At 40.8% G+C, this 288,358-nt stretch overlaps 2 protein-coding genes and 2 long non-coding RNA genes across 14 annotated transcripts in view; 1 reads left to right on the top strand and 3 right to left on the bottom strand.

Annotated features, from left to right (window-relative positions):
- Positions 1–31,700, bottom strand: part of PAWR (pro-apoptotic WT1 regulator) — a 104,096-nt gene extending 72,396 nt beyond the window's left edge. For both annotated transcript variants that reach the window (XM_021092812.2, XM_084957788.1), the window contains exon 1: positions 30,826–31,700. In XM_021092812.2, coding sequence (XP_020948471.2) covers positions 30,826–31,350 — 525 coding nt within the window. In that variant the 5' untranslated portion in view covers positions 31,351–31,700. The remainder of the gene's footprint in view (positions 1–30,825) is intronic.
- A 56,311-nt stretch (positions 31,701–88,011) lies between these two features.
- Positions 88,012–239,844, bottom strand: PPP1R12A (protein phosphatase 1 regulatory subunit 12A). Of its 10 annotated transcripts, XM_084957781.1 has the most exons (27): positions 239,340–239,844; positions 186,056–186,186; positions 166,364–166,482; positions 159,369–159,528; positions 155,190–155,334; positions 147,940–148,014; positions 146,927–147,015; positions 146,605–146,762; positions 139,907–140,031; positions 132,443–132,559; positions 131,843–132,058; positions 129,933–130,027; positions 128,952–129,056; positions 127,872–128,039; positions 127,310–127,486; positions 119,278–119,368; positions 117,628–117,828; positions 117,216–117,384; positions 114,266–114,387; positions 106,539–106,604; positions 105,196–105,212; positions 103,553–103,688; positions 100,871–100,975; positions 98,608–98,655; positions 93,773–93,823; positions 92,230–92,399; positions 88,269–90,471 (listed from the first exon to the last, which is right to left on the bottom strand). In XM_084957781.1, the coding sequence occupies exons 1-26, from the start codon at positions 239,574–239,576 to the stop codon at positions 92,265–92,267; spliced, it is 3,258 nt and encodes a 1,085-aa protein (XP_084813907.1). In that variant the 5' UTR covers positions 239,577–239,844; the 3' UTR covers positions 88,269–90,471; positions 92,230–92,264. The 10 variants fall into 10 exon arrangements, with proteins under 10 accessions (XP_084813900.1, XP_084813897.1, XP_084813898.1 ...); XM_084957774.1 differs by lacking the exons at positions 92,230–92,399; positions 132,443–132,559 and adding an exon at positions 94,553–94,583 and having other exon boundaries at positions 88,012–90,471; XM_084957771.1 differs by lacking the exon at positions 132,443–132,559 and having other exon boundaries at positions 88,012–90,471.
- On the bottom strand, positions 204,206–210,019 carry LOC146403613 (uncharacterized). The gene is made up of 2 exons (XR_014804609.1): positions 207,242–210,019; positions 204,206–206,279 (listed from the first exon to the last, which is right to left on the bottom strand). It is a non-coding gene; the product is annotated as an uncharacterized LOC146403613 (long non-coding RNA).
- LOC146403612 (uncharacterized) lies at positions 226,194–229,865 on the top strand. Its single transcript, XR_014804611.1, has 2 exons — positions 226,194–226,304; positions 226,446–229,865. It is a non-coding gene; the product is annotated as an uncharacterized LOC146403612 (long non-coding RNA).
- Positions 239,845–288,358: the final 48,514 nt, after the last annotated feature.

Here is a 288,358-nt window from a genome sequence, read left to right as displayed (position 1 = left end):
TCACTCAATCTCCCTTAGTGATTCTTTGGCAACAAAAGTTTTATAAATTCGTTTCAAATAGGCCAGTGTGAACTTCTGACATAGCAATTTATAAATAAAATAAATCTGAACTTACACTATATGTAGCAATTAACTAGGCTATGTGTTTATACTGTAGTAAGGTGACAAATATAAATCCAAATATGAAGCACATGCAAAATACACAGTCCTGGAAAAGCACTGTCTTGGAAAATGTGAAATTACCAAAGAGAGTCATAGCTCATGGCTTGGTCCCTTTGGGCTGCTGTAAAAAAAACACGATAGACTAGGTGGCTAATAAACAACAAAATTTATTTCTCACAGTTCAGAGGCTAGGAAGTCCAAGAGGAAGGCACTGGCAGGCGGGGTATTCTGGTGAGTGTCTGCTACCTGGTCCACAGGCGGAGGCCGCTGCTCGCCCTTCCTTGTGAAAGGGGCAAGGGAACTCACTCACTGGAACCTCCTTTGAGGGGACACTAAGCTCGTTCGTGACCTAACCACCTCTGCAAACCAGCACTCTGGGGACTGGGTTTCAGCATGAAAGTGGGGTGGGTGGGGGAGATAAGTCAATGGCAGCTTATGATAAAGTAGTTTATTCTACATTCTAAACAAAAAAATGGCTATTAAAAATATCTAGATCTAGTGAGAATTTTATTAGGCCTCTTTACTTATTTTTCATAAATGATTATTTTCATAAAAGCTGTACAAAGCAAAAAGTAGTTTTTAAAACAGTCTTTTTTTTTTTTTTTTTGGTCTTTTTGCTATTTCTTGGGCCGCTCCCGTGGCATATGGAGTTTCCCAGGCGAGGGGTCTAATCGGAGCTGCAGCCGCCAGCCTACGCCAGAGCCACAGCAACGCAGGATCCGAGCCGCATCTGCAACCCACACCACAGCTCACGGCAACGCCGGATCCTTCACCCACTGAGCGAGGCCAGGGACCGAACCTGCATCCTCATGGATCCTAGTCGGATTCATTAACCACTGCGCCACGACGGGAACTCCTGAAACAGTCTTTAAAATAGCCCACTTCAAGGGTTGGGGCCACAACTAGTTCCCAATTTTTTTTCTGAAGTGAGTTTTCACTGCTCAAAAGGATTTAGAGATTTTAAAACAGCAAGACCAGATGATCCTCTTCTTTCGCTAAAACCCTCCCTCAGTTACAAAAAATTATATAATACTCATGTTATACAGTAATTTAAAAACTCAAAAAGGTTTTTTTTACTGGCTTAGAATCTTCTCTAAACGTTGGCCCTTTAAGGTCTTGTTGTGCTTTTAAATCTTTATTACCATAAACTACAGTTTCGAAGATTTTACACTAAATCTGTATTTACCAGAACATGCCCTCAAAGTATGTTTTTGTTTATGTTTTTAAAACCATGGCATTAGCTTCTTTTGGGTCATATACTCTTTTTCCGCAAGTCGATGCTTTTAAATGCAACATAAAAAAGAAAGTCCTCAGAGTTTCCGTGGTGGCTCAGAATACAAACCCAGCCAGCATCCAGGAGGATACAGGTTCAATGCCTAGCCCCTCAGTGGGTTGAGGCTATGGCTTTGCCGCGCTGTGGGGGAGGTCGCAGAGGCAGCGGGATGTGGCACTGCGGCAGCCGTGGCGGAGGCTGGCAGCTGCAGCTGCAATTGGACCCCTAGCGTGGCAACTTCCATGTGCTGAGGCGAGGCTCTGAAAAGCATAAAAAAAGGAAGTCCTAAATGTGATACCAAATTACTGCAAGGCCAAAGTAAAGCATAGTTTTGGTAAAACCTCCAAGTTTAATCTTTAAAAAAAAAAAAGAATGAGAATAAAACACATACTGATAATTGCATAAAAACAGTAAATACGTATCTGTTACTACCGTAAGTAAAGCAAATTTTTCTAACTTTGCAGTGAATATTCAGACATCGCTTTCATCATTAACAACTAGAAAACTTTGATTTCCAGGAAGGAGGGATAGTTCACCAAGTATTTTTCTAAAAAAAATCAATAACACTTATACGTTAGGGTTCAACCGTGAAAAGATTTGATATATTACCCCCAAAACTATGGAAAAAACAGATTAAAACAATAAAAAAAGGATTTATTTTCCAAACAGATATTTTTCCATGGAATGATGGTGGTTACTCATAAGATTGCCCCAAAAATGGAGTTTTTTCAAAGACATTTTATAAACGCAAAAAATTATTCAAATCAAAAAAATTTTGGAATTCCCATCATGGTGCAGTGGTTAACGAATCCGACTAGGAACCATGAGGTTGCGGGTTTGGTCCCTGGCCTTGCTCAGTGGGTTAACGATCCGGCATTGCCGTGAGCTGTGGTGTAGGTTGCAGACGTGGCTCGGATCCCGAGTTGCTGTGGCTCTGGTGTAGGCTGGCAGCTACAGCTCCAATTGGATACCTAGCCTGGGAACCTCCAAATGCCACAGGCGCGGCCCTAGAAAAGGCAAAAAGACAAAAAAAAAAAAAAAATTTATAGTCTACAAATAAAACTCAAACAGATACCTTCAAACCATAACCATGCTATTAAATTCTAATCTTTAAAATAATTTTCAACAGGTCCAAAAACCAGAGATTAAGTCTAACTGGAAAAGATTTATTTTGCCAACAGGTAATTCTATTTGGTTCAGCTTCTTTCCATTCTTCAACTCATCCTTCTCACTCCCAACCCACAATAAATAAATAACTACGTAAACTCCAAACAGTTTAAGATCTATAGATGGTTGGCTCAATAAACTCGCCTCAACGTATTGCTCCTGTACTGTAAAAATTTCAAGTCAACTAAAATAAAAATAGTTAAGTGTAGAAAAACTGATTTTCTATTTCATCTCAAGTGCTCCCAAGTTAGGAACTAAGATGACCTCCCCCTTTCACCTGTGTTTAAGAATAAGAAATTAACTTTTACTAGGCCTGATTAATCTACTGCTTATGCTAGTCTGACACACACCTCCTCTTTCCTGACTTCATTCCATTCCAGGTTTTAGTCTCTGGACTTTATTGCGTAAGGTAGCTTACAACTCCCAGTCTTGCTTCAAGAGTGCTCAAATTTTTCAAACAAACAAACAAAAAACAGAAACAGATCATGGCCAAGAAGCGCAGACTTGGAGTGGGGTGGGGAGGAGGTGGGATGGATGGGCATTTGGGGGGGCTGGGGATGCAAACCGCTGCATCTGGAACAGATGAGCGATGCACAGCTCGGGGAAATGTGTGTGACGGGGTCACTGTGTGGTACAACAGACCCTGACGAAACATGTAAATCAACTCCACTTCAATAATAATAATTTTAAAAAAAGAGTGTTCGAATTGTGGAAGCGACTCTAGAAGGAGCCTAGAAAGCTCAGTTTTCTAAAATCAAACTGTAGCAAAACCTAACACCCAGTAACAGAGCCTGTATACTTCCTCCCACGGAGTCAACAGTAACACCGTCCACAATACGCAAGAGCTGTGACCTATTCCCAGACATTACCTAGGTAATCTTCAAAATTTCTGTAAGGAAGCACATAGGCAAAAACATCACACACACCAGCTTCCAGCCCTAATCTCAGACTCCTCAAGCAAATTCTTCAAGAGATTATAATGTTATTTGATATACTACTACAATAAGCAACCTCTAAGACACCAACTGCGCCTTAATAATTTAAGAAGGCAACTCAGATGTGTCAGCAGAAGACTTCCTGAAGAAATGGTTTCAGTGAGTGCAAAAGGGACTTCAAGGTCCTTCTTCTCATTACGCTAAAACAAATCCAGTAAAGTTCCTAGCTTGCTAACAAGAACGAACCAAGCATTCAGTCCACCTTGTTTCTACAAACCATATCTCAAGGTAACTAGGCAGGTGATTTAAAAAAAAAAAAAAAAAAAAAAGTCCTCTTTATAAAATATTCCAGGTAACAAATGACAAGGGAATGACACAGTAGCACCGTTTCACAATCCCCACTAAAAGGGAGCTAGACCGGCAGACCCCCGAAGCACGATCTGGGACTCCCAGCGAGTCCCCCAAACCCCTTCAGAAAATCTAGAGTCAAAAATATCCTACAACAACACTGAGGTGTCACTGGCTTTCTCCTCCCTCCTGGTCTCATGCATGTACATGAAGTTTCCAGAGGCTACATGATACGTGATACAACAAGCTAAACAAAAAAGCAGATATGAGAATCCAGCTGTCTTCTCTTAAGCCAGACAATAAAGAGATTTACAAAAACAAAAAACACCACCACTCTTCTAAGTTTTTGTTTTAGAAAATAATTTTCACAAAAACGTTATTTATTTAAACACAGAGTGAGTTTATTACCATCGTTTTAAAATAAATAACAGATATTTCCAAAAAATTTTAGTTTTCATTTCTAGTAAGGTAAACACCAAGAGAAGTAATAATATTTACACATAAGCAAAATTCTTTAGGGTCTTCAATAATTCTTAAGAACATAAAGGGGTCCTGAAACTAAGAAGTTTAGGGACGGCTGATGTAGGCAATTCATCAGCACCTGCTAACTTCACAGAAAAAGAGTGGACCAGAGTTTTAATCCTTCTGATGGAGAGAGAAAATACCACCTGTGCCGTATTAAGAAAATAAAACTGAACATGAATCTGATCAAACATCTAGTCTAAACCAAAATATACCTTTCCGTAGGAAATACAGCATTCAGAGGATGACATTAAATGCCACCATGGGGATGCAATCACAAGATCCAGGCCGTTAAGAAACACCAGAGGACAAGAGTTCCCATCGTGGTACAGCAGGAAACGAATCCCACCGGGAACCATGAGGTTTCGGGTTCGATCCTTGGCCTCACTCAGTGGGTTAAGGAGCAGGCACTGCCATGAGCTGTGGTGTCATTCGCAGACACAGCTGCGATCTGGAGTTGCTGTGGCTCTGAAGTAGGCCAGCAGCTACAGCTCCGATGAGACCCCTAGCCTGAGAACTTCCATATGCCGTGGAAGTTCCTAAAAGTTCCGGCCCTAAAAGACAAAAAAAAAAAAAAAAAAGAAAGAAAGAAAGAAAGAAAGAGAAAAAAAGAAACACTACAGGTCAAATAATCAGATTAAAAAAACAAAAAAAAATCAAAAAAAAATAAAAGAGGGACAAGGTAAAGCTTAAACTTAAGAGAAACAGCAACCAAATGGAGTCTGCAGCCCTTATTCGGGCAGAATGTTCTTTAAAAGGCATGAAACAATAAGAAATCTGAACACTGGATATTTGATATTAAGGAATTATTATTTACATGTGATGGCGGCATTGTAGTTATCATTAACGAGTCCTTATCTTTATACATTTATACAATTCTCACTGAAATGCCATGACTCTAGAACTGCCTCAAAAAGCTGGGGACCGGGGGAAACAGATGAAACGAGATGCCCAAAGTCGGTAGTGACCGAACCTGAGTAACACACTTATGTCTAGGGTCTAAATTACACTACTTTCCTCACCTCTGTTCTTTCATTTTTCGTTTTTCAATCATTCAAGTTGGGGAAAAATGTCCTTCCGCAAGGAAGCGGAACCACGTGCTCTTAGGCGGCAGGGTCTTCCGCCCGTCGAGCTGCCTGCTGACGCGCTGCTCCTGCTCCAAAGGCAGCCCTGAGCGTTAGGCCTTGGTGATGTCAGCATCTTACTTCGGAACCCTCACCCCCAGGAATATTAAAATAAAACAAAAACCAAGTGGTGAGGAAGGAAGGTTACCAAGAGGACAAACGCAAAGAGGGGGTCAGGACAGCAACTTGGGGACCTCACACCAGAACACCGCAGTCACATTTCAGCAGAACAAAGACCCGCTTGCTTACACACGTGCATTTCTGACTGTGTGCCCAGATGCTGAAATGGAAGAGAACGGTCCAAACAGAGCCATGGGAAAGCAGGAACGAGTGGATGTTGAAACACTCCCACCCCTATTCTCTTCTGTTCCAGATACAGACCTTGACCCGTCTGCGCAGTGCTGCTTGAACGTCTTCAGTCCTGGAGATGTTAACAGACGGGCCCCAGAAGTTACTGCCTTGAACCACCTGAGATGCCCCATCCCACGGAGGCTGCGTGCAGGTCAAGGCTGTAAAACCAACACTCTTACACGGAGGGGCTCTTGAACCATGACCTTAATAGAATGTTTAAGTAATCTGCATGATAGATGCATGAATCATACAGACCTGAAAAACTTTCCCCTCATGACAACAAAGGGTAAGCCAGGAGCTCAGCGGTAACGCTGCCAACTGGTATTCATGAGAACATGGGTTCGATACCTGGCCCTGCTCAGTGCGTTAAGGATCGCGCACTGCCATGAGCTGTGGTGCAGTCTGCAGATGAGCTCAGATCCCTTGTTGCTGCGGCTGTGGCGTAGGCCCACAGCCCCAATTTGACCCCTAGTCTGGGATCTTCCCTAGGCCTCGGGTGCAGTCCTAAAAAGAGAAAGAGAGGAAGGAAGGAAGGGAAGAAGGGAGGGAGGGAAGGAGGAGGGAGGGAGGAGGGAGGGAGGAGGCAGGGAGGGAGGGAGGGGGGAGGGGGGAGGGAGGAGGGAGGGAGGGAGGGGGGAGGGAAGGAGGGAGGAGGGAGGAGGGAGGGAGGAGGGAGGGAGGGAGGGAGGGAAGCCAGAGCACAGAACAGGGCCATGTCCATCCGCCAGGATCACCCACATTTCACGTATCTTATCTTGTCATCAGGTCTTACGTCCTGATTATTGGTTTGGGAAACAGAGTCCTCACATCCATAGAACTCACGTAACTAAGAAGCATATTTAAATTACACCTCCCCATCATCTTAATTCATGCTTCATTTTCAAGCCCTCCAAAAGAAGCAACTCTGACAAACTCTTGATAATCTATGCTTAGCTGAGTAATTCAAGTGTTCTTTTAAAAAATACATCAGACGATAAACAGAAAAGTACACTGAAACTGTTAAAGAAGCTATTCTCTGGTATCAGGTATTCTGTTTTTTTGGTTTTTTGGCCGCAGCATGCAGCAGCTTGATGTGGGATCTCAGCTCCCAGACCAGGGATTGAACCTGGGCCACAGTGATAAAACAATGAATCCTAACCACCAGACTACCAGGGAACTCCCAGTTATTCTTCGCTTTCCCAGGCCAGGGATCAAACCCGACCCACAGCTGCGACCCAAGCCACTGACGTGATGACGCTGGATCGTTAACGCAGTGCCCACAAGGAAACTCCGGTTTTTAATGAGTTACTCTTCTAAGAAAAAAATACCACTATTTTTAACCTATGGATGCTCAAAAAGCTAAAGAGGGGTGTTTTAAATAAGAAGGAGATAAAAGTTGTTCCTCACACCGTTTCACTCCTTGCACCAGCGCGAACTTTTACTACTTCCCATTTTAACAATGCAGACAGTTTTAACAACAACAACAAATTATAAAGAACTAACTGACAGTATGTAAGCAAGCTCTAAAAGACAAATGCAGGGAAATTACCAAAATTACAAGAGTTTTTTCTGTTTATTTTAAAAACGATTCTCAAAGATTACCATGGAACCAGGTAATTTACGTTTAAACAATGAAATTATCATCCCAGTTAACACACTAAGAAAAGGAATTAAATGACATAAACTGGGGAGGAAGGAAGAAAACTGCTCACAGATGACATGATTTACAGAAAACCCACAACAACCAGCCGAAAAGCTCCAGAATTGATCAGCAACTATATATGTATATACATATGTACCGAGGTTGTAGATACGAGATGAGTACTTCCAAAGTTTTCCCACATACCAGCAACGAACACGTGGAATGTGAAATCTAAAACATAGTATGTTTATATTAGCTCCCCACAAAGTGAAATAGTCAGATATCTAACAAAATACATACAACATCTATATGAAGAAAACGACAAAACGCTGATGAAAAATATCAGAAGAACTAAATGGAGGACTACTCTTGTGTTCATGGTTAGAAAGATTCAACACGGGAGTTCCCGTCGTGGCGCAGTGGTTAACGAATCCGACTAGGAACCATGAGGTTGCGGGTTCGGTCCCTGGCCTTGCTCAGTGGGTTAAGGATCCGGCGTTGCCGTGAGCTGTGGTGTAGGTTGCAGACGCAGCTCGGATCCTGCGTTGCTGTGGCTCTGGCGTAGGCCGGTGGCTACAGCTCCAATTGGACCCCTAGCCTGGGAACCTCCATATGCCGCGGGAGCGGCCCAATAAATAGCCAAAAAAAAAAAAAAAAAATTTCTGGAGTTCCCGTCATGGCCCAGTGGTAAAGAACCTGACTAGTATCCATGAGGACGTGGGTTTGATCCCTGGCCTGGATGAGTGGGTTGGGGATCCAGCATTGCCATGAGTTGTGGTAGAGGTTGTAGATGCAGCTCGGATCCTGTGTTGTGGCTGTGGCATAAGCCGGGCACCTGAAGCTCCAATTTGACGCCCAGCCTGGGAACTTCCATAGGCCGAAAGCGCAGCCCTGAAAAGCTAAAAAATAAATTAATTAAATAAAAAATTTCTGTTCTGCAAAAGACACTGTTAAGAGAATAAAAAGACAAACCACCGTCTGGGAGAAAATATCTACTAAAGACACTTTTGAAAAAGGACCATTATCCAAAGTATACAAAGAACTATTAAAACCCCCAAAAAGATGGAGTTCCTGTTGTGGTTCAGCCATAACCTACCCAACGAGTTTCCACGAGGTGCAGGTTCCATCCCTGGCCCCGCTCAGTGGGGAAAGGATCTGGCACTGCCATGAGCTACCGCGCAGGTGGCAGATGCAGCTTGGTTGGATCTGGCATTGCTGTGGCTGAGGCAAATGCCAGAAGCTGCAGCTCTGATTCGATCCATAGCCTGGTAACTTTCATATGCTGGGGATGCATTCCCCCCAAAAAAGAAAAAGAAAACAAATAATCCAATTTAAAAATGGGCCAAAGACCTGTTAACAGACACTTCGTCAAAGAAGATACACGGATGACAAGTAATTATATAAAAAGATGCTCCATATTATTTGCAATCAGGGACATGCAAATTAAACAAGGTACCACTTATTAATCAGAATGGCCAAAATTAGGAACAATAACAACCCTAAATGCTGTCAAAGATGTGCAGCAATAGAAATTTTTATTCATTGCTGGTGGGAATTAATCCAGCCATTTGGAAAGACAGTTTCACAGTTTCTCATTTTCACCATATCATCGATCATGTTCCTTTGGGTATTTACACAAAGGAGCTGAAAACCATGTCCAAACAAAAATCTGCAAATAGGCTGTTTAAAGCAGCTTTATTCATAACTGCCAAAAAGTGGAAGCAAGCAAGATGTCCTTTACTAGATGAACGGAGAAATAAATTGGGATACATCCAAACAATGGAATATTAGTCAATGTTAAAAAGATATGAGCTATCAAGCTCTAAAAAGATGTGAAGAAACGTAAATGCATATAACTAAGAGAAAAAGGTCAATACAAAAAGACTGCCTGTTGTGTAACAGCTACTATACGATGTTCTGGAAAAGGCAAAACTATGGAGATAGTGAAAAGATCAGCGGTTGCCAGGGGTCAGGAGGACGTCTGCTCAGGTGCAGCACAGAGTTTAGGGCAGTGACACGACTCCGTACAGAACTATAATGACGGATACGTGTCCTTACACATTTCTCCAAACCCACAGAACAGATAACACTAAGCATGAACCATATGGGAAATCGCTACAACTTGCCCTCAGTTTTGTTGTGATCCTAAAACTGCTCTTAAAAATAAAGTCTGTAAAAAAAAAAAGAAGAATTATTCCTGCTGTGGTGCAGTGGGTTAAGAATCTGACTGCAGCGGTTCTTCAGGTCACCGCAGAGGTGCAGGTTCAATTCCTGGCCTGGTGCAGAGGGTTGAAGGATCCGGCATAGCCAGAGCTGCAGCAAAGGTTGCAGCTGCAGCTCAAATTCAATCCCTGGCCTGAGAACTTCCATTTGCCGCACATGTAGCCATTAAAAAAAGGACGAGAAAAAACCCACAAAATTATCAAATCTGATCCTAGAGCCCAAACAAAATTAAGTGGGCAAAACGTTTTACCATTATCACGCCCGTTTTATGTGTTACCATTATCATTTTTTTTGAATAAAAATTACAATCAATAACTGAAAATTCTCCATAGAAAAATCAGTGTACTTCAAAATGCTAAAAATATCTCTTACATAGTTTCCTTCCAAAAAATTCCATTTGACATTTAAAAAAAGAGCGATTTCCTGAGACATAAATGTTGCAAAGGGAGTATAATTTACAAAATATGACAGACTCTTTCTTATGCCCACACAAATTTTGTGGCAGATGTATTTTCTAGCATTTGTTATCCTCAACTGTTCCCTGGAATAAATAACATTATCCACTGCCGTTCACAGTAGAAAGGGGCTATCATAAATTAAACTCCAGGGAGTTCCCAGATGGCCTACCGGGCTAAAGATCCAGCACTGCCACTGCTGTGGTGCGAGTCTGATCCCTGGCCCAGGGGCTTTCACATGTCTCAGGCACAGCCATAAAATAAAGTAAAATAAACGCCAAATTTTAAGTCAACCTCAAGATTCTGTGATTTCGGAGCAGTCATCTAGGAGAAAACAGAAGCTATAAACAAAATTGTTCATTCAAGACACATCTACCGCAGTCTTATCACAGTCTCAATTCTGCAGAGCAAGCAATGAGCTACGTGGTGAGAATACTAAGTAGGAAGGCTAAACTTCAAAAAGGGAAAAATTACGTTCGAATAACTTTCAGAGCCAGCTATAGCCTAAAGTTATTTTCTTTCTTGGCCTTTCTTTTAAACCTGAATTCAACAACACGACAAGTGTTGAGGAATATAGCTGAAGTCCCCTTTCTCTAATCAATCTACCATCTAAAATATTCCACCAATCCTAAGACAACTCCTTTCTCTGGGAGAAGCGTGTGTGAACACTTGTCAGGGACTCAGGAAAGGTTTCATCAACAGGCTCGAAACGCAGGCCCTAAGTGTGACCCACCGAAGGAGAGGGAGTAACTTCTCTGAATTCGAATACACTGCCATCTAGAAATGAAGCCAGGCAGAAAGAAAACACCAAAGCTCTACATGTTTTACCCTCTGACAAGTCACTGAATCAGTAAAAAATGAATATCCCTTCCTAAGGAACTTTTAGAAAGTCAAAGGTAGATTTTGACCTGTTTCTTTAGGAAAACACAGGATGAGATTATTCAGTGGAAAACCACATAAAAAACTGCAAATATGGACCAGAAAGTCATGTGATTAATATGTGAACATAAACATATTCCAACGTGATAAACTAAACCTTTATATGCACCGTATGAAGTAGAACACATTTTAGGAAAATATCATCATTAACCAAAGTATTTCCCAGTGCTCCTCCTTTGGAATTTCCACCAGAGCTGGCATCCGCTTCCAAACAACTGCTCATCTGATAAACACTGCTTCCTCACCTTGTCTGTGCTTTTTGTCTTTTTTCTTTCTTTTAGGACCACACCCAAGGCATGTGGAAGTTCCCAGGCTAAAGAGGGTCAAATCAGAGCCGCAGCTGCCAGCCTACACCACGGCCACGGCAACGCAGGATCCGAGCCGAGTCCTCAACCTACACCACAGCTCAGAGCGGTGCCGGATCCCTGACCCACCCACAAAGTAAGGCCAGGGATAGAACCCGCATCCTCAGGGACACGAGTCGGGTTCGTTTCCGCGGCAACACAACAGGCACTCCCTGCTGTGATTCCTTAATGGGAACAAATATTAGCCATCTGAGGAGAGATAATGGCTTTTTGAAAAAATTATCCCAGGTCGTCAAGGGGTAACTTAGATAATGAGGTTAATTTTTTTTCTTTTTACATAATGATTTTATTTCTTCCCATTACAGCTGGTTTACAGTGTTCTGTCAATTTTCCACCGTACAGCAGGGTGACCAGTTACACATACACACACCCATTCTTTTTTCTCCCATCATCAGGCTCCATCACAAGTGACCAGACATAGCTCCCAGCGCCACGCGGCAGGATCTCATTGCTGGTCCGTTCCAAGGGCAACAGTCTGCATCTATCAAGCCCAAGCTCCCCATCCTTCCCACCCCCTCCCTTACCCCCTTGGCAACCACCGTCTAGGGCCACACCACCCTGAATGCACCTGGAAGCTAAGCAGGGTCGGGCCTGGTTAGTACCTGGAAGGTAATGAGGTTAATTCAATTATTATGTGATTTTTAAAAACGAAACATTAGAACCTCACACACATGCTGCTAAAATCAAAGAAGCAACATAGTAGGAGTTGCTTAAAGGCTGCATAGTAGGAGCCCAACTATACGATATTGGGGAAAAGCAAAATTACAGAGACCGTGTAACAATCGGTGGCTGCCGGGGAAGGGGAAGAAGCGTGACTAGAGGAAGACGGGGACTGTGCAGGACAGTGAAACCAGCCCCTACGATACGGTAACAGCAGATGTGTGACATGCACAGGATTTGTTCTGACTGTACAATGCAAAGAATATAACCTACGGACGGTTTAATATGGTCCATCGATGGTAACGAATATACCACAGCAATGCAAGACATCACTAACGGGGGGAGTGGGGAGCGGGGGACTACAGGAGAACCCTCCATTCGGTTTCGCTATAAACTAAAACCGCCCTAGGAAAGTCTGTTACAGGCATACATCGTCTTACTGCGTTCTGCTCTACTGCACGTTGCAGATATTGCATTTTTTACAACCCTGCATCAAGCAAGTCTTTCAGAACCGTTTTTTTCCTGATAGCATTTGCTCACTTCCTGTCTGAGTCATATTTCGGTAATTCTCACAGTATTGGAAACTTTTCCACTCTTTTACTTGTTATGGTCATCTGTGATCGATGGTCTTTGATGTCATTACCGTAATTGCTCTGGGGTAACATAAACTGCACCCACACAAGACTGCCGACGTCACGTTATCAATGTTACAGCGTTCTGACTGCTCCACGGCCTGGCTGCTTCCTCATCTCTCTCCCTCTCCTCAGGCTCCTCTATTCCCCGAGAAACAACAACATTAAAAGTGGGCCAATTAATAACCACAGAAGGGCTACCGTATGTTTAAGGAAGAGTCCCAAGTCTCTCACTTTAAATCGAAAGCAAGAGAGGATTAAGCTTTGTGGGGAAGGCCTGTTGAAAGCCAAGAGAGGCCAAACGCTAGGCCTCTTGCACCGAAGAGTTACCCAAGGTGTGGATGCAAAGGAAAAGTTCCTGAAGAAAATCAAAGATGCTGCTCCCCTGAGCTGAATGATAAGAAAGTGAAACAGCCCTACTGCTAACAGGGAGAATGTTCTAGTGGTCTGGAGAGAAGAGCAAACCAGGCCACAAGACTCCCTTCATCCAGAGCAAGGTCCTACCTCTCTTCAATTTTATGAAGGCTGAGAGAGAGACGCACGCTGCAGCAGAAAAGGCGAAAGCTGGCAGGGGTTAATGGAAGAAGCCATCTCCGCAACACGGAAGTACAGGGTGAAGCATCAAGCGCTGATGCAGAGGCCGCAGGAAGTCATCGGAAGATCTAGCCACGATCGCTCAGGAAGGTGGCTGCACTGAACAGAGTTTCCAACGTGGAAAAAGGCAGCCTTACCATCAGGGACTTTCACAACCAGAAAGCAGAGGTCAACGCCTGGCTTCAGAGCTTCGAAGGACAGTTCAACTCTCTTGTTAGTTAGGAGCTAATGCAGGTGGTGATTTGAGGTGGAAAGCAACGCTCACTTACCATTCTGAAAATGCCAGGGTCCTTACACTCTATAAAAGGAACAACAAGGCCTGGATGAGAGCACGTCTGCCTACCTCGTGGTTTCCCGAATACTTTAAGGCCACTGTTGAGACCTAAGGAAGATTCCTTTCAAACTACTACTGCTGCCTGACAAGACGCCCGGCCACCTAAGAGCTGTGATGGAGATACATACGTTCTCGTGCCTGCCAACACAACATCCATCCTGCAATCTATGAATCAAGGAGTAAGTCCAACTTTCAAGTTTTGCTGTTTAGGAAGCACACTGTGTGAGGCTACAGCTGCTATAGAGAGTGGTTCTTCTGACAGCCTGTGGAAAGGAGTCATCACTCTAAAAAACATTCCTGATTCGTGGGAAGAGGTCAAAGAATCGACATTAACAGGAGTTTGGAAGAAGCTGACCCAGCCCTCATGCATGGCTCTGAGGGTTCATGTCTTCAGTGGAGGAAGGAACTGCCGATGTGGCAGAAACAGCAAAGGAATCAGAATTAGAAGTGAAATCTGAAGAATGCCTCAACTGCTGCAACTTCATGATACAACTTGAATGAATGAGGTTTCCTTTTTTCAAATGAGGAGAAAATGGCTTATTGAGAAGGCATCTCCTGACAAAAATGCTGTGAAGACTGTTGAAAGGACCACAAAAGATCTAGGATACTATACAAACTGAGCTGATACAGGAAAGACAGAGTTTGAGTGTACTGATTCTAGTCTGGAAAGAAGTCCTAGGAGTCCCCATTGTGGCTCAGCCGAAACAAACCCAAGAAGCATCCCTGAGGAGGAGGGTCTGATCCCTGGCCTCGCTCAGTGGGTCAAGGATGCGGCAGTGACGAGAGCTGTGGTGTGGGTCACAGACGTGGCGTGGATCCCTCGTTGCTGTGGCTGTGCCCGTCAGCTGCAGCTCCGATTCAGCCCCTAGCCTGGGAACTTCCATACGCTGCACGTCCGTAAAAGGAGGAAGGAAGGAAGGAAGGGATCTACGGTGAGTAGAAGGCCATCAAAGAGTATTTCATGCTACAGAGAAATAACGGGTGAAATGAAGAGTCAGTCAATGTGGCAGATGTCACTGTCGTCTTATTTTAAGAAGTTGCCACAGTCCCTCCAGCCTTCGGCAACCACCAGCCCCCTCACTCAGCAGGCATCATCACTGAGGCAAAACCCTCCACCAACAAAAAAAAAATCATGACTTGCTGGAGACTCAGATGGTTAGCACTTTTTTTAACAATTAAGTTTGTCTCTCTCTCTCTCTCTCTCTCTTTAGGGCCACACCCACAGCATATGGAAGTTCCCAGGCCAGGTGTCAAATGAGAGCTGCAGCTGCCGGCCTACACCCCAGTCCCAGCAACTCCACACCCGAGCCAGTCTGCGACCTACACACTACAGCTCACAGCAATGCCAGATACTTAACCCATGGAGCGAGGCCAGGGATTTCGAACTCACGTCCTCATGAATACTAGTCAGGTTCTTTACCACTGAGCCACAAAAGGAACTTCAGCGATTAAGTGTTTTTTAATTAAGATACGCATATTGCTTTTTCAGATACAATGCTACTGCGCACCTAACAGATTACAGTACAGTGTACACCTCACTATGATACACATGGAAACCAAAGAGTTCACGGGACTCGCGTCTCTGCAGTGCTCCCTTTATTATGGTGATCTAGAACAGAAGCCACACTACCTCTGAGCTTTATCTGTCACTTCTAAAGAAATGCTATTACAGGAGTTCCCATCGTGGCGCAGTGGTTAACGAATCCGACTAGGAACCATGAGGTTGCGGGTTCGGTCCCTGCCCTTGCTCAGTGGGTTAACGATCCAGCGTTGCCATGAGCTGTGGTGTAGGTTGCAGACGCGGCTCGGATCCCGCGTTGCTGTGGCTCTGGCATAGGCTGGCAGCTACAGCTCCGATTGGACCCTTAGCCTGGGAACCTCCATATGCCGCGGGAGCGGCCCAAGAAATAGCAAAAAGACAAAAAAATAAAAATAAAATAAAATAAAATAAAATAAAGAAATGCTATTACAAACGAATTTGAGGGCGTCACACGGTCTACAGAGTAGAACTTTGGAGGCTGACGTCAAACCAAACCACCACCAAATACTTGTGTCCCTCTTCCGTGTGTATGAAAGTTGAAACATCATATATTTCCTACAATAAACCCTCTACCCCAATCCGGCTGCTAACTCCCACCTTGTTCCACGGCCCACTCTGCTCTCTCGGCCTGAAACATGCTCTCCTCTTCATCCGCCATCTCTGACAATCCTTCACCATCAGCCCAAAGCCCACGCTCCCTCCATGAAACTTCCTAGACCCATTCCTATCCCATTCTCTGGCATAATATTTAACACTTTATGGGAGCTCCTGTGTGGCACAGCGAGTTAAGGATCTGGCATTGTCACTACAGTGGCGTGGGTTGCTGTTGTGGCACAGGTTTGGTCCCTGGTCCAGGAGCTTGCACATGCCATGGGCATGGCCAAAGAAAATTTAACCATTATATACATTTAATGCGTTAAAGTTATCTTACATAATTTTATTTCTCCAAATTATGTAAATTGTTCGAGATAAAAAACATGAATTAGAATTTGTCCAAATCCTGACAGTGCTAACTAATAAGTGAACGGATATGGCAACTCAAACACCTGAAAGGCCTAGCTCAGTGTTTAATACACAATATATACTAAGAAGGCAATAAAATCTGTTGTAGCTTTATTGGAACATCCAGATTGTGGAATATTCTGTAGTCAACAAAAATAACAACACAGCTGTACAGTAATCACTGACATATATACAAACGTAAAGATTTTCATGAGATACTGCTAACAAAAGGTTGTAATATTTGTAGAATGATTATATTTAGGAACATATATCCTTATCTTAGGTGTATGCACAAAAATATCCTCAAGAATTGTATACCAAAATTATAAAGTAATAGGAGTTCCCACCGTGGCGTAGTGGAAATGAATCTGACTAGGAACCATGAGGTTGCAGGTTTGACCCCTGGTCTTGCTCAGTGGGTTAAGGATCTGGCGTTGACATGAGCTGTGGTGTACGTTGCAGACACAGCTCGGATCCTGCATTGCTGTAGCTGTGGTGCAGGCTGGCAGCTGTAGCTCTGATTCGACCCCTAGCCTGGGAACCTCCACGTGCCGCGGGTGTACTCTAAAACGCAAAAAAAAAACCTACAAAGCAATAGTTATTGGATTGTGGGAATTACATTTATGAAAGCAAAAAAATATGCAGCAATTAACAGCTCTGCTTCCAAAAAAGTTTCATAGGAAATAATAATATTAATGATATAAGGTCAAGTTTAAAGGTAGATTATAAAAATGTACCTAGAACATAACCCCAATGCATGGAAATAAAAATGGAAGTGTACATCAAACTGACAACAGTAATCTACAGCTACTGTTTGTACAATCCTGTTTTTGCTGTTTAATTTCAGATTCTCTACAGTAAGAAGGCATCACTTTTGCATCATCAAAAATAAACACCAAACCTAAAATATGGTTTGCAGAAGCACCTCACTTTCTCTAAGAGAGGACAGAAGGGAGAGAGGAAGGGAGGACGGGAAGCCGAATGCAGACGTCAGATGAGCAATTGCAGGAAGAGATTCAAAGGCGATGCGCTTCCTTTAGCACCTGGGTTGCAAGCATTTGTATTCCGAGATGAATTAGAAGAATCTGGGAATAGAATTAACACCTACTTTTACATCAAGTACGGGGAAAAGTCCAAACCCAGGGACAATACTAGGCTATAACTTCGCCATGATTACATTCAGAACAGAAACTGCCAGTGTAATGCCACCAGAGAGCCCCCTCTGTCTCCTCTCCATCCTGCTCCCCCAAAAAGTTATCCCCAAATCTGTTTTCACTACAGAACTATTTCTGTAATAAAAAGAGTCACTTGGTACAACTTTGCTTTGAGCCCATCATCTTGTTCCTTTTTAACCCATTTGTAAATCTGGATTTATTTATTCTACTATATGCGTATTATTTAACAGGCTTTTGTATTGTTTAGTATTCTTGAAGAGATACCCATCTGTCAACATAAAAAACCCCTTTAATGACTTCAAATCAGGCGGATGAAACTTCTTCCATGTTAGGAGCGGTCAGAGTTATTACATAAATAGGTATACGGACAAAGGAAGGAAGTGCCCGGCCAACAACACTAACAAAGCACAGCAGACTCAAGTCTGAACTCCCTGGCATGACATTCGGAGCCACCACAATTGGTTCCTATCATTCCTACTTAGCTGTTCTCCATTCACTCCTGACCGTGCATTCTCTGCACATCAAAGTCTCCTCTGTTGGAGTTCCCGTCGTGGCGCAGTGGTTAACGAATCCGATTAGGAACCATGAGGTTGCGGGTTCGATCCCTGGCCTCGCTCAGTGGGTGAAGGATCTGGCGTTGCCGTGAGCTGTGGTGTAGGTCGCAGACACGGCTCGGATCCCGCGTTGCTATGGCTCTGGCGTAGGCCGGTGGCTACAGCTCCGATTCGACCCCTAGCCTGGGAACCTCCATATGCTGCGGGAGCGGCCCAAGAAATGGCAAAAAAGACAAAAAAAAAAAAAGTCTCCTCTGTTAGAACACATCCCTTCCTTTCTCCAACAGTGATCACCAAGCTGTGGGCACTGGCACCTGGACAAGTGCGGAGTCCAAGCCGAGGTTACCAGCCTGGTCTTCAGGCAAGTCACAACTTCTCGGAGGCTCAACCTCCTCATCTTGTAAAATGAGAAATTCAAAAAAAATCTACCTGTGAGTTAATGGAAAGATGAAAAATAACGTACAGAAAGCCCCCAGCAGTGTTGGGCACACGGTAGGCATGCGATATAATGCTATTACCTCCTGGTTTTGTGCCTTCCCCTTACCCAGAATGTGACTGTCCCCCTGTGCACTTGGGAAGTCCTCCTCAGTCACATCTCAGGGTTTAAAACCACTTCGTCTCATGAAAAGCCCTCCTGGACTACCTCATGTAACTGGTGGTTTCCTTTTCTGAGCTACTTCCATATATTGTCCTTCTCTCCACTGCAGTGTTTTGTTTTGTTTTGTTTGTTTGTCTTTTGTCTTTTTAGGACCACACTCACGGCATATGGAGGTTTCCAGGCTAGGGGTCCAATCAGAGCTGTAGCCACTGGCCTACACCACAGCCACAGCGACACCAGATCCAAGTCGCATCTGCAAACTACACCACAGCTCATGGCAACACCAGATCCTTAACCCACTGAGCGAGGCCAGGGATTGAACCTGCATCCTCACAGATACTAGTCAGATTGAACCTGCATCCTCACAGATACTAGTCAGATTCGTTTCTGATAAGCCATGGACAGCAACTCCCCTCCATTGTAGGTTTTTTTGTTTGTTTGTTGTTGTTGTTGTTGTTGTTTTTACTGTTATTTCCCCAATACAATTTTTTTTCTAATGTACAGCATGGGGACCCAGTTACACATACATGTATACATTCTTTTTTCTCACATTCTCATGCTCCATCATAAGTGACTAGACATAGTTCTTAGTGCTACACGCAGGATCTCATTGCTAATCCATTCCAAAGGCGACAGTTTGCATCTGTTAACCCCAAGCTCACAATCCACCCCACTCTCTCCCCCTCAGCAACCACAAGTCTATTCTCCAAGTCCATAATTTTCTTTTCTATGGAAAGGTTCATTTGTGCCATATATTAGATTCCATATATAAGAGATATCATATGGTAGTTGTCTGTCTCTTTCTGACTGACCTCACTCAGGATGCGAGTCTCTAGTTCCATCGTGTTGCTGCAAATGGCATTATGTCATTCTTTTTCATGGCTGAGTAGTATTCCATTATGTATACGTACTGCATTTTCCTAATCCATTCATCTGTCGATGGACATTTGGGTTGTTTCCATGTCTTGGCTATTGTGAATAGAGCTGCAATGAACATGCGGGTGTGTGTGTCTTTTTTAAGGAAAGTTCTGTCCAGATATATGCAGAAGAGTGGGGTTGCTGGGTCATTGGGTAGTTCTATGTATAGATTTCTAAGGTAGCTCCATGCTGTTTTCCATAGTGGTTGTACCAGCTCACACTCCCACCAGCAGTGCAGGAGGGATCCCTTTTCTATTACAACAGATTCTATTTGTTATCTGTTATGGACTGAATATTTCTATCTCCCCAAAATTCTTATGTTGAGATGATAAGCCTCAGTGTGACAGTACTAGAAGATGGAGCCCTCGGTAGAAGATTAGGTCACAAGGGTGAAGTGCTCATGAATGGGATCAGAGCTCTGATAAAAAAAGACCCCGAGGTCTCTTTCACCCCCTTGCATCCCGTGAGGACAGAGTGAACCAGGAAGCAGGCTCTCACCAAACACGACTCTGCAGCTGCCTAGATCTCGAACTTAGCAGTCTCCAGAACTGTGAGAAATACATTTCTGTTGTTTATGAACCACCCACTCTCTGTTATAGCTGCCTCAACTTACACACACATTATCTTTTTCCCTGGGAGCAGACTGGAAGTTCCTTAAAGACGGGTGATATATAACGCACTGTATCACCAAGCACTGAGCCTGGGGCACAGAGAAGGCACTCAAAAGTTTCTGAGTAAACCAACTAAAAAAGAATCTACCAAAAATGCTGTAGGATCCAAGGAAGAGGAATGACAAGGGCAAATGCTAAAGAGAAGGCAGGCAAGATGAAAACAGAAAAGAAGTTGTCACATTTGGCAATTATGAGGTCATAAGCGACCTTGCAAAGGTCAATTTTAACAAAGGAGTGAGAATGAACAGTGAAATGGGAGTCAGCAAGCGAATTCAAAGCCTTTAAGCTGGGCCATTAAGAAAAGAAAAATAAGATGAAGATGAAGCAGAATTAAGGGAATATTCCTTCATGGCAAGATGAACCAAGAGAGCAAGGCTGAGTATTTAGGAAAGAAGGGATGAAATAAGCAAGATTCTGCATAGAAATCACCATAGTTACCCAGACCGGGGGCGGGGGGGGGGGGGGGGGGTGTCGGGGTGGGGTCAGGGGGAGGGTGTTACACTCAGCTACAGGGAAAAAGGTGGAGGCTGAAATACAAGTTAAGTTTTGAGATAAAAGTAGTCTGGGAAAACCAAGTTAATATTTTTCTTATAATGGATTTTTTTTTTTTTTTTTTTTTTTTTTTGTCTTTTTGCTATTTCTTGGGCCGCTTCCGCAGCCTATGGAGATTCTCAGGCTAGGGGTCAAATCGGAGCTGTAGACACCGGCCTACGCCAGAGCCACAGCAACTCGGGATCAGAGCCACGTCTGCGACCTACACCACAGCTCATGGCAACGCCAGATCCTTAACCCACTGAGCAAGGCTAGGGATCAAACCTGCAACCTCATGGTTCCTAGTCGGATTGGTTAACCACTGCGCCACGACGGGAACTCCTCTTATAATGGATTTATAAAGACTATCCAGCTCAAAACATCCAGGTATGTAACTTTCTAATATGAATGAAAACACCTCTCAAACTATTCAATGCCTTCCTTTCCAACACCCCCCTCCTAGCGTCAGTATCAGAACACTCGAGGCGTGCTCTCAGCTCCAGTCACTGATCTTTCTACACCTCATCACTTGGAATGATCTCCCCATGCCACTGTTTTATATATTTTGGATCTATGGATATGTAGATAGATGGACAAATAGATAGAAAGATGTATATGATGGGTATATTCATACACACTATAACTTCTGCTTAGAAAAGTGGGTTTGTTCCAAAGCAACTAATGTTAGGGAACAAGTTGAGTATAATATAAATTTCACACCTGCTGCTGCGTTACTGCAAGAAACACTGAGTAAAGAAGATGCAACCTGGCCGCATAGAAATACACAAAACGCACATGCCACAAACATCTGCCGGGGAGCTCAGTCCCCTGCATGCGGGATGAGCCACACCCATTCCTGTCTGGTGTTTCAATTTTAGTCCAATTTCAGAGAACCCTTCCTCCACCACTTCACAAGTTACAATCCTTTTGACACCCACTTCTATAAGCAAACTTCAGGTCTTTTATAAGGTGAAGTGTCATATTTGTTGCAGTACTTCTATATTTCTTAACCATTTAACATGTATAAAATTGTGCTAGTCTTCCTTAGGTTTCTATCTTTTTACATGTCACTGAGAAGGTTTTTGACTGTTACGACCCTAAACTTCACTTTTCCATATGCCCTGTGGTTTTTAATCATGTGATTTTTACCTATGTTGAGTTTTATACCTCCGCTGGTTTCTGAACTTGTATGCTGGGTTACAGCCTACACACACTTATTACCTACTGCAGCTCTGATCACCAGTTTCCCATCGAAACCAGAGGCAATAGAGGAAATGAGGAAATGCAAAAAAAAAAAAAAAAAAAAAAAAGCTCTGGCATCCTGTACAATTATCTGAAGGTCCTAGTACCTATGGGAATGACCCAAACACTTCTCCTGATCAATGTTTCAGGAAACACAATATAGGAAAAGAAATAAATAGCCATTTAGCAGTAGGGTCCTTTTCCAATGAAACAATGTTTAAAAATATTAATATCAAATAACACAAACACATCCATCCTTAAAGAAAGAAAGTGTAACAGGGGTTGTCAGGGGCTAGAAGGAGAGGAGCATAGCGAGCTATGGTTCAATGGGTACATAGTTTCAGCTTTACAAGATGAAAAGTGTTAGGGGCTGGACAGTGTGACGGCTGCACAGCAAGGAGAATGTATTGAACACCGCTGAACGCACACTTTAAAATGGTTAAGATCTTACTATGGGTATTTTACCACAATAAAAAACACATCCCTAAAAAATAATAATAATAAATAAAATAAAAAATTCACCCCTATTTTTTGAAGAATAACTCTATAAAAAACTCACAATGGATGACTAAATACATACACAGACCTGTATAGCATTGTTCCATTTTCTACGTAGACAGAAAAAGGATTAGAAACAATAATTACTATGATTAAGACAAGTGAAAGTTTCTCTACAGTTTCTTGTGTTTCCAAAAGGGAACTACCGTGAACACACTACTTTTTTTTTACTACATTACTGTCACTGGCAGAAAAAAATTATTTAAAATTATATAAATTTGGATCAACTTTTGCTTGCCTCACAGAATATCAAGTATATTCAAATGTCAAGAATTTGAAACCTAGACTTTTTTGACTATTTCAGCTGAAACACTTTTTATTCGTATTCCTCAAGTAACATTTCTGAATGTTTGTTTTGTTCTTCATAACTCAGATTTCCATTCTTTTTAAATATACTGCAAGGATTTCCAAAAGTAACAGAAAATCATCTCATACTTTAGATAACCTGAAAACTTCTCAAAGAAACATTAAGTAGTTCTCTTATATGCCCATAGATAGTCTGAATATTAAAAGGTATCTTTTAAAGCTAATTTTATTACAAAACATGTTTTCATCTGTATTTTAAGCTGTATTTGATTATTATTACTTGCCTTATTCAGTTAGTCTGCAAATTTTTAGCTGTCACAGAACTGTAATCTACAACATAAATTCTCTCCCATCTGTTCATTTCTGCAAAACCCTAATAAAATACTCACTTTCAGAATACAACATCCTTTTTATTTTTTTTCTTTTTCTTTAAATTCACCTTATAAAGCAAATGAAACTATTACTGAGAATGACAGTGTAATTCATAAAAATTTGGTGAAGGAAATTTCTAAGGACTATCACAGGATAAATATTTACTGAGTTTTGAACCACTGGAGCTGTCTTTACCTTTTAAGTATATAACTTCGCTGCTTTTAGAAATGATATATTCTTAAATTTTCATTCAGATAGACGCCTGGTAATTTTTTTTCTTTGTTTTTTTTAAATGATTTTTATTTTTTCCCAGTATAGCTGGTTTACAGTGTTTTGTCAATTTTCTACTATACAACAAGGTGACCCAGTCACACATACACAAATGCATTCTTTTTTCTCACATTCTCATGCTCCATCATAAGTGACTGGACATAGTTCCCAGTGCTACACAGCAGGATCTCACTGCTCATCCATTGCAAAGGCAACAGTTTGCATCTGTTAACCCCAAATTCCCGGTCCATCCTGATGCCCGGTACTTTTTAAGTAATCTAAGGAGAATGTAATAAACGGCTGAGGCTCAGCTCTGACACCAGGATGTATGTGGTTAAAAACAAAAATGGGGGAGTTCCCGTCGTGGCGCAGTGGTTAACGAATCCGATTAGGAACCATGAGGTTGCGGGTTCGGTCCCTGCCCTTGCTCACTGGATTAATGATCCGGCGCTGCCGTGAGCTGTGGTGTAGGTTGCAGACGCAGCTCGGATCCCGCGATGCTGTGGCTCTGGCGTAGGCCACTGGCTACAGCTCCGATTGACCCCTAGCCTGGGAACCTCCATATGCCGCGGGAGCGGCCCAAAGAAATAGCGAAAAAAAAAAAAAAATGTCTGGGAAATAACTATTAAAAAATAATAACAAAAAAAAAATGCCTAAGACTTAAACTAATGAAGTGACCTCAGCAATAATCAAATAAATTAAGAATCAATTAACTACCTAAGGACACTGACAGGTCTAATATGTGACAGCAGCAAACAAGAAAAAACTCTTAAGAATATTTTGATAAGATAGACAAAACCTGTTTTAAGTGTTTGACTAGTTACTGAATACATTTACAAACATAATTATACACTTTCCCTTAAAGAATATAAAAGAGAAAAATAAGCAAAAGGTTCAAATGACACCTTGTGTTAGAGATGTTTCTGCAGTCTAGGCTTCTACAAGAAGCAAGGCCGACATTACATTCTGCACTAAATATATGACATTACAGAAATGTTTAAGGTGCTTTGGATCTCAAGTTGTCTCTACTAAACTATCGATAAAGCTCTTAATTTTAAAGATGAGAATGTTGAACATCCCAGTGAGACATTTCAGTTGGACAACAACCACCTGTATCTATCAATGTAACCTACACAATAGTGACTGGTCATTCTTTGAACATTTTCACAAACATCATTTAGCAGGATTATTATACGAATTAAACAAAACACTCAGTATCAATTTCACTTCACGGATCAGTAAACCAGTTCAGGCCATTTAAGCCAGCTCTCCTCAAGCTTTAGTGTGTACAAAGGATCAGTGGAGAACAGGTAAGCCCTAGCCCCACCCCTAGACTAAAGCGAATCCCAAAAATCTGCATTTCTAAATAAACAACAAAGGTGATACTGGTCCGTGCAGCTCCCCCCCGCCCAGGGCCCTGATTTAAGTGACATGTGACTAAAGCCATTAATGGTCTAAAGTTCCATTTTTATTCTGAATCGAAGTTCCCAAGGTTTAGATTGCAGAGCTTTGAAGATCTCCGTGAAAAATATGTAAAATTTTTAAATGAATAAGTAGAAAATATTCAGTTAAAATACTTCTTATCCTAAACTCCGGTAAAAACAAGTGGTAGCAGACATTTAAGTTTTAAGAAACTTAAGACTGAGGCGATTCTACCATTTCATTTTCTCCGTGAAAAGAAAAGCTGCCATTAAATTCTATTACTTTAATAGCTTCTCACGGTTTCAACACGGCTGCAGTTCACTGGGGAGGGCGCTGAAACTCAGGTACCACCCGTTCCAGGAACAATAAAAAATTAAGATGAAAATGTAAAGGAGTTAGAGCACATTGCTGTTAAAACCCTAAAACCACTGAACTATACACTAGAAAAGGGTGACTTTTACGGTGCCTCGCTTTTTTAAAAGAAAAAAAAAAACACTTAGAAAATTTAAAACTCTAATATTTTCCAGTGATTTTTAACTTCTCAGAGAATATACCAGCATTAAACAGCATAATTATTTTCTGGCCTAGAGCACAGGTGTAAAAACCAGTGGAGAAACAATACGGGGCATAAACAAGGCCACCAGCATGATTTGACATGAGAATTTTATTGCCACTGTTTATATATGTATTTCTTTCAAATTTTTTTCAATAAAGTCCCACTTCATCTGCCTTTTATGGCAGTGCTATTTTCAAATTCTATAGTAACATTAGCATCTTATAAACGAATCATTTTACTTTTTAAACTAGATACATGTGCATAATAGACTAAAATATAGTCAGATGGTCCTCGAGCGCCAGCTTTGAGGACAGACTAGCTCTGCTTTCCACCACACGGAGGAGCCCAGGCAAGTATCTTACCCTTTCTGCCGATTTTCCCGTTGGGCTACAGGGAAAATTAAACGCCCCAGACATGCAAAGGGCTTAAAACAGTGCCTGGCACTTAGGAGACACATCGAAAATGTCATTTACTTTAATTACCTAATTATTTTTATGGAAAAAGGCATCTTATCTTAGAGAACGCATTACGAATCCGGGTAATATTAAAATTTCAATTTACTTTACTGATGAGCTCAAATACGCAGGAAGGCCTGGCTCTCTATCTTATTCAGGAGCCTTGGTATTTCGGTTGCTATTTACCCGATTCACACATCCGATTTTCTCCAACTCTGAGTCACTATTAGTTCTTCTCCTGACTCATCGCATAGAAAGGTAGACAGTCTGGAATCTAATGGGCACCAAAAGGCATTTCTTAATCTACCTGGATTTAAAAGATTGACTAAGTGCAACCTGTCCTATACAATGGTCAGTAAATATTCTGAATAATTGTAACTTAAATTGTGTTCACTTAAAAGTGTTTCTATATATCAAACAAATGTTCCTTCAAACTGTGGAGCAGGTGTTCTGACTCCATCTTGGCAGAAAAACAACATGTCATTTGCGTAAAATCAAAGATCCACATTTTCTGTCTGCTAGCCAAAAGCAGATTCCTATCTTGCTGAGGACCTGCTGCTCAAAATTTTGCAAGCAAACTACAGGGGAGAGGGTCAGAAGCCATCTCTGAGCCTACAAGCGTAACTTTAAAACTACTCAATTCCAAACGTCCAGTGTTTTCGCCAGATATTTAAATTATTTAAGATAACCTCTAATAAAAAGTTATTTTAGAAATATAAGGAAAATGGCCAAATAATTCAAGACGGATAATTCTTAAAAGCTCCCCTTCCCCTAGATGCACAGGAAAGCCACTTACTCGCTCTCTTTCCGTGTCATCCGAGTCACTGCAACACTAAGCCTCCCTCTTCGCCTCCGGAAAATGGGGATAAAACCGCACCTGCAACCGCCCCGCGGGAGCTGCGGGGAGCATCCGGACGGCACAGAGAACACCTGGGGCAACCTCTACGAAAAGTGAGGTTTCCATACACGTTAACTTTTCTATCCAAACCCCACTTTTAGGGTCCCTTGACCCCTGCTGAAGGACGGTACTTTCCAGGAAAACCACCCTGGGAACCTGCTCATGACACGCCCTCCTCGCGGCACCGGCGTCACAGGCGCCCTCACAACGGGGCTCTCAGCGTCCGGGGAGACGTCCCCAAGGAACCCCAAGGAACCCCCGCTTCGCGAGTCGGGCAGCCCGCTCGGGAAAGAGCCTGTACTCAACAGCCCACTACCTCGCGGCTCCTCTCCCCGGACCCGAGAGCCCCTCGGGCGCGGGGCCTGCGTCCTCCTCCCGCCTCCACCTGCAGACTGGACCCAACTACTCCTGAGCCGTCCAACCGCTGAGTGACCTGGGGGGATGATCACATCATCACCGCCTGGGGTCCGTCCCAGACCATTAGACGGAAGGGGGTCCGGAGGGAGAGAACAAGAAGCCAGCATGCGCCAGTATTTTCTCCAATCTCCTCAAACGATGCTAATGTGCCGTCACGGTCAAGAACCACTGCACCAGGATACACAGCAGTACGTACACGTGTGTGTATGTGAGCATATGAATATATACAAAAATACAGGGGAAAAGAAAGGGACGTCTCAGCTCAAGACCCTCAACCTCAGCTGCTTCTCTGAGCCTCTACCTCTTTCCTTTAAACACTCAACACTTTTAATAAACAATTAGTTACATGCTGTGTAAAGACGCTTTTAAACTGTTAACTCAGTACAGTACTTAGCTTTCTTCATGCAATTATGCCTTAGCCTTCCTCCTAGATTACAGTCTTGCTCCTTGAAAATATACACGGCCTTCTTCTTCTTGTTTTCTCCACGGTGCCCGGGATAGTGCCTTCAACACAGACACATAATAAACATTTAGCTGATCCAATAAGTGTACACGAAAATTATCCTCAGGCAGCATAACTCATCCAAATTATTCAATTCGGGCTATTCGTCAAAAAGAAAAGAAAAAGTAAAAACTTAGAAAAAAGTTTTTTCAGAAAATGCTTGTAAACAAGAAGACAACTAAGGTTCATCTCATTAATGAAAATCTGTGTATTTGCATTTAGTCCAGCCATCACATGCAGCACCTCACCACATCTGCCACTTCAAGTTTTTTAACCACTTCTTTACGAAAACTGTCTTCTCGTTGCTGACGGTATCTTTTGCTGTCAGGTTCCTTTGTAACAGTTTTATAATATTCCATAATTAGTAAAACAAGTTAATGAACGCTGCAATGAAGGTGACACACAGATGCTTAATATACACTTCTTGAAGAAACTTGAAGTTTATCAACCAGGAAAATAAACTCTTTGCATACAAGTTACATGCTAGTCTACTTATATAAACTTGGTTGGGAAAAATGTTAGAAAATAAGAGCGTCTCCTTCAACATTATATATAATACAAGTCACTTTTGAATACTGACAGATTGATTTCAGCTTTTATAATACTTTCATGCCTGAAAATTCTGTAAAATATTATATGACTCTTTAAAAATAGGAGTGCTAAGCTGTATTACACAAGAAACTCCACAGCAACTCGCATTCGCAAGGTTGAAACTAGTAAGGGAAATCCATGGCACACAATCCTAAAAAAAAGCAACAACCTAAAGATGTGAAAATGATTCACCTTTACAGTTTTGTGTCACATGGTACCGCTATTAACATAATCTGAAAGACTTAAGTTGCTTTTTTTTTTTTTTTTTTTTTGTCGTTTGCCTTTTGTTGTTGTTGTTGCTGTTATTGCTATTTCTTGGGCGGCCCCCGCGGCATATGGAGGTTCCCAGGCTAGGGGTCCAATCGGAGCTGTAGCCACCGGCCTACGCCAGAGCCACAGCAACGCGGGATCCGAGCCGCGTCTGCAACCTACACCACAGCTCACGGCAACGCCGGATCCTTAACCCACTGAGCAAGGGCAGGGACCGAACCAGCAACCTCATGGTTCCTAGTCGGATTCGTTAACCACTGCGCCACGACAGGAACTCCCCTTAAGTTGCTTTTTAAACACTGAAAACATGGGGAGGAGGCATTCCAGAAATACGCCTGCTAATTAGATACTGCGGTCAAACAGTCCCAGGTTTTGTTGGGTCCTACAGCATGAAACAGATAGAGCCATAGTTACCACAGAGAGAAAGCAGTACTCAATTCCCTATTCAATAAAAAAGATTCAAATTCCACAGGGAAAAAAAAAAATGGAACCCTGGGTTGTTTGTTTTTAAGGAAGATTAAATTTAGGAGTTGCCAACACCCAAACGAAAAACATTCCAGAGTATTAGACTCAATTGTAGCGGGGCGTCATCTACATTCTCAGCACCACATTCCCTCAGCCAAAGCAGGAGTATCAACAAAGGATGTTTCTTAGGATCTCACAAGACACACCATACTTATTTCCCCCAGAAAACAATACCCTTATTAAGAAACAAAAACCAAAAAAGGATACCTGAGAAATAACAATTTTAGCACAAGCAGCCAGAGAGAGAAAAATGAAGTTTAACATCTGCCAAGAAACGTCCCAAAATAAGACCCCTGTCAAATGAACAATGAAGAAAAGATTGGAAATGACAAATTCTTCTATTTGGACCTTCAGCTACTTTAAAAATAAAGCTGAGGAATGCAGCTTTTCCAAAGCCTTGTCTTCAGTTTCCCCTTAATCTTCATATTTTTAACTTAAAAAAAAAGAAACAACCTAGAAATATGATTACCACTCTTATGAATTCCTTTTAAAGCAACTTAATGAATAACAGATCTTTTGTGCAAGTAGCAAACCACAGAGGACAGTTTTGCTGGCTGATAAAAATCTCTCTTAAACTCATAAAAACATACCCTTCAAAGACAAACACTGATTTTCCAGGTATGGAAATCATATTAAGACTTAAAATGGTGGGCACGTTTGATATATGCACTAACTTATTGCAAATGCTCTTACTTGAACAACAAAGTTAGTAAATTCTTATTTACTGTGTGTCAAAGTCGAAAAAATTAGAAGTCCAGGAGGAAAAAGAAAAAAACAAAAAACAAAGGTAAACCCTAGAGCCAATGAGAAAAAACATGCAACTACTTAGGGTCAAACAAGATTATGGAATCACTTCCAAAGCCTGGGAGTTACTATCAAAGAAACCAAAACTTGTTTAGGATTGTTTGTTGAGGACAGAGGTGTGGTTATATCCTAAGTAAAAAAAGTTTCAGGAGGCCTTCCAATGGGAAGATGCTGCTGCATGAAGAAGTGTTTTTGAGACTGTGCAAAAATACAAAACAAAAAAAAAAAAATCCCCAACCCTACCACAAATGTTTTCCAGAATACACAGCCAAATACTTAAATACGAGGAGAGATCATCTTAGCAAAAAAAATAGTGGGTTGCTACAGCGTTCCTATTGTCCAGACCAGCAGTCAGAAGAAATGAGTGTGCGCGCGCGCGCGTGCGCTGGGAAGCACTATTTCCACAAGCTGGTTTATACAGGAAAGAGTGCCCATGCTCCCTTGGATACACTTATCTCGGGTTCACTGAAAGATAAAGCTGACTTGGGTAATGCGAAGGCCACCTTGTCTCTGCAGGTGCTATTAAACATCGTGAAGGGAGAAGGAGAGAGAAACTATCTGATCCTTGAGACCGACACGTGGGAAAGTAAATAAGAGCAGGCTGTCATCGCCATTAATCAATTTCTCGAACTGATCAAGCATCAACAAACACGTCTAGGTGGGCAAGGTCGGGAGCGCCAAGTTATCTTTCCGCCCCTGAAATGAAGGCTCCTGAGGCTGCGATTTTAGCCAGGACGCCTGAAAAGCACGTGTCCTCCCCTTTGGGTCTGGGGACCGTCCCGGGAAACAGTGGTTCAGAGTGAAAGTCCAGCACCCTCTGGCTGGCTCAGGCAGGCAAGCCTAACAGGGATGCGCTCTGATGGGAAAGCTCCGGGCCCCGGAGAGGAGACACCAAGAGGCGGCGGCGCTCCAGGGTTCCACCGTGTCCCCCAGCCCGACTCACCTCTGCGGCGGGGATGTTGACCACGCCGGTGGAGCGCCGCTTCTCCCGCAGCTTCCTCTTCTCGATCTGCCCCTTGCCTTTCCTGGCACTGGGGCCCGAGCTCTTGCCCTTCTCCGGGGCGCCGTCCCGTTCCTCCTCTGCGCCCCGGGAGGGAGCAGCGCCCGAAGCGGCGGCGGCGGCGCCCCCGGCGGCGGCGGGAGCCTCATCCTCAGGCCGCCGCGGGCCGGGGGCGGCGCGGGCCAGCGGCGCCGGCCCCCCCGCGCAGTTCACGCCCCCGGGGGCGGCAGGTGCTGCGGCGCCGCCCGGGAGGTTGTTGTTGAGCTCGTTGGCCGCCGCGGCGGCCGAGGTGCTGCCCAGGGCGCCCGGGGGGAGCTTCCCGGCCGCGTCGCCGGTGCCCCCGCCGGGGGCGGCCGGGCCCGGGGGGTTCTGCTTGGCGCGCATCTTCTCGCGCTTCGCCTTCCACTCCTCCAGGAAGTCGGTGGTGCTGCCGCCGCCGCCGCCGGCCCGGTAGCCGCCGGTCGCCATGTTCCCCGCGGGCCGGCCGGGCTCGCACCTCCGGCCGCCCGCCCCGGCTCTGGCTGCCGCCGCCGCTTCCTTCCCGCCACCCGGAGGAGGCGAGGGGACGACCCGCGGCGCGGGGCCCGGCCGCGGCGCCCCCGGACACCGGCTGCTCTGCGGGGAGACACAAAAGGGGGCGGGGGAAGCGCCGCGTCAGGTCCGCGCCCGGCCCGAGGGTCTGTCCCGCGGCCGCGCCCCCTGCGCCGCCCCCCCCGAGAGCGCGCCCGCTCCGCGCCGCCGGCGAGGAGCCGCCGAGTCCCCACCCTGCCAAGTTTCTCCAACGCACCTACACGGCGGGCCGGGACGGTCGCCGCCCCTCGAGGGGAGGAGAGAGGCACTGTCCCCACCCCCGGCTCGCCCGCCCCTCCGCGCCGGGGTCGGCGCCCGCGGCGATCGGGGGACCCGGGCCGCGGCGCACCACCTGTCGGCCCGTCGCATCTCCTGCCCCCCGCCCCGGCCCGGAGTCCCCGCCGCCCGCACCCTCACGCCCGCGGCGAGGCGCGGAGCCCGCTCGCCGGCTCCCGGAGGAGGCGGGACGCGTCCGGGCCCCGCTGTCCAGCCGAGTCCGAGAGAAGCCAGGGCGCGTGCGGAGGGCGGACGGCCCGGGAGGCCGCTTACCTGGGAGGAGTTGGGGGGCCGCCGCGCGGGGACAGGAGCGGGCGCCCAGGTGAGCCGCGGCGCTCGCGCGGAAGGAGCCGCCGCGTCCAACTCGCCGCCCGGAGCCCGCGGCTCTCCCGGCCTGGGAGGCGGGAGGGAGGGGGGAGGAGGGAGGGGGAGCCGAGCGGCGCCGAAGGGCGAGCGGAAAGGACCGAGGCGGCGCGCGAGGGGCGCGGCGCGCGGCGGGGGGCGGGGGGGGCTGCGCCCCCGAAGCCCCGCCCCCGGCGCTCAGGTGCGCGGCGCCGCGTCCCGCCCGCGGAGCGCAGCGCACATTCCTGGGCTCGCAGCCTCCCGGCGTCCGGCCTCCCGGCGCCTCCGACTCTGGGGCGGAACCCGGCCTCCACGCCCTTGTCCCCGCTGCTCGCCTCCGCCTCTCCCGTCTCCCACCACTCTTCCTTTTAAGTACAAGACACATTCTTCCCGGGAAACTCTCGAACACTGCTGCAATCAACTGGTGATGATTCAGGGCCTGACTAGCCAGGAGGGGAAAACACTCGCGCGTCACTTGGCCCCGTCGCTGCCCCCTTTTCAGAGGTGCCGGGACGGCAGGCAGGAGAGTACAGAGCTGAAACCCAAGACCCCCTTGTGTCTGTGGCCTCGGGTGAAAGTGCTGGTGGAAAGGAGGGGCTTCCACTGCCGGGGTGTTGCCAAGGTTTGACTATTCGTTCCCCTAGGCTTGCAGGAAGAAAACTAAAAACTCGTTTAACAATGTATTGGCGATCCCGTTTCTGCTTGGGGTTGCCTCTTAACCTTGTCTCACCACCGCCTCTTTACCGGTAGTGAATTTAAGAGCAAAGCTCCCCGCCAACGTCCTCGAGCTGCACTGACGTTGATCGGCTAAGAGCTGAGGCGGTGATTGTCTGTTTTCCTCCCTCTAACGTGCCATAGGCTAAATCTTATCCTCAGAGGCAAGTCATCTCAGATTCTGGCTCAGGACTGGGTAGCCTGCCCTCTCAACACCCGAGACCGACTTCACGGTACCCAGGTAATGCCAGGCATACACTATCACAGGCGACCCATGCCTGGTCACCATTTTGTGCAAGGTAGGCGAGCCCTGAGTCACATTCTTACTTAACAGAGGTCTTTCTTCCTCCTCCTACCTGTTTTGCCCAGGTGGCACATGGTGGGTGAGCAGTCGGCGTTGCCCGCCCAGGAGTGAGAACTGGAGAAAGTGATTCACAAGTTATTTATTTTTCAGAGGGAAAGTCACACCGTTCTGGTCTTTAGTCTAGCTGCTGGGTGCACATGTGGGTCCTCCCAAGAGCACTCTGGAGAAATCCTAAGAAAATGAAAGGGCTTCCTTGGGAATCGCTTTAAAAGGCTGAGTCTAGCTGGTACCAACCTGGGTGTGCCACCTGAAACTCCTCAATTAATAATTCATTATTTCTATTCTGAGTTTGGAGGGGGGAGAGGGAGAGTTGGACATGAAGCAGATTCCCATTCATATGCGTTGTAACTTACCAGGGGAGTCTCTTTTTTTTTTTTTTTTTGTCTTTTTGTCTTTTTGCCATTTCTTGGGCCGCTCCCGCGGCATTTGGAGGTTCCCAGGCGAGGGGTCGAATCAGAGCCGTACCCACCGGCCTACGCCAGAGCCACAGCAACGCTGGATCCGAGCCGCGTCTGCAACCTACACCACAGCTCACGGCAACGCCGGATCCTTAACCCACCGAGCAAGGGCAAGGATTGAACCCGCAACCTCGTGGTTCCTAGTCGGATTCATTAACCACTGCATCACGACGGGAACTCCCGGGAGTCTCTCTTGAAGGGATGCAGGATACAGTGGAAAGAGGATACAACATGCCTGACTGCAGTCGCATGAAAAGCTGAGAGACCTCGGGCGTGGTGTCTACCTTCTCTAAAACTCAGTTTTCTTTACTAAAAACCAGGAATAGCAGCCTAAGTTTTACATTATTGTAAGTCTTGACAGGCGTTCCCATGGTGGCTCAGTGGAAAGGAAGCCGAGTAGTATCTATGAGGATGAGGGTTCCATCCCTGGCCTCAGTGGGTTAAGCGGCTGCCGTTTCCATGCGCTGTGGGGTAGGCAGGTCACAGACACGGCTCAGACGTGGCGTGGCTGTGGCTGTGGCAAAGGCCAGCAGCTGTAGCTCTGAGGATGCTACCTGTAACCTGGGAATGTCCATCTGCCGCAGGTGCGGCCCCGAAAAAAAAAGCGTTGACACATGTGCTTAGTTCAAAGAAAGCACTCAATTAATATAGTCTCGTTTATTAATAGGATAGTGAACAGGGTCCTGGGTCTCTAAGAAGGGGGAGGGGCAGCCCCCCAAAAGATAAGATGCTAAATACCCAATATTAACTTGAAAACACCGAACTTTGAATGAACTAGGAGAACACTTATGCCACATAATCTGTCATTACATCTCTTACATCAGTTTTCTCACCATTAACAAGCGCTGAGTCAGGGATGCTGGCTGCTATTGACTTGTGTGACTTTGGACAAGTTGCTTAACTTTTGTGCCCCTGTTTACTTACATATAAAATGGGGATAATGATACTTCCTACATTGTGAGAGTGTTGTGAAAGTGCCTGAGATCCTTAGATAAAAGGTAGTATGTGAGTACCGGAGTGGTTATTATTAGTCTATAAAGTGCCCTAGGAACCATGGATGAAAGAGATTATTGAGGTACAAAGCACACTCTGTGTTATTATTGTTTTCATTTATTACACCTTTTGTCTTGACATCACCATTCTCAATATTCCCAAAGACAGATTTCACAGCCAGACTGCTTCCAACATTGCATCAAGATATTTAGCTGAGTCAGTCCTAAATTGCCCTGTTTGCATGTCATCGATCTTGATGTGCAGCATTCTGATGAAATAATCCTCAAAGGCTCCAAGCTTGGTTTCTCAACTGCTGTACTATCAACATTTCGGACTGGATAATCCTTGAGGGGTGTGTCTTCCTTTTTTTTTTCTTTTGTCTTTTTGCCATTTCTTGGGCCGCTCCCATGGCATATGGAGGTTCCTAGGCTAGGGGTCTAATCAGAGCTGTAGCCGTTGGCCTACACCACAGCCACAACAATGTGGGATCCAAGCTGCATCTGTGACCTACACCACAGCTCACGGCAATGCCAGATCCTTCACCCACTGAGCAAGGCCAGGGATCGAACCCGCATCCTCATGGTTCCTAGTCGGATTCATTAACCACTGCGCCACGACGGGAACTCCAGAGGGGTGTTGCCTTATCCACTGCAGGATGTTAAGCAGCAGCCTTGGCTTCCACCTGCTAGATACCTACCTACCAGTAGCTGCCCTCCCCCCAAATGTGACTTTGCTGAGTTCACTGGAGGGCAAAGTGATCCCCAGCTGAGAACTTCTGAGCAAGCCTAAAATACCTCATTTTGGTGATACACTTGCCCTTTGATAATAAAGGGAAATATGCTAACAGACTTATTTTAATATGTCAGAATGAAATTTATTCTAAATTTTGACTTACTTAATGTTTTCCAGGGAGTGGATTAGCTGTGATGTGAAATAGCTTATTTGTATGTGTTGAAATAAGTAAAAGGATATTGAGAAAGAGCCGATCTGTCTTCAATGCAAATATTTCTAGAACATATGCAACTCACTTGCCAAAATCATGACACACATACAGAGTCTTAGTGGTTAAATACTTCAGCTCGATAAGGTTACAAGACAGCAATTGCCTACCTGAAACCCTACCCAGGACTCCTAAGTGTTTCTGCCAGTATACATCTTCCTATTTATTTTTCATCCCTCCACCTGCTATTCTATCTTTTAGTTTCTCCATATTTCAGACACCCTTTACTGATTTCCGGATACAGAAGAAGAAATTTGAGTCCCTTACTCTTAAACTATACATACGCCTTTTTTTACTCTTAAACTCCTACTATTCTTACATCGCAATTGCTATTGAATAGTCATTTAATGTTTATAGCATTAACAGTATATCGCAAGTACTGTTCATAACTGAGCCACACAGTCTACTATGATTGCTTTCCCTTTTTTTCAACTTTTTTCCAGCTATTGCACAGCCTTTTTTCCTGTGTTTAATGTTTGCCATTTTTTCAATCATTGGCTTATTTGTATATATAAATATATCAGTCACAAATTTACACCCAGACTTTCCCCCTCTAAATGCAGTTACTCATTTCAGGTGATCTATCAATTCTATTTCTCTTTTTCTTGGAGATACCTCTCCTGCAGCCCTCCATCCCCTACTCTAGTCTGGATTGATTTTAAGGCTCATTGTTCTGTGGTCATCCTGGGATCACACTGTCCCAACATCATGGAAAGCATTTCCTATACAGGCTCTTTTTTTCTTTTCTTTTCTTTTTTTTTCCCCCGTGGCATATGGAGGTTCCCAAGCTAGAGGTCTAATTGGAGCTGTAGCTGTCTGCCTATACCACAGCCACAGCAATGTGGGATCCAAGCCACGTCTGTGACCTACACCACAGCTCAGGGCAATGCCAGATCCTTCACCCACTGAGCAAGGCCAGGGATCGAACCCGCATCCTCATGGTTCCTAGTCGGATTCGTTAACCAGTGAACCATGACGGGAACTCCAAAGGCTCCTTTTTTCTTGAATCCCATGATTCCTTTCTCTTCCCCTGGTTTTGGTGGGAGATAGGATTGTGCATTCTCGGAGACCTTATGTGTTGGAAATGTTTTTTTGGGGCGGAGGTTGGTTTTTGTTTGTTTGTTTTGCTTTTTTAGGGCCACAGGTAGGGCACATGGAAATTCCTAGGCTAGGAGTCAAATCAGAGCTGCAGCTGCCCACCTAAGCCACAGCCACAGCAACTCAGGATCTGAGGCAGGTCTGCGGCCTGCACCCCAGCTCAGGGCAATATCAGATCCTTAACCCACTGAGCAAGGCAATGGATCGAACCCATGTCCTCATGGATATTAGTTGGGTTCATTACTACTGAGCCATGACGGGAACGCCTGGAAATGCTTCAATTTATCTTCATGCTTGGTTAATAGTTTGGTAGGGCATAGAACTTCTAGGTTGGAAATGATATTTTCCTTGATAATTTTGAAGGCCTCACTATCTTGTCTTCTGGTTTCTGGAGTTGCAGTTGAGAAAACCAGTGTATCTTCTCTCTGGACGTTTTTGGAGCCTCTTGCCCAGATCTGGTGAAATGTGTCAAGATTTGCCCTGATTTGTCTTCTTACGTTAGGCACTCGGTGGGGCCGTTACACCTGGCATTTGCCCTTCGGTCGGGAAATTTCCTTATCCTAAATTTTTGGTAATTCTCCCCTTCCGTTTTCTCTAGTCTCTCTTTCTGGAACCCCTGTTAAATAGATGTCGAGCTTCAAAGTGTTTTCTAGTAAATATTTATCCTTTCTCTTCTAGTTGCCAACTCTTTGGCCTGTTATTCGCCTTTCAGTGAAATTTCCTTTACCTTATCTGCCAACCTTTCTATTGGATTTTCTGTTTCTGCCGCCATTTTTTCCTACGACCCATTTCTTATTCTCCTAATGTTCTTCTTCCACGTTATCCTGTCCGTGTGTCCAGGAAGCTCAGGAAATTTCTTTAACTTCTATTCTGCTGGTCCGACCCTGTGTCTCTTTTCCATGTACCCTTTCTTTTCCATTGTTGGAGACTTCAGTCTTCATCTTTCATGTTGGAGGATTTCCTCATCCGTCTGCTGCTCGGAGTTTGGACTGCAGCATTGAAAAGCTGATTGGACACTCTTCTCTCAAAAGGCAGAGCTTGTTGACTGATGCTCCCTGCTAAGGACACTGGTGTTTGCACCCAGGCCCTTTGTGGAGGTATGTGTCAAATGCCAGCATCCTTGGGGCTTTTCTCTTGGCCAAATCGGTTTCCCTGCAAGAAACCATGGTTCTGCCTGTATTGCCCATTGGCACCTGTTTCAGGTGTCAAGTGGAGAAAAGGGACTGGGGGAGTCTCTTACTCAGTAGGCACGTTCAGCTCAGTCACTGTGCTCTCATGGCTGGTGTGTGCTCAAGTTCAGTCCATGTGTAATTTGACAATTCCCAGTCCTCTGCCAGATAAGGAGAGACAGCCTCCTTACTACTGAGCCTTAGAGCAGGGACTTGAGAATCTACCTGTCCCTCACGTAGCTTTTCAAACTAATCTTTCTGTTTTCACCCCCCGGTCTTTCCTCTCTTTCAGAGGTATGTGCTGTTGCCTCCAATTTCCAAGTTTCAGGACAAAAAGGACTCCTTCATGCGGACGCTCTCTTGCAGATGGGATGACTGGAATTCACCTTTCTCTTACCTGCCACCGTCTATCTGTTTTTCATCTTCCATCCCCCACAATTTTGCTCTCATTTCCCATTCTTTTTGTTGTGATTGGTTTATTACTTTACTTTTGTTTTAGTGAAGTTACTTGAGGAAGTAGGGATAAACATTGATGTTCAATCTATTGTGTTGAACAGGAGGTCTCATCTGCATTTTGCAGATTTCTAGATACTTTGAAATCTCATCTGTGATGAGGCTAAGTAAGTAGAGACCTCTACCTCTCTTGCCCCCTCACTGGCTCACATCATAAGCCCCTACTGACCGATGCTGTTAGGAAGAGCCTTTGAAATGGGCAGTGTTGTCTAGAAGCTGTTTATGAAGATGTGGGCCGTTATGTCACATCATGTTCCCAGGGGCAAGCGTCTGACGTTGACATTAAGAATACTTATATTTCCCTTTTGTTACGTTTTTTAAACCAGAGAAAAACATGTGTTTTATAGCTAGTAAGCTTTCTCTTTTGCAGTCAAAATCTTGGGCCAGATATGTGGCCTATCTGGGAAAGATCTAGGTTCTGTGGTACCTGAAGCTTATAAAACTTAAGGGACCTTCTTTAAGAAAAAGAGTAGGTTAAGAAATAAATACTTCCAGAATTTCTGTAGTGGCACAGCAGAAACAATCTGACTAGTATCCACAAGGATACAGGTTTAATCCCTGGCCTCACTCAGTGGGGTTAAGGATCCGGTGTTGCTGTGGCTGCGGTGTAGGCCCACAGCTGTAGCTCCTATTCGACCTCTAGCCTGGGAACTTCCATATGCCGTATGCAGCCCTAAAAAGCAAAATAAATTAATAAATAAATATTTTGGCTATTGTGGTATATATACACAATGGAATACTACTCAGCCATAAAAAAGAACGGCATAATGCCATTTACAGCAACATGGATAGAACTAGAGATTCTCGTACTGAGTTAAATAAGTCAGAAAGACAAAGACAAATACCATATGATATCACTTATAACTGGAATCTAATATACAGCACAAATGAACCATTCCATAGAAAGAAAATCATGGACTTGGAGAATAGCCTCGTGACCACCCGTGGGGCGAGAGGGAGGGAGTGAGAGGGATTGGGAGCTTGGGGTTATCAGATACAACTTGGAATGGATTAACAATGAGATCCTGCTGAGTAGCATTGAGAACTATGTCTAGATACTTATATCACAACAGAACAAAGGGTGGAAAAAAAAAGTATACATGTAAGTGTAACTTGGCCCCCATGCTGTACATTGGAAAAAATAAAAATAAAATAAATAAATAAAAATTTTTAATTAAAAAAAATAAATATTTTGAATGAGCAACTTTAATTTTTTTTTTTTTTTTTTTTTTTTTTTTTGCTTTTTAGGGCCACACCCTCAGCATATGGAGGCTCCCAGGCTGGGGGTTTAATTGTAGCTACAACTGCCTCCCTATACCATAGCCACAGCAACTTGGGATCTGAGCTGCATCTGTGGCCTACACCACGGCTCACAGCAACCTCAGATCCTTAACCCACTGAGTAAGGCCAGGGATCAAACCCGCATCCTCATGGATCCTAGTTGGGTTCATTAACCACTGAGCCATGACAGGAACTCCTGATTTTATTATTAACTGATGCAAAGAATATCTGACATCATGCACTGACACATCCTCTATTTCAAGTACATGAATATAGAGATTTGTGTACCATAAACACAGGAACTCTGATAAGTTCCATTTATATTATTTCCATAAAAAAATAATGTACCGGGCATTTATAATTTTATACTTTGAATTATGGAATAAATTCCTGATAGGAAAGAATTTTTGTTTTGCCTAGATGTCAGTGAAAACAGAATCCTCTGCTAATTTTACACATCTGATGATCAGGCGAATTTCTCACTGATGGCATTTAATGCCATCAGACTCGCCACCTCCTACAAGGAGCCACGTCCTTGTTGCTGTCATCAGCCAACTTCCCAGTCAGCCTGCCTTCATGTGGGCCTCAGGTCCTAGCTGACTTCTCCTATTTATGTCAGCTCTTAGTGACAACATATACAAGATACCCCATCCAATCTCCTGGCATCTCGTATACTTGAGATCCTTGCTTCCAATAACCATTTCCTCTTCACCCTGCTTCTGTCAGGCTTTCCCACAGTTGGTCTCTTGACTTTGTCATCACCAGTCAATGCACCTTCAAATTTTCAGTCTAAATGGCCCATTTCCCATGTGGTCAACTGACATCCCCAGTGATCCATCATGTTACCTCAGATGTGATGCTTTGGGAAAGACACATCACCTTCCCACGCTTCTTCTCCTGAGACAGGACCCCAAACAAATTGTGAGACTTTATCAGACAAACCCAACTTGAGGGACATTCTGCAAAGCACTCAGCCAGTGTTCCTCAAAACTTGCAAGATCATGAAAATTGAGGAAAGGCAGAGAAACTATCCCCACTGAAAGAGGCTAAGGCGTCAGGATAACTAAATGCAACTCGGTCTCACCGATGGGACTTCAATCAAAAAGATCCAGATGAAGACTTTGTTCTAAGAGCGTCACAACACTGCTCACCTTAGCCTGGATCACTGTGCTGTGGGTATGTACGTTGCTAACACTGGGGGACGCCGCAGGAAGGGGACGCGGGAAATCTACCATCTGAACAACTCCTCCGTAAATCTAACATTAGTTCAAAATAAAAATTTTAATGGGAAAAAATAAACATCCTGTTCTCCAAACACTAATGCCTACCCCTTTAGTACACTTATTCTCGTACCTCTGCTCCAACAGTTTTTTTTAATTTATTGATCCCACTAGTTTTTCATTATTACTCCTTTTCATGTCCTAAGTTGCTCACTCAGCTTAGGTTTTAAAGCTTATCGTCATTAGCCTCCTCTGTGTCTACACCTGCTGAGCTAAAATAAGGTGCGTGACAAACAGTGCGCCATCCATCCTAATCCTCCTTCAAAGGCACGACCATAGTCTCACCTGGGCGGTACCTGACCGCCTGGCAATCCTGCAGTGTTAGCAATCCCGCTCTACCGCCTTCAAAAGGACGAGTGCGCCTCGGCCCCTTAAACCGCCACCACTTCCTTAACCACCTCTCCCTTCTGGTGCACGAACTTGCCTCCGTACTTCATTGACCGAAGTGGGATCTCTCTGAGTGGGACTCCTCATCTTGCAAAGACAGCTCGGTCCACTTTCCTCCATCTGGACCTACCCCCTGCCTTGCTACATTTAGATGAAGGTCTCAACTCCTTTTGAAGGCGGTCCTACCATCTATACCGTCACCCTTACAAGGGCTTTGCTTCTAAAATTGTACTCTTTTCTCTGCATAATGAGTATCTTCTCTATTCATTAATTCCCTTCAACATACAAATGAACTCTAGTAATCTCCTCTGTATTCGTTTTCTTTCTTTTTTTTCCCTTTTTAGGGCCACAGCTGCAGCATGTGGAGGTTCCCCAGGGTTGAATGGGCAGCTACTGGCCCAGCCACAGCCATAGCGACACCAGATCCTTAACCCATTGAGCAACTCCAGGATCAAACCTGCACCCTCATGGACACTATACGGGGATCTTAACCCACTGAGCCGCAACAGGAACTCCTGTAGTAGTTTTCTTACAGTAGTAATAAGTTTCCACAGACTTAGCATCTTAAGCAACACAACTTTATCATCTTACCGTTCTGTAGATAGATGTCCCACACCGATGGGTCTTGGACGATGAAGGAACTGGCAGGGCCGCATTCCTTTCCGGAGGCTCTCTGGAAGAATCCATTTCCTTTCTAGCCTCTAGAGGCCACCCACATTCCTTGCTTCTCGGTCCTGTTCCCCTATCTTCAAAGCCAGCAACGTCACATGTCTCTGTGCCTTTCTTCTACAGTTATATCTCCCTACCATTCTCTCTTCTGCCTCCCTTTTCCACTTTTAAGGATCTTTCTGATTAAACTGCGACCACCTGGATAAGCCAGGATCATCTATTTTAGCTGATTAGCAATAGAAATTCCATTTTCAACATTCCATTTTGCCATGTAATTTATATTCTCAGGTTCCAGGGATTAGGGCCTGGAACCTGGGAATAGAAATCCATTGTTCTGACCACCACACCCTCTTCAAGAAAAAAATTTCGGGAGTTCCCACTGTAGCGCAACAGGATTGGCGGCAGCTCAGGAGCACCAGGACCCGGGTTTGATCCCCAGCTGGGCAGAGTAAGTTAAAGGATTCAGTGTTGCGGCAACTGCAGTGTAGCCTGCAGCTGTGGCTTGGATCTGATTGGATCTGATCCCTGGCCTGGGAACTCCATTAGCCATGGGTGGTCCAAAAGAAAAAAAAAAAAATCCTTTACTGTAGAATCGAATCTGGTCCATGTCCTGTTTCTGCGTGCAAGTTTGCAGTCAAAAGTCTTGGAAGAATTATCTTTATTCACTGCTACCATCTTACGGGACTGAGCCATTAACCTGTGGGGTCTGTGCTGCCTCTGGCTAGTTCGTGTGATAACTGAATTATAGGAATCAGTTGCTGTCCCCCTACACATTCAAGTGTCAGACACGTGGAGAGAAAGAACCGCAGTGTTTGCCCTTTCGCCTGGCGGAGATGAAGATGAGATTTCCTGGCAGCGCAGCGACTGCACCGCGGTAGCCACCTAGAGAAGCTCTAACATGCGCCCAGGAACCCGTGAACAGCAATGGTCCCTGCAGCACTCGTTACAAGAGTGGAAAAACTGCTCGTAGTTGGCAGGAGAGTGGATATAAATCATAGTTTATTAATATAATGGAACATTGATATAATCTCAGAAACATCATTTCAAACCAGTCTCAAATGGATATTTAAAGTCCGATATTATTGACAGAAATGTCCAAAAGGTCCAATAATATATTTTTTGACAGATACGTATTTTTGTAATATAAATGCAAACATGCCAAATTCAGCTTATTAGTTATTCTTGAAGATATATGCAGGGAAAAGATATAGGAGCTGTAATGTTGTTGTTATTTATGTTTTATTTCTTCAAAAAGAAAAGAGATGGAAGATAAATGTCACAAGACATTAGCATTTGTTAAACTGCAGCGTAGGGGTGCCTAGATTATGTGTCATATGATTTTCTGTACTGTCGTATATTAGAATTTACTAGAAATATGCTAGAGTTTAAAGTAATTTTATTTATTTATTTATTTATTTTTGCCTTGTTTTTTTGCTATTTCTTGGGCCGCTCCCGCGGCATATGGAGGTTCCCAGGCTAGGGGTCGAATCAGAGCTGTAGCCACCGGTCTACACCAGAGCCACAGCCACGTGGGATCCAAGCCACATCTGCAACCTACACCACAGCTCACGGCAACACCGGATCCTTAACCCACTGAGCAGGGGCAGGGACCGAACCCGCAACCTCATGGTTCCTAGTCAGATTCGTTAACCACTGCGCCACGATGGGAACTCTTTTTTTTTTTTTTTTTTTTTTTTTTTTGGTCTTTTTTTTGCTTGTTTGAAGTAATTTTTAAAGGAAAGGTGCTTGGACCTGTATAAATACTTTTATAAGAACAGGTTTGATTTTAAAAGTCTGAAACATTAACAGAATGGACTTGCTCAGCATGTCTTGGGGTAACCTTAAAATGCCCCCATTCTTCTGCCAAGCGAAAAAAGATACACACTTGTAAACAAGTTAGGAAGCTGTGTACCCTGGAAGTATTTGAAATGGTGTATGGCTTGGAGCAAAAGGAGAAAACTGAAGCCAGGCCAATTTCAAAAGGCATATGATTCCCTTGAGAATCACTGATCTTTCTTCTAATATCTGGAAACAGATCCTTAAACTGGCTCCTGACTCACTTTCCTTCAACAGGCAAACAACTGGATGAAACTGCCGATGCCACTTATTTTAACCAACTCTTTTTCTGCACACTGGTGAAACTATAGAAGTATTCCAAGGTCTCTGACCCCTTCTGGAAACTTGACAAGCTTTGTCATTTTCCAAACGGCGAAAAAAATGTCTTTCTCCGAGAAATTTTGTGTGGCTGGAATGCTTTGGTTCTCTGGGTGCAGATGGAGCACCTGAGCTCAGTGACACGCCTGGTGGGGCTGCTTTGCTGAAGACGCTGCACTCATTGCTCTCAGCATCGACAGAGGCTGTGCCTCAGTTCTGAAAAGAGTCTTGTCTAATGTTGTGAGGCTTGGTGCCTTTCTCAGAGCGTGGTTCTATTCTCAGCCTTTTCAAGACATTTCGACGAGAAAAGAGATCAGACTGGGAAGCTCTTTATTACACTAAGTCCACTGACTTTCCAAAGAGCAGATCTTAAAATATATAATGCCTAAGTTCTGTGTTTGCGCAATAGAGAGAGAGACAGAGAGGGACAGAGAGCCAGAGACACAGAGAGAGAGTTGAAAGCCTTCTTGACAATTTACCCGGAAGGTCTTCATTCCTGGTTTTGTTATGTCAAAGGTGTTTTTGACCATGAGACTAAGATAAACCTTTTGATCCAAGGTTCTGCAGACAGCATTGTAGATGCTGCTGAAAGAAACCCCACCAGCTCTTGTAGCCCAGCGGCCACGTCAGGTAATGAAGACAGAATGAAAACAACCATGTCACCTTCCCAACGAGAGGGAACAACTTGCTGAGGTCTGAAGCTCATTGAGAGAGTCTTGTTAGTTTCTCTTCAAGTAAAAATCTTCAATACCCCAAACACCGTAAAATTTGTTCAAATATTACTTCTGTTTAAATGACTTTAAAATTAAAAATTGGAGTTCCCGTCGTGGCGCAGCGGAAATGAATCCGACTAGGAACCATGAGGTTGCGGGTTCGATCCCTGGCCTCGCTCAGCGGGTTAAGGATCCGGTGTTGCTGAGAGCTGTGGTGTGGGTCACAGACACGGATCGGATCTGGTGTTGCTGTGGCTGGGGTGTGGGCCGGCGGCTATAGTTCCAATTAGACCCCTAGCCTGGGAACCTCCACAGACCGTGGGTGCAGCCCTCAAAAGACAGAAAAAAATAAATTAACGAATTAATTAAAACACGAATTCACCATCCTTTTCAGCCCGCAGAAAGCTTCGGTGATACGTATCTCACACAAGATGTTTCCACTGATTTACAGCGGTGATAATGAGGAATGCATTCAACTCAGTCTTAGAGTATGTGCTTTGATCTATATTAAGCCACTATTTTAAGAGGTTTCTTTACCATTAAAACGAGCACCAGAAATTAAATGAATGACATGGATGCCATAACCCAACTTCTTTCTTTCGTTCTTTCTTTCTTCCCTTCTTTCTTTCTTTCTTTCTTTCCTTCTTTTTTTAGTGGCCACACCCTTGGCACATGGAAGTTCCTGGGCCAGGGATGGAATCCAAGCCACAGCTGTGACCTACACCACAGTTACAGCAATTCCATATCCTTTCCTTTAACCCACTGGGCCAGGCCTGGGAGTGAAACCACACCTCCACAGTGACCCAAGCCACTGCAGTCAGCTCCTTAACCCTCTGTGCCACAGTGGGAACTCCGAAGCCCCTTTATTCAAATCAAAAGCAGCCTGTCCCTGGAATTCGCTATTGAGTAAAGTTAAGATTACGTTTTATTTTGTAGACACTTGGATTTAATTAAATGAAGATAACATCTTGCTTAATAACCTTACAGCAGTTATTTATGGCTTACTGCATGCCGCGTATCATGCCATTCCTTCACATGCGATGTCTAGCAATCCTTTAATTAGTTCTGTGAGTGGAACATCAATATGATATCTTTTTCACGAATCGGAGAATGGAGATGTAGAGATTAACTTGTCCAGTGTCACACAGCTAGTACATGATAAAGCCAGCTATTTCAACACATATCTAATTCCAGAGCTTATTGTCAAAGGCATTCATTTTCAACGTGATAATCTAAAATTCAAACAGCTCAGTTTCTGCGCATTTTTCTGTGAAAGATTGCTTTTAATTTTATCAAAACGTTAGGGCTTCCTAATCAGGGATTCTTCAGGCTAAGGACAACTGGACCAGACAAAGCGCGTCCCATGGGCTCTCCGAGGAGCTCCTCCCCTCTGTCTTTGTAGCCTTGGGTCTGGCACAGAGCAGATGCTCTGCGTACAAATATTTGTCAAATGGCACACAGTCAGGATGGCTGTCCCAAGGTTGCCCTGGAAGTAAGCCGTCTCCCCGGGGCTTTACAGGGAGGCGGGGAGGGCCTGGGCTGGGCAAGGGTGCGCTGGTCCTTGTACCACAGCCAGGCTTCCATCCTCAGCTTTGCAGATTCACAGCTCCTGACTTTGTCAGCATTTAGAGAGCGTATGCATGTCTCAAGGACACCGTCACAGGAGTGTAACCCACTTGCCTGGGCTCTATTTGTCTAAGAGCTAAATAACTCGATTTATAATGAAAAAATAAAGGTCAGAAACACAGGAATGATAAGGTCATCGTGAACAGTGTGTATTCGCCAAGAAGGCAGACCTACATGGGCGTGAAAAGCAAAACGGGAAGCTTCCTTGGTCAATATGGAAAAGGAACAGGAGGGGTTAATGAGAGGAATCCAGTGTTTACCGGCCTCTGCTAAGAGCGCCTGAGACATTTATCTCCGCAAATAAGCAGAGTCCTGCCAAACTGCACAGAACAGAATGGCTCTCCCCAGGGCCTTTGCGACCGGCCCTTGTTTGCTAAGGGGGCGGCTGACTCTGCTACCGACGGACACATTCTTCCTTTGCATATGCTAATGTTTCTAATCTGGTGACCGTCCTTTTTTATGGGTCAGACCTCTTTCAGGTGAATTTGCATATCACTGCAAAAACCATTTATTGAATTTTTTACAAGTTTTTACAAGTTTAATTCCCCCAAGGCAATGTTATGGGTGGGCCTTCTACGAGAACCTCCGTGTACGGAGGACTAGCATTTTCCAAGGCCGCTTAATACAGGTGCAATCCCTTGATCTCCCACTAGACCTCGAGTCTTCTTTTTTTTTTTTTTTTTTTTTTTTTTTTGTCTTTTTGCTGTATCTTGGGCCGCTCCCGCGGCATATGGAGGTTCCCAGGCTAGGGGTCCAATTGGAGCTGTAGCCACCGGCCTACGCCAGAGCCACAGCAACGCGGGATCCGAGCCACGTCTGCAACCTACACCACAGCTCACGGCAACGCTGGATCGTTAACCCACTGAGCAAGGGCAGGGATCGAACCCGCAACCTCATGGTTCCTAGTCGGATTCGTTAACCACTGCGCCACCACGGGAACTCCTCGTCTTCTAATTTTAACGTCAGCATATAAGCTACAGAAGGAAATGGATCACAGTCCTCTCTCTTCAGTGAACATTTTAGGGCTACACCTACCGTGCGTCAGGCTTGTCGCCTGCAGGTTACTGTGTAAGCGACAGAGTGCAAGGCAAACAACACCTCCCGCCTTCGAAGAGCCTGCAGGTGTATAAACACATAAGTACACACAACAGAGAGCATACAAGTCTATCTGCATAAAAAGACCTGTCAACAAAAGAATGGTGTTTAGTTCTAAATAGAAGTGACAAGCAGTTGTGCAAGCACAGACGGGGGAGAGACGGCTTCACCAAGACTGAACAGGAGACTTTTAAAAGTAGACCAGAGAGAAAAGGGCATTCCAGCAGATGGAACCACTTAGGCAAAGTGCCTCAAAGGAAGGGGGAAGAGGGTGCCCCTGAAAGGCTAGCACGGGAGACAAAGGTGGGCTGGAAGGGACACAGACACCTGGAAGAGGCTCCTTGCGTCCTCAGGACCCAAGGCGCCGACAACCTCTCCCACTGCCCTCTTCCCCTGGGCACTCACCTCTCTGTGTTTGCCTCTTGTGCCTCTGGCTATTAATTCTCTGCCCCTTTCAGAAGCTTCTGCTTTCCTTCAGGCAATTCTTTAAAATCAGAGATTTTTCAACATTAGGTTTTTTTTTTTTTTAATTATAGAATACCTGTAGGGGGTACAATATTCAAAAGCTATAAGGCCAAAGCGTGAAAAATCAGGTTTCCCTTGGACTTACGATGGCCAGCCACACAGGTCTGCTGTTCTGCTCCCAGGGACACCTCTGGGACCAGCTCCCTGCAGCTTCTTCCAGAACATCTCTGCACGGACACACAAATGCATGTCTACATGTGATGTTCTACACAGAGTAGACTACTGCCGCATCTTGCTTTCTCTGCTTTCAAATAGATTCCAGAGAGCTTTTCTTTTTATCTATTCTTTTATTCATTCATGTATTTATGGACTGCATACATACGCCAGGCATACTTAGACGGTGAGGATATAGCAGTGGATGAAATAGGTAAAGTCTCTGTCTTCACAGGACTTACAGTCCAGGAGAAGGGGTATAGGAAATGCACAAAAACCAAATAAGCAATGACACATACACAGTGGGCCAGATGGTGAGAAGCAGTATGGCGAAAACGAACGCAGAGTCCTAAGAGGGTGGTTGGAAAGTGGCTGCAGGGCTGCAGGAGAGACAGAGACTTTGTTCCTGGCTGACCCAGTGGCTCCCCGTCAGATGAGTATGGCAATTGGTGAGTCAATCCCCTGATAGCCCGGCAGGCACTTGCATTGCTCCTGATATTTTGCTGTTACAGTGATTCAGTTCTTAAACTTAGGGTATTTGACGCATCAGAGAGTACACTGGTCGCTTAAATCCTAGATGCGGCGTTGCCATTTCCAAGGACTGTGCAGTTTTAATTTTAAGAGATGCTGCCAAATTACTCTCTGGAAAGTACCAATTCACGGCCCCTTCAGCAGTGAATGAGCGGACCGCAGCGTGTTGTCAAGATGTGTGATGTTTTGCCTTTTCTGATGAGGAAACCATGGAACTGTCTAAGTCTACTTTGCATTCATTTTCTTATTGAAGGTGCACACATTCTGATGTATTTAAAGGCCATTTATATATCTTGTAGACTATCTCTTCATTTGCCAAAATTTCTACTATGCATATATGGAGAGTGGGGTGGGGTCGGTTGTTTTGTTTCCTTTCTGACTTGTAGAAACTCTTTTCAGTAGCGAATTTACTTTGGGGGGCTGTGAGTAGCAAATCCTCTGCCAGTTTGTTCTCTTTTTACTGTGTTTATACTACATGGCTTTAGTGATACAGAACATTTTTATCATTATGTAGTATATTAAACCACCTTTTTAACGGCCTCAGAAATTATTCTTCTGTTTAACTTCCTGTGTTTTCTTCTAATACTTTTACATTTTCAACGTTTACATATTTGGACTTCATCTGTATAAAGTGTGAGGCATGGATCCAATTTTTTTTTCTGATTGATTACCAATTGTCCCAACACTGTTTATAAAATAATTCCTCTTTTCTCCATGATTTTAAAAAATCTCACTTTTTTACATCCCAAATTCCAATAACCATTTGGGTCCAATTTGGATTTTTGTCACCTCCATAAATTTATCTGCTCATTTAGTCAACAAATGTATATTATATGAAGCAGGCACTATTGTATACATGCATCAGTACCATATTTTAAGTGTTTTACCTTATAAAACATGTCCTACCATCTGATGGAAAAATGCGTCTCATTTTTCTATTTTTTTAGAATTTTCCTGTCTCTTTATTTGCTTATTTTTCATCTGAACTTTAGAATTGGTTTTCCAGTTCCAAAATAAATCAGCTTAGTGTTTTTATTGGAATTACCCAAATTTTTATAGGTTAATTTAGGGAAAACGGACATCTTTGTCATGCTGGACTTTCCAGACAAGAGCAGGGGTTGTCATTGGACATGTCTTTGTGTGTGTGTGTCCCTCACTAGTTTGCATTTTCTTCATATAAGTCTTTCACATGTTCTATACATTTTATCTTTTCATTCGTTTTTTGGCTTCGAACTGGTTATATAAAAGTCTTTAGTTTCCTGTACTAATTTTGAATTTTCTCACTCTTCCTAACAGTGTTTCATTTGATTCCCTTGAGTTTTCTGGGTAAACAATCATACCATCAGCAAATAATAATGATTTTTTTTCCAATTTTAAATCTTACTCCGTTACCGAATTACATTGGCTAAATACCAATGGTGACCAAGAAGGCCCTGGCCTTTTTCCCGGTGTGGATGCTCTTTGCCGGAGCCAGAAGCAGGGCTGTCCATTCAGCAGTTTTTAATCATAAAAATCTGGGGTGCGTACCGGAAATCAGACGTTTCGGAAGAGAAGCGTCCATGCAAGGTTCTCTCCAGTGATGGGGACTTAGCGTGGGGCCCTTTAGACGAACGTGGAAGGTAAGAAACGATGATGTGGTCGGTCGTTAATCCCTCTTGGTTCTGATCTTGTTGTCGCTGTTATTCCAACACTATACTGACAATTTCGTACAAATGAGACTGTCTGCAGTTCATCTCCTCGAGGATTACAGGTTTAGGACAGAGACAGAACGCCCCCAAAGGAAACAATTACTAGAAGTTTCCGTGTCTTCCTCGGACACTGCTCATTCTTTAACGGATGTGCCTGAGAAGAATTAAATTGCCAAACCAAAGACTAGAAAGGGAGGGTGACATCCAAAGAGTGTGCTGGTGCAATAACCCATCAGCCTCCATGTGGCCACAACTTGGCCTTAGCTTGGAGGCTATTTCTTTTTTTTCTCAAAAATACAGAAATTTGGCCCCTATTTGTCTAACTTATCAATGTTCAACTTTTCCTGTCTACAAAAATTGCTTTGGGGTTGTGCAAAGGCTTTTAGCTTTATTTTCCATGATGCCTCAACTATAACAGATGTTTAAAAAGATCTGTTGGGAGTTCCCGTTGCGGCTCAGTGGTGACAAACCCTGACTAGGATCCATGAGGATGCGGGTTCAATCCCTGGCCTTACTCAGTGGGTGAAGGATCGTGTTGCCTGAGCTGTGGTGTAGGTTGCAGACACGGCCTGGATCCCACATTGTTGTGGCTGTGGTGTAGGCAGGTGGCTACCCCTCAGATTTGAGCCCCCAGACTGGGAATTTCCATATGCTGCGGGTGTGGCCCTAAAAAGACATAAAATAAAATAAAATAAAATAAAATAAAATAAAATAAAATAAAATAAAATAAAATAAAATAAAGTAAAATAAAATAAAAATAATAAAAAGATCTGTTGAATGTGTGAGCGTTAGGTAATTAGAGCGCCCTGTGTGGTTTTATATTAGCGATACGTTGCAGTGTCTGTTGAGAAAAGGAAAGACTAGTTAGTCTGAATATGCACCAGCTTTTACAGAGATGATGAATGTATGTAGACAGTTGCAAAATGTCCCATTTCTAGAAAACTGTGAGTACTAACAATTGGATTTGTACTCTCTTTATCAATCATTATGGTTACAATTTAGTCTATCTTCTGCTATTTTATTTTTCATGTCCCTTTTAAAATGCCCCAAATGCACTGTAACCCTCTAAATCTGTTATTCATTAACAGCACACGTTGAGGTAAGGACACTGCTAAGACCTCCAGTTGCTGACCTGAAAAGGTTTTGTTTCTGACTTTTTTTTTCAGACCTGCAGGGGGTGGAGTAAAGAGATGAATAGCTGAAGCACTCCTCTACATGTGATAGGACAAAACTAGAACAATTTTAATAACCTGAAAAAGGTTTGTCAGAACGACCACTTGGGGAGTTCCTGTCGTGGCGCAGGGGAAACAAATCCAACTAGGAGCCGTGAGGTTGCGGGTTCAATCCCTGGCCTTGCTCAGTGGGTTAAGGATCTGGTGTTGCCGGGAGCTGTGGTGTAGGTCACACACACGGCTCGTATCTGGTGTTGCTGTGGCTCTGGTGAGGCCAGGAGCTGCAGCTCTGATTCAACCCCTAGCCTGGGAACCTCCATATGTCTTGGGTGAGGCCCTAAAAAGATAAAAGACACACACACAAAAAAGCAACTTGGGTTTCATTCTCTAAACTCGATTCAGAAGATCTGATTGATTCAGCATCACAATATAGTATCACTTTCCTGCATGGATTCCCACCTCAGGCTCCTGGCTCATCTGTGGATCGGCAGCTTCCAAGCATTTTTTTTTTACCGCAATCCAAAGTAGTAAATATATTTCACACTGTGAACTGATGCACGCACGTATACAGTTTCATAACATAATACTCAAGCTGTCGACGACGTGTCTTACACTCTCATTTATTCTGTTCTTAATCTAGCCTATTCCATTCTGCTGCATTCATTTAAAAAATTGCTGGACGTAACTGGTAACTCTGCAGTTTGAAAAACAAGGCTGCAGGGTAGTGCTTCTGAGATTTTTAATACTTATACAAACCACGAAGGGATCTTGTTAAAAGTGCAGCTTCTAATTGGGTAGGTCTGAGATCGTGCAGATTTTTTTTTCTTTTTGGCCATGCCCCCAGCCTGTGGAAGTTCCTGGGCCAAGGATCGAACCTGTGCCACAGCAGTGACCCCAGCCACAGCAGTGACAATGCCAGTTCCCTGAGCCACCAGGGATCTCCAAGAGAGTCTACGTTTCAACAAACTCACGGGTGACGCTGACGCTGCTGGTTTGTGGAGCACACTTTGGAAAGGTAAGTCTAAAAATATTTATCTTTGGCTCTTGTGGCCCAGTCTCTGGATTATTCTGCTGAGGCAAGGGTCTTAAAATCTTAGTGTAGGAGTTCCCATTGTGGCTCAGTGGGTTAAGAACCAACTCTGTAGCTCAGATTGGACGCCTCGCCTGTTTTTTTTTAAGGGCCGCATTCGCTGCATGTAAAAGTTCCCAGGCTACGGCTGCCAGCCTATACCACAGCCACACCAGCGTGGGATCCCCGCCTTGTTTGTGACCTACACCACAGTTCAGGGCAATGCCAGATCCTTAACCCACTGAGCGAGGCCAGGGATCCAACCTGCACCCTCATGAATCCTGGTTGCGTTCGTTATGGCTGAACCATGACAGGTACTCCCTTGACTTCTTTTCCATGGTAGATTGTGCACATCTGTTTTTTAGAACAGAGGATAAATTATTTGACACTGCTGAAGTGCTACACAATTGAAAATACGAAGACATTCATTTATGTGATGAGCTTTTGCTGGCCATTGATAGCCAACAAGCCAAGATGGCAAACTCAACAAAAGATAAGCCCGTGAAAAAATATAATTGATTCCCCATTCTTCGACAAACCTAGCTTTCCAGGCCTGCTCCCAACCTGCACCACGTCACCTGAGCTCCGCTGACATCAGAGCTGAGTGGTTCATCTGCCCACGACAATGAAGCCTTCCCCGGGCCGCGGAACAGCAGTCTTGGCTGTAAAAGCAAATCATGTACAATGGTTAAAACCACCATCGCCCTGGTCCTCAGCTGGGAGAACCCTCTCCTTAGCTCTTCTGCCCAAATCCGACCTTCCTCCTGTATTCCGGATTTTATGTCCCACGTTCTGTTAAACGAAGATGTCGTCATAGGGCCAATACATCATTATTTATTGTATCACGAAGAAAGAAAAATAAAACCACTTAAAAAATTTAAGGAGACACACCATCAGATATACGGTGGCTCTTGACTGCAGAAATGTTTAAATGTGAAAAAAGCCTGTGCTTTTTAGAAAGAAGGAAACGTGTATTGTTATTCTAATCCATCCAAGCAGAGACCTGGCTGCAGCTGTGGGCCACCCTCTCTCAACCCCACATTCCATCCGCAACCCGCCCCTGGAGCTTCTGTGTCCCACATCTCCTCACTTCCTGCCCCGTTTCCCATTTGGGAAACTTTTCATCTGTTCTGGCCTGGATGACTTCCTTAACCATTAAATCATTCTCCAAAATGAAATATTCTAAATATTCCAGAATATAAATACGATCGTTATATTATTAGATTAAAATCCTTCATTTTTCTCTAGTTTGCTTCGGGATAAAGTTCAACCTCAGCATGACCTAAACATTCTTTGGACTCTTGGCTGAGTCCTTCTCAAGTAGGTTTAGGTTCATACAAACAAACCAGCATCTCAACCTTCTACTCTCTCCTCCTGTCCTAGCTTCCTCTGCTCCCTTTCCTGCCTTGAAAACACCCGCTGATTCTTCATAAATCCGCTCCGATGGCACCTGCTCACACGTGGATGCTCTCTGTGCCTGCTCTCAGAGGAGCCAAGCACTCCTTCCTCTGTAACAGTCGACTCAGACCCCTGCTCCAGCCTTCGTCATATTTTGTAATTCTTTGTATTTCTGGATTGTGAGTCCTTCCAGAGCCACAACCACAGTCTATCCATTTTCGTGACCTCAACACATAGCTTTGGTCCTGGAACACAAGCAGGCCCTCAGCAAATGTTTGCCAAATGAATAAGTAAATGATGAGGAAATGAAAAAGAGCCACCCTTAATAAATAATATGCTTTGCAAAAGTTATGAAATAGCCATCACTCTACCTCTGAAGAGGACGTCAGGCCAAAGGGAAGGCTTGGTCCCTCTTGCCCTCCTCGGCCCCCCAGTGCAAAGTCTCCTGGTGCTGCGTGGAGCCCCGAATCCTGTGGAATTCTGACCTTGGCTCCCTTTGCGCCTACACTGTTCCCTGAACCCATGTTTGCAAGCCCAAGCCATCTGAGGGACAACAGCTTTCGAAGTGCTTTTTTTTTTTTTTTTTTAATTTTATGGTCACGCCTGCAGCACATGGAAGTTCCCATGCAGCTTCAACTGCAGCTAATGCTGGATCCTTTAACCCACTGCACCAGGCTGGGGATTGAACCCACACCTCTCCGGGACAAGCCGTATCATTTACCCACTGCACCACGGTGGGAATGGCTAGGGTGTCTTTTTGACAGGCCCCACTGTATTCAAGAAAAAGAATGTAGATTTATAATCAGTTGATTCACATGGTTTGTCATTAGAAATTACTTTAATAATCAATCACCCTTTCAAAAAAATCATTACTGGTAATTTCCAAGGTTAGCCAACAACAAGGGAATAGAGCAGTAGCCCCGGGCAGATTTTTCTGTATACATAGCTTTCCCCTAAGGACAGACATCAGAAACCAGAAAATTCCAAAGAAAGCTCGATAGTTAAATATATAAGCCATCCTTTAAATTCTTCGAGAGCCAGGATGATGGTTTTTTTTTCCCCTATTTTTGTCTTTCTACACCCCAGTGCTTCATAGAGTGCCGGCACCTCGTGGGTCCTTAATGTATGTTGATTGTTGACTGAAAAATGTTGAGAGGATACTCGAACTTTGAAAATTTTTTCCAACCTTATTTTTGCCTTGGGTTTGATTCTTTCAAACCTGGATAAATAAGAGGAGAAAACACATGTAAATTTCTAAACCACTAAAATCATGACTGGTATTTCTGTTGCCGCATGTTATTATGATATAAATATCGCAATATATGTACAAAGCAGTGCTCCAAAGGATATAGGCCTGTATCACAGGGACGTTAAGCCCAAATATGGTTTTATCCTAGTTGCAGGGTCTACAGGGTCATGAAAAGTTTGACCAATAAGACAGAACACAGGCTATTCAAGCAGTCAAGGGAGGGGAAAGAAGAGAGTTATATGAGAAAGACAGGGCTTTCAAGCTGTTTTATAAATAGTTAAATATCACCAATTTCAAATGGTTCAGCCTGATGGCAAAAAGGAGGGGAAAATTGAGGGCAAGCGTTTCCAAAATAAAAGATACGTTCATGCCATGTTAATGCTTTGAAGGGCTCAACAAAAATGCAGACGGCCTTTCAGCAGCACAATCAGCCAGAGGCGATGTAGCATGTTGGTTACGATATGAATTTCAAAGTCAGCCTCTGTTTCATGGAATCCTACCTGCTTACACCACTTACTATGTGGTCTTGGTCTTCCGCCCCAGTTTCTTCACCTGCAGAAGGGAAAATAGTCACTCTTATTAACCTCTTGAATAGATTAACTGGAATAGGACTGTAACAGCTTAGACACCAAGTTTCTCCTGGATGAGTTACGTCATTTCTCTCGGTCGTCGTCAATCAGAACGGAAACCATGACGTTAGCAGTCACTTACGTGCAGGCAAACAAGAATTTGGAATTCCTGAATAGTTTTGTGTATTTAGAGCATATCAGCTTTGTCTTTGGGGGAATTTATTTACCTTTTCTAAGCATTTTGTTTCTCATCTGAAAATAAGCAAAGATATTCCTAATTCATATGGTTGTACTGCAAAGCAAATGAAATTTTTAGGTGAGATCTCAACAGAGAAGTCACGAAGTACTTAATAAGTCATAGCTATTACTATTAATCATAATTCATTTCCATTTGCCTGAATGTGGCATATATCTTCTTATGACTTCCTAAAATTAACTAATTTTAAAAAGAGGTTAAAGTGTCGCTTATTATACATATTTATCCTTACATATTCTGTAATAGTCATTGCCTAGTTAATTTTTTTAAAACTGAATTGGAATTTTAAAAAATGTAAATAAAATAAATTTCACATAACTCATATGTATAAACGGCATTGCAATTTCAGAATGAGTAACTTGGAAACCTTAAAAATATCATTTAATGTATCTTAAAAATTACCATTTATAAGTGTAAAGTTCTGGGTAACAATGTAAAATAAAGAAGAGAATGAAAAAGTTTCTATTTTGTCTCTTGGTCAACGAAAGCATATTTTGGCATTTATCGCAATGAAGAGGAGGCAGCAAAAGGACGGACAGAGCCTGTCAAGGATGCCACCCACCGGAAGGGACAGCTCATGCGCCATCGCCCTTCTTAAATCTCCGTGTGGCTCTGACACCCTGGTGCTGCCACTCAGAGTCTTCAACGCTAAGGACAGTCTTCCAAACAGAGCTTTCTTAAAAGGGACGCGATTTAAAAGGTGGGGAAGAAAGAGCAAACGTATTTGCTAAAATCAACTCAGAAAACTGGGAGAGGAGTAGAATACGAACAAGAAAAGATCAGCTCCGACTGAGTCTTCAAATTATTGTGAGAAGTATTTGTTTAGAAAGATACGCCCAGGGAACCATGCGTTCAAAGAGAAAAGGAATGAATTCAAAGATGTTATCACTGAGATGTACGTGATTCATATAAAGGACACCACTAATGGTCACAGAAAAAAGTGCTTTAACACAACTTGAAAAGGTAGAACTGATACACAACTTTATAGAATTTCAATGCATTTTCCCTTGAGGCTCAACAGCTTTAAAGCCACATAAAATATTTCCTTGTTGTATGATTCATGAAGCTGGTACATCTTACATCACATTCAATTAAAGAACAGTGCCTGTCTCACCACGTCATCTTCCCACAGAGAAAAAGAGGCACACAACAGCAAGGGACAATGACAGAGTCAAATCTTCACTTCTGTATGAAATAGTTTTGTTCGCTTCTTGTTTGGAATCTCCATACTGCACTTTGAAGTTGTTTCCAATATGCTTAGCTACACGTATATTTTTCAATACCTGTTAATCTGCAACAGTTCAGTGTGGGTGTAAACTAGGGAGATGGTGCCTGAAGGTCCTTTCTACATGCACTTGTTGATTGACTTTGAAAGCAACGAGTCAAGGTGGCAGAGTTTGTAGTTCAGTCTTTGGTTTCAGACAGGCCCAGTGCAAATGCAAGACCTGGCTTATTTACGGCAAGTCTTAAAGTCTCACTTTCCTTAACTGTAAAACAGCTGCAATAATGCTTACTGCACTTGGTTACTGAGAGCATTAATTGCATATAAGACAACCAACATAGTGCCTAGCACATGGTAAAAACGAAAGGCACAACAGTTATTTTTGAGCTCTTTATTAGATTATGTTTAGAAAATTATGGGACTGGCATTTACTCATTAGGATGGGGACTCAAGTCCTTCTTGATTCATGCAGTGTCCTTAAGCTGTAACAGTTTCTTCTGCATTCAACACGAATTGCACACTTCAAGATACATTTGTTATTATTTTCCACAGCAGGGTAGTGATTATTGCCTCAAAGCATGAAATAAAGAGGAACAGAAATTAGACTTCTACTTCGGGAAAGATGGAGGAGGTTTATGCTTTTCCTTAGTTCTACCATTAATATAACAAACACGCTACACATTCTCTGTAAAACGAACATAAATAGACTGAAAGGTAGAGATAGAAGGTAGATTAACTAGGGACATGGGGACACAAAGAATGACACAGTGGGAAATTCTCCGGGTTTTCTTTTTGCCTCATCTATTTTGCTGGAGAAGCTCACAGAAATAAGAAATGCCAATAGTTACAGACAGGAAAAAAAAAAAAAAAAAAAAAAAGCCTGCTTTCTAACCAAAGACCAGAGGACCAGGAATGGGGCAGCCTAGCAAGACAGAAAACCCCGAGACGACGTGCACTCTATTCCAGCCAATCGCCACAGGCGAAACTGGCCCACCCTTACCCATGCCAGGAAAGGAGAAATTGAGAGTCTAGACTTCCATCCTCTCCGGGCTGAAATGAAGCACCCAACTGTCCCAGTGGTGTGGTGTCAGAGGAGGCTAACCAGAAGGCTGCAACCCTTACCCCCATTAGGCGGTGATGAGCTCTCGACCCCTGTACTCCACTATGATGGTATAAACCATGGGGGGAGCCTGGCAGTAAGGAGGTGCTTCTCTTACTCCCCACTGTGGGGGTTTCAGAGGAGACCTCGCGTGGAGAGACAGGACTTTCACCACTGCTCAGTGATAAAATGACAAGGCCACTCTCACCACCCCACCTGTGCGTCAAAGGAAGTCACACTGAGAGCAATAATGAGGCCCTGCTACCTGTCTTAACCAAGGAGACATCAGCGGAGGTCTAGCAGGAAACTAGAACTCACACAGCCACCCAGCAGTAACAAGGAGTTTCCCCTAGCGCTGTCAATAGAGGCTGAGTTCTGGACTCCACACTTCTTAGAAGTAATTAGGCAGCATTCTCACCACTGTATCTTCCCCTGTTAGAATGAGTCAGGAAAACCAGCTAAAACAGAGGATATAAATAAGATTTAGACTCTTATAACATAATACCTAAAATGTCCCCATTTTAACTGAAATTCATTTGCTATACCAAGGACCAGGAATATCTCAAATTTGATGAAAAAAAAAAGAAAAGATACTAACTCCTGGATGACAAAAAGTTTAAAATTATCTAGCAAAGATTTTAAAGCAGTCACTATAAAAATGCTTCCATGAGCTATTATAAATGTGCTTCAAACAAGTGAAAAAAATGGAAAGTCTTAGCAAAGAAACAATATATGAAGAAGAATCAAATGGGGATTTTAGAACTGAAAAAGTATAATATCTGAAAATAAACTCAATAAATGGGCCCAATGGCAGAATGAAGAAGACAGAAGAAGTGAATTAGAAGATTGAACGGTAGAAATTACCCAATCTGAACATGTTAAAAACAGACTTAAAAAAGAATGGATAGAAACTCAGGAAATCAAGGGACTCTAACAAAACATGTAACATTTGAGTCATCAGCATCGTGGAAGGAGAAGACAGAGAGTACTCAAAGAAATAATGACTGAAAACTTTCCAAATTTGACAAAAGATATAAACCTACAGATTCAAGAAGCTGAGCAAATTCCAAAAAGGATAAGCTCAAAGAAACCTACAACAAGACATCATAGTCACACTTGTTAAAATGCAATCTTGAAAACAGTGAGAGAGAATGATACACTGCCTTATCTCTAGGGATAAACAATTCATAGAACAATGATTTCTTGTCAGACATCATGGGAAGCAGAAGGAATGGCATGATAATCTTCAAATGATGAAAGGAAAGAACTGTCAACTCAGAATCCAGCAAAATTATAACTCAGGAATGAAGGACCGATAAAGAAAATGAAGGAAAACTAAAAGAATGGCTAAAAGGAAGTTCTCTAAACAAAAAGATAACAATAAAAGAAGGAATCTTGGACCATCAGGAAGGAAAAAATGACAATAACAGGGAGGATAAACAAAAATGTGGGAAAGATAAAATAGATTTTTTTCTTTTGAGTCTTCTAAATTATATGATGTGGTTTAAACATACATAGAGGGAGTAATTTATGTCACCCACTTATAATTTATTGTCTTAAAAGGATATAAAGGCAGATAAATTTCTACATGTCACTCAAACTAGTAGAATGTTGATGCCAACTGACTGGAGTAAGTTATATATATATACAACTTAACAAGAACACCAAGAACAACCACTAAAAAACTATATAAAGAGTTACACTCAAAAATGCTATAGAGGACTATTACTCAGCCATAAAAAAGAATGAAACAATGCCATTTGCAGCAACATGACTGGACCTAGAGATAAGTGAACTATCAGAGAAAAACAAATATCATGTGATATCACTTACATGTAGAATCTAAAAAAAAGACAAAAATGAACTTATTTACAGAACAGAAATAGACTCAAAGACATAGAAAACAAACTTATGGTTTCCAAAGGGCAAAGCGGGGATGGGGGGCAGTGAGAAGAGATAAAACAGGAGTTTGGGATTAACATATACACATTACTATATATAAAAGAGGTAAACAACAAGTCCTACTGTATAGCACAGGGACCTGTACTCAGTATTTTGCAACAACCTATAATGGAAAAGAATCTGTTTATACACATACATACATATGTGTGTGTATATATATATGCATACATATGTGTGTGTATATATGTGTATTATATATAGATGTATATTTTGTATATGTAAACTGAATCTCCTTGCTGTACACTTGAAACTAATACAACATTGTAAATTAACTACACTTCAATTAAAAAAACCTATAGATAAATAAAGGTGGAATCCTACAAAAAGTTTAAGTAATCTATAGGGAGACAGAAAAGAAAAAAAACAGAACTAAAAAATAGAATAAACAGGAGTTCCCGTCGTGGCGCAGTGGTTAACAAATCCGACTAGGAACCATGAGGTTGAGGGTTCGGTCCCTGCCCTTGCTCAGTGGGTTAACGATCCGGCGTTGCCGTGAGCTGTGGTGTAGGTTGCAGACGCGGCTCGGATCCCACATTGCTGTGGCTCTGGCGTAGGCCAGTGGCTCCAGCTCCGATTCGACCCCTAGCCTGGGAACCTCCATATGCTGCGGAGTGGCCCAAGAAATAGCAAAAAGACCAAAAAAAAAAAAAAAAAAAAATAGAATAAACAGAAAAAAATACAAAAGGTTCATATTTAAGCCTTAAAATGACAATAATTAAATTAAATGTAAATGGTGTAAACATATCAACTAAAAGACAAAGACTGGCAGAGTGGGTTAAAAAACATGACCTAAATATACGTTGTCTATAAGAAATTCACTTCAAATGTAATGCTATAAGCAGACAAAGTAAAAAAGTGTAAAAAGATATTTAAATATTAAGGAAAAGACAGTTTTGGTAGCTATATTAATATTAGATAAAGTAAATTTCAGAGCAAAGAATATTGCCAGGGGACACAGAGGAATATTATAACTGAAAAGAAATCAGTTCACTAAGAACACTGAGCAATCCTAGATGTTTATGCACCAAACAACGGAGCTGCAAAATATGTGAATGAAAACCTGATAGAACTGAAAGAAGATACAGGCAAATCCATAGTTGTAGATGTCAGTAAATCGACACCCTCCTTTCAACAGTGGATAGAACAACTAAACAGAAAATCAGCAAAAATACAGCACTGAAAAAACACCTTCAACCAGTAGGATCTAACCACAATTCATAGAACACTCTACATGACAATAAAAAACCCACATTCGGAGTTCCCACTGTGGTTCAATGGTTACAAACCTGACTAGGGTCCATGAGGATGTGAGTTCAATCCCTGGCCTTGCTCAGTGGCTTAAGGATCTGGTGAGGCCCCGAGCTGTGGTGTAGGTTGCAGATACAGAGCCTGGATCTGGCATTGCTGTGGCTGTGGCCAGCAGCTGTAGCTCCTGTTTAACCCCAATCCTGGGAACTTCCATATGCCGAGATATGGCCCTAAAAAAAAAAAAGAAAGAAAAAGAAAAAAAAACACTTTTTTTTTAAGTGCCCATGGAACATATACCAAGATAGAGGATATCCTGGGCCAGAAAGCAAACATCTATAAATATGAAAGAATTGAAATCATAGGGAGTATGTTCTCTGAACATAATGGAATCAAACTAAAACTTAAAAATGGAAAAGCAACAGGAAAAATCTCAAACATACAGAAACTAAATAACACACTTCTAAATAATCCATAGCTCAATGAAGAGGTCCTAAGGGAATTAAAGGATACATTGAACTGAATGCAAAAAACAATATAACATCAAAATTGTAGGACAGAATTAAAGCAGCGCTGAGAGGCATTTTAAGCACTAAATTCATACGTTATGAAAAAGAAAATCTAAAATCAATGATCTAGTCTCTTACTAAGAACTTAGAAAAGACAAGCAAAATAAAGTCAAAGCAGAAATTAGGAAGGAAATGATAAGGACAAAAGTGAAAATCAATGAACTTGAAAACAGAAAAACAACACGGAAATTAATTAAACAAAGAAACGGTTCTTTTAAAAAGTCAATCAAATACCTAGCTAGACTGAAAAAGAAAAAAAAGAGAAGACACAGATGATCAAATTCATGAAGAATGGAGTTCCCTTGCGACTCAGGGTAATGAACCCAACGAGTAACCATGAGGATGTGGGTTCAATCCTTGGTCTCCTGCATTGGGTTTAGGATCCTGCATTGCTGTGAGCTGCAGTGTAGGTCGCAGGTGCAGCTCAGAGCCTGAGTTGCTGTGGTTGTGGTAGCAGCTAATGGCTACAGCTCCAACTCGATCCCTAAACTTGGAAGTTTCGTATGCAGCTGGTGCAGCCCCTGCCCACCCCCAAATCATGAATGAAACAGGGTTATCACTATATGCCTTGTTGACATGAAAAAGGTAAGAGAATAATAATAACTCTACACACATAAATCTGACAGTTTAGACAAAGCGGAAGAATTCCTTGAGAAACACAAAATTACTACAACTCACTCAATATGAAAGAGATAATTTGAATAGTTTTATAAGTGTCGAAGAAATCCAATTTGTAATTTAAAACTCCCCAAAATAAATATCCAGGCCTAGACAGTTAGTTTCACCAGAGATTTCTACCTAATATTTAAAGAAAAAAAAAAAAACCACCAATTACATATAAATTCTTGTCTCTTCCAGAAAATAGAAAGAAAACTTCCTAATTCATTTTATGAAACTACTACTACCCTGATGCCAAAACCAAAGACAGCGCAAAAGAAGAAAACTACACACCAATATCCCTCATGAATATAGATGCAGAGATACTTAACAAAATGTTAGCAAATAAAATTCAGACAACCCCTCTCCCAAGGCAGCAGAAATAAACACAAAAATAAACCACTGGGACCTAATCAAATTGACAGACTTTTGCACAGCAAAGGAATCAATTAAAAAAAACAAAAAGACAACTTAACAGAATGGGAGAAAATAGTTTCAAATGATGCAACTGACAAAGGTTTAACCTCTAAAATGTACAGACAACTTATACAACTCAACAGCAAAAAAGCCAACAACCCAATTGAAAAATGGGCAAAAGACCTGAATAGACGTTTCTCCAAAGAAGATATACAGATGGCCAACAAACACATGAAAAAATGCTCAACACCTCTGATTATTAGAAATATGCAAACTAAAACTACTATGAGGTACCACCTCACACCTGTCAGAATGGCCATCATTCATAAGTCCACAACTAACAAATGCTAGAGGGGGTGTGGAGAAAAGGGAACCCTCCAGCAATGCTGGTGGGAATGGAAGCTGGTACAGCCACTATGGAGAACAGTATGGAGGTACCTTAGAAATCTATACACAGAACTGCCATATGACCCAGCAATCCCACTCCTGGGCATATAACTGGACAAAACTTTCCTTAAAAAAGACACATGCACCCACCTGTTCATTGCAGCTCTATTCACAATAGCCAAGACATGGAAACAACCCAAATGTCCATCAACAGATGAATGGATTAAGAAGATGTGGTATATATACATAATGGAATACCACTCAGTCACAAAAAAAGAACAAAATAATGCCATTTGCAGCAACACGGATGGTACTAGAGACCCTCACACTGAGTGAAGTAGGTCAGAAAGAGAAAGGCAAATACCATATGATAACACTTATAACTGGCTAATATACAGCACAAATGAACCATTCCATAGAAAAGAAAATCATGGACTTGGAGAACAGACTTGTGGGGGCCAAGGGGAAGGGGGAGGGAGTGGGATGGACTGGGAGTCTGGGGTTCATAGATGCAAGCTATTGCCTTTGCAATGGATAAGCAATGAGATCCTGCTGTGTAGCAATGGGAACTACGTCTAGTCACTTACAATAGAGCATGATAATGTGAGAAAAAATAATGTGTGTATGTATGTGTGACTGGGTCACCTTGCTGTATAGTAGAAAATTGACAGAACACTGTAAACCAGCTATAACGGGGAAAAAAAAATCATTAAAATAAAAAAATTCAGACATCCCTATATACATTTACATATATCTACACACATGTATACATAAAGAATTATAGGGAGTTCCCGTCGTGGAGCAGTGGTTAACGAATCCGACTAGGAACCATGAGGTTGCGGGTTGGGTCCCTGCCCTTGCTCAGCGGGTCAACGATCCGGCGTTGCCGTGAGCTGTGGTGTAGGTTGCAGATGCGGCTCGGATCCTGCGTTGCTGTGGCTCTGGCATAGGCCAGTGGCTACAGCTCCGATTAGACCCCTAGCCTGGGAACCTCCATATGCCGCGGAAGCGGCCCAAAGAAATAGCAAAAAGACAGAAAAAAAAAAAAAAGAATTATATACTATACCAAGTGGGGTTTATTCCAGGAAAGCATGATTTGTTTAATATTTAAAAATCAATTTTTTACATATTTGGCCATATTAACAGGCCAAAATTAAAATTTATTTAGGTTTATTTGCCCTATTACTGGACTGAAAACTTAAAAAATTACCTGATCATAGCAACTGGTGCAGAAAAAGCCAGTGGTGACAAAATTCACCACTAGTTTATGATAAAAATGCTCAGGAAAGAGGAAGAGAGAGGAACTTCCTCAGCTTGACAGCATCAGCAGAACTCCCGGAGATGGCATTGCAATTGATGTGAATGATAATGCCCTCCTCCTAAGATCTGGAACAAGGAAAGGATGTCTGCTCCCACCACGCGACATAGTCACAGAAGTTCTAACCAGGGCAATAACGGGGGAAAAGGCAATAAAAGGCATATCTATCAAAATGAAGACATAAAACAGTCTTTATTTGCAAATGACAGTGTCTACGCAGAAAAATCCCAAGGAATCTACCAAAAAAAATTTACAAACAATAACTGAGCTAATCAAGATCACAGGATAAAAGTAAGTATATTAAAATCAATTTTATTTCTATATACTAGCAATTAACATGTGGATACAAGCAGTAAAATATAATATCACTTACAAAAATTAAATACTTAAGTGTAAATTATAAAACATGTTTAGGCCTTCTGTGATGAAAACTACCACTGGTAAATAAAAATGAAAAAAGGTCTAAATAAATGGAGAGGCATACTGTTTTTGTGGATTGGAAGAATCAGCATAGCAAAGATGAAAGTTTCCCCTGATTTAAAGTTAATGCAATTGCTACCCAAATTTGATTAAGATTTTTATAGATAAAAACAAGATTATTCCAAAATTTATTTAGAAGGACAAAGGACGTAAAATAGTTAAGACAATTCTGAAAGAGAAGAATGAAGTGGGATGAATCAGTCTTCGAGTTCAAAATTTATTAACATGGTTTCTTAAATCAACACAGTGTAGTACTTGTGGGGGAGACATATAGAGCAATGGGCTAGATTAGGGAGAACAGAAAAAGACCAACCTCAAGATGCACAACTGATTTTTTTTTTTTTTTTTTTTTTTTTGCTCCCCTGGGGCATATGGAGTTCCCTGGCCAGGAATAAGATTCAAGTCACAGTTACACATTACACCACAACTCTGGATCCTTTAACCCTCTGTGCTGGGCTGGGGACTGAACCTGCATCCTAGCACTCCAGAGACACCACCAGTCCTGTTGCACCACAGCAGGGCCTCCCGCAAAACTGCTTTTTGTCAAAGGTACAAGTATAATTCAGTGGAAGAAGAGTAGCCTTTTAAAAAATGGTGCTGGAGCAATTGGATATTTATATTTTTAAAAAAGAATCTCCATTTGTATATTCTTGCCTCTTTTGTCATAGATTAGTTGACTGTAGGTACGTGGGTTTAATTCTGGGCTTTCTATCCTGTTCCACTGGTCTATATTTCTGTCTTTGTGCCAGTACCATACACTTTTGATGCCTGTAGCTTTGTAGTATAGTCTGAAGTCAGGGAGCCTGATTCCTCTAGCTCCATTTTTCTTTCTCAGGACGGCTTTGGTGGAGAAAAAACAGCCCCTTCAATAAGTGATGCTGGGAAAACTGGACAGCCACATGTAAAAGAATGAAATCAGAACACTCCCTAACACCATACACAAAAATAAACTCAAAATGGGTTAAAGACCTAGATATAAGACTAGACACTATAAAACTCTTAGAGGAAAACAGGCCAAACGCTCTCTGACATAAACGACAGCAATATCTTCTCAGATCCACCTCCTAGAGTAATGACGATAAAAACAAAAATAAACAAATGGGACTTAATTAAACTTAAAAGTTTCTGCACAGCAAAGGAAACCCTAAACAACACAAAAAGACAACCCACAGAATGGGAGAAAATATTTGCAAATGAAGCAAATAACAAGGGATGAATCTCCAAAATTTATAAACACCATCAATACCAAAAAATCAAATCAAATGCACATCAATACCAAAAAAAAACCTAACAACCCCATCAAAAAATGGGCAGAAGATATAAACAGGTAATTCTCCAAAGAAGACATTCAGAAGACATTCAGATGGCCAAAAAAAACCAAGATGTTCAACATCACTCATTATTAGAGAAATGCAAATGAAAACTACTATGGTGATTCCTCAGAAAACTAAACATAGAACTCCCATTTGATCCAGCAATCCCACTCCTGGGCATCTATCCAGAGAAAACCAGGACTCGCAAAGACACACATACTCCGATGCTCATTGCAGCACTCTTTGCAATAGCCAAGACATGGAAACAACCTAAATGTCCATCGACAGAGGCGTGGATGAAGAAGGTGTGGTACATACACACAGTGGAGTATTACTCAGCCATCAAAAGGAAAGAAATAACGGCATTTGCAGCAACATGGATGGACCTAGAAATGATCATGCCAAGTGAAGCTAGTCAGACAGGGAGACACCAACATCAGATGCTCTCACTGACATGTGGAACCTGAAGAAAGGACACGATGCACTTCTTCGCAGAACAGACGCCGACTCACAGACTGAAAAACGTATGGTTTCCAAAGGAGACAGGTTGGGGTGGGGGGGATGTGCTGAAGGTTTAGGATGGAAACGCTATATAATTGGGTTGTGATGATCATTGTACAACTATAAATGTAATAAAATTCATTGAGCACTTTAAAAAAATAAATTAAAAAAAAGAATCTCAAACTAAACTTAAGGTCTTATCTAAAAAGTTAATTCATCATGGACTTAAATGTGAAAAATGAAACTATAAAACTTTTAATTTTTTTTTTTTTTTGCCTTTTTAGGGCTGCATATGGAGGTTCCTAGGCTAGGGGTCTCATTGGAACTGTAGCCCCTGGCCTAGGCCACAGCAACGCCAGATCCAAGCCGCTCCTGTGACCTATACCACAGCTCACAGCAATGCTGAATCTTTAACCCAGAGTGAGCTCAGGGATCACACCTGCGTCCACATGGATGCTCCGAGATTCTTTTCCACTGAGTCACGATGGGAACTCTGAAACTATAAAACTTTTAGACAAAAACATAAGAGAAGGCCTTTGAGATCTAGAAAAAGATAAAGCATTATTTAGACTTGATGCCAAAACCATGACGAATGAATGGAAAACTTGATAAATTTTTTCATCAAAAACTTAAAATCTCCGGTGCAAAAAATCCTGTTAAGAGGATGAAAAGACAAAGACTACTGTTTAGAACACATAAAGAACTCTAAAAACTTAACAGTAGTTAAAAAAGAAATTCAGTTAGAAAATCATCAAAGCACAAAGAGACGTTTCACGGAACAGAACATACAGATAGCAAATATACACGTGAAAAAATCTTTAGCAACACTAGCCCATACGGAAATGAAAATTAAGAACACAATGATACATCCCTACACACCGATCAGAATGGCTAAAACAAAAAGAAGCAGTGACTTCTGGTGTGGACGGGGAGGCGGGGAACCGGGTCATTCCTACACTGCTGGTAGGAATGTAAAATGACACACACCCTGGGAAAGAGTTTAGCAGTTTCTTTAAAAAATAATCATGCAGCTACATAATGACTCAGTAATTGTGCTCCTGGGCATTTATCCCAGAGAAATAAAAAGTTATGTTCACACAAATAGCTGCACACAAATGCTTATGGCAGTTTTATCCAAAAGAGCCCCCAACTGAAAACATCCCAGCTCTCCTTCAGTGGGTAAATGGCTAAATCTAAGGTATATCCATATCATGAAATGCCCTTCAGCAGTAAAAAGGAATGAACTCTTTTTGTTTTTTGGCCACATCCATGACATATGGAAGTTCTTGGGCCAGGGACCCAATCTAAGCCGTAGCTGTGACCTATGCCACAAATGTGGCAGCACCAGATCCTTAACCCACTGCGCCACAGCGGGGACTCCAAAAAAAGAAAGAACTCTTGGAATATGACCTATCTGGATAAATCTCCAGAGGAGCATAGTGAGAGGAAACATAAATCATAAAAGGTTATATACTATTGCATGCCATTTATGTATCATTTTTAAAATGACAAAATTCGAACAAATTTGTAGTTTCGAGGGGCTGAGAAAGGGGTAGGGGTAGGAGGGAAGTGTATGCAGCTATAAAATCACAACGTAGGGGCTCCTGTGATGTTGTCATCGTTCTCTGCATCCTGACTGTGCTGAGATCCTGATACTGGCTGTGAAATGATGCTGTAATTTTCCAAAACATTACCGTTGAGGGAAACGGGGTAAACGGTGCACAGGGTTCCTACGTTTGTTTGTTTGTTTGTTTTACTACTCCATGTGAAACTGTAATTTTCTACAAGAAAAAGTTTATTTGAAAAAAGAAGACCAGAGGTCCTGGTTTCTGGTCCTCTGTCTAGGTGATTTTTTTTAAAGACATTAAATGGTTCAGCTTCAGATTACTCATCTGCAAAATGGAGGAAGTGATACCAGCACCATATCCTGGAAGCGGGCAGATAAAGAGAAAAAATGTTTAGGAATTTGCACATAGCTACATACTTGGAATCAGACTTCTGGAACAGAAAGGACCTTAGTAATTTCCTCTTTCAAAGTCTCCAAATGATTTTTTTGGACTGTAGGGACCGCAGGTTGGACACGGTGGACAGTAATGGGAAGCAAAGCAGAAAGTGCTTCCCGTACAGCCTTTAAAACTTTCTAACATCCCCCGCCCCACTGAGCCGTGCTTTCATTTGTTTTCCATAGTAGAATTCTGAGGCATTTGTAGGAGAAAAGTCTTTCTTACTTAAGGCATTTTGGAACCGTTCTACTAGTCCCAAACTGTCACTTTCCTGACCAGGAGACTGGTAACCAGAGAGGTTTAGTTACTTGCTTAGATAGTTGGGGGTGGAGCTGAGAACAAAACTAGGGCTATTTAACCCTCAATCCAGTTTTGTTTTGTTTTTTTCCCACCAATCATAGTATAAATAACTTAAGTATGTAGTCAATTTGCTAAGGCAAGAACACTTATTGTTGTCTCGAGCCATGACTTTATCCAGTTGTCCTTAAACAGATGGGATGAATTTGTAGACATGCTGGGAAGGGCAGAACTGGGTATTGTTCACAGGTGGGTGGGACAGAAGGGGTGACTGAAAACAGACGGCGGGTCGTGTACATATTTGGAAAAAGCTTGTTGGCGCCACCTAGTGGTTCAAGTGATGGATGTCAACAGTAGATTTCAGATCCTCACTTTGGTCAATGCTGTTTCCATTAATATATTGAAAGTCGTTGCCGACGACCTCGGTTACTTTAAATCTCTGATGTTTTAGATGAAAACGCTTTTATAAATACAAAAAGAAGAGGCTCATTTTTGGTTTAGCTATGAAGTTTACCTCTGCTAATAATAAACTTTCTTTTTGATAGAGCAAATTCCTTAGAGGATTTACGTTCAAGCCCAGATTACCTGTTAATTGCAATTAATCAGAACGGCGAATCCGTGCTTAGTACAGATCCTTGGAGTCCTGTAAAACTATCAGGTTACAGGAGGGGCTTAAAAGTACTAACATATTCTTTTTTTTTTAAATAGTATCCGCAGTTCATACCTTTTACTAAATCAAGTATTACTCTGTGTAAAAAAAGTCTTGTGACCACGTATGTTAACAGCGAATGTCATAGGAGCTGCGGTTAGAATGAAGGGCACAGTGTAACCATGAGAAGGGTTTTTACCTCTTTGACGTTTTCTAATGATCACACATTTCTCTCCATGAAAACTTACACTCTAACAGGTATGATCCTTTTTCTTTTTTTCTTTTTTTTTTTTTTTTTTTTTTTTGTCTTTTTGCTATTTCCTGGGCCGCTCCCGCGGCATATGGAGGTTCCCAGACTAGGGGTCGAATCGGAGCTGTAGCCACCAGCCTACGCCAGAGCCACAGCAAGGCGGGATCCGAGCCGCGTCTGCAACCTACACCACAGCTCACGGCAACGCCGGATTCTCAACCCACTAAGCAAGGCCAGGGACTGAAGCCACAACCCCATGGTTCCTAGTTGGATTCGTTAACCACTGTGCCACGACGGGAACTCCTGATCCTTTTTCTAACATCAAAGCAATTATCTGCGCAGACCAAACCCATCTCAACAACTAGTGAACACTTAAAACGCTTAATTACGTCCATATTCTCACCACATAACGATTGTCTTTCTTTTATGAGGGGTCATGAGAGGAGTGAATCATAAAATAATCTGCTTGCTAAAGGTGTTGTTAGCTTTAGAAATTGCTGGTCTTCTGGGCTGGCCCAATTACCGAAGCTATTTTTGGACCAGTTATGACAATGATGATTAAATGCTCACGTAGGCAAATGATGTTTGGGAGACCAGGATAAGGGAAGTTGTTAACAAGCCCTTGAGAGGAACCCGAGTAACTCCAAGGAGCGCAGAGCCTGCGAGAGCAGAGAGAGAGGGACCCGGGGACGGGGAAGGGAGAAAGCTTTAGAAACAGAGGTCAGGTACCGCCAGGCAAAAGCACAACAGGGCTGAAACCGGTTCACAGGAGGCATTTTGAAAGCAAGTGTTTTAAGGGCTCACTTAAAAATTTCAACCCGTGCAAAACGATGCCTTGTTCCAAATTTATCTGAATAATTGAATATTTTAAAAGTCCTGAGTAGAGGTCCGTTTCCACAACGCCCATTCAGAAAAGATTTAAGAAAGCTAGGAAATGTCGCTCGGGACCAGGGGCTTGGACCGGAGCCGAAGTTTATGGGGACTCGTGGCTCATGTCAGGCCGCTTTAAGCTGTTCACGCACGTTCCCCATTGACTAACTGAAGCCATTTCCTCCTTAAAAAAAAAAAAAAAAAAAAATCTGAACTCTACTGGAATACGCTCAGATTTTTCCAGTTAAAACCGCTGAGACTGAATGTTGAAGACAGGTGGGAACAAAAGAGGTTTTGAGGGGAAAGGACACGCAGCCTTCCGGGCTGACTTCCGAACGTCGTGAGAAACGGGCCGGACAGCGAGCCAGGTATTGCTCAGCTTCTGGGGCTTCGCTGCTTATGCCCGGAGCCCGTGACTTCAGTGTCTTCCTCTGTAAAGTGGGATCATGCGGCCTCTCGGGGTTGTCCAGAGAAGGAAGCCAAACGTACAGATGCGTGCGTCACACATCTGTATGTTGGTGATGTGGTGTTACACAGATGCGCAAAGTGCTTATCAACGCTCGGCACACAGTGGGCCATCAAGAAATGTTCATTTCTTTTTTCCTTGCGACTAAATGTACCAGACGATGTTGAGTAAGGCCATTGGGAGCGTCCTCAGAGGTTCTTCCCATGGCCTTTGTCTCACGGGCAGCACAGAAGGGCACTGGCAAAGACGTCGCAGGCTGTTTTGAGTAAGTCCCACATAAAATTCCTAATGCCTTAAGAATCTGTGATTACACATAATTACAACAAGTAAATCCTGTGCCTAGGGATACATATTTTTAACTCTTCTAATAACAAGATAGTGAAACCTACTTGTTCCATTTTAACTTGAGGTCACACATTTTTTACTTTAGAGCCAGCATGGAACGTTTTAAAGAATAAGGGACTAATAAGTATGTAGGCTACAGAAAGAGCACGTCTATTTTTAGGGTCAGTAGCAACCACATAGAAAAGGCTGGTGGCGTTTAAAGAGATTTTTGTAGAAAGATTTGAGAAAATACTCTTGCTCCCAGTAACATTAGCGAAGATTTGTATAAATGAACACGGACTAAAACTTTCCAGAACTCTATTCAGGACTCACTACCGCTTCCGATGTTATTGCTGTCCAGAATCTAGACCATAAACCTGCCGTAACTAGCGAAATATCGCTATTGAGATGTCAGTTCTAGATGAAGGATCCTCGAAGGCAGCTTAAAACCCACGCACTCTCGCATTAATGAGCTGTGCCTATAGGCATCCATTCTTAACTTATTGGTTGACTGATGAACTTCAGCAAAGTAAGAAAAAAAAAGGCTGGCATATTGGTAAAGGGCAGGCTCAGCCCTTTTAAAAAAATCTGGCAATATTTAAAGTGAAATTATAATGGACATTTTAAATAAACTTGTAAAACTTTGAGTATTAACTCTGTGTAAGAAATGGTACCCAAGTATGCCTATTTAGGTAGCTTTGCCATTTAAAATCTTGGTTTAATATTTTTCTTTTCAGCCACTAAATGTATTATTTCGTCTCTTTATTGCTGCCAACTGGATTATTTTTAGAATTAAAGCCCCTCAGTATTCTTCTTTGCTTTTTCTACTGCATATGAGGACTGCCTCTTCATTTGCGTCTAATATCGTTATGTGCAGTGGGTTATCCAATCATCTATTTATTCCCTGGGTTTGGGGTTTGTCTGACAACACAGGGAGGTTGGGCTTTTCCTGCGTTCCTTATTTACATATGCTAGCCAGGGCTACAGGAGAAACACTTGGACATGCATTTCTTCAATCTGAGTAGTTATTAAACTTGCTTTGAGTTCCCTGGTGGCTCAGCCCATGAAGGATCCAGTGTTGTCACTGCTGTGGTTCTGGGCACTGTGGTGGCGCAGGTTTGATCCCTGGCCCAGGAACTTCCCTGTGTTACGGGAACTTCCAAAAATTTTTTTTTAAAAATGCATAAGATAAATAAATAAAAAGCTGGCCTTTAGTGGAGTTACAGTCCACCTCTTAGCCTCCTCTCTCTCTTCCCATCTCTGGGGAAGGTAGGCATCCAGGTGAGCAGAGGGGCTTCCTCCAGTCCTTGGGTCCAGATGAAAGGAAAGATGGGGGAACTGCACAGCGACAAGCACTGCATGTCTGATGGAGTCTTTCCCGCCTGCGGTGCAAGTTTCCGGCACCCACCCCTCTCTGCCCTTGCTCTTGCTTCTGTCTCAAGCCTCTGCGACATCCCAGCCTACGGGCCCAAGGATTCTCCGGCCTGGTAAGGAGCAGCGGACTAAAAGTCTGTAAAGACCAAGCCCAACTCTGCAGTTCTACGGTGTTCACTAAGTATTTGCTTTAATTAAATTTCATCCGTGACAAAATACTCCGTTAACCATGGGTCTCATTATAATATTGTTGTTAGATTCAATACATTTTTTCCCGATGTTACTTTTAGCATATCATACACATTATTGTTCTTTCGTGCTTAAAATAACCTCAAAACTGGATTCAATTTGTACACGTATAAAGGGAAGAAATGACTCACTTCAGGGCCCTAGACAAAAATAAGACACGCTGCTGACTTATGGTCTGGTGGGAGGAGGCGAGGTCCTTGTGGCCAACTCTCTGGCAGCAGCGGAAGCAGGCTGTGCGGTGAGGATCCAAGGAAAACCAGGCTTCTTGAGAAGGGTGCGACTTTAGCTGAGTCTTGACAGCTGCCTGGGAAACAAGGCACAAGGTGGGCAAAGGCCCAGGAAGTCTGAGGCCTGTGCTGTGTGGCTGGAGCATTAGGGGGGAATCAAAGCGGGATTGAACAAGGAGGCCTGCCACAGTGCCTGGCATACAGTAGGTGCTCAGCTAACGCTGAAAGAAGAGAAGATGCATATGCGTATCACTCCTGTGCTTGACGTCTTCCCAGCATCCTCAGAATAAGATCCCGAGCCTTACTCGGGTTCAAGGCGTCCTGCGTTTCCCGCCCCCGGAGCACTTTGACCTTGTTTCTTACCGTTTCTCACACCGGCTCCTTCTGCTCGCTGGCTCCTTCTTGGTCCTCTGGCGGGCTCCATCGGCTTCAGGACGGCGGCTCCCCCATGAACCCCGCTGTCCTGTCCGATAGGCACACAGCTCCCCCTGCACGTCCTTCAGGCCTCTGATCGACGTCTCCTCTGCAGAGATGCTTCCTTGTCCACCTCTTCCAGAAGAGACACCCCGTGCCCAGTTACTCTCCACTGCCTCTATCTGGATGTTTTGGTATAACACATATTGATGCTTGATGTTACACCTTTGTGGGGTTTTGTGTGTGTGTGTGTCTTTTTAGGGCTGCACCTGTGGCATGTGGAGGTTCCCAGGCTAGGGGTCCAATCGGAACTGTAGCCACCGGCCTACGCCACAGCCACAGCAACTCTAGATCCAAGTGGCATCTGCAACCTACACCACAGCTCACGGCAACGCCAGATCCTTAACCCACTGAGGGAGGCCAGGGATCCAACCCACAACCTCACGGTTCCTAGTCGGATTCATTTCCACTGTGCCACGACGGGAACTCCTACACCTTTGCTTATTAATATTCTATCTCCCCCACTAAGCTGTACATTAATTCACTGAGGATAAGGGCTTCTTTTTGTCTCCCTCTGCATATCCTGTGCTTCGTACATTGTAGGTTTTAATAAGTTAAGTTATTGAATTCTGCTTTACCTCCCTGATTCCTAGTTTGTTTATCCTCACTGTTGAGAAGTTAGTCTGAAGTTAAGACTTTTACGGAATTGAGTATTGACTGAAGCCTGCTGTAGTCTAGATTATTAAAATTTTACACACAACTTTATTTAAAACAAGGATTCTCTTAATCTTTCTGTTGACTTTACGTGGGTGCCTTACCTATCCAGTCATAAATTGTGTAATCAATAATTCTTTTTTAATAATGATTTTTATCTTTTTCCATTATAGCTGCTTTGCAGTGTTCCGTCAATTTTCTGCTATACAGCCAGGTGACCCAGTCACACGTACACATTCAGTAATTCCTAAAAATAGTTGAATTGGAACAGGTACATTATACATGGTAGGCATTCAGTAAATATCAAATGAAGGAATGTTTTCTAATTAGCTAACAAGTTAGGGCAGCATCAGGGTTTTTCTGATAATAAAGTTCTCACTTACTTGAATTCTGATATACTATCCTGAGAGAGAAAAAGAAGAGGAAATAGCTCACGGTAGATTGAAAGGAAACTGCCCATAATCACCAGTGTGTCTTATCTATGCCAGAAGCCTCCACCTAGGAATTCCCTGTGCAAGTCGCCCATTAAGTGTATTCCAGGGGGGAAAACTGAGATCCACTCCTTGAAAACCATCCTCAAATTTTATCCCTCTCCAAATTACTAGTTTTCCTTTTTCCATATTCCTTGCTGATTTGCATCCAAATACATACATATTAGTTGTAGATGTATACTTTATTCATTATTTTAAGTAATATTAAGTTGGACATTTTCAACAAAATATTCAGGGTTCTTCATGGCCAATTCAGTTCAGTTATTCTACTGCATAAAGTAACCCAACAGGTTGATAACCCAGGGACTTAACAATGAGTTTGCCTTTGAACATGATCGTTTCCTTGTTTCGTTAAGCTTCTCCAACACTTCTCCACCCTTGCAAAACCAAAGTGCCCCCACCCAACAGTTGACCCAAGAATGACTCATGCTCTTCACATAAACACACCTTTTACTTTATGCACTTGCTACTTCTGGGATGTTTCTCACTCCATGAAATTATATTTTTAAAAAGTTTAATATAAAAATATCATATAATAGAAAATTTGGAAAATGCAGGAAAAACGTTACTCATAAAGCTACTCCCTAGTATAAAATACTATTTTTTTTTCTTTTTAAGGCTGCACCCTTGGCATATGGAAGTTCCCAGGCTAGGGGTTGAACTGGAGACACACACAGCTGCTGTTCTAGGCCTCAGCCACAGCAATGCCAGATGCGAGCCACGTCTGCAACCTACACCACAGCTCACGGCAACCCCAGATCTTCTGACCTAACGAGTGAGGCCAGGGATGGAACCCATATCCTCATGGATACTAGTCGGGTCCGTTTCCACTGAGTCACAATGGGAACTCCTAAAATACTGTATTTTGGTCTCCTTGTTCAAGCCTTTCTTAGAGCTAGTTTTTAAATTACAAAAGAGGAGTTTCTGCTGTGGCACAATGGGATCGGGGCATCTCTACAGGGCCAGGATGCAGGTTTGATCCTGGCCCAGCACGATGGGTTAAAGGATCCGGCATAGGCCTCGACGGTGGCTCAAATCAGATTCCTGGCCTGGAACAGCCAAAGAAGAAAATAAATAAATAAACAAAAGTAATATAAAGGTTGCAGTTTCTTGTAAAGGCAGAATATCTTATACTGAACTAAGCTTTCCTAGAGAGAACAATTACAGACTTCAGAAAAAAATATAAAATAGCATAAGGGACTGAAAGCAGGCACAAACTAGACAAGAGTCAACCTTGGAGGAAAGGGAAACATTCTCCTTTTCTTTCTTTTTTTTGCAGCTGTACCTGCAGCATATGGAAGTTCCCTGGCCAGGGGTTGAATTGGAACTGCAACTACAGGCCTACGCCACAGCCACAAGGCCATAGCTGAACTGTATTTGTGACCTAGGCCACACCAGATCTTTAACCCACTGAGCGAGGTCAGGGATCCAACCCGCATCCTCACAGAGACTATGTTGGGTTCTCAACCATCTGAGCCACAGTGGGAACTCCCAAGGGAAACATTCTTGGTGAGATCCATGTGTAAACAGAATTATCCCCAAGGGTATTCCCCAGGGAGGAGAGTAGAAGGTAACTATCAATTAAGCTGAAGTCGTATTGGTTTGAGGTATGAGAGAACAAAATTTGGGGCTGCAAGAACAGCTGGAAATTGAGTGGGGTAATTTTGGAAATGAGAGCCATGGAGATGGGAGGTCCAAAATTCTGTGCAGAAACTTCTTTCTTCTTGGATGACCTCTGATTTGCACATACTTGGTCTCAAAAAAGCTCAGGAAAACAACAGCTAGAAAATACTGAATAGAGATTTCAGCTATTGTTCACAGAAAAGACAGAGTTTGGAGTTTGATTCCTGCGCTCTTAGTCCACTTGGGCTACCAAGTGGGGTGGCTTATAAACAATAGAAATTTATTTCTCACAGTTTTGGAGACTGGTAGTCCAAGATCAGGGTGCCAGCAGGGTTGAAGGAGGGCCCTCTTCCAGGTCATAGTCTTCTCATGATCTCACATAGCAGCAGGGGCTAGGGAGATTGGTGGTATCTCTTTTGTAAGCTCCTAATACCATTCATGAGAGCTCTGCCCTCATGACCTAATCCCCTTCTAAAGGCCACACGTCCTAAAACCATAAAAATAGGTGTTAGGATTTCAACATGTGCATTTCAGGGGGATACAAACATTCAGTCCCTACACCTACCAAGTCCAAGGGGCTTGGTAAACATGTCAGGTTTTTAATACACACTCGAGAGGGACCACTTCTTTGAGGTAAAGATTATTTCTTAGAATTAAATATCTGCTTTAGACTAAGAGTAAAATTGAAATAGATCGATTATAAAAATACAAAAAGTAAGCTTACACAAGCTCAAAGTCATCAGGCAATAACTCTACCTATCTGCTAGAATGGGAGTCAGAACTCTACAGGGGAAGATAATTATAAATTAAGTACAATGTCTAGAATAAAAAATATTAAACATGTAAAGACAAAGGAAAATGTGACCCAAGATCAAGAGAAAAATTGTCAATAGAAACAGACCCTAGGATGACCCTTATGTTAGAATTAGCAGCAAGGACGTGCATTATTATAAATATTTTCAAAGACTTACCAGAAAAAGATAGTCATAGTGAGTGAATATATAGGGAAATTTCAGGAGAAAAAAATAAAAGCTGTTTTTAAAGAACTAAATAAAATTCTAGAACTGAAAAGTACAATATCTAAAATGAAAAATTCTCTGGGTGGGCCTAACATGAGATTGGAGATGGCAAAAGGGTCAGTGAACTGGAAGAAAGATCAATAGAAAACATCCAATCTGAAGACCAAAGGGAAAGGATGAATAGAAACGAACCAAGTCTTAGTAAGTTGTTGGACAATATCAAGCAGCTTAACATGCATGCAACTGGAATCCAAAAAGAGAAGAGAAATATAAATATAATCATGAAGAAAAAATGTTTGAAAATAATAGGTGAAAATTTCCCAAATTTAATGAAAATATAAATTTACAGTTCCAAAATTACAGTGAATTCCTTGTAGCAAAGGTACAAAGGAAATCACATTTGTGCCCTGCTAAACTTCCCAAAACCCAAAATAAAGAGAAAGTCTTAAAACAACCAAAGGAAAAAAATATATTACAGATAGGGAGGAAACTAAACAAATTACAACTGTATTCTCATCAGAAACAATGGAGGCAAGAAGACAACTGGGTGACAACTTTAAAGAGCTGAAAGAAAGAAAAAAAAAAGTCGACTAAGAATTCTATAACCAGAGAAAAATACTTCCAAAAAATAAAGGTAAATAAAAATATAATGATAAAGAAAGTTGAGAGAATTTATCACCAGCAGGGCTTTACCACAAGGAATAAAAATGTTACTGAAGTTGAAAGTAAGTTACTTGCTATAACATGTCTAGAGTTTGTAGAGTGCTTTGAAATGAAGAAGTATTGCAGAAATGGGCCTACTGAGCAGACATTTTTAACAAATCATATGAACTAGTTGAACAAATTTGTCAGACCCTGTAGATAAAGTTTTGATTTGAAGTGACAAGACTCTGGACCTTAAAGTAAATTGAATCTTTGGAAAAATCATGTTGCAAAAGGACATTGTGAACTCTTTCCACTGCTGCTTGGGCTTGAGAGCTAGGAGAGGTATTGCCAAGTGTCCAGCTTTATTGAAACCACATGGAAGAACTGTAGAACAAAACTGAAGGGTTTTTCCTCTCCTTTCCAACACAAGTGCGATTCAAGGGAGGCCCCTTTCACTGAACTTTTGGCTTAGCCTGAGTATTTGTGAATTCTGCAGTCATACTGTACACTGAAGATAAGATTTACTGATCTGCCCCTAGATAAATTCTGGATTTCTTTAAAAAAAAAAAAAAAAAGAATATCCTGTCACTCAAAGGAAAATAATGGATATCATAATGCAGTTTTCAACTCCTTACATATGTGAACAGATGAAAATGAAATATGTGCTTGTCCTAAATTTAACCCAGAATTGAGAGCATAGTCAAGCACATTGTAAGCAACACATGCAAGGCTAAGAATCTTAAGATATGGCCGTAACTCTTTTCTTCCGTCTTTTTTTTATTGTCATATGTTTTACAGCATTGATATATTGTTTTTATTTTTGACTTGGTCAATTATTTTAAGGGCTATTAAGTTTAAGAAAATGTCCTTTATATTTACTTATATAAGTAAATTTTAAGCATTTCCTCAAATATTCATTTCTTTGTGGAGATTCAAATTACTGATATCTTATTCTTTCTGCCTCAGAAACTTCCTTTAACAGTTTTTGTAGCATAGATCTGCTATTGAATTTTCCCAGTTTTTGGCTGAAAAAAGCATTTTTTCCCTTCATTTTAAAAAGACAGTTTTGCTGGGTATAGAAATCGGAGCCATTGGCTTCTTATTGTTGTGTTGTTTTGTTTTTTAGCACTTTAAAGACATCACTCCATTGTCTTTTGGTTTGCACAGGTTCTGAGGAGCAGTCTAGCCTGTTTGATCTCATGCAATGTTTTTCCCCCCCTTTGTTTACAATATTTTCTCTGTAAATTTGTCTTTTCAGCAGTTTGAATATAATGTATCTAGTTTTAATTTTTTTGTTGTTTTTTAAGTCCTTCTTGGCATTCTCTGAGTTTCCTGCAACTGTACTTTGGTGTGTTTCATCATTTTTGGAAAATTCTCAACCACTATATCTTCAAACACTTCTTCTGTCTCATCTCTCTTCTTCTGGGATTCAAATTACACACGTATGAGGCCACATGATTTTGTGTCACATCTCTTGTGCACTGTGTTGTTGCTGGGTCCCCCTTCCCCTTTTTTTAACCTTTTGAGCTTCAATGTGTATAATTTGTATTTATCTGTCATCATCTTCATTCTTTTTTTCCTTGGCTTGTGTCACATCTGATGCATCTGTAGACATTCTTGTATTTTGTTATCATGTTTTTTTATTCTACAATTTCCACTTGACTCTTTCTTACAGCTTCTGTATCTGCTGACTTTCCTTGTTTGTTCATTCATGTTCCTCGTCTTTTCCACTGTAGGTTATTATTAATCATGATTTTATTTATTTTTAATTTTTATTTTATTTTTTTCTCCTAATGATTTTAGATTTCTTATTAGACACAATATTCATGCAACCTCTATGATTCCTCTAATGGACTGGAGCTTCACATGTACTTGATAAGCACTGAATAATAATCTCATTTTAGAGTATAACCTGACTTCCCTCACGTAGAAACCTGTTGGATTCCCTTTGTAAGAATCCATTGAAGGTGATGCTGTCTTTCTTTGAGGTGAAATCTGCTCCATTTTAGATTAATTCATCAGATCATAAGTCTCTTCATTCCAATTTCAAGAGTTAAAGTAAGATAAATTTTCCTTAGTATTTTTCTGGTTGAGTGGAACCAGCATTATGCTCCCAACAGAGCTAGAGATTTCTTACTCCTCATTGACAATTCTTTTTTTTTTTTTGCCTTTTTGCCATTTCCTGGGCCACTCCCGCGGCATATGGAGGTTCCCAGGCTAGGGGTCCAATCGGAGCTGTAGCCGCCAATCTACGCCAGAGGCACAGCAACGCAGGATCCGAGCCGCGTCTGCGACCTACACCACAGCTCATGGCAACGCCGGATCCTTAACCCACTGAGCGAGGGCCGGGTCTCGAACCCACAACCTCATGGTTCCTAGTCGGATTCGTTAACCACTGCGCCATGACGGGAACTCCTGACAATTCTTTTCATTCTTCACTAATAGAGTCTTCGGGAAATTTTTTTTTTTTTTTTTAACGTTAAGTTACTTCTCAGTCCAGGTAATCTAGATTTGAAACCTATAGCCCTTTGGGCTAGTAGTTCTCAAATTTTATCTTGCATCATAATCCCCTGGAAGTCTTGTTGAAAAAGACTGCTGGGCCCCATCTTCAGTTTCTGATTCAGTAGGTCTGGTGTAGGGCCCAAGAATTTGCATTTCCAACAAATTCCCAGGTGATACTGATGCTGGATCTCATGATGGTCTATTTATATAGACAATATCATATCATATATAAAATTATATATGCATACACATATATGTATAACCTATTTGTTTATATATATTACATATAAACATTGGTTAAATCCATCTTCCCTAATCCAAAGGAGTTTAGCTATAGCAAGTAGCAGCCTGGTATATCTAGGCACTTAAGACATGCAGCAAAGATTTATGCATATTCTAGATGTAGTTGAGTCCCTACAGCATGCCATGCAGCATTTACGATGCACTATATGGAATGCAGGCACTTTGCGCTTCAAAGATAAGCAGACAGTTGTGTTGCCTTTCCTAACTTAATTTAAGCTTGCACGAGACCTAGATTTTCGTTAGCTCCCCACACCTGGTGTTTTAGTCTTTTTAACTGTCTAGCAAGAAGAGAAAAAACAAAGTAACGGCATTGGCTACTCTTTTTCTGATGGAATGTATCAAACGTATGGGCCTGTTATCATTGCGCTTGTCTCTTCAAAAAAAAAAAAAATCCTTCTCTTTGGATATTTGATTACCTGGTAAACTGGATTTGATTTGTCTGTAAGTGTCCTTTTCCCCAGACAGGTATATGTGGCTTTTAAACTATCACAGGTGTTACTCAAGGTTTGGTTTATATGATCTTCTTTTAACTATTAATATAGGATATGAACATTTTAGGGTCTCACAAGGGATTTTACTTTTGAATTTTTCATTTCCACTTAGAAGATATTATAATGCAATAGGTCTCAAAATATGGTCCTCGGATGGGCAGTATAAGCACCATCTGCATATTAGATATAAATGCAAATTCACTGGCCCCATCCCGGATCCTAAATATTACATTAGAAATAGATGTGGCACCCAAACTATCCAGGTGATTCAAGTCTGAGAACCCCTGTTTAGGGGAAGAATTAAGCTCATCAGCTCGGGGACATTCATAGGACAAGAGAGTGCATACTACACGCTTGGATTAGAGCACTTTGATCTCTCTTGCAACTATGGCATAACGTTTGTGGAGGCACATCTTACATTCTAGATTTTGCTTTTGAGAGCAGAAAAAAAGAGGACCCGCCCCCCCCCCCCGCCCATGAGAACAATGTACATTAGGTATATGGACAAACTGCAAAACCAATGAGAAAAAATTCCTTTCTGGGAACTGATACAAAATGTGTAGTTTGCCCAATGAACTGATGTTTGTACGAATCCATTTTTCCATTTCTAACTTGGTTGTCAAGGAGTTTAGGTAAAAGTTTTATGTTCAGTTGAATAAGCTCCCCCTTAGGAACGAGGCTTCTACTATAATTATTCTCCTCCACGCATCATCTAATTCTTTTGCAAGAAATAATTTTACAGCTCGAGCGTGTGTGGCTGTGGTTATAAGGAGCTACAGACTATCCTTGCGCAGGGAGTAGAGACCACGACAGTAACGCTTCTTAGGACGTCTAAGGCATTGCATGAGTCGGCGCACGTCCAGACACGTCCCTAAACGTGGCTCTCACTGCCTCTTGGACGCTCTCTGCTCTGCTCCACTCGTGCTCTCTTGGCTGGAAGCACAGCGGCCTCCTGCCTGTCAAAACCCTGCACACATCTGCACTCCAGGCCGTACCTGCGTGGCTCCCTTTGCCCGGATACGCGCTTCTCCCAAGCACTTGTGCGGTTTCCGCCCTCTCCTCACTCCAGTTTTGGTTCCAAGGTTACCTTCTCCGTGGGGCCTTCTCTGACGAGCTCTCCCTCATCCCCGAAATCTCTTATCTGGCTCTACGTTTTCCGCAGTATCTGTTATCTTCTCCAACAGTGCAAGTGCTTCTTGTCAATCTTCGCACTCACAGAATGTGACCTTCCCAAGGCAGAGACTGTGTTTTGGCCTGTTTCTGGGGGTACCCCACCGCACAGGGGCAGTCTGGCGTGGACGCCCTAAGAACCTGTTGACAAAGCCTGCGGGAATCAGAATGCCTTTTTCTTTTTCTTTCTTTAGGGCCACACATGGACGTTCCCAGTCTGGGGGTTGAATCAGAGCTGCAGCTAATCGCCTATGTCACAGCCAGATCTACACCCCAACACCAGGTCTGAACCTCGTCTTTGACCTACACCACAGCTCACAGCCTGGAGCCTTCACCCACTGAGCAAGGCCAGGGACCAAACCTATCCTCATGGATACTGGTTGGGTTCCTTACTGCTGAGCCACAACGGGAACTCCCACAATGCTTATATTTAATATCTTCAAAAGCTTTCTTAAAAATCTAGATGCCAGTCAAGATTTTTTTCCTCCACAAAACTCATATATCACAAGTATCAGATTCACTCTTTCCTTTTAAAAACATCAAGTAAACACCCACTATGTGCTAGGCACCATGCGAACTGTTGAGAACAAAGATGAAAAAGATCTTGTCCTTTCAAGGAGCTCATAAGACTGTAAAATAAAAACAGATTAAAAAAGAACTTCAGGGAGGTCCCCGAATCCGACTAGGAACCCTGAGGTTGTGGGTTCGATCCCTGGCCTTGCTCAGTGGGTTAAGGATCCGGTGTTGCCGTGAGCAGCGGGGTGGGTCGCAGATGCGGCTCGGATCTGGCGTGGCTGTGGCTGTGGTGTAGGCTGGCAGCAACAGCTCCGATTGGACCCCTAGCCTGGGAACCTCCATATGCCTCGACTGTGGCCCTAAAAAGAGACAAAAAAAAAAAGAATTTCAAAACCAGAAAACCAAGATATGTATCGAGTCTGGAACACAGAATACACTAAAATTTAGTTCCCTTCCTGATTTTTATACAAGTCACAGAGGTGCAGCCTAGATGCGGAGGACTATAAATTGCAGACAAAAAGAACAGACGAGATTATACAACTTTTATAGAGATCATGACGTACAAAGGTGAGTTTGCTCTGAAGGCTGACAAATGACCCAGGTGACCTCAGCATCTTTTACAAGAGGCATCGTGTCAACTTTAAAAGCGCTCGGAAGGAGGGACCATCCTGACCATCTGACAACTATGAATTTAAACGAAAATAAGAAATATGCAGTAGCAATTAATAGTACGTATTAACTGAAACACCTACTGGGCCATACTCACCGCCCACTCCTAGGGCAAATGCATATTGTATGTCACGTCTACAAACGCCTTCGCGCTCTCCGACCTTCCTCTTTGTGGTAACAGGTCCACAGACGGATTCGATCCATGCGCGCAGAGGCCGTGTTCCTAGAAGCTGTGAGTGAAGGTCTTCTGAAATCCGCCTCTTATTTCTTCCTCCCTCACTGATCCAAGTTAAAAAAAATGTTTATGGTAACTAGTAAATTATTCCAGAATTTTGCTCTAATAAATTTGAAAAACATTCCTATTAAATTTTTTTTAATACTGAAGATTCTTTGGAAACACTAGTGATCATTTATCAAATGATCCTAGCAAAAATAAATCACACTCCCAAGGTCAATTAGTACTTTAAAATGTCACAAATTACTCATTTCCTCAAAATCATAATATACTACATGCATTTCTTGGGCATCTATCCACCAAGCTCAAAGAATTGTTCAAGGCACTTTACACAGATATGCGCTTTACTTGAAAGGGTTGAGCCTGAACGGTTAAATCATTGGACCAGTGTCACACCATTGTAAAGCGGTGCAGCTGAGATTTACATCTAGATCTGACTAAATCCAAAGCTCCTTCCACTCTGTCAACTATTTAAAATCAGTACCCCTTACGTTTTGCAAAGCTACTCTTGGGTAAAAAAGTTACTCTTGGATAAAGTTACTCTTGGGTACTCCTGGTTGGCTATGGGTCCCACAAAATTTTCAAATTCTTTGTTATAATGCTTCCTTCATTTTTATAGAAACAATACACTTCAGCCACGTCATACTGTAAAGCATTGGTGAGCACTAAGGCACTGGCTCATGCCGTCAAGTTACCTCATTCTTGTGTGGCGGTTCTCCTGCGCTGCTCTTGACGCTCTTTAGCCACTCAGGTGCACTAGTTCACTGCTAGAGCACGTTTACTACAAAGCGAGTGCAGGTGAGCTGCATCTGCTTAGTAGTGCTCTGGCCCTAAGAATTATACGGTAACAGGTGAGAGTCAGGCGTGTCTTACGGAGACCTCTTTTAAGTTTCAGGTACAGGCATCTTTCTGTATCTGCGGGGGACTGGTTCCAGGACCACCAGCAAACTCTGTGGCGACTCAAGTTCCCTAAATAAACTGGCACGGTATAGTTGGCCCTCTGTGTTTGCAGACACAGGGGCCAACCACGCTTTCTCTTGGGATGGGGTCGTATCTTCGAGGTCATGTAAATACGAGTTTTACCTGTTTTCGATATTTGTATTGTACATGTTTTCATGGGGGAGGGGTGGAATGTGCTGCTAAGACCACAGCACTATCAATGCTGCCTTACCTGGGAATAAGATTCTTGGCAATCTGATCACCAATTTTAAAAAATCTATTTTCGAAGGCTGAGTTCTCTTGCATATAGGTATGTGAAAATCTCATACAAACGTATGATGGTTTACTGGGCATAGGTAGAATTTGCACCAGGGAATCAACTAGCAGCTGGAGCATTAAAAGCATTAACCTTAAAAACAAACAAAAACCATCGTAGGATAAGGTGGTTTAGTAATAAGTCCTAAGAAGCGAAAAATTTAGTGGGTGTGGGGAGGAGAACGTGGGTTTGGAGAACTAATGAAGAAGAAAAAAAAGTTTCAGAAACACCATCCTCAACGTGCAAAACCATCAAAGTAAGTGAGAGAGGGGAAAAGCCCTGGGTCAGCATTTGGGAAACAACGAAAACCACCGAGTTGTGGTAAGACGTCTCCTCCGTACCAGGCTTGCGGAAGGTCGCCCCCTGGAGAAGCTGTACACCTCGGCTTTCTCCCCTTTGCCTCCCCGGCCCCGTCAGGAGCCCATGAGATCTCCCAGGGCAAGAGGCTGCCGTCAGAACCACCCAGCGTGCGGGGGCCAGAGTGCAAACCCCTCCTTCCTCGGCCGAAGCGCAGGTGCCCCGGCTGCCCGTTACCCGGGACAAAATCTGCTAACGTGGCTCACGCCTCACACATTTCCTCCTTGTCTTTCCTCGGTCTTTTACGATGACAATCTAGTTAATTTGGGGGACCTATTATAGGTTTATTGGGGTGTAAGCAGTGACAAGCTGGGACGGGCCTGGCTCCAAAAGAAGTTATTATTTCTAATAAACTTTAGAAAACCTGTAATAAAATTTCAAGCCGCAAAGAGAATTATTTGTAACCCTGTTAGAGAATTTCGAACTTCTGACCCCTCCGCTTGAACGTTTCTCCCTCTTCACCTCGAGGGCGTGGCACGGCTGCGGGACACCCCGTCGCGGAGCTGAGCCGGCACCTGAGCCCAGAAAGCCCTGCCCAGGCGCAGGCCCAGGAGGGCATTCGGCGACTTGGAGGCCCACGGCGCGGGAGCAGCTCCGCACCCGCGGCCCCGGCCTCTTGGCACGACAGCCCCGCTACCGCGGCTGAGCGCGGACGGCGCTCGCCGGGCACCAGGGCGCAGGGCCGCTGGCGGGCCAGCTGCATCCTCGCCAAGAAGGCTTCTGCTCCAGCGAGACGGGGCTCGTGGAGAGCTGGCAGCTGTTTAAAGAGGCTGCTCTGTGCTCGGCTTCCCAGCACCAAGCGAAGGGCAGCGATAAGGCTGCGAGTGCCTGCGGGAAACACACGGTCCTGGCTGGCAGCGAGAGGGGCCTCTGCGTATTTTCTGCTCAGGACACGCAGTGACTGCGGACACTGGGGGAGTCGGGATTGTTTCAGACGCCCCAGGAAAGAGAAGCGGTAGGACGCTTCGAGGCAAACCAACGAAGGAGCCTAATGGCTTAGCCAAAGTCGACTTGACTTCTGACAAGCAGACTCGCCTCGATAATTCTACAGCTGCCTTGCCCTTGGTTTGAAGTATCTGCCTGTGAAACTCTTTTTTGTATGGAGGACAAACAAGGTGTCCGCTGTCACTCTGTGGGCATGCCCAGGAAAGCACTGGAAGCAGAAACAAGAGACTTCCATTCCTGTTGTGTTCACTTAGCTAAACACAGGCTGCCTACAAGTCGGCTATCAACGTTTCCAAACGAAAAGTGTCCCTTACCTAGTTACAGATGTGTAGTAGATGGAGGTTGAACCTTGTGTGAATCTTGGGTAGATCTATGTTGGAGAATGATCTAATATTTCATATTTCAATGGAATATTATCTTTATGTGTATTCCCAAAGCAATGTCGGCAACTAAGAAAAAGCATAGGTTTAATTTAAAAACAAAAAAAATTTAGTTAAATAAAATCTTTTGCTATAAAGCTACCACCTTGAAACTCACTTTTATCCTTATTTTTTACCCAGTTATTATTACAAAAAAACTAGCTCTCGGATTCTCCATACAGACAGCTTTATGTAAAATATATAAACATTTGTCCAAATTGATACAGACTGCATAAATACAGCAATGAAGACTGCATTTACAGATGTGCATGTACAACGTTGTGCAAATTATCACAATATTACAATTTCGAAAATTATTCCAACTGGAATCCAAGGAAAGCAATTAGTGAAAAAAATACCCATGCACAATTTAAATATCTCAGAACAAAATGTTGAATGTCTTCAGTAAAAGTTCACACATTTAAAATAGTTTTATTCTTTTTATTTGTATATGTCAAAATACATTTTTCTTTCCAAAATAGTGGGTTTTGCAACTAGTTTCATGCAGAAACAAGGTCTGCTCAATACTACCAATAATATAGCACAGTAGCTGTTCAGTTTTAGATACAAAGAATAAATAACCTAAATACAAAACACTACAATATTAGAAACATGTATTTAATCATTCTTCACAGGCATCCGAACGTCACAAATATAAGCCTGAGCATGCCTAACTGCTGTGCAACCAGAGCATGTTGCAGTCACTCAAACTGGTCAATTATCTTCTCATTTTACGTCCACATAAGACCATGGAAATTCTCTATATTCAGACCCACCATTCATACAGTTCAAATATAACCAAAAAATAAAAATCCCACAACTATCCTTGTACCTTTAAAAATCAAGAATCCTGAGCTTGGTAGTAAGAGCATAACCTTATATCTTCATAAAACCAATCAAGAAAGGACTTAAAATCCTGCTTACCAAAACACCCTTTCCCAACCCAAAAGTAATCTAAAATAGGCAGTAGAACACAATGACCTTTTAAAATGAAGGGGTACAAATTCACATTTAATATAGTATACAATACAATCAATAATACAATTAGCTACTATAAGCTTTACAATGTACAATTTATTCAAACGGCTGAACTGTTCAGTGGTTAAGGAGACAGTTATGTGCCAGAAAGATATAGTATTTTTTGCATGGTTTAATGAAAATATAAAAGCTATTTGTCCAAATAAAAGCCATCTTCACTATGTACTTGGTTTTGCTTTTTTTTTTTTTTATTTAAAAAAAAGGCCACTGAAATGTATAAAATGGTCTGAACACGATGGTGGCATCAAAGTCAACGCCTCTTCACATGGCGATAACAGTGCATTTAACATTAACTCTTGGGTTAAGTCTGCAAATGATTTCATAGCATTACTTTGGCTAGCACAACAGTATTTTAGACAGCACTCAGATAAATACAGGTATGTGAAATGTGAAGCAGTTATCTTATGCAACTTTAATTATGGTTGGATAATATCAAACGAAAACTGCGAATAAACGTAAAAGCATTTTACAGTAGAAAACTTTTGTAAAGATAGGGCTCCACATAATGTGTTACTTTAAAAGTCTTTATATCACATTGTTAGCAAACTTTGTCTTTTAACACTATCATGGAGTAACCTATTTTGCATTAACAGACATTCGAAATAAGAAAAGAGTCAAGCATGCCATGTGGTGGTCTAAAAATCAAAACGATACACTTAATTATATATACAGCATCACTCAGTACCTGCTAAAATGGACGTGAAGATTATAGAACCTACATCTTATGCTACAGTAATAAAAAACAAACAAAAACAAAAAAGTGACCAATGAAGGCAGAAAATAGGACTTAAAGGAATCTAATCTCAACTGACTTTAAAGCATTCATATAAGGGATAAATGCATATTGCACAAACAGTGAAAGCAAATGTTCCACCAAGCAACTCAGTTCCAGGTGGGGGGAAACACAGCATGAGCCTAACACACGACAACGATCTCGGAAGAGCAGGAGTCTTCCCGTAAGTAAGGAAACTGTGAGAACACAGAGGAGTCGGCCACATGAAGAGTTAGAAGGAAAAAATACAAACCCAAACTTAGATGTAAAGCAAAAAAAATTAAATATGGAAAAACTGGAAACTGTGGCACATCAAAAAATGCTGAATAACTGTCTTCTGTGAGAGCTGAAAGTTTCTGTTGACACAAAAGTATTTATGTACAACTAAGGCTTACTGGTTAAATATCTGAGGCATATCTGGCCTTGAACACTTTCCTTATATGCTGGAGCTGTAAACAAGTTTTCTCAGTCATAAAAAAAAAAAATCTTCTCAGCAGCTGCATTAACATGAAACAATGGTCTTGATACAAGGAAGAAAAAAAAAAAAAAAAAAAAAAAAAAAAAAAAAAAAAAAAAAAACCCAGAAAATTAAACAAAACTCCTAGATAAGAGGGCATTTGGCAGGATATCCGAAAATGACAGTCTCCAAGGATTCTTCCCAGGCTTCCAGTGACTGTCAATTATGGTCCATTGGGGAATAATATGTGCAATTCCATCATTCGCTGCTTTTTTTTTATTTGGAAAGTTTGCTTATAACTCTGATCAAGGCCCCATTTTCATCCTTTAGCCTCTGGTTGTCTGCTTTTAGGTCTGGTAACATCTATGAGTGAAAAAACATAAGAGAAAGTTTTAATTCAATAAAAAGACAAAAATTTAACTCTTGATAAATGTTATATTTTTACCACAAGACACATGAACAAGCTTTGTCAGTTATATATATTTCTAGTGACCAAAACATGTATCAGGAAGAAAGGCACCCCCTCCCCCAATCTATGAGGCTAATTAGTTTAATAAATGATGAAATGAAAGGTTTATTCTCCTCAAGTTATCAACTGAAATGAACCAGACCACTTGACATTAAGACTCACAGGCATATGAGCATATTAGAGCAGCCAAGAAAAGAAAGCTTGTTTTTGTTAGGACAGGCTCATAAAGGGAGTTCCTTTGAGGGTTCCTGTCAGCACGTAAACCCAAGTCTTTTGCTTTATTTATGTCAGACCTTAAACTATAGAAAACCAGCCTATTTAAGGACGTTTTGAAGGAGTTAAGACTTGTTCTAAATTACTGAAATCCCTTAAAGGGTTTACCTTGTACTAAGCTGAAGTGTCTAGTACAATGTCTGATCCAAGACAGGTGCTCAATTAAACGGTAACAAAGCAATTATTACTATCATTAGAATAGTATATAATTTATAAGCCAAAGTTAAGTCTGAATCTATGAAAATATTCAAGCATAGGAAAAAATCCCCTACTATCTGGAGCAAACAGAAAAAACACGCCCTCACATCCTCGAAACAAATCAATTTTCTGTTTTACAGACAAGAGGAAGGAGGGGTGGGAAGGGGTGGAAATATTTCACGTTAACTGGATATTCTCCTAAGTGATTTAAATTACGTGTGCTCTGCCACATTTGCCAGTAAGTGGAATAGGTTATGTTTTAGAAGTAAAACACACTTTCCAAGATACTTGTTCTCCTTTCCTTAGCTTTCTATATGTACCACAGTATCAAAATTAGGTAAAAGCAGAACTACTTCAAAAGCTACCTTAAGCAAAATCTTTATGAAGAATTTAATTTTATGCAGAACCAATCACTTCTGTGCTTAGAATGTATGGATATAAAACACAGTGATCTCACAGAGTTCCCATCGTGGCTGAGCAAAATGAATCCGACTAGGAACCATGAAGTTGAGGTTCCATCCCTGGCCTCGCTCAGTGGGTCAAGGATCTAGCATTGCCGTGAGCTGTGGTGAAGGTCACAGATTCCGCTCGGATCTGGCATTGCTGTGGCTGTGGTGTAGACTGGCAGCTATGGCTCCGATTAGACCCCTAGCCTGGGAACCTCCATATGTTAGGGTGCGGCCCTAAAAAGCAAACAAACAAACCAAAAACCAAAACAGTGATCTCAAGTTTATGTATTAGGATACCTCTGTTATAACAGAGAACTAAATAAAGATAAGCTAATTGGTTTTGACTAAAAATGACATTCTTTTGCAAAACAGATAGGTCATGGTTTTTAATTTTCAGCTTCAACCTATAAAATACAGGCTAACTCTTTTGAACTTTTTCCATTTTATTTCTAGTAAAGCATTTTAAATAACAATTATATTTTCAAGTGTGAAAGTATCTGTAGAGCTAAAAATGTGCAGAAGCTCTGCAAAAGTGCCAAATCTTTTATTTAAATGCCTAAATCATTCCCTCAGTTTACTGCAGTTTATCAGTCGCAATGTACAATTAGTGACACTTTCTAACAGTCTGAGAAGCCATGCATAAGTAAACAGTTATATGATAAACTCCAGACACAATGGCATTAATTTGCAAAAGTGAGCTCAAGACACGCTTACTAATACAAAAACACCTGCCTGGCTCTACCAAGAAGAAATGATGAAACTATAAATTAAAGATTCACAGACTGCAGTTGCCTACAGAACCCTGAGCGCTTGGCTACCACTCTTGTCAAGGCCCTATTCTCAGTCAGCAGTCGCTCATTTAACTCTCTCAGAGTTTGAATTTGCTTTATTTGGTGCAGATTCTGCAGGAATCAGAACATAAAGAAATAGAAAATAAAAACATAAGAAAGTGGAAAGAGTATAATAAAAATATAAAGAATCACAGACAAGAAAAAATTAAATCTAAAAAATTCCATGAAATCCACAAAAGTAAACAGTGTGGTTCTAAAATTCTTTATCAAACAAAATACACAAACAAATAAAATCTAAAAAATTTCCCCCAAAGCCATTCAATAATAATGGTCAAATAGGAAACCAAAAAAATCAATAGTAAAAGACTTAAATCTTAAAATTCTACATCTGTGGGCCTAATTTCCTATGCATTCATTCATTCACAATGTGATAGACATTTTATATAAGACAATAAGAAGTAATCAATTAACTATGTTATTCTTTATTTTTTCTTGCAAAGAATGTTCCTTCCAATATTCAAAACAAACATTTTCACAGGTGAGGCACAGTTTGATATATTTCTGACTGTCAATTACTAATGTCCTTCATTTTCTTTCTTTCTTTTTTTAAATGTCCTTTATTTTAAAAGGAAAACATTTTCTTTCTTTCGTTTTAGGGCCGCACCGGAGGCATATGGAAGTTCCCAGGCTAGGAACTACAGCTGCCAGCCGACACCAAGGTCACAGCAACGAGGGATCCGAGCGGCATCTGTGACTTACACTGCAGCGCATGGCAATGCCAGAGCCCCGAACCACTGATCGAGGCCAGGAATCGAACCCGAATCCTCATGGATACTGGTCGGATTCATTCCCACTGTGTCACAAAGGGAACTCTGCGAAGGAGAACATTTTTATCATGACCTTCCCTTCACCATTTATTCTCCAAGAGACAGAATATTCAAAATGTAAAGAATAAATGATGAATCCCAAAATCTTGAGGTGTTTTTCTATACCTGAACATTAAAAGCGCCATAAAAATGAATTAACAAGGAGTTCTCATTGTGGCTCAGTGGAAACGAATCTGACTAATATCCATGAGGATGCGGGTTCCATCCCTGGCTTCACTCAGTGGGTTAAGGATCCGGCTTTGCCATGAGCTGTAGTGTACGTAGCAGGTGCGGCTCGGATCCGTGTTGCTGTGGCTGTGGCATAGCTGGCAGCTACAGCTGCAATTCAACCCATAGCCTGCAAACCTCCATGTGCCGGTGCGTGTGGCCCTAAAAAGACAAAAACAAAACAAAACAAGCAAACAAACAAACAAAAGAAAAAGATTTGAGTTTTAAACACCCTTCTAGCTTACCTAAAACCTGGACTTAAAGAAAATGAAGCACAGCATCTAGATAATTCACAAACTGCATATTACAGCTTTAAGAACAATTAATGTACACACGGTATCTATAAAAGCACAGTAAAACCTGAGTTCATACGGAGCACGGTTTGCTTACTTTGAGCTCTTCTTCCATTTCAGATATTCTTCTTTCTAGAGCTCTTCGTTCCTAGACGGATTTAAGGTATGAGCATTAGTGATGTACTTATTATATCATCAGAATTCCTTCTACATTGTGAAATAGTGACACTTTAGAATAACCAAAATCAAATCAGGAGCAGTGTAGAAAAAGACGTGATGCCGTGATGGGTAAAGAGCTTTCCAAAATTTAAAAGAAATAAATATGAAGATTATTATTTTATTACTTCCTCTAAGCTCTTTCTTTAAAGCTCTGACTTTCTGGTAAGATGCTACATAACATGTTCAAACTGTTTTTAGTTCAAAACTTAGGGATAGAGTAAACCAATACTCAAGACTGTATAGAATAAAGAAAACAAAAAACAAAAAACTCACACAAAGATGCAATTATTCTACAGTGATAAGTAGCAAAAAGCAAGAAGCGAACGTGCCTAAAATACATGTACTTTAAAATTTCAAACAGATCTAAGAGATACTCATCTCTTTCACCCACAATGTTTACTAGCTATTATCTACCAAGTGACTTTAGAGCTTTGTATTTAGTTTGATACTCTGTGCAGCATTAATGCCGTGAATCTAAGGAAGAAGCAACTGCAGCATTTATTTTAAACTACCTTGATTCAAAGAGTGACAGGCAAAGGCAACATACATTATTGCGGCGTTTGGTTTTATTCTCCCTTAAGCAATAAGCATTCTAGGGTGTTATGCAAAAAGCAAGCAGCAATAATTAACGTGCTGTAAAACTTTGGTTAGGTCATACCGCCCAGAAGATACTGACTCTTGCCGGTCACCTTTCAGATACAAACCATTTAAATTTAGTTTAATCACACTGAAACTATTTCCAAGACATTCTTTCCCAGATTAATATTAATGTTGATATTTAGTAAAGTAGTACATTTACTGTAATGTTAACATTTTTAGAGTATGTAATTTTAAAAAAAAGATGGAATCCTACTGATAGCCTCATAAGTACCATGATACTCTATTATTAGCATGTTTAAATATTATAGAGATAAAAATGTTATTTTTGATAAACAGACCTCTCCTTGTTAACAATACAGCCACGACAATTCATAAAAATCATTGCATTTCTTATTTATTTATTTTTTAAGTCTTTTCAGGGCCACACTGGCAGCATATGGAGGTTCCCAGGCTAGGGGTCTAATCAGAGCTGTAGCTGCTGGCCTACACCACAGTCACAGCAATGCCGGATCCTTAACCCAATGAGTGAGGCCAGGGATTGAACCCCAGTCCTCATGGATGCTAGTTGGGCTTGTTAACCACTGAGCTATCATGGGAAGGAACTCCGCATCTCTTATTTTTGATAAACAGACCTCTCCTCGTAACACAATACAGCCACAACGAATTCATAAAAACCACTGCACTTCTCAAAATACTAGGACATATAACATCATATTTGATCCTAACTTTCTGAAATATCAGCAATAGCGTATTTCCTTTAAATGACAGGTAACATCCCCACCATCCTTAGTTTTACTAAATGCCGTCAAGATTTTAACTCCTTAGTGGTAAAGCAAGACAAAAATACTATAGCAAATTGCTTTCTTGCCAAGATGACAGCTGTAAAGTTTCAGGCAATTTCTTTTCTTTTTTTTTTTTTTTTTGTCTTTTTGCCTTTTCTAGCGCCACTTCCCGTGGCATATGGAGGTTCCCAGGCTAGGGGTTGAATCGGAGCTGTAGCCACCGGCCTACGCCAGAGCCACAGCAACTCGGGATCTGAGCCGTGTCTGCCAGCTACACCACAGCTCACGACAACACCAGATCGTTAACCCACTGAGCAAGGCCAGGGATTGAACCTGCAACCTCACGGTTCCTAGTCAGATTCATTAACCACTGCGCCACGACAGGAACTCCTTGGGAAATTTCTTATATTTGATAAATAACCTTATTCACATTTAAAAACATGGTTAAGAGAACAAAATGCACACAAAGTGCTTCGCTCCGTGCCTGTCTGGTATGTGGAGAGTGCTGACTCGGAGTTAGCAGTTGTTATTAAACTATGATCCTCCATGGCCGGCAAACGGAGAGCCGACGAGCTACTTTGTACTTTATCTGCACTTCACAGGCGGAAGAAAGGGTCAGGTGAGAATGTCAGAATATGAACCTGTGTATTGGGTGCGCATAAGCATAGATTTAAAAAAAGGAAAGACATAAAAATATTACTGATTTCTGCATGACAGGATTAAGGAGATTTTATTTTCATCTTTCGCTAAAATTTTTGTAGTAAGTGTATTACCTCCACAAGAAAAATGCTCTTAAAAATGGGACTGTCTCAAAAACAAATCATATTTTGATTACCTGTATGACTATCTATGTCTTTCACCTCGACTATCAGGACAAATAACAGAGAACTAAAACATTTCTTTTTTCTCTTTTAAGGGCCGCACCTGCGGCACTGGCATATGGAAGTTCCCAGGATCGGGGCTGCATCAGAGCTGCAGCTGCTGGACTACACCACAGCCAGAGCAATGCCAGATCTGAGCCGCATCTGTGACCTATGCCACAGCTTGTGGCAATACTGAATTCTTAGCCCACTGAGCCACAATGGAAACTCCCTGAAAACATTTCTTTAAAAACATTTCTTTACTATTTCTGCATATCGTGGATATAAAATTCAGTAAGTTATACTGTAATATAATAATCAACATTAAATTTAATAAAATAAATGATTCTAAGTTTTTAGCAATGACAAGACAAATCAATAGTATCTTAAATGGCCAAGGACAACGACTTTTAAAATCTGATGAAATCATGTAAAACTAGCAGTTATTACAATTTAGTAAATGATATAGACATTAACTGTATTTCTTTATATATTCTGTATTTTTATCACTTCATGGGTTTTTTTTTTTTGGTCAAAAAGGTAAACTGGTTATTTTTAAAGTGGAATGGAAGAAAATATTCTTATACCAGCTGCTCTTGACTTACTTTTTGATCTAGAGATCATAGCTCCCCAGTATGTAATTTCTTTTCTTGCTGAAACCTTGCAAATCTAGCCACTGCTCACTTTTACTACAGATACCTTAAGCATTTTCCCTTTAACTCCTGGGCCAGGGATCAAACTTGTGCCACAGCAATAACCAGAGTCACAGCAGTGGCAACAATGGATTCTTAACCTACTGAGCCACCAGGGAACTCCTAACTTTTGATCATTCATACATCTTCAACTGCTCAGACTAAACTTGCAGAGTTATGCCTATGCCCATTGCTAGATTCCTGAGCAATAATAAGTGGAGAGAAATACAGTGAATATATAATAGTCAGGTAAAAAACTGTAGAAAGACATAAAAAATAAAGGATTTTCTTTCTTTCTTTCTTTTTTGGCCATGTTCTCTCATGGCATATGAAAGTTTCCAGGCCAGGGACTGAACCCACACAATGGCAGTAACCCAAGCCACTGCAGTGACAACACCAGATATTTAACCTGACAAGAGAACCCCTTAAAAGATTTTCTTGTAATCAATTTTTTTTTTTTGGTTTAAAAGAACCTACTTAAGTTAAATATTTAAATTCAAAATTAAATATTGTTAAGTCCACTTTAGAAATAACTCCAGGAGCTCCTGTTGTGGAAGAGTGAGTTAAAAATCTGACTGCAGCAGCTCAGGTGGCTGTGGAGTCAAGGGTTGGATCCTTAGCCAGGCACCATGGCTTACAAGCTCCGGTGTTGCTACAGTGGTGGTGTAGACTGAAGCTGTGGCTTGGATTCAATCCCTAACCCCTAGCCTAGGAACTTCCATATGCTGTGGGTGTGACCACAAAAAAAAAGAAAAAAGGATTTCAAAATTTGGTACCCAGACCTTTAAAAACTTTCAATAATTCAAGTATTTTAATTTTATAAAGAATTAAACTAAATGTGTGTATGATTAAAATATTTTAAGCATACCACCAGAGAAAATCAAAGAGAGGAGTTTCTGTCGTGGCTCAGTGCTAATGAACCCAACTAGTAACTGTGAGGATGCTGGTGAGGTCCCTGGCCTTGCTCAGTGGGTTAAGGATCTGGTGTTGCTGTGAGCTGTGGTGTAGGTTGCAGGCTCAGCATGGGGTTGGCATTGCCTGGCTATGGCGTAAGCCGGCAGCTATAGCTCTGATTTGACCTCTGGCCTGGGAACTTTCCTATGCTGCAAGTGTGGACCTAAAAAGACCACCAAAAAAAAAAAAAAAAGAAAAAAAGAGAGAGAGAGAGAGAGAGAGAGAGAGAGAGATCGCATTTCAAAAATATCAGATTCACTATTACAATGTATGCATTTCAGGATCAAGGCAAGATATATACATTTTTTTAATCCATTAAAAGAATAACATGGTAAATTAAATTATTTAACCAGGAGTTCCCGTCGTGGCGCAGTGGTTAACGAATCCGACTAGGAACCATGAGGTTGCGGGTTCGGTCCCTGCCCTTGCTCAGTGGGTTAACGATCTGGCGCTGCCGGGAGCTGTGGTGTAGGTTGCAGACGCGGCTCGGATCCCGTGTTGCTGTGGCCCTGGTGTAGGCCAGCGGCTTCAGCTCCGATTCGACTAGGGGTCGAATCCCTAGCCTGGGAACCTCCATGTGCCGCGGGAACGGCCCAAGAAATAGCAAAAAAAAAAAAAAAAAAAAAAAAAAAAAATTTATTTAACCAGGTTTTTTTTACCCCATAGAACTCGATAAGGAAGATAAACTTAGAAAATATGCATAACCAGATCAATGAATATTAATGAAAACTACCATCCATAAAGAAACAGAAGAAAACCTACCACTGCTTACACAAAACAAGAACGGAAGGAAATGATTACCTATTCAATAAGATGAACACTCACCCTTTTTTCCATTTCCAATAGCGACCTATCAGCAAATCTTTCCTGTCTCTGCAAGGAAGTGGGAAATATAAAAAAGACGTCAGTGCAATGAGGCTGGGGCAGAGCGGAGGCCGCAGTGAGTCTCCTCTTAGCATTCAGACACTCTCGCTTCAGGTGGAGTGAGACACAGGCGCGAGTAAAGACGCAGAGATAATACAGAGTTGGAGGAATGCTTAGAAACAGAAAGGGCTCCACAGCTCTCACAGTCTAAATTTCTGCAATGACATTTACAGTTTCCAATGAAGATATTAACCTTGAATACTTACTCACTATCTCACACTCTGAATTACCGTTCCCGTTATTAATTCAGTATACTCGGCATGATTCTTAGAATGCCTGCCAAGGCAGAAGCTGTCATACTCTTTAAAACAGTGACTTATCTCTCTGGCCACAGCTGATGGGATCAGAAATTGGTACCTGGCCCAAAGGCAGCCTGCTAGTTGTCCAATGTCCTATGAAACTAATAGGGCCAAAGGCTCTAACAGGACTGTTTTGCACTGATGATAACTGGCTAATTCTATCAGTCCTCCTCTCTAGCAGAGTTTGGATAAGAAACACATACGAAGAACAGGACGACAACAAGGTAGGCAGAAGAGCAGAGAAACAGGAGAATGCAATACATAGTATAAACAGATTGGCTGAATTACCAAACTGACAGAATACTACAGTAGGGAGCAGTGGTCATTTTTATTTAAAAAACATTATGACCAAATCTCTAGGGCTGAAACTATTTCCAGAGAACTACGTCTGATACTGTCATGCGGGGAGGCGGCTCACTAAGCTACTAGTGCAACCTGAAGAATGATGACACCCCAGTTGCCACGAAGCCTAAGTGTAAGCCTGCAAGTTTAGACGTGTGTGACATTCCAACTTTCCATGAACACCGCACTGTGGAAGCGTGTTCTTGTTATGCAGGACTTCTCTGTCTGTCTTTATAGTAAACCCCATCAATTGATGGGATGTGAAGTCTTCACAACTACATCAGGTTAGCTTGACAGCTGGAATTTTGACAAAGCCTCCACTGTGCACAGATAATTGCTTCACAGTTTAATGGTGGCTAACAACAACAACAACAAAAAGGGACCCGGTAACAAGGGTAAGTTCAACACAGAGCATTTTAAAAAAAGCTACGAAAAAGATGTGTAAAAGAATGGTCAAAGAAAGTATGCAGTCCCATTTATAGAACTGGAGATGCCACTACAGATCAGTGCTTTCAAACTGGATTCTAAAAGTTTACTGTGAAATGTAGTTATACAGGAAAGTCTTATGATAAAATAAGTTTGTTTCCTTAAAACTTTCAGGACTCGTTAGAGTATTTAACATATACATAAAACCCCAAATCTCCAAGATATGGAATACATAGTATTTCCCAAGTGTCTTGTTATCACAAAGCTCTTCTCTTTTTTGTTTTGAAGGGGAGCAGGAGGAAAAGGAGGAAGGAATCAGAAAAGCACTGGGAGAACTGGTGCTTTTATGAAAAAAGAACTTGGGAAACAATTCTCAAATCACACACATCCCAAGGCTGTGAGTTTCGCTTGGCTATCCCAATTTTATCTCTGCCAAGCTGTTGCACAGAAGGAAGGTGAAAGGAGTTATGACTGAAACGATCTTTTTCCAGCATTACTGGTGCAAACTCCAGTCGGTTTTTTTTTTTTTTTTTTTAGCAAACAGGAAACATTCAGAATTAATAAACACTACTGTAAAGAAATTTTATGGCTTTAAGAAGATTCTGTAAAGATGCTTGTATTGGTATACTTGGTATACTGGAAATAAGCATCTAAAATCCTTAATGGACCAAAACATAGGTATTAAAAGGCTTAAAAATACTTCGACTTTCCACCATAAGGCTATACTTCTATATTGTTAATTTACTTTAGAAAAGTAAATTAAATTATCAGTAAATTGTTCTATCTCGATTCCTTCTCTCTCTCTTTTTTTTTTTTGGCCATTCCTGAGGCACGAGGAATTTCTTGGGCCAGGAAATGAACCCACGCCACAAGAGCAACCCAAGCCCCTGCAGTGACAATACTGGATCCTTAATCTGCTGAGCCACCAGGAAACTCCTTGCTTCTTTCTTATTAAAAAATAAGCTATTATTCTTTCTTATTAACAAATAAGCTAATAAGCACACTTACGTCTAGAACACTAGAGAACCTTTCAGTGCAATTTTTAGCTAGAGTAAATCATAACCATCACTTTCAGAGTAACAGAAAAAGGTACAAACCTGGGTGGCCTTCTCCAACTGTAGTTTAAGATCTGTCAGTTCCATATTCGTATCATGGAGCTGGGCTTTCAGCTTTTCATTTTCGGCTAGAATTTGTTCATAAAGCTATACAAATTAGGGGAAAAGAAAGTTACTTTTCTGCCTTTTTTTGGTAAACAATTGTAAGATTTCTCAATGATTAGCTTGCAATATTAAAACAGAAAGATTAATTTAACGTATGAATTATTAAAGACTACTAAAATGTTTCAATGCTTTGGGGTTTCAAGGCAGCCATTTTTGGTTATGCAGTTTTTGTCCCACACAAACTTTAAAAACTAGTTTCAATATGTAAAATGTATGACTTCACTGAAACTCCTGACTTTTCAATTGCCATTAGGAAAAATTCAGGAGTTCCCACTGTGGAGCAATGGGGTTGATGGTGCCTTGGGAGCACCGGGATGCAGGTTCAATCCTCTACCCAGCACAGTGGGTTAAGGATCTGGCAGTGCCACAGCTGTGGCTTAGGTCACAATGACAGCTCGGATCTGATCCCTGTTCCGGGAACTCCATATGGCTCAAGGGAAATCAAAAAAGGAAAAAAAGAGAAATTCAGTTCTGGTAAAGAGAGACTACCTATCTGTACAGTGACGAGAGCTGGAGTAATGGAGACATCTTGCTCTTTATTTGGGGTCTGTGAGCTTTTCTGCCTATCGTTCCCTCTTTAATTTCCTACACTGAGAATGGAGTACCAGTTGCATTTATCATTATATTTATATCTCTTGAACATTTTCCTAACACTTGAAACTACTTCGTGGAGTTCCCACGATGGCGCAGCAGAAACGAATCAGACTAGGAACCATGAGGTTGCGGGCTCGATCCCTGGCCTCGCTCAGTGGGTTAAGGATCTGGCGGTGCCGTGAGCTGCGGTGTAGGTCAAAAACACCGCTCGGAGGTGGCATTGTTGTGGCTGGTGTAGGCCGGCAGCCATAGCTCTGATTCAACCCCTAGCCTGGGACCCTCCATATGTGGCCTGAAAAGCAAAGGAAAGAAAACTACTTCTTTTCCCCTTGTCTCTACGCCCACAGCCACAGATGGCTATGATCACCTCCCACTGAGACATTTCTACTATTAGAATTGTTCTCCTGACCTCCTGCTAATCTGTACTCTACATAACAGCAAGAGCTAAACTTTTCCAAAAAGACAATCTCTGAATTGTCATATGCCAACCCTTCCATTAACTCCCATACATTAAAAACCACTGCATGGCTTCCCGCTGTTCTCAGTTGAAGGATACCCTTCGAACAGCCTGGAAGGCACATCTGTCGGCTGCAACGTGACACCCACCACCCACTGCCTCCACTCTATCAGCCACACCGAAAACTTAATTATTTCAATGCATCATGCAGCCTTCCACCACCAGCCTGGTCTGTGTGCTCGCAGTTCCCGCCAACGGGAACGCTGTTTCTCCCAGTTTTGCTCTTTATCTGCCCATCATCTTTCTGTCCTTGACTGAAGCTTTACCTCCTGAGGAAATCTATCTTCAGGCCTTGGTACTTTCTTCTCTTACAAACCTGTCTCTTTGCTTCAGGGTAATGGTTTCAATTTTAAAATTACACACTGATTAGTGAGTATGATGGCGTGACAACGTCAGTCTGTCTGCTCCTGGGAAGAGGCCCAAAGGAGCTGGGTTGCTCTCTACATCTGCACTGCCCTCGCGCAGACGTCGCTACTAAGCACAGTGCAGGCTTCCGGTTTTTACTCAACAGAGACGGAACCTTATTTCTAACAAAGTGACCTGCTACCTTCCTTCTCTTGCTGATGTGGGCTGCAAGAAAGTGGCTAATTCATGGAGTTCCCGTCGTGGCGCAGTGGTTCACGAATCCGACTAGGAACCATGAGGTTGCGGGTTCGATCCCTGGCCTTGCTCAGTGGGTTAAGGATCTGGTGTTGCTGTGAGCTGTGGTGTAGGTCGCAGATGCGGCTCGGATTCCGCATTTCTGTGGCTGTGGTGTAGGCTGGCGGCTACAGCTCCGATTCGACCCCCAGCCTGGGAACCTCCATATGCTGTGGGAGTGGCCCAAGAAAAGGCAAAAAGACAAAAACAAAAACAACAACAGAAACTGGCTAATTCAAATGGCTGCCAAATACATGGGGACATGTACAAACACCACAAGCCTTTTTTCTCCAACTAACTTCATTAGGTTTATTCAAAGCTTATAATACAAAGAATCATGATTGTCAGAATTCTAGACTGTTAAGCTTCCAGGACTTATTTTTAAATTTTTTAATTAGTTCCATCTTTAATCTTTAACAGCCTTTGAACTATCCTAAGTTTCAGTTACTTGGGAAAAACTACATTCTCCTAGGAAAGGCCATATTCTTGGTCTGGCTGCTTCCTATTAACAAATAAAGAAAAGATCATGCACCCCCCGCCCCCGCCCCAATCTACTCAACGTTTCCCTTCTGCTCCATCACAGCACCGGCCTGAGACGCTTCCAGGTGCACAAAGTCCTAGTATTTCCCCCTTTCCTAAAACAAGCAAACTGCTACTGATGATCCACTTAGCATTAATTGCCCCAAACTGAAAACGGAAATAAGTTATCTCAAGAAACTAATTTAATTACGAGTTTCCAGGAATAATATCCAACGTAAATATCTCCACGAAAAGATTATTTTTAATTAAATATAACTTAACCCAAGTACCTTTTTAAAGTCGGTTGAATCATCCTTTTCTAGCCTGCTACTGTAAGGTTTTCTTTCTTCTAAGTAACTGTATGATCCAGAGCGACCCAGCAAGGAATCATACCGATCACTAGCTGACGTAGAACTGGTCTCGTATCTTCAAGAGATGAGCTTGAGTCAAAATCTTTATTATGAGCTTTCACAACTCACATTAACATGCATCTTAGTATATATTAATTTGACATTTCAAAACAGTAGGTAATATTCTCCCTCATCTGTTATCTAATCAACTTTCAGGATCTATAATAAGTAAATGGGAAGTTATTTTTAATACTACTTTTCATTATTGGAGAGAAGGATTCAAAATCTCCTTATTTGGAGTTCCCGTCGTGGCGCAGTGGTTAACGAATCCGACTAGGAACCATGAGGTTGCAGGTTTGGTCCCTGCCCTTGCTCAGTGGGTTAACGATCTGGCGTTGCCGTGAGCTGTGGTGTAGGTTGCAGACGCGGCTTGGATCCCGCATTGCTGTGGCTCTGGCATAGGCCGGTGGCTACAGCTCCGATTCAACCCCTAGCCTGGGAACCTCCATATGCCGCGGGAGCGACCCAAGAAATAGCTAAAAAGACAAAAAAACAAACAAACAAAAAAAAAACAAAAAACTCCTTATCTGAAAGTCAAAACTGGTTTCATATCATGAGAAATTATTTCAACAATTTTGAACCGTGCATTTTTGTCACATTTTAACATCTCTGAAATCAGAACAAGGCTTACTATGGCATCTCAGAGTTTAAGTGGCAGTGCTTTTCCTTTTTTGTAAAGTCGCATATAATTATATTTTAAAATTAGGAACATTAGATAATACAAAGTGATCAGTACTATGCCATTTTATACAAGCAACTGGAGCGCCTGTGGATTTGGGTACTGGAGGGGCGGAGGGGCGGAGGAGGGAGGGAGGCTGCAGTGTCCCAGAACCAATCCCTGGGGGATGCTGAGCGACAAGAGGAACAGCTCTGTCCGAAAGCACAAGAACGTATCTAAGGATGAGCTCCTCTTGTCTGACTCTGAATTTGGGTAACCTCTACGATAAACGCTATTGCTCTACATTTCAATTCAACAGAGACATTGGCATATTCAAATTTGTTCTTGGTCGTACAGCTTTGGTTAATAATTACGGTCAAGAGAAGCAGAATGAAAACTGTATTCAAAGATACTGCGGAAGTTCTCTGAAAAGATGAACAATTTGAGACACTGAGAAGATGACACTTTTAGAAGTGTCTTCACTGGTTTTCTTTATCTAGAGCAGGCGTAAGAGAGAAAATACTGAACACCTAATGGAATACACTTATGATGGGTTTCATCACACGCTGATGTGAATAAGGGGATGGTTAACGCTGAAGTAACTTAAGCAGCTTAGGGAAACTCAAGGAAAAGTTATCACTGTGGCAAAGATTTGAGGAAAACCTTCTTTCTTAGCGACTTACTGTTACTACTGAACTAGAAGTACAGCCACTGACAAAGAAAGCTATTACCATTTATTAGGTCATCTAAATATAGATTTGATTACTAAAGTAACTCAATCAACTTAGAAATTCATACATATTTAGCAACATACTTCCAGAGAGAAGGAAAATGAGAAACAGATCAGTAAAAAAGTAAAACATACCTGGAAATGGAATCTGTCTATAAGAGAGAACATAGGCGTCACTAAATTTCTATGCTTCAGTAAAGCAACTCTTTGATTAATCAAGTAAAATATAACATCAATACGATTTTCACACCAACCCCTGTTTATTATACACACTTTAACTTCAATGTGGTTGTTCTTTGAAAGAAATTCTAGAACAGTCTTTGTGTATTTCTACATGTTCAATACTATGTAATTACATTTGGCAATATAGTCATATTCTGTGAATTCCTACAAATGTCATCATATATAGTTTGTTTCATGAGAAGGAAAAAAAGGGGCTAAGACACATATCCATTACTTATACCCACTTAACAGGAGAAAGTAACGACATATTTACATTAAGAAATAAATGCAAATTTATCATATGACATCTCAAAGCAGCTATTTTTCCAATTTTTTTTTTGAGGCAATAACATAAGAGAAAAACAAATGAACATCGAAAGTATTTTACTGCAACAGTATATATATCTATTGTTTAAAATTTACTTTCTGGAAATCCAGAAAGTACATTTCTTTCAAGTTTAGCAATAAGGGGATAGGAAATGATGACTAATTTTCTCAAGCAAGTGGTATGCCATGGTTAAGTTCCATCAACTCTTCTTATCTAATGGTAAAATAATCAACAGGATAAAACAGTCTTACTGGAGTCAAAGAACTTTTTTTTTTGGTGGTCATCTCTGGCTCTTTTTCCTTCTACTGAAACAGTCATTGGAATCTGTAATCTTCTATAAAGTCACTATTCAGAATTTAGATATTTTATCTTCCCATTATATTTATCTTTAAATGCACTCTGAAATCATTGGGTTCCTTTGGGACTGTTTGACTAAAACTGTCCTACTAAAGTCTATTTAAATTTCCTGTGCAAGACCAATTTTGTACTTGCTTCCTTTTATTTTATTTTTTTTGATGTAATGCTTTATTATTTTTTAGTTTTATAATAATTAACAATTTTGGAGTTAAATTTCAGTTTTCAATATGTCATTCCAATGTATAAACTGCTAAGGTTAGATTCTGAAAGTTCTTCTCACAATAAAAAAAATTTGTACTTCTGTGTGGTGACAACTGTTAACTAGACTCTTTACACTGATCATTACACTAGATACTAGATACGAATATGGAATAACAACTTCCTACACATGAAACTAATGTAACACTGTGTGTCTTTAAAATACTCTTTGTGCCCCTTTCCAGTGCCTCCAACCCCGACCCCAGAAAACCAATGGTCATCTATCCCCAGCTTGCACAAGCGTGTGCAGTAACTGTCTCGCATGAATAAACATAAATACAAGTAAAAAGCACCCCTTAAAAACGGTATTTACCTGCGTTTCCTTCTTACTGGACCCCTCCTCCGTATCTGATTGTTGTTCTTGTTCATTTTCATCGCTCTAAAACAGATTGCCAATTTGTTTGAGAAAAGTAAAAATAAACTTCAGTTAATATTAAATTAGGGCTTTTCTATTTTAAAATGATCCTTGAGAAAACTCTAACAGGAAATGGAAAAAGGAAAACTGTTTTTTAAGTGGGAATTTTTCTACCCTATTTAGAGGAAGCCAGTTTTGTCTACATGGTACAATTTCCGTAGGTTAGCACACACGGTCAAGAAAGACCACCTACCTAACATCCTTTTTTAAATTTTTTCTATTTTTGGGGCCACACTATGGAGGTTCCCAGGCTAGGAGGCCAGGGAAGGTTCCCAGGCATATGGAGGTTCCCAGGCCAGGGCTCCAATCAGAGCTATACCTGCCAGTGTACGCCAGCGCCACGCAAGCTAGATCCCAGCCGCGTCTGCGACCTACATCACAGCTCAGGGCAACGCCGGATCCTTAACCACTGAGCGAGGCCAGGGACCAAACCAGCAACCTCATGGTTCCTAGTCCGATGCGTTTCCACTGCACCGTTAAAGGAACTCCCTACCTAACATTCTGATTTAGGAAGCACATACTGGGGATGAGGAAGCTGGAGGCTTAGTATAAAAAAGAAGACACTTAATTTTATATTGCAATGATACCGAATGTACTTCACAGCTTTATTCTATAAATGTGGCGAGATTATGCAACAGTTCTATTATGTTTAGGTAGTTCACCATCTAGAAATTTCTTGGGAGTTTACAGCACACGAAATAGAAAACTCAGGTCTTAGCAGGCTAAAAGCCTAGACTCCAGGCAACGAGAATATTCTACTTGAACATCTCAACAAACCTTAAAGAATTGAAAGAAAAAAAAAAAGAAGTTGCATTTAAACATAACTGGTTCAGGCTCACTATAAAAAAGCCACAGGCTTTAAGACTAATCCATCCCAGGGGGAGGAAGTGGGATGGACTGGGAATTTGGGGTGAGTAGATGCAAACTATTGCATTTGCAGTGGATAAGCAATAGATCCTGCTGTACAGAACAGGGAACCACATCTAGTCACTTGGGATGGAACAGGATGGAGGATAACGTGAAAAAAGGATGTGTGTGTGTGTGTATATGTATATGTATATATATATGTATAGCTGGGTCACTCCGCTGTACAGCATAAATTGACAGAACACTGTAAATCAAATATAATAATAATAAAAAAATCCAACTAAACCATCCTATTTCATACTGGTATAGCTATTTTCAGCTATGTGACCTGGAGTAAATTTATTAAGAAAATTTTTAAGCTGTAGTTACCTCATTCAAAAACTGGGGATAAAAATGTTACAGAACTGTCCTAAGGAATGAGAGAGAATCTTTGCACAATCTATCATGTGGTACCTAGCAAAAATGATATGTGAAGTTACTAAGTGAACAGGAGAAATCAATGCTGTTATCACTTAGTATTACTTATTAATAAAAGTGGATGAATTCCACAACATGAACTGATTGTGTATATATACTATTTCATGGGAGAACAGTGGAATGGAGAACACGAGAGGCAGCTGAAAGGGAAGGAAGTGCTGACAAGAGCTGTAATCTTTGCCAAGGGCAGATGGAGGAATAAATATCCTGACTCCTTGCTCTTCCCAACCTCCAACAGGAAGACTGGCCAGGGAATCTGTTGATACAAATACAAGTTCTGAAATTGAAGCTGTGATTAAAAAATGTCCAACAAACAAAAGTCTAGGACCAGATGGCTTCACAGGTGAAGTCTATCAAACATTCAGAGAAGAGTTAACACTTGTAATTCTGAAACTATTCCAAAAATTTGCAGAGGAAAGAGTATTTCCAAAGTCACTCTATGAAGCCACTATCACCCAAATACACAAAACCAAAAAAAAAAAAAAATGTCGCAATAAAAGAAAATCACAGGCCAATATCACCAATGAACATAGATACAAAAACCTTCAACAAAATATCAGCAAACTGAATTGAACAATACATTAAAAGGATCACACACCATGATCAAGTGGGATTTTTCCTAGGGATGCAAGGACTTCTAAATATCACAAATCAATCCGAATGATACACTACATAAACAAACTGAAAAATAAAAGCCATATGACCATCTAATTAACACCTGATTAAAAAACCCTCCAAAAAGTGGGCATAGATGTTACCTATCTAAACATGATAAAGGCCATAGATGACAAACCACAGCGAACATCATTCTCAATGGTGAAAAGCTGAAAGAATTACTGCTAAGATCACGAATAAGACAAGGATATCTGCTCTCACCACTACTATTCAATACAGTTTTCGAAGTCTTGGAAAATCAGAGAAGCAAAAGAAATAAAAGGAATCCAAATTGGAAAGGAAGAAGTAAAACTATCACTGCTTGCAGATACAGTGATCTGATATGATATGATACCTAGAAAATCCTAAAGATGCTACCAGAAAACTGCTAGAGCTCATCAATGAATTTTGTAAAGTTGCAGGACACAGAATTAATACACAGAAGTCAATTGCATTTCTATATACTAACAATGAAAGATCAGAAAGAGAAATCAGGGAAACAATCCCTTATACCACTGCATCAAAAAGAAGAAAATACCTAGGAATAAACCTAAAAAGACAAAAGACGTGTACAATGAAACCTGTAAGATGCTGATCAAAGAAATCAAAGAAGACACAGAGATGGAATGATACACCATGGAAGAGTCAATATTTTCAAAATTACTATAATACTCAAGGCAATCTACTGATTCAATGCAATTCCTATCAAATTACCAGGGATGTTTTTCACAGAACTAGAATAAAATATTTTAAAGTTTGTTTGGAAGCATAAAAGTCCCAGAGTAGCCAAAGCCATCCTGAGAAAGAAAAACTGAGCTGGAGGAATCAGGCTTCCTGACTTAAAGCTCAGAATTAAACCCACACACCTACGGTGAAATAGTCTATGACAAAGGAGGCAAGAATATACAACGGAGAGACGGCAGTCCCTTCAATAAGTGATGCTGGGAAAACTGGACAGCAACATGTGAAAGAATGACATTAGAACATTCTCTCACATCACACACAAAAATATAAACTCAAAGTGGATTAAAGACCTAAATATAAAGACTGGATACCATAACACTCTTAGAAAAACACAGGCCGAACACTCTGACAAAAACCACAGCAGTATCTTCTCAGAGCCACCTCTTAGAGTAATGACAATAAAAACAAAAATAAACAAATGGGATCTAATTAAACTTAAAAGTTGCTGCACAGCAAAGGAAACCCTATACAAAATGAAAAGACAGCGTACAGAAGGGGAGAAAATATTGGCAAATGAAGCAATTGACAAATCTTCAAAATATACAAAATATATATATATATTTTTATATATATATATTTAATCTTCAAAATATACAAAATATATACACCCCTCCTGCAGCTCAATACCAAAAGACAAACAACCCCATCAAAAAATGGGCAGAAGATCTCAACAGACAATTCTCCAAAGAAGACAGAGAGATGGCCAAAAAACACATGAAACCATGTTCACCATCACTCATTATTAGAGAAACGCAAATGAAAACTACTAGGAGGTACCACTTTACACCCGCCAGAATGGCCACCATCCAAAAGTTTGTAAACTAACAAACAAACAATAAATGCTGGAGAGGGTGTGGAGAAAAAGGAACCCTCTTACACTGTTGGTGGGAATGTAAACTGGTGCAGCCACTGTGGAAAACACTACGGAGATTTCTCAAAAAACTAAAAATGGAATTACCATTTGATCAAGCCATCCTACTCCTGGGCATCTATCCAGAGAAAACCATGACTCGAAAGGATACAGATAACCCCAGTGTTCACTGCAGAGCTATTTGCAACAGCCAAGACATGGAAACAACCTAAATGTCCATTGACAGAGCAGTGGATCAAGAAGAACCGGTACATATACACAGTGGAATATTACTCAGCCATTAAAAGGAACGAAATAACGGCATTTGCAGCAACATGGATGGACCTAGAAATTATCGTGCTAAATGAAGTTGGACAGTGAAACACAAACATCATATGCTATCACTTATATGTAGAATCTAACAAAAGGATACAATGAACCTTTTGGAGAACAAAAACTGACTCACAGACTTTGAAAAACTTAACAGTTATCAAAGGAGACAGGTTGGTGGGGAGGGATGGGCTGGGGATTTGGGGTGGAAATGTTGTAAAATTGGGTTGGGATGATGGTGGTACAACTATAAATATAATAAAATTCACTGCATTAAAAAAAAAGTGGGGAGGCTCAGAGGTCCTGCAAAGTAGTAACTGGAAAAAAAAAAAAAAAAAAAAAAGAAAAAAAGAGAAAATCTAATAATAGAGCAAAAACTTGCCTAACTACACACCACCCTTTCTTTGACAGAGCCCTTGCCTCTTTCAGTGCATAGTCTGGCAGAGGTTCGGTCATGTGGCTGTGAAGGGAAAAGGAGCCCTGTGCTGATGACTGATTAGAACACAGTTCAGCGCAAGCTCAACCTCAAAAGACGAGTATTGCCAATGTGGATCTCAGGAAGAGTTCTTATAATGCTGGTAAGCGCATGACTCCAGAAGGGGAAAAATAATACTTAATAAATATAACTTTTCCTATTAAACTCCTAGTACAGATAAGTTATTAAAAGATAAGAATTTTTGAGTAGTAAGTTTTACTATGTTAAGGTGCTAAGACCGTGAGGTTTGATTTTTCTATTATTAAAATGCTACTGGGCAATCAATTAAAGTCGACCAGATCTCAGGTACTTCCTGACAGAGGGCAAAACATCTTGACAAGAGGACAGTGAACCAGAATCTGATCATTCTTCTACTTGAAACTACCGATTTATAGGAAATATAAAAAAACACACGAGGGAGCGGAGGGAGTTCAGGTCGTGGCTCAGGGGTTAACGAACCCAACCAGGAACCGGGAGGATGGGGGTTCCATCCCTGGCCTTGCCCAGCGACTTGAGTATCCGCCACTGCTGTGAGCTGTGCTGTGGGTGCAGATGTGGCTCCGACCCTGTGTTGCTGTGGGTGTGGCTGTGGCATAGGCCAGCAGCTGTAGCTCCAATTCGATCCCTCACCTGGGAACTCCCATATGTGCCATGGGTGTGGCCCTAAAAAGCAAAACACACAAACAACAGAAAACTCCACATGAATATGTTAAACTATACTTCAGGAAAATGATTACCAAGTCCATTAAAAAAATAACTGTAAGAAAAAACGAGATGGAGGGAGTAATTAAAAGAGACCTGGGGAGTTCCCGTCGTGGTGCAGTGGTTAACGAATCCGACTAGGAACCATGAGGTTGTGGGTTCGATCCCTGGCCTTGCTCAGTGGGTTATGGATCTGACATAGCTGTGGGCTGTGGTGTAGGCTGCAGACGTGGCTTGGATCTGGAGTTGCTGTGGCTCTGGCGTAGGCCACCTGCTATACTCCGATTCGACCCCTAGCCTGGGAACCTCCATATGCCACAGGTGAGGCCCTAGAAAAGACAAAAAAAACAGAAAGACACACACACACACACACACACACTAAAAGAGATCTTGAAGAAATAACTAATCATAATGTATTGTCCTTATCTGGATCCTAATCAAATCAGCAAAGTAAAAAATTACAACAACCATTTGTGGCAATATGACCCAAAAGGACATTAAAACTGAATGGATATTCATATGCTATCACTGACATGTGGAATTTAAAAAAAGAACACAATGAACTTCTCTGCAGAACAGACACTGACTCACAGACTTTGAAAAATGTATGGTTTCCAAATGAGACAGGTTCGGGGGGTGGGAGCATGCGCTGGGGGTTTGGGATGGAAATGCTATAAAATTGGGTTGTGATGATCGTTGTACAAGTATAAATGTAATAAAATACATTGAGTAATAAGAAAAACCTGACTGGATATACAATTTTTATTGTCTATTCAAAAAGAAACATGATCATGATACTGTGATTATTTACTATGTGATAAAGAATTGTGGTTTCTTTTGTTATTTTTTATTTTATTTTACTAATTTATCTTTTTTGTGGGGGGTGGGGAGCCCTGCACTGGCAGCATATGGAAGTTCCCAGACTAGGGGCTGAACTGGAGCTACAGCTGCCAGCCTACACCACAGCCAGATCCTTAACCCACTGAGAAAGGCCAGGGATCGAATCTGCATCTTCATGGATACTAGTCAAGTTTGCTACCCCTGAATTACAATAGGAACTTGTTCATTATTTTTTAAAAATAAAATTTTAGGGAGTTCCCGTCGTGGCGCAGTGGTTAACGAATCCGACTAGGAACCATGAGGTTGCGGGTTCGGTCCCTGCCCTTGCTCAGTGGGTTAACGATCCGGCGTTGCCGTGAGCTGTGGTGTAGGTTGCAGACGCGGCTCGGATCCCGCGTTGCTGTGGCTCTGGCGTAGGCCGGTGGCTACAGCTCCGATTCAACCCCTAGCCTGGGAACCTCCATATGCCGCGGGAGCGGCCCAAGAACCAAGAGATAGCAACAATAACAACAACAAAAAGACAAAAAAATAAAAATAAATAAATAAATAAAATTAAAAAAAAAAAATAAAATTTTAATTATTTCAAAAAAGGAGTCCTTCCTCTTAAAAATACATACCAAAAGTTTTATAGATGAAATGATATAACTAAGATTTTCTTTAAAATAATGAGTTGGGAAAGTGGTAGGGATTTAGCTTAAACAATGAATACCTGGGATGGGGGTCATACACTTTTTTTTTTAACGCTTGAATTTTTCTTTCCTTTCCTTTTTTTTTTTTTTTTTTTTGTCTTTTTGCCATTTCTTGGGCCGCTCCCACGGCATATGGAGGTTCCCAGGCTAGGGGTCCAATCGGAGCTGTAGCCGCTGGCCTACGCCAGAGCAACACCAGCCCCAAGCCACCTCTGCGACCTACACTACAGCTCATGGCAACACCGGATCCTTAACCCTCTGGGCAAGGCCGGGGATCGAACCCGCAACCTCACGGTTCCTAGTCGGATTCGCTAACCACTGAGCCACGACGGGAACTCCTTGAATTTTCCTATATTAAAACTTTTTTAAAAGAAAAAATAATTCAGACAAAAAAAAAAAAAAAAAAAATCCCCCCCAGACCAAATTATTTACGCCCTTCTCTAGATGAATGTTGTACTGACAGTATAAATTTCACATTAACTGTGTTTCCCTATAGTTCGTTCTCCTGCAGGTGAACAGCGATGTCAGGCATACAATCACCAACCAAGGGAAAAAAAAGTCACATTTTATAGGATTGCTATAATTTACAAATAAGTAAAGCACTACTTCTTTCCAGTATCACAATGAAATGGAAATAACTGTTATGTCTATAATTGTATTCATGAAAACGGGATTAAACGTAAAACATCTTTCTTTCAAGAACCACTAAGACAAATGGGCAGTTTAGCCATTATACAATAATCAGCATCTGTACGCTCAGCGGTAGCCATTATTACTTTTACTCCAAAATTGGGACGGTACTCTCGCTTTTAAGTAGTATCAGAAGTTTAAGTAGTTATTTACCTTTATAAAGAACTCTTCTGATTTAAATAAGTCCGCTAAAACCACAATGATGATCTCCAGAATGTACAAACTGAGGCATTTAAGAAATCACTAGTGTATACTCTTGGGACGATTAAGCACACTACCAAGTAGTTATATTTTAAGAGGTTCTCACATCTTGTGTCCAAAATGAAACGCCTGTAGATCTTCTCTTTTCTCGTGGTCGCCGTCGCTCTCTGATAGATTTAGGTTGTGATTTATCTTCTCCCTCTTTCTCCTCTTCTCTCTTTTCTCCTTCTGTTAAGGATTAAAAAGAATCACATGGCAGCAATGCATCTTGACAATATTTGGCAAAGTAAATGCAAAAAAGTTCTAAGGCAATCTCCTTTGTGAAGCCTTCTAAAATTCTCTAAATAGCAATAATTTTTGCTCCTCTCAACGCTCCTGTAACACTTGGTTTAAATATCAATCTTTATCTCCCACTAGATACATATATATCCTTGAGGATCAAGATGAGAGCACATTTTAACAACTTCATTTTTCCAGTGCCTAAAACACAAATCTTGCTTAAAAGATACACTTAATAACGTGTGATGAACAGAAAACACCTGAACTGTACAAAGAGAAGGGGCCCCAGTTATTAATGCCTGACAAGAAGATAGTTATTACACCCCAAATTAACAATTCAAGAAGAAAAAACCAAACAGCTTGTAATGATGGAACTGCGATTAGGCATCATAAAAATTTATCCGTTTCTGCGTCTACCATTCCCGGTCCTCACTGAGTAGTAGAATGAATACAAAATTCATTTCATTTCTATCTGTATCTAAGAGCAAACCTTTTTTTTCCCCTCTAGAAAAAAAATTATCTTTTATTAAAAAAAACCCAACATAAACAAATGTTAGTCTTCAAATTTATTCCCTCCCTGGGACAGTTAAAGAGCTTCAGACGTATGAGAAGAGTTATTAGGGCCTCTGAATATGCTTTAAAATAAGTAGACATATATGAAACAAAGTAATGCTAAAAATGAAAAGACTCCTTATGTTATTAGCAGAGTTAAAAGTAAAAGAAAGCCCCAAATTGTAGTATTAATAGGGGTTTTAAATGTGTTTTTAGATATACTTTAGAGCAAAAGTCTCAAACACCAATATCTACAGCGGCCATGGAGGTTACATGAAGGGTAAAATGGCCAGGGGGGGGGCGCTCTCCCAAGGGGGTGGGAGTGGGGCTGCTACTACTTCGCTTTAGTCAATTGCTGACATGGGAGAATTCAGATGCAGTGTCGCCAAAACTTCCAACTTTTCAAGAGAGGAACTTGTATGCAAATACCTTAATTTTAAATGTTGGTTCAAAGTTTCTACAAACATTATGTGGGCCTCACAATTAATGGTTTAAAGAACTGAAATATCTCAACAACCAACACAAGAAAAGCAAGCTGAAAATTGAAAAAAACTTACTTTTGTGAAGTTTAGTCCCATACAATTACTGATATTCTCACGACTAATACTATGTTATGCTTTTAAAATATGAGATGCCTAAAATTAGGATTAACTTTATTTAGTACTCATCTCTTATCTAAGAGATAACTAGTGTTTATTTTTATGTATTTATTTATTTTTAATTTTTTAATCTTCCCACTGTACAGCAAGGGGATCAGGTTATCCTTACATGTATACATTACAATTACAATTTTTCCCCCACCCTTTGTTCTGTTGCAACATGAGTATCTAGACAAAGTTCTCAAGGCTACTCAGCAGGATCTCCTTGCATAAGAGATAACTAGTGTTTAAATAGGAAGTTGATACAAAATAATGGGAAATGTTATAGTTAGCATCAGTACACCAATAGATAGCTGAGAAAGAGATCTACTTCTCAAGAAATAAGCATAACAACACTTCTGTTCTGGCAAAGACATTACACGATCTACATAACAGGCTAAAAATGTCCTGAAACGTAATTTTTAGAGAAATGCAAATTAAAGCTACAATGAAGTACCACCTTACCCTGGTCAGAATGGCCATCATTTAAAGAAATCTACAAATAAGAAACAACGGAAAGAGTGTGGAGAAAAGGAAATCCCCTCTACTGCTGGAAGGAGCATAAACTGGTGCAGCAACTCTGGAAAACAGTTTGGAGGTTTCTCAGAAAACTAAAAATATAGCTGTCATATGATACAGCAATCCTACTGCTGGGCATATTATCTAGACAAAATTATAATGAAAAAAGAGACACACACCCCTATGTTCATAGCAGAACTATTCACAATAGCCAAGACATGGGAGCAACTTCAATGCCCACTGACAGATGAATGAATACATGGTGCATGTATACAATGCAATACTACTCAGCCATAAGCAACAACAATGAAATAATTCCATCTGCGGCAACATGGACAGACCTAGAGATTATCATGCTAAGCGAAGTAAGTCAGACAGAGAAAGACAAATATCATTTATCACTTATATGTGGAATCTAATAAAAACGATACAAAAGAATTTATTTATAAAAGAGAAACAGACTTAGAGACACAGAGAACTTGCAGTTGCCAAGGGGAGGGGGGTGGGAGAAGGATGGATTGGGAGTTTGGGATTAGCAGATGCAAACCATTATACATAAAATGGATAAACAACGAAGTCCTACTGTATAGCGAAGGGAACCATACTCAGTATCCTGCGACAAACCATAACGGAAAAGAGTGTGAAAAAGAGTATGTGTGTGTGGTTTGTGTGTCTATAACTGAACCACACTGCTGTAGGGCAGAAGTTATCACACTGTAAATCAACTACACCTCAATAAGAGAAATAAAAGAAGAAGTTACTTAAGATTAATAACCTGCTTCTAGAAATAGTCTCGCGTACCAGTTTTTCTACACTGACTTTTATATGCAGATGGACATAAAGACTTTCATGAACTCTTAGGCTGTAAAGACAGAGAATTCAATGCCAGACCATATAATTTTCTATTTTTATTTTCTACTTTTCTCATTCTCAATCGTCATGTTCTGTTTAGGTAGAATAAGCCCCAGTTTGAGATTATATTTCTTCCGTTAAAACTATTAATTAGGAAAAACGAACTCAAAGAATTATCTGAAGGAAAACAGTGTTTTCGAAATTTGGTCTTCTTACCTCTTTCATTTTCTTTTGTTGATCCTCTGGAGTAAGCAGAAGTTATACCTACAAGACTGTTCGGCCGGTTGAGTTGACTTGAAGCATAGAGTGAGCTGCTCATGGTGGACAGCGAAGAGGATGGAGTGGCTGAACCGGAAGTGGAGGCTGGTCTGTAGCGCTGGTAAGTCTGTGAAACATTAAAATCAACCCCCTTTTGAAATATTAAACACAGGTAAAAACATATACAACACTTAGATTCATTTCAAAGGAAAAGCAATGTTCCAAAAATGCCAAAGTACTTCCGACTTCCAGTTAAAATCCTTCTGAGTTTTTTGCATACGGCTTGTTAGTACACTCATCTCTTGCATGCTGGGACTCATATAAACTATCCACACCACTTGACCCAGCTGTGTTGCTGGGATTCTATTACCTCATCGAATGTTCTGGAGTACTTCTGCTTATATTCATCTTCTCTAGATGTTTCTGATTCTTTCTTTTCTTCTTGCTTCTCCTTATCCTGCTTTTCTTTTTCTTCTTTTTCTTTTTCTTCATTTTCTTGTTCTCTGGTTCGGGTAGAACGACTTCTTCCTATTGTTTTTTCGGCTTCCTGAAGATCAGTCAATGTCACCCCCTGAACACAAAAAAGATAAATTTAATTATGAGAGATATTACAGTTTATTTCAAAGGGATACTTTATAAGCAGATAAATTACATACGAATGCATTAAAAGTCAAATATGCATGTTTGAATTGGTTTCTAAGAAGAATCATTACAAGCAAGCACAATAATAGGTACTGGGGGGACTTCTCTGTGGCTCAGTAGTAACAAACGTGACTAGCATGCATGACGACATGGGTTTGATCTCTGGCCTCGCTTAGTGGGTTGAGGAGCTGTCATTGCAGTGAGCTGTGGTGTAAGTCGCAGATGAGGCTTGGATCTGGCATTGCTGTGGCAGTGGTATAGGCTGGCGGCTGTGGCTCCAATTCAGCTTCTAGCTTGGGAACTTCCATATGCTGTAGGAGTTGCCCTAAAAAAAGACAAGAAAAAAAAAAAAAAAAAAGGTACTGAGAAAGAAAGAAAATATGTGTAAGAAATTGTCTCTACATTCAAGAAATTAACAAAATAACACAGGAACTGACATCAATACCATATGAATATATGAATTTACATGAATATATGGTATTTATATGAATATTCTCAACAAGTTTAGAGAAAGAAGGAAAAGCCAATGTACGTATTATTGTAAAAAATAATTTTTGAAGGTCAGGTCTTGAAAAGAATAGGATGGATTTCAAGAAGTGAAAGTACAAAGACAAAAAAATATGTTAAGATTATAGCAAGCATAGTTTAGCTGAAATATAAGTAATGGTAAGGATTAAACAGCTGAGCCTGGACGTTGGAGCTCCTCAAATACACCAAAGAGAAGGCACAAAGGGATGGAGGAGATTTAATCTGAATGGCAGGGAAGAGGTGAGAAGACGATAACCAGCTGCAGTGGTATTTTTCTCACACTTGAGCATCAGCCTCTTGATACACACAGTATAACAGACCTATTTCCCACCCATTCCAAATACTCATAGAATTATTATTTTTTTTTAGTGCTGCACCTGCAGCATATGGAAGTTCTCGGGCTAGGGGTTGAACTGGAGCTACAGCTGCTGGCCACAGCCACAGCCACAGCAGCACCAGGTTCCGGCCGCACCTGTGACCTACACCACAGCTCATGGCAATGCGGGATCTTTAATCCACTGAGTGAGGCCAAGGATCTAACCTGAATCCTCATTGGGAATTCACGGATTTCTCAGACATCATGTGTGATTCATCTATGATTAACACTTATCAAATATTCTGAGCCAGATGCTGTATTAGGAGTAGAAAAATAAATACTCAGAGAACTCCAACAGCATACGCTAATCAACAGCACAGTTATATACAAAAGGCTTCAGCAGGATTACTAAAGCAGCTGCTATCTTTTAATATCTACTCATATCATACACTGACTTCAGTATCTTCACACAACAGTGAAAAAGGGAAGTGTAATTTATGTTGAACTTTCATGTATTACGTATATCAAATATACCTGTGTGGATCTTCTAGACTGTCTTGCTTGTCTAGATCTTGCTTTTCTTTGGGATTCAGATTCTTCATCTCTAACAGGAGTGAGGTATGATCTACAGTAACAAATAAAAGCTGTTAGTTGCAGATTCAGTACCTGTGAAAGCAATCACAGACAAGTGGGCACAAACGAAACAGCTACGTCTTTTAATGGATTTTAAGGAAGAGTCTTCCGAAAACGGTCAGTCCCATCCGAAATTCAACAATGACGTCCTAAGAGTTTTTTAGATTGGAACTACTCATATTAACATACATTTTTTACAGTTCTTCCTAGCCACAGGGTAGGTTTTTGTTTGTTTGTTTGTTTTGTTTCTTAAACACTAAGTAACTTCATTCCTCCTGGCTACTTCCTTGATTCCCTGCAACCCACCCTAGATGACATGCGATGTGATGTGGTAAACTCGTCTTAGATCTCAATGTCTTTTTATGATAAAATGGTTAGGCCTGAATGCGCCATTTAGGATACAGAATGATGCTGAGCAAGCAGCACTCCCTGTATTCTCATCACCATGCATTTATTAACATTGGCAGACATCATACTCTTCTTCATACTTTAAGTTTTCTAAAAATTTAGGTGGTTTTATACATGAACTACCTTAAAATCAGCATCTTACTCTTGGATCTTAGATTTTCTGATACAGAGAAGAGAATGTGGCATTTATCTTCACTAAATTTGATCTTATAAATCCAAGCCCATGTTCATGTTCCATCCTGTCATAGGTACGTGATTTCAAAAACAAACAATCTATGTCAAGAGGTAAATAATGAATTAAAGGGTCACACAAGCAAAGACAAGACAGAGAGCCCTGCAACGTAAGAAAACCTCCCTCTAATGATCAGTATTTGGGAAGTAGAATTGTTAACACTATCTAGTTATATTACTATCTAGCTCCCATCTCTCAGAGAACATTCTGAAGTTGAGTATTTCTATTTTCTGTTGTTTAATTAAGTGTATCAAATTTTGGAGTTCCCGTCGTGGCTCAGTGGTTAACGATCCGACTAGGAACCATGAGGTTGCGGGTTCGATCCCTGGCCTTGCTCAGTGGGTTAAGGATCTGGTGTTGCCGTGAACTGTGGTGTAGGTTGCAGACGCGGCTTGGATCCAGTGTTGCTGTGGCTCTGGTGTAGACTGGCAGCTGCAGCTCCGATTAGGCTCCTAGCCTGGGAACCTCCATTTGCCACAGAAGCGGCCCTAGAAATGGCAAAAAGCCAAAAAAACCCACAAAAACCAAAACAGTGTATCAAGTTTATACCACCTGTCCCTATTTCCAAACGCTACTTCTTTAAATGCTCTTTTGCTAACTTTAGTGTTCCTCTCAATTTTGTAATGCACTCTGCTCTTTAACCTCCCTGATGTTATTCACATGTTTATAACAAACTTCGGAATTTCTTGGTTTCATGCCTTCCTTATCTTCTATTTTTCTGTGTCCTTTAAAACTCTAAGTTCAGAGAGTACAACACATCTTCAAACTCAGAGTTATTTTCGTTTCTTCAGAATTATTTTTATTTATTTTTTGTCTTTTTGCCTTTTCTAGAAGGGCTGCTTCTGCAGCACATGGAGGTTCCCAGGTTAGGGGTTGAATCAGAGCTGTAGCCACTGGCCTACACCAGAGCCACAGCAAAGCACGATCCGGGCCGCGTCTGCGACCTGCCCCACAGCTCACGGCAACACCGTGCACTGAGCAAGGCCAGGGATCAAACTCGCAACCTCGTGGTTCCTAGTTGGATTCGTTAACCACTGAGCCACGACGGGACCTCCCCAGAACTCTTTTTAAAGAACCCTCATTCTTTCTGATACATAAGAATGCATTTTCTTGCTCTCTGGAGTCATGACTTTCTAAAACTAGAATGCATGATTCATTATTCCGAGGATTCGCCTCCCTGGATAACTAATCCTAAAACGACGAAGCCATTTCTCACCCAGGATCCTAGTTGCCTCAATTTCATCAATTAAGTCTGACTTATTGTTATAGTTAGTTCTAAAGACTGGTTCTCCTTGATTCCACTTTCATTACACATAAACTGTAAGCAAGGTAAGTCAAGAAATTCTCAAAGGGGTGTTTCTAGTTGAATGAGATTTCCAGCAAACTTAGAGAAAGATGAAAATCCCATCACTTTCTATATTTTGACTTTGGTTGTTTTTATCATTTGAGAAAATATCACCTTTCTCTATTTGGTTGAAGAATTTACGGCACTCTATCATAATGATACAACTTTTTTTCCTCTTTTTTCTTTGGTTTTCTATCATTTTTTACTTCTAGGTTTTTAGAATATCTTGAATGATTGTCTTTTTTCTATCATAGTAGCACTATATTCATCTCATCAATACGGCACAGCTCATCAAATCGAAGCATTTCACTGAAGAGCTCTATCTTACCAAATTTGGTGTCTATTAAAATATTAGTACTGATTTAAGTTCATAAAATTTAATTTTTAAAATTAAAATTTTAATAGTTTGTTACTTGGAAAATGGAAGGCAAGGGAAAATTCACTAAATAAAACATTTATTACCATTTCCTTAGTCTGACTTTCTTTTAGTTGAAATTCTGCTACATGTGGCTTCACCTGTACCAATGTGCAGATCCAAAGAGATGAATACAACTGGTGGGAGACCTGCCCTCTCTCCCTTTTATGATGCTCAAAAGCTGGATGCTTCTTTCCCCCATTGTTTTATTATTTCCATTCTGTCTATAAATCGATTTTCTTGAGTTTTGAGGTTTTTATTTAGCTGTAATAGACACGTCCTCATTTTTATAACAACTCCAGTGATTTTCTGGGACAAGAAAGAGGATAACTGATAAAATTTAAATCATAGTTTGAGAAACATTAGTTCAGGAATACAATTTTTGTATTGGTTGTTGTAGAAGTTGGTTATATAAATGCGGAGAAGGCTGTACCTTCCCACCTTCTCCAAGGAAATAATATATTAACTAAAGGGTCTGAAAAGGGCTGAGGGAAGAAAGCTGTTTTAACTGTGCTTAACTCAGCATTTTCCCAGATCCTTTAAGTACGTCTGTTAAGTGTGGAAAAGTGCTCTGGAAATAACAGCTTGTAAAATATGGTCCAATGGCAACTTTTTTATCCATTCGTTTACCATTTACTTATATACCTGCTGGCCTATGCAAGCGATTGCCCTTTGGACTTTTACCAGACGAGGAGAAAAAAGCAATAGAGAGGAAACCTACATGTGATGGCGAATCTGGTTAAATTCAAGTTTACGGCAGCCCAGACGGCTGCGTGCATCACTCTGGCATTTCATGAGCTGCTCCAAAGATATGAATGAACATGAACTGTGAATTCTGATTCCCATTATGTATGATCAGAGTTTTCAGATTTAGTTTAAAACAGGGAAATTTTCATTGCCATTACGGCTGTTTACCCTCACGGCAAATAGCACTATCAACCATCACTTTCTCCTCCAAAGAGCCTTGACTCCGTCTCAACAGTTTGAGGCTGCCACAAACACTAACAGAGCTACGTATCACATCTGGCTTAACATATGCTGGTTAGGGGAATAAAAATTACCAGTGGAAAGATTGCAAAATCTCTTCACTGAAAATTTTCATACAAGTGTGTGCTCCATATTAGCATAAAAAACCAGTCTATCAATTTGCATGCACGATATGTTTTCTGTGTTTGACAGCCCATCTGATATTCAGTTCCTTTCTCCTCCCTTGGTTGTCTAGACAGAGCAGACCTCTAGGAAGAGAAGATAGATAACTCACATTTTTTATGTTTTTAATTCCAAAGAGCTGATCATCAAAAATATGGCAGAATATACCAAATTCTGCTGCTGCTTCAATCACTTTATGTTACACTGTCCTACTGGATCTCTTTCTTACAACTACGTACGATATATAATTTTGCTTGCTAGTCTTAGACTGCTCAGTATTTTCTGAACTCAAATGTTATGCTTTTTTTTTTTTTGTCTTTTTTTTTTGCTATTTCTTGGGCCGCTCCCATGGCATATGGAGGTTCCCAGGCTAGGGGTCCAATCGGAGCCACAGCCACCGGCCTACACCGGAGCCACAGCAACGTGGGATCCGAGCCGCGTCTGCAACCTACACCACAGCTCACGGCAACGCCAGATCGTTAACCCACTGAGCAAGGGCAGGGACCGAACCTGCAACCTCATGGTTCCTAGTCGGATTCGTTAACCACTGCGCCACGACGGGAACTCCGTTATGCTTTTTTAAAATTAACTTTTTTCCCCCAGTAAAAGCAATTATTTTATGTATTATTTATTTCACCAACATTTATTGGCTGAAATATTTATATTTATTTATAATATTTATGCTTTGGTTAGTTAACCAAACTACACCTCTAAAAAACTGAATACCAACCCTTGTTTCTCATTCAGCATTTTTCCTTCCACAGGGAAGAAAAGTGGGCAAATAGGAGCTGGCTGAGCCAAGGGAAATGACAGAAAAAACAGCTATACCAAACCAACATTTCCATGTGAATTCATACCATAAATATGAAGTTATTAGAAAGGAACTGTTTTAGAGTTTGAAAAGACTGTGGAGGATTAGAAAAACTTAAACAACACAAGAATTTGCTATTATGCACCATCTACTTAAAGCTGGCTTCTCCTCTCTACTCCCCAATGCCTGCTTCCCCTAATTTATCAATTAGAAATTTTAATAAAAACAGAAAAATTCAAGAATACCGTGGAATTTAACAGAGTCCACGGTAAACTACATAATTCCTAAAAGTGCATATGTAAGAGTACCTAAAAATGGCATAAATGTATCAATGTCTTTCAGTCACAATATATTCTTAAATCATCATATATACATTTCGGGGGCAAATTTTCAACCACGTACATTTCGAAACCATTAGTGAAATTTAATTAAAAGACAAGAAGAGGCCAAAACCGCAAACAATTATCTGATGTGAAACAAAACACAAACATTAATATTGAACATCACTGAAACAAGTAAGACAAATTTCTGTAGTGGAGATGGGGAAAAATATCAATAGATACATATTTATTTCTCGTGTTATTAGTATCTGTCTGTCCTGATAATACTGCCAAGTATTCAGTTCTCAGTATTTAATGTCTTCTAAGATTAATTCTAAAAAGTTGAAACAACTTTCTGCAACAACATAAAAAACAAAGAAATCTGAGATTAAGAATCATACTTTGCCTGTTCTGAAATAACTGATGATTCTGGGGAGACATTCATTAAGCTTTAACTGTCATTGGAAAAAAAATTTAAAGTATAGAATGCTAGAGATAGAAAGGATTCTAGAAGTTAAAAACTATATAAATCAAACACTTCAGGAGTTCCCGTCGTGGCACAGAGGAAACAAATCTGACCAGGAACCATGAGGTTGTGGGTTCGATCCCTGGTCTCACCCAGTGGGTTAAGGATCCGGTGTTGCCGTGAGCTGTGGTGTAGGTCGCAGATTCCACTCGGACCTGGCATTGCAGTGGCTCTGGCGTAGGCCGGCGGCTACAGCTCTGATTTGACCCCTAGCCTGGGAACCTCCATATGCTGTGGGTGCGGCCCTAAAAGGTCAGAAAAGACAAAAAACAAAAAAAGAAAAACAAACCCCCCCCCCACTTCAATGTACAGAAGAAGACAGGCAAAGAATGCGAGCCTTAGGATTAAGGCAGAGTAAGGAGTAAAAAACTCCTAACCCTTTCCCCCTTTGACTTCCCACCTTCCAAAAAAGCAAAGCCCTCAAATTCATTTTTTTTTAAAAAAGAGAATGATGAATGTCTATGTTCCTCTAACTTTTTTGGCCCTATGATCTCAATGAAAACACCTCAAGAACCTAAAACTGACTAAATTTAAGAGAACGACAAAGCAAGAATAATTAAAATATGATGCGGCCTGTACTGGTTTTCAAATAAAAAAATGCTAACTTTATAGTGGTGTCATAGGAGTATCATTAAATTCACCCTAAAAATAGAAATGAATCATAAATCTATAGATAGAAACTAAAGATGCAATGATGAGAAAACATTTTTTAAATTAATCTTTTTTCAAAATACTTAATGTTTTGATACCTTTCATCTATTCGCCACAAATACTACTGCACGAATGCTACGCCTCACAACAGACCATGCACTTTGCTCGGCCCCAGAGACAGACTGTCTGTATATGAACACTATGTGCCAGAAATAAAACCAAATTCATCTGGTCGGTATTTTAGTTAGGGAAAATATCAGGTACGTAGCTCATTTTGCAAGACTAAAATATCTTAAAGGGTTACATGTAGTTTCCCAAGATGCTCTTTCTCAAGAGGGAAAAGCAAATTCAGAGCTGGGGTTCTGCGTCAGCTGCAGACAGAACTCTGCACTGATGATCCAGTAGTCTTGGGCCCAGCTTTAGCTCTCACCCTTACTACAGTGTAAAGGGGGAAAGCCACCGATACTCTGAGCCTCAGTTTCCTTCTGTGAAGGACATCACAGAAGACCCTAAATTCCTTTCCACATCTATGACTCTACACCAGTTGGCTGCAATAGCAAGAAGTGAGCAATTATTGTGAATATGTTTAAGCACAGAAATACATCCACAGACCTTTTAAAAAGTTTAATTAACGAGTGCCTTCTTGGTACCAGAATTAAAACTAAGTAAATGTGGAGTTCCCGTCGTGGCGCAGTAGTTAACGAATCCGACTAGGAACCATGAGGTTGCAGGTTCGGTCCCTGGCCTTGCTCAGTGGGTTAAGGATCCGGCATTGCCGTGAGCTGTGGTGTAGGTTGCAGACGTGGCTCGGATCCCGTGTTGCTGTGGCTCTGGCGTAGGCCGGTGGCTGTGGCTCCGATTGGACCCCTAGCCTGGGAACCTCCATATGCTGCGGGAGCGGCCCAAGAAACGGCAAAAAGACAAAAAAAAAAAAAAAAAAAACAAACAAACAAACAAAACACTAAGTAAATGTTTTAAACATAATTATTTGGCTCACATACACACATAAGAAACCATTCTTCACCAAGAGAATTTTTATTTTTTATTATTTTTTTTTTTTTTTGTCTTTTTGTCTTTTTTGTTGTTGTTGTTGTTGTTTCTTGGGCCGCTCCCGCGGCATATGGAGGTTCCCAGGCTAGGGGTTGAATCGGAGCTGTAGCCACCGGCCTACGCCAGAGCCACAGCAACGCGGGATCCGAGCCGCGTCTGCAACCTACACCACAGCTCACGGCAACGCCGGATCCTTAACCCACTGAGCAAGGGCAGGGACCGAACCCGCAACCTCATGGTTCCTAGTCGGATTCGTTAACCACTGCGCCACGACGGGAACTCCACCAAGAGAATTTTTAAATGAAATTCTCAAAAATAACAACAACGAAAACAGTTAAGCATTCATCAAATTTCTTAATAATGGGGCTTGTGTGGAGGAACAATAAGAACAATAAAAAGACCTGTTTTTATGATGTTACATCTCGTTTTCCATGAGTATGATTGTACGTGTTTAGATTTTCATCACAAAAATGTTCTGAATCATAACAACCATCAAAAAACCTAGGATAACAGTTCCCATGGTGGCTTCGTGGGTTAAGAACCTGACGTAGTGTCCCTGACGACGTGGGCTCGAGCCCTGGCCCCACGCAGTGGATCAAGGATCGTCCACAGCTGCAAGCTGTGGCCCAGGCTGTCGACGTGGCGCCAACCCGGCGTTGCAGTGGCCGGGGTGCAGGCCAGCCGCTACAGCGCCGATTCCATCCCTAGCCCTGGAACGCCCACAGGCCACGGGTGCAGCGGTAAAAAGAAAACAAAGCCACCTTGGACAGCTAGGTACGGGGCCGACTGTCTAGCTCACTGCTTTTGAGTGAGAACATCCCTTCTGTCAGAGGTGGGTCACCACGCTCAAAGGCTCGTAACTGCTACTGTATCACTTTCCACAGTTCTGAGCCACTGCAGCTTATCTCACGTATTAACCAACGGAAGAGATGATCGCCCACTTACAAAGATTAAAAACAAAAGCAAACGGACAACTCCGATCACGAGGCAAGACGTAAGAGCGGTCCTGTTAGAACCTTTACACACCTGCGTCTCTCCCTGACCTCCGAGGTGGAGGAGACAGTGCCAGAAGTAGTGGTGGTCAGGGTTGTGGTAGCGGCTGCAGCATTGACAACAGCTGGAGCGACAGGGACGGTCAAGGCGGTGGGAACACTGTCCTTGTCTTTCTCAGTACTATCCTCAGCCCATACACGATTTGAGGTACTACGACATCAAAAGCAGCAGCACAAAAAGAGAAAAGGAAAACAGCTAAACAATGAAAGCACTTTCAAGCAGCTGAAAACATGAAAACCACAGGGATGGATTTTTTTTAAAACACAAAGGGAGGCATCGTTCAACAAAGAACCAAACGAGCTGTCAAAGAGAAACGTCCATTTCCAGCACCTAATTCAGGGAAGTGTGTTAAGTCAGGAACGTAATTCCCTCCAGATCATGCACGATCACCTCTTTTCAGGACCAATTTTTGTTTATCAATAATTGAAACGAGGTCAGCGAAAAAAATCCAGAGCCCCACAATCTTCTAAACAAGAACGCATGCACAAACGTAAGCACACAGTAGGTCTGAACACAAAATGGATCTGTGACTCACCTGCTTTGTGTGCCTGCTGAGGAAGAACCCGTTGTAATCTTTGTAGTAGTGCTTGTGCTGGAAAGCAGGCCCTTCTGAAGCCCAGCTGCAGAGGTAACTGTTGGTGTTGATGTGGTGCTTGGAACACTAGAACTAATCAAATCGTCTTGTCTTCTACCAAAGGAGCAACTAAAGGAAAGAGTCATATCTATATAGAATGTGTTGGTATGTGTATTCTACAGCTAATGCCTATGCACTACACAGATTCGCACGGCCAGGGAAAATCTAAAAAATTGTGTTCCTGAATATAACACCGGCTCCAGCACCAAGAGCTGCGTCTACAACTTGCCAGAGTCCATATGATTTCACTAACTTGGCAGTGTATCATTTTGAGGCATCCCTCCACCCGCCAGCAAGATTCAGAGATGCTCTGATAGTGTACATTTCTGGAACTGTTGCAGACCATAGGGTCATGCTAGGTTGGGTCTGAGAAAAACATTTTGGTTTGGGTTTACTCAGGGAAAGTCAAGACTTTTCACATTTTTAAAGAAAATTGTTTTAGCAACAGGTCATATCTGTATGAGCGACCCATGCCTATATTACACTTGTTGATCTTTTATGCTTCTTTTCGGTTGCTTTTAGCAGAGAAAATAATGCATAGGTTTTCCACTCCCTCTCCAATATGCTATTACCAACATTCCAATTCAAGGTATCTCCACTGCTCTGAGTTCTAAGACAAGCAGAAACTCTCCAGGTCACCAAGTGAGATCAATTAAATCACTTATCTATTTCAGCTGCTTTAATCAATTACATAATCGGCTTCAATATGATTATATAACAAGCTCCTTTCTAATATGCCACAATCTAAAAGATATTTCACAGTATATCAAATTTAATTAAAAAACAAATAGGAAGGTGTAAGGTGGAGCATATTTTCACCCATCTTTAAATATATATTCTGTCTTTAAATTGAAGTGTTACTTAAACAAATGCATATTTAATAAAAGTACATTTTTAATATTGTGTTAAACTAAGGGCTCCAAACTGCTCCATATTTTAGTAAAAGAATACACAGAAGTTACTGAAGAATTATGTTATTACCTTTTTTGATAAGTTGATCCTTCATTAATTGAGCTATTCTTTTTGAGATCATCTTCCCACTTTCTTCTTGTATAAGAACTACTTGTTCGCAAACCTAAAGAATCTCTGTGAAAAGAGTATCTTTCAGATGCTGGTAGGTAATTTCAAAATAGGGTTACAAGAGCTGTACATTAACTAACGTTAGCAAAAGTATCAACTAGCAAAATTCCTTGGAAAAACACTTTGGAACAGTTATTAACAGGGGAAACCGATTCTAGCTCTAGGCTTCTATCCCTCAGATATAATCCTAACTGCAAGGGGGATATTAAGATGTTCATAAAAGTTTTATTTATGATCACAAAATACCACACAATTTATTTTTTAATGATTACTTTTTCCATTATAGTTGGTGTTAGACAATTTAAATGTCCACAGATGGGCGAGTGGAAATGGTTACTTGAACCTCAGCAGATCTACTCTATGGAACACTATGTACTGATGAAAAAAAAAAGGTTATTGAAAATATATACTAATATATGTACTGCTTATGAGAGCTCAGGTGAAGGAAAAAGTCGAGACACAAGAATGGATATTATAACGTGATTATAATTATGTTAAAAAAGTTCTCATCCTCTACGTGCTGAGAAGTAGGAAGAAACAACCTACAGTGCTGAGAGTGATTAAGGGCTTTCCTGTGCTCCTTCTCCTTTTCTATCATGTCCTAAACACTTGGACGGCACATACGAGCCTGTGACCTGGAGGGCCGCCACTGTCCCTCACTTTGTTCCACCCACCATGTCTTTTCGCTGGCTCTTTCAGCAGTAGGCCGTGCCTGCCCCTTGTCTCAGTGCCATGTTCTTGGTGTTTCTCCTACTAGGACACCCTCTGGCTCTTCCTGAAACCCACATCCCACAGAATTCCAACAACGCTCACATTTTAACTCTCAGGCCAGACGGTACAGATTTTAGAGTAAACACATGAAGCAAATCACAATGAACCCACCTGTTTTCCTTCTCCTCCATGTCAGATGTACTGGCGAGTCGTCTTGGGATTGTAGGTGCAACGTATGCAAGCCTTGTTCCTTTATTGTCTTTCTCCTACACAACAGGGAGAAAAAAAGTGAGAATAAATCTGTATGATGATCATAGGCGCTGGGACAAGTATTAAGGAAAGAGGATCCAACAATATATAATTATATAGCCATCACAGTGTATTTTATAATATTTCCATAATTCCTAGCTAAACTCGGAAACTGCTGTCTACCAATATTTAAGTACTACAAGCACTGACAGCCTGTTCGAATTAATTTTCTTTTCTTTCCCTTTCTAATCTAGAGTTAGGTCATTATAAGAAAGAAAAATTTCTCCATACTTTAAGGACTTTTTCTAAAATTTCTGTAACATTATTTACAGCAATATAGTATTATAAAACAAAATATCCTTACTTCTTTCAGAGAAATAAGGTCTCCAATAGGTTCACTGGTGAGTCCTAAATATTTATGTTATACAAACTATTTACTATCTTGATATTCTATGTTTTAAAAATATAACGTTAAAATATGCAAAACAAAAAATTACTTCTATTTATCTAAATCTGGATGAGAGTGCAGCAACAATGGTAACTGAGTATTCTCATTACACTGGCATCAAGACCTTGGAAAATAACCGGGCGACAATTTCATACAAAATAAAAATATTAATATTATTTAATGAGAAATTCCACTTCTGAATTTGTCTTTTTTTTAGGGCCACACCTGCGGCATATGGAGGTTCCCAGGCTAGGGGTCCAATAAGAGCTGTTGCTGCCGGCCTACACCGCAGCCACAACCACAGCCACAGCAACACCAGATCTGAGCCATGTCTGCAACCTATACCACAGCTCACGGAACGGCAACACCGGATCCCTGACCCACTGAGCGAGGCCTGGAATACGAACCCACAACCTCATGGTTCCTAGTCAGATTCATTTCTGCTGCGCCACGACAGGAACTCCCACTTCGGAATTTCTTACCCATGTAAACTCGACTACATATAAAGTAAGAACACTATAGGGAAAAAAAATATCCAAGCATTAAAACTGCAAGAGAAAATAATCCATATACGTAAAATAACACTGAATGAACTGTGGTACATTCTATTTAATGCAGGTTAATTCTACTTTTCAAAAAAGTTATTAATTGCTCACTAAGACAAAGCTGTGATGTATCAGATGAAAAAGCTGGGAGTTCCCGCCGTGGCACAGTGGTTAACGAATCCAACTAGGAACCATGAGGTTGCGGGTTCGGTCCCTGGCCTTGCTCAGTGGGTTAAGGATCCAGCGTTGCCGTGAGCTATGGTGTAGGTTGCAGACGCGGCTCGGATCCCGCGTTGCTGTGGCTCTGGCGTAGGCCGGTGGCTGTGGCTCCGATTCGACCCCCAGCCTGGGAACCTCCATATGCTGCGGGAGCGGCCCAAGAAATAGCAAAAAAAGACAAAAAAAAAAAAAAAAAAAAAAAAAGAAAAAGAAAAAGAAAAAGCTGGTAAAGAAATTGCAGTTACTAGGTAAATGCACCCTGTGAGTATAATCACATTCCAGAATAAATGTGCTCATACACTTTGAAAACCTTCCTTAATAAATAATCTTGCTCCTTGATACGCTTTATTATAAATTAGCAACAGAATAAAGGATTCCTTTAATTGAGTATAGTCTCATAATTTATGTTTTAGGCAAATACATCTGATCTTCCCAATTACTACAATTCCACACAGGCATGTGTTTAAGGGAGGTACACTTGTATTATCATATAATTCATGAAGTCAGGTGAATTAAGTTGACACAAAAATCCAATGATACATAGTTGAAAACGCAATAGATTTGATTTTCCTGGAAAACAAATTATAGTTTTTATAGAAATCAAATTGTGAAATAATTACCTTTTCTTTATTATCCAAAGAGGAGGAAAGTCTAGGACTTGAAGCTGAACGTATAACACCTGCAGTGTCTTTTTCTTTCTGTGCCTCTTTAGATGCGGTTATCTCCGCAAGGGCGCCGTAACTGCCAGTCTTTCTAAGTCCTAACCTCCAGGATGCAGGAGACTCATCTTTCCTCTCTTCTTCTTTGGGAGAAATTTTTGTAGCTGGAGTTGGAAACTGTTTTTTATTTTTAAAGAAAAGGAAAAAAATTATTAGGCCTGGTCAGTCCTTAAGCTGGAAATGGCAAGCTTAGAGATAGGATGTTTAAAATTACAGTTAATAGTTTCAGGAGAAACACTTACTACCAAGTAGGTTAATGTCTTAGTCAAAAATGTAAAGATCTAAAACTGAAAAAGGAAATATGACCTTTCCAGATGTTAGATTTAAGAAAACACACTCCACACTTTGTATCACACAGAAAAATTATGATGCAAATCCAGAGAACAGAAATGAGCACAGCATAAGGACTTAAAACCATGCATCTTTGGAACCAATCAATATTCACATTAAACTTGTTATGCTGTAACCTAATATAAATCCTTGCACATAGAAATGCCTCACCATAGACTTTTCACCCTTACTGGGCACAAGAACAATGCCAGTCTTGCGCAAGCCCTGCCTCCATGATGCAGGATCTACTGATTCCACCACAGGCATGATGGGAGCAATGAAATCATACTAAAGCCAATTAAAATAAGACAGGTAAAGAAATGAAGATTGAAAGTATGAAAACAGAAACCAACATTATGTGCAAAGCATACTTTTTTCTTTATAAAAGAATTTTCTAGTAAATTAAAACCAAATAACTGGGTAATGATCCAATCTTTAAAAGTCACTGGGAACAAGTTCTAGTTATGGCATGAGAGAACCTGAAAGAATCTAACAGAGAAACTGCCAAGGCAGTTAAAGGCACAGAGAACAGATACTACTACTGTATGGTGTGAATAAACTATTGCACTTGAATTTTGTTTTTATTCTTTATATACTTGGGTTAAAAAAATTTTAATCCGGCATCATCAAGAAAGTAATCATTAATGCATTCCCAATTATAACAGTCAATTCAACAGTAGTTTAAATATCATAGCCTTACATTTACTGCTTGCTTTTCCCACCAAACACTAAACATTTCAACTAAAAACTATTTTTTGTACAAATTTTTCTTTCATTTTCAGGGCTTTCCAACAGCCCTAAAAATGAAACATCTGTGATCCTTAACTAGTTCACTTTATCAACTTCATTTACTGAGTTTAAATATTCAACCACAGTTAAATAAAGACGGTTAATATATCAACTAACTACTACAAGCATAGGACACGGATAATTAAAAACCCCAAAAAACTTTCTTTCATACTTACTGCCAAGGTTTGTCATGTTAGCAGTGTAACAGAGCCTGTTAGAGCATCCATGAAGTGGGGGGCAACTTCCCAGACAAAACTTACAAGACAAGTACTTCCTATCAATGGGGCTGAAACTAGACTCAAGACAGAAAGCATTTCCCAGGTTCCAAAGTGGGCACTGAGGCATTTTCGGGTGCAGGAACAAAATCACGGTGCTGTGGGAGATTTTTAAAGTTGTGAGAAAAGTACAGTGACGTCTGTTGGACACTGTACAGACGCCATTACGAACTTATTTGTACCTATTTCTTAATAAATGTAACAAAGAGATGTTTCTTTTGGCCAAATGGCACTGTGAAAAAAATCAGGAAAATACACCTAGGGGCTCCACTGACTGAGAAAGCCCAAGAAGTTTCTGTAATATTTTACGCAATATGATAGGCACTGAGATAACTGGTTGTTGATTTCAGAGTCAAGGTACTTGAGAACAGAGGCTGGCAATCCTTTCTCTGTAAAGGGCCAGATTGTAAACTTTAGGCTTTGTTGACCACAGTCTCTATTTTGAACTACTCATCTAGGTTATTTTAACACAAAACCAGCCATAGGTAATATATAAGCGAATGAATGTGGCTCTGCTACAATAAAACTTTACTTAGGGACAATGAAATTTGAATTTGTGTCACAAAGTATTCTTTTGATCCCCCCCACCCCCGATCCCTCCAACCATTTAAAAATACTAAAACCTATACATATATACATATGTATGACTGGGTCACTTTGCTGTACAGCAGAAATTGACAGAACATCGTAAATCAACTATAACAGGAAAAATAAAAATCTTATAACAAAAAAATATTAAAACAATTCTAACTTTCAGGCTGTACAAAAAACAGGTAGTGGGCGAGCTCTGGCTGGTACGCCGTGGTTTGCCAATCCCTCCCTGCCTCAGAACCTTCCAACCTGGAAACAAATTTATTCTTCTATGATAAAACAGGAAATGCTATTTGCTGTGCATTGCAACAGAAGCTAACATGTAACAAACGTCAGGCCCCAAACGAAGAGTTTTCCCATGGGTTAACTCATTTAATCTCACACCCACCCAATGAAATGAAAGTATTATTATTATTATTACTGTTATTGGCTGTGCTCCCGGCACATGGAAGTTCCCGGGCCAGGAAGCAAACTCAGCCACAGCAGTGACAATGCTGAATCCTTAACTGCTAGGCAACCAGGGAACTCCACTCCTGTTTTAGAGTTGAGAAAAATGAGGCAGTATTACCAATTTTGAAACAGATATTTGTTGTACTGTTGATAATACCTCCTTTCCAACTACGATGAATTTGGATTTAACTACTGGTTTATACACTTAAAAGCAGCTTTCAATGTGGGGTGTATAAAAGAACCTCTCTAAAAAGCTCACGTATACCTATTCCCTGAAACTCTTGGTTTTTGTAAACAGGACACTATCTGGACTTTCCTGCGGTTCCTACCCTCTTTCCTGGTCTTTTTGTTGCTGCTGGTAGCAGCTTCCCTCGTCAGAGTCTTGCAACGTCAGTCCTCCAAGGGTTTGTGTTCAGCTCCTCGCTTCTCTCCCTTTCTTCTCCTCAATCTAGGAGCAGGGTCTTCTTTACACCCTCAGGCTAAACAGGACTTGTCCACAATTTATTCTCAAATCTGCTTTTCTCTAGCTCAGTCTGACTCCTCAATTCCCAGTCCTGAACTTCTACTTACCTGTAGAATGCACTGTCTAGAAATACAAGTGGAACCTGAAACACAACATGTTTGAAGCCACCTTTCTTTCCAAACCAATTCTTTCTCAGTTCTCAAATATTTCTGCTACTGGCACCAATAATCCCTTTAAGCCCCTAAATTTGAAACTTCATAGTCATGTCTCTGTCCTCTTCTTCCATCTATAAATTAAGTGCCAAGTCTCTAAATCTCCTGCTCGCCTTTATAAGAGCACTGCCACTTCTCTGGATTACATCATTAAAAAAAAAAAAAAAAAATTTTTTTTTTTTTGGTCTTTTTAGGCCATACCCACGGCATATGGAAGTTCCCAGGCTAGGGGTCCAATCGGAGCTGTAGCCACCGGCCTATGCCAGAGCCTCAACAACGTGTGATCCAAGCCACATCTTCGGAATGTTACAACAGAAGCTAACATTCAACAAATGTTAAGCCCCAAGCTGAGACCTACACCACAGCCCACAGCAACGCTGGATCCTTAACTCGCTGAGCGAGGCCAGGGATTGAACCTGCTTCCTCATGGATACTAGTCAGGTTCATTAAGTGCTGAGCCATGAAGGGAACTCCGGATTATATTCTTACCATTGGGCAACTTCAATGATTTTCTAGTAAGCTTCCTCTCAATCACCCTCTCACTTTCAAATATACTTGTACACTGCTGCTAAGTAACATGCTATAAAGAATGAATCTCTCATGGCCTTGTTCAAACATCTGTGATTCTCTACTATCTGTGAAATAACAAAAATGGTACCACAGAAATGAAAACATCCCCTATTTTACTTTGTAGACATATCCTATAAATCAATCTAGATAACTCAGTTTTCCTGCAAAATATTCCACATTATCTGTACTTTAATTACAGTTTCTCTTCTCTCTCTTCCAACAAACGGTACAAACTCTCCTTTTAGACAAACCACTTCCTACTCACGCCTCAAGATTTATCTCAAATGGGGCGTTCCCGCAGTGGCTCAGCAGAAACGAATCTGACTAGTATCCAGGAGGACGCCGGCTGGATCCGTGGCCTCGCTCAGTGGGTTATGAATCCAGTGTTGCCGTGAGCTGTGGTGTAGGTTGCAGATGCGGCTCAGATCCGGCGCTGCTGTGGCTGTGGCGTAGGCCAGCAGCTACAGCTCCAATTCGACCCATAGCCTGGGAATCTCCAATGCGAGTGAGGCCCCCCAAAGACAAAAACAAACAAACAAAAAACCCTCGAATGTTCTAATTCCACTACTTCAAATCAGTTATTTCCATTTTAAACCCATCATTTACAGCGCCCACTCTTTGACAGCTCAGCTAGTAGAGCTAAGGACCGTGGTGGTGATAAAACCATAATTAGCATGATGATAAAACCATCATTTACAACTATACACTTTTACTGGCATACTTCACATACCCGAGCACAGAGCAGTCTTTTATCAAATTTTACTATGCTTAATAATTAGATTCAAATGAGCCAGAACATTTAATTCCAAGGAAATTCTGAATTTTTACCAACTAGGAAAGAAAATATAGTTTACACTTACTGGAATTAATGTGTATAAAGAAAATATAGTTTATACTTATTGGAATTTATGTGTATACAGGACAGCAGGTAATCTTTTTTAGAGATAATATTTATTTTAACTAGAGAGTTATATATAAACACTGTTAAACTTGTTGGTTAGAACTTTAACAATAAACTTGTTAGTTAAAATTTTAATATAAAATGTATATTATTTAACTTACTGTAAGTTAAATAATGTTATAAACTTATTATTTAGTTAAAATAAATCATAAGATCAAACTAACAGTCTTAGAGATTAACATATCCACAAATCCCAGGCCTGATCTCACTGCTCCAGAAACAGTTCTTTAATTTTAGCTGAAGAGTTAAGGACTTAACGATCATTTAAAGTGAATAATACATTCGTTTCTCTGTAATTATCATGAGCTTTAATAGAATACAGTGATATTTAACACTGTTTTAGAACTTCCAGTTTTGTGGTCTATTCCTTGCCATGAATGTATGTGTTTGTGTTTTATATATAGTTTATGTTTTGGTGGAAAAAGCTTGAGAACTTAAGAAAACTCTGTCTAAATATTAGAAGCAGACTAGTGAGTGGCAACCTAAAAATAGATTATACTTTTAATCAAAAAACCTCTTAGAACAAATTTACAAATTAACAATTCATCTAAGGAATTTTCTGTTAGGTCTCTAGGTTACAGGAAAAATCTTGAAACAAACTTAAAAAAAAACCCCACTAAAATGATAAATTAAATACAGTGTCACTGAACATGATAACAGGCTTTAAAAGTCATATAATACTTGACGGAGGATAAATGAAAAAATGAATGTATATATATGTATGACTGGGCCACTCTGCTGTACAGAAGAAATTGTCAGAACAATGTAAATCAACTATAATAGAAAAAATTAAAACCTAAAAAAGAGTCATATAATACTAATAAAATTGCTCTTTCCATTAAAAAAAATACTTCAGTGTTTTTGTACACCATGACTTTACTGCTTTGAATAAAACTGGCTACAAAACGTTAAGAACAAACACTGAAACAACACAATCTTTAAGTTATGATGTGTGAGAATAAAACAGAGTTTCTAAATATGAAAATCAGAGGAGCAGATAATTGTCATTAGATCAATTTATAGAATCAGAAGTAATTCAGAATAAGAATTTTTATAGCAAAGAAATGATGGACCCACTAATCTAAAAGCGTTATTAAGTATCTGCTTTCAGTCAAGGCAGTTGGCATAAACTGAGAAGCAAACTGCCATAAATCTAGGATTATGCTTGAGAAAAATATAATTGCTCAGAAGAACCCTATCGTAATTATTTGACTGTAGCAGTAAAGAGACTGCTTAGCTAAATACTCAAAAGAAGGACAGCCAGTTTCTTGGCCAGATATTCCAGGGGGAATGAGCTTTTGGGAACTTGTGATAATACTATAGTTTTAACAGGTATAACTCAAAAGAGCTAAAATTTAATATTTACTGAAGAAGTCAAAAGGTGTTCTAGGATTAAATAAAGCTTTAGTTAAAGCAGCTCATGGTGACACCAGTTACGGTATGGTAACTATTTTGAAATTCTGCAGACTGATTGTAGAGAATTTCATTTTAAAGAAAATAAAATTATGACCATTTGAACATGGGTTCTAACTGAATTCAAGAAGCCCTTAGTTCTAGAATATAGGAAGTAATAAGATAATTCAGTCAGAGTCTCCTGATATTCAAACCGTACCAGCAAAATCCATATATTTCTGCTACTAAGAATCACACTATTACTTTTCTTTGGAAGAGTTTTAGAGAAACATTATTATTAACACCATGGATTTTTAAAGAATTTTCTAGTTTGTGACTTTAAAAGATTCAAATTTTGACCACCTGAAGCCAATCCAAAGATTAGCCAAACTGACAATAAGACAGAAACACTCCTGGGGTTTAAAATCCCTGTGGGGATTTAAAATCAGTCCTGGGTTAAGGATCCGGCGTTGCCATGAGCTGTGGTGTAGGTCACAGACGCGGCTCGGATCCCGCGTTGCTGTGGCTCTGGCGTAGGCCGGTGGCTACAGCTCCGATTCGACCCCTAGCCTGGGATCCTCCATATGCCACGGGAGCGGCCCAAAGAAATAGCAAAAAGACAAAAAAATAAAAAATAAAATCAGTCCTTAAGCCCCTACAAACCAAATAATGTCAGACAAGCAGCAGCAACAACAACAAAACAAAAATAAGTTCAAAGGCACAGACATGACGACTAAAGACAACGTGCAATCCCGGAGTGAACCCTTAATTTGAAAAATGAAATGGCTAGAAAGCTAACTGTGAAAAATCCGAGTAGGGCTTGTCTGTCAGTGAACATAAATAACGGTAGCACATTAAGGGTACATTTTCTAAGTATGATGACTTCAGTGTAGGAATGAAGGATAATGCTTTTGTACTTAAGAGGCAACATACTCAAGTACCTAGGAATAAAGTGTTACAGTGAGAGCAGTCAATTCTTAAATGGTTCTGTAAAAAAAAAAAAAAAGCGTGTGTGCATGCGTGCATGTGCATGTATGTATGTGTGACACACAGAGAGGGAAAAGAATCTGCTCGTGACTGGTGGGGAGGAGCCTTTAAAAAGAGATCAGCAGGAATCAAACCAAAAGCAAACCCTTAATCTTTACTTTGCCTTAAAAGAAGGGTAAGTTCTGAAACAGGAGAGAAAAGGAAAGTCTTTAAAAGTATCAACACACTAGCTGGAAAGCACTGTCTGGAAAAGAAAAGGCAACAGGAAGGACGAAGAATGAACAGAGAACAGAGTAAGGGGGAAGGAAGAGGAGGAAAGGAAACTAACACTCCGGCAGCACTGAGCCCCTGGCCAGGTTCCTTCAAGGACCACTGACAGCAATAACTCATTTTCTCGCTCTGTCATTGCTCTCGCTTTGGACCTTTTTCCGGGGAAATGGATAAGGAAGATGCTAACTCACTCAAGGTCACAAAAACTAACCAGATGGGGTCAGGAGCTGATGTCTGGTTTGTTCTGATACACCTGCTGCTTTGTAAATGAATGAGAAAATCTAGATTCCAGTTCTCTCTTGCAGCACATTTCATGCTTACCTCACCCACATGTGAAATCATCAAAACGTACCTTTACTCAACAGAAATAAAGGATATAAACCTGTCTGTCAAAAGTTCAATGGAAATATAAAACTATTATAATAATTAGTTTTCACATGAAAAATCCCATCTTTCTACTATCTATTTTTGCTAATGATCAACTTTAAAATCAATTGCAAAAAGTATTTTTAAAAAAGAATGTAATAGATTCAGAGGAAATTCAGTAAAATAAAAGCAAGAAAAATATACTCTTATCGTAGAAGCTTAAACAAATGTAGAACTATCTTAATGCTTTCACCCAAATGGTACTTACACAGCATATGTTGATTTTTAGCAAACATAATTCTGGCTTACCTTTTTAATAGGTGATGTAGGTGTTGCCTGACCAGACGACAGAGTAGGTGTTGTAACAGCTACAGGAGCTGCTTGTGTACTAGAAGTATTGGCATTAGTTACAGGAGCCATGGGTTTTGTCTTATCTTTAAAAAAAAGAAAAAGGAAAAAAAAAAAAAAAAAGAAATGAAGTCATAATTTTGTATGAAGTCAGTTTCAAAGGTATTGAAAATAGTATTTTATATTGTATTTTTATTTAAGGTTTTGTTACTTTAGTCTTTTCCCATCATTATACCTTTTAACAAGAGAAGTGAATTTTTCAAGGACTTTCTAAGAAATGCCTCAGTATTTATGATATAAATAAGAGTATGACGCACAATGAAGCTTTCAAGAATAAAAAGCACAAGCAAACTGTTGCTTGTGTATTTTTAGAACTACGGATATTAAAAACATGGAAATTAATATTTAAAACTTGAATACAATGTGACAAAAAATGCAAGAGCTAGTATAGTAAATAAACAACTTACACTGCTTACTTAAACCTTACAGATCCCCTTTATTCTAGGAAATCTAAAAGTGCTTTTTTTTGGTCAATAATCTCTTATATTCCTATCAAACAGTATGCTTAAATGTCACAAAGAGATTCTGTCCCAGCTGTAAAAAGTCTAAAGTTAAATGAGCATAATATCAACTGAATTAGGTTAAACCTCTTTTCACAATGTACCAAGACAACTTCCAGCTAGTAATTACTCACTTAGAAAAGATTTTTGGAATATTAGAAAAATAAGTATGATGATAAAAAATTCAAAGACTGTATTTGAACATGTAAATCAAACCGGCTTTTAGTAAAGCAGTCATATATAAATTTAAATCTTTAACTTATAAATGGGCTTGAAAAGTTCACCACTTTTTAAATGGTCAAATGCCATTTTTATCTAGTGTTAATACTTTCCTTTGGTTTCAAAAATGGGAAAGGAAAATGGGAAAGGACAGGTGTCTTTCTATACTTTCAGGAGGAAGCATACTGCTTTTAAAGCCCTATGAGATACCCATTTTCATTATACTACCCTTCTCCCTTCTTCTTTTTGTTTTTGCTTTTTTTGGGGAAGATTACTACTGATTTTTATTTTTTCCATTATAGCTATTTTACAGTGTGCTGTCAATTTTCTACTGTACAGCAAGGTGACTCAGTTACACATACATGTATGCGTTCTTTTTTCTCACATTATCATGCTCCTTGGAAAACAGACTTGTCATTGCCAAAGGGAGGGGGAGGGAGTGGGATGGACTGGGAATCTGGAGTTCATAGATGCAAACTACTGCCTTTGGAATGGATAAGCAATGAGATCCTGCTGTACAGCACTGGGAACTATGTCTAGTCCCCTCTTCCTTCTTTAGGTCAGTTTTCCAAAGCAATCTTTCTCTTTAAGTTATCATTACTGTATGCTGTTATACTTGATAAGTAGACAACATTAACATATTCTTTTTTTTTTTTTTTTGCCTTTTTTAGGGCCACACCCTGGGCACATGGTGGTTCCCAGGCTCGGGCTGAATTGGAGCTGTAGCTGCTGCACCTGTGCCATAGCCATGGCAACACGGGATCCGAGCTGCAAGGCAATGCTGGATCTTTAACCCACAAAGCAAGGCCAGGGATCGAACCTGCGTCCTCATGGATGCTAGTCAGATTCATTCCCGCTGAGCCTCGACGGGAACTCCATTAACACAGTCTTATCTCTAGGGCAAGGACAAACTTCCAACCAACAGTTCTGAATTTGTAATGATTCATTCAGTTCTATTTGTGACTAAGAAAATATTCTTAAGATGTTAACAGGATGGAAACATATAATTTCAAACTATACCAAAGGAAAGGCCAAACTGGCACATTTAAAAATCACTATAATCATAGCTTTTCTTTCTTTCTTTTTGGCTGTGCCCATAGCATGAGAAGTTCCAGAGCCAGGGACTGAACCTGTGCCACAGCAGTGACAATGCCAAATCCTTAACCCACAGAGTCACCAGGAAACTCCAACCATAGCTTTTCAAACAAACTGAATGAGCAAAACTCAGTCTAATAAACTTTATTCTCATTGCTAAATCCTTCTCTTCATTCAAGAGAAGCCAAGCCTATTCAACACAGTTAAGCAGAAATCATGTACGCTCTAATCAAACGGCCCTCCTGGAAAACAATCATCTAACTGGGAAGAGTGATTTAAGGAATATTTATTAAGCGTCCGATACCTGAGGTACTGTCCTAAGCACTGGCGTTTATCAGTCAATAGAAAGAGCAAAGTACTGAATAAAGCCTACAGTCTGGTGGGAGAAACAAACAATAAACTAAAGTTCAACATGTCTTTTCATTTTATTTTCTCCATGTTCAAAAATTTGTTTTATATTAGTGAAATCTATACATGAAGAATGTATATGCACCTATGCAAACATTTATGCTTGATTTAAGAATAATAATAAAACAAACCCCAGGTGTCCACCATTAAACTTAAGTAAACATTATCAATATTACCAAAGTCCTTTTTATTCATTTGATTTCAATGAAGAACGAAAACTTGGAGTCCAAAAGGGAAAAAAAAAAGAACAAAACTCTTTCCCTTAGAGTTCCTGTTGTGGCACAGCGGAAACAAATCTGACTAGGAACCATGAGGTTTCGGGTTCGATCCCTGGCCTCGCTCAGTGGGTTAAGGATCCAGCGTTGCCGTGAGCTGTAGCATAGCTGTACAGAAGGTTGCAGATGTGGCTTGGATCTGGCGTTGCTGTGGCTGTGGCTGTGGCTGAGGCCAGAAGCTGTAGCTTTGGTTGGACCCCTAGCCTGGGAATCTCCATATGCGACAGCTGTGGCCCTAAAAAGCAAAAACAAACAAACGAACAAACAAAAAAACCCACTCTGCTTCCCTTTTCTCACTACCTCCAAAGTTTATCGCTGTCCCACGGCATATGGAGTTCCCAGGCCACAGCTACGCCAGGCCAGGGACTGAATGTGCATTCCTGCCACTGCAGAGGCACTGACGATCCCACTGAGCCACAGTGGGAACGCTGGAAATTAAACTTCCAGTTGAGTTCCTATTTCCACCCGATTTATAAGAAGGAACACTGATAAAAAATGGTTTGGTAAGTAATTTATGAAACTAAATTTTATATTAGTTACTTAACATAAAATAGTTTCCCAAAGAAATACCCTTACAAAAAAATGTAAAGTGTAGAAATTGTCCAATCAAGTGGTAGCTCGAGGGAAACGGCTGCTTTCTCAAGTTTTTGCCAAATAATGTATGTAAAGCCTTGCTGATTTTAAGAGTGAGAGAGAAAGACCCACACAGAATAAAGTGTGATAAAGCCTTGCTGATTTTAAGAGTGAGAGAGAAGGACCCACACAGCACTGACATGGATTCATTCTTGACAAACAGTCAAATTTTCCTGGCACAAGTGGCTACTAGCAACAGGAAGAACAAAATTACCAAGTACAATGGTTCCGAGGAACACTGAAAGTTAGCTCACTGAGACAGGGAGCAGAGTGCTTTCTACACTTGGAACTCCAAACTGGGAATTAATACAATACAACTGGATGGTAATTAGTTCTTTTCATATTTATCATACTGAATAGAAGAGATGAAAGAACTATTCACTTCACCTGGTCCAGTTCTTCTCATTCTGCAAGTGAGGAAGTTCCAACCAAAGAGTCAGGCGACTTGCTAGTTAGCTGCAAGACCGGCCTAAATCTGAAGTCTTTTTTGTGGTTAATAGCTCCCTAGTGCCAAATGCTGAACAGTGATTTGTACAGAGAGGACCAATTAAGAAAAAAATCAGCAAACGAAACCTCAGAAGTCTCTGTGAGGTAGCTAAACCTCTAGACAGGAGTTGGAAGTTCTGGGTGCTAATCCTGGCTCTCAGGTGCACACCTGCACAGAGTCTGATTTGTAATGACATTTTACTATGGAATGGGGGCTGAGGCATGTCTCAGAGAGGAGATTAAGTACCTAAAATTAACTCTAAATACCTGCAAAACCATCCGGGTCAACTTCAATTTCAATGATACCATTTCATTTTTCAAATGAATTTAAATTTAACTGAAGTGCTATTAGGTAAGCATGTACATTCACTGCATTTAAACTTTATTTTTATACAATTACTATATGAAAGTTAACATTTAAACGTGGTATCCATGTAAAGCAAGTATTATAATCCTGATTTTATAGAGAAATCTGAGATTAACTCATCTACATCTACAATTACATGCATGAGTCAATCAGTCCATGTTCTTTTTTTTTTTTTTTTTTTTTTTCTTTTTAGGGCTGCACCTGTGGCATATGGAAGTTCCCAGCCTAGGGGGTGAGTCAAGGCCGCAGCTGAGGCTTGTGCTACAGCCACGGGAGCACGGATCCAAGCCACATCTGTGACCTATGCTGCAGCTTACAGCAACACTGGGTCCTTAACCCACGTGAGGCCAGGGATTGAACCAGAAACCTCAGAGAGACAATGTCAGGTCCTTAACTTGCTGAGCCACAAGGGGAAAGCCAATCAGCCCATGTTCTTAAATACTAAATGTGCTAATTCTCATATAATTCACTTTTATAATTAGAATATTTCAATTAGCATGTTACACAAATGAATTACAATATTCCAGACTACTCGCTGCTCTAGCTTCCGATTTAACTCATATTACTGTCTCATTGAGGCAAAAGATATGTGGCTTACCTGACCAGCAATGTGACAGCAATAAATAAAGAACTGATTCCTGAAGGGACTGGAACCTAGCCGTTTACATACTGCAAAAACGCTTGTGTGTTACCCAAAGTGCTCTGCCTGGAGGATTAGTGCGCTTCAAGAAATCCACTAACATCAGCCGACAGTAAAGCGAGCTGCATGTGCTTAGTAATATCCTATTTTTAATAGGAAACAGAATTACGTACATCCCCTGACATGCTTATGTAGTGAACTTTAGCTTCTCACATTTTCTAAGAGAAACCATCTTGCTGAGTGAGTAAAAATAAACGGATGCACAACTGCCGTTGATGAGTCTGGGGGAGATACAGGGACCCCGAGTAACTCCAGGGCTCCAGGGTGCTTACCAAGGACCTCCAGATGGATGGTGGTAATGACGACAGTTTCTCACTGATAAAACTCTCCGTGGAAAAGAAATACTTTTCCAATAAATTTATATTAAAATGCCAGGCTACACAACTCAAGAACGGCAATACTGGAATCTCACATTCTTTGGAAGTTTTGAGTGATTAATTGGTACAGAATAAAAGCAATTCGGTAAACAAAATCTATAAAAACATATAAGCCAGAGGGGGAAAAAATGCAGAAACCATATATTTGATAATAAAAAGGAAAATAAAATATATAGTTACAACAACTGTGTAAAGCAACTGGGCATCATCTTTGAAAACTGAAAATGCAATTCAAAAATCCAATTTTTAAGTTAAATGCTAGAGAATCTCTTGCACATATACCCATGGAGGCAATTATAAAATGACTGTTGCAGCATTATTTTCAACAACCAAACATTGAGAATGAGGTAAATTTTTATCCAAAGGAACATCAATGTATTTAATGAACACTATACAGCAACTAAAGGGATAAGTTACATATATAACGATATAGATATGAACAAACCTTAACTTTCAAGTAAAAAAAAAGTTGCACAACTCCTAGAGTATAAAATAAAAACACAAACCTTACAATTAATATACATTACTATATTACTTTTTTTTTTTTTTTTAATGGACAGACTTGCAGCATGTTGAAGTTCCTGGGCCAGGGACTGAACCGGAACCACTGCTGTGAAGTATGATGCACCTGTGGCAACATGCGATCCTTTAACCCACTGCACTGGGCCAGGGATTGAACCCACACCTCCACAGTGACATGAGCTGCTGCAGTCAGATTCTGAACTCATTGAGCCACAGTGGGGACTCCTACCATACATTACTTCTGAAAGTAAGGTAAGAATATAAAAATGGACAAAAAGGAGTTCCCTTGTGGTGCAGCAGGTTAAGGATCCAGTTCTGTCACTGCAGTGGCCTGCGTTGCTGTGCTGGAGTGACGTGAGTTTGATCCCAGGCCTGGGAACGTCCACTTGCTGCAGGTGCAGCCAAAAAAAAAAAAAAAAAAAAAAAAGAAGACGAAGAGAGACACTGGACTAGAAGATTAAGAAAAAACTCATGACAGTGATTTGGGAAAGAAAGGACAGAGAAACAGACTAGGGCAAATGGTTAAAGAAGACAACTGTAATGTTTTAATTTTATCGAAAGAAAAATTTCAATTTCCTCACACCTCTACAGGAAAACTCCTGACTCAGCCCAACTTTCTAAAACTTTTGTATTACTTAGGAAATATCTGAAATGCTATGGAGTCAGTTTCCTGTACTTTCAGGTCTCAGAAAGCAGAAAGAGCATTCCTCAATTGCTCGGAACCCACTTACACCCTATCTGCACCAGCCTAAGGCCTCACTGAGTCCTCTTCACCTTCCTTCAACCTAAACATACAGGTCAGGAAAATGCAGTGGTGATCAGGAGCCTCCAGGTAATTAGAGAACAATGAAATGACAACTACACTTAGAGCTAACACCTCCCAAAGGACACCTTACGGCTCGGCAGCTATTAGCAGCAACGGATCAGTCCAAAAAGTTTCAAAATTAAAGCGTGACCTCACCTTACTTTACATTTAATCAAAGTTCTCTGAAAATCCCTCTATCCTTCAAAATTTACCTGTTTCAGCTTCTGATTCTGAATCATCTTCCTCATCTTCTTCACTAGAGCAACTAGATTCATCTTTCTTTCCTTCTTCTTCATCATCAACTTTTTCTTGTTCCAGAGATTCAATACGGGATGCATTTTTCTCAGGTTCAATAATCAATGTCTCTTTGCTGTGAAGGGAAAAAAGCCCTCAAATGACTATAAACACAAAAAGTCAAAATACACTTTAAACACATTAATTTTTCCAGATCTGCAAAATCTAATAATCCCATCTGTGGTTATCAGGCTAACTCATTTATAACAATAACAAAACCTGCTTTATTATTTTACTTACTTTTTAAAGGTTTTCTGTGACTGATTATTGTCCATATTGGCTGTTGATTCAATTAGTGGAGATTTCTTCTCCCGTTTCTCACTATGGAGCTTCATAAAAGTTACGCAAAGAAAAATAAGAATATTATTAAAATAATACTAATGAGGAAAATACAGAATTCAAAGTAACAGCAAAGTCACTCTGCAAACACCAAATGAAAATGAAAACAAAACAAAACAAACAAAAAAACCCTACTAAATTAACTTACAAACTAAATTTCACCTAAAAAGAAAAGGGCTTGGATAAAGAATAAAAAGAACCAGTCAGTTAAAAGATCCACAAAGGACTAAGCTGGGAGGGGTTTTTAGATTCCTTCAACTTTAGATTATTGGAAAAATCCTAAAGTCCATTGACCAATTAGGATGTCAGATAATATTTTACCTAAAAATCTGTTTCTTGGAGTTCCCGCTATGGCACAGTGGGTTACGAATCCAACTGCAGCATCTGGGGTAGCTGCAGAGGTGAGGGTTCAATCCCTGGCCCAGCACAGTAGGTTAAAACTGCAGCCTACGTCACAGTTATGGCTCTGATGTGATCCCTGGCAAGGGAACTTCCATATCCTGCAGGTGCGGCCATAAAATTAATAAGAAAAAAAAAAAAAATCTGTCTCCTAGCTGTGCAACTCCCTGCTTATCGAGGGTCTGCTATTCTGGAAATCCGAGATTTCAGAGTCTCTCTCCACTTTCTAAGCAAACTTTCTCGTGAAACTGTAACATTTTATTACTGAGAACATATACATTATAGAAATATTCATCTTGGGAAGGCGAGGCTGGAGAAACGGGGATAAGCAACACAAAAGGCTAAAATAAACACCCTCACTACCTCTTTATTTCCTTTCACTGTCAGTGGGTTTGACTGCTAGGAATAACTTAAACAGTACAGAACATCGCAAGAATACTTTTTTGACAGTCTGAAATTCAAAGCTTTGAGAGATTCGCTAATACAGACAATTTTTAGACAGTTATCAAACATACCAGATTTTGCTTCTTTTGCAACTCTTCCAAATATCCTAAAATGTCTTCATCTGCGACATCAAAGGCTGTCTGGCCCTACGCAGGAAATAGGAGGGTTGGTAATGATTTAAAAAAAAATCAAATTACACCAATTATAAAATGCCTTTGATAATTCTGTATGAGTATAAATAAGTCTGATAACACCGTTTGACTACAGGTATGAAACATGATGCCCATGACCTAAAGATGTATGAGAAATCCGTGGGAGAGCAGCAGCAGCTGACAAATCTCCCTTTATGTTTCAGCTTAGCTTGACTGAGCTGTAATGCAAGTCACCATTTCAAGTACACGATTCACTGGTTTTTAGTATATTCAGCTTTATAACCACCACGATCCTTTTTACAACTTTTCATCATCCCCCCAAAAAGGACACACCCATTAGCAACCCCTCCGCAGCTTCCCCATTCTCCCCTCCCTGAGTCTGCGGCAACCACTGATCTACTCTGACTACAGACTGGGCTATTCTAGACACTTCACATACATGGAACCAGACAATATACAGACCTACAATATATAGGCTTCTTTCACTCTGCACATTGTTTTCAGGGTTCTTCCATGTTCAGCATGTGTCACTACTTCATATTTTTTTTATTGCTGAATAACATTCAATTTCATGCTGCACCACATTTTGCTAATCTATTCATCAGCTGATGGACATTTGCTTTTGCTTTCTGCTTTTTGGTAAATAATGAATAATACTGCTATGAACATTTGTGTACCCGTTTTTGTGTGGACATCTCTTAATTTTCTTGGGTATATAGCTATGAGTGGAATTACTGGGTCATGTGCTAATTCCAAGTTTAACCTTGAGGCCTTCTTTCTTTTTTACCTCCAGAAAAATTAAATTCTTAGTAGGGTAATAAAATAAACATATTTCTAAACTGCTTAAAAGTTCAGCCAGCCACAGATATGACTTAGTTTCAAAAAATTAGTCCAGATGAACTGTCAGTTTGTTTTCATTTATTTATTTTTCATTTTAGGGCTGCGCCTGCACCACAGGAGCTTTCCAGGCTGGGGGTCCAGTCAGAGCTGTAGCTGCCAGGCTACACCACAACCAGAGCAATGCGGGATCAAGCTGCACCTGTGATCTACACCACAGCTCACAGCAACACCGGATGCTTTAACCCACTGAATAAAGGCTGAGTTCAAACCTGCATCCTCATGGTTACGAGCCAGGTTCATTACCACTGAGCTACAGTGGGGATTCCAACTCATTTTTATTCATAGCGGAAAAGAAAATTTCAAAGAGCTGTTGACCAAACATAGTAAGGATTTTTCCTGCGGCCAGCTTAGTCCTTATAATAACCCCACTGGGTACAAGTTTCCAGAATGTCAAAAAGCTTTTTATTTAGAATACACTCTACCTTAGTGTATGTCTGTCAGTGTATGATTCTTCTTCAGAAAAAACAAAAAACAAAAAAACCCTCAACTTCTTTCAACTAGAAAAACATACCATTCTGAACGGAAATTCAAATTTTCTTCACAACAGAGTTCCACATCCACAAAAAGTCAGATAGGTGGATATCAATGCCTTCTGAAAGCACGCAAATTCTTTCTTGAAAAACACACAAAACTACAACCCTCAATTTATACCAACACTAGGATGGTGGCATCTACTTGAAAGGAGTTAAAATTCTCAACACTAAAAAAATAACTATAAGCTACCCAATATGTGAGCCAATTTTTCCACTTTCCGTTTATAAAGTCAAGTCTATGGAACATATCTCAAAACTACATAAAATATCACTTTTTATCAAGATAGGGAAATGTGTGTATTTAAAATTTACAAGATCCAAAACCACTTGTACACCTGCCTTTTCTTGTTACAAAGTCTTCCCAGTAGAAAGCCTTCCCTACTCAGTCCGAAAAAAAAAGTTTTAGCTCTTTTCCCCCAATTGAGCAGTACATGTTAAGAACTAAATTCCTGGGCATTCCCGGCGTGGCTCGTGGTTCGGCAGTGATAAACCCGACTGGTAGCCGTGCGGAGGCAGGTTGGATCCCTGGCCTCGTTCAGTGGGTTGAGGATCCGGCATTGCTGTGAGCTGTGGTACAGGCTGCAGATGAGGCTCGGATCTGGCATTGATGCGGCTGTGGCTCAGGCCAGCAGTTGCAGCTCCGATTTGACCCCTACCCTGGGAACGTCCATGTGCCGCAGGTGCAGCCCAAAAAAGACAAAAAAACAAAAACCAAAACCCAAAAAAGTAAATTTAGGAGCCATTTACTCCTAAATTTCCTGAGGAGTAAATGGCTCTAAAACAAAACAACTGGCTCAAAACTCAAAGGTGCCCTTTGGATCAGTAACACTTGCTAACCCCTGTTACGCTCTATTATACTCTCTTTGACAATTAGTTCTGCAATGTTACCCAGGCTACACACTCTAAGCAAATTGTGTTCCAGAACATGTGCAAGTAACCCACTGACTTCTTTTTAAATATTAAAGTATTAACTATTCTCATAAATGAAATATCATACTTTGAAACATTTGTTGAATTATAATGAAGAATTTAGCAGCAGGTAAACACAATAGGATTATTTTCGGTAATCAAGAAAACTTCCTCTCTAAGAATAGGAAATTGGATGACCTTGCTAACCTTTCTTTTCACTTTTTTCCCTTGATAAATGAATCTATTTTGCAAACAGCAGCTGCTAGAGAATAAAAACTGGAGTAAAATGTAGGCTACATACAGAGAAAGTTTCTAATTTCAAAAAAGCACACCCATCAACTTAACTCAGTGACTTACCCATGTTCTTTAAACATCTATAGGATAGTTATGAAGCTAAGCACTGTCTAACTCTTTACGACAAGGCAACTACGCTTCACTAAATGGGGTACAAACACAGTAGGGCATATAATCAGAGTCACTCAAAGCAGTCAAGAAACAACGGAGGACACAATGCTAAATATAAGCAAATAAGAACTCATATTGACAAGAAAACTATCTTCAGAAAATACTGCCAGAGCCACCCTAGAGCCACTGTTCACACCTAACTTCATAGCCTCCTCCTTCCTCCCTTATTCTAACCGAACCGCTTCTGCAGGTACAATCTCGCTTCATCTTCAGGACAACCAGTCAAGGAATCAGGATAAACACCAGTATTATGTTTATACCGTACAGATGAGGAAACCCAGGCTCTGAGTATCATGGTCTCTGCCCAGCTCCTGCAGGTAATGAACGAAAAGTGGGAAGAGGATCCAGGTCCTGACTGTCTACATATAAAATAAGAATAACCTCAGACAGAATCAGGAGAAAAACAACAACAACAAAAACCCCAAAGCTTGTGCCCATGAACAGCAGAAGCAGTTTTGCTATTCATTTAAATCTTTATTATGACAACTATCCAGCTAAAAAGTGGTCTATTAATCATTGCAGTCCTGCCTTAAGAGAAAATTCCAAATAGAAAAATACCTTAATATTTTTAAAGGGACAATATTTGGGTATACTCTGGTAAAACAATACTTTGATAAATTAGAGAAGTAAAATAAAAAGCCTCAAATATAAAATCTGAATCACATAATTTATAATAATGAATTAAAATTACAGCAAATGTTTTAGTTTGAAAATAAGTTAAAGAAATAAGATAAAAATCACTAAATGTTTATTTTTAGAACATTTTCTCCACTCATGAAGAAAGACTGTCAAGGTTTTTATATGACTTGTTGTATTTTCTATCACACATTTCTATTCATCTAAACTATCTGAAAGTGCCTTAAATGTATTTCTTTGATATTTTAAAAAGAAATTTAGTAAAAATATTTAATCTCTAAGTAACTGGAGAAAGTATCAAATGACAAGATAAATTCATATAGGCAGGCTTAAAAAGTAAAACTAATTTGTCTAAATTGAACATGAAGCAGGACATATTATTTTAAAATGTAGCCAATGACAACTGAGACAGTCTTAACTCAGAGATGGTCTAACTCACATAAGCAAATTATGAAATTAAAAGTTTTATAAAAATATCTTCCATTACCATAGAATATAGTTCTCAAACCCCAGTCCCCTCAAACACCTCTCCTCCCAAACAAACCAACAAACAAAAAACCCCTTGTATTTGTGTTTATCTATGGCACAAGAGCCTTTTAAAATGCTATAGGAGTTCCTGTCATGGTTTGGCAGAAAACACATCTGACTTGCATCAATGAGGACATAGGTTCGATCCCTGGCCTCACTCAGTGGGTTAAGGATCCAGTGTTGCCATAAGCTTGGCTTAGACCTGGCGTTGCTGTGGTGTAGGCCAGCAGCTTCAGCTCTGATTCTAGGCCTAGCCTGGGAACCTCCAAATGCCACAGGTGCTCTCCTAAAAAGACAAAAGACAAAATAAAATAAAATGCTATACACATTACACAACTTCTCACTATTAAAAGATGTCTTTAAAATCATGACTTCCAAGGCCAGGGACTGAACCCACATCACAGCAGCAGTACCCAGAGCCATAAGGCAACTTCAAGAAAAACAATATTCTGATAAAAATTTTAAAATCATATCTTTACAAACTTCTGAGTTAATATCTAGGGAAAAACAAAAAAGAAATAAAAAACTAAAAAACTTTTTCAGTGGATCTTAGCTGATTAAAAAGAAACATTTATTAGGGCTTAATGAGAATCACCTGACTTCTCTGATCATATTCCTGAACCTGCAAAACTCAGATAACTTCATATATGAGACTGCTAAAAAGAAAACAGTAGATACTATATGCGAAAACAAGTACAAAACGATAAGGTAAGGCACAAATCTTTTAAGACGATATAAACATGCAGTGAAATAACAAAATGAGGGGATAACATTAAAATTTAGGGCAATACAGGGAATTGCTACTATAGTAATATAGAAACAAAAGGAGAGCAAAATAATTTTATATGTAGTCTTTCTATTAAAGCACAATTATGATAAATGGCATAGGAATCGGATAATTAGAGCAGATGAAAGATTAACTTTTTCTCATTCATACTATGTATTCTGTATATTCCATTAGCATAACGTAACATATTTAATCTAGGAAGTGATATAAATGTGTGGGAAACCACTCCAATTAACAAGCTTCTCTCAGAGTTCCCAGTTCCCATCGTGGCACAGCAGAAACAAATGTGACCAGGAACCATGGGGCTGCAAGTTCGATCCCTGGCCTCGCTCAGTGGGTTAAGGATCTGGCATTGCTGTGAGCTGTGGTGTAGATTGCAGACTTGGCTCAGATCCTATGTTGCTGTGGCTGTGGTGTATGCCACTGCCCCTAGCCTGGGAACCTCCATATGCTGCAAGAGTGGCCCTAAAAAGACCAAAAAAAAAAAAAAAAAAAAAAAAAAAAAAAAAAAAAAAAAAGCTCTCTTCTGGTCCTTTTTTGGAAGCCACTAACACTGAATAAACTAATCAACACTGCCCAGCCCTTGTCAGCAGACAAGCAGTCTTTAGGGGGCAATTTGAGAAGAGAGGAATGCAGAACAAAGATCAGAAGTTAACAAGCATGCACTAATTTCTTCAGAAAAATTCTAACTTCTGGGAGCGTTTCTACATGTAAGGAGAGGAATGATGAATTAAGCTAAAAGTAGCTAGACTTTTACATAAAATTAAACAGTTATCAACATGTATCTTCTAATGATGATTACAAATAGAATAGTGTCCTAATAAAAAAACTGACAGGAGTTCCCGTGGTGGCGCAGTGGTTAACAATCCGACTAGGAACCACGAGGTCGCGGGTTCGGTCCCTGCCCTTGCTCAGTGGGTTAACGATCCGGCGTTGCCGTGAGCTGTGGTGTAGGTTGCAGACGCGGCTCGGATCCCGCGTTGCTGTGGCTCTGGCGTAGGCCGGTGGCTACAGCTCCGATTCGACCCCTAGCCTGGGAACCTCCATATGCCGCGGGAGCGGCCCAAGAGATAGCAACAACAACAAAAAAGACAAAAAGACAAAAAAAAAAAAAAAAAAAACACTGACAGAAAACAAATTATCAAAAGCTTTGATTAAAAATTTAGATCGAAGACTTTTGTACTTACATATAAGAGCAAACCTATACTTACAAATGGATCATTCGCAAACATTTTTTATCTTGACTTTCTGAGTATTTTCACAACTTCCTATGATTTTCTTGCCTGTGTATTTCTTACATAAAATAGATTTGTAAATACATACATTAAATACTCCAGAAAGAGCCAAGGAATTGAGAGAGCTTCTTTATCTTTTTATGCCAGCAACTAGGACATGAATCTACACTGCCACCCTCAAACTCCAACCACATCCTGATGGGCAAATCTCAAGTATGTATCACATCTGCTCTCCTTTTCCAGATTCCCTTCTCCAGAGAACCAGCAGCAATATCCACAGTAATCAGATGGCCTCATTTCAATAAAGATGAGATCATTTCAGGAACCCCTGCTAAGTAATCTCTACTATCGTAAGAAATGCAACACGTAAGGTATATCTATGGACTTTAAAAGTACTTAAGCTCACTAGAGGAGACATGCCTTGAGCTCTGCAACTTTTGGTAGACAGCTCTCTCATCTACCAACATGGAGCGGGAGGGATCTAGGGAATACTGGTGATACTAGCACCCGAGCGATGGTAGTGCAAACAGAGAAGAAACACCTAATCTAACAAGGAATTTGACAACCTGAATCTAGTCACGATTTTGTGAAAACCACTTTTACGACATTCACTCGCTGCTTCCCTCGACCTAACTGGGCGATATTAGTAAGTAATTTACCTCTCTAAACAGTTTTCCCATCTCCAAAATGAGGAGACTAAGCTCTGCATCTCGGGGACCTTACTTGGCATAAAACTTGATGGTTTTTACTATTCTCACATGCTCCAAGACTGCACTATCCATGGTGCCTAAAAAACCACTATAAGCAAGCAAACAAGACTATCAGCTAAAAGGAAACACTTGCACATGGGTTTCAACTCAATAAATAGGAGGGAGAAAACATTCGCACCAACACAACATTTTCTCAATGCATGAATTTCCAAGACTCAACAGAAGCACCCAAATCACTACACAAGGTCATACAAGTTTTCCTACTCAAAGAAGAAAACTTTTTTTCTCTGCCAAACAAGGACAAACCACCTCAGAAGTAGATGAAAAGACCTAAAATGAATGACACAGTGTTGTTTTGTAGTTAATAAAACTTAATACAATTATATAATTTATATTCTCATAACATCTTTAGACTAAAACTTTGTTTCTAAAAGTTAAAATGTTTAAATACACTTAAAAGGCCTACCACTTTGTTGACCATCTCCATGTCACACAGATTGTCCACTAAAATTCGACAGGCTTCTTCTTTACCCCAGTGAGCTGCAGCATGAAGAGGTGTCCAGCCATCATAATCTTTAATATTAACATCATAGCCTGCCTGTATTAAAAGTCTAAAGAAATTATAGTGAATTAGATAATCATTAAAATCTAGGAATAAGTCATCATCATCAAAAGCTTTATCCCATGCAAGTTAAGAAAAATCTGCAATGTATTTCTTTTCGTAGTTCAAAAATCCATCCTCCCCTCAAGGAATTAACTTAGGCAAAAGAAAATAATTCTCAGAAAACAATGACATAGAGGATCTTGAGTTACTGCCTTAATAATGCATTCAGTTAATTGATTCCTAATAATATGAGTCTTATGGTTTGGTATGATACTAATTAACGCTTGTTAATATGTCTCCATTGAAACTTTCATAGCCAAGGTCACAATTTTTTAAAACAACTGGATCAATCTGTATGTTAAAGTGATTTCTTGTAGCGAATGTCTTCAGGTGTTGGTATGATATATTATCTCAGGCTGATTGTATTCTAAAAATATACCATAGGTCAAACAAACTTATTCATACTGTCTTTGCTTCTTTGCAGTTAAGGAACTGGTCTGTGAAAGCCTTCGTGAACCTTCATGAGCTACCACTGGAAATTTTCACAGGGAAATGATAATCTGACTGTTAGGAACAAAGCAACGCAAAATAAATATTCCAAGGGGTGGAATCTACTTTTCTGCAGCAGTAGAAAGCAGATACTCTCATCACAAAGCTAGAAAACAGGAATACATTTGAATACAATGCAAAGAGCTACAGAAACGTTAGTATGCGCTTCTAGTTTTACACGGCCATCGATCTTTATTGTGTTTAGAAATGAAGCTGACAGAGTAAAGAATGGTCTACAAGTGGCACACAGCACAGCCCCACACACAAAGGAGAACACTGAGTACTTTACAACTCAAGTCTGGTTAACCTTTACCTTACTTTCCAAGATGCTGACCTTGAGAAGGGGCTTCTTTTACCTACAGGAGGTGGTAGTGATAGCTAATACTTAACCATTTACTTATGTTTCAAGAACTGATCCCTCGCTTCCTAACAATGCCTAAAGCAAATGTTCGAATTCTGGCTCCATGGCTCCATCTGAAGAACTTGTTTAAAAAAAAAAAGATTCCCCAGTGCCACCCGAGTCTCACTAAATTAAACAGTATTGGGAGACGGTTCCCATCAATCAGCATTTCAGGAAGTTCTTCATATGATCTCATTTCACAGCTTGTCACCTGCTTGCAGACCTATATTTAAGAGCCACTGATCTGAAAAACAAGCTAACAGATATAATTCCAGAGATTTCAGCTAAAAAAAAATAAATAAGGTTGGGAGTTTCCGTTATGGCTCAGCAGTAAGGAACCCAACTTGAGGAGGCAGGTTTGATCCCCAATCTGGCATTGACATGAGGTGAGGTATGAGTCGCAGATGCAACTCGGATCCTGCTTTGCTGTGGCTGCAATGTATGCTGGCAGCTGTAGCTCCAATTCAACTCCTAGCCTGAGAACTTCCATATGCTGCAGGTGCCGCCCTAAAAAAAAAAAAAAAAAAAAAGGGGGGGGTCATTAAAGTTTACATAATCAAATACTTTATTAACTGAAGAGAATACTGGAATATAAGTTAATAAAATATACCATTAGGAAATATGAACCATGATAATGTTAAAATCCCAAGTGATATAAAAGTATAAGTACTTGGGAATCTGTGTGAAGAGAAAGGTAGACACATTTCCCCCCCACAAACATAAGGCTCTCCTATGCAAGGATACTAAAAAAAACAAGACAGTATTTATTGTACTCAAGGAACTTCTAATGGAAGAAAAAAGTCAAGTAAAACAACAATCAATCCTCAAGATAGGTTTTATGATGAAGCTATAATAGGAGTACAGAGCTGAAAAGCATAAAAATCAACTGCAAGGGGCTGTGTGTGTTTAGTGGGGAGAGGCTAAGTGGGGAGAATGCTACATTAGAAATCAGTCTCTTCCATTTATTTCTGATTTAATATCTTCTTTCCTAAGTAATACCTTCAACAGTTTCAAAAATAAAAAAGAGGAGTTCTCGTTGTGGTGCAGTGGAAACGAAACTGACTAGTATCCATGAGGATGAGAGTTCAATCCCTGACCTCACCCAGTGGGTCAGGGATCCAGTGTTGCTGTGAACTGCGGTGTAGGTTGCAGATGTGGTTCGGATCCTGCGTGGCTGTGGCATAGGGTGGCAGCTATAGCTCCGACTTGACCCCTAGCCTGGGAACCTCCATATGTGACCAAAAAAAAAAAAAAAAAAAAAAGAATTAAGTGACTGATCAGTTACAGAATAACGGCTGATCATTAGCCAGTTTCCCCTCCTGACAGATAACCATACTACTGCTTTAGATCAGATCCTTATAAAGATGTCTTTACGCAGAGATAAGCAAACACAATTTAAATTTTTGAAAGATAAACATTAATGAGGCACACTTAATAACCCATCCTAGTCCTTTTCCCCTATCTATATGTAGTGTTTTAATCACTACAGAATATTCCAATGAAAGGATGTATTATAATTTATTCAACCATTCTCCTACTATAGACAAAACTGCTTCTCAGCACATTACTTATTTCCTGTGTGAGGGAGAATATCTGAAAAAAAAAAAAAAAATTCCTAGAGGTTGTGCTGCTAAGCCAAAGAATAACTGTTAATTTTGATAAAATTTGCTGGATAGTCATTTGTACTTCCACCAACTGGTAAGAGTGCCTTTCCTCAACCGTGCCAACCATATGCCGAACATTTTGATCTTTGCCAATATGATAAATGGAAAATTGTAATTCATTGTAGCTTTATCTGCAATAGTTATGAATGAGGCTGAGGTTATTCCCCCCCCATAGGTTTAATTTAAGAGCCTTGAACAGAGTTAAAGGATCAGAAGGAATTTGCCAAGCTGAAGAGACAGTGAATGAAGACATCTAGACAGAAATAAGAATAGGCATCAAAGAGTTCCCGTGGTGGCTCAGTGGTTAACAAACCCAACTAGGAAAAATGAGGTTGCAGGTTCGATCCCTGGCCTCGCTCAGTGGGTTAAGGATCCAGTGCTGCTGTGAGCTGTGGTGTAGGTCACAGACGCTGCTTGGATCTCGCATTGCTGTGGCTCTGGTGAAGGCTGGCAGCTACAGCTCTCATTAGACCCCTAGCCTGGGAACCTCCATATGCCGCAGGAGCAACCCTAGAATATACCAAAAAAAAAAAAAAAAAAAAAAAAAGAATAGGCATTAAGACATCAAGCCAAAACTTCAAGCTAATATATAGAGCTGGAATAATGCATGCCTGAGGAGCAATGGTAGCAGCTTAGGTTGAGAGGAACCAATGAATGGCCAGATGACTAATGGTCTTAGGTGCTAAGCTGAGGAGTTTAAACTTCATTCTAATCCCTGCTGAGAATTTTAACAAAGGATTTTACGCGTCTGGAACTGAACTACAAAACTGCTTGAAAGCAGTTTAGAAATCTATTTTATAGTGCAATCTAGTACTCATATATACATTTACAGAAATAAGAATTTTAAGAAACAATGTTTACCTTTACCATATGCAAAACTCTGATATTTTTAATTTTTTTTTTTTAAAAAAAATGCTATTGGCAACTAAGTTCATTTCATAACCCACTTAATGGTATACAAGGAAACTAATTAAAAGTTAACTATGCTATTCTAGAAGCAGGCTTAAGTTATTGAAGTGATAGGGATTGAAATAGGAGGAGACTTGGAATAACTGACCCACTTACAACTTCTTCACTGTTTTTACTGAGGAGAGGGAATAAGGAGAACAGATTGATGTTAGAAGCTCAAATGGAACAAAAGCAACATAAGGGTGCTATAGATTCTGCTGAGAGTCAGTCAGTCTTGTTTTCACATACATATAAAAAAAGTTATGAACTGAATTATTTTTTCCCTGTAATTGTCAACACTTTTGCATTGTATAAATAAAAACCAAAACACAAATTTATTGTGACATAAAGGAGCTTTGTTCCAAGGACATTTACTTTCATAAGCTGTTTCAAAATGTTTGCAGGTATCTTAAGAAAAGGAAAAACGACATAAGGAAAACAAACCAGAGCAAAAAAACAACTGTGAGAAGCAACACTTACTTTAAAACCTCAGTATAGCCTTTAGCAGCTGCGACGTGAAGTGCTGTGCCTCCAGATTTCGCGTGCCGGACGTCGTTTATGTGGCCGCTATTCAGCCACTGTCTTGCGTCTCTAAGCATTATTCGCTCTTCTTCCTTTCGAGCTGCTTCTATATCAACCCCTGATAAAATTAAAATAATTATTTTTTTCTTTATAGAAAATGTTTTTCTTCAGAAATATTTCAAGTTTAAATGGAAATAAAAGTGAAATTATATATATACATTTTTTTTTTGGTCTTTTTGCTATTTCTTGGGCCGCTCCCACGGCATATGGAGGTTCCCAGGCTAGGGGTCGAATCGGAGCTGTAGCCACCGGCCTACGCCAGAGCCACAGCAACGCGGGATCCGAGCCGCGTCTGCAACCTACACCACAGCTCACAGCAACGCCGGATCATCAACCCACTGAGCAAGGGCAGGGACCGAACCCACCACCTCATGGTTCCTAGTCAGGTTCGTTAACCACTGCGCCACGACGGGAACTCCCAGAAATTATATTTTTGAAAAATGGGCTGCTTGGAACAAACTGTTATATAAAGAAACCTGGGAATACTGTAGATATTTTATTAGCATTCTCTACTAACTACTAAATTTCTACCCTACAATATTACTTTGGTTTTCTTTCATCTTTTCATTCCTTTGGTTTTTAAAAATTTGAATATCCCCCAAAGTATAATCATGCTTTGGTCTTAAACAAAGTTTTTCTTTTTTTTTAAAACAATCATGTAGATGTAACTAAGTCTCAAATGTCTATGCATTGCTGATTAGTTCTATGAACTCTAGCCTAGTAGATACAAATGTTCACTGAATACCTCAACCTGGAGATACTGTCTTCACCCCAAATTTAAAAGACCTTAAAACGGATATTTTTCTACCAAACCTTCCTTCCTTTTTCAATACAGCACATTACTGACATCATTAGTATCAATTTGATAATTTCAATTTTTTTTTTTTTTTTTTTTTTTTTGGTCTTTTTAGGGCCACGTCCACGGCATCTGGAGGTTCCAGGCTAGGGGTTGAATGAGAGCTGTAGCCACTGGCCTAAACCACAGCCACAGCAACGTCAGATCCAAGCAGTGTCTACAGCCTACACCACAGCTCATGGCAACACTGGATCCTTAACCCACTGAATGAGGCCACGGACTGAACCTGCGTCCTCATGGATGCTAGTCAGATTCATTTCTGCTAAGCCTTGACGGGAACTCCAATTTCAATAAGTTATACAGCTGTTTATTCATTTAAAACCATTAAGGATGGTGCTAGGTTGAGGTGTTAAGAGTCAGAATCCAAAAAAGAACAGGACCTCCAAAGAACTCAATCTCCTAGGAAAAAAAATTAAAATAGAAAAGATAATCCCGAAATTCCTGAGTGATCTCATGTTATCTTATGGCTTCAAATGCTCGCTAATTACTAAATAGCACATACAACATGTATTTATACTCCAGAAGAAAACGAGTTTACTAAAAAGCTGAAGATACTGCTTTTTCACCCAGAGGTCCCACTGTCTGGATGGGTACCTGATCCAGAGTAGAAGGGATCAGAAAATGTTTACATGAATGATGAACGCATAAATAAATGAATAAAAAATAATTACAGAGGCACAATTCCTCGCTGAGAGCTCCCCTATAATTCATATCCATGTATTCAACTGTTCAGGGTTTTTTTTGGTTGCTGTTTTTTGCTTTTTCGGGCCACACCTGTGGCATACAGAAGTTCCCAGACTAGGGATCAAATTGGAGCTGTAGCCACGGCCACGCCTGATCCTTAATCCACCTATAACTGTAAAGTTTCTAAACAATGAAAATAACAGATACTAAAACTAAATTGGGTGGGAAGTAATTAGGTGATTAGATTATTTAACCTGTGTCACTACTTGAAAATTAGTGTTAGCTTGAAATGTAGCCAATTTTCTTAGGCAGGAAAAAAAAATATTCTCTTAAGAATAAAAATTTGGTTAACTAAGAGATGCAAACTTTGCTAAATAAAGAAAAGTGCATTAAAACATAAATCAGAAATACTTACATCTCCTAGTCAATCATTACTACTTCTGAAGGCAATTTACTTAAGCATGGCTAGTTGTTAATCAAATATCTTAGAATAAGAAATAAGAGCTGAAAGAATGATTAAAGTATTTAAAAATATTAAGTAACAACTTTCACACCAGGACAAATAATTTGAGAAATTTTATCATTACTAGTGATATATTCAGGCTACTCTTTTTTTTTTTTTTTTTGCTTTTTAGGGCTGCGCCCTCAGCCTATGGAGGTTCCCAGGATAGGGGATGAATTGGAGCTGCAGCTGCAGGCCTACACCAGCAAAGCCACAGCAACGCGGGAACTGAGCGGAGTCCCCAACCCATACCACAGTTCACAGCAACGCTGGATCCCCAGCCCACCGAGCAAGGCCAGGGATCGAACTCGCACCCCCATGGTTCCTGGTCAGATTTGCCTCCACTGCATCACGACGAGAACTCCTAGGCTACTCTTTATAATTATTAAAATCTATTCAAGATGCCCCTATCTTTTGTTTCTTTGGAATACAGTTATATAAGCTCATGTATTCACATCATATGAATAAAATGAACTCATGAAACATTTCCTAAGAGACATTCCTAATAAAATGCAGTATGGTATAGTAATGAAGAGTGTGGGCTCAAGGTACACAGTTTGGAACTCAGACTACTGCACCACCTCCTACCTGTAAGACCTTGGGCAAATCACTGAGCCTTGATTTCTCATCTGTAAAATGAGATAACAGGTAGTATTAACCTCTCAGAATTGCTGTGAGGATGAAATGAGACAATCCATGCAAAGCTCTGTGCTCAACACCTGGTATATAACCAGCACTGAATAAGGGTTAGCTGTTATTTTTAACATCAGCTCTTCACTCTTCGTTTTCAGGGCCACCTTATACACTATTTTCCGGAAAATTCTGCCTCATCTATTATTCTTCCAAATTTACATTTTCCATCCTGAAATCGCCTACGTTCCAACAGTGCACCCAACACCGTTATCTAGATGTGCTTCTGCCACAACAAACTTCAATACATCCGCAAACAAACTCACGCTCTTCCTACATTTGTTCTTGCGCTGTCCCCACATCATCGTCCGTGAGCTCATCGGAGCATCGTCTCTTAAGGTGAAAAACGCCAGGAGGCAAACGAGCGGGCTTCAACTCTTTCTTCATCTTCACCTCCACAGCCACGTCTTCACCAAGCCGCTTCAGTTTTACCTTCAGGTTTTCTTAACACAGCCCTGGCTCTTTGCTCTTTTCCATCTTAAATGTCCCTCTCATCTTTCGCCTGGATTAACTGAGCCTTCTTCAAAGGAAAGCGGGCCACCGTGGGCCCGCATCCGAATTCATCCTCTAGACGGCCGTCGTCAGCTGCATCACACAAACCACCTCCGATCGGTGTCTCCTGACTGGGACTCTCTGCCTCATCGGCTACTGCTTACGACGCAGATGTCCATGTCCACCATCTGGCTCCAGCCTCACCTCTTCAGGCCTCAACCTTGTATTAAGTGCATCTTGACTTTCTTAGTCCATTCCGGTTCTAGTGAGTTCTCCACGTTAGCTACATCTCCACTCCCCTTCTTTGCCCAGGTTCATCCTCCTGTCCCACCTGCCTTCTCCGTCCACCACCTCCCTTCTCTGTTCAGCAAAGTCCCACTCAAATGTCACCACTCTCGAGCCCTTCCTGACAACTGCAGGTAGTCACAGTGTTTTCGGTTCTCCCCCGTCACTCTGTTCCTGTCTGTATTTCAGTACACAGCACACTGCATTCTGAAGTTCTACCTACAATAGCTGTCATTTCTACTACACTGTGAAATCCTTAAGAACAAAGATTGGCTCCTTTTTTTCTTTTTTAAATACCCAGGACTCAGAACACATGCTGACACACTAATCAATATTCAATGAATCATTACAACTAAAATCAGCATTATTAACAGTTCCCTTATAAACAAGGAAACCAAACCCAGCAAGTTTTCAGTACATCTTCAGGCCTTTTCCATAACTGGCGTTCATAATAACTGCTAATATTAAACAGTACTGTTGCTGTCTATCTGGGTGCTCATCAGGGCACGGTGGGCAGCTGAGGCAGTCTTTCCAGGTTGTGATGCTTTATATCCAATCTTCCAGTTTCCTCAAGGCCTGAAGATCCCATTACCCCCAAATTGCCTGCCTAGAACATAGCTGTTAAAAGCTCTTCTGTGTATTTATTCAAGCTCCAGTTTATGACTACTTTTCTCATGTGCGTTTTCCTAATCCCAAGGTATAAAAATGTCTTTTCAAGGGACTGACTCAGCTTCTATTTCTTTGCTTTTATTTCCAGATGAACCACACTTGGGCAGGAACCAACCCATTAACAATATCCTAAACCTTTCCTTTATTTTTTAGCCTTAGTAAAACACATTTCTCTTCTAATAATACTCATTCAATTGCTACCTAGACATAACTTAATACAGTGAAAAATCACACAAAAATTTATTTATATATAGATTTTTTAAACTGTAGTAAAATACATATAACATAAAAGTTACCACCTTATTAATCTTTTTTTTTTTTTGGCTGCCCTGCAAAACATGGAGCTCCTGGGCCAGGGATCAGATCAGATCCCAGTCACAGCTGTGAACCAAGCCACAGCTGCAGCAATGCCAGATCCTTAACCCACTGTGCAGGGCCGGGGATCGAACCCGCGTCCCAGTGCCCCCTAGAAGCTGTCCATCCTGGTGCAACACAGCAAGAGCTCCCTTAATGATTATTTTTGAATGTACGATTCAGAAGTGGTAGGTACATTTACACTGCTGTACAATCAATCTCTAGAACTCTTTCATCTTGCAAAAATGAAATGCTATACTAATTAAACAAACCCCTGTTCTCATCTCCTCCCAGCTCCTGACAACCACTGTTAGGCTTTATGATTTTAAATATTTGAGGTACCTATGTAAGTGGGATCATACAGTATTTGTCTTTTTGTGAGTGGCTTATTCCTCACAGCATCAGGTCCTCAAGGTTCATACACGCTGTGGCCAATGTCAGAATCTCCTTCTTAATGCTGAATAATATTCCATTTCAAGCACATGCTACATTTTGTTTAGTCATTTATCCACTGATGGACACTTGGTGTCTCCCATCTTTTCGTTATTGTAAATAATGCTGTTACAAACACGGGTGTACAGAAGACTCTTTGAAACCTTTTAGTTCTTGGGGATTACGCCCAGAAGAGGAACTGCTGGATTATACAGATACACTCACACATACACACAGACATCTTTATCGAGATGTATTTCACACATTATTTAAAGCAAAGGAGTGCCTGCTGTGGCTCAGGGGGTTACGAATCTGACTGCAGTGGCTTGGGTTGCTGGTAGGTACGGGTCTGATCCCCAGCTTAGTGCAATGGATTAAAGGATCCAGTGTTGGGAGTTCCTGTCGTGGCTCAGCAGAAATGAATCTGACTAGCATCCATGAGGAGGCAGGTTTGATCACTGGCCTTGCTCAGTGGGTTAAGGATCCAGCATTGCCGTGAGCTGTGGTGTAGGTTGCAGATGAGGCTTGGACCATGCGTTGCTGTGGCTGTGGTGTAGGCCGGTAACTACAGCTCTGATTTGCCTCTTAGCCTGGGAACTTCCATATTCTATGGGTGCGGCCCTAAAAAGACAAAAAAGACGAAAAAGAAAAAAGAAAAAAAAAAGATCTAGTGTTGCATAGGTGTTCTCAGCTGCGGATTCAGTCCCTGGTCTGGGAACTTCCAGATCCTATAGCTCAGGTCATAAAAAAAGTAAAGTACACATTTCAGTGGTTTTTAGTAAATTTGCAGAGTTGTGCAAGGATTACAATTAGTATTAGAACACTAATAAAAGAAATTCCATCCATAATCACTCTTCATTTATAAACTGACGTCTCTCACACTTTCATCTCCAGCTTGCACCTTTCACTACTAACACATTCAACTGCTTGGACAGCTAACCAGCAAAACAAACTTAGCATGTCTGAAAAATGAACCTCTGAACTCTCCCTACAAAACTTACCTCTTCCTACAATATTCACATCTCTCATAAAAACTTCACCCATCTAGTTACTCAAATCAAAAATCTTAGAATCTTCTCTTTTTTCTTACACACTCTACACTGAATCACCCACCCAATAATCTTTCCGGCCAAATCTTGAAAATTTTATCTAAAATCCAACCTTTTCTCATCATTTTGTCAACTACCACCCTACTTCTGCCTTTATCTTCCTACAGTGTATTCTCAACACAACAGCCCCAGAGATCCTGACTAAAGGAAGTCAAATCATGCCCCCCCCATCTCGATCCATGCAGACGCCCTACTGCGATCGGAGGAAAAGCTAAAAGCCTTTCACAGAGCCTCACGTGGCAGGGTTCACTGCTGCATCTGTGACGTCATCTCCTTCCAAGCCCCTTCCCTGTTCTGCTCCAGGCACATCCGTCACCCTCAAAGCTGCTCCTCTGAATACACCAAGCACTCTCCCATCCTTGAGTTCGCTGCTCTCTCTGTGCACGAGTCCTCTCCCCAGATCTACAAGACTGATTCCATCGCCACGTTCTGATCGTAACACCACCTTATCAGTGAGGGCTTCTGAGCGGCTCTATTTAAATCTGCAATGTGTTTCATTCCCCGTGTACACTTCTTACCCCTTTTGCCTGTTTTCTTTCTTTCCAAAGCTTTTATTACCAAATAGTTTCATGCTTTGATCTTACCACTTATGATACTTCTTTCAACTTTAAAAATACTGACCAGATAACAGAGTTATGAATCACATATTTTTCCAAGTAGAAAGAATCGTACTGCACATAGTGTTAGGTAAGCCGATTTTTTTCCCATTCAAATTATGACTGTCTTTTAATATCAGCAATTATTTACTGAAGAAGTCAAGTGTCTTATTCTTTACAAAATAGTCTTACACATGTTTTCCATTTGGATTGGTTTTCGTTACCTTGCCGATTGACTTCATTCTGAAGCAGCTCCTCCATGGCCTCCTCCTCAGCAATGTCTAAAGGTGTATCTCCTTCACTGTTCACAGCTCCCACATGTGCTCCCTGACCAATCAAAAACCTGTACCATCAAAAGGAAGAGAGTCAGGCAGTGACGCTATCAGCGAAACCAGACTAGATGCATAGCAACGTGGAAAGCAAGAGGAGGGCAGTAAAACCAAGACGAGAACACGTGTGATGTGATTTAAGCTGTAAGAAACTACCATAAAGCCTGTTTTCTTGTCTTTAAAATTCTATATTTTCTAATTTTTCGACAATGCACACATTAACTAAAACAAAAATGTTATTTTTAATACTTTAAGTCTTCTATAGGGTCATTTCACACTGTCCCCATTAAGATTTTCCACTTTCTCCATACCGACTGGTTTCCTAGCTTATCTCCCTGCTCCTAGTCTCATGCCAAGAGCAATAGCTCTTTTTCCTTCTGATGGCTGTAACTGTGGCATACGGAAGCTCCCATGTGAGGGGCTGAATCAGAGCAGCAGCTGTGCCAGCCTACATCACAGCCAAAGCAATGCCAGATCCTTGACCCCCCAGGAGAGGCCAGGGATTGAAGCCACATCCACAGAGAGACAACATCAGGTTCTTAATCTGCTGAGCCACAAAAGGAACTCCCAGCAACAGTTAACCTGGGTCTATGGATGTAATTCAGGAAGTTATTCAGTTGATGCAAATATCTTAAAATACTGTTTCTGCTCATCACTGTTTTAAAATGAATCTGACCAACTACTTGGTCTTTTTATTTACTATGTTACTAAAGAAGCACATAGATACTTTGTACTCAGTACTTCATTTTATGCATCCGAAACACAATACTAAGAACTTTTCATAGGTTTTGGTCAAACCTGCCAAGGGGATCCAGATACAAAGTGGTTATGAATCTCTTCCTCTGTGGCAACTAAACATCTCCCAGACTCATCTGTTTAACATGACACGAGTCAATTCCCAGCTTAAAATTTTGTGAATAATTGCACCACGCTAGGAGAAAACATACATGGCCATTATGGATCTGATTCTGGCTTTTTCATCCTCATTCCTCTTCCCTGTGTCACACTTTAGGCTCCAACAGCATGGAACTGTCCATAGTTCTTCTGGAATCCCTGCTTTTATTTTTCTATATGCAGAGACTGGCTTCTTTTTTTCTGTCCCTAATCAATCTATTTTAAGGTCTTTTGAAAAAAATTAAAGTATGGTTGATTTGCAATGTTGTAAATTTCTACGCACAGCAAAGTGACTCCGTCGTACATACACACACACACACATTTGTTTTTACATTATTTTCCATCACGGTCTACTATTATTTGTAATTGTTTTACAAGCTACATGAAAATATTCCTATTATAAAAATGGTGGAGGGGGAAAAAGGAAGAAAAAAGGAAAAAAATTTGTTACACTTCTTCTATTATTAAGTTCCTCCCCTAGAGAGATACACTGTTAACAGCATGGTAAATATAGTTCAGGTACCTTTGCTATGTAAACAAATATACTCAGTCACTTCTGAGGTTCTTTTGGTAAAACAAAAATTAATGACATCAATTTATTATTTATTAATGACATTAATTTAAATAAATGCAACATTTCCCTCTACAGTTGAAAAATATTCCACAATATAGCTGGATCACACTTTACCAATCTTTAAAACTGTTTTCAACATCATGGGACTAAAACATCTTATCATTGTTTTAATTTGTTATTTCCTGATTATAAATGAGGTGGAAAATATCTAGATATGCTTACCAGCAATTGTATTTTCTCTTTTTGTCAACTTCTATTTACGTCTTTTGCTTTTATTTCTAACGTGTTCATTAACTCAATGTATACTTACGGGGTGTTGCTATAGATTGAATGATTTTGTGTTCCTCCAAAATTCATGCTGAAACCCCACCCACCAATATGAAGGTATCAGAATGTAGGCCTTTGATGGGGGGGTGATTAGGTTTAGATGAAGTTAAACCTAATCTAAACCTACGACAGGATCAATGTTTTTAAAGAGGAAGAGACCAGCGCTCACTGTCTTTCTGCGCAGAGGACACAGCAAGACGGCAGCCACCCGCAAGCCAGGACAAGGGCCCTCAGCAGACACAGAACTGGCCGGCACCTTGATTTTGGACCCTCGATCTCTAGAACTGCGAAAAACAAACGCCTGTTGTTTAAGCTTTCTTGTTTACGGCATTTTCGTATAGCAGCCAAAACTGACTAAGACAGGTGCTACTACGCATCTAGCACCATGTCATGGGCCAGGAACACAACGATAAGCAAAGCCTAATGTAGATCTTCCTCTCAAAGACCTCACAGTCCAGAAAGTGAGCTGGATCCATTACCAAAATACACTTAAACTCTGATGCCTCGTGATAGACTTGTCTATCAGTGGATGACAGGACAAGCGGATTAGTAACCGGGGGTGGGGATGGTACCGTGAGACAGTGGAAGGAAAGTACACTCCGGAAGAGAGCACGCAAGGCACCAAGCCCCGTTACAGGAAGGTGTATGGCCAGACGGGGGCCTGGTTGATTTTCCTGAGTACAACTCAAGGACGGAGCACTCTCTGTAATTTCTGTCACCCTCCCCCACCCCCGCCAAGGTCAGTGAGTGCTGATTGAGTAAGATCCTTAAATGATCAGGTATGTGTTTAAAAAAGATCTCTTTGTACAGTGTGGGGAAAAAATAGAATGGATAAAAAATGAAAGTAGGCAGACCAGCGCGGGAACTCCCGCAGCAGTAGAAAAGCATTACGTTGGAAGCCTGAATCTGATGGAGGAAACGAATGCCCTTCGGAGACATCTATGAGGTACTAGAGGTCAGTGGGATAAGAGAAGCAGTGGCAAGGACGGCGTCGACAACAGACTGCAGTTCTTAACGTGTGTGATGTGATGATGGCGGTGGATTTTACTGATACACAACAGCCAAGTTATTCCCTACGCCTGACTCTAGATGTGCCACCAATATTCTTCCATATTGTCACCACATTAAAACAAACAAACCAACCTTCTTTTTACAGTGTTTTGTACTTGACTGAAGTTTAAATGTTCTATCAAGTCGTATCCGTCACCTTTTGCTTTAAGGACTTTACCAACCAGTTGTCTGCACCGATGCAGAGCTGTAACTTTTACAAGCCATACACACAGAGGAGGAGGAAGAGAGGAAGCAAAGAACACTAACTGGCGTCAGTGGCGACTACCTGCAGGGGTGGCCTTAGAGGAATTCGTATTAGTTAGGTTTTCTGGGGGGAGATTTTTTGTTATCCCAGTTTTCTGCAGCAAATTTGTGTGTGTGTGTGTGTGTGTGTGTGTGTATTTATATGTCAGAGCATAGAAATGGTGACCAGGACATTGTGAACCTTGGTCATTTTACACTTTTAGTAAAAGCTGTAAACATCTCTCCGTGTGTACAAAGTAATATTTCATTTTTGTGATCTACAAACAAGTCAAACTTGAAGTGAAACCACCTTTTCTGTTTCACAGCTGTAAAAAATGTAACATAAAACTTATGAGGAACATCTGTATACCAAAATAAATGAAAGAATCTGGAGCAAAAAAAAAATGAGAAGAATGGAGCAGAATCTGCACTGTGCTCCAGGGGAACACTTTGCTAGGAAAAATCTCAATCGAACAATCAGAAATATTAACATAAAACCATTTATATTTTGCTTAGGTATTAGAAATTACTCAAAGGATATAAAGACAGAATAAAAAGACCCCAGAGTGGCTTCAGTGCTTGTAGCAGAGGGAAGCAAAGTCTCAAGGAAATACCAGGTCAAATCCAAACACAGACAATCCAAAATCATATAAACAGGACGGATGTCAAAAGAAACTAACAAGAGTAAAGTTCCGAAAACTGCTGGCAGGAAGTAGGCCCTGGAGCAAGCCCTGAGCCAAAGGTTTAGGTATCTACATGTATGCACACAATTCAAATCTCTCCCGCACTCCAGAACTACATTTCAAGTGCAAATTAAAAAAAAAAAAAAGACAAATAAATAGAACCCCAGGGCATTAATTCTCATTTGCCATCAATAATCTCAAAAGGGCATTCAAAGAACATTTAAGTTCTGCAGACTTTCTGAGTTTGGTTCCCATCTCTGTCTCTTGACAGCTGTTTGATACTCGTTAACGCAAAACATCTGAAAACTAGTTTAGAGATGACTTGCAGGGTTGTGCGAAGTTTGAATAAGTTAATGTCTAAAAATAAAATCTGCTACTACATGAAGCAAAATCATCACATTTAGAAAGCAATGTTAAAGACGATATGAAACAAAACACAGGCTATCCGGAACACCAGAAATTCACTTTGTGGAACCCTTGGAGATACTGAAAACAGACAGCTAGACATCTTTCAGAACAAAAAAAAAGCTGAGGTATTATAAGCACCTTTGGGGACCGCTGATTAGGAAAAAATACACCGTATTTATTTAAAGATTTTTCGGGGGAAAAAAAACCCACAAAGATCTCACACAGAAGTCCCAAACTGAAAGTCAGAATATCAGGCTGTTTCTCAGATAAGCAATTTTTTTGAATGCTTCAGGGTAAAAAAACAAACAAACAAAAAAACCAAAAACAGAAACAGGCTTTTATTTACTCAAACAATAGTTAATGATTTCCTCAAGCAATACAAAGGAGGCTAACATAAGAGATGCCACCAAGTGAATGATAAAAATCATAAATTATTGAAGTGAAAAACGATAAACTGCCAGGTTTACTGAGTTTTATAATAATCTAGAAGCTTAAGTCAATAAGTAATTGGACAACAAACCTCAAAATCAAGACATAATCCAAAAGGATTTTTACAAAATTATTTGCAAAATTATTTGCAAGGTTTTAATTTAAAAATCTAAGAAAAAGTGTGAGGTTGTCAACCAAGTTACTGGTTGCAACTTGGATGTGGTTTATTAGATGAGTGGGTAGGACTCTATCTAGGGTAGATTGATTCAGTGTTAACTGAGTTTGTAAGACAAATTTTGACAGTCTATTAATTATCTTGGATTTTGAGTTTTATTTAAAAACAAACTGTAGAGAGATTGAGAAGTGGCTCATTTTAAAAAGCTGATCTTTTAAATAAAACTTTATCTTTAACTTACAAGCTAATGAGGAGTTTCCACTGCAGCTCAATAGGTTAAGAACTGACATAGTCTCCCTGAAGATGGGGGTTTGATCCCTGGCCTTGCTCAGTGGCGCAGGTCTCACACATGCAGCTTGGACCTGGTGGTGGTGTGGCTGTGGCGTATGTAGGCTGGCAGCTGCAGCTCTGATTCAGCCCCTAGCCTGGGAACTCCCATATGTCACAAATGCAGCCCTAAAATGAAAAAGAAAAAAGAAAAAGACAAGAAAGCTAATGAGAAAATAGTGATCGAAGAGAAATTTCATCAGCAAGAGCTGAATATATTCAATGTCCACATTTACACATTTAATGTACACGGTTTTCTTTTTTTTAAATGATTTTTCCCCACTGTAGTTGGTTTAGTGTTCTGTCAATTTTCTACCAAGTCACACATACATACATACATGCTTTTTTCTCACATCATCACGCTCCATCGTAAGCGACTAGATACATATTGTTTTCTTTTTACCGAAGGAAAACTAGTATCAAGAAGTTGTTTTAAGTTCCCTTCGTGGCTCAGCAGTTAACCAACCCAACTAGGATCTGTGAGGATGCGGGTTTGACCCCTGGCCTTCCTCAGTGGGAAGGACCCAGCGTTGCCATAAGCTGTAGTGTAGGTCACAGACTCGACTTGGATCTGGTGTTGCTGTGGCTGTGGTGTAGGCCGAGAGGTGCAGCTCTGATTCGATCTCTAGCCTGGGAACCTCCATATGTTGCGGCTGCAGCCCAATAAAACAAAACAAAAAGGGAATTCCCACTGTGGTGCAGTAGAAGCCAATCCGAGAAGGAACCATTAGGTTGTGGGTTCGATCCCTGGCCTTGCTCAGTGGGTTAAGGATCCGGTTTTGCCGTAAACTATGACATAGGTCGTAGGCGCGGCCTGGATCTGGTGTGGCCGTGGAGTGTGGCATAGGCCAGCAACTGTAGCTCTGATTGGACTCATAGCTTGGGAACCTCCATATGCCGCAGGTGCGGCCCTAAAATCGAAAAAAAAAAAAAAAAAGTTGTTTTAACCAATACTTGGATTTTTCATGTAGTTAATACTAATACATGAATTTAAAAAAATTGAAAAGATCAGTACAGCCTTATAAAAAGTTCTGTCACACAGATGAACCCCAAGGGCATTACGGCAAACAAAATAGGCCAATCACAAAAGGCTGAATGTGGTTGGATTCCACTCATATGAAGTATGTAAAGTTGTTAAAAATCACAGAAACAGAAAATAGAAAGGCTAAGGAGGGCTAAGCGAAGAGGGAAGGGGAAATATCAGGTAAGTCTGGTGTTGAAGATAAAAAATTCTAGCCATCTGTTGCAAAACAATACTTAACACTGTTAAACTGCACACTTAAAAATGGTTAAGATGGTAAATTTATTTTATTTTGGCCAAATCTGTGGCATGTGGAAATTCCTGGGCCAAGGATCAAAGCTGGGCCACCTGCTGTGCCACATGGCAACTCCTAAGATGGTAAATTTAATATTATGCTTTTACTACAATAAAAATCACCAAGTCAGAATACCAATGAAATAGCTGTTTTCTGAAAATCCAAATGGATTACTCGACGCCATCCTATGAGACAAAAACCATGAAAACTAAGCTACCCGAACTTTTCAAAGATGGGTAAATAGGACAATATACTATTAACTTCAAAAATAAATGCTATTTTCTTTTGAAAGTCTCTGAACAAAAAAAGTTAAAAATACCAAAAGTGCAAATAATCTTACATATCCTCAATGGGAACGCACTCTGCTATTTCATTTTTGAAGTTCTGTACCACAATAAAAAATAGTTGAAAATAATTTTTTTTTTTTTAATTGTCTTTTTGCTATTTCTTTGGGCCGCTCCCGCGGCATATGGAGGTTCCCAGGCTAGGGGTCCAATCGGAGCTGTAGCCACCGGCCTGCGCCAGAGCCACAGCAACGCGGGATCCGAGCCGCATCTGCAACCTACACCACAGCTCACGGCAACGCCGGATCGTTAACCCACTGAGCAAGGGCAGGGAACGAACCCACAACCTCATGGTTCCTAGTCGGATTCGTTAACCACTGCGCCACGACGGGAACTCCTGAAAATAATTTTAACAGTAAGAATTCAAACAGAAGTTCTGACCGAGGCCCTGCTCAGGTTTTCCTTACAAGAACACAGTTCGCCCCCTCGGCACCTGACAAGTGCTGTGCCCCTTCCTCCTGGCCTGCATGGTTTCTATAGCAAGGTCCCCCTGCTATATTCAATGGCATAGCTTCTTTCTCATTGCTTTCAAGATTTTACTTTGTCTTTAGTTTTCAGAACTGCTTTGCTTTATCTTGCTTGGAATTTGTTAAACTTCTTCAATCTGTAGGTTTCTTTCACCAAGTTTAAGTTTTTAGCCATCATTTATCATTTCCTTCAATACTTTGCCGGCCATGCCCTCTTTGTCCTCTTCCGGGGCTCCAATGACATAAGCGGCAGTTCTCTAGGGTCGTTCTCCAGGCCCCCGGGGTTCTGATTGTTTTATTTTGGTCTATGTTCGCTCTCTTGCTCAGATCTGGTCATTTCTAATGTTCTATTTTTCAGTTCACCAATTCTTTCTTCTATCCCTCCCCCCGGATTCTGCTCTTGAGTCCATCTGTTACTTACTTTGGTTAGTGGATTTTTCAGGTTCTAAAATATCCATTTGGCTCTTCATATTGTCTATTTCTTTGCAGATTTTTTTTTTGGCTGGGACCTTTTTTCCATGTTTCAAGCATGACTGTAATTGCTTGCTGAAGCATTTTTGTGATAGCTGCTCCATAGTCTTTGCCGTGTAACTTGAAGATTAGTATCTCTGTCATCTCAATGTTGGTCTCTATTGTCTTTCTCATTCAATCTGAGATTTTCCTTGGCATGCTAACTGATTTTCAGTTGAAATCTGGACACTGGGCATTAGGTTAGGAGACTCTAAATCTCGTTTAAATCCTTTATGTTAGCTATGTTTGGCCCTAGTCTAGCAGAAGAAAGCGGAGGTGAGACCTCATCATGGCAGGTAGGTACGGCAGGCAGAGCTGGGTGTTCGGGTTTCCCACTCAGCCGCCAAGGACACCAGAGATGGGGCAGCTCCTTGCTACTTCTGGCTCCGCACCAAGCTTTCACTGATACCCCCCTGGCTGAGAATACTATGGGCGCCTCACTACCACATCTGAGTGGCCTCTAAGTGACACCTTAAGGGGAGGAAGGCAGACCTCGCCACTGACAGGTGGTGGTGAAAGTATTTTCTCCACCAGGGCTCTTCTGACTCCACCTGAGTCGGGAGGAGTAGGAGCTCCTCTTTACTGCTGTGTGGGGGTCTAAGTCCAGGCTTCCCACATGGACTCCAGGACAAGTTAGGGGAGGGGCTGGCTGATGACCTGATGAAAATCTTGGGTGGCTCAGTATCTGGTCTAATCTGACATCGTGACAGTAGGGGTGCTAGGGCACCTCATTATAGCCTGGCAATGCGGAACTCCATGCTGCCAATGTAGCCTTTGATAATAAGAGTGTGGGTGGGACCAAGGTTTCTTTCAGTGATTCTTGGCTGGAGAAAGTATTTATTTTTTTAAAGGATTTTTAGGGTGCCCTTCTCTTAGTACTTGGCTAGGAGAGGCTTTTGTTGGGGCTTTTTTGGTCTGTGACCATTGGCACTTCCAGGTTATTGGCTTTCTCAGTTCCAAAGGTTGGATATATGAGGCAAAAGGAAACGTCAGGATACTCACTCCTATGCCTTTCTTTGGTCCTGAGATCCCTAGCTGCTTGCCTTCTCTCCATGTTTCAGAATCTTTTGTTTTATACACAATATTCAAGGTTTTCAGTTGTACTTAGGAGGAAGAGTAGAGAAAAGCATGTCTATTCTATTTTCCCGGAAGTAGAGATTCTCATTTTTAATTGTAAGAAATTATAATATTTATATTACCAATTTTAATCTTAAAAAAATTTCATTTTGTCAAATCCCACAGGTGAAAGGTTATATTATTTATAACCTTTATATTATACATTATATTATTTTATTATATTATTATATTATTATTATATTACATATTATATTATTATAAAATCATATTAGCCCCATGTTAGTGGTCCTGATACCCTGCCAAATACTTAGCTTAATTTCTGACATTACAGTTTCACAATTATGCTACAGATACAATTAACTATGCCACTACCAAATAACAGACTAACACTTGTGAGAGAAATAAATCTGTTTAGGAAAGTGGGCTATCTTTTCCAGTTGTCTAAGTACCTGGATTGTCATCTGCTGGAAAAAAAATTCAAAATGTGGGGAAGCATTTAAATTCCTCTCTTTTCTCTGCGAAGCTACCTTTAAGAGGAAATCCTGAAGGTTCTGTCTTCAGCATTTCTTATCCTCTCAATTATTCCCCAGAGCAGTGACTACACTTTTTCAATCATGCAGTAACTCCTAAAAAAATGCATATCTGTTTATTAAAATCAATTACATACACTATCTTAATTAATTAATACAACTCCCAATTCCCAGGGGCAAAAATCCTACTCACTGCGTAATAGTTCTAAGACGTACACTTTCCTCCTATTTTAATATTGCCGAAACCTTCTACAACCGATCTTACAATCAGTAGTGTCTTAACGATGGATAATGGCCAAAGCATGGTAGTCATTACCTGTCCTCATGCAACCCTGGTCAGATATTCATATTGTTTTCACTTCAATTTATGTGCAGGGAAATCCTCCTTATTGAGCTCAAAAGATATTTAAAATATCTTCCTGGATGTTGTCTGAAACGTTCTGTTGATACCTTGTAATAAGATCAAAAAAACATCAAAACTTGCATAAAGCTATCAGTGGCTTAGGGGAAAATTCCAAAGGCAACAACAGAACATTTTTAAGCAATGCTGCATCTGAGACACCACAATTACATAGAGAATGATACTGGGGGGGAGGGGAGGGGGAACAGGGGGGACACACACGACAGAAACCCAAGGTATTAAAAACAAAAACCAATACACAATGCATTATAACCTGACTTTTTGAACACTTTTTAAATTGGGACATAAATAATGAGACTGTGTTACAATGGGGACATCTCAGATTGGATGAAATCCAGTAAACGCCTTACAAACACACCCCAAAACATTCCGGGCTTCCTACTGTACTTTTCCAACTGGCATCTCAAACTGGGCCTATTTACCCACATTCCACTACGCTCTCGTCCCTGCTGCCCTCAGTCTTGCTTTTCACATCCCTCAATACGTTTAACGGCATCCCTTCCCCAATTTCAAAGCCTTGAAAAGGACACAGAACTGTGTGGTGTCTTAAAGTGCATGATTGAAAAGTCAGACTGTCTAGGTTCAAGTCTTAGCTCTGCCAATTCCTGTGCGATTTCTCTCCATGACTGAATTTCCTCATCTATAAAATAATAGTACAGGCCAACCATCACTCATTCAAACATAAATTTCAAAATTTTTCATATTTTGGAAACAGTATAGGTTGCGGAACACCCCATCGAATCTGAGGCAGTACTCTGAAACCAAAGCACATTAGTACTTTTACAAAAAATAAATGTACAGTACGTGGGGTAACCGAAGACTACAAATAGCCTCATGTGAGTTTAAGCCAGTTTGTTGCCAAAGAGGCTACACCAAACTTACAATTTATTGTGACATTTTTTTAGTTTTGAGGGTTTGGAGCTGTGCATCTGGGCCTGTGGGGTGGTGGCAGCCATACACTCTCGTGCACTTGTTAGGGTGGCCGAATGATGAGCCACACACTCTCGTGCACTTGTTAGGGTGGCCGAATGATGAGCCACACACTCTCGTGCACTTGTTAGGGTGGCCGAATGATGAGCCACACACTCTCGTGCACTTGTTAGGGTGGCCGAATGATGAGCCACACACTCTCGTGCACTTGTTAGGGTGGCTGAATGATGTACAGTTAAAGGACTTGGAGCAGTGACCTGCAAACAGTAAGCACTCAGTGTTAGCTACAATCAGCATTATTACTTAGCTTTGATTTCTCCTCTTACCTTACTACCTAGAGCCAGTGAATCACACCAAGTCTTACTAATTTTACTTCCCAAATTTCTTTCAGATCTGCCCCAATTCCAAGTCCACTGTCACTGCCCTAGCTCTCTTGTCCAAACTCCCTCATCTGTCAAGCAATGTCTTCCTGAAGGATCATCATTTCCTAAAAATGCATCACCACTAATGGACAAAGTCAGCAAGGCATACCAATTCCTCTGTGCTGTAGCCCCAGGTCCCGCTTCCAGCCCCATCAGCTACTCTCTCCATAAGCCACCGGCGTTCCTCTCCTCAAAAAACTATGGCTCCGGAGAAGCGCTTTGATCCAATGCAACTAGGACTAGTACTTACTTGGCTGACCAGAAAAGCTGACTGAATTAGGGAATTGTAAAAAATAATACATATAAGAAAATAAATAAATGCAAGTAAGACATTTACATCAGCCTAAAAGACACTGGAGAATGTCTCCAACGACTTAAATTCATGCTGCCTTTCTTGCCTGAAGGACACTCACAACACACTATGACTTGAACGCATCTTAAAGTGAAGCAAAATACTTGAAGTCAACAGAAAAGCGATCAGAGTATATAATCCTAGATTGTTTTTCTTTTTCAATCTTTTTTTTTTTTGTCTTTTGTCTTTTTTGTTGTTGTTGTTGTTGTTGTTGTTGTTGCTATTTCTTGGGCCGCTCCTGTGGCATATGGAGGTTCCCAGGCTAGGGGTTGAATCGGAGCTGTAGCCACCGGCCAGAGCCACAGCAACGCGGGATCCGAGCCGCATCTGCAACCTACACCACAGCTCACGCCGGATGTCAACCCACTGAGCAAGGCCGGGGATCGAACCCGCAACCTCATGGTTCCTAGTCAGATTCGTTAACCACTGCGCCACGACGGGAACTCCTCTTTTTCAATCTTTCAGTTGTTGCATCCACATCTAATTAAACAACAATTATATTTTTAGGGCCTTGCCTTGACCAAATCTTTCCAAAATATCACAGCAATACGTTTTTTTTGGGACTCATTTCATCAGTTTTGACCTATCTAATTACATAATTACTAACAAATGGAGCAGCCTTAATAGACCAGAACACACACTAACTTTTGGTGGACTTTCAATTCAACCGGTGTAAACAGAAGTGACACTGACACTACTACAGGAGATGACACCATGGAAAAATATTAGAATTTGAGTCTTGAGAACGAGGGTCTAGGTCTGATTGTGAAATGGAAATACCAATGAATATTACCACAGAGCTGTTAAAATACTAGTTTTGGACAAATACATCTTACCAGCATAATATATTATGATATACTTATGATATAAGTATACTATGATATAATAAGTATCTCACCAATAAAATTTTAGTATTTTCAGAGGATCCTAGATTCAGTTTCATGTTCTAAGACTTCTAATCAAAATACATAGCCTGCTGTACACTAACAATGTATCATTCTTAGCAAGAAATATGTAAGTAGAACTGAAACACGTGAATCTGCCAACTCTCCTTGGGCCCAATAACCGCGTATCAAGTAGGTGTGACAAACGACTACTTCACTCTCCCGTGCTCCTCTCGTCTACTCTGGTCCAGCCTAAGACCAAATGATGCCAGTTTTCCTTATTAAATAATCTAGGAGCACTGGAGCACAGCTACCTTGCACTAAAAGTAGAAACTAAAAATAGTGTTATAATAAATAACAAGCAATTCCGCGAACTTCACATAACACTAAATATGTGCCATAGTGGGTCAAGTGTCTTATAAACACTATCTCATCTAACCTTCACAATAATTTTATGAAGTGGGACAAGCGTTAACGTTGCCATCTTAATGATGAGGCAACAGAGGTTTGGAGACGTTGATAATTAGTCTAAAGTTAACAATGATTAGCTGGCCGAGTTACCATTAAAAATAGAGTTGTCTGATTCCTGAGCTTGACTCCCACAGGCATGGTAGTGCAGTTTATATAGTTCCTAAGTTGGTAAGAATTTCTGATTCTTCCACCAAAAATAACAACATTATTGAATTTCAGACAGAGGAATCAGCAGGTGCAGACTATGAAGCAAGGCGCCTAGTTTGTTTCAAGGCTCAGCAAGGGGACTGGTCTGGCTGTAACAGAGAGAGCCGAGAGAGGAGTAGAAAAATGACATCAGAGAGGTAACAGAGGGTCAAACGCCAAAACTCAGGCTTTTAAATGCATTAGGAACCCACTGGCGAGCGAAGGGCTTCGAATAAAACCATGATGTCATTCTCCTTGCAATATTTTAAAAGGATCCTTTTGGCTGCTGTGCAGAAAACAGATGAAGGGAAGAGGGGGATTACGGTGAGAATAATTCCAAATGCAGTGATTCCAGTGAAGAACAACAGTGTCCAGGACCAGGGAGATATGAAAAGAGGTGATAAAATATTTAGATGCTAGATATATTTTGAAGGGTAAGCCAAAAGAAATTCAGAGAATTCTGTGGGATGCTTCTGAAACAAAGGTTATAATGAAAAAGAAAAGCCATGCCATAAATAAGCCACCACAAATAGTCTAAACAGTTATATCCTCAATTAGCTGACTCTTTAATGAGCAAATGACAAAGCTAATGAAACTTTTTCCATGCTGTAAATAAGATCAGGAAAATGCTACTACTGAATGCCACTACCAGTATTTTGCAATGATATGACATCTTCAATAGCAATGTCTTCAAAACTACTACAAACATTAAGAAAATTATATTAAACATACTGATTAATTAATATTCCATTCTATTAAGAATATTCTAGTCTACATAATGCTACCTATATACAGGGTCAATTTTCTCTACTACTAGAAAATTTTAATACAAATATTAAAACTACTCAGGATAAAAGCATTCCTTAAACATCTGTTTAAGAAAAGTGAAGAAATAGTGCATGATATTCTTTATCTACAATAGGAGAAGAATACTTGTATTAAAGCACAAAGTGGGATAAAATATAAAATTTTTAAATGTTACTCAAAGGAAATAGAGCCGGTAGAGTAGGAACTGCCATTAGAACCTGGTACTTTATGTAATTATAAAACAAAATTAGTAAGCAAACTCTTAAGAGAAATAAATTAAACAATGAACTTAATGGTATACTTAGCGGCATAATCACAAAGAAAAGAACTATTCCAAGTGACTTCAACGCACTCAGTAATTTGATGGTACATTCCAAGCAGGATGCCCTAAGGACAAAAAGAAATGTCACCCCCTTCATCCTGCCAAAAAAAATAAATAAATAAAAAAACCACCAAATCTTTAAATTGCTTTCAGTAATCATTATTGTTGGTTGTATTATTATAAGCAGTCTAAATGTATGTGTAATGTATGACAAAGCCAATTAGTAGTTTTGTGTTATTTAATTCTACAGTTCCTGGCAATGAAGTAAGGGAGAAAAGAAATACTGCTAAAAGACAGGTTAAACAAAGATGCCTTGGTGCTGAATGAGAATTTGAATGATCAGCCCTGCAGCAACGAGCCCTTCCAGCACCCATGATAAGAAACAGCTCCTCAGAGAAACGGCAACTCCAGAACCAGGGCAGGAAATATAAAAAAAGAGTCTGGAACATTTCGAAATATCAGAGGGCAACAAAGCTTTTAAAGACTACTTTAGGAGTCACAGCCCAAGGTCTTAAAAGCCAGTATGAAGAGATTCTTGTTGATCAAACATGGTACAATTTGCTAATCAATAAGGATAAAAACTGCATCGGACTGACATACATCAATTAAATGCATGTGCTCCTCAAGGGGCCTGGTTTCTTCTCCCCTTAGCTCAGGAATGGCCACCTTCTAGCAGTGGCCTTATTTTGTTTTTTTCTCTCTGTGTGCAAGCCCCTGGTTTCACTTTCTGTGTCCAAATTTCCACATCTTATAAAGATACAGTAAGACTGAATTAGGGCCCATCCTAAAGGCCTCATTTTGACTTAATTATCTCTTTAAAGGCTCCATCTACAGAGTCACATTCCGAGGGTCTTCACGTTAGCCCTTCGAAATACGAATTTTGTGGGGACAAGATTCAGTGCATGACACTACCAACTCGGCACATACCAAAGCAGGTGGATGACGGTGAGGCACACATTTCGATGTATGACCCGTTAGCATTCAGTGAAACAACGCATATGCTGGCCACGAACATTACACTTCCCAAACTCCCTTCATTTATTCTTCCTTTAACTCACTCTGGTGAACTAAACGCTTAAATTACTTAATTAAATTACAGGGGCATTATTAAACAATGTCTATTTTTAGTTTTCCCTAAGACTTCTACCTTACTCAAAGCGGGGAGACGTTGAGAATAATTATTCTGGTGAAAAGACGAGATAAGAGAATCAGAACATAAAGAGCCATCATCCATCTATTCAACCTGGCTTTTGCGAGGTTACAGACCAAAAGTGAAAGTGCTAACTGTCTAGACTCTAAACTGTAGCCTCACTTTCTTCCGTTCTCCTATTTCCAGCAGAGGTCAAACATTTAGGACTCACTGTATCCAGACCTTCCCCAAATCCTCATAGTAAACTATTCGTGCTTCACCGTGTGTCTCATCTCCCCGTTCAGTAAGGCCGAATCAGTACGATCCTGTGCAAAATGCAGCTGGTAAAGAAGCACGTAAACAACCGACAGGTTAAGAGTTGACGAGCCAGCCAGGAACATGAGAAAGGTCTCTGGAAGAAGTGACCATTCCTAACATGAGCTGCAGTCTCATGTTAGGAATGGTGGTCAAGGAGAGAAAGGAGGCAAATGAATCACCATGAGAGAGACACAAGGATATTAACGGGCAGGCCATACTTGGGAGCTCAAAGCAGCGGACAGTATTGGCAGGGTGAAAAATGTGGATTAGATTGTAAGAAATAAGAGTTTGGAAGAAGCCAGATCATTCCCATTTTGTAAATAATACTAATCATAGAAGCTAAGTGGCTCATTCAAGGATGGCAGAACAAGGGTTTGCAAACAAATTTAACTCCAAATATGTGACTTCGCAGAATGACCCAACTTTCCTAGGTCATTCAGGGTTTATAACTTTAGTTTTTACATTATTATTAATAGAGCCTTCTTTTACCCTATAAATGCTCTGGTTTAGGAGGTATTTTCACCCTGTCTCTAAAGCCACCACGCTATTATTTTTTCCAGACCCAAGGAAACTAGGATTTCAAACTTCATTAACTCCTCTCGGTCATCAATGAAATCAGTTACTGAAAAAGATAATGCTGATAAAAATAATCATGCATTTAAGAAGGGTTTTGGGTTATCATCACCTTAACAAATAGCCCAGAATATACTAGAGATGAACTGTGTTTTCTAAAAATAATTGTCATTATTTAAGAAAAGAATCTCAGAAGGCAGAAAAAGCAAAAAACAAAAATGTCATCAATTTTTCTAATTTTTTTTTTCTTTTTAGGACTATACTTGCAGCATATGGAAGTTCCCAGGCTAGGGGTCAAATCAGGGCTGCAGCTGCCAGCTTACACCACAGCCACAGCAACACCAGATCTGGGCCGCGTCTGCAACCTACACCACTGCATGTGGCACCACCAGATCCTTTAACCCACTGAGTGAGGCCAGGGATGGAACCTGCATCCTCACGGATACTAGCTGGGTTCTTAACCCACTGAGCCACAGAGGGAATTCCCAATCATCTACTTTTAATTTTGTTCAAAGAAACTATAAACATAAATACAGTTGATCCTTGAACAATAAACATCAGCGGTGCCAACTCCCTCTGGAGTTGAAAATCCACAGATAACTTTCAGTGGGCACTCCACATAAGTGGGGCTTCTGTATCCTTGGTTCCTCAGTAGTCCCGGTTCCACATTAGCAGGTCCAACCAAGGGCAGTATTGATTACTGAAAAAAATCCATGTCTATGGAAACAACCTAAATGTCCATTGCCAGACGACTGGATTAGGAAGAGGTGGTATATATACACAATGGAATACTACTCAGCCATAAAAAAGAATGACGTAATACCATTTATAGCAACATGGATGGAACCAGAGACTCTCATACTGAGTGAAATAAGTCAGAAAGACAAAGACAAAATGATATCACTTATAACTGGAATCTAATATACAGCACAAATGAACATTTCCACAGAAAAGAAAATCATGGGCTTGGAGAATAGACTTCTGGCCGCCTGGGGGGGGAGAGGGAGGGAGTGGGGGGGATCGGGAACTTGGGGTTATCGGATACAACTTAGAATAGATTTACAAGGAGATCCTGCTGAGTAGCATTGAGAACTATGTCTAGATACCCATATTGTAACAGAACAAAGGGTGGGGGAAAAAAATGTATACATGTAAGTGTATCTTGGCCCCCATGCTGTACAGCGGAAAAATTAATTAAAAAAAAAAAATCCATGTCTGAGTGGACCTGCACAGTTCAAACCTGTGTTGTTCAAGGGTCAGTTATATTTCAGTTATACCAGTCATAAATTAAAATGCCTATACAAAGACTGTTAGGTTAGTAAAACTACATTCATCCTTGGTCAAAACAGGTCACTTTTGCTTGTGTAAGTCCTATAAAACACATATTACATATACCACCTTCCAAAAAATCTGAGAAGCTGTAGTTACTCTACAGAAAATATTAACATCCACACCAGGCTGCTTACCCCTCCTCATGCTTATTTCTTGGCATTTAAAAAACTGACTATGCCAGCTACTTCTCCTTCCTAGTGTAGACATGGGCAAATGACCAAGCCCAGCCAAAAGGAGTCCCACTGGGAGAAATGTGCTGCAGTCAGAGGGCTCTCTGGAGAAGGTTTCCCTCCTTGATATACACCGAAAATGGAGAAGATACTTTTCACTCTCCACCCACTTTATATTTTGCTCTTGGATGTGCATGTGTAAAAACACAATTTGGGAGCTGTGGCAATCATCTTGTGACCAAGAGGGGACAAGGCTTAGAATAAAGTCCATATTTGGCAAAGGCAGAAGATAAAAAAATTAAAGACCCAAGTCTTGATGACATCAGTGGGCAGCTTAAGAAACCTGAATGCCCTCCCTCTAAATTGTATGTTATTATCCTGTCCAACAAATGTCCTTTCTCTTTTGGTCATAGTAAGTTTGATACTCTTACCTGCATCTAAAATTATCCCAAATGACACATCAGGTTATTAATCATGCCTACAAAGGAAATTATTTAGGACAATTATTACTGTCTTTTCAAACTCGGAAGAAAGAAGCTGGGTTGTCATTTTCCCAGAAAAGATACACAAGATAATGGGTCAAAAGTTAACACATGCTGAGTAGTTCCTACTGCGAGGAACTACACTTGGTGGGGTTCCATCAGTTAATCCTCTCAACAAACCTAGGGAACATTACCCTTAGCCCATCAAGGAGAAAACTGGGGGTTATCAATCAGGCAACTTGCTGAGGTCCCAGCTCTGGGAGGGCCGAGAAAAAGCCTCCATGACCCACATCAGTTGACTTCAGAGCCTAAGACTCAAATATTTAAGGACCGCTGAAGATAAATGCACATTAGCCATTTTTTCCAGTGAAGATAAGATCCACACCCTTTGTTGAGCATGAAAAGAACAGCAAGGAGGAAAGAACTTGAGAACCATCATCAAAATAATGAAGGACCACTACTGTTTTTCAATGGCAAAAAGATGCTTCATTTCATAAAAGAAACCAAAGCCCAGAGAGGAAACAAATTACCAAAAGACGTAGTACAGTTGTGTTAGAGTCAGTAATAAAACTCAAAACACTCAGATCTTCTGATTCCCAGAGTAGTTTTCATGTCACCAAAACTGCCTCCCTTCAAACTAGTATAAGGTTTCTCCCATACACGCTGGGATGGGGGGTGTGAAATGTACAAAGGAATAAAGCTATGAAGACTTACTCAGGAAGATTCAGAGAGAAGCACTACGATATTCAGTCTCTGTTAGTTGAAAAGCTCTGATATGAACAGATGGTAAAAATGTGGCACTGGATACACAGTAACAAGGAAAAATAATTTAATGAAAAATTATTTGTCAGAGTATCCTTCCTTATTAAACATTTGAAACATCAGATTGCCTCAGAAAGTGCCTACCTATTAAGGGTAGTTAAGAACACAATGACTACTGCTTACTCAGTTTTCTAAAACATGTTTTTAGAAAACAATCTTAATAAAAACAAAGCCCAAATATTTTGAATTGGAGAACTAGGTATTATATTTTCTTTTTAGCAAAGAAACTTAATTCAGAATTATTGTTAATTCCCCCTAACAATTCATGTTTATGTAGGGATAGACCAGATCGCTAAATTTAACCATGACTCACTTAATAACGCTCTAAATGTACCGAAAAGAAAAGGAGATGGGAGTGGAGAATGTGCACAACTACACATTTCGATACAAAGCACCAGAAGCCAAAAAAGAGGAGACAAGAAGATGATCTCACACCAAGACTCAGGATCTGGAGTTCCAAGATCCACGTACTCTTTCCCTGGGAGGAACAATTTTAGGAATTAAGGTAAATAAGATAATAAATAAGGTAATAAACCTATAACAACCATTTCCATTAAACTCTCATGTCTCTAAAATCATACTTGGATAAAAGTAGACACAGAACTAGCTTACTCTGCAATATCAAGATATCCACAGGAAGCAGCTGCATGTAGTGGTATCCAGCCTTCATTATCGGGTTGATTAATATTTGCTCCATTTTCTACTAGAAACTTCACCATATCAACATTGTCATCAATGCAAGCCTAAAAACAAAACAGAAAGCAGGATGAGTGGGAATCTGAATCAATGCTCCCAGTAACACATCACAAGAATAAACGTCCTTACTTTGCAGCTTTTATCACACGTATGTTCTACACAGCAGTCTGCTGCGCCCAAGCAGTCCAACGGCACTATCGACACTTTAAGAGTCGTTTATTTTATACACACACACACACACACACACACACACACACAAACACACACACTAATACTGCATGTGGCTAGACTTTTTATGGCAACCTCATGAGGAACACAAGTACACATCAACATGAAAACAATCAAAACATTATAATTAAGTATCAACAATCTCCCCTCTAGCAGTGGTTTGCAAAATGTGGTCTGTTCAGTAAGCAGAGATTCAGGGAGTCGACAAGGTCAAAACTATTTCCAAAATAGTTTTCGAATGCTAAAATGGTCTTTTTTTTTTTGCTCTATTGACAAGTGCACATGAGGGTGCAAAAGCACTAGGGTAAATCTGCTTGTGCCTTTGCACAAATCAAGGCAGTGGCATTGTATTTGCCACTACGCACTCACAGTTTTTATTTTTACCTATGAATGTCCACGACAATGCAGTAAACACTATACATTTTACTCAGTTTGACTCCTGAATATGCATGTTTAAGACATTCTGTGGAACAAGAAAGAAAGCACACATAAAGCATTTCTTCCAAGGGCAATGACTGCCCCGAAGAGCAGCACTTGCGGCATTAATGTGCCAGCTGAACGAGCCACTTGTTTCCAGGGAAGAGCACTTTTACTTAAGTGACCAACTATAGCTACTTAGTCTGCCTTAAGCTTGACTCTCCCTCAGAAAGGAAGACACAATCAGCCCAGACGACCTTGATCTGGATCAGAAAAGTGCAGAAAGGGGGTGTTCAGAGCACTCTAAGACTGAGCTGGGATCAGTCGTTGGTGAGACTGGACCAGTTCTGGGGAGGCGCAGAATCTTGCCAGGAAGTCTTAAGGTTTTGTTTATCCTTACTGTGGGGAATTCTGTTAACTTCATCTATCTGGCCTTTTGCTGGAAATATCAGATAGGAAAATAAAGACCATTTGAATTAAATAATAAAATTTGGGTAGCAGAAATTTTCTTGAAAATGAACAAAATTAAGTGTCAAAACAACTAATAGTATTTGTTGCCAACAATAAATTCAACATTTCAAGATTAAATGAATTATTTTCATTAATATTATTTTGTAACATGGGTAAAGTATTACCTTATTTAAAAATGAATAAATATGTAAAGCCCTGTTTTACCCTCTAGCATTATAAATATTAATATATACAACCCACAGAAACAAAGCTCTTTGAGGTCCTTCATAATTTTTAAAAGTATACAGGGGTTCCTGAGATGAAAAACTTTGAGAACCACAGCCTACAGAAAGGATTTTTTTTTCAGTGCTTACTTTGTACCTGGTTGTATGATGGCTTCCTAATCGTTTTTACTGACTTGTATACATTATCCTCACAAAATCCCTCGCGAGAAGGGGACTTTTGCTGTATCCCCAGCACCTTATACAGTTCTTTGCATGTGGTAGGGGCTCGATAATGAATAAACGAATAAGAAAGCTAAGATTCAAAGAGATTAAGTGGCTTGAATAAGCCACAAAGATGGAAAATGACAGAGCTGAGATTCTATCACAGATTCCAAAAAACAAGCTTTTTCCACACTTGACACCATATCCACAGATATTCCTTTTTCATCAACTATTTCTCACCTATCTGCTGTCTCTGAAACAGGGTATCGAACATTCTAGTCACTTAATAAGTGTCTGTTGTATAAACAGTACAACCATTTTCCTTTACCTAATATAGAAGCAAAAGAAAATGCTTTCAGTAGCATTTTCCTAGGAGATAAAAATGACGAAACTTGGTGTCAAGAAAAGCACTTAAGAACAAAGTACTTTGAATCTAAAATGGAAAAACAGTGACAAGGAATCAGTCTTTTTTTTTTTTTTTCTGTCTTTTTGCCATTTCTTGGGCCGCTCCCGCGGCATGTGGAGATTCCCAGGCTAGGGGTCCAATCGGAGCTGTAGCCACTGACTTGTGTCACAGCCACCACCACACCAGATCCGAGCCACATCCGTGAGTACACCACAGCTCACGGCAATGCTGGATCCTCAATCCACTGAGCGAGGCCAGAGATCGAACCCACAACCTCACGGTTCCTAGTCGGATTTGTTTCTCCTGCGCCACAACGGGAACTCCAGAATCATAGTTTTTGGCAATAGGGTCTAGTTTTGGTTCTGCCACAAATTTTGTAGCTGTGAACAAGTACTTTATCTTCTGGGCTTTGGTGTCTTTTTCTTTCAAGCTGGTGGGTTATACACCCCTCCAATTCCCTAACACGGTTACACGATTCTTCCCTCTGGAACACGCTCTGAGCGATCTGATGGCAAGAAGCCCGGGTGCCCAGAACACGCCTTCGCACAGCAGATGGTAAATGCACAGAAACGTTCCGTATACACCGCTGAGGAAAAGAACCGCAGGTTTCAAGGAGCAGTGTGTTAAAGGGTGGGAGAGCCCTGAGAACCAGAGCCATCTAATAAAAAGAGAAGAAACATCGAAAATCCTATCATATTAGGAAATGGTTTATAAAATATTACTTGAGATAGCTAATGACTCCCAGTGGCTTGGAATAAAAGTAGTCCTATTTATAAATTTAATTATTAATTTTCCTTGAAAAAAGGTATCAGTTAAATTCTCTTCTCCTTCTCTCTCAAACTCTTTTAATTCCTCTAGGCTTCAAAATAGTATTCTGATTCTAATCATTGATACGCAAATACAAAACTCTCCCTGATCAATGCTTTTCATGTAAATACGATCACTGTTTTTAAAAATTGGAAGAGGGAGTTCCCGTCACGGATCGGTGGTAATGAACCCAACTAGTATCCCGGAGGATATGGGTTCGACCCCTGGTCTCGTTCAGTGGGTTACACACTGTGGCACTGCTGTAAGCTGTGTTGTAAGCGGCAGGCGTGGTTCAGATCTGTGTTGCTGTGGCTGTGTAGGCCAGCAGATTCAGCTCCGATTCGACCCGTAGCCTGGGAACTTCCACATGCCTCAGATGCGGTCCTGAAGAGACTAAAGAGATGAATAAATAAATAAAATTAAAATACCAAGCAAGAGATGATAATAAGGAGCTATGGGGGAAGGTCCGTTGTGGCGCAGTAGAAACCAACCCAACTAGTAACCATGAGGTTTCGAGTTCGATCCCTGGCTTGCTCAGTGGGTTAACTATCTGGCATTGCCACGAGCTGTATAGAGCACAGGTCCCAGATGTGGCTGGGATCCTGCATTGCTGTGGCATAGACCAGCAGCGGTAGCTCAGACTCTACCCCTAGCCTGGGAACCTCCATATGCCACAGACGCAGCCCTAAAAAGCAAAAAAAAAAAAAAAAAAAAGAGAGAGAGAGAGAAAGAAAGATATGGGAAATGCTCACAATAATTATTTTTTAAATACATATTTCTTAAAAAGGATGCAAAACTATCTGCCCATTATGACTCCAATTTTAGCAAAAAATGTACACAAAAAGACTAGAAGAATATATAACAAAAGTTAATAGTCATTAACATTGGTTGTGGGACAATGAGTAATTTTTATACTTAAAATTTTCCTTTATTCTCAAAACGTTTACAATGAATAGGCAGTGTTTCCATAAAATCCAACACTTGATTCTTAAATGAAAAATATTAAGTCCATTATATTATAATGTGGAGAAACAACCAAATTGCTGGGAAAACTGTACAATTCATATAACCCTTCAGAAAACCACTGAGTGAATCAACTAAAGTTACAAAACGGGATGTTTGTGTGGGTGGGGAGGTTCTAGTATGTAACAGAATCCTAAGTGTCAATGAAAAAAGACCATCGAACAAAAAGAACACTACTGCTACCTTCACCAGGGATGACCCCTGCAGACAGCGAGTGAAAAAAAAGGCAGGCACAAAAGATACACAAACTGCAAATTTCCAGGCAAAATCAATCTCTGGTTATAAAGCTCAGAATCATAGTTAAATATGTGGGGGAATGACCGGAGGAGCTTGTGGGAGCTTTCTAGAAAACTGGCAATGTTCTCTAGCCCTCTGATTTTCACACAGGCACTACACATAGTAAAAATTCATTGAGTTATAAGCTGTGTATTTACTCTATGTAAATTACACCTCAATTTAAAAAGTAAAAAAAAAAAAAAAAAAAAAAAGGCTACTGTATAAAGTTTACTATGTATTACCTTTAGTAAGAAACACTATCTTTCTCTAAATTGTACCTTCCTTTAGCTTCTATCCCCTGCCTCCTGAAGCTCCAGATATTAAATGGAATCTCTCTTTTAATTGATAACCTTTAAATATTATGTGACTTCCCCTACAAATTTTCACATATTCTTTTACAAGCTAAGTATCTCTAATTCCTTTAGCTACTCTTCATATTATTTATGCTAAAAATACATGCTAAGGCCCTAGGAATACAGGGAAAGGAAAGACCACATTAACGCAGGCGGCTAGTCCGTAAAAACAATGGATATGCCAGGGCATAACAACAGTGGGCGGAAAGTACTAAAATACCTTTGGGAACATAAAGAGATACTGTGATTGACAGTCCACACAGGTCTCCTTAAGGAGTATATTTTTGAGCAAGGTTTTGAAGATTACACAGGAGTTGTTCAACTGGCAATTCAACTAGAAGGAACTTCAGTGAACAACAAACGCACGATTTTAAATGTATGGAATAACCAAGTTACCAATGGTACACAGTATCTGCCAAGTTATAAACAGAATAAGGCAAAGTGGTAAAAGGTCCCAACAGACTGCAAGTCAAAGATCTGAACACAATGCAGAAACGACAGGATTTGATATTACAGCTGGTTTTCAACCTACTTTCTAGCCTCCTCATCAAGGAAAGCTGCCACACTCCTATCAATGACAGTGACCCAACTCAGCAGTGGGGCAAGGACGAGAAAACACTGCAGAATTTTGGAAAGGTGATGTCTATTAGGAATTTACAAGCAGAGGGGTGACAAGAGCAGATCAGTGCTTCAGAAAGATTACTGGAAGCAGTATGAAGACAGAAGAGCCTGAACTGAGCAACAGAAGTTATTAGAATGGCTATATACTAAGAGAAATTTAGAAGAAAATCACAAGGCTTAATTAAAGATTGCATATAAAGGGTGAGAGACAGGAAGAGGTCATTTATGAAAATAAACGCCACAGGTCTGAAGAGCAGTTTGGAGGAAGAAAGATGATTTCAGTTTTGGATATGCTTAATTTATTCTAAGTGTCCATAAACCTATCTAACCAAGCATATCCTGTGGTCAAGGGGATACGCAGATGTAGAGCTTTGAAAACAAATGTAGGATGAAAATACCAATTTGGGAATTATCTGAATTAAGGTAACAGTTAAAATAACATGTCCTGAAACCACTTGGGGAGAGAATGTAGATAAGCGATTTTTATGAAAATAGTAAGGGAAAGGTTAAGATTAAATTATCATCAGTATATTATGCTTGAAAGACAAGGACATGTGTGGTATTTCATTCAGTCAAAGAGAGAGTTCTCAAAAAGCTCACCATGCAGTACGGAAGACAATTACACAAGTAGATAATTATATAAAAAGGAGTATGATAAAGTTATACAGCTGCAGAGCGCTTATTACGGAAGCTAAGAAAAGGAGACGAGAGAAGAATGGGGGGGGGTAGTCAGGGAACACTTCCTGGAGGAGGGTCTATACCTGAGCTCGAACAGGTGACAAAACCCTTCCTGTTTACGAAGATGCAAAGGCACATACGAGGAGGATAAAGGTAGGCAGTATCAAGAAATGGGCCTTATTTGCCAAGTCATGAGTTACTACTTGACTGCAGATAATATTTTCAGGACAAATTTTTAAAGTTTCTCCATTTTAAGAAGGTGACTGCAGTAGTTGCCACTATGGTGCAAGGGGTTAAAGATCTGGCGTTGTCTCCACGGTGGCACAGGTTTGATCCCCAGCCTGAAGATGTGGGTTAAGGATGTGGCATTGCCGCAAATATGGCACATGTAGCATATGGAAGTTTCTGGCCTGAGAACTTCCACATGCCCATGCGTGTGCCATGCCCAGCCCCTTCCCCCCCAAAAAAAGAAAGAAAAACAAAGTGGCTGCTCTGGCTCTTTGGAAAAATTAACACATAGGAATAGCTATTTCTCAATAAATGAAACACTGCTAGTTTTGATTTTAAATATTTGTTTTTAAGTCAGTACAGTGTAAGAAACACCAACAGAAATATCTAAAGAAGTTAATGTTAAATCTGCTTGTGCCTTTATTTTCTTTATAAATGTACTATGTTTTTGAAAGGTTTAAATATAAATCCATGTTAAAAACACTGTCATAAAACATATATTATCACATGAATCTCAAGTTTGTGGTGTAAATTGTTCAAAGGGTTTTCCTGAACATTGACAAACCATACAAAGAAACGGGAGGCATACTCACGAAACTATTGTTGCTAAGAGAAGCAAAAGCTAACACATGCAGCACATTAACCGATACATGACCTGCTGGCTTTAAATATTTGACTAAATATGGTCAATTTATTAAAGCATGTATGGAAAGAAACAGAACAACCAAATATACCTCTAAAAATCTTACCTAATAGATAGTTTTTAAGTTTTTCTTGAATACATACCCCAAGACATTACCAATAATAAGTGACTGTGTGAAGACACTTTTGTTATTCAATTCCAGGTACAGGTAGCTTTGTTAACCTAAGCTATAAACTAATTCAATAAACTATGTTTAAGTACATAAAACATCCGCTTTTAGTGAAAAAGGGGCCTAGGTATTGTTTTTTGGCAAGACAGTACAAGAACAAGCTTTGTTCTTCACATCTTTTTAGGAAAAAGTTGAAAAGCCTAACAGCAAAAAACTGAATTATAAGGGGTTTGCACACAGTTGGTCTGAAAAAGACCTTCAGCCATGCCTTAAGGACAGAGTTTGGGTGAGGCATGTGGACTTTGAAAAAAAATCAGTAAATTTCATTCCTAGAAGAGACAAAAACGAATGTGTTCAGCAACTACGTAATTCAACTGAGTAAAATCACAATTACAAAATTAGTAGCATTTGAAATGAACCTGTCAAATAGCAGGTGCTATTGTGTTTATATCAATACATCATCCGCATATGCTAAATCATCCTTATTTAAATTTTTCTCCTGTTTGTAGTCTCATCCAAAACTTGCTTTTTCATCACTTTGTAAATACAAAACATTAAGTTAAATGGTGGAGAGCTGTCAAATATTCTTTTTATTGCACTTTTGTTAAAAGTCCCATCAAATAATGATTTATAAAAGGATAATTAAATTTTAAATGATACACTAAGAAAATTCTAGGGATTTCAAACCTGCCAACAAACTTTAACATACAGAAGTTTAAATAAGCTCATTCATATAAATTACATAAGTCAGGAGAGTAAAGCAAATAAAGATTTAGCTGTATAAACGTTAAGCAACTTAGGTGAAAATGTAATTACAGTCAATTAATTGAAATGCTTACAATTTGAGCCTAATCATTAATAACACGGTTATTTACTAATGAGTAAAAAACAAATGAATCTGCATACAGAAGTTCTCTAAAACATTTTCCACTTTCTTGAAACAACTCTTTATGACTGTTAATATGGAAAACAGTTCTACTTAACTGGTAGAAAGAGAAATTTGTAAATAAACCCGAAAACCGTCCATGCCCAAAGCATTTAAGATGACACAGACGTCAGTGAGTTTGCATAAGAGGAAATAAACTGGGATGTCCAAATAAGTTTTTATTCTATTTTAAATAAAACTGAATTTTGACCCATCAAAGAAGGAATTATAGGTGTAGTTTACACAAGAAACACAATGAAGAACTCCAAGCAGAACTTCCCTACTAAATAATAAAAAATGAACACCCTGGTCCTGCATTGTGACTGGCAAATATATGAGAGTGTATAATCTTAGGAGGTCATGCTTAATTATGAAAATAAGTAACAAGTTCATCAGCGCATTTTAGTTCAATGACTTTTTTTTTTTGCCTACTCTCTTACCATATAAGCAGGTAGGATCTCTAGACAAAAATAAAAACCTGGCCTCACAGTAAGTCACATATTCACATGATTAAATAATTGGAATGATTTCAAAACATATATACAATACCTAAACTACAGGAAATTCTTCTTTAGGATTAAGAAAAACTGAAATTTACATATATATATAGTATCCTAATGAGAACACAGGAGACACAATTCCTGAAAAGGAGAAGACCCAATTTATATTTGTGGATTGAATGAACTGGACAAGGTGGAGACACTATAACAAACATCAGAAAAAATAATTTTTAGGACCCCTCCCCCAAAGAGAACATCTTTAGGGGAAAAGCACAGCCACCCATTGGTAGCCGTGACTGGCAGCGGTGGGGACTGAGTCCAGACCCCACTGTGGGTACCGAAATCTGCGGATGCTCTCAAGCCCATGTGTAAGATGGGGCAGTATGTGATTATAACCTATGCACAGCCTCCCGTACACTTTAAATCACCTCTAGAGTGTTTACAAGACATTAACACAATGTAAACGCTAAGTAAATAGTTGCACACATTCAGCAATTTCAACTTTTGCTCTTTGGAACTTTCTGGAATTTTTTTGTGGAATATTTTCAGTCCTTAGTTGGTTGAATCCTGGAATATAGAGGAGGGCTAAGTATAACCTATGCACTGTTCAAATGTACTTCACCCAACAGGTACCGAGTATTCAAATGAGGAGGCTAAAAACTAGATACCATAATTATTCAAAGATTAAAACACACCTATATCTACTCATTACACAGCTATTATTTCCTTTATTGATAAAGGTCTATAAAAGTAGTAAGTTAAACCTAGATCTTTAGAGGCCAAAGACTTTTATTTGGGGACTTAAGGAAGAGTATTACTTCTAGAGTTCAGAATCCTTACAGATACATAAAAAGGTTAGACTTCGGGATCATTCTCTGACAAATAACTTCCACTGACTGCCTACTAAGTGTAAAGCACTGAGCCATGCATTTTGGTGGATACAAGAACCAGCACCATACAGTATATTCTTTTTGTTTCCTTTATGCACAGTGCCAGTCACACAGCAAGTACATTATGAATACATGTACAATGCACCAAAATAAAATGTTAACTTCTCCTTAATGAGTAGGTGTTTATGACCTAGTGTGTGTATGTGTGCATAAACCCATACTGCTGTGTGTAACATGCTGTGTATTATTGTTTCATGCATTCCAGTCTTTTCTCACAACTGAATTATAGTCCCTTAAGAAACTACCTTATATATCCTACAACACCTAACAGTGCTACCGAAGAAATTTTTCTTTATGGACCGAAACAAATGATCATCCAGTACTGTCCCCAGAGTGATTATAATCTACTTAAGAAAGTAAAATAAGCAGATAAGAAAAATACTAAGAAATTTAAAAACATTAACACAGGAAAAGCCAGTATGTGAGTGGAGATGAGGTCAAGAAACCCTTTTATAGAAAATAAATCTTTTGTTTTCATACAGTCTGAGCTCTGGAGATAGAAAGACAGCTAGAGATAGCTGTTGTCCCTGTTGAATTCTTTTATGAGACATGATCACACACTGACCTAGAGGGGTTTAATTAATGGATATATACTAATAAGAAAATCATTTAGTTTCAGGGGCAGTAATAAAAGCTTTTACATATGATTTTATTTTATTCAATTAAAACAATAACACAACACAACAAAAACAACAACACAATAGGTTACAGAGGCGTATGTAACATGATTCAATTCTCATCACTGGTATTCCTTCTCAAGAGTCTGGAAGAATACAAGCATACCTCGTTTTACTGAGCTTTAGTTTGCTGTGCTTCACAGATACTGAATTTTTTTACCTTGCTGATACTGTAATTCTTTTTTCACAGACTGAAAGTCTGTCGCAACCCTTTGTCAAGCAAGTAGATCAGCGCCATTTTTCCAACAGCGTTTCCTCCCTCTGTGCCACATTTTGGTAATTCTCCCACCATTTCCATTTCCATTATTACCATATTTGTTGTGGTGTTTTGGAATCAGTGATATTTGAGTTAATACTGCAAAAGATTATGACTTGCTGAAGGCTCAGATGATGGTTAGCATTTTTTAGCAATCAAGTGCTTTTTAATTAAGTATGTACAATTTTTAAAGACAATGCTACTTCACACTTAATAGACTACAGTATAGTGTAAATATAACTTTTCTATACACTAGGAACCCAAAATATTCATGTGACTTGGTGTATTCCAATACTAACTTCACTGTGATGGCCTGGAACCAAACCTGCAATATCTCCGAGGCATGACTGTATGTGGCCAAAACGTAAAAGGAAGTCATTGAGGTATTTCCCAAAAACTTTACAGTAAGGACGTAAAATTCTTGCAGTTTTCCGAAACAAATGAAAAAATCCAATAGTTGTTAGCTATCTAATTGTCCCTTAAAGAATTTTTTCAGTGTTAATAAAAAGCACACACTCTTCATTAACTCAGCAAACACTTAGTAGTGCCCAGTACGGCCAGACATCATGCCAGCTGCTAGGAAAACAGTGGGAAAAGATACAGACCAGGTTTCTATACTCATAAAGGTTACAGAGTCCAATAGGAAAGACAGATAACTAAACAATAATAACAAGAGGAATGATAAAGGTCATGGACCTAACTAAAACAATCTAGATTTGGGAAAAACAGGAGGAATCAGAGTCGCTGGGAGCAGTGCTCAGGACTCTTCCATTTTAAAGAAGTTCCCCATCTAAACGAGGCCGAGATCAACTGATTTCCCAGCTAACTAAAGCTGGAAAAATAAACAAGGCACAAACAACACATAAAATGGAATAAAAAAAGCCTATACCACACCTGAGGAGTTATGAGTATTTAACAAAGGGGAGACAAAATAATGGGGAAGAAAAGAATCAAAGGAAATCAAACATACACATCAGTACGTAAGCACAGAAAAATCCAGGCCGTGAAAGCAGTGTGGAAGAAAATGCAACCTGACAAACAAAAGGAACAGTCCCGAACTTGGGTGCTATCTAACCACCACACACTGAAAATAAAACATGCTATCTGAGTTCCCATCATGGCTCAGCAGAACTAAATCTGACTAGTATCCACGAGGACACAGGTTTCAGCCCTGGCCTTGCTCTGTGGGTTCAGAATCTGGCACTGCCATGAGCTGTGGCATAGGCCAGCAGTTACAGCTCTAATTTGACCCCTAGCCTGGGAACCCCCGTACACTGAGGGTGTGGCCCCTAAAAAAGAGCAAAAAAAAAAAAAAAGGTATCAAAAGGTAAGATGATAAACTCTTGTAAAGAATAAACTGGAGTTCCCATCGTGGCACAGTGGAAACAATCTGACTAGGAACCATGAGGTTGCGGGTTTGATCCCTGGCCCCACTCAGTGGGGTTAAGGATCCGGCATTGCCGTGAGCTACGGCGTAGGTGGCAGATGCGGCTTGGATCTGGCGTTGCTGTGGCTCTGGCGTAGGATGGCAGCTACAGCTCCAATTTGACCCCTAGCCTGGGAACCTCCATATGCCCTGGGTGTGGCCTTAAAAAGACAAAAAGACAAAAACAAAACAGAAAAAAAAAACAAAGCCCCCAAAAAACAATAAACCTAGCCAATTAAAATAAATTTAGAAATCAATAGAGTCATCAAAACTCACAAGTGAATCAAAAATAACATAAATATTATAAATTCTGACAAGGTAAAAATACCAATACAGCTAACAAAATGAAATTGGAGATAGAAGAGCAAAATGTTTAAGTGCTAATTTTCTAATCTTTCCAAATGAGCAGTAGCATCTTTCTAAAATTGGAATGTAGTACAAAAAAAAAAAAAAATTGTATTGCAGAGTTCCATTCCCACTGTGGCTCGTGGGGTTAAGACCCCAACACAGACTCTGTGAGGATGCTTCGCTCAGTGGGTTAAGGATCTAGCATGGCCACAGATGTGGCAAAGGTCACAGATGAATGAGGCTTGTTCTGGATCCAGGGCTGTGACGTATGGCTGGGTGTCACCGTAAAAAATACAAAAACAGAGCCTGCTTTCTTAATCTTGACAGAACATTTAAGGAAACAGTCTCTAGTTATAAAGAAAAAATTACCTAAAATTTAGCCATTACTTCACTACTTAGGTTTTTTCTTTTGGCAAATTAAAGCAAAACTCAATTTAACACTGCTTAATTATAACAGCCTATATAATACGTCCTTTTAATAAAAATATGCCGGAGTTCCCGCTATGGCTCAGTGGTTAGTGAACCCTACTAGCATCCATGAGGACGCAGGTTTGATCCCTGGCTTCGTTCAGCAGGTTAGGGATCCGGCGTTGCTGTGAGCTGTGCTGTAGGTCGCAGATGTAGCTCAGATACCGAGTTGCTGTGGCTCTGGTGTAGGCCAGCAGCTACAGTTCCAATTAGATGCCTAGCCCGGGAACCTTCATATGCAGCGGGTACAGTCCTAGAAGACAAACAAACAAACAAACAAACGTCAAAGGATGTGCACAGAGATTCTAAAATAATGTTCCCTAAATGAACGATGTTCAGCTATGGATAATGAACATCCACCGAGAAACTACTAAGACTTTTGTGGAGGGCTGGGGGGCATGGCGGGGGGGGCGTGGTGGGGGGTGGGCAGGAGCTGTGGCAAACAAAAGCTCCAGGGCCAGAGATTGAGCCCATACCACAGTAATAATGATACCAAATCCTTAATCCACTGAGCCACCAGGGAACTCCTTATTTTTGCTTTTTTGGGGGCATATAGCACATTTCCTAGCTCCAAAATTTATTTTTTGTCTTTTTAGGGCCACATCTGCGGCATATGGAGGATCCCAGGCTAGGGGTCGAATTGGAGCTGTAGCCGCCAGCCTACACCAGAGCCTCAGCAACGCCAGACTGGAGCCACATCTGCGACCTACACCACAGCCCATGGCAACACCGGATCCTTAACCCACTGAGCGAGGCCAGGGATTGAACCCACAACCTCATGGTTCCTAGTCGGATTTGTTTCTGCTGGGCCATGACGGGAACTCCCTAGCCCCAAATTTTAAAAGAGCCAAACCCTTCCTGCAATAAGTTCAGTCTAATCAGAAATAAACATATACAGAGTTCCCATCGTGGCTCAGTGGAAACAAATCTGATTAGCATCCATGAGATGCAGGTTTGATCCCTGGCCTTGCGCAGTGCGTTAAAGATCCAGCGTTGCTGTGGCTGTGGTGTAGGCCGGCAGCTAAGCTCCAATTTGAACCCTAGCCTGAGAACCTCCATATGTGGTAGATACAGCCCTAAAGAGACAAAAAGAAAAAAAAGAAGAAGAAAAGAAACATATACAGATACATTTACAAAATGATATAGCCTCTCTAATCTAAAATTTTAATTCTATTATACATGGATCATTTCAGTATATCTTTTCTAAAACCTCAAGAATTAATTTTAAAATTATATATTTCTATATATTTAAAAAATCAAATTGAGGAAAAACGGAGAGGTCTGGGCAACACCATGACATGAATGAGTGGGAAAAAAAAGCCAGGAAAGGGCATTCTAAACTTTGGGATTATATTTCTACTTCCTTTTTAGAAATGAAAGAGCAAACCTAAGCCTAACAACTTGAGAACCTGATAGTTCTTTTACATTCAGATAGGCTTTGGCAAAAAATACCAAAAATGAAGTTAAGAATATGCCTCAGTCTGGAGGAAAAAAACTGGAGGGGATAATAAAAAGGAGTTCCTGCTCTGGCACAACGAGATCAGTATTGCTTCTGCAGCAGCCTGGGCTACTGCAAGGGCACAGGTTCAATCCCTGGCCAAGGGCAGGGGGTTAAGGAGCTGGCGTTGCCACAGCCACAGCATGGGTCACAACTGAGGCTGAGATTTGATCCCTGGCCCAACTTACACACCCCACAAAACAGCCAAAAAGAAAAAAAAGAAAAAAACTTAGCTTAACCAAATATTATTTTTCATTTTAGATTGCCAAGCTATTATGCATTTCTGGGACCACTAACGCAAGACTTAAGGAAGGAGGCAATAATACTTCCAAGTCACAAAATATGAGGAGCATCACACATTAAAATGGAGAGCAGAGGAATTAAAAACAAAAGTGAAGGTGTAACTGATTTTCCACGTTTTGTTGAACTGCAAGAAAAGCAGAAAGAAAACAGTTCCTAGTGAACAAAAGCAGAGTAAATAGGAGCCAACTATTAGGTATATAGTAACATACACCAAGGAAGGTAAAATGCCACAAAAGTTATTTTATTGAGGTTTTTGGGTTTGTCGTGTGTGTGTGTGTGTCTTTGTGTGTGTGTGTGTGTTTGGCCATGACGGCAGCATATGGAAGTTCTCAGGCCAGGGATCGAACCTGTGCCCTAGCAGTGCAGTGACAATGTCAGATCCTTAACCTGCTATGCCACACGAGAATTCCAAAAATCATTTTAATTTGATGTTTGCGGTAGGTAGCCTCTAAGATGGCAATGATCCCTGCCTCACGGTAGGTCACAGCCCTGTGTAAACCCCTCCCCTTGAGTGAGGGCTGGATGGAAGAACTTGACTCTAACAAAATGAATGAGGCAGAAGTATGGGATGTCACTTTTGACATTAGATCATTAAAAGACTGGAGCTTCCATCTGGGCATGAGCTCTCTCCTGCCCTCTCCCGGATTGTTCACAACCTGGAAAAACTCAGCTGCAGTGTCAAGAGGCAGCCTTGCTAAGATGCCCATGAGGCGAGAAAGCAAGACCTGCCAACAACCACAGAAGTGAGCTGTGGAGCTGATCTCTCCTCCCACTCCATCCCCAGTTAGGCCTACAGGTGACATCAAGTCTCAGTGAACAGCTTGATGTCAATCAAAGCAACTGGCTAAACCACATCCAAATTCCTTAACCACAGAAAATGCGATAGTAAGTGTGTGACATTTTAAGTTTAGGGGTGATATTTTACGCAGCAATAAGTAACAGCTACATTGCTAAATTTCTGAGGAACGCAGAAGAAATCTGCGTCAGTTTTCACTGCTTCAGTTTGTGTGCATCCAAACCTCACGTTCTCTTCTCCATTTACTCTCTCATCTGTCTTTCTCCTATACTTCAATTCTCCTTAAACATCATGTTAGTTCTTTAAGCTGCTACCTAAATTTAGACCTATCACTCTATTTCCACAAATTTAAAGCTCTAATCACACTAGACCACCCTCTAGCCAAACAACCTCAAATTATAACTTCAGAATAAATAACAACCACTTGATAATGCGTTAGTGCCTTTTATAATGTACTCATGCTTGATGAGTAAAGAGGTATAAAAAATTATTCCTTCAATATTTATTTTTGAGGAGGGAGGGCATATGAATAGCAAGAAGAAAAAAAAGCCAGCTTTTATACACTGAAAAAGATATGTATAATTTTCTACTGAATAATTCATTTATTTGCCCATTTCTCCCAAACTGCTATAAAAAGATACTAGCTTTTACATTTGCAGATTACAAAGTTTTGACACACTTTCAAATGTAGATCACAAATCAAAAGAGAAATAGTAATAAGGCAGAAATAAAAGCACCTAAACTTTCAACTTGCCTCCTGAAACAACTGTCAGTATGGAGCCCTTTTGAAAGCAATTCATACAAAAGTATTTTCTAAACTGTTTCCATGAAACTATTAAAATGAAAAGGTTAATAAATGGTCTTTAACAAAAGGTTTCTTAAAAAACAATTAAATTTAGGAAATACTGCATTAAACATTTCTTTATCGCAGACTTGTCAACAAGTCTCTTTTCCCACTGATAGCTATTTTTATCACCAAAATCTATTTTTATTTCCAATTTAAGGCAGACAGTCTAGGAATCATTGTCTCATACAAAGAATGTATCTGTAATATAATAAACAAGTGAACCACTGCACTATGAATTCCAAATCTCTCTCACAGGTAACCCAATAATGAACTAATTTCATAATTTTACATTATTTTTCATTTTTAAGGGAAAAACTTTATATGCATATTTTACACACCAATAATTACATGCAATCAATAAACTTCTGAAAGGTTTTGTTTTTATCTATACAATAATTAACATGGCTAGTGCAACACATTACAAATGAGATTTTCACCTTTTGGGATGGTTCTCAGCTACCTATAAGACTCTGATTCACACAGGTATCTCTGCCAGAAAGACAGAAGCTACAAAATTCTGCTGAGATATGTCAAGATCTTTAGATAAAGCAAAATTCAACTCTAAAAACCCTACAAAAGCACATTCTTAGGCTTCATCACCAAAAAAAAAAAAAAAAAAAGTAGGCTGGCAGGAGAAGGGGGATGAGTCCAGAAGCCAAGAAAAGTAAGCTGATAATAAAAATTCAATTCTTTCTGATCATAAAAATTCACTGAGGCGATTTGGGACTCTTCGTGAAAAAGACAGAGGGCACGTATGAATAATGGCTGAGACACTGCTGGACCCTATAGAATGCTCTGTAACTCAGTCCTCTGCTGGACCCTATAGAATGCTCTGTAACTCAGTCCTCTTTTAACCGTCCAGTCCTTTACTTCTCACAACTTTCCAGCCTATGCTCCCGTAGCTAGAGTTAAATCACGGTCTTCTTCCGTTTTCCCTAACACTGTGTGACCACACCCCCCAACACGTGTACAACACTGTAGTATAATTATCCATCCATAGGTACTGTCTCTGCATTCATTTTCTTCTGCTTCCACTATGTTAAGAGCTCGGAAAGGCAGGCGCTCCTGTGCATATTCACAGCGCAGTCCTGAGAGGACGGCAGGCCGTATCCAGTGTTAAACGGAGGAGAGAAGTATAGTTCGGCCTCCCTGGCAGACTCAGCAACAGGTTACTGATTGCATGGCAACTGAGGAGGACTGCATTAGAGAGGTTAATCTTCCCATGGTGTATCTGACTTACTACCGTGCGTACGTCACAAAAACACATTCTGCTATCTTCTTACATTAGGGGGAGTAATACTTAACCTTTTCAAACAGGAAAAATGTGTAACTGTTACTATGAATTTTAGCATCTACAAAGTATTAAACGATCTTGCAGTGAGATGTACAAATGAGCGACACTCAGAAATATCACATTCTTCAAAGCAAAAGATGACTAGAACTGAGTAAGATCACACCAGAATAGAAGTAAGTTACTGTTTTAGCAGCCCTTTGTGTTGGGTGACAGCGCTGCTGCTACTGTATGTTTACACACTTCCACCTGTACCCCTAACCAGGTAGCAGGAGTTCCAAGGTAGGAAAGACTCCAAACAGTTAATAATTTCCCTCTCCCTATCACCTGCCCATTAGTGAAACTTGCACTTCCTAATTGAACCATATGCAGATATGATCCCTCCCCCAACCTTTAGTGAGATAAAATAAACCGAAATTACTGTTAAGTTTCCCTTTAGAAAAACGGAATTATATAACCAACATCATGTAATGTTTTGTTAAAAATAACATTAGCATTCTAGCATAAAACCATTGCCACAAAAGGAATTCCTTCAACTAATAAGACAGACTCCCAATGTGCATAAGTTCTCGGTAATTTAGCTACTGTGGCAATAAAGGCAGCCAAGAACAGAGCACAGAAGACAAAGTGAAAGCCAGCTAGGTTTTTTTTTTTTTGGAGTGGTGCCTTACATTTCACTGAAAGTCTAAAAGCTAAGTCTTGACCATATAAGGCTTTGGGATTCCCATGGATAGAAATGCCGAGGCAACAGTCAAATCCAATAACCTTACAATACATGAAACATGGGTCCTAAACTACCATGAGAGGATTCTTATGTTTTGGTCTAGTTTGTTTCATTCAAATATATTTTTGCAGATAATCCCCAAAGTGTTCCTGAAAAACATTACGACCAAATTCATAGCATTAAAATACATAAAACAGTACATAAAAATCACAGAAAATTCCTTAAAAAACAAACAACTTTGATTGAAATCTTCTGAAAGTCTGTTACATATATCTTTGTCATTTTAAACATGTGAAAAAAAATCTAATTTCATTTTTCTCTATTAACTCATTACGGTGTCATCTATTAAACTCTTGATGTTCTAGAACATTTACAGCTAAAATGATACCTAAAATGCTTTTGGGGACCATTTTCCTCTTTTAATTGATTTTCTGCTATCTTGCTTCCATCTGTCACTTTCTAAAACTACCTGATAGCTTCCTATCTTTATTTTAATTTATAGCTCTTCATTTGCCAAGTTGTTTTTTTTTAAATGAGCTTAAAATAACAGTACATAGAATCTATGTGAGGACTTCTAAGTAAAATAGAAGTACTTGGGCTTAAGCATGTGAATTCTGCTGTATCTGTTCTATGAATAATGCCTGTTTTCCAGCTCTTTTTTAGGTCATAAAGTTTCCACTATGAGGGGAAAAAACATGAGTAGAGAAGTTATGCCCTGTAAAATGTAAATGTGGACCTATAACCAAGTAACACCAAAACCAACAACTGCTGAAAAAAGAGAATGGAATATATGTTACTGGCAATGGTTTCTCTGCCTACAAGTGATTAAGAAGAACAATTATGTGACACAACTAGTGTCGATCACTTCAGAGCTCCTGGAAAAATTAGTGGTGACCCTAAGAAAATGAGCAAAGACCCCGAGATAATAGTTCTCTTCTACATTATTTATATCACACTTACAACTTTCATACTTATGTCTTTAAAAAAAGGCATCCTGATAACTTACTGTGTGGTTTAATTTTCAAGAATTTGACAACGTAAAAAAAAAAAAAAAAAGGAAAATAGACGTTCATTTCACAAAGCTTAGCAGTCATGTAACACAAATCCAAGTCTTTTCTGACAGAGCTATTTCATGGCAAAGAGAACAGACTACGTAAATAAAACATGCAGGTAGATTCCAAAGCTCTGTTTTTCACAACAATACACTTCTCTTTCCAGAAAACACCTTTCAGGAGACCAAAAAGTTTCTGGACTTTAATACCCCTCACCAGAACCACTACATGGTTCACATTTTTTCAGTAACCACTGAACAGCTATCATATATTGGGTAAAATCTGCTGGGCATACAAAGAGATGATTTGCATCATGATTGATGCAGATGTGTATGAAATGTACGATTTTAATTGGGAACAAAATAGGAGATAAGACGACCTTTATTTAATATCCTACAAAATAAGGTATTTTGCAGGAGCTCAGAAGACAGAAATAGCCTAGGAAGGAGTCATGGCTTCTAGGAGTATTTGTCTTTAAGGATAAAGAAACAGTGAAGGCTAACAAGGGGGGGAGCAGAACTTCAGCCAGAGAGCATGTGGTGTTGCTGAAGGATCCTAAAGTGCAAGAAAGGATGATAAGTAAATGGGGAGAATTCAGGGGAGATAAGAAGGGAGACTACAGGGCCAAGGCTGGCCTTGAAAGCCAGGGTAGGGAGATACAAGTTATTTTGTACAATGTTACGGATCAAATATGAGTAATATAAACATCACTCCTAACAGAAAAAACTCCCACAAACTTTCCTAAAACTGACATTATTTCTTATATTACTTAAATAGCTAGTAACAGAAACCCTAGGCTTTTACACGTGCCATATGTATTTATATATATGCAGATGTGTGTGTACATATCTGGATGTGTGTGTGTCTATATACATAAAAATCTAAATAGATTTACAAGTTTTCTCATCACATTTTTTCCTTTAGTTTGTAAAGGGGTTTGGGATGTCATGTGGCTGAGAATTTACTCCCATCCAATTACAAACATGACATTTTCACTAAATTAATCTTGTTCTTTTCTTATCTGTTGATGACACTTAAATCTACTATATTTGGCACCAACTCCAAGACAAATACAAATGTATGCAACTGAAACTAAGAAGCAGTATTTAATTGTAAAACTCATCTGTCTACCTGTCTCTCCAGCTCATATATTTTAGATTTATCTTCACAATGAAAACTCGAGAATTTAGGTATTCTTAGCAAAGTTAAGAAAAGGGGGGGGGGGTTAGTTTGATTTTTGCATTTTTTAAGGCTGCACCTGCAGCATTCAGAAGTCCCCAGGCTAGGGATAGAGTCAGAGCCACAGCTGCCAGCCTAAGCCACAGCCACAGCAACTCAGGATCCAAGCCATGTCTGCGACCTGCACTAAAGCTCACGGCAATGCCGAATCCTTAACCCACTGAGCAAGGCCAGGGATAGAAGCCGCATCCTCATGGATACTTGTCTGGTTCCTAACCCATCGGGCCACAGCAGGGACTCCCAAGATAAAAGGGTTTTAAGAATGCCTTCCAAATTTCTGGCTTATGTGATTAGATGGCAAACAGCCCCACCATCTCCAGATGCGTCACCGCTAAAATCTCTGAATCCTGAAATTCCCAGAGGAGAGTACAGTACCCCGTCTACATCCCTTTCTCCCTCCTGACTGAGTCACTTTTGGGGGGGGAACCTGTGAACTCCCAATTCTTGACCCTATCAATTCTTCCCAGTCCACTATTCACAGGCTTTACTCGCCTGCTCTATTTCAACTATCCACTCATTACCCCAGAATTTCTTGGCAATCTCTAGGGCTGAGTAATATCATCCACTTGCTTTCTGTTCTCTTACACAGAGGCTGTCAAGCAATGCTAGAAAAATTATGAAACTGGACTTCCCATTGTGGCCCGGAGACTAGGAACCACGAGGTTGAGGGTTTGATCCCTGGCCTCGCTCAGTCATTTTCTAAGGATCTCGCTCTTTCCACATTCAAAGTTCTTACATTTCCACACTCCCCTTCTTCCTTCTTTTTGGTTTGGAAGGAAACGTTCCATCATTCCTAAATTCCTAGTGACTCGTTACACAAATGCGTTCTACTTTTCTATATTCATATTCTAAGGATCCGGCGTTGCCGTGAGCTGTGGTGTAGGTCACAGACGTGGCTCGGATCCTGAGTTGCTGTGGCTGTGGTGTAGGCCTGTGGCTACAGCTCCAATTAGACTCCTAGCCTGGGAGCCTCCATATGCTGCTGGTACGGCCCTAGAAGGCAAAAAGACAAAAAAAAGAAAAAAGAAAAGAAAAGAAAAAAGAAAAATCGCGCAACTGTATGAATTAGGTCCCCTGTAACATCATTCTAACCTCACTGTAATCGTCTACTTCTCTTTTGCCCGAATTCGAATCGCACTGTCATTCACCACCCCAAATCTCCTCTCCTGTCCTTACCATCCCACCGATACTAAATCCTACTGCTCCAAAATGCCATTTATGATGAATACCCTATACTTCTGCACCATTAAGAAAACTGAGTGGTCAATGGTCATTTTCTAAGGATCTCGCTCTTTCCACATTCAAAGTTCTTACATTTCCACACTCCCCTTCTTCCTTCTTTTTGGTTTGGAAGGAGAAACGTTCCATCATTCCTAAATTCCTAGTGACTCGCTACACAAGTACGTTCTACTTTTCTATATTCATATTCTAATATTTTACCCTACGCATCGGCCAAACTCAACTACTTACTAGTTTAATTCTTATTCTGGCATTTCTTCTAATGCTGCTCCCTCCTTCTATAATGCTTTCCCTACACCTCTGCCTAGACGGTACCCCTCCAACAAAAAAATCTCTCCATCCTCAAAACTAAATAAAATGAAAATATTTCCTGACATGACCTTCCACATATAATATTCTCCTCTTTTCCTTTAAATTGTATTATAAAAATGCTCAAACATATAGCAAAGTTGAAAGACTTATTGTGAATATCTAGGTAACCACCATCTAGATCATATTATTAACATGTTATTATTTGCTTGGCACACAGCAACCTCACCAGTCATTCCTTTAGCCATTAATGAATCCAGCTACTTCAAAAACTACTCAAAAAACCAAAACTCTAAGAATTAGTATAGATTAGTAAATCATCTCCCCAAATACTTCAGCATGGGTATAATTAAGTAGAGGTCAATATTTATTTTCTTCTGATGAAAAATTTACATACTACGAAATGCAAGGATCTTAAATATACATTCATTGTGTTTTAACCGATGCATAAGCCTGTGTAACCCACACCCCTGTCGTATTTAGAACCTACCATCACTACACAAAGTTCTCTCATGTCCCTTTCTAGTCAACTCTTACCTCCCACCACAAAAGCAACCACCACTCTTTTTCTTCCCCTTCATAAATAAGAGGGACTATTTTGAAATTTCATGTCAGTGGAAACCTAGAATACATGCTTACTTTGTGAAAGGCTTCTTTAAGCAAAATGTTTATGAGATTCACTGACGGAGCTACAGGTATCAGTATGTGTCCTTTTTATTGCCACGTGACTCGTCCCTTGTATGGCTGTATCATGATTTATCTATTCCCCTAATGGTGCCTATCTGGGCTGTTTCCACTTTTCGACTATTAAGAATAAGGCCGCTATGAACATTCCAGGACAATCTTTTTAGAACATAGGTTCCCATTTCTCTTGGGCGAACATTAGGAATAGCATTTCTGTGTATGTCTGCTCGGACAATAAATTGATGAACATTTTCCCAAAGTAACTGTACTAATTTACATCTCCACCAACAATGAGAGTTCCAGTTGCTCTACATTCCCACTAACATTTGATGGTGCGAATTTTTTTTCTTAATTTAAAGGCTGACTGGTGTAACATCCCCCCTTTTTGAAAATAACTGGCATCGTGTTATTTCCTCTTACTCTGCATGGTATTAGCTATATGTGCATTTGACTCGCCCCTACTAGACTATACACTCCTTGACATTACTAATTGTGTTAACTTTTTTCTCCCTGCAAAGTTTACAGCAGAGGCCTTTGCACATATTGTAACAATAAACATCAGTTTAACTGAACTGCTTATTAAAATGTATTTGTCCTTCCCCTTCTGGATAAACAACGAAAAAATAAAATTCCAGACGGCGCATCTGTGGAATGAGGCTACAGAAAATCAAAAGCTGGTAACTATCCTTCAATTCTATCATAGTCCTCTGCTAAAATATGAAACAACCTTAAAACCATTTATGATGTTATTTCTCCGACGAGAGTGTCATATCTAGACGCATCCATATAAAAACATACAGAAAGAGGATGCAGGCTCCATGTAAACTCTCTAAGTAAAGGAATTTTTGCCTGCCTTGTTCAATGATGTATCCTGGTGTCTGAATATAGTGCCTACAATGTAATAATAATACACAAATATTTGTTGAATAAATACGCATGTGTTTCTACAAATGTGCCTTTTAATTAATGGCAATGAACTTAAAATAATGAACAAAAAGCTCCTTAGAGCTAGAGCTCTAAACCATAACATCCACAAACGTGCCCTTTCAGACAAAGATTTACGTTTCTTCTGGGATTTTAAAACATTTTCCAAAGTACATCTTCACACAATCTGGAATGGTAAAAGCATACAACTTCAAGAAGCATACACGACTGAATTTTACAGAAAGAAGGTGGGTCCCGAAGAGCCTCCACAGTGTGTCCAATCAAGCCGGCCATCAATGACAGAGCTTAAGACTGCCCACCCACCAAAAATCTTAACTATTCAACTTGTGTAACTGCGTGCCAAATAAACTAGAGAGAGCAATTTTCAAGTGTTCATTTCTATTCACAACCCTAAGATGAAGTCTTTGAAATGGGTCACTGTGAAGAGAATTCTGTGTGTATGGATATGTGGGTGCGTCTTTTTTTAGGGCCACACCTGTGGCATATGGAGGTTCCCAGGCTAGGGGTCGAATCAGAGCTATAGCTGCCAGCCTACGCCACAGCCACAGCAACACCAGATCCCAGCCACGTCTGCAACCTACACCACAGCTCACGGCAACGCCGGATCTTTAACCCACTGAGCGAGGTCAAGGATTGAACCTGTGTCCTCATGGATACTAGTCAGATTCATTTTCCACTGAGCCATGAAGGGAACTCCCAATACTTCTTTATACCACTAAACATTTCCTGAATATCCAGCAATCAGTATTCTATGTACTATGCTAAGTGCTCAGGTTACAGAGACAAAATTAAGGAACCTATCTTAATGGAAGAGGCAGTCAAGTAAATAAACAAATACAGAACTGTTACAGAAATATGCAAGAGTTCAAGGACAACACCCAAGAGGGCTCCAAGATCAGGAACAAGTTAGGATAAGCTTCTTGGCAGAAGTGACTGCTTGAGATACCTGATCACATGAGGCAGAAAAACAGAGATTATCTCTGAAGAAAAAACTCTCTAGCAATCATGTTCAAGATTCGGCTTTCTCTAGAGCAACTGATCCTATTCAGGAAGGTTCATATAGTTACTGAAGGACAGTCGAAGGACATTTGGGTTCTTGACATGACAGCTGAAGGGCATTTGATTTGGTTTCCGTTCTTAATGATGAAAGCCACCCTAAAAAAAAAAAAATTTTTTTTTTTTTTTTGGTCTTTTTAGGGCCGCACCTGTTGCATGTGGAGGTTCCCAGGCTAGGGGTCAAATCAAGAGCTGTAGCTGCCAGCCTACACCAGAGCCACAGCAACACCAGATCTGAGCCAGCAGCATCTGTGACCTACACCACAGCTCATGGCAACGCCACATCCTCACGGTTCCTAGTCGGATTTGTTTCTGCTGTGCCATGATGGGAACTCCAAGAGCCACTCTAAAAATTTGTGTATAGGTTTTTGTGTGACTATATGTTTGTTTTAATTTTAAATGATTTTTATTTTTTCCATCATAGCTGGTTTACAGTGTTCTGTCAGTTTTCTACTGCACAGCAATGTGACCCAGTCACACATACACATAGACATTCTTTTTTCTCACATTATCATGCTCCATCATAAGTAACTAGATATAGTTCCCAGTGCTACACAGCAGGAACCATGTTTTCATTTCTCTTGAAGAGGTAAAACTGAAAGCTTGCTTTAACTTGCTCCTCACTTTTTGAAGCTATTAAAAAAAAAAAAACAAACCGCCTAGCTCCCTTAAAGGTAAATATTACCAAGCAGTAATAATAACAGTTATTTACTATCTGAATCTGCCAAAAAAGAGAATAAGAGAAGCAAAATAAAAACTGGGTTTAAATCCAAAGAGCAGCTACTGAATTTTAAAATTGAATCACTCAAAAATCATTTATTGGGAATTCACTACAAGCCAGGCATTATGATAAATGCTTGCCAGGACTTCGCTGGTAGATAAATAAACAGACAAATGTAAAACTACAACCTAAAGGCAAGGTACGAAAGAGGGTGCTCACAAAGAAAGAAAGGTCCGAGAAGCCTAAGACAAGGATTCAGCGAAAGTTTCCTTCAGGAAACCACAGAGCTTCATGAAGAGGAGTTGGCCCAGGAGTAGAGAGAGAGTCTCAGAAAAAAGGGACCTAGGGGGCTGGAGGCATCAAAGAGTTTAGATAGTTAAAGGTCTGAAAGAAGTGTCCCTAGAGTATAAATGAACGGGTGGAAAAAGACTACAAAATATCTCATCGGTCTAGTTAAGGATTTGGTATCTCACTCCCTACATCTAGGTACCACTTGAATAGGACGGCAGCTACTTTGCACTACTGAACATTCCTTTAAGGAAGAGAGAAAATTCAACCCAGATTTCAATTTCAAGTTTATAAGACGTGTTCTCTGGAGTTTCCATTGTGACTCAGTAGTAACGAACCTGACTAGTATCCATGAGGATGTGGGTTCAATCCCTGGCCTCGCTCAGAGGGTTAAGGATCCAGGGTTGCCATGAGCACCTGCAGTGTTAGGTCGCAGGTGTGGCTCGGATCCTGTGTTGCTGTGGCTGTGGTGTAGGCCAGCAGCTACAGCTCTGATTTGACCCCTAGTCTGGGAACTTCCATATGCTGTGGGTGTGGCCCTAAAAAGACCAAAAAAAATAAAGTGTTCTCTAACAAAAATCACATTTCCTCTGAGCTTAAACTATTACTGATACCGCTACTAATGTTTAAGGTGAAAATGTGACATTTCCTCCTAAGCCCTTTTATCAGTATTGCATTTTATACATCATTTTTACACATTCAGTATTTTATCTAATTCTCACAACTGGTCCAGATTTTTAGGTTTTTGAAATCTTTTTGATTCCTAAATTAGAATAGGTTCTTATTCTAATTATAAAATTCAGTTCAACAAGTATTTACCTGATACAAAAAAAGATAATTTTCAGAGATAAAAAACGGATGCTGTGAGTTCCTGCTGTGGCTCAGCGGTAACGAACTCAACTAGTCTCCATGAGGACAAGGGTCAGTCCCTGGCCGCGCTCAGTGGGTTAAGATCCCACACTGCTGTGAGCTGTGGTGTAAGTTGCAGACGTGGCTCGGATCCTGCATTACTCTGGCTGTGGCAGAGCCCGGAAGCTACAGCTCCAATTCAATCCCCAGCCTGGGAACTTCCACATGCCTCACGTGAGACCCTAAAAAGCAAAAAACAAAAAAGGATGGTGAACTTTCAAAGTAACCTACTTTTTTTTTAAAAGCCTCACTTCCACGCTGTTAACCTCATAAAGTCTTTTTAAAAAAACTTTATAATTGATTTACAACGTTCTATCAACTTCTGCTGTACGGCAACCTCATGAAGTCATTTTTAACTAGTTCTACCAAAATACTAGTCAAGCAGAACTTAAATTTTTGTATTATTCTAAATACCACAATGTGGATCTTGGTAATTTGCATCCACATCTTGCTTTCTAGCTTCATGCATGACGCTGTATTTTATCCTTTCTGCTTATTACAACCCTTTGAGAATATGAAGGTAAATATGAACACAATCATGAACTCACAGCTCTTCAAAAGGTAAGTATGAAACCACGCAACTCGTATTGTCTGGCTGATCCATCTTCTCCTCTACTCAGTATGTCTGCCTTTCCCCTCATACCAGATTAGATTTTTTTTCCCTTGAAAATCTGCTGGTGTATACCATCTACAGACAGGAAAGTAGTGAATTACCTTTCCATACAAGTTCTTCCCTTTTCCTCTCAATTCTGCTGGACTAGAATAAAATGATACCATCTGTGTGCAGAACTTAGTTAAAAGAGAAGAATGCTCTAAATGCCTAAGGTCATATCAGCTGCATTCATTTCTTACCAAGTAGATATAAACTTCAGACAGTACTTTCTATCTGTGTTCCAACACCTAACAGGATGTCTGAAATAGAGCAGCTACTCAAACATTAACCCGCTTTGGTAGGAAAGGCTGTAACAGCTACTTCCGTACATACCACTTACGTACCACTCGACCTCATCCGCCGAGAACCCTGCTGCCGAACACAACCGTCCTTATTCAACAGACTGGCGGGAAAAGGACTCCTACTGGGGAAGTTCTTCAGCTCTTTCTTCAACACCTATACCACCTACGATACAACATTTTACTAAGCAATGGCTGTTTAACAACCTTGAAGATACCTGCAGAACTTCGCTTGCTTCCTATTCAGCTTTCTGGAAGGCAAATAGCTCTAGATGCTTACAATGGCCAAACAAAAGTGTGTTCTTTCGGGTAAGGCAGAAAGAGAGGTGAGAAAAGAAAGATACGCTGAAGCATCATTACTTTGCTTGAAGTGACTCCCAAGACCACACAAAAGTTAAGTTCAAATGCAAATACAAAAATATTTCCAAAACCTAAAATAGCAAAATTCATGTTTGAAAATCCTCTTTAACACATTACACTGTAAGTCAATTCACAGATGGCTTGGCTGATCTTTCTTCCAGCTGCCATGTTACCAAAATAACCTTTCTCCACTAATTCTACTCCTGTTTTACTATAGCTATTGTATTCCAACTTGGTATATTTAAAAGCTGGCAAACAATTTTTACAGGCCATTCTGCAAATTTCTGTGTACATATCCAACAAAATAAAACTGAAAAGCTCATCATCTAAAGACAGCACCACTAGAGCTTAATAATATACCTTAATGGTAACAATAGTTAAGAGCTGGAGCTATGTAAAGAAAATTGTTCAAATAACCTAATCTGGTTTTCTTTTCATTTTCTTTTTTTCTTGAAGGAGAGGCAGACAGTACCTGTGTATTCCAAATCTTCTTACCTGCCTTTCCTGGGAATCATTTTCTAAGCTTACATCATGCACATTTCACAAACGGGGAAACAAACTCTGAGGGGTTCTATAAGAACAGAGAGCTAAAAAATGGCACAGGAAAAGATTTACCCCTAATACAGAACCAATGTTCTTTCCAGCTACCTTCTCTTCACTTACTGTTTCTTGTCTGGTATTATAACTATCTTCCTAATTTAACATATTTTGTTTGTACATCTGTTTAGGTTTTTGCTTCATTCCTAACTCATATCTTTTAAAATGTTTTTGGCCTGCAGCATACGGAAGTTCCCAGGCTAGGGGTCAAACTGGAGAGACAGCTGCTAGCCTATGTCACAGCCACAGCAATGCAGGACCCAAGCCGCATATGTGACCCACACCACAGTTCACGGCAACGCCAGATCCCTGCCCCACTGAGCGAGGCCAGGGATGAAACCTGCATCCTCATGGGTGCGAGTAGGATTCGTTTCTGCTGCACCACAATGAGAACTCCTTGTGTATGTATTTTTAATTATGATTTTGAATCAAGCATTTTCTACTGAGGAAACCACTAAAATAACTATGAAAAGGTTTTCATTATATATATTTTCTTAATTTACATAATCTACCTACAATATATTCAGATGGTAAAAACTATCCATATCTCTACACTCAACTGGAAGAGGCTGATGATATGCGTTCAGCACAAGTGAGGCTAGCGTCAAATAGAGCCCCATTTCAGGTGGGCAATTAGATGCTGCAACCTTTTGGGGGCAATTTGATTATGCTTATAAGCAATTTAAAATATTCCTTCATTTTGATCCAGAAAATTCAGTTCTGAGAACTATGCATGTGAAATCACTCTTCTTTCATTGAAAAAATTCTTATACATTAAAATGCTCATCAAAATACGAGAGCCAGCACAAGGACACAGTATGTGGTAGCAGAGCTGAGTGAACAAACGCGTGAGCTATGAATAATGAAAACCTAAAAACAGAAATGAAATGGTTAAGAAAATTATAAACATCCTAGTGAATGTTATTCGAAGGTAAAATGTAGAAAAATTAGGTAAATGGTAAGTAGGATAGAAAAACTACAGTGCAACTGAGAATATTTAAAAAATACACAGAAGTACAGACACACACTTAGGAAAGGGAGAGGGACTAAAGGAAATACGCAAATTTATTAACACAGAGTAAATGGAATACTTTCTTTTCCTTTTCTTTTCACTGTTTTTTTTTTTTTTTTTTCCTTTTTAAAGTGTTTTCCAAGTTTTCTTATACGGCTTACACGTAACAATTAAAATTAGAAGGAAAAAAAAAAACAAAAAACCCTGAACATTCAGCAAATACCAATAGAAACAACAGCTTTTTATTGCTTATAGTGTATAAGACTTACTGTACTTCATAAATCATCTAAGTGTGCTTTTATTCATGCTATTTAATTTTAAAATACATTTCTTTTACCTGTATGTAAATACAGGTTCTCTGGCCCCTCCCCTCAGAGTCTCTAAGGTGTACCAGGACAAGGGAGGGGCACGTGGGAAGAGTAAGGTGCCATCGAGAAGACAGTCTGGTGAAAGAGATCAAAAAGAGACGTGAGATGTCTTTGGATAAATTTCCCCATTACCCTAAGAAATTATTAAGACAAGCTCTAATGCTTTCCTTAATTCTACTGGAACTCATTGCTCATGATTTTTCATTTACAATAAATCTACTTTGGCTTTCAAAGGTAACTAAGAACATAAAACCTACCTTCAAAATTGGGGGAAATTTGATTGCCTAAAGATACTTAACCTATACTAACAAAAAGATCATCAGTTCAGAAAAAAAAAAGTTAAAAAAATAAACAGTTGGTAAATAGAGTACGAGCACCTTCATTCTACTACTGCTGTCGATTTTCACTAGTGGTGACGAAACTTTATTACTGTATCTACTGTATCTATTACATAATGAAATCTATTTTCTTGGTTTTTAAATGTTTTTTGGGGGGAAGGGGAGGCTCGTCTGCAGCCACGTGGAAATTTCTAGGCCAGGGCTAGAACCCATACCACAGCAGTGACCGGTTAACCCACTATGGGAACCCCCAAAATAAATCTACTTTCTTTAAAAACTAGAAGACTGCTACACTCCAGGGTGTATTAGTCAATAAGGGTTCTTAGTATTTTAAATGGAGTGATGTCCACTATCAGCCTAAGGAGCAGATGGCCTGCTACCGTGAATTTCTGAAAGAATAGAAGATTTCTTCATATAAATGGATCTCTGGGACCGGAAATGTTGAATTAGGACACTAACTCATAATGCATTTTTCCTATGTGAAGCTTTCTTAAAGACAACATTAAATTTCACAATGTCTTACAAAGTATAATCTTTCCTAAAATTTACTTCTATTTAAAACAGGATGTATACCACGGGGAACTGTATCTAATCTCCTGGGATAGACAATGATAGAAATTAATATTAAAAACAGAATGTATGTATACGTAGGACTGAGTCACTCTGTTGTACAGCAGATATTGGTAAAACACTGTAAATCTATTGTACCTTATTAAAAACCACAACAGAAAACACGACGGAGTTGCCACTGTGGTCCAATGGGATTGGCTGCGTCTTGGGAACGCTAGGACGCAGGTCTGATCCCCCGCCCGGTACAGTGGGTCAAGGATCCCGCGTTGCCACGGCTGTGGCATAGGTACAATTGCAACTCAGAGCTGATTCCTGGTCTGGGAACTCCATATGCCACAGGCAGCCAAAAACAAACAAACAAAAACGTAATGATCTGAAGCATCGTATTTAATTATTTCAAATCTTCAAAGAACATAATGCTTACAGTACGTTAAACATCAATGATAACCACCATACCTGTACTAAGCTCTAGTTTTACTTCTATTCCAAAACAGGAAGAGAACAGTTCATAATAGAAAAAAACAGATGCTTTTGAATTTTCTGCTGAAACTAGTAACTTCTTTTCTTATGGTCTTTAGCTTTTTATCTCCCTGTCATCCACAGTCCTGTAAAAAGCAGAAGTTCTAAACTTGGAATCAGATTATCCAAAGAAAACAAACAAGCTTTCAGTAATGGAAAAAATGACTTAATGCAAGAGCAGAAGCTGGCAGAAAAGCAGGTATAAGATCCTGTATATGTAAAATGAAAACGAAAGAAAAGCATTTAATAAGGCTTTTTACACGATGTCTTCAGACAAAAGGAATATTTTAAAGGATTTAACTGAAACATAAAGTATCAATATAAGACCAGTGACCTCTAGTTCTGTTATACCTTCGTCCTTATATATTCAGTTAGTATTTTTCAGGTGAAGGTACTTAGAGCCAAGGACTGATCCTCCGAAATTTAACCACGCCCCAGACGTCGGGGTCCTACATTCCCGGTCCAACAGCGCCTGCCACCACAAACAGCAAGCTCTGGGACAGCAGAGCGAGGCAGCTGGCAAAAGCAGACCTCGGTGTTCCCTGGCTGCATAAGGGGAGCTTCCCGGAACACCCCACGGCACAACCCTAGGAGATAAGTGATCTGCCGGCTCCGCTCTGGCCCTGCTGCAGACCTGTAATTAGCCCCGGGTTCCTTAGGATACCAAGGAGGTGATTCAAGGAGTCCAGAGGCGCTGTAACACCGTGTTTAAGAGAACAACGGCAAATCAGGCTGCCCAGGTGCCATGCTCAGCTCTGCAATTTATAAGCTTTCGTGATCTTGCACAACTGCTATCTCCTTTTCTTCACTAGTAAAACAGAATAGTAAGAATAAAAATGCTGACCTCATACGATTACTGTGAGACAATATTACATAGCCATTCTACTGCACAGCCACTCTATAAGAACCTGTTACAAACTACAAGTTCTGCACCCTAACGCCTCTATTTAATGCCATGTTGTCTTCACTGAAAAAAAGGGAGGAATTATTCTGCTGACAACAATTGATTTACCACGGTGGTGGGAGTAAAGGAGAGAGTTCATTGGGTGAAAAAAGGGCCTATGTGATTTAGTCTAAAAGACCAAACTCAAAGAGAACTGGACTGGATGACTACGACAATTGAAATGCATCTTAAAAAGTCTATTTCAGGGGAGTTCCCATCGTGGGAGCTCCCATCTCAGTGGTTATCGAATCCGACTAGGAACCAAGAGGTTGCGGGTTCGATCCCTGCCCTTGCTCAGTGGGTTCAGGATCCAGTGTTGCCGTGACCTGTGGTGTAGGTCAGAGATGCGGCTCAGATCCTACGTTGCTGTGGCTCTGGTGTAGGCAGGCGGCTACAGCTCCGATTAGACCCCTAGCCTGGGAACCTCCATGTGCTGCGGGAGGGCCCAAGAAATGGCAAAAAGACAAAAAAAAAAAAAAAAGTACATTTCAAAGTGTACAATCTCCATTACTTTGTCCTTAAAAAATGTTTTTCCTAATCTTATAAGAGCTACACAAAATTAAAATGCTTTAAATCTTTTTTATGCACTATGAATTTCATTCCTCCATATGGCTCTAAAAAGACAACAGACAAAAGCCAAAAAACAAACAAACAAACAAACAACAACCTCCGATTTTGAAGGTTAGTCATTGTACAAAGATGAATACTAACAGCTCAAATTATTTTAAAATTTCTCAATTTAGTACTAAGTATATGCCACTCTGAAACATAGACTGTAGCCAGTGGCTAAGGAAGTTATTACTGACTTGAGAGAAGGAGAAGCAGAAAGCATCCATTCCTAACAAAAATCACTTTATAACCTCAGCACAGAATTCTAAACATAAAAATTATACAATATTGATCCCCAAACCAACTCTTTTTCAGTGACTAGGAAACTCAGAGTATCTAATAAAATCAGGAGGAGACTGGAAGAAATATATATATATATATATTTTTTTTTTTTTTTGTCTTTTTGCCTTTTCTAGGGCCATTCCCGCGGCATATGGAGGTTCCCAGGCTACGGGTCGAATTGGAGCTGTAGCTACCGGCCTACCCCACAGCCTTAGCAACCTACACCACAGCTCACGGCAACACTGGAACCTTAACCCACTGAGCGAGGCCAGGGATCGAACCCGCCACCTCATGGTTCCTAGTCGGATTCGTTAACCACTGTGCCACGACGGGAACTCCTGGAAGAAATACTTTTATCTCTGGGGGTGAACTACTGAAAAGTTTTCCAAGCTGCTATTTTCCATGATTATCAAAGTAATTCTCCTCCAACAGACTTCATTCATTCCAGTTTTACCAATTCCTCCTCAATTTACACACCAAGTCTGTCCTTCCAGGCAGGCCATGATCCACCCTCCCAAACCTTCCTTTACAAACTATCCTCCATCCCTGGACCTAGGCCTCCTTCAGGCCCAAACACCTACAACTACGTCCATCTCCTTCCTCATGTCTCCTTTAGCACATGCGAAAGGTTATAAAAATCCTAGCAGGAGTTCCCGCTGTGGCTCCTCGGAAATGAACCGGACTAGTATCCATAAGGATTCGGGTTCGGTCCCTGGCCTCACTCAGTGGGTTCAGGATCCGGCACTGCCTTGAGCGGTGGTGTGGGCTGCAGGCGCGGCTCAGATCTGGCACTGCTGTGGCTACAGCGCAGGCCAGCAGCGACAGCTTCAATGCGACCCCTGGCCTAGGAACCTCCATATGCTGTGGGCGCGGACCTAAAAAACAAAACAAAAATCTAGCAAAATCTGCTTGCCCTTTTTGGTGAATCATCCCGAACATGAGGACCCCAGAATTCTTATACTGCACCCTCCCTGCCCCCCGCTTCGGACGCCTCTTACCCCGGGAAGTCCCAGGGCTCAATCCAAGAGCGAGCTGAGAAGAGCATCTCTCCTCCAGGGTAACCGCCCCCAGAGCGGGTCTGCCTCCAACTCCCTTTCCTCCTCCCCGCATCCCAGTCTTTCCACGGGTAGCGCACGTCTCTGAAAATGCCCATCGGATCACAGGAGGCAACCACAAGTTTCCCGGGTATTCCTAGAGCTCTCGTATGAGACCGATTTAACAGGGCTCCCGGGGTCCCACCATACCTGACCTCTACCTCCTGGGGCGCCACGCTCCCTCCCACAGATGTGCTCCAGTGACGACCCCACTGAGTTCTACTACTCGTCCACTGGGCGGGACGCCCGCGCGCCTTCCCTCCTTCCTCTGAATGGGGTTTTTTTTTTCCTCCGTCTTTTTAGGGCTGCACCCACAGCATACGGAGGTTCCCAGACTAGGGGTCAAATCAGACCTACAGCTGCCGGCCTACCCACAGCCACAGCAACATGGGATCCAAGCCGCATCTGCGACCTACACCGCAGCTCACAGCAACGCCAGATCCTGAACCCACTGAGCGAGGCCAGGGATCGAACCCGCAACCTCATGGTTCCTAGTCGTATTCGTTTCTGCTGCGCCATCATGGGAACTCCTGAATGGCTTTTATATGTTGTTTCCTTTGGCCAGAAACCTATTCCTCAACCTTCTACCACTGAGAATCTACCTCTCTACTATATCAACTCTACCAAGTTACGTCAATTTATCCTTTAGGTCTCAATTCAACCACCACTTCCACAGAGATCCCATGCAAACTCTCATTCCCTTAGAAAAATTTATTATTTCCATTTAATTGAAATACATTTGAATATACAGTATTTTATGCTTTTCCTTCGAAATACTCAACACAACTTTCATTGACTATCTGACTAAGGAGAGCAAAGTTTTGTCTGTATTTCTTATCTCGTAATACCAAGCCTGGCACATACAAGGCACTCAACAAACATTTGTTAAATTCATGAAATACCAATAGTTCAATCACCATCTAATCAGTATAACAGAACCTCTTCCCTCTATAAATATAAATTCCAAGTTTTATAAAGAATTGGTTTAACAAAGAGCCTCAGCAGTCTCTTGTGATATTTTACTTTAAAAGGTTTATTAATTCAGAGTAAATGTTTCCACTATTGTTATGCATGTTTAATCTAGCAAGAGACAACTTTTTAAAATAAATGATTAGTTTGGGGAGAATTAACTTCTTTTCAACAGTCAATCTACCAAACCATGAATATAGTTTATTTCTTTACTTAGCTCAGAGTTTCTCTGAAACCCTTACAGCAAGTCTGGCAAGGTCAAGACTCTCATTCTCTTATGAGTGTATGACAGAGCTTTTCAAAAGTGATATATGTGGAATCAGACTAAATAGAAGAAATAGAAGAACTCATTTATCTTCTATGAAGCAAGACATTACAATCCGCAAAATGTAAAACAATGCCACTCTTCATTAAATTTTTTAATTTGTAAAATACTTCTTTCACAAATATGCTATATATGTTGGCATATGTTATTTTTTAAATAATATTTTAAAGCTTTTGAGCTTTCTTTTCTTTCTTTCTTTCTTTTTTTTTTTTGTCTTTTGTCCTTTTAGGGCTTCACCCACACATATGGAGGTTCCCAGGCTAGGGGTCTCAACAGAGCTGTAGCCGCCAGCCTACGCCAGAGCCAGAGCAACTCCAGATCCTTAACCCACTGAGCGAGGCCAGGGATCGAACTCGCAATGTCATGGTTCCTAGTCGGATTCGTTTCTGCTGCACCACAATGGGAACGCCAAGCTTTATTTTCTAATTTGTTAAATATGTGAAAGACAGCCAACACTTTGGTGTACAGCAGAAATTATCACAACTTTGTAAATCAACTATACTTCAACAAAACTTTAAGAAACAGATAATTAACAAGGACCTACTGTATAGCACAGGGAACTCTAATCAAACATTCTAAAATAACGGAAAAGAATCTGAAAAAGAATGGACACGTGTATTTGTGTAACTGATTCACTTTGCTGTACACCTGAAATACAACACTGTAAGTCAACTATATCCCAATAAAATTATTTTTTATTTTATTTGTTTATTTTTTGCTGTTTAAGGCTGCACCAGTGGCATAGGGAGGTTCCCAGACTAGGGGTCAAGTCAGAGCTGTAGCCAACAGCCTACACTAGAGCCACAGCAATGTGGGATCTGAGCCACATCTGCAACGTACACCACAGCTCACAGCAATACCAGATCCTTAACCCACTGAGTCAGGCCAGGGACCAAATCTGCATTCTCATGCATACTAGTCACATTTGCTTCTGCTGTGCCACAACGGGAACTCCTAAAAAAAATTTAATTAAAAAAAAAAAAAAAAAGTCAGTCAACATAAAAAAGGTCTTTAGGTTCTTCACTGTTTTTTACGTTACAATAAAGATAGACAAAAAATAATAAAAATCTTAATATGACGATTTTATTGAAATAACTGTAGATCCATATATAGTTATAGGAATTTATCCAGAGATATTCCTCTGCCCGGTTTCTCTCAATGGTAAAATTCTGTGAAAACCATACAGTCATATGATACCCATGACATTGATCTTGGCATAATTCATCTCATTCAGACTTCCCCAGTTCTGTTTGCCCCGTTTGGTGTAGTCTGTTCTCAAGTTTTAAGAGCATAAAGGGGCCTCGAAGTAGAAAGATTTGAGAATTGCTGATTTTAGACTGAGTACTTGTTCATGCTTTTTGATTTTTATAGATGATGTATTTATACAACTGATTTTGCTTCTTTATGAACTCACTAATTCCAGCTTTACGTCTTCCTCATCCCCTTGTTCAGAGGGACCCAGCCCCATCAGTCACTGCTGACAACCTCAGATGAGTAACATAAGGCCCCTTTCCTCAGGATGTGGAATCAGAACTCGGAAGGAGAGCCATCTTTCTGGACATCTAGACCAGAATGTAAGCTCTGAAACCGTTGTTGGCCCCTGATTTTGCCTTCTGAACTGGGAAAACAAGTAATAGGTTCTGCTGAAAAAAGAATAAAGTAGACTTGTCGGAAATGATGAGAAACTTAGATCCAGGACTTCCTGTGCTGCAAAAATTCCCTGGCACCAATTCATTCTAAGAGCCCAGATTCTATAATCTTACAGAGAATCGTTTTATTTAGGCCAGTTCCAATGGGCTTTTCTTACTTAAAGAATCCTAATATGTGCAAGAGGTCCTTGGACCATTTCCCTACTAGTAGTTGGTCAAATACTAAGGGTTAAGAAGCTTTGAAAACCAGCCTTTTTTTTTTTTTTTTTTAATGCCCAAGGGACTCTAAATAGTTGAGCTGATGACTTTGGGGGTGTCAGGGTTTATGTGTGTGTGTATAATTGTGTATGAATTCATTAACGATTCTAAAAAAAAAAAAAGACTGGACTACAGACTTTTCTCTCTAGAAACAAATTTCTTATTCCACTGGTGGGTAGTCAAAAGAAGGCTGTAATTGGTAAGATCTGCTAAAACAGCAGACAAATCTTCAAGTGCAGAACTAGACAGTTTTACAAATGTAATGTCAGCATTGAGGAACAGTTTTTGTGTTTTGTTTTCTTTTTTTTATCTAGGCTTAATACTAATTTAGCTTTGCACTGAATTAGTATATTTTATTTTAGTGCTTTTGTTTAGGGCCGCACCCGCGCCATATGGATGCTTCCAGGCTAGGAGTAGAATCGGAGCTACAGCTGCCGGCCACGGCCACAGCCACAGCCACAGCATCGCAGGATCTGAGCCGTGTCTGTGACCTACACCTCAGCTCATGGCAACGCCAGATCCTTGACCCACTGAGTGAGGCCAGGGATTGAACCCGTGTTCTCATGGATACTAATCAGGTTCATTTCTGCTGTGCCACAGGTGAACTCCCCTGAATCAGTGTATTTTAAAATGATTACATTGTTGTCTGACACTGGGCTTGCTTTTAATCTTTTAGCAAACTTTTCCTCAAATTTGTCAAAGACGGTCTCTAAAAACCTATAGTCATCAACATTCTAATGCAGTTTTACATTAATACCCATGATCTCATTTTATCGCTTAAAACCTGCTATGCTCATGCTTTCTGCAGTTTTCTCTCAGCTTCTACACTTTTACCTACTAAAATGCTGAGTAAGACACAGTCAAGAAGACACAGGGTCCACCACTTGGGTCTTCTCTCTGAGTTAACACTGAGTGATCAATCCGTAGGCTGACGTGCGCACAGCGGTTCACTCCGCGGTTAATCCATCTAATCCTGCTAATATTCACGTCAGGTTTTTGTCAGGTTAACCACTCAGATCTCACGAGAGCCGGTCCAAGTGCTTTGCTACAAATCAAGCTATACTAGGTTAGCAAATCTGCCTCATTTGAACTTAGCAACCTTGTCAGAAAAGGAAGTAAGGACAGGTCAACATAAAACTTGTTTTCAGAAAACGCCAACTGGCATCTGGTGATCAACACAATCGCTTCTAAAACCAGCTGTCTAACACCGTGTGTTGGAATTTTGCCACTTAGAGTAGAAGCCTGTTTTAAACAAACGCGCTTGTAAATGAACTGCTGTGCCTCACTTCCTTCCTTTTTCCTTTCTTGTTCCATTTTACAACTCTTAAAAGCCCCCTTTTCACTGTCTTCAGAAATATTTCACAAAACTCATAACTCTGGGCTTCAACATGCTTGATTCTATTCCGAGAAATTTGTGGCCAATTTTTCAATTCATTCTTAAAACTGATACTCATCATTAAATGTCTTTCATGTTCATATAAAACAGGCAAAAGAGCTCAATGTAATAAAACTGCTTTTCTAGATTTTTTCCTCTACATACTTCCCATTACAACTGTTTAAAATCCTGAATTCCAAATTTTATCTTTTAAAATCCATTTATTTTCAAAACTATCTGCCTTTTGGGAAATTATGCTTATCTTTCTGTGTAGTACACTTAACAAAAGCTTCAAAATGATCCAACTAAACCCCTAATTCATTTCTGTACTTGTCAAACTCTCCCAAGAAGTCCATCACAGCGACAACCAGTCTTTCCTTATGAACTAAAAGGTTCGGAGAAAAGACAGGCATAACATAGAAATAAATGCCTCACCTCCACACCAGCTTCCTTGAGCGGCCAAAGACCAGCGAACTAAAATTCATTCATTAATTGTGTTAGTGTCTCTATATTTAATCCTGAATACATTCCTGGAAGTAGCCACAGAGGCATTTTTCTCCAGTTCACATTCACCTTCATCACTTTTTTTCTGGCTTGTTGTACAAGATTCAAAGATGATTTAATCCAAAATATGCTATATTTCCCTCCCAGAGATAACTTGGATTTTTTTCTATGCAAACCAACATTCTCCCCCACCCCCAAGGGAATCATACCATGCATACTGTCTTGAAACTAACTTTTTTGACACTTAGGTGTATTTTGAAAGGAAGCAATGTATATACCATCAGTCCATTTCACACGTAAAACAAACACAAATGTAATCTCCCACACCCCCACCAACGTTGGCTTTAAATGTCAATGGTGAGTTAAAAAGGGAAGAATCCTGTGATCATTTAAGTCAAGGTTTAATACATAGCCATGTCCTATTTAATTTACACTAAAACAAGCCCAGTCATGCTTGCTCATGGTCAAAATAACCCGCACAACCTTTTGCAGAGCTGCTGCTTTTCTTATTAACTATGCAACTTAAAAAAATTTAAATATGCAAAACAACTCTAGTAGTAGTTTGAACAAAAAGGGGAAAAAAAGACCAAAATATATTAGGCAAAAGAAAAAACATACCAAGGGAAAATATATCAAGGTAAAAAATGTATCAAGTTTCTTAATTATAGCTAACATTTTACCTTTATTCTCTCTGAAAACACAACTTAGCAAATTTAAAGCCCAAAGGAAGTTAGAGATTGCTGAATGCTTCACCTGTACAACTCTTAGCAAAATCCAGCATCCTCTGGGAGAAGGTACTCTCACCTCTCCTTTTCACCCATGACCTTCTTTGCACGGCGCACTATTCCAGGCAACAGACGCCTGTGGATTGTTGTTAGCGCTGCTCCTTTACTCCTTTCCCACAGTTCTGTGCCCCACCCTCCCAACCCCTCATACCCCTAAAAGTGCATACCCTGCTCTCCCCCACAATACCACAGAAGTAAATTTCACCTTACTTAAAAGTGAATTATTTTTTCTGAATTGAAAGGCACAGAAAAACAAACACAAAATTTTGCATGAATTTTATGACAGCTCACCAAAACGCTAAATAATCTGTGAATCCTTATTCTGTGCTTTTTCTGTAGCCTCATAAATTCTTTTCTTTTCTTTTTCTTTTTCTTTTTTTGGCATTCAAAAAAGCTAAGAGAATAGGCTCAGTCCAAGGAGGGGGGAGGAAACTTCCAAATAAGATTTCTATATATTATTTGTAAGCAGGCCATCTCTCCTCCAGGCTGGCTCAATATGCCATACATCTCCTTCAGCAGACACTGCACACGTGATTGTCACTGTCTGTTTACTGCCTGTCTCTCCCAACAGCATTCAAATAGCCTGCTCCTAACGTACACAGTAAGCACAAACCAAGTATTTACTGAGCGAATACATCCTGCGAAAAGCACTCCAGTGGCCCAGGTGTCCAAAGCGGATGCCAAGTGCACGCACGCCTCTGCGTCTACCCCCCCACGCCAACCGCTCACCATCCGTATCCATTCAGTTTCTCCGGAAAGCCTGCCCTTCCCTCCAGTCTAGGCCAGAGGTGCCTTCATCAAGCTCCTCAGCACTCTGGACTACAACCATTACATACCCTACATGTAACTGACAAAAACGTGTGCTCTCCTTTTATTTATTTACATACCCTCAGCCCTGCCAGCTGTGTTGCGGCCGGGACAAGGACTGGCTGTCCTCCTCGCGTCATGACTACAGTGATGATCACTGGGCCTACGCTGGGCTTGAGGAACAGGCAGGAGAGAATGACAGCCTCTGCAAGTGCCTCAACCTTTAGTGGTGAGCACTGATAAATACACAAATAATTTCATCCTTTAGGACATAACAGCTTATTAAAAATTAATTCACACGTTATACAATAACCCATTTCTAGTGCATAATTCAAAGGCTTGGGTGTAGGAGCTCCCGCGGTGGCTCACGGATTAAGAATTTGATTGCAGTGGCTCAGGGCGCTGTGGAGGTATAGGTTCAAGCCCCAGCCCAGCACAGTAGGTTAAAGGATCCGCTGCTGCCACAGCTGCTGATTCAATCCCTAGCCCAGGAACTTCCATGTGGTGTGGGCTGTGGCCATTAAAAAAAAAAACAAAAAACATTTGGTATATTCGGAGTTGTGCAACCATCATCACAACTAATTTTAGAACATTTTGGATCACCCTAAAAAGAAATGCTATACCCATGAGCAGTCACCTTCCATTTCTCCTCAAAACCTCCAGCCTTTGGCAACCATTAATCTATCGTCTGTCTTTACAGATTTACCTATTCTAACTAAACATTTCATATAAACGGAATCCCACAATACGTAGTCATTTGTGACGGGCTTCTTCCGCTTAGCATAATGTCTTTGAGATTCATCTGTGTTACACCAAGTATCAGTACTTAGTTTCTTCTTATTGTGCTGATTTCAATAACAAAATACACCACATTTTATTTATCCATTTATCAGGTGATAAATAGTTTGTGCTGTTCTCACTTTTGGCTACTATGATAAAACTGCTAGAAACACTAACATATTCACTTTTGTGGACACACGTCTCCAGTTGTCTTCGGTATATACCTACCAGTACAACTGCGAGGTTATGTGGCAACTCTGTGCAACCCTGAGGCCCCACCCAACTGCTACTTGTTATTACCTTTTCTTCTTATTATAGCCACTCTAGTATGTGTGAAGTGGTATCTCATCATGGGCTTGATTTGCACCTTCCTGATGGCTGAGCAACTTCACTTTAAACTCCATGAAGGCAGTGCTGACATCACATGTGTTTAAAAGTATATCCTCCCAGCATTTACCAGTGTATGACACAGCGGGCTTTTAGTTCTGTTAACTGAGTATATAAAAAGGCAGCATGGCTTTGGGAAGTTTTTTTTTTTCAGGTGTGCACGATAGGAGACTGACTGTATGTTGAAATTGGAAGGAAAAAAACACAAGATGACCCTGAGATTGTCGTTTAGTAAACGGAAGACCGATAATGTTAAAAATAAGATACAGATTACATAAAAAGGAGACTCGATCTCTTTTTAGAGAACAGCTGAAACTGTAAGAATGAACAATATGGAGAAGGAACAAAAAGAGAAACTTGGAACATTTTTCTGTAAGAAAGAAATAGATAAGAAAAAGAAACTGAACAGGAGCATTCATAAAACAGAGTTCCCTTTGTGGCTCAGCAGGTTAGGAACCGGACACAGTGTCTGTGAGGATATGGATTCAATCCCTGTCCTTGCTCAGTGGGTTAAAGATCCAGTGTTGCCACAGCTGTGGCTCAGATCCAGTGTGGCTGTATCCTAAGCTGGCAGCTGTAGCCCCGATTCAACCCCTAGCCTGGGCAGGAGCGGCCTTTAAAAAGAGGAAAAAAAGGAGTTCCCATCATAGCTCATCAGTAACTAATCCTTGAGGACGTGCCTTCGATCCCTGGCCTTGCTTAGTGGGTTAAGGATACCGTGTTGTCCTGAGCTGCAGTGTAGGTCGCAGGCATGGCTTGGATTCCAGAGTTGTGGCTGTGCGTAAAGCCAGCAGCTGTAGCTCCGATCTGACCCCCAGTCTTGGAACCTCCATATGCTGCACCTGCGGCCCTAAAAAGACAAAACAAACAAACAAAAAAGTTATTTGGGCAAAACATACAAAATTGCAGGTGAAATCCCTAAGAAACAATCTGAACCAACAGTGTCACAGAAGAACAAAGACGTACATAGTGTGATATCTACCATATCAAAAGAAATTGAAAACATGCTGAAGGTATTCCCACCGTGGTACAGTGGGTTAGGAATCCAACTGCAGTGGCTCAGGTCACTGTAGAGGTGTGGGATGGATCCCCAGTGTAGCCCAGAGCAGTGGGTTAAAGGATCTGGCATTGCCACAACTGCAGCCCTGAATCAATCCCTGGCCTGGGAACTTCCATATGCAGCCATAAAGAAAAACAAAACACAACGATATAAAAAAACCTAAATACTCACCATCAGACAACTTGGAAAATAAATTTTAGAATGTACACTTGTACTTACACATGTACACACAAACTCACACGGTGGAACCAATATTCATTAACAAAGACATATCTCTAAAAATGCAGGTCATAAACTGGAAGAATATAATCTCATTTTTAGAAAATTATAAATTGAGTGGAGTTGGATCAAAGGAGTCTATCACAGTTTTGCTTTGTATTTGTTTTTTGTTTTCTTTTGTTTCAGCTCTATCCACAGAAAAGTCCCAGGGTCAGGGGTCACACCCCAGCCACAGCTGTGACAATGCTGAATCCTTAACTGCTGGCCAACCAGGGAACTCCAGTGTACAAAATTTTAAAATGTCTAAAAATGTCAATAGCACTTAATTTCTTTTTTCATATTTTTTAAAGACACTTTAATTACTTAAATAACTATCCTTCAATTTTTGTTTGGGATAAAATACATATAAAACTACACAAATTTGAAAGTAAGCTATGTTTAATAATAAAAAGGAGACAGACGGCAAAGACAAAAAGCAAGGGCAGCAGGCACTGAAGGCTTAATAATTACTTGAGGCATTTTCGTGTATACCACATTGGAAAAAAATCAGAAATTTAGACATGTTGATGTTAGAAAAAAGACCACTGAAAGAGTTAAATAGCAGCAGATACTCTGAGAGGGAAAAAATCTGAATATGAAGCCATTTTTTTTTTTTTTTTTTTGGCTTTTCTGGGGCTGCTCCCATGGCATATGGAGGTTCCTAGGCTAGGGGTCGAATTGGAGCACCAGCCGCCGGTCTACGCCAGAGCCACAGCCAGACCAAATCCAAGGCACATCTTCGACCTACACCACAGCTCATGGCGATGCTGGATCTTTAACCCACTGAGTAAGGAGGCCAGGGACCGAACCTGCAACCTCATGATTCCTAGTCGGACTGGTTAACCACTGAGCCATGACGGGAACTCCCATTAAGCAAAATTTTTATGCAGATCATTCCATGTACTTGGAAAGGATAAAGAAACGGTTGAATATGTTCCCTATTCCAATACTTTAAGAAAACCTGTAAAAATTAACATACCTTTGTGAAAAACGATAGCTCCTAATGAAATGGAGTGTCATAATCTGGCAACAGCAGCATCAAAATCTTCTTGGAAAACACAAACATTCACAAAGAAATACCATGGGTCAATTCACAAGCTATATAAGCTACTGACTTATCTCAGGCACAATCTGGAACACAAATGAAGCGTTCCCTAGGTTAATCACAAAGACACTGTGCAGTATACTTGAGCCCAAATAATGCACAAAAAATTAACTAAAATCCAAGATGGTCTCTTTACGATCGTCTTCCAATTAAAACAAGTTTCTCCGAAAACATAATCTAATCACGGATAATATTTATTAACCATGACTACTTATGATGCACTTGACTCACCAGACTGTCTCCAATGACTATCATTTCCAACATTTCAAAAACTCTACTGAAAGAAAACAAAAGCAAAACACAAACTCAACTCAACACTGAGGATATTCCAAAGAACCTTCTGGAGCTGAAGCTCCAATAGAAAAGTTCTAGAAATGTTCCAAACAGAGGGAGAAATAATGGATTACGTTTACAACCATCTAAAATAATTTTGAAGGCTAATAAAATGTATATGTACACTTGAGTTTACTACAAAGTAAAGGTAACTGATGTGTGTGTGTTACTCCAGCAAACAGCTAATCCAGGAAAATATACTTTCCCATGTGGTTAACTTCTAAAAGGGTGTCACTTCACAAATTTCTCCTTTGCACTATACATTATTCAAGAAAATGACACAAACTTTCTACAACCTTATGATTTTGGTGGGGGGGGGGCAACATGTTAAACAAAACATGTATTCTCAGCTTTTATGGGTTAATAATCATGTTAAAACAACACTTTTTAGTCAGTGAGCACCTCTCTGGACGCACATAACGCATTTAAGGAGATCACTGAGGGGCAGCTGCGGAAATGCCTGCGTTTCTTGCCATGGTTTCTGCCAAGTGTCACTTCGGACATGCCTCCGCCACACACACGATGTGGAATGTCTCCACCCACGGAGCAGCATGCGAGTCAAGCAGGCACACTTAGGGCCGTCACACAGAGCTCAACTTTGTCTTTTTATGGCGAGCCAGCACAACAATGCAAAGATAAACAACCCAAACACGCATTCGGCCAGAAACAACACTCATCTACAGGGATCCACAACGAAGTGTTATTTAGGAAAAAAGGTGATTTAAATCATTACAAAGTATGATGTAGCTTCTAAGGACAGCATGCTAAGGATTCTTTTTCTAAACCAATACCCAATTACTTGTTTAAAGAAATTCATTTTTAAAGTATGTTACATAAACTGAGCAAATTCTACTTGTACTGGTAATCAGGAATACATTTCATTTCGAAAAAACCTAAGACCCTGCTAAACTGTGACTGTAATAATGTTACTTTTACATCATAAATAAAATAAAAGCAAGGTACTGGTATAAGCTTTTTTATCAGAGTATTTTTAATGTTTGTTAGCTCCGTTCCATTTTCCACACTGTCACCATTTTGCTCTCTATGAACTCTGCTCTTCACAAGATTAGTCTACTTTGTGTTCATTTTTTTTAAATCAACAAACATTTACTATGCACCTGCTAAACCAAAATGTGGATACCAACAGGGATTTAAAGAGAAATGAAGCAAAGTCCCCACCTGAAGGAATTCACTACTTCGTCTGGAGATAAGACACACTCACAACGGCAGGGAGTGTGTAAGTGCCAAATTTAGGGTTTAAAAAGGGAAAGAATCACTGTGTGCCCAGTGGTCAAGCAAATACACACGTTGCGCTTCCAGTCGTGCCTTAATATAAATAAGCTGGGAGATACATTCCAGAGGAAGATTACATGCACGGAAATGTAAAGATGAAACCAGTGGTTCCTAAAGAAAGCTTTCACCGATGCCCTGAATCTCTGCAGGTAAATTCTTTTTTGCTCCCTATTGGCTGATGAGGGCCAGCAACTTGTATCCTAACGCGGTGCAGCTTGCCATATCCCATCAAACAGGGAACACAGGGAATAAAGTTTTGAGATCCGTTCACTCTGAACTACTCTTCTTGCATGGAAGAGCATCAGGAACACCTGTGGTCAATACAGCAATAATCTTACCCATGGGTAAGAGTCCCCACCGCCCTTTATTTGGATACCATATCTTTTTGTTGTTGTTAAAATATTCTTTTTTTAATGAAATGATGACGGCAGAAGAGTAATCCAGTTGTTTGTTTCTAATGTCCTAACGTGACAACACAAAAATGAGGTTCCCCTCTTTCAGCCACTGAAACAAAAACATTTTTTTATTGGTCCACAAAGTGTAAAATTCTGGGAACCAATGATCCGAGGAGCAACAAGTACATCACATTTCAAATGGTGCTCTCACTGACCACCAAAAAGAAAAAAGAGTTCTACCATCTTCTTCAAGGTAAGACTTGATATATGATTTGGATGAATTCTGCAAAATGATTTAGGGCATGAAATATTCTTAGGACTTAGATATTCCTAAAGAAAGGTTTCCAATTAAAATCGAACACGACTAACATTAAAAAGTTTATTTTACTAATTCAGAAGTTAATTCTGGTAACTTTATTAGCATTTCATGTAACATCTCGAGTCCTAATTATAAATATCGATAATCACTGTACAGAAAGTAAATTTCAAAAGATTACGTGAAATGATGGTGATAAGCCAGAGCTTGCTTGCTTTCCTTTTTTCACTATCACTGATGAGTTTACCTATAATTTTTATCTTTTCATTGAAAAAGTTAAGTGTGTATGTGTATAAAGAACACTATAAATGTGCATTAAAATGCCTAAAGCATTCATATAAGCTGTTTTCAGGATAAAGAAAAATGAAGATGTTTCAAGAATAAATAAACTCTGTCCTAAAAAAGCAGAGTTCTGTTGCTGTTATAACTTCCTTTGTAACTTCCCAAAGCACTTGATCAAATATTATGCACATAATGGTCAATCAAAAACAATCCTGGCAGTTCCTAAAATTTAGGACAGATTTTGAGATTAATTTAGGTATAGTATTACTGCACTTCAATTACATAGAAAGTCAGTAGATGAAGAAAAAATTTTATCTATGTGTCTATGTCTCATGGGATCTCTGCTGATGAACACAGAAACTCCCAACTATATCAACCATAATGAAAGAGTTAAAAACACCTTCTTCTTCAGACTTAAAAGGCAGTAGCATGGTGTTCAGTTTGGGCTCTCGAATCACATAAACCTACGTTAGAACCAAGCTCCACCATTTATTATCTTAGTAACCTTGAGCAAGGGAAAAGGGATATCGTGAGAATTAAATGAGATATTGCTTCTAAAATGATCTACCATGATGTTTTACACATAACAAACCGTCAGCCAATCCCTCTCCTCAACCTAACACCGGTAAGTTATGGTTACTACGTACCCACACCAGCTTAGAACAAACTCACAATGACTGTTGGGGTCTTCAACCTTTCCAAGAGCGAGATACACCAAAATACCAACACCCCTTTGCCACCCCAACTGTGGAACCCCACAAACTTTCACAAGAAAAGTGGGGTGAAAAATCACAATTGGTGGCAGGGAGAAAGGCAATGAAAATAACTTCAGGAAGCATTAAGAAGTAATATATTACAGCAGTAAAAAACAATGGTCTGTATCTCACCTCCCTCCAAAGGCTTCTATACAGTTATAGTTCTTAAATTATCTAAACTAGATAGTTTTTAAAGTACATCTCTTTCGTGAACGGTCACGTAAAATGCATTCACAAACGGTGAAAAAAAGCTTCCTCTATCCCTCTACAGTTTCTACCTAGCTATATAAGAAAGTGCTCAGTCATAGCTTGCAATCACACTGTAGCTGGGGCACACGAAAGATGCTCTTGGTTATGACACTTCAAAGACCACAAAACTGTTGCCAGGAAGCACAAAGGCAGCAACTGCAGAGAAGGCATTGTAAGAGCAGCAGTGTGGGCCGGGGTGCCTACCAGCACACCCCGTATATGGCTAGGGCTGTCCATTCATCTGCAGGAAGTGTGGGGCCAGTTTGGGGTTAGAAGTTTTGTTTATTTAGTGTTTTTTTTTTTTTTTTAATGGTTAGGATGATTTCAATAAAAACTATCAGCACAAAGTATTATATCTTTTTAAATAAAACTACGTAGAGAAAATAATTTATACCACACATTTTTACAACACAGATTTTTAATATTAATTATAAGGGATCCAATAGATTCTTCCAAGGTCTTAACATCTCCCACCAAAAAGAAAAAATAAAGTGAACAATTATAAACTCTATATTCAGTTTTAAAGAGATTTCTTACATAGAGCAATTACGCTATTCTCTAACAAGACTCAGTATCAGCTGCTTCCAGCATCTTTTCCTCTGGGTTGGAAAAGACTCTAAGCAGCCCCATTAGAACACTTCAAAAAGAGAGTTCCATTTCAAATTATGATTCATTGGAAATGGCTTGGCTGAGAAGATTAAGCACTTAGAAAACACTGCACAGAAGTATTCCTTTTACTGACAAGAGAGGAGTCACGTATTTTTCAAAGGAGGTTCAAACGGCTCCCTTTAAGGGAGTTGAAAAAATTTATATTTTAAGAGCCAAAGGATGTAACAGTAAACTTATCTCCAAGTCTGTCTGTACCGGAAAGAAAAGGAAAAGTTTGTTTTAAAGTTACAGTAGCACAGAACACGGGATACTCCGTATTCCTCTATAGGAACTAGGACCGACCTTTATCAAGAAGGCAGCAGATAACTGACAACTCAAGTGAATGTTTTTCTATCACTTAGTAGTCCAACTGATTCAGAATTTTTTCATTTGAAGGAAGTTAATACTGAATTTTTACAAAAATCTCAAGACATTGAAAGCATCTGCACAGAAGATCCACAAGTTCTGCTATACCTGAGGGGCGGTGTGACTGTTCTAACAATTGATCTCAAAACGTACAAATACAAAACCTTGTCTCTATGACACGAGGTAAAAGACAAAATTCAATAAATCTTCAGTGAGCACCTACCAGGCTCTGGACACACAAAAATGGGGAAGACTGGGTCCTTACTGTTGGCCAGGAGAGACAAACCCCAAAACACACACTGTTCCGCAAGAAGCGTTTTAATAGCACCAATGAGGCCAAATACAAGGTAAAAATGACAACTCATGACACGTGGAATGGATAAGCAAGGAGGTCCTCCCGCACAGCGCAGGAACTACCTCCCGTCTCCTGGGGCAGAACTTGACCGAGGCGCGCGTGAGAAAAAGAGCGTGTACAGGTGCGTGACTGGGTCACTCGGGTATACAGCAGAGACTGACTCAACACTGTAAGTCAGCCACACTTTAATTCTAAAGGAATGAAAGGTAAAAGGAACACCCCAGAGGAGAGAGTCTCTCCAGTGCTACAGTCTAACACAAATTCAAAGGACAGAAAGATCCTTTCCGGATGGCATGGGTTAGCCTGAAGAATGACCTGGATTTTGACTGGCAACGAAGGCGGGAGTATATTCTAGTGGTAGAAAAAGCATGGCCATACACAGGGAAATAAGAAAGAATACCAGATAGAATACAATGGAGAGATATCAAGTACAGGTTAAATTGCCAAACACTTTAAATCTGAATTTATGGAGAGGAGTCAAAATGATACTAAGAGATTAATCTGAGAGCAGTATGAATGCTGGACTGGACCGGGGAGAGGAGAGGCAGGAAAAGCAATTAAGCGATTACTATACTCTAGGGATAGAAATAAGAAAGGTATGACCCAGGTTGATAATAAGAGTGGCAAGAAAAGAGCTGACGCCAAGGCAGTTGTGAAGGCTGCCTGGGTATGCGTAGACAGGGGGATGAGCAAACAACAGTTAAAATCTCCAGAGCTTAAACCAGAAATTAATGGCATCATTACCAGAGACAGAGGCATCAATGAGAAGAACAGGCTTGGGAAACAAAGAAAAAAGTTTCATTTCAGGTTGGATTTAAAAAAATTCCTGATATTGACATAAATAAAAGTTGCTAGTCTATGGCAAAGGGGGTGGACCTCTACTTACTGTATCATTACTTGAAGATATATTTTTAAATAAAAAAACCACAATATATTGAATATTTTAAATCAACATTTCATCATCAGCAAGTAAATGAGGGATTGCAGCGCTGTAGAAATGTGAGAAGTGGAAACTCAGTTGGAAGTCACAGGCACAGAGGAAGTAGTAAGATTTTACAAAATCAAAAAGCTAAACTCAAATGCTGGAAGAACTCTCAATCCTATATTTTATGCACACCAGTATCAGTAAGAATCAGCAATAAAGCATTCTACAGAAAACTATTAATAATGTCCTAAAATCTTTATAAAGCATGCTGAAATACAGATACATACCGTACAGTATTACAACTCTAAGTAGCGCTTGATCAGAGCCGATTATTGCCCACTCATAAAAATAAAAATCTACCCTAGACCTCAGTTTTAGAATATCAGAAGTTATATCATAACTTCGGTACTGATTTCTAGCTACCAGAAGGGATGGAGAGGGGTCAGGGGGGTGGGAAGGGGGAAGAGGTTTTAGAAACACTGCTTTTTCTCCCATATGAATGACATATTTCTACACCAAAAAAAAAAAGGCTGAAAACTATCTTTCTTAACTTCTAATGAGTGAACATTCAACCAATTAAAGAAACTTTTAAAAATGCAAGCTGTTTATATTAAAATGGAAGTAAAATATTAGATTGAGAAGAGTATTTATGGGTTTTAAAGTTCATAAAACTTATCTCTTGACAGTGAAATTTAAGATGCTTGATCAAAACCAAAAGGGTAAACGAATATTCCAAGAGACTAATCGATAATTAATCTGGTTAAAAACGTTCTAGCTATTCTATGAACTTTTGAGAGGTTAAATAAAAAATATTCAAGGACTATTCACCCAATCAGGTCTATTTTAGGTTTTGTAATTTAAGTATTTAAAACAATCAATATCTAAGACATTTTTAAGGTTAAAATTTTCTTGTGATGCTTTTTAAAATAGTTTTATCACCTTTCACTATCCGTTGTTCTGAATTTGCCCAAAGCGAACTCCTCGTTCTGTCACAATGGCAAAAAAGTACAAGAGTTAATAAACAAGAAATGAGGATGGAGAAAACACAATAAAAATTTTAATGCTTGATATTTTAAAGATTTTGACATTACTGACTTAAGGAATGTGCAAATAAATTACAAAAAGATATTATGTAAATGATTATGCAGAAACCTGGAAACTACTGCTTAGGCGCTTGTCAATTAAAAAGGAAAATAAATAAAGACAACACCTGTATAATGCCAAACCACTGAATTCAGTTAACCAGGAAGACACTGATAAGTCTGATAATTCTTGCAACATGTCCAAAACTTCTTGAAGAAGGAAAAAAAAAAATTAATAAACCTGTTACATGTATTTTCTCTTTCTACCTAAGCCAATAATAATTAATATAAGCATTAAAATTTTTCCTTTTCCTCCAGGCCAATACAATTGGGCTCCTCAACAACCATAGTAACTTCACATTTCTATATGAAAATTTTAATCAAACCTACTGATATAAACCACTATCTGCCTATCTGACCTCAAGCATACAAAAATCTGTCTTCCCAAATCAATTTCATACTAAACCATGCAAATTACATGTGAAAGAAATTTGTAAAGGTTCATCTTACATAACTATCACTTCTAATACCAAAAGCTTCTCTCATTCTCGACACCATGTTTCTAGAATCTCAAGTTACGCTACGCCTTAAAATAAACCTCAGTCAAAAAAAAGTTTGCTATACATTAGAGACTAAATTAATGAAACAGATATAGAGCTTAAGGCCCTCCTATACTTTTACTGGTGCCACATTCCAAATTCCAGATTTGTCCTGCAATTTGTCAGTCATTATAGTTCATCCAGTCAACTTCGTAAACAAAGGCTACCAGCCAAGTTTGATAGGAGAATTCAATCAAATAAAACTTAAAACGGTCATCATTCACGAAACAGGAAGCAGGAAAAATGCCACCACCACCAGACACGTCTTTTAAAAAGGCAGCAAGATAATATGTATGAAATACAAAGCCCTAATTTTCCACCTCCCAAACAAGTTCCTGTTACAAAATTAATTTTGTCTTAATCAAAATAAAACTACCATCTTACACATATAACCAAGACAACTTTGGGTTAGCTTCCAAGTCTCCTCGTTGTAAGGGGAAGCTACTGCTGTAAAGTCGTTTCCTAGTAATTCCAAGGTGCCTACTGAGAAAATATAAAGAGTTTATGTCTTGACATCTATTTCCATCACTAAAAATTGCTTTTTACGCGGAACTCTAAGTGGTGGTGTTGCTTTTGGCCTGTTAAAGGCAAAGCAACATTATCTCTGGATTGCCAATAGTTTCTCCTTATTTGGCTAACATTGAGCGATCCCAATCAGACTCCTATAAAACTTTAACATGCACAAAGCATCCATTTTGAGAAAAGTTTGTGACCAGCCTTCTCTTTTCCCACCCCCCAAAAGAAAAACCAGAGCTGGGGAGCCGACCCCGAAAAGAGTGTCTTCGTACTCTTTCCAACCCCAGTGCACACCCTGGGACCTGGGGCCACAGGATCTCCGACACTGCGGCCACCTCTGCTCCCAGGGACTGTCCGTACGTTCCCGTCCAGCGAGGGGCGAGCCCCGGAGAAGGCCTCCTTCCCGTGCCCACCTTCCCGTCCTCCCTTCCAGCCGGTGCCCGTCAACTCGTCGCACCCCCTCCCCAGTGACCGAGGGGGATAAAGGGGAAAACAGGAAACCGCCCGCTCGGGGCGCCCGGCTCGGGGCTCTCGATTCCTGCGACTATCATCACCGCCCTGACCGAGTCCTAAAACCCATACATTCCGTGCCCACCTACAAGCCACAGGCGTCCGCCCATCCCAGGGCCCCGAATGCCCCCGTTCGTGGTTTGCCGCGGCGGCCCCGGTCGCCCGAGCCTGCCGCTAACATCGGGGCCCAGGCGCGCACAGCCTCCCCGGCTCGGCCCCAGACCCAGGGCGCGTCCCCAGCGGGCCGGGGCCCCAGCGGCCCGCCGTCCCTCTCCCCTCTGCCCCGGAAACAGCCCGGTTCCCCCACTCCGCCACCGGCTGGACGGAAGGGGCCTCGAGCGCAGGCCCTCCTCCTCCGCGGGAAGCCGCCTCCTCGCCCCGCAGCAGGGAGCCTCCCGCCGCCCGCAGCCTCCGCAGGCCGGGGCGGAGGCCGGCGCAGACCCGGGGGCCGGGGGCCGGCTCCGGGCGCACAGACCTGGTGCAGGGCGGTGAGCCCGTCCACATTGGCGTAGTTGATGTCGGCGCCGCGGTGCAGCAGCTTGAGCACCTCGTCCGTGTCGCCGCTGGAGCAGGCGGCCAGGAAGACGGCGCCATCGTCGAACTTCACCTTGGTCTTCTGGCGCTTCACCACGGGGGGCTCGAGGTCCGTCTCGGAGCCGATCCAGCGCTTCAGCTGCTCGTTCCGCTTCTGCTTCGCGTCCGCCATCTTCATCCCCTCTCCTGCCGCCGGGTCTGCCGAGCGCGCGGAGGGCGGGGGAGGCGGCGAGCGGAGGGGCGGCGGGCAGGGGGCGTGGGGCTGCCCCGGCGAGCGCGGCCCGGCGGCGGGCTGGGCACCGGGCGGAGACGCTCGAGACTGCCAGTATCCCACAGAGCACTGGGGCGGCGCGCCCGGCCGCGCGGACCTCCCTTCCGACCGCAGACGCCCGCCCGCCCCCGGCCCGGCCGCCCGTCCGTCCCGGCGGCCCGTCTAACGTAACTTCGCGAGATCCGGGCAGGGAGGCGCCCGGCGCCCAGTGCGCACGCGCGCCGGCCTGCGCCCGCCCCAGGAAGAGCGCGGCGGCGCGCGGCGGCGGGCGGGGGTCGGGCCGCGGGAGGGGAGCGGGCGTGGCCCCGGCGGCCGGGGCTGCGGGGCTGGGACCGGCCGGGAAGGGCGGGGCGGGGCGGGGCGGGGAGGCCGCCCGGCCCCTCGAGGGCTGCCGGGGCTGCGGAGGCCCGCCGTCGGCGTTGGGGCGGCTCCGGGAGCGGGCCTGCCTCCGGCGCTGTCTCGGCTCCGCCGGGGCGCTTGCTCAGGGCGGAGGGGTTGCCTATTGGTTGCGTTATTTGAATGGAATGGAGGAGAGGGAGGTCACGAATCCAGCGCTGGTGCCTTCTCTTTCTCAGGCACCCCGATGAGCTTGCCGAGGCCCTTCTAAAAGCGGGGTCTGGGTAGCGAGGGCTTTGGTGGTGCTTGTCCAGATCTCAGCGCAAGGTGACCGCCTGGCGACGAGGGTTGGCCTGCGGGCGTTGCAGTGGCTTTCTGCCAGCCTCGCTGTAGAAACGTCTTTCCGCTTACGCTTTTTTGTTGTTGATGTGTTCCTGGGGGTTGGGGTTCTTTGGTTTTGGTTCTGTTTTTGTCTCAAGCATATTTTGGGTCCTCTGTCCCTTCCTTCAGCGCTTTCATCCTCCCTGGTGCTACTCCTGAACTTAGCTCAGCCTGTTACTGGTCCTGACCTTTTAAGGGATTCCTGGTTCCTGCTCTATCGCTTTCTAAGGATGGCTAAAGACCCAGCTGCTTCTAGAATTCAAAAGGAATGTTAATATTACGCAATTGATTTAGCCGGTATTTATTGAATACTTACTATGAGCCAGTCATTGTTCTAAGCACTAGTGATACAGTGACGTATTTAAACCACCTGAGATCACGTGATCAAAAATATTTTATAGTTTATCGTCATAAAAAGGCTGGTGAACGTTTTCTTGTATGACACCACACACACACACACACACACACACACACACACACACACACACACACACACGGTTTGTAACAAATACTGTCTTTTGAGCCATCTATTTATAATCTCCACCAGTTGACATTTTCCTAAACAATACATTGTTTTCACCCTCAGTTTTCTACAGCATTTAGAGCCAAAATAAATCATAAAAGGTTAACATTAAATGGAACTTGAGGGATCATCTAGACTGAGTCCCAGAGAACTAATTGACTCACCTAATTTTCTTTGCAGCAGGATTTAGGATTCCATCAGCAGATAGCACCTGTACTGGGTCAGGCATTGTTCCAGATGCTGGAGATACAGCAGTGAACAATTAAGGTTCTCTTACTTTCCAGAGGACTACATTACAGCTTATCAAATTGATAAATAAAAAATAATTCTAACATGGTTGTGATTACCTGCCTGTAATGCTGAATTTTCTGAACACCAATTACCAGGGAAGTAATAGCCCAAACAAGGGTAAAAATATTTCCCTTGAAAATATTGGACAAATTGAAGTGAGTGTAACATGCATAAAAGGGTCTGATAATATCAGACCCTTGAATAACAATGGTGTTAGGTGCTGGAGAATTCTTAGCACTAAAATTCAAAATTCCTATCCACTTAAAAAAACTCTGGAATACAGTTCGAAGAATAAAAGAAAGGAATTTGAGGATTGCCTTGTCAGCTTTTCTATCTACCTAGAAAAACTGACAGCTTATCTTTACTGTTTCCCAAGAATGTTATGGTCTATTTGGTAGCTCTTAAAAGTGCCCTGGGGAGTTCCCGTGGTGGCTCAGTGGTTAACAAATCCGACTAAGAACCTGAGGTTGCGGGTTTGATCCCTGGCCTTGCTCAGTGGGTTAAGGATCCGGTGTTGCCGTGAACTGTGGTGTAGGTTGCAGACACGGCTCAGATCCTGTGTTGCTGTGGCTCTGGTGTAGGCCGGTGGCTACAGCTGTGATTCGACCCCTGGCCTGGGAACCTCCATATGCCGCAGGTGCGGCCCTAGAAATGGCAAAAAGACAAAAAAAAAAGTGCCCTGGAATATAGATTGGTATCTTAAGTTTTGATTTGGGCAAGAGTTTGGTGGGAAGTATATTGTTTTCTGATTCAAGTACTTACTTCAGGATATAAAATAAATAAAACAATAGTTTATTAATAAAACAGGTAAATATCAGTTCCCAAAGGCTATCAGACAAAAGCAAAACAAAAGAAAAACCCACCTGGGCAATTAATATATGAAAATTTCATCAAGGTTAGCTTTCCTTCTCCAGCTCTAAGGGTCATGAATTTCCATCGGAGGTGCTGTCAAACTGCCACCTGTTCGCCTTTTTAGGGATAATTTTTTTTTAGGGTTTTGAATTAGTGATACTGAAGACCTATGGCTAACTCCAGAAAAGGAAAACTTTTCATTTAAAAAAACAACACAAAGCCAGTCACTTATTACCTTAAGAGTTAAGTGAACTTAAAAATTTACCTAAGCAGAAGAAGTTGAAGAAATGCAATTTTTTTGTCATTTCCTTTAAGTAGATTGGGGTGCGAGGATACCGTTCCGGTCTCTGTTTTTCTTTTTTTGGCTGCACCTGCGGGATGTGGAATGTCCCAGGCCAGGGATGGAACCCAAGCCACAGCAGCGACTGGAGCCACTGCAGTGGCAATGCCAGATCCTTAACCTGCTATACCACAAGGGAACTCCTTGTTCAGCTCTTTAAAGGCAAATAGCCTTAAAATAAAAGTGCAAGATACGCTATGTTTATTAATTTGGTAAGTATTTTCCTTTACTGCAGCAAATCACTAATCATGTTGACGTCTTTATATATCGCATGCCGATTTTCAGAAGATCTGTACATGTCTTTTTCAAAACCTAATTACACTACAGATAGCCTCTACTAACCAATTTACCTGTTAATTATCAATTTGAAGACATTTAAGTCATAAATTTAAATATCCACACATACACAAAGCTTAGATATTTTTCGGCATTCTCTCTCTGATGTACCATCATCTAAAGAGTCCATCGTAATGATATTATGCTCACAGTCAAGTTTATTATTAGCCGATTAACTAGAGAATGTAATAACATAGGCAGAAAAGCTTGTGTGTTTGGCCTGAGTACCAGCCTATGCAACATGGAGATTTGCTTATTTATTTGAGTCTAAAAGGGAAAATGTATTTTTGATTGCATTGCAATATGGGAAAACAGGATGAGAAAGGGAAAATTTTAAACTCAACCCAAGCAAATAAATAGAAATTTTTAAATTAGTCTTTACTTCAGTAGAAGATTAGCTAATTGCCATTTGCTAAAATATATTTTTACAAAAACTGAAGTTAATCTCTGTTATAAAGAAAATACTTAAGAACTCTTGGATCTAAGTTGTTTCTTGGCTTGTTCAATTGATAGGTCACTGCTTTGCCAGCTTTCTCACTCTTTTAAAATAATAGTGCATGCATGTATATCACTGATACAATACTAAGTTCTTCTATAAACCAACTTTCCGTTCACTGAATCTTTTACCCAATATATTTTGGTACAAGAGTGTACATAAGATATTGATAAGTACTTTTAAGCCAAACATTTAAGTTCTCCTCATCCCTCATTCACGCTTGAGACTCTAATTTAATTTGCACACCTGAGGATAGAATAGCAACAAGGTGGTTTGTTCTTGGCGCCTATACTCTCTACCTGGGCGAGGCTCTCGTCCCCTATTTAATAAGTCCTTTCCGGTGTTGTTTTTAGGGAACTTTACAATCTGCTGGCTTCACGAGACATTCCTTCCCATCCAGATTGTTGACTGCAACCCATACTGAGGTTACTTCAAACTCCAGTCTGAGACCCACCTGAATATCCAGATCTTAGCAGCTAACCCTTTGCCTTGGCTCTGGGTTACAAAGTCAGCTTCACTTCCCAGACCTACCACAACTCTGAACGTCAGCCTGCTTTTAACTCTCCAGGGTAAATTCTCTGTCACATCTGGGCTTCATCCCAAGAACTCGATCCTAACACAGTTATTTGTGGCCATGATTCCTACAGAGTTCCTCTGCCTCCACAAACCAGAATCAGATGAGTGTCTGGCAACAATCCAAAGAACCGGCATAGTGCAAACGAGATAACCTGCCCCTAATGCATATGACAATACGTGTGGTGTCATGGTCACTGTCAGATCATCACATGGCCAGTCATATGAATTGCTTAAGGTAGTGGTTCCCAGACTTCGTCATGATTTTTGCCTGACCCAGCAACCACAAATACTATTAGTAATGTTTTCTTTAAACTTAAAACTCAAATTTATTTTTATTTATTTAAAAAAGATTTATTTTGAAAGGAACTATTATGTCACTTTCCTAAGCAGAAACATTTACAACTGACATAAATAAAAGACCTTAAAATGAAAACAAAGCGATGTTATTCTAGTTAGGTGGTCTGTCAAGGATCTAAGCCTGCTCTCAGTTCGTTAGAAAAGGGAGATTGGTAAGAGGTGGAATATTAGCATCAATCTGATATTTTTCTACTTAATATAATCGTGAAGATTAAAGGATGTTGGAAAGAGAATAGCTTTTTTTTTTTTTTTTTTTTTTTTTTTTTTTTTTTCTGAGTGTCACTGGTTATTCAATGTCCCATCCATCTAAAATTGCCTCATGTAGGGCACATAGGTGGTTCCCACAGGGAGGAGGATGGGGGATGGGTGAAACAGGTGAGGAGGATTTAGAGGCAGGACCTTCCAATCACAAAACAAGTCAGGGGAACGTCATGTTCATCGTCGGGAATATGGCCAATACCCCGGCAACAGCGGAGTTCCCGTCGTGGCGCGGCGGAAACAAAGCCGACTGGGAACCATGAGGTTGTCGGTTCGATCCCTGGCCTCGCTCAGTGGGTCAAGAATCCTGCGTGCCTGCGGCTGTGGCGCAGGCTGGCGGCCACAGCTCTGATTCAGTCCCTAGCCTGGGCACCTCCATCTGCCATAGGCGCGGCCCTGAAAAGACCAAAAAAAAAATGGTGATAACTTTGTACGGTGACAGAGGGCAGCTAGACTTCGGGCGACCACTTCGTAATGTATAAAAATGCTGAATTACTGTGTTACTAAACGCGTGACACTAAGCGTGTAAGTTAATTATACGTCAATCAAAAAATAAGTAACATTTCCTCGAGTACCACCAGTCTACACATCCTGCACTTTGGGAGACCCGCCAGAATTTAATGCTCATGTATAGCAACAGTTATAATTCAGTGTTTCTAGTGAAGTTTACACGAGGGGCCTTCCCGGCAGGCCCACCTCAGGCTGCCAGGGTGGCCACGAGAAAGCCCATTTATATGGAAGTAAACATGAGCTGCGGGAGGAAACACGAAGGGAACGTTACAGCTGAGAGGCATCCTTCACGGCACTGCAATTATGGAAATGACGGAAGGCCGCTCCGCCATCTGGAAGGAGAATTTAGGTTCTCGAGCTCCATCTGGGAACACGAGAATTTAGGGGAGGGCTTCAGTCAGATGTCCTCCAGCTCAAGTCCTGGGAAATGCTTCTAAATCCCTCCAGAGACCAGAGAAGCCCACAGAGCAGGATGCTGGTGGGGATAAACAGGTGCCGTGCGAACGGACACAGCATCCCTGGGAAAGACGGTGCTCGGTCTTGGCAGGTGGGACTGATACCAGCCCATGTGGTTGTTCTAAGGTTAAATGAATAACATCGTTAAACAGAAAAACAACAACAAAATTTTGTTTTCTTGTATTTGCCTCTTTTCCTTCCTTCATTTAGGCTGATAGGAACTCTGCTTCCTTGCCTCAGGGGATGTTTGCGGCGGGGAGAAAGCGGAAGTTGCTTTCAAAACACTTTCCTTCCTAGCTTGAAGTGACCACTGCCAAATTTCTAATTTAATAAGAATTTCGGGCTAGTCTTCTGGTTGGAAGTAATGTACCAGCTAGTTAGGAATTTATCGACGCTGTATTTGCATAGTATTATAGATACTTAAACATGTTATAGATACTTAAAACATGTTCTAAGTTTGCTTTTATTCTCAGTTTTTTAAATGTTACTTTATCATATCATATAATATTATTTCTGTGTGGGGTGGAGAAGGGGGAACCAAGCAGAGGCATGGGCACCTCAGCGGAAAAGGGTTTTACTGAGAAAAAAAAGCGATGCTTAGGCTAAAAGGATGAGAGACAAGTAGGTGGGTCTTTAGAGCAACGGGGATTGGCTCCCTGACCCCTGGAGGCGTCCCTGAAGTGTGACAGGTTCTCAGAGCACATGGATGAATGCTGCGTCAGAGCGGCTGGAACCTAAGCCTAGAATTCCCACTAGCCAAACACAGGTGTGCCCCAGGCTTGGTCTGTGCTATGGCCTGAATGCTTACGTCCCCGCAAAACTCCTAGGTTGAAATCTTATTCTCCACGATGATGGTATAAGGAGGCTTTGGGGAGAAAGTTAAGTCCCACTAGTGCCTTTGTAAAAGAGAACCCAGAGAGCTCCTTGGCTCCTTTCACCATGTGGGGTCACAGTGAAAAGACTCCCACCTATGAACCGAGATGCAAGCTCTCATCAGACAGGGATGCTGCTGTGCCTTGATCTTAAGACGTCCCAGCCTCCAGAACTGTGAGAAGTAAATGTTTGTTGTTTGTAAAGCTGCTGAGTTTACGGTATTTTGTGACAGCCGCCAAGTGAACTAAGACAGCCAGAATGTGGCACTCGGATGGGCTAAGGTTGCTGATTAACACAGTATCTGTCGATCCTCATTCTGGGTTCTAGGCGCACAGGACTGCATAAAACCCAAATGAAGTGCCTGCTGCACCACACTTACATTCTGGTGGGGAGGGACAGAAAATGAACATATTTTAAATGAAAAAGTTAATTCACATGCCACTATGTATAGTGAAGGAAAACCAATTAGAACAAGAGCCAAAGTATTCGACGAGGTCTGGCCGCCAGGGGGGTGTAGGGTAGGGAAGAGAGATGACTTTCGTGAGTTAACCAGGATGGTTCTGGACCATGCCAGGTTCGTGGTGCCTGGCATTTGTCCAGTTTGGGGATGCCTCTTTAAGAAAGAGGATATAAAATTAAAAACACCCAACTCAGTGGAGGGCCTTGGAAAGGGCCCACGCAAGTGAGAGGCCCTGAAGTTTCACAGTAAATCTGCCCCCAGCTGGAACTGAAGTGTCAGAAAGCCACTGCAGGGACCCTCCCGGCTGGGACAGATGTTCTAGCATGCACTCTTATGCAGACAGGGTGACGTCCACAGCAGCACTGTGTGGAATGATCTCCGTAACCTGGCATACACGCTGGAGGAGGTTGAAGACCGCCGAGAGTGACTGGTAGAGAAGTCCCTACTGGCCAGGTGTTTAGGTTGAAACTGAGTTATTTCTACAAAATCAGGCAAGACGAGGAGTCTTCGAGATTCATTCCCAACACACGCGTAAAGGGTCTTGCACGTCACCGACATGTGGTGCATTTTCAAATAGTGCCATAAGAAGTGACCGCAGAGGGAACACCTTCTAATAATGCTCATTTGTTATCCGACGGTTCTGGAGGCCAGAAGTCCAGGAGGGTTCAGCTGCGTTCTCCACTCAAGAGGCCCAAAGCCAGGTGTCAGCTGGGGCGGGCTCTTGGCTGGAGGTCCTTGGGCGCTCACTGAAGTTGCAGTTGCAGAACTGATGTCCCCATTTGCTCCTGGGGATGGACCGGGAGTCACTCTCAGCACCTAGAGCTCTTTCTCTTTCTTCCACATGACCCCCTACATCTTCAAAACCAGCCACAGAGTGTCGAAGCTTTCTCATGCTCTGCTTCCTCTCGCTTTTAACTTCCCCTTCTGCCACGGACCTGAGAGAGGTGTCTGTGTTTAAAAGTTGCTGAGCTCAAATAATCTCCCTATTTCAAGGTCAATTGACCATATAAAATAACCTAATCATTATATCTTATCCTATTTACAAGTCCCAGGGATTAAAGCAGAGGGACTGTTTTAAAAATCTTGCCTAACATATAGAGTTCAGGAAATAGTAATTTCTTACCATCTTACACATCAGGGAACATTTCTTGATCACTTACTCTCATCCAAGAACTAAGTTAAAGAAAATGAATAAGACATTCTCCTTCAGGTTAAGAAGTTTACACTTTAGTAGAGGAAATGGATACTGAAATAGGAAATTTTAATACAATGATAACAGCTAATACTTACACAGAATTTTTTTTTTTTTTTGGCCTTTTTACCATTTCTTGGGCCACTCCCGCGGCATGTGGAGGTTCCCAGGCTAGGGGTCAAATTGGAGCTGTAGCCACCAGCCCACACCAGAGCCACAGCAATGCAGGATCTGAGCCGTGTCTGCAACCTACACCACAGCTCACGGCAACGCTGGATCCCTAACCCACTGGAGCAAGGCCAGGGATCGAACCCACAACCTCATGGTTCCTAGTTGGTTTCATTAAGCACTGAGCCACAACGGGAACTCTTTTACAAAATGTTTGAAGTGCCCATTCCTATAATAAGCATTATATGACTATATCACCTTACAAGGTAAAGGAAGGGATACAGATAAAGCAGAGTATACTATTGGAGCACAGAAGAGTGTGATTTGGGGAGTTCCCGTCGTGGCGCAGTGGTTAACGAATCCGACTAGGAACCATGAGGTTGCAGGTTCGGTCCCTGCCCTTGCTCAGTGGGTTAACGATCCGGCGTTGCCGTGAGCTGTGGTGTAGGTTGCAGACGCGGCTCGGATCCTGCGTTGCTGTGGCTCTGGTGTAGGCCGGTGGCTACAGCTCCGATTCGACCCCTAGCCTGGGAACCTCCATATGCCGCGGGAGCGGCCCAAGAAATAGCAACAAAAACAACAACAAAAAAGACAAAAGACCAAAAAAAAAAAAAAAAAGAGTGTGATTTGGGTTAGGGGGCGAGTGGTAAGGAAAGGACCAGACAGGGAAATCTTTGAGAAGGTACTGAGATACTCATCCTCAAGGAAGAGCAAAATTGGCCAGGTACAACCTGTGTGTGAAGGGGAGGGGCAGAGGGCTGGGGGAGTGGGAACTTTATCTATAAAGGCAGAAAGAGGAACACTTAAGAGTATCAGAGCACAGGAATTCCCACTGTGGCTCGGTCGTAACGAATCCGACTAGTATCCATGAGGATGCAGGTTCAATCCCTGGCCTTGCTCAGTGGGTTAAGGATCCGGCGTTGTGGTGAGCTCTGGTAGGTCAAAGATGTGGCTCGGATCCCATGTTGTTGAGGCTGTGGTGCAGGCCAGCAGCTGCAGCCCCAATTCAGCCCCTAGCCTGGAAACTTCCATATGCCGCAGGTGTGGCACCCCCTAAAAAAATAGGGTCAGAGCACAAAACATCAAGAAAGTCCTGATGGGACACAAAGCTAGAGAAATAATAACTTCATCACCGACGGTCTTATATACAAACAAGGGGGGCATATTTATCATTAAAACAATGGGGATGATTATAAGATTTTTAAAAGGGCTGGTCACACATTATCATTTAGAGTAGCTCAGAGAGCCCTAGAGAAAATGTGAAGTTTAATTTATCTTTGAGACTCTTCTCTCTTCCCAAGCATTTATTCTGTGACTCAGCCTTGCTAATGAGCAGATGTAATCAATCACTGGCATAAACCGAGAATTAAGAGCTTAGCTAATAAGGCTTAAAATGTGACCTATCTACCTCATTTAAAGGAAAATTCTTTTTTTTTTTTTTTTTTTTTTTTTTTTGCTATTTCTTGGGCCGCTCCCGCGGCATGTGGAGGTTCCCAGGCTAGGGGTCGAATCGGAGCTGTAGCCACTGGCCTACGCCAGAGCCACAGCAACACGGGATCCAAGCTGCGTCTGCGACCTACACCACAGCTCACGGCAACGCCGGATCCTTAACCCACTGAGCGAGGCCAGGGATCGAACCCACCACCTCAAGGTTCCTAGTCGGATACGTTAACCACTGCACCATGATGGGAACTCCTAAAGGAAAATTCTTAAAGACTGAAATGTCATTAGTGCAATGACAAGCCGCCAGAACCCTCATATACTTAGAATGGGCAGCACCTTTTCTTTCTATGTGAGAGGTCAGTTTGAATGACAGCTGGAGTTGTAGAGGGAAGGTAATGACGGAATAATGAGGCCTGTGTGTCCTGCTCTTTGCTTCCTCTGCTCATGTGTCTGTTCTGACTGCATCTTGGAGCATTAGGTGTGTCCTACTGGTTTGTTCCCAGTTACCTTCAGTCAAAGGGCTTGGCTAGGCTAAATGACGCACGGTTCCTTGGAATTTACAGAGAATTCATTTCTACCCACCATCATAACTTAAAGGTAACAAATGAAGATGGGGGACACGGCTGTTAAGACAGCGGAGGGGGTTCCCACTATGGCTCAGTGGCCTAAGGACCAGGCATTGTCTCTGTGAGGATGTGGAACTGATCCCTGGCCTCGCTCACTGGGTTAAGGATCCAGTGAAGCCCTAAGCTGTGGCATAGGTCACAAATGCGCCTCAGATCTGACGTCCCAGTGGTTGTGGCGCAGGCCTCAGCTGCAGCTCTGCATGGGAACCTCCATGCGTCGCAGTTGCCATCATTAAAAAAAAAGAGTTCCCATCGTGGCTCAGTGGTTAACGAACCTGACTAGTATCCAGGAGGATGCAAGTTCGATCTCTGGCCTCCCTCAGTGGGTAAAGAATCTGGCATTGCCATGAGCTGTGGTGTAGGTAGCAGATGAGGTTCAGATCCCAAATTGCTGTGCCTGTGGTGTAGGCTGGTGGCTACAGCTCCAATTCAACCCCTAGCCTGGGAACTTCCATATCCCACAGGTGCAGCAATAAAAAAACAAAAAAAACAGTGGAGACTTGCGGTTTGAAAAATGGGGGAAAATAGATATAAAATCATATGCAGATAACTAGTTACCTAGGTAACTTCTATGTTAAGTATGTATATATACACACGTGTTTATACGCGCACATATGTACAACACAGACATAGATACACAGTATAGTGGACATCTGTTTTTAAATTTTTAAAACGTCACCTATTTAGCAGACCTTTCCTCTTCGATTAATAGTGATACACAGGTTTTCTCGGAAAGGAGGAGGGATTAATTATTTCATTGTGCAGAGTCTTGGAATTATCTATCAAGTTTCCCTGCACAGGAATAGAGGTATGAAAGAGGATACTTGATTGCAAACAGGACACTGCCTATTTATACTAGCTTTTCTATTGTTGTGCAAAAAATTACAAGAAATTAAGTGGCTTAAAACAACACACATTTTAATTTTTTAATTTTTTTAATTTTGTGATTGTTATTTTCCCAATACAATTTTTTTTTTCTGCTGTACAGCATGGTGACCCAGTTACACATGCATGTATACATTCTATTTTCTCCCATTCTCATGCGCCATCATAAGTGGCTAGACATAGTTCCCAGTGCTACACAGCAGGATCTCATTGCTCATCCATTCCAAAGGCAACAGTCTGCATCTATTACCCCAAGCCCCCCCCCATCCCTCCCACTCCCTCCCCCTCCTCCTGGGCAACCACAACACTAGTCTCCAAGTCCATGATTTTCTTTTCTGAAAACACACATTCTTAAATCATACTTTCTGTGGGTCAGCAGTCTGACAGATTTTTGCTTGGTTTTCTGTTCAGGGGTTTTAGAGGCTGAAATCAAAATGCTGCTAGCTGCACGCTCAAACGAGGCTTGGGATCCTCTTCCAGGCTCACTCGCTGTTGGCAGCATTTAATTCCTTATAGTGATAGAATGGAGGTTCCCATTTTTTTTGTTGGCTGTAAGCCAGAGACTGCTCTCAGCAACCCTCAGGTCCTTGTCACGTGGCTCTTCACAAACAGCTCACAACTCGGTGCCCAGGCCAGCAGGACAATCTCCCTCCAGCAAGGGCCCAGCCTCTCTCCCTCTCTCTCCTTTTTTTTTTTTTTTTTTTTTTTTTTAAACTTAGGGCCACACCTGTGGCCTATGAAGGTTTCCAGGTTAAAGGTCAAAATGGAGCTGCAGCTGCCTGCCTATGACACAGCCACAGCAACACCAGATCCGAGCCACATCTGCAATCAACACCACAGTTCGCAGCAATGCTGGATCCTGTACCCACTGAGCGAGGCCAGGGATCAAACCTGCAAACTCAAGGAAACTAGTTGTGTTCGTTACTGATGAATCATGATGGAAAATTCCTAGTCTCTCTTTTAAGAGCTTTTCTCTGTGAACTCAAGCCCAGTCAGGATAGTCTTTTTTCCAAAAAAAAAGAAAAAAATCTTTTGTCACATTTTCTTTCTTTTCTTTTCTCTCTTCTTTTCTCTTTTCTTTTCTTTCCTTTTCTTTCCTTTCCTTTTCTTTTCTTTTCTCTCTCTCTTTCCTTCAGAACTGCAGGTCCAGCACATGAAGTTCCCAGGCTAGGTGTCAAATCAGAGCTGCAGCTGCCGGCCTCTGCCACAGCCACAGCCATGCCAGATCAGAGCTGCATTTGCAACCTACGCTACAGTTCACGGCAACCCCAGATCCTTAACCCACTGGTCAAGGCCAGGGATCGAACCCGAATCCTTGGGAATACTTTGTGGGTTCATTTCTGCTGGGCCACAAAAGGAATTTCTTTTTTCACATTTAAAAATTTTTAATTAAAAATATTTTAAGTATGCTAAAACATAAGTAATGTAAAATTTACCGTTTTAACCACTGTAAGTATACAGTTTGTGGCACTAAGTACACCTGCGTTGCTGTGCAACTATTGCCACCATTCATCCATAGATTTTTTTTTTAATCTTAAAAAACTGCCATTCTGTCTGTACCCATTAAATAAGTCCATCCACCCACCCCAAGTCCCTGGAAGCCATTATTCTCCTTTCTGTCTTTTTTTTTTTAGGGCTGCACCCATGGCACATGGAGGTTCCCAGGCTAGGGGTCAAATCGGAGCTACAGCTGCCGGCATAGAGCAATGTGGGTTCCGAGCCACGTCCTCGACCTACACCACAGCTCACGGCAACACCAGATCCTTAACCCACTGAGCGAGGCCAGGAATTGAACCCACTACCTCATGGTTCCTCGTTGGATTCATTTATGCTGTGCCACAACCAGAACTCCTACTTTCTGTCTTTATGAATTATTTCACTACTCTAAGTATTTCATTTGAGAGCAATCAGGGTATTTGTCCTTTCATGACTGGCTTGTTTCACTTATCATGATATCCTCAAGGCTTATCCATGTCGTAGGGCGTGTTCAAATTTTCCTTTTTTCCTTTTTTTTTTTTTCTTCCCTTTTTTCCTTTTTTTTTTTTCCTTCCCTTTTAGCACTGCATCTGCAGCATGGAAGTTCCCAGGCGAGGGCTCAAATGGGAGCCGCAGCTGCCGGCCTACATCACAGCCACAGCAATGCCACCCAAGCCACATCCCGCAACTCTCGCCACAGTTCAAGGCAACGCCAGATTGTTAATCCACGAACAAGGTCAGGGATTGAACCTGCATCCTCACAGATACTCACTGAGCCACAGTGGGAACTACCAAGTCTTCCTCTTTTCAAGATCATACATTCTGTTTACTGGTTGGTCAATGAACACGGGGAACGTTTCTACCTTTTGGCTACTGTGAACAACATTGCTATAATTACAGGCATACACATATTTTTCATACCCCTGCTTTAAATTCTTTGAGTCTATTGCTAGATCATACGGTAATTCTATTTTTAATTTTTTGGGCAAACATCATATTGTTCTCCATAGCAACTGCACCACTTTACCTTCCCACCAAGAGGATGCTATGCTTTTGATCAAGTCAAAATCAACTGATTTGGGTGATTAATTACATACGCAAAATCCCTTCATCTTTGTCATGTAACATAACTTAATCACAAGAGTGAAATCCATTGTATCCACATTTCCCGTCATTATTTAAGGGGAGGGGATTACACGCGGCGTTTACACCAGGAACAAGAATCTTGGGGGGCATTTTAGAATTTTGCCCACATTTCCATAGCATAAAAGATATTTTGGAGTTCCCGTCGTGGCGCAGTGGTTAACGAATCCGACTAGGAACCATGAGGTTGCGGGTTCGGTCCCTGCCCTTGCTCAGTGCGTTGACGATCCGGCGTTGCCGTGAGCTGTGGTGTAGGCTGCAGACGAGGCTCGGATCCCGAGTTGCTGTGGCTCTGGCGTAGGCCGGCGGCTACAGCTCCGATTCAACCCCTAGCCTGGGAACCTCCATATGCCACGGGAGCGGCCCAAGAAATAGCAACAACAACAACAACAACAAAAAGACAAAAAGACCAAAAAAAAAAAAAAAAAAAAAAAAAGAAAAGATATTTATGTTAAGGATATTGAATGGCTCCAGAATTAGTGAGAAGGTTGGAGAAGAACCCAGAGAGTGAGCAGGGAAAATGTAAGCCGGGCAATAATAACACACAGTCAAGATCACATCCTATGAAAACTCTGATAGAATGACACTGTTGGGGCCACCAGCAGATAGTAACTGTTATGACAACTGTGGTGCGTAGCCTCCGAGAGGGCCCCCAAGGATCCCCTCCTTGCCGTTTTCATGCTTTCTATCACGCGTCCCTGTGTTGTTCTGAGTGACCAACGGCATTCGGCACACGTGATGACTGGTCACTCTGAAGAGTAGGTGACAGAAGGCGCTGTGGCTTCAGTCTTGATTACCTGATCACTCTCTGGAATCACTCCGGCTGTGAGACTTGGGACATCGTGTGTGAGGACGCTCAGGTGGCTTTTTGGAGAGGCTCTCCTGGTGAGGAGCTGAAGCCTCCAGCCACGTGAGTGGCCCTTCTTGGAAGATCTTTGGGTCCCCATCAAGCCTTCAACTACACGACTGCAGTTCTGGCTACCGGCAAGCTAAGAATGATCTCCACATCTTCAGAGGGTTTAAGAAAGACAACTGTGGGAAAGAGATTATAGGCACACGCCATATCTAAACTATTTACCATCTGTCCCTTCACAGATAAGGTCTGATGACCCTTCCGCCACCATTACTGAAGACAATTTAGCCCCAACATCATTTCCAAGTTCAGAGTCCTTGAGCTGAGGGCCCAGGTGGTCAAGTTCAGCTCAGATGCAGAAGGCTTAACTCCTGAAGAACGGGAAGAGAGAATGTCTAGCCCCATGCAGCTTCTGTGATGGGTAGCAGTATCCTTTCTCCCAACAAGGCTCACAAAATGGCAATTCTCCCCAGTTAAAACGTGTTCAGATTCCAGGTAACAAACAACAAACAGGAAAAGTGATTTAACAAAATTGAACCCACTCAGACTAGCTCTGCTGAACATTTAGCAGACAAAGTTGACTTGTCCAGATGATGCTGATGCCCTAAAGAGACAGTCTAGATGCAGCACTGCTTTCGCTTTTTTAGCTTTTTTTTTCCATGTCAAAAATTTTCAATTTTGGGAACTACCCAGTATCCTTCTAACAAATTGATTTTTTTGCTTAAAACTAGAGTCAATTTTTGTGTTGGCAACAAAAAACCCTACCCTGATATTAATAGTATTGCTATGGTGGGAAGATCTTTAGAGAAGAATTTCAAGTTGTTAATAATATTTTATTTCTCCAAAATTTTTATTCCACCAAGTTAGACTGTTTATTTTCCCATAGGAAATATTTCAATATTTCAAACACTTCACTTTTTACAAGCAATGATATCAGAACATATGCTTCTAAACACTAGAATAATAATGATGATGAGCAGAAATGTACATTCTCATTATAAAACGTAAGATTTAAAACTATATAAAAAAATGCTCAGTCATTTCTTTCCTCAGTTAGATCTACAACCAGCTACTCTGGAATTTATGTGCCCGAGCCCAACCCCCTGCTTTCATTAGCTATCACTTAAAATCAGTTGATGTCGTTCATTCATTCAACAAATATTTACGGGCATCTACCATCTGCCAAGCCCCATATTAATGCTAAAGTGTTAACAATGTAAACATATATTTCCTTAAATCAACAACTATCGATAACTCAATTCCATAATCAAACTAGCATAATAGAACAGCCCCTAATATATGCTCTTCCATTATCTATGACATATTTTTGCCAAAAATGGATACCTGGAGTCTAACCAGGCCCTTTAGATTAAATATCATTTTATAAGAAATAACGGGACTCTAAGAGCACATTACATTATACCATAAGGATTTAGTCAGAAAAACCCAAATGTAGTCTAGTCTAGTCTGCAGGACAATTGGCCCAATCTCTTAAAAAAAAAATCAATGTGGTGAAAAACACAGAAGTAAGGATTTTTAGATTAAAAGAGTCGGAAAAAAATAACCATCAAATTAAACACGTATTTTGTTTTGTCTTGTTTTTTGCTCTTGCGTGTGTGTGTCTTTTTAAAGGCTGCACCTGCAGCATGAGGAAGTTCCCAGGCCAGGGGTCAAACAGGCGCTGCACCTGCAGGCCTATGCCACAGCCACGGCAACGCCAGATCCAAGCCACCTCTGCAGCCGACACCAGAGCTTACAGTCATGCTGGATCCTTAACCCACTGAGCAGGGCCAGGGATGGAACCCACATCCTCATGGATACTAGTCAGTTTCGTTATCACTGAGCCACAACCGGAACTCCCCTTAGAGTCTTTATTTTAGGCAAGACTGGGATTTACCTGATGCTTTCTATCCTAATTGGCAAGGAAGTGGAAGGGTAGAGACAAGGACGAATTCCGGAAAGAGGTGACTGCCCAGTGAGGTCATTAGTCAAAGAGGAATGGGACCAGGTATTTGGGAGCAATGCGCTGTGAGTTAGAGGGGAGACTCCATCAGAAGGACAGAGCAGAGACACCAAGGCAAGTAAAACTACACGTCTTCTGCAAGTAAGGGTAATTCACAATCAATGAAGCGTACATGTTTTTTTGGGCAGGAAGAACTGGCAAGAGATCGGGTTGTAAAGACAGTCAGGAAATAGGTCACGAAGAGTCTTCATTCTGTGTGAAGGGTTTAGATTTTACCCTATCACGTCAGAGTTGGCAGATTGACTACCCTCAGGCTACAGAAATGATTTGTTTGTTTACACATGAGTTATAAATTAGTTGTCAACATTTAAAAATTGAGAAATTTCACATACAAATCTGGTCTTCTGGCCTATCCTGAAGAAGTGGGAGTTCTGGCCACATTTTCCCAGACTCTCTGACAGACTCTTCTGTCACCACTCTGCAATAGTTCCTCTGGATCTACTTTGTTCATAGGTCACTTATGCCACCTTCCTGGCCCCTGTAGCCGTTGGCAGTTGCTACTTTCGCTTCAGATGATGGAGAGCCATTGAAGAAATGTTAGCAGGGGGTAGTATCATAAGATATTTGAGTCAGAAAGATCACTCTGGAAGATAAATCGAGATGAGATTTGGGGCCATAGGAAACAGTGCCATCAAGAAACGAACCTGTAAATTCTAGAGTCAAAATGGGCTCTGGAGAGGGAGGAGGGATAAACTCATTACCTTTCCCCAGACATCATTTATGCTCCTAAACCAGTGGATCCGTGAGAAGAGGCGGGGACGCTGCAGCATTAGAATGACAGTTGCCGACAGCTGCAACCAGGGCAGTGACAGTACGAATGCAGAGGAGGGGCCAAAAATCAATAAAGCTTGACGACTGTAGCTGGGGTGTAACAAATGGAAGGCATGCAGCATAGTTTCTGAATAGATAATGAATAACAGGGTCTAATTTTGCTTCAGTATTTTTTATTACACTGCCTAGGAAAAGATAAGTCATCTTACCTTAATGGAGTAGGTTTCCTTTTCACAGGGATCGATTCACTAGATGTGTTTTCACAAATCCCTAGTACCTATATAGTAAATTACACCCCATTCCTATAAAACTCTAGGAAAGATAAACATAAAATGAGTCAAGGCTTTGAGAAGAGGTTGGCGATCACTAGGCACAACTAAGGGTTCTTGGAAAGAAATGAATCATGTTAAATTAAGCGCCTTGGCTTATTACTTGTCTGTTTCCATTTTGTTAAGAATGTGGGCCTAAGTCAGGACAATGGAGAGACAGAGAGGCTGGAAGAGGAGGCACCGTTTATCAAGTTTCTCAGAGTTGTTTTCTTAGAGCTGCCTTCTCTTCTCAAGCACGTGATAGACATTGGACTTCTTAGCCCATTTGACAATTTCTCCAATTCTAACAGCTTTTCAGGTTTCTTTGTTTTTCTCCACATTATCCTATCCTTTCTTTTTCCATTTTTTCCTGTTCGTTTTCCCTTTAGTCACCAACAGAGTGACTTATTTTTCCTTATATCCATTGGGCTTTAGCTATTTCTAGTTTCCTAAACTATATGGCTTTTACTTAAATCTTCAACATTATTATACTAATTGTACGTACCTCTACCTCTGACTCATATAAACTTTCTCATTTCTGATACACACCCACACTACTTGTAAGTTTTATGTGATTTCACAAATTATTTTAATTTACTTAACTTTAATATGACTAATATAACCTCCAATATAGCTTTGTCACTCTCCTATTTATTTATTTTTGGCCATTCCCAGAGCATGTGGAAGTGCTGGGGCCAGGGAATGAACCTGTGCCACAGCTGCCACCAGAGCCACTGCAGTAGCAATGCTGGATCCTCAACCTGCTGCACCCCAGGAAACCCCTACTCTTCCCTTTAAAACTTTGAAAGAAAACAGCTTCTCAAAAGCAGCCTTCTATTCTAACCTTTTCTTTTTCAGAAGTTTAAACTTAAAATTCAGTTAACAGTATCAAGCTGGTTAACGAAGTGTGGTAGGGAGGCAGGCTCCGAGTTGGTGCCCAGGTGTTGATGCCCCTCCAGGACAAGGGCTGACGGGGTGTGTAACCAGCAGGACACTGAGGAAATGGCAGGGTGTGGATTCTTCGCCTGGCTCGTAAAAGCTTTGGTGTTTCTCTCTTGCTCTCTCGGGGATCACCTGCCCTGGGAGCAGGTAACCGCTCTGGGGTAAGGACACTCACGCGGCCCTACTGAGGTGCCCGCATAGCGAGGACATGATCCGTGGGGGGAGCCGTCCTTGAAGGAGGCCCTCCCGCCTCAGCGAAGCGGTCACTGAAGTGCAGCCTCACGGGAGCTCCAGAGCCAGCGTCATCCAACTATGCTGCTCCCGAGCTCCTGACCCATGGATGCTGTGAGATAAAAATACTCACTGGCGTTTTAAGCTTCTAAGCGATGGGGTAGCTTGTTATATAGCAGTGGGTAACAAATACACTAATATTTTATTTTCAAGAAATATATTCAAATCTAAATATTTCAAACCACACTGAATTGACATAGAATAACATTTGCCTGAATTTTTTTCTTTGCTTTTTAATCTATTACTCTGCCTCTATGCTCCATTTCCTTCCTTCCTTCTCCCTATATCTGATTCTTCCCATCGCTTTTCTTTCTACACCTCAGTTCCCACTCCTCTGGCCATTGCGGCTATAATTTTCTCTCCTCCCCTTGTCTTGTTCCCCTTTCTCTGCATCCCTCCCTCCCTCTGTCTCTCTCTCTCTAAATCTTCAGCTTGTCTTCTCTCTATCGCTCAGACTCTCATATCCCTTTCCATCCTTCTTGCCTTTCACTCTTCCTCCCCCTTCTTCTCTCCACTTACCTCTCTTTTTCCTTTTATATCTTTCTTTTCTGTCTTTTGTCTTTTTTTGTTTTTGTTTTGTTGTTGTTGTTGTTGTTGTTGTTGCTATTTCTTGGGCCGTTCCCGCGGCATATGGAGGTTCCCAGGCTAGGGGTCGAATCGGAGCTGTAGCCACCAGCCTACGCCAGAGCCACAGCAACGCAGGATCCGAGCCGCGTCTGCAACCTACACCACAGCTCACGGCAACGCCGGATCGTTAACCCACTGAGCAAGGCCAGGGACCGAACCCGCAACCTCATGGTTCCTAGTCAGATTCGTTAACCACTGTGCCACGACAGGAACTCCTCTTTCTTTTCTTATTTGCAACATCTCATCACTTTTTCTATGTATCTTCTGTACACTGCTCTTCTGAAGGATGTCTACTTTCAAACTTAAAATATTGTGACGACTCTAAAATCAATGTAATAGATTCCATTATAATTTTCTGAAAGACAAAACATCTCAGAAACATGGAGATTTTGAAACCCTAAGCAATCTGTGGTATTGTTGAGAATGTGGAAGACAACAGAGGTCTCACGGCAGCTGATGTAAATGTTTCAAAGCATAGGGGTCCATGAGCCTACATGTGAGAGCTCCTACATTTTCCTATTCCAGTTCTAATTCTTAGTCTGCAGCAAATTAGGGGGGAAAAGTTGGAGGAAGGGTGCTGCTAAAGTAGGATTCTTGGTACCAAGTGGCAGGTTGCTCCTGAAGAGCAAAAGACTTATGGAGATTAAAATCTGTAACAACAAAAAGCTGCGAAACTGGGAAAATGTAGGTGTGGATCCAACGGCAAAAGGGCAAATAGTCCTATACTCTTCAGCGGTCTGGAGCGGATCTCTGTCTAATGGTGGATATTCGTTATAGCAAATTACAGAGAAAGTATCCAGTTTTATATTGAAGAAGGCAGGAACATACTTTGTGAATATTTTAGTAAAATAGTAAAAAGCATTCCCCTTAAAATGTAAACTCTGGGAGTTAAAAATTTATTTATTTATTTCCTTTTAAAGACTGCACTTGCAGCACATGGAAGTTCCTAGGCTAAGGTTGGATCAGAGCTGCAGCTACAGCTGCAGACCTATGCCACATTCACAGCAATGCAAGATTCGAGCCACATCTGGGACCTGTACTGCAGCCAGATGCATAACCCACTGAGCGAGGCCAGGTATCAAACCCTCATCCTCACAGACACAATGTCAGGCTCTTAACTTGCTGAGCCACATTGCGAACATATGCCAAAAAATTTAGCTATGAGGACTATCCCATTTTCAGACGATTTAATAAAAACTTAATTACATTAGATAAAGTCTGTGAAGAAAGACGGCGGGATCAAGATGGCAGAAGAGGAAGATGTGGTGTCCACCTTCTCCAGCAAACACATCAACCAAAACCCCATCTGCATGTAGGATGATTTGCACAGAATAGCTATGAACTCTGGCCGAACCTAAACCTCCGAAAAGGGCAAGAAACCCTCCACATAACTGGGTAGAACAAAAGGAAAAAAGAAAAAAGGGGGGGAGGGGGTCCAGATGGGACCGGCATCCCTGAGAGGGAGCTGTGAAGGAGGGAAGGAACCACCCCCTGGGAAGCCACCTAACTGATGGGGAGAACAGCTGAGACGGAGGGGCCTGGAAACCGTGGAGAAGAGTGCAGCAGCAAAACTGAGGAAGGAAAGCAGAGCGAGAGCTGCACACACACCATCACCACCATCCGGGACATCACAGCCTGAGACACTTGAGTCAGGGCTGGGCACTGACACACGGCTCTGGGGGTCAGTTCTGGGGAGAGGACTAGCGTTGGCTGTGTGCATTCAGCCTGAGGGGCTAGAGAGCACAGGGTCATGGGCTGGGGAACAAAGTGCCACAGCCGAGGGAACCCAGGAGGAGGCTGGGCCCGCAGAGAAGTAAGGCACCATTGTTGGGAAGGTGAGAGGAGGAGGGGAAGACCACCGCAGGAGTAGCTTTCTCTGCCCACAGGCAGCCCCTTAGGCAGCAAGGTGCCTCTTGTGCAGGCTATGAGCAAAGGGGCACCTCTTGGGCAGGCTACAGGCTCCTGAGGTGGGTAAAGCCAGCTACCACTAGGGCTCTGTGAACAGGCACCACATGGAGCCCCCGTCACCTCAGGGGTGATGACTGCGACTGAATGCCACCTGCTGTTGTTTTCACTCCCCTGGGAACACACACGCCCTGCTGCTGCCACTGCCAAATGCTCTGGGCATGCCCAAAATCTGCCTGAGAATCACTGCCACATAAAGGGCCCTGAAACCAGGAGCAGGCTGCACCACCTCCCAATGGGTCCTTGCTACTGTCAAAGGCCCGGCAACCAGGCTCGGGCTACTAGCCCTGCCCATTGCTTTGACCTTCCTGGAAGCATACACAGGCCAGCACCCCTCTGTCAAGGAGATAACAACCTGCACACACAGAGGAAAGAGACAGCAGGCATCCAAACCAAAAGCAGCCCTGACATCAATAATAATGATGATGATGATGACGACCCCTCACAAAGTACCCAGGGGCGCTTGCACATATAAATAGTCCACCAAGGCTACAGTAGTTGCTTTCCTGAACTCACAGAGTAAGAAAAACATAGGCAAAATTGAGAAACTCAGGAAACAGTCCCAGTTGAAAGAATAGGAGAATTCCCCTGAAGGAGCAAACAATGAAACCGCCCTCTGCAATCTAACAGACACAAAATTCGAAAAGGAGATTGAAAATTCTGAAGGAATTAAGACTGACTATGAAGGAATTAAGAGCAGATATGAACAGTAATGAAGATTACTTTAGAAAGGAACTAGAAAATATAAGGAGAAACATAGAAAAATTAGAAAATTCATTTGCAGAGATGCAAGTTGAGTTAAAGGCACTGAAGAGCAGGATAAATAATGCAGAGGAACAAATAAGTGACTTGGAAGATAGAATAATGGAAATCACCCAGTCAGGACAGCAGACAGAAAGCCAAATGAAAAAAACATGACAGCAATATAGGAAATACATGGGATAATATAAAGTGGACCAATCTATGTATAATAGGGATTCCAGAAGGAGACGAAAAAGAAAAGTGGATTGAAAATATATTTGAAGAATTTATGGCTGAAAACTTTCCAAATATAAAGGAAACTGAGATCAAGGTACAGGAAGCACAGGGCCCCAAATAAGCTGAAGCCAAACAGGCCCACACCAAGACATATAATACAAAAGGCAAAAGTTAAGTATAAAGAGAGGATTTTAAAGCAAGAGCAAAGCAAAGAGTTAATTATAAGGACATCCCCATAAGGCTATCAGCTGATTTCTCTGCAGAAACACTACAATCCAGAAGAGAATGGCAAGAAATACTCAAAGTTCTAAAAGGGAAAAATTTGTGGGCTAGAATACTCTACTCAGCAAGAATATTATTGAAAGTAGAGGAAAAATAAAGAATTATTTTGACAAACAAAAACTAAAAGAATACAGCAGTATTAAAATCATTCTAAAAAATATACTGAAAGAGCTCCTCTAAATAAAAAAGAAGTAAGAAGAAATGAGATGGAGGAAATCACAGTTGGAAAGTAATCACTTTTATAAGCCAGAATACAGATCTAAAAAGAAAGAACAAAACCTATCGTAAAAGCAACAATAAACACAAGAAACAGCAAAAAGATAAACACGAAGATGTTAAAAAAGGACACCAAAATCATAAAATGTAGGGAAGGAAAGTAAGAAAATCTAGACTTTTTTTTTTTTGTAGAATGTGTTTGAGCCTATATGACTATCAGGCTAAAGCAAGCAGATATAGGAAAGGGTTAACATACTTGAAAACAAGGCAACCACAAGTCAAAACCAAACAATAAATTCACAAAAACTAAAGGGGCCATGAGCATAAAATAAAAGGCAATCATTCAACTGAAAAAAAAAAAAAAGGAAAGGAACAAAGGAGAAACATAGAATCGACTGGAAAACAAGGTTTAAATTGGCAATAAACACATATTTATCAATAGTTACCTTAAATGTCAATGGACAGAATGCACCAATCAAAAGACATAAAGTGGCAGACTGGATATAAAAACAAAAAGCCTACAATATGCTGCCTACAAGAGACTCACCTTAGGGCAAAGGATGCATATAAATTGAAAGTGAAGGGATAGAAAAAGATATGTCATGCAAATGGAAAAGACAGGAAAGTCAGAGTCACAATACTCATATCAGACAAAATAGACTTTAAAACAAAGACCATGAAGAAAGACAAAGAAGGATATTATTTAATGATAAAATGATTAATTCAAGAAGAGGATATTACACTCCTCAATATATATGCCCCTAATATAGAAGCACCCGAATACCTACGATAAATACTAACGGACATAAAAGTAGAAATAGATGGGAATACAGTAAGTGTAGAAGACTTTAACACCCCACTCACATCAATGGACAGATCCTTTAGACAGAAAATCAATGAGGCAACAGAGATTCTAAAATGACACAATAGAAAAGTTAGACTTAATTGATATTTTTAGGACATCACATCCAAAAAAACCAGAATACACATTCTTTTCAAGTACACATGGAACATTCTAAAGGATTGACCACATGCTGGGACACAAAACTAACCTCAACAAATTTAAGAGTATAGAAATTATTGCAAGCATCTTATCTGACCAAAATGGCATGAAACTAGAAATCAACCACAGGAAAAGAAATTAGAAAAAAAATGACTACATGGAGATTAAACAACATGCTACTAAAAAACCAATGGGCCAACAAGGAAATCAAAAGGGAAATTAAAATGTACCTCGAGACAAATGACAATGAAAACACCATCATTCAAAATCCATGGTATTTTTTGCAAAAGCAATTCTTAGAGGGAAGTTCATAGCAATAAAGGCCTTCCTCAAAAAAGAAGAATCGTCTCAAATCAACAACTTAACCTATCGCTTCAAAGAATTAGAAAAAGAAGAACAAAACCTAAAGTCAGCAGAAGGAAGGAAATCATAAAGATCAGAGAGGAAATCAACAAAATAGAGATTCAAAAAATGATAGAAAAAAATCAATAAAACCAAGAGCTGGTTCTTTGAAAGGGTAAACAAAATTGACATACCTCTGGCCAGACTCAGCAAGAAGAAGAGAGGAAGAACTCAAACAGAATAATAAATGAAAAAAGAAGAAATCTCAATGGATATGGCAGATATACAAAAACAAAACAAAACAAAAACAACCATAAAAATACTATGAACAATTATATGCCAAGAAATTTGACAACCTAGAAGGAAGGAACTTTCTAGAGACATACTGCCAACCAAAACTGAATCAAGAAGAAATTGATCAATTGAACAGACTGATCACTAGAAGTGAAATTGAATATGAAATTAAAATACTCCCTACAAACAAATCTAGGACCAGATGGCTTCACAGGTGAATCCTATCAAACATCCAAAGAAGAACATATGCCCATCCTTCTTAAACTTTTCCAGAATATTGAAGAAGGAACACTTCCAAAGACATTCTATGAAGCTGCCATCACCTTAATACCAAAACCAGGCAAGAACACTACCAAAAAAGAAAATTATAGGCCAATATCTTTGATGAACAGAGTTGCAAAAATTCTCAACAGAATTTTATCCAACTGAATCCAACAACATATAAAAAAGATCATACACCAGGACCAAGTGGGATTTATCCTAATTTCACAAGGATGTTTCAACATATGTAAAGCAATCAATGTCATATACCACATTAACAAAAGCAAAGTCAAAAACCACATGATCCTCTCAATAGATGCAGAAAAAGCATTTGACAAAATCCACCTTCCATTCAGGATAAAAACTCCAACCAAAGTGGGTATAGAGGGAACATACCTTAAGGTAAGAAAAGCCATTTATGACAAAACCACAATATAATACACAATGGAGAAAAGTTGAAAACCTCCCTGCTAAAATCTGGAACAAGACAGGAATGCTCAGTCTCACCTTTATTCAAAATAGTACTGGAGGTCCTTGCCACAGCAATCAGACAAACCAAAGAAATAAAGGTATCCAAATTGGAAGAGACGAGGTAAAGTTGTCACTCTATGAAGATGACATGATACTACATATTGAAAACCCTCAGGACTCCACATAAAAACTGCTCAAACTGAGCAATGGGTTCAGCAAAGTAGCAGGATACAAGATTAACATTCAGAAATTAGGTGCATTTCTGAAACTAACAATGAAATATGAGAAAAGGAATATAAAAATACAATACTCTTTAAAATTGTACCCCCCAAATTAAATACCTAGCAATAAACCTGACCAAGGAAGAGAAAGACTTATACACTAAGAACTATAAAACATGAATCAAGGAAACTAAAGAGGTTCAAAGAAATGGAAAGATATCCCATGCTCCTGGGTTGGAAAAATTAATATAAAAATGGCCATACGACTCAAAGCAATCTATAGATTCAATGCAATCTCTATCAAATTACCCATGATATTTTTCTTTTTCTTTCTTTTTTGTCTTTTTGCCTTTTCTAGGGCTGCTTCCTGCAGCATATGGAGGTTCCCAGGCTAGGGGTCTAATCGGAGCTGTAGCTGCCGGCCTACACCAGAGCCACAGCAGTGCAGGATCAGAGCTGCATCTGCAACCTACACCACAGGTCATGGCAACACTGGATCCTTAACCCAATGAGCAAGGCCAGGGATCAAACCTGCAGCCTCATGGCTCCTAGTCGGATTCGTTAACCACTGTGCCACAACGGGAACTCCACCCCATGACATTTTTCACAGTACTAGAACAAACAATTCAAAACTTTATATGGAACCACAAAAGACTCAGAATTGCCAACGCAATCCTGAGGAACAAAAACCAAGCAGAAGGCATAACTCTCTCAGGCTTCAGACAACATTACAAAGCCACAGTTATCAAGACAGTATGGTACTGGTACCTAAACAGACATACAGACCAAGCCTATAGAAATGAAAAAGGAGTAACAACAGACATCACAGAAATACAAAGGATCATAAGAGACTACTATATGCAACTATACGCCAGTAAAACTGAAAACCTAGAAGAAATGGACAAATTCTTAGAAAAGTACAATCTTCCACGACTAAACCAAGATGAAATAGAAAAGATGAACAGACCCATCACAAGAACTGAAATTGAAACTGTGATTAAAAAACTTCCCACAAACCAAAGTCCAGGACCAGCTGGCTCCAGAGGTGAAGTCCATCAAACATTTAGAGAAGAGCTAACACCTCTCCTTCTGAAACTATTCCAAAAAATTGCAGAGGAAGGGACACTCCCAAACTCATTCTATGAGCCCACCATCACCCTCATACCAAAACTAGACAAAGATACCACAAAAAAAGAAAATTATAGGCCAATTTCACTGATGAACATCGATGCAAAAATCCTCAACAAGATACTAGCAAACCGCATCCAACAATACATTACAAGGATTGTACATCATGATCCAGTGGGATTTATCCCAGGGATGCAAGGGTTCTTCAATATCCACAAATCCATCCGTGTGATATACCACATTAACCAAATGAAGAATCAAAACCATATGATCCTCTCAGTAGACACAGAAAAAGCCTTTGACAAAATCCAACACCTATTTCTGATAAAAACCCTTCAGAAAGTGGGCATAGCGGGAACCTCCCTTATCATCATAAAGACCCTATATGACAAACCCAGAGCTAACATCATTCTCAATGGTGAAAAGCTGAAAGAATTCCCCCTGAAATCAGGAGGAAGACAAGGATGTCCGCTCTTGCCGCTACTCTTCAACATAGTTTTGGAAGTCCTAGCCACAGCAATCAGAGAAAAAAAAGAAATAAAAGGAATCCAAATTGGAAAGGAAGAAGTAAAACTCTCAGTATTTGTAGATGACATGATACTACACCTAGAGAATCCTAAAGACTCTCCCAGAAAACTGTTAGAGCTCATCCATGAATTTGGCAAAGTCGCAGGATACAAAATGAATACACAGAAATTGACAGCATTTCTATATACTGACAATGAAATATCAGAAGGAGAAATCAGAGAAGCAATTCCTTTTACCATTGCATCCAAAAGAATAAGATACCCAGGAGTAAATCTACCTACAGAGACAAAAGACCTGTACTCTGAAAACTATAAGACACTGATGAAAGGAATCAAAGATGACACAAACAGATGGAAAGACATACCATGCTCTTGGACTAGAAGATATTATCAAAATGACTATACTACCCAAGGCAATCTACAGATTCACTGCAATCCCTATCAAATTACCAAGGACGTTTTTCACAGAACTCAAAGAAAATATTTTAAAGTTTGTTTAGAAGCACAAAAGACCCAGAATAGCCAAAGATATTCTGAAAAAGAAAAACGGAGCTGGAGGAATCAGGCTCCTGGACTTCAGACTATACTACAAAGCTACAGACACCAAAACCGTATGGTACTGGCACAAAGACAGACTTATAGATCAGTGGAACAGGATAGAAAGTCCAGAATTAAACCCACGCACCTACAGCCAACTCATCTATGACAAAGGAGGCAAGAATATACAATGGAGAAAAGACAGCCTCTTCAACAAGTGGTGCTGGGAAAACTGGACAGCCACATGTAAAAGAATGAAACTAGAACACTTCCTAACACCATCCACAACAATCAAGTCAAAATGGATTAAAGACGTAGATATAAGACCAGACACTATAAAACTCTTAGAGGAAAACATAGGCCAAACACTCTGACATAAACGACAGCAACATCTTCTCAGATCCACCCCTTAGAGTAATGACAATAAAAACAAAAATAAATAAGTGGGACTTAAACTTAAAAGAGTCTGCACAGCAAAGGAAACCCTAAACAAGTCGAAAAGACAAGCCACAGAATGGGAGAAAATATTTGCAAATGAAGTGACTGACAAGGGATTAATCTCCAAAGCTTATAAACACCTCCTCCAAAAAACCAAAAAAACAAACAAAAAAAACCAACCACATCAAAAAATGGGCAGAAGATCTAAAAAGACGATTCTCCAAAGAAGACATACAGATGGCCAAGAAACACATGAAAAGATGTTCAACCTCACTCATTATTAGAGAAATGCAAATCAAAACTGCTATGAGGTGCCACCTTACACCGGCCAAAATGGCCATCAGCAGAATGTCTACAAACCGTAAGTGCTGGAGAGGATGTGGAGTAAAAGGAACCCTATGACACTGTTGGTGGGCATGTTAACTGGTGCAACCACTGTGGAAAACAGTGTGGAGATACCTCAGAAAACTCAAAATAGAACTCCCATTTGATCCAGCAATCCCCCTCCTGGGCATCTATCCAGAGAAAACCATGATTGGAAAAGACCCATGTACTCCAATGTTCTTTGCAGCCCTGTTTGCAACAGCTAAGATATGGAAACAACCTAAATGTCTATCGACAGAGATCAAGAAGATGTGATACAGATACACAATGGACTATTACTCAGCCGTTAAGAAGAACGAAATACCGGCATTTTTAGCAACATGGATGGACCTAGAAATTACCATGCTAAGTGAAGTCAGTCAGACAATGAGACACCAACATCAAATGCTTTCACTGACATGTGGAATCTGAAAAAAGGACACAATGAACTTCTTTGCAGAAGAGATACTGACCCACAGACTTTGAAAAAGTTATGGTTTTCAAAGGAGACAGAGTTTGGGGGGTGGAGGATGCGCTGGGGGTTTGGGATGGAAATGGTATAAAATTGGATTGTGATGATCATTGTACAACTGTAAATGTTGTTAATATAAAAAGCTAATGTATTCTCTTGCAAAATTACCAGGAAAAATTAAATCTGATGAAAATAAAGTTACTTATAATTCTATTATTCATAGATCTGTTAATTTGTTAATTTGGTATAAAGCATATTTTTCAGATTTTTGTCTTTGAGTACATGCATGAAGAAAGTGAAGAATAGGTCACTTTATATATATAGACTCTAGCTCTCTTTTAATGATATGTCACGGACATGAGCCCATGTCAATGAACACAGGTCTATAATGCACGAATCTCACTGGATATACTTTACTTCATTAACGTTCTTTTGCTGATTTTTTTGTATTTTATAATTTTTCAATCATAAAAAATGCAGACCTGAACATATTTGACTCACCTTTCTTAAGGAAAAATTCTTAAATGGGAATTGGATAACAGAAGTTTGATCTCCAAGCCTAATCAATCAATAAATACCTATTGATGGATTATCATACTATATGACTGATTATATTCAACTCGTATTCAGCTCATTTGGAAGGCTTAATCTTTCGCCCTATGAAGAGGTTTCATGAAAGTGTATTTTCGCTGTACCTCTAAGAGCTCCACTGACAAGTTTGTTCTTTTTTTGGCTGCCCCACTGCATATGGAGTTCCGGGGCTGGGGAACAAATCTGAGGTGCAGTTGCAGCCTATGTGGCAAACGCAGCAATGCCAGATCTTGTGATCCAATGTGCCAGGTGGGTGGGGATCCACCCAGCATCCTGGAGGCTGCAGAGACACAGCCGAGTGCCACTGATCCTATTGCACCACAGTGGGAGCTCAGACAGGTGTTTTGAAATGGTTAGTTAGTAAAGAAACTTCTGAGAATCTCTGTGGCCTAACGTTTTAGATAAACTAAAACTGTTAACTATTAAGGTCTTGATATCAACATCTGACCAGGGGAAAGACCAAACTGAAGTTATTTTTGTGGTAGATATTAGCTGCAATAATGTCCCTACCCTTGACAAGATGACTCCTTATAATTGCAGTTTGGTTATCACATATCAGAGGAAGTGGTATATTCATATTAGAATTTAAAACCTTTCTTTGGTAACTCAAGGATCTTAGGCAGATATTGACCTCTTATCTTTATGGGATTACCTAGCTAGCTGAATTTTACTTCATTTTTTATTATTTTTTTTCAGGCAGTACCTGCAGCATATAGAAGGGGTCAGATTGGAGCTACAGCAGCCAGCCGACAACACAGCCACAGCAACACCAGATCCAATCTGCGCCTGTGACCTACTCTGCAGTTTGCAGCAACGCTGAGTGCTAGATCGATCCCTAACTCACTGAGTGAGGCCAGGGATCCAACCTGCACACTCATGGATACTAGCAGGGGTTCTTAACCAGCTGAGCCGCAGTGGGAACTCTGGACTTTGATATTGCACAGAAAATGTCACCATTTTCTCTGGGACATGTAACAATGTTTTTTTTCAATTTTTTTATTACACGTCATTTAAAATGTTCTGTCAATTTCTATGGTAAAGCACCAATTTTTTATTATACTTGATTCACAATGTTCTATCAATTTCTGCTGTACTACATCGTAACAACTTCTTTAAGTACTGGGTTTTTTTCATTTTAACTATGGAGATGATAATAATCTTAGAGCTGTTGAGAGGGTTCGATACGATAGTGCAAGGTGCCAGCCATACGGTAATCACTCAAACAGTATCAATCCTTCTTCCTCCTAAGCACAAAGAAGCTCTACACTCAGCAGGTATTCATTAATGCTGTCGAGAGTTGAGGGTTTAACATCAAAATACTAACAATGATCACTAGAGTTAATTTCATATTCATGTAGACTTCTGTGTAATGCGTGTGTAATCATATAAATATGTAGAGCCACAGTAATTTTATTGTTAGGAAAAAAGCCTGAATTAGTAAAAAGTATGAATTACAGATTTTTTTTAAAGTTAAAGATAGCGACTTTACTTTTAAATTTATTTAATAACTAAACTAAAAGGAAGGTTTTTCATTAAGTTCTTTGGGGGAATACATTTTGTTACAGAAACAAAACTAAGTGCTTTTTCCCTTATAGATTGTTAGTCAATTATTGTGTGCTACTGACTTCTTGAGGTGCCCGCAAAAGTAATTTAAAGCATTTCCCCTCATTTAAATCTCATTCTCACTCATAACTAAAGGCAATATTTGTCAACTCGCATTTTTAAAAGTACAGGTTGACTTACTGTGTTTTTTTTCCCCACTGTGTGTTACTATAAGCTAAATAAAGACAAAACTGTGGGAAAAATAACTTTTTATCTGAGACCATTTAGATTTTAATTCAAAACTTAACATTGAAAGAAATGTTAGGTTTGAACTAAAACATTGTAAAGCAATATTCCAGCGACCCCAGGACGACGTCAATCTAATTTAATGAATGTTAAGCTCATATTATGTATGAGTCCAGCATCATGTTAGGAATATAAACATGAATTTAATGTGGATATTCATACTGAGAGGTAAGTTTGAGATAATTTAATACCAGGCATTCAACAGAGAGAAGAGGAAATTAAGGACTCCAAGAGATGAAGTGGCTTTCCCATAGTCAGTAGATTCGTAGTGCCAAGATCAAGTTTGGTATTCCCTGCAGAGTCTCAGGCTCCCTGCCCCAAGTTTTTACAAAAGACACTTGGTGCAGTTTTTACATTGACTAGAGCTCTTGGGCAATCTCAACAAAGCAGGTTGGGAAAATTTCCATGATAGTCAGCATCTCAAAATAGCAGCAGGTCAGTGCAGCTTTGTTCCTAACTCTGCAAGAATGAAAGAAATTCTAATTATACAACTGGCACTGGACAAATAGTCCCTCTCCACAAACATGTGAGTGCTTACTATGTGCTTGACTCTGTGTTCTACCCCAGGAATATAAAGTGGACTCAAAACTGTCCTCATCTGTAAGGTTTCTTAAACCACAGAGGAAGCAAATCCGTAACGGGAGCATGTCGATGACATGACACACCCCAAACCAATGCCTAGGAAAATGCACTGCAATATTAAAAATGATTAGCTGTTAAAAATTTTGTTAGTTTTTAAGGTGGTTTGGCAAGGGCACGAATACCCCAAATCTCCTTCAACATTCTCCAAGATGTTTCTGTGGCAGGAACTGGTGAAGGAGACAAAGGCACAGTCAAGCAGAGTTGGAGGTTAACTCCTAACCTCAATGCGGGGAGTATAATACATTGACCTACAGTTAGGAGAGCAATCATTTCTCAAAACTAGTTAGATTTAAGTGGCCTCAGGACAAAACACCATCTAACACCTAACCTCACATCTCTTTTGATCATAAATGAAACAAAAATAGGGGTGAGACTGAGGGCGCGCTATCTCTTTCTGCCTCTGACATTCTGGACCAGCTCCCAGTCTTAATGCTCTGATGGCCTGTAAGGGACAGAATTGAAGACAGCTCTTAACCCTGATGTTTAACAACAGGAAATCCCACGTACTATCAAATATGGCTTTAAAATGGAGTTATTTATATCAAACATGACTTTAAATTGAGTCTACCCTTCCTCTACACAGGGACAGTTTGGTGTCCTTGCATAGGCATTATTCCTCCCAGAGCAGGAAGTTCCTCTCCCTTCTTCTTGCCACATAATCTCCTCGAAAACCTTATTTGAATTTGATTTACAAAACTTAAAAAAAATGTAAACAGATTTGGGTCAATTCTTTTCATTGCACCCTATCACCTATTATGTTTATAAACATAGCAACACCTAAGATGCTTATTCTTAATTTGCTCTCCTGCATCAACAGAAAAGTTGAAAATTTTGACAGAGGAGCTGATTATCCATGTAAGAATCTTAAATATTTTTAGATGGGTCATGAGAAGTGACACAAACATTCGGAATGATTACAGCTCTTCAATTCTACTGCAAACCTATTTTTATTGTTGAAACTCATTTGCCCAGTTAACCTTGGCATTGCACAAGAAACAGTCTGACAGAATCTGATGATTCTCTCATGAGGAAGTATAGAACTATATACAACAAAAAGCAACTTTGGTTCAGAAAGCTTCGCTTTTAATCTTGTATTTTCATAAACAAGCTCTGCGCAATCCTTAAGACATGCAGAAAAAGATGTTTGCTTTTTTAAGAGTTTATCACTTCTTAAAAATACCCAGATAAACCCCTTCATGCGCTTATTTTAAATTTGGCGGGGTGGGGGGTGGATTTTAGTTTCCCTTTGGAGAAACTCCCTCTGTCACATCCCCTCTCTCACCTCCACTGGCCAAATAAGTTCCTGCTGTGAGGGCATTTCTGCTGCGCTGCAGTCTTGAAGCAGATGAAAACATCACGTCGAGTCCCGGCTCAGGGCGGTCGCCAGGCAGGGCAGGTGCAGCGGCCTGGACAGTCTCGCGAGGGTTCGTGAGGACGACGCGAGGGTTCGCCGCTGCGCAGGTCGCCCGCGGCTTTTGCAGGTGCTGCGCAGGGCGATGCCCGGGTGGCGGGGCCGCGGGGTGCTGCCCTCTGTGTGCCCTGGAAGTTGCTCCGGGCTGCGACGCCTGCCTTCAGCCCTTTTTGCGTCTCCCGCATGACCTGCCTGGCGTGGTCCGCGGGGTCAGCGGGCAGGTCTGGGCGGGCCTGTCCGCACGCGTAGGCCCTCGGGTTGGCGGTGAAGTCGCGAAGACGCGTGGCCGGGCCGTCGCGGCGAACCCCAGGGTGCTGGCCCCCTGGACTCCACGAAGACGTGCCCCACCGCCTGTTCAGGACCCCGTCGATGCCACCGAGCGACTGGTGCAGTCACCGGCTCTTCCCCCGAAGATGGGCTCCAGGTACCGGCGGGGGGACGACGGGGCTGGTTCCGGCGGGCCCCGAGCACCAGCTCCCTGGGCCACGGTCGGGTGGAAGTCATGCCGCAGACGTACTTCTTGGCCAGACTGAAGCCCGCTACGTGAGCTTCTGGCCGGCGGACCCCCCGCCCGGGGGAGTCACGCAAGGGCCGTGTCTCCATGTGCAGCCTGTTGTGTTCGTTGGGGGCCTTGGACAGGCTCAGCGAAGTGTGTCACTTTGGAATGACATCGGGCTCATACATTTTTGTGTGATAAAAAACCCTTGGTGGGTCCCCCCAGGCCACATTTTTATACTCCCAGGAAAATAAGCATTTAATGAGCTTGCTCTTTGCATGAGTGCCTCTAGAAGAGTTAATCGTTTGATGTAGGTATTCAGTTCAGTTGAACACACATGGATCGCGTGCCTACTGTGTGGCAGGCTGTCTGCCAGATGCTGGCGGTACGAAGATGGGGCGTTCGTGGCGTGTAAGGGTAGATGAGACAGCTGCCATAAAATACTGACCAATGCTGTGGGAGCTGTGGGAGCTTGGTGCTAAAAGAGAAGGCTGAGCATGGGGCCTAGTTCTTCCTGGTGAAAGAGAGAGGCGTGCTCCAGAAGAGCAAGGGTTGGGAGGGTTGCCCCTGCAATGCGGCGGCCCCGCATTGCCGCTTCCCCCCCAGGGCTTCTGGACATCAGACCTCAGCCCTGGCCCCGCGGCTTCTCCCATTGCTTTGGCTGACCGCCCCAGGGTCCACGGTCCTCCGTGTAACGCAGCCCTTTCCTGACGTTCATCTTCCTTTGCTCCTCGCCCTCTGCAAACCGCTAGCCTTCTTTGCTCACAGAGCAAATAGTTTTCCCAAATGAACTCCCTCGACTTTCTACTCTTCTCCATTTCCTCCACCCCTAGTATTTCAAAGGACATTTTTTTTTGTCTTTTTAGGGCCGCACCTGCGCCATATGGAGGTTCCCAGGCGAGGGATCTACTCAGAGCTATCGCTGCCCGCCTACGCCTACGCCACAGCCAGGCCAGATCCGAGCCGCATCTGTGACCTACACCATGGTTCACGGCCACACCGGATCCTTAACGCACCGAGGGAGGTCAGGGATTGAACCGCAACCTCATGGTTTCTAGTCGGATTTGTTTCCGCTGTGCCACAATGGGAGCTGCTCAGAGGACGTGTTTTTGCGGAGTGAAGGCGTGAATGAATACATGCATTAGTCAGTGTTGGTGGATAAGAGTTTTCTCCCTGGGCTTCAAGCCAAACGCAGGGCAGGAGTCACATGTGTTTCTCCCGACGGTGCTTTACTCTTAAGTTCTAGACCCACCTCTTCGTCTGCTTTTTTGATATTCCTGTTTGTCTTTCAGGTACCTCAAATGTCGCGTCCAATGCGGTGTCTCCTTACTGTCATGTTTGTTCTTCCTCCTATTTTACCTGATCCAGTGAGTAACTGGATCATCTGTCTGATGGCTTAAGCTTGAAATGTAGGGTTTAATTAATCACCAATAGCTATTTTTATAATCCTCTTAATAGAGCTTATTCCATTTTTTCCACTCCCTCTGCCTTTGTCTTATGATCTTTATTCATTATCTGTTGCTTGAGTCTTTGAAATTGTCAGCCTGGAGATCATTATTTTAATTCTTGCAGCTAATTCCTTAGCTATAAAGTGTGATCTCTAATAACAAGCTTATGTAGCCGCTTTCCCACTTTTCAGAGTTAGGCTTTATATATTTACTGGTCACTTTAAAATGTGAAGATTTAGCTCTTTTTTTTTTCATCTTCTCCATACTTCCTACACACAGGACTTCCTTCTAAACGCTGTGTCTAGCGATATCATGATACCTTCATTCTAATTAGATTTCTATTCAACATTTACGTTATTTTGACTGTGGAAATGCTAGTCACAACTGAGGTTTGTAAAATATTATTTTCCTTTTCTGCATAACTTTTTTCCTTTGAAAATGATTTTTATGATTTTTTTTTCTTTCATTTTATGGCTGCACCTGTGGCATATGGAAGTTCCGGGGCCAGGGGTTGAATTGGAGCTGCAGCTTTGGCCTTCGCCACAGCCACAGCAATGCAGGATCTGAGCTGCATCTGTGACCTACACTTCAGCTTCCGACAATGCAGCATCCTTAAACTGCTGAGTGAGGACAGGGCTCAAATCTGCATCCTACAGTTCTTAACCCACTGGGCCACAGTGGGAACTCCCAGTTTTTATGAATTTTTGATCCCTTTGTTTCTACTAAATTAAATGTGAAATTGCCACGTTTGTTAGACCCAAATGATCACATATTGGCATTATGTAGTTCAGGCTAGAATTGTGTTTACTAATCCAAATTTAGTTCTCTTGCAGTTATTCAATACCTCAGTGTTTTTAGATAAATGAAATAGTCTGTAGTTTTCAGCTTCTTGATACCTTCTGATAGATGAAGGGTACTTTCATTTTTGTGCTCCTGAAGAAGTCTTTCTTGGAGTCTTCTGACTTGCCCTAACCTGGACTAGTTGTTAGCTATACCCAGGAGATGGCTATTATCCTAGGGCTTCTCTTCACTGGTGTCCTGGGGTCTGTGTCTCATAGGCTCTAGCCTCCTATTTCTGGGTTTATTCCCTCGTCCAGGAGGATTGTATCTTCTGATAGCTTCCTGGGAAAGAGTACACAGAGTATAAAGTTTTGAATTCTGCCTATTTAAAAATCTTTATTCCGCCTTGTCAACTAAATAGCTTAGTGTCGCCGCAGCATATGAAGGTTCCCAGGCTAGGGGTCTAATCGGAGCTACAGCTGTCGGCCTGCGCCAGAGCCACAGCAAAACCAGAGCTGAACCGTGTCTGTGACCTACACCACAGCTCATGGAAATGCCAGATCCTTGGCCCACTGAGCGAGGCCAGGGATCAAACCCGCAGCCTCATGGTTCCTAGTCAGATTCATTTCCACTGTGCCATGGCAGGAACTCCAATTCACTATTTTTTATGCATAAGCCTATAAGTACTTTTATTATAAAGAGATATAGTCAGATGCAAATATATTCATGGATTTTAAAGATGTGTTGTCTTCACAATCTCAAAATGGGTGTGAATCAACAAGTGTTTATTGGCACATTAACCCTACGCTGGTGCTTTGACCCACACAGTTTCCTGCTTTTAAGGAGCTCACAGACTTTTTGACTTCTCAGTTTGAGAAATTTATAATCGAGAAGGCAGAAGTGAAGGCTAGATAACCCAAATTAAAATAGCAAGAAACATCCGTTTGTGCTGACAAAACGTGAATTATCTTCAAAAATGTAAGTCATAAAGAGAAAGTCATATGATATCACTCATATCTGGTATCTAATGTACAGCACAAACGAACCTTTCCACAGAAAAGAAAATCATGGATTTGGAGAAGAGACTCGTGGTTGCCCAGGGGGAGGGGGAGAGAGTGGGAGGGATGGGGAGCTTGGGGTTAACGGATGCAAACTATTGCTTTTGGAATGGATTAGCAATGAGATCCTGCTGGGCGGCACTGAGAACTATGTCTAGATACTTACAACGGAGCACGACAATGGGAGAGAAAAGTATGTATCCCTGCATGTGTAACTGGGTCCCCACTCTGTACAGTGGGAAAAAAAACTGTTGGGGAAATAACAATTAAAAAAAAATTAAAAAATAAAAATATAAATAGCTTAGTGTGCTTTATCATTCTCCACTGAAAATCATTTTTTTTTTTTTAAAGTTCGAAGGCACTGCCAGAAAATCTAGTATCCAAGCTTGCCGTGGAGAAGTCCAAAGCCGTTCTGTGTCTTGATCCTTTGTGACCAGATATTTTCCTCCAGAACCTTTTCTTTTCCCGATTTTTTTTTGAAATCCTGTGGTATTATATGCGGATGGGTGTATATTTTCATCCACTGGCCTGAATACGTAGTGGGCACTTGCATCTCACTGGCCGTGCCTGGGTTCCGTGTTCATCTCCAGAGATCCTGGTGGGCAGGAGGGTGCTGTGCCCTGCGTGGCCCGTTCGAGGTCATTGGTCCTTCCGTAAAACTGATAGCTGGGGTTAGGGATACATGGACCGACAGTGCATGAAGGGCGACTTCCCAGGGAAAGTCAGGGTGTTGCTAGTGAAAGAAGCACTGAAGATTGGGCTGACAATACTAGAGATTTCCACTCTGTAATGTAAAACTACCTGTATGTGTGTAGCTTGTTGGAAACCTAATTTGTAATCGAGATACTGAATTTTGAATGGCTGAGCTTGCTGTGGTCCACTCGGGCTGAATGGCCTTCAGGGACTCCGATTCACCATGCCAGAGCGCAAGTCATGATAGAGTGAAGTAATGCCTTGTATTTTACAGAGATCGTATCAACTTTTATTCACTTTGTAGAAAATACGCAAAAATACCTAATTACGTGGATTCTGCAGATGCAACTGTAAATTTCTTTCCCCAAAGCCTGAAAATCAGTGTTCATTTACATACTGCTAGTTTACAGAGTAGCCAGGAGCCAAAGTGTGTGAAAGAATTGTTCCCAGATGAGGCCAGGATCCCGTTTACTCCTGTCTCTTGCCAGGCCTTGTCCTTGCAAAGCCCTCGTCCAACTAAAGGTTTGATGCCCTGTGTATGACTGAGTCCTCCAAGGTGTCTTAGGGTAAAATTATTTTTCCATATCATTAGGGAATGGAAACTCATATTAAAAAGGTACAGACCATATTCTGAGAACAATAAACCTCACAGCCAGCCAAAAATCTTTATTAGAAATGCTTAGATAAAAGAAATTACTGAATTTGTGTATAAATCTTCCATAAACACAAAACACATCACACAGGTGTTTATTATCTCCACTTTCTAGCATATTCAGCTTTGTTTAGATAATACGTAAGTCAAAGAAGAAAGCCGAGTGGTTGTCACTACACAGAGCATTTATTGAAACTTCCTGTGATAAATACTTGAAACAACAGCGAACACCCATAAATGACATAAGTTCGTGAGCGTTAAGGGTAGGCCGAGATAAAGTGCCTTTCATGTTAGGGTAGCCATATAAAACAAGGAGACTTAATTCAATTTGACTTTCAGATTAAGCAAATTCTGAGTATAAATAGGTACCTAGTATTTCATGGGAAATACTTCTAGGAAAAATTTCATTATTTGTCTAACGATCTGGTTTAACTGAGCATTGTGTCGTTTTTCTTGCTAAAACTGGAAACTCAGCTGTCCTGGCAGTGATTTAATTTCGAATGGGGACACAATGATTATGACAAGTTCTGTGTTTGTGGAGGATGAGGCTAGAAGGAGCTTGCTGCCAAGTTTGCACTTGGTTCACCCCTGCTGCCTTTAAATTTAAGTCAATTTCAGCAACAGTTGCAGCGTATCTCCCCCGCCCCCCACGGAGATCTCAGTGCTGGACAATGTAGACATAAATAAGTTGTTTTTGTAGTTCTCAAAGCTCAAATAAAGATGATTTCAGGCCTGTAGGGGCAGGTCATCCAAAAATAGTGTGTGAGGAGAAGAAAGCAGAAATGTGATCCCTGAGCAAATGGGGATTTGAGCACGTTTGACTGTCGGGGAGTAGGTTGGTAGATAAAATGATGTATCAGATGATGAGAATGTAGAAACATCACTGTGAAAATAATATTGTGCAGATGTTAATAATGAGAACTTCAGGGGGTTTTATCCATGGTTTTCAGGGCTGCGTCTAGAAAAGAACCTCTCAGATATTTATTTACATTAAGCTTGAGAGTTGAAGCTAAGTTAAGAGTTTCACTATGCCATGGTCATAGTTGAAGAGGCTCTTGCCTATATTATCAATTTTAGGATTTCAGTGTGCCCTGCAATCTGACTCCAGTAATACCGGGTGGGATTTATGAGGCACCATTCTAAGTCCTTCTATGAATTAATTTATTTGTTTCTCAAACAACTCTGTGGGTTGAATGCAGCTATTATTTTCATTTTATAGTTGCGGCAAGTCAGGTGTAGAAAATTGAAGTGCGTTATCAGACCATGTGGGGAATACAAAAGAGGGGGGCAGGCCAAGAGTGGAGTAGTGGATGCAAGTGACAGCCTCAGAGTTGGGCTGTAGCAGGGACACTGTCCAGCGAGAGGTCAGGTGACTGTCTCTAGCCCTTTCTGTGTGGCTCAGCCTTGTCAAGTCATGTTTTTGTTTTTTTGTTGTTTTTTTTTTGGAGAAGCTGGAAATCCAAAATTTAAGAGACAGTGCCTAATTTTTGAATGTTAGAAACTGTTTAAAACACTCAACTGATCGAACTAACATTCATTTTTGAGCAGATTTTGCCACCAGGTTGTCATTTCTGCTTTAGATATATTTTGTTTTTATAAGCTAAAAAGAGTAGATTGTTGAAAATCACTGAGCAAATCCTGTTATGTAATACCAGACACAAATAAGCATATTTTTAGACCTTAAGACTAAGTTGTAGCAGTGTATGTATGATGATGAATATTAAATATGAAAATTAGCAACCAGTGTGCCAAGAAAACAGCTGTTCCTTTTCTGTAATGTTTCTCAATATTTAGGAAATCACAGTTCACCTTAAGAAGTTAATTTTACAGCTCATGTATTCTTACACATTTTATATCACATATAAAAATATTTGCAAGGAACAATACTCAACCTTACTGCCTGTCATGCATTCTGATACTTTTTATTCTATTCTGTTCTATTTCATATTGTTCACTACATGCTGAACTGACTGCATAACCCACTGATAGGTCATATCCACGTTGAAAATCCCCGCTATAGAGAACATCTTATCCTTCATAAGGATAATAACCTTGGTTTAAGATCATGATGCATTGCAAGTCTTGGCAAAGGTAAGATGTAAAAACTGTAAAATATGGTATATCTGATTTTTATTGTGGAAACCTGGCATTGAGAGATACCCACACTTAGGTGTGATCTGATTGCTTCCTCTGCAGGTTAATTTGGTCTAAGAGGATTAGGGCAGGACCAAACAATGACTTTTTTGAACACATGAAAGCAAGAGATCGCTACTTTTTGTATTCTCCCGTAATGCCCAGCTCAAAGTTATGGCTCAGTTAAAACTTGTTGCTTTGATTGAAACAGTATGCCATGGCTATTAGTATATAGGTTATTGGTTCCTGGCTGATTATCAGAGTTTTTTCTGGAAAACTTAAAAAAAATAAAGAATCTTATGCAGGAAAATTATATGTGTATTTGTCCTTTGACCCAGCAATTCTACTCCTGGGAATCAGTTCTAGTGGTTAGTTTGTTAAAAAACTGATGGTGATACCACTCTTTTAATAATCACACAGCTATAAAAAAAATGAATGTATCTAAGAAAATAAGTCAGAAGTTCCCGTCATGGCTCAGTGGAAGTGAATCTGACATCCATGAGGACGCAGGTTTGGTCCCTGGCCTTGCTCAGTGGGTTAAGCATCCGGCGTTGCTGTGAGCTGTGGTGTAGGTCGCAGACATGGCTCAGATCTGGCGTTGCTGTGGCTCTGGCGTGGGGTGACAAGATTTTGTGTAAAAAGGATCTAAGTATGAAATCTAAGACGTTTAAAAAAATCCACATAAAGTTAAATTTGAATTAGAAATATTGATATGAATTCGTATTTTGAATTACATATATTTAAATATATCCTATCTTTCTTTACCTAAAGCGTCTAGAAATAATGAAAACTCTGTAGTCGCCCAGATTCTTGATTGTCAAATTCCCTAAAAGGAATCAGATTGACTTAAATAAATGGCTGACTCCCAAGTGTGAGTAAGAGGTAAAAGTTGAGCTTGCAGTGTCTTGTGCCAGAAAGCAGGAAAGTCCTCAAATGCAAGAGGTATCTTCAAGCAGCTTCCATTAATCAGATTTGGGACAGAATAAGCATCCCAGAAAAATAACTAAACAATTATAAAATGTGAAATAAATAAAAATCCATCAGTTCTGGGGGGGGGACCTTAATTCTGGAAATAAGACATCATGTCTTTTTTGAAGGAACTGTTGAAACCAGTTAATGTATGAAAGCTCTTTCCCCCACTTTTTTTTTTAACAAAGGAATGCCACTTAATCAATATGGAAGAAATAATACAATTAGAAAAAGCACTATTTACAGCCTGTAATGGACATTGATTCTGACAAAGATCATTATTAGTAGAAGCCAAAATCTGTTAGGTGAGAAGTTAATCAGGAGGAGGATATTTGTGTAGTATTCAAGTATCATTCCACAGATTACTTGTTAATTGCAAAGGAGAAAAAACCTTGCATTTACAATGGAAACACCTGATCACCTAACGTAACTATCAAACCTAGGATCGCTGATGGGCAAGCTGAATTATGTGGTTCCAGGTGTGGTCACAGGAGTAGTGTTAGTGTGAAGTGTTTGTGTCAAAAATGTTTAAATTTAGGCACGTTTTTAGATCCAAGTCCCAGTTTATAGGAGAAAGAATAAGAAAAAGTTTAATAACACCAGAAGGCAGCTCAGATTGCCAAAAGTCAGTTTTTTATGTATAGCCATCAAAGGGTTTGATCAGAGAAGGCTGAAGGACCTTTTAGTTTTGAAGGTAGTTTAAGCAGGGGTGCCCCCCCCCCAGCTTTTGTTGAAAATGCTATTCCTTCATAAGGATAACTTACTGAAGCTGCTAGTCTAGGCATTTTATCCAATATAAAGCAATATTTTGTATGTTATACAAAAGAACAACTCCAGTTTCAACCTGATGAAGCAGTTCAAATTTGAGAAACATTGGGCTCTACCTAAAATTAGACCTTTTTCTAAATAAAAGAAGAAACTCTTTCTGTCTAAATAGGGGCATTTTGTCTGCTCGGTTCGACTGAGCCCTTTTTGCTGCATTAGGTTCTCATTGAATGTGCACTTGCCTTCTTTGCAGTGAGAGCAAGTGAATCCCTAGCGTGATTTTTAAAATGTTCTTTAGAGCTCTCACTGGATCATTTCTTGATGCGGTCACAGTGCCGTGACATTTTAGACTCAGTGCAGGACACTGAAAGTCAGTGCTTCGTAAGTAACCCTAAAGCTCAAGTGAAATAGGAGCGGGTCATGTGGTTCCTCCCTTCCCCACGGAACGGAGCGAGCTTTGACTAAGGGCTCCTCTTGGCTCAGAGGACAGCGTCAGGGAGATGGCAGAGCAGCTACATCCTGTTTTGAGTGAGAAGAAAATTCAGGTTCACTCTTGTAGAGCTACCAAGCAGCATAGCTTCTGAGCAGAACTGCCCTATTTTTGCCACTGACTGCTCCACCCTTGCTGTTCCCAGAAACACCCTCCAGTTTCCCTTCTTCTCAAACGATGCCATGTTCTTCCCCTACTGTTTAGCAATCATCATTACTGCTTTAAATAACACATTTTCTTTTGTAGTTTGGAGAAATCCATTTATTTTAGAGTCTTGCCACATTCGTGTTAAATCTTAGCATTTCTATCTTATTCTGAGTACAAGAACGAGGCTAACAGCAGAAAAATGATTATTGCGTATGTGAATAGATTCTTTAGAGTCTTATAGTAACGCATCTTTATGGTCTAAGTGAATAGTTGTCAGTGTGTCATCTCAAGACTTGCAGCATTAACATCATCTGGGAACCAGTTAAAATTGCAACTCAGGGGGCCCAAATCCAGACTTAACTGAGTCTGGATCTCTTGGGCCAGAGCCCAAGAATCTGTGTGTTAGCAAACCCTCCAGGGGACTGATGCACACCAAAATTTAGGGGTGGCTTTAAGCCATGAGAGTCCCTATCTCCTTCTTCTTCTTTTTTTTCTTTTTTTGCCATCCCTGTGGCATGTGGAAATTCCCAGACTAGGGATTGAACCTTAGTCGTAGCAGTGACCCAAGCCGCTGCAATGACAACCCTGGATCCTTAACCCACTATGCCACACGAGAACTCCCCCTACTCGCTTTTATTACGTCAGTAAACCTGCTTGAACACCTTCTGTGTACTGTGATCCATGGAAAAGGAACGTAACAGTCTTTGTTCGGAGGGTGGTGATATGGAGCAGGGAGAACAGAGTTGACACCAAAAGCTGTAACAGGCACTTACGGTAACCTGTCTTCCCAGCTCCTGGGTGTCCCCTCAGTTGGGGTCTGTGGTATGAGTGGGTGAACTGAGTTAACCACTGGCGAAGAGGCTAAGTTGACATGTTTGCATCAGTGGACAGACAGCTCCTGATGTAGTGGAAGACAGAGTGAATCTTTAGACTCGGCGTAAAAAGAAGACCTCATTCTATTTTGTACCGAGAAAAAATAACTGATGGAATTGAGAAATAGTGGGAGAGGTGGTATGATAATTGGGACGATCTGGTTTCAAGGGAACATTGAAATGATGCGCTCTGTGTAAATAGCATCATGTGGCCGTAGCCTGTTGACTCAGCTGGTTAGAGTTGTGTTGCAGATTCAGTTCCCCACAGAGCCTCGTAGGTTATTCCTATTCTTGGCCACAGTCGACACCCCACTCACGATTGAAGGCATCACGTGTAGGTGGCCTGGGGCGTTGGGTGGGGTTGAAGGTCACTCCACGTTCCTGTTGTGGGGGAACACCTGGCGGCTACTGAAGGTGGGTGGTCGAACCACCTTTGTAAGCAGCAGTAGACGATAAATGCTAAATTTCTCAAATTCTTTCCCAAAGCTTTCATTGGTACAGTTTTTTTTTTTTCTTTTCAGACAAATTTACCTTTGTGAAGAAAGATGACAATCATGTCTCCAGAAGTGTGTTTAACTTAATGCTATTATAATTTTTATTTTAACTTCTAAAATGTTTCATTTGGTAAAATTAGTTCATTAAAATATTTGTAGCATGTACCCATGTAGCTCGCTTTCTATGCATATTAAATAGCTCTTGAAGATATTTTTAAACATTTAGGGTTTGATCTTTTGCATCCTTATAAGGAGACAAAAATTAAATGGCTCATTTTTAAATATAGCAGACGACATCCACAACGCTGGCTAAGGATGCCTCAGTGTTTCCATGCAAAACTTGTTCCTAACTCAGCCTTGGGAAAGTGCCTAGAGGTAAAACTTGAACAATGCATCTGTCTTTCAGCAGACTGTTTTATAAAGTTTCTGAGTTTAAAGTTACCATAAATATGGACAATGTGGTCGAATATACAGGTACTTGGTGTTTCTCTGCATCTAGTTTTTGAACAAATAGGCAGTTGATAGTGGGCATGGTAATAACACTGAATGCCAGTGGCAAAAAAATTTTTCTCCTTTGTGTTTTCCCATCGTCATTCAATACCAAGAACTTCTTCTACCTGCTTAAGTTGGAGAAAGACAAACATCGTCTATGATATCACTTACGTGTGGAATCTAAAAAAAAAAAAAGGATACGGATGAACTGATTTGCAAAACAGACTCACAGACTTCAAAACCAAACTTAAGGTTGTAGTTCCCCGTGTGGCTCAGTGCTAACAAACCATGAAGATGCCACTTTGGCCTCACTCCGTGGCTTAAGGACCCGGTGTTGCCATAGGCTGTGGTGTAGGTCACAGATGTGGCTGTGGTGTAGGCTGGCAGCTGTAGCTCCGGTTTGACTCCGAGCCTGGAAACTTCCATATGCTGCACATGTGGCCCTAAAATGCAGACAAACAAATGAACAAAACCACCAGAAAACCTCAGCAAACTTATGGTTACCAAAAGGGCCGGGTGGGGCAGGGGGAGGGACAGACTCGGGTTTGGGGTTGGCATGGTCACCCTGTTGTGATGGAACGGATAATCAGCGGGACCTGCTGCCTCGCAGAAGATGCCACCCAGCATTCTGTCATAACCTCTGTGGGAAAGAATCTGGCAAAGAAGGCCTATGTGGGAGTTCCCATCGTGGCACAGAGGAAATGGGTCCGACTAGTGTCCATGAGGATGTGGGTTCCATCCCTGCTTCACTCAGTGGGTTGGGGCTGGCTTTGCTGTGGCTGTGGCATAGGCCAGCAGCTGTAGCTCCGATTTGACCCCTAGCCTGGGAACCTTCATATGCCATGAGTGTGGCCCTAAAAACCAAAACCAAACCAAAACAGACAAAAAAAGTATGCACATGTGTGTATGTGTATAACCAAATCTCTTTATTGGGTAGCCGAAATTATCACAACGCTGTAAATAACTATACTGCAGTAAAACCTTGCAGCATGAAAAAGCCCCCAAAGATGCTTCTTAAAAGATCATGTTTAAAGAAATAAAAGGCAAGATATCTGAATACAGGTGGATAGTTCCACAAGCTAATGGTGGGGTGCTTTAATCTTAGGCTACTTTCAAAGAAATATGTCACACTTTCTACATGAGGATTATGTTGTTTGTCAACTGTCATTTAAGACTGCTTTTCTAATAAAAGAATAAATTATTATACGGAAAATGAATTTATAAAATACATTTAAAATATGGATAATCTATTCAATAGAAAGACTTGACTGGTTGAAAAACCAATGAAAAGCATTTTGTTTTGTTTCTATTTAAAGTATCATAAGACACAAAGGATCATTTTGAAATATAATAAACAGAAAATATACTTTATTAAGGTATTAATATCTTCCACCAAAGGGTGGGAAGGAGATAGAGAAGCTACATTTTGGAGTAACTCATTTGCCAGGTAATTAAATTCGACTCTCTGCGGGATCTAGGCAGGGTGCCCTGGATCAAGCAGGCTGCGTAGGGCACGGAGGCAGTCCTGACCCGAAGAGCCACTCTCCACTTCAAGGAAGGAGAAGCTCTTAGCTCGGTCTGCACAGAAGTGAGAGTACCACATTTCCAGTTTGTTGAGACAAACTCCTAGTGTAGATTTTTTTTTTCTCTTTTCTTTTTTTGGCCACACCAGCAACATGTGAAAGTTCCTGGGCCAGGAATCAAACTTGCACTGCAGTTGCAGCCTGTGCCACAGCTGCAACAATCCTGGACCCTTAACCCGCTGCACCACGTGGGAACTTCCATAATGTAGTTTTTTTTTTTTTTTTAAATGAAATCTCTGAATTATTTAATTCTGGGAGTTCCTTTTTTAAGACATTGTGTTTGTCAAACAAATCTATCTGCTGGATAGATTTTGCCCTCTGATCTACCAGTTTGTGACTCTTCATTTTATCCCTAAATTGTGGTATATTCTTCTTTCTCTGCTGCATGAAACATTGAATGCCGGATATAGGATGATCACGGAGTATTTTGAAAACAAGGGAAAGACTCCAACTACTTAATGTTTGCTGAATATTTCTTAGGAAAACTAATGCAATTTGTATATTTTGGGGGAAGGCTTCACCAGTATTAACACACACACACACACACACACACACACACACACACACGAACTTGTTTCCACCTGATGATTGAGATAGGAATGTTAATTTTATTGACCCAACACCACTGACTCACTGGGGAAAGAAAAAAAAATGCTTCTCCCTCTCTCATGCGCACACACACACACACCTCTCTCATTACATACACACCCAGGCACGGTGTAACATATGTGTTGATAGAAGTCACTGTACATTTGCAGATCTGAAAGGCCAGCATCCATATCACTATAGATAAAACCCTAGTGTATCTTCAGCCTAGTGTTGGGCGTCTAGTAAAACACATGTAAACATTCAATTTTAGAGTTTCCAAAGCTTACTAGAGCAGGCCATTTGAAAGTGACAGAAATCTTGCCTGTACAGTTCTTATCTTATTGAACTTTCAGCGCAGGCTAACGCAATATGGATCGTTAGTAGAGACAGGCAGTCTTTGCCATGAATTAATGAGACACATGTTGAGAGAAAGATAAGGAATAGTGAGTTTTATTTTTTTTGTATGAATAGTTTAGAAGTGTCATCATAGCAGGTGTCTAGTATGTGTATTAGATGTGTACATTTTTAAGTAAGCTTTTAAAATTGAAGGATAATGCATACATGCAGAAAAGTACATAAGTGATTAAATAGCTTAATGTGTTATTTTCAAAGAATCAAGCTTCTAACATTTTGGAATACTTGACAATCTATTTTGCATATTTGGTTAATTCTGAAATATACCAGAATGTTTCTGAAAATAACATTCTCAGGTCCTTTAAAGCTTCCATTACCTATAGTCTTTTCATCCCACAGCACTAAGGCTATGGCTTGAGCAAATTTGTCAGTTTTACTTCTGGATGATACACTGGAGTTACAAGATAAACATTTTTTAATATGACACATTTTTAAAAAGAAAGACGAAAATATTCCTTAAGGGATTTTAATCATAGCACACAAAATGTATAAATCAATAGATATTTTTACCCTTTTAAAATAGCGTTTCTTTTTAAAAAATTAACTTTATTATAGAGAAGAGTAAAAAGACAAGTTAAAAAATTCTCATTAGAATCACAGCTTACCGTAGATTCAATTAAGCAATTTTACTGCAAACACATATGTGTATATTTATTATGTAATATCTCTTGTCTGAGTCGTTAAAGCAGGTTATGTATCCCATTAATAACAAAGATAAACACATGTGGTAACCTGGAAACATGAGTAGAAATTTTATTATCTTACATAATCAAAGCATCGTTTAAGTAGGTGAGCCAAAATTATTACATATAACTATTAATCCATAAAATAA

This window comes from Sus scrofa, chromosome 5 (assembly GCF_054392235.1).
Source record: "Sus scrofa isolate SSC_HxYL_T2T_F1_AM1 chromosome 5, Sscrofa_HxYL_maternal_Yorkshire_Landrace_v2.0, whole genome shotgun sequence".
NCBI lineage: Eukaryota > Metazoa > Chordata > Mammalia > Artiodactyla > Suidae > Sus > Sus scrofa.
This window is presented reverse-complemented; position numbering and strand designations above follow the sequence as displayed.

Coding starts and splice junctions, on each gene's coding strand:
- PPP1R12A (XM_084957781.1), bottom strand. CDS start 239,576: ATGAAGATGGCGGACGCGAAGCAGAAGCGGAACGAGCAGCTGAAGCGC. Junction 127,487..127,871: donor TCAGCAGGCACACAAAGCAG/GTGAGTCACAGA, acceptor TTGATGTCGTAG/TACCTCAAATCGTGTATGGG. Junction 117,829..119,277: donor AGTCTAGAAGATCCACACAG/GTATATTTGATA, acceptor TTTTGTGTTCAG/GGGGTGACATTGACTGATCT.